Source organism: Saccopteryx leptura, chromosome 11 (assembly GCF_036850995.1).
Source record: "Saccopteryx leptura isolate mSacLep1 chromosome 11, mSacLep1_pri_phased_curated, whole genome shotgun sequence".
Lineage (NCBI taxonomy): Eukaryota > Metazoa > Chordata > Mammalia > Chiroptera > Emballonuridae > Saccopteryx > Saccopteryx leptura.
In genome coordinates, this window is record NC_089513.1 from 34,074,922 (window position 1) to 34,363,279 (window position 288,358).

Consider the following 288,358-nt stretch of genomic DNA (forward strand, 5'->3'; position numbering starts at 1 on the left):
ATTATTTCAGTGTTATACTGGTCAATTAAGCTGCAGTAAACAAAACCAAACAAATTGCATTCTTTCCCCTTTTTCTGACATAGTATTAATTCATCTTTAAAGTCATTCAAAGAAACTTTCAGCCCAAATTGCTACTGCTCAGTGATGATGCAACAAATATTTCCCTGTACAGAGCAGAGTTATAATGACCAGTGAAATAAAATTTCCTACAATGAGGAAATTCTCATTCCCCTGGGATACCATGGGACATGAAGAGAGGGAGGAACAACCTACTAGCAATGCTCCTGCTAAGCTTCAAGGGAGGGAAGCCCATTAAGTCCTGAGCGAGGAGTGACTGCCCCGCTCTGTTGTCCTCCATGTTTCACACATGTGATGTCAGCTATGATTTGTATTTCATGAAAAGGCTAATTATTTGCAAATTTAGGCGACAAAATGAGATGTGGGGGAAAAATATATGGGTGACAATTCCACCCAGCTACCTTAGGTAGAAGCAGAAAACAGGTGTCAGAATCCTCTACTTTCGATTTTCCCCTTTCCTGTCCAGGGACGCGGAAGCAGAGAATGGGGAGCGCTGCAAGGATCCACCAATGAGCCAGCAGTGCCCACGTGACCGCTATAAGCAAATGTCATGATCCCTCCCACTCAGCCTGTCCTGTACACGGCAAACACAGTAATCACCACTCAGTGACTCACCGTGCTGCTACTGATTTTCTCTGTCCTTAAAGAATAAGTAAGTAAATCAGTGCTAACCCTGGAACATGAGCCAGTACTTTTATGAAGGCCTGTTTTCTGCAAGGGTCAGCACTCAGGGTTCCCTTTTGTATTGCATCTCTCTACCCAACTGAGTTTTTTGATAACCCGGGAACACGAGCTATAAACATAACTAGATTTTAATCAGATTCCTTTGGGCGTCTTGTCTTACAGGGTTTGGGAAACATTTAAACAAAGCAATGAAACACACATTATCTTTATATATGTTAAGTTTTTAGGTCTAACTGGTAGGGTTGGGAGGAAAGCCCGTAATGAGAAAAACTACTCTGAAGAAGAGGCAGACACAAGCTCAGCTCCCATTATTCAGGAATACACTTGCATACTATCTGTTTTGCTTGCTCTTTTCCTTCTCATTAACTATCCATCTACCAGAGAATATGCCAAATTACACAGGGAATTAAAAATACAAGATTACTTTTCATTAGGTGTCAAAGGCCCCGTTAGCACAAAGTTACCATATACTATTGTGCTAGGCATCAAGGGGAGGTCAGAATCCAGTAAAGACTCTGCTTAAATGTGCTAAGAACTAATCAGTGTATATTGCTCTTATTAAAATTTTTATTTTTAATTATAAAATAGTTTAAGTGGTAGAAAAATCTTAATTTCTATAAATTAATGAAGAATCATTTATTTGTTCATTCAACCAATCAAATATGTATATTTGATTGAATCCAGGACTGTGCTAAGAACTAGGAATCTAGGACTTAGATACTCCCTGCCCTGTAGAGTTCAATAGCTTAGAACCTCAGACTGACAGCCCTACTGAGTTCCCAAAAGTAGGCATATATTTGTGTCTTGCACCAAATCTATGCAGGTCTGTGAACTAGGTGTGTGTGTGTGGGGGGGAGGGGACAGGCAGAGTCACTCTTTAGTTGTTCATTGATTGCTTTCTCATATGTGCCTTGACCAGGAGGGGGTGATGGAAAGGTGGCTCCAGCCGAGCCAGTGACCCCTTGCTCAAGTCAGCAAGCTTGGGCTCAGGCCAGTGACCATGGGTAATGTCTATGATCCCACACTCAGGCCAGGGACCCTGTGCTCAAGCCGGCAACCTCGGGGTTTGGAACCTGGGTCCTAAGCATCCCAGGGCAAGACTCTATCCACTGCACCACCACCTGGTCAGGCTGTGAACTAGGTTTTATAGATGAAGACACTGAGGCTCAGAGTTGTGAAGTAATTTGCCCAAGGTCATTAAGCCACTAAATGGAAAGGGTAAGCCGCAACTGCATCTCTGTGGCTCCAAAGCACAGGCTCTCTCCACTCTACCACACTGCCTCTAGTGGGGACGTCAGGAGGGCAAACAGATGGTCACAGCACAACCCAGAGAGCTATGGACAAAACAAAGAAAGCTCAGTGTAATGTGATATTTCTTACTCCCTCTACGATGGTACAGGCAGGTAATCGGAAGGAAAGTCAATATTGTGACTGCTTGTTTCTGTTTCTGCCTGACAATCTAGATAAAAGGCTTTAATCTGAGTATTTCTGAGAACACAAAGCCTTGGAGCTCTGAAGAATTGATTCAATACGCACTTCTAATTGAATGATTTAACAGACAATTCTTAGTAAGATTCATGAAGAATTTACATGTATGTACACCTAATGCCACACGCCCCCTTCAGCCGATGATGTTTTTTCTAAGAGTGAACGGACTGATTTCTTGCCAGCCCAGCACTCTGTCTATAAGGCAGCTACGCTCTCTTCTTTCCCTCAGATCTAGTACTTCAAAGTCCAGTATTTTCAACCTGTTACACCGCTTTCTTGCGTTATTAATTTTTCTAATATTTCCTCATTTCCCTGTATCTCCAATATCTCTCTTACCTAGCTAAGGGAAATTTAATCCATACACATGCTACAAGTCTCTTCCATTGGTGGAACTCAATTCAACGACCGGTTCTCTGCTCTGCTGATGGTTTTAAGTATTACAAAAACAATATGCTGAAAGGTAGTTTATTATTTCATGCATTTAATACTTAAATAAGAACAATAAAAGAAGTATACAAAACTAGATTATAAGAGTTTAAGAATATTAATAAAAAAGTATTAAATAATACCTGACAAAAACCAATAAAACTGTTACTTAAGATATTTCCATATTGCTTCTTGATTGGCATCTTCACTTGCAATTATTTTTCATCTGTGGATGGAATGAACATTACTACGGGTGCTTGGAATACACTGTTACACAGATAAATGTTAAGAAAGAGTAAGGAATATAAATTTGTGATTTCCACATTGGGCGGCTGCCCTGGTGCCCATTTTAGAGAGAACCTGATTCACAGAACCTGATTCACTGAACTCAACTAAAAATTAGGTATCAGTTCTGCCCAACTGGTGTGAACTAGCTGAATCCCACCACTGGTCTCTTCCCTTTAAAAATAGAAAAGGAAGCAAAACAGAAATAAATCAAACAACCTTCTTAACTTTGCATTACCTTTTTCCTACTGAGTCTGTCTTCCCACTTTTCTCAATTTTCTGGAAAATTTTTTGTATCTCTTGTGTTCAATTTCTTGATCTTTATTTTTATAGATTAATTTTAGAGAAACAGAGAGAGAAAGGGGGAATGAAAGAGAGAGAGAAGCATTCATTTGTTGTTAAACTTAGTTGTGCATTCATTGGTTGCTTCCCGTAAGCACCCTGACCAGGGACTGAACCACAATCTTGGTTTCTATGGACGATGCTCTAAATAAGTTAACTGGCCAAGGCCCAGTTTCTTGCTTTTAATTCAGTCCCCATCCCCTGTGTTGTGGCCTCTGGATTTTCAGAAAAAGAAAGTGATGGTTTAGTGTAGAACTTTACTAGCTTACTCTTTCAGTCATTTAATATATACATTAGGGAGTGTTGGTATAGCCTGTCCCACTTGTTGGGTCTCCTAGCATTCCTTCTTCAGGCCATTGGCTTCTTTTCTCTACACACTATGTTTGAACATTCTCATGGATTCTAATAGCATGAACAATCATTTATAAGCTGATGATTTAGAAGCTAATATTTGGTCCTGGTTGGTTGGCTCAGTGGTAGAGCATTGGCCCAGCATGTGGATGTCCCAAGCTCCATTCCTGGTCAGGGCACACAGGAGAAGTGACCATTTGCTTCTCTGCCCCTCCCTCTTTTCTCTCTCTGTCTCTCTTTCACTTACTCTTCCCCTCCTGTAGCCATGGCTCACTTGGAGCAAGTTGGCCCTGGGTGCTGAGGATGGCTCCATGGCCTCCGCCTCAGGTGCTAAAATACCTCAGTTGCTGAGCAATGGAGCAACAGCCCCAGATGGGCAGAGCATCACTCCACAGGGAGCTTGCCGGGGGGATCCTGGTCGGGCACATGCGGGAGTCTGTCTCTCTGCCTCCCCACTTCTCACTTCAGAAAAATAAAAATAAATTAGTTAATTTAAAAAAGAAGCTAATATTTATCTTTGGTTACATCTTTTCCAAAGCTTCAGAATCATGTGTTTAGTTGCTGACTACGATTACAATTTTGATGTCTCACAGGCATGCCCATATCCACATGCAGCAAACTGAATTATACACAATTCCTCTGAATGGTTTTCTTTCTCTGTTGGAGAACCTAGATATCAGAGTTGTTATGTACTCTACGCAGAAAACTAAGGACTACCCTGGTCTCATCCTCCCTGTAACTTATCAGTTCCCTCCCCTATACACACATTGAGGTTACCAAATCCTGTTTATTCTAGCTCTCAAACATGTCCCCTATCTATTCCCTAATATCTCTGCTATCACTTCTTTTCTAAAATATTGCAGAAGTGTCCTCAGGGGTGCATCTGTCTCCTGTCTTCCCTCCCTATTCTCCTTGTTCTCTGTAGCAACATCAGAGTAGTTTATCCAAAATATAAAGCCAACCATGCCTCAGGCCTGCTGAAAGTCCATGGGCTTACCATCACCTATGAGGTAAAAGCCCACACTCCTTCATGCCTCCACAACCTGGTTCCTGTGTCCCTCCCCACATCCTCCATCCCGGCACTATTTCCTATTTACACTTTCCACTCCAGCAACAATAAGTTGCTTAAAATTTCCTGTCTCTGCCATGCTCACATATCCCTTTCTACTTGGAATATTTCTATTTCCTTTTCCTGGATAAACCCTACTAAATATGCAAGACTCAGGTCCAGTATTGCTTCTTCTAAAAGACATTTATCAATCCCAAATCTGAACCTAGGTGATGATTCTCTGTGCTTTTATAGTTACTTATATCACAATATCTGTCATTATTTAAAATTTTATGTTTAGATGTCATCTTCCCATCTGAACTAAAAGACCTTCAGTATAGTGAACATTCTTATTTAAATATTTATCTTTCCAACATACCCCAAGGCCTTGCCTACTAAGTTTTTGCTGAAATGTCCATTACTGCCTTATTCCTGAGGAATTTGTTATTTTCTGTGTTTGGTGTTAAAAACTAGTCTAATTGTACAGTCTATAGCTGAACCAGATGGAAGATTCACAACATTCCCCAAACAGCATATGTTCCTCTGATTACTTTTGGAGTAATCAAACCAATTATAAGGTATTGGCTGTAAGTCTTCTGTTTGGAACCTCTGTTATCTTTCCTACTTAGGATTATTTTGAGATACCTCCAAAGATCTCTAAGGCATAATTCTTTAAGGAAAAACAAACACCCATAGAACTTGATTCATTATTAATGCTTTGAGGAAAAACAAAGAACTTTATAGCAAGTAATAGGGTAAAACATTATTGAAACAACTCTTGAATATTTGCTACTATACTTTTCCTTTATAATTAAAGTAGCCAGGCCTGACCAGGAGATGGCGCAGTGGATAGAGCATTGGACTGGGATGTGGAGGACCTAGGTTTGAAACCCCGAGGTCACCAGCTTGAGCGTGGGCTCATCTGGTTTGAGCAAGACTCACTAGCTTGAACCCAAGGTCACTGGCTTGAGCAAGGGGTCACTCGGTCTGCTGGAGCCCCCCAGTGAAGGCATATGTGAGAAAGCAATCAATGAACAACTAAGGTGTCGCAACGAAGAATTGATGCTTCTCATCTCTTTCCCTTCCTGTTTGTCTGTCCCTATCTGTTCCTCTCTCTGTCTCTATCACACACACAAAAAAATTAAGTAGCCAATTTAAGAATCTCTAGAGACCCAGATGGTAGCCAGTCCTCTGCTGAATGTTTTCCACTCAATGCCTCCAACAGACATAATATATCTGCCTGAATTAAAGTATTAGTATTATTTTATATGACAGTAATTAGCAATTATCTTTAGACTATCAAACAATAATTCACATCTGTATACTTACTAGATTTTTTGAAATGGTTTGTAGCTACATTACCCCAATCTTTGAGAGAGCCCTTAAAAAGATATCACTGTACCTAAGTTTCCATTGGAGCTAAATTTCTAAAGGAAACATAGTTAGTTATATAGAGAGAAAAGGGAAAAGCAGAGAGCATTTTAGCCCATTGGCTTTTTGGGACTCTGAGAAAGATTCTTCTCATATTGGCCCTGCCCTGGTGAGGAGCTACATGCAGGGTGATCAGGCACAGGGAACACGGGCTGCACTGCCATGACTGTGCAGATCTGCAGTGTCAACAAGGCCACCTCAGGGTTTGGTCAACAGAACACTTGCTAACTAATTCCTTTCAAGAGCCTAGTGGTGTCCTAATACTGCCCTGGCTGGACAGCCCAGTTGGTTAGAGTGTCATCCTCAAGTGCAGAGGGTGCCAGTCTGATCCCTGGTCAGGGCACATGCAGGAACAGATTGATGTTCCTGTCTACCTTTCTCCCTCCATTCATCTCTCACTAAAATCATTACATTTAAAAAAAAAATTTAAAAAGAGCCTAGCATTATCCTAATACCAAAATTAGATAAGTAAGAAAAATCACAGTCCAATATCTCTCATGAGCATACATGCAAAATTCTCTTTATCAAAATGTTAGCAAGTTTAATCCAATAAAGTAAAAAAATAACAAAACTATTCATTATGGTCAAGTACATTTTCCTAAGTACACAAGGCAGGTTCAACATTCAAAAATCAATTAATGTAAACTACCACATCAGCAAGCTAAAGGGAAAAAGTATATAATCATACCAATATGCTTTTTTTTTATCAAAAAAGCATATCAGAGTGACGACAGAGAAATGGCGCCGTGAAGAGTACTCCCGATAACTCTCCCCAAAATTTCAACAAGTTATACAACTAGAGACAGAAAAAACGATCCCAGGAGCATCTGTAAGTCCCACACACTGAGCAAGAAGGTATGATTGGGCGAAAAGTTGGCTAAATATATAATCAACCCTGAAAGAAGTAAGATGGAGAACGAAACACTCTGCCTTCCTCACTAACCTGAGCAAGGGCTGCTTTCACTTGGAACTGAGAGAGAGTGGGGGCTGGGGGCATGGAGGGAGCCGGGATGGGGCACAGACGTTCAAGCCGAGGAAAGAGTGTGCCCGCAGTTACTCAGCCCACGCGAGCCAACGCCGGTGCCGGACCCGGAAAAGGCGGGCAAGCGGCAGCCACCATTACCCCCGATAACCTGGTTGGCGAGTGTGGACAGTGTGCAAGAGGTTCCTCCTAGTGCCCCAGGCATGGGCACCCGTGTTCCCAGACAGAGGGGTAGGGTCAGAGGCTTCTGTGTGGGCTGCGACCAGAGTCTCGGTGTGGCCCCTGCTCCCCCAGCAACAGTGCGCAGGGAGTGCGTGAAAGCGAACTTCCCTATGCCAGAACTTCTTTGGGTGGGAGGGGCGCCTCACCCAGCCATTCAGGCTAACATCCTGGGGAAGAAAAAATACAGAAGCACTAGGGGGAGGGGCACACAGGCAGCTTGCAGTCTGTCTCTGGAGCAGATCTGTGGATCCAATCACTGAAATTAGCTTAACCCGCAGTCTGCTCACTGCCCAACTGGCTTACGTGGCTCTAAATGACAAGGTCTCTCTCAGATGAGCGATCTAAGACAAGAGATGTGATATTTCTTAGTGTCTCTTGCTCTGCACGTAGGGGCAGGGGCAACTTCCTGTCAGTAAATACAGGGTGAAAAACACATTTCTACAGAACAAACCTCAGAGAACACTGCAGAAGTTAGACAGGCTGGGCTATAGGCTTTTTAACAAGGAAGAAGCCTGCAGAAAGCAATCCCATGGAATGCTAAGGCAAATTTAACTAGATATACCTGGGGAACTGAACAGAAGTCAACACGCGCCCCCCCACCTGTTGGTGGCTCTGATTGGCAGAGCTTTCATACTCAGGGCTGTGCATTAAAAAGAGGGACTTGGTAGCTTTTGAAACCTTCTGTTCTGCAGGCAGCGACTAGGACATCTTCTTCCCAGCCAATACAGGTTACAAAGTGCAAAAACCCTGGGGACAGTGGTCCCACAGAGTGCTGAGACATACTGGAAACGCCTGGAGGCTCATATAAAGTCACCTTGAGAGTGGTTGGCTCCCAGCCCCACCTGATTTTGCTGGCGGCTCTGACACAGCCTTACCCAGAGCCCCGCATTGGGTGGGGATAGAGTGGGGATCTGCCAGCTCTTTGAGCCTCTTACTCTCCAGGCAGAGGCAGTGGCAATCTCATAGCTGGATCATCAGGCTGTTAATTCAGGAAGGAGAGACTAGGAGAGAGGCTCTGGGAAAACAGACTCTCCCCTTGTCGGAGCCTGCAAATGCTAACAAGCCCTGACTACCAATGAGACTGAGGCCTAGTATATGAAATCACCATAGAGACACATCAACTGCAAATCTCTACCTAAGCATGCCACAGGGGCAGAGCCTGGGAATCAGAGCCACCGACCAGGAAGAGGGAGAGGAAAGAAAAAGGAAAAAGAGAACCTCTCAAAATCAAGAAAAATCCACAGTCTTTAACAGTCTTTATAACTTTTTCCACTTTTTTTGGTATCTTTCATCTTCTTATCTTTTTTTTTCTTCTTCCACCTTGGTCCTTTTATTCTCTGCTCCTCTTATTCTTTTCCCTTCATCTTGAACTACATTACTAATAAGTGTTATATTTCCCATTTTTTTTCTTTTCTTTTTCTTTCTCTCTATGAGGGTTAGACTCCAAAACCCTTAACTCTCTTATTTTTTTCCTTTTTTTGTTTTTCCCTATTTCTTTTTTCTCCCTCTCTCTTAGTTTCCCCTTTTCATCTTTATTTTTCTTCTCATTCGATTCTCACTCACAAACAAATTATTTTATTTTGGATTCAAATTATTTCTTTGTGGCATTTTGCGTGCTTTTTACTTCGCTTTTTAACTCATCAGCATTCCCCCCAACCACGGCTCTCCATTCTATGTAATTTTTGTTCCACTTAATACAATACTATTTTTTTCTTTTTCTTGTTTCCCTCTTATCCCTTTCACTATATCTCTCAGTTGACCATCATTTACAAGCAAATTATTTTATTCCTGATCCAATTTTTTTTCCTTTTTTGCATTTTGTGGATCCCTACATCCTTTTTGCCCCTTTATCACTTCTCCCCAACTCAGGCCTTCTGTTATAGGTAGTTTTTGTTCCATTTAGCACAATATAATTCTCAGTTTTTCCACAGTATTTTCTCAAAGAGGTAAAGAAAAAAGGAAAAAAAGTATTTTTTCAAAGAGGGAAAGAAAAAAGGAAAAAAAGAAATAATAATAATTTTTAAATTATTTTTTTATTGTCTTTTTTTTTTACTTTTTACTCTTTATTAATTCTCATTAGTGGTATTAACTAAACCACCCTCAGATGCCATTAAGGAAAAGAAAATCAAATATCATGGATACAAAAGACAGAGATATAGCATAGATAGATGAGGAAATATCTATAGAAAAAAATTTAACGATTTTGCAAACCTTGGAGTTAAATGACAGAGAATTTAAAATAGAAATCCTAAAACTACTCAGAGATATACAAAAAAACACAGAAAGGCAATTTAGGGAGCTGAAAACACAACTCAGCGAACACAAAGAATATATTACCAAGGAAATTGAAACTATATAAACAAATCAAACAGAGATGAAAAACCCAATTCATGAACTGAAAAACAAGGTAACAAGCTTAGCTAATAGAACAGGCCAGATAGAAGAGAGGATTAGTGACATAGAAGACAGGCAACTTGAGACACAACAGAAAGAAGAAGAGAGAGACTCAAGAATTTAAAAAAAAATGAGAAAGCCCTATAGGAATTGTCTGATTCCATCAAAAAGAGTAACATAAGAATAATAGGTATATCAGAAGGAGAAGAGAGAGAAAATGGAATGGAGAACATATTCAAACAAATAATAGACGAGAACTTCCCAAGCCTGTAGAAAGAACTAAAGCCTTGAATTCAAGAAGCAAACAGAACACCAAGTTATCTTAATCCCAATAAACCTACTCCAGGAACACCGTAATGAAATTGGCACAAACCAATGACAAAGAAAAAGTTCTCAAGGCAGTCAGGGAAAAGAAGAATACAACATATAAAGGAAAGCCTATTAGATAATCATCGAATTTCTCAGCCAAAACTCTACAAGCTAGAAGAGAGTGGACCCCAATATTTAAAGTTCTGAAAGAAAGGAACTTCCAGCCAAAAATACTATACCCATCAAAGCTATCCTTCAAATACAAAGGAGAAATAAAAACATTCACAGATACAGAAAAGATGAGGAATTTATCATCAGAAAACCCCCACTTCAGGAAATACTAAAGGGTGTTTTCCAACCAGATACAAAAAACAAAACAAAACCACAAGAAAAAGCTCCACCAAGAACACAATAAAACCAAATTTAAATTGTGACAACAAAAACAAAAAAAGGGGAGAGGACGGAGATTAACAGTAGCAAAGGACGATGGACTGCAGAAGCACTCATAATATAGTGTACTACAATGAACATGGTAGGTACCCTTTCATTACTTAATGGTAACCCCCCTGAAACAACCACCACAGAAGCACATGGCTTTAAAAAAGGTACTAACAGAGGAAAGAAGTATGGATTACAACCAAACAAAAACAAACGATAGAAAAACAAAAGAGAAGAACCAAACAAGATATGAAACTAACAGAAAGCAATATATAAAATGGCAATAGGGAACCCTCAAGTGTCAATAATTACTCTAAATGTAAACGGATTAAACTCACCAATAAAAAGAGTAGCAGAATGGATTAAAAAAGAAAATCCAACTGTATGCTGCCTACAAGAAACACATCTAAGCAACAAGGATAAAAACAACTTCAAAGTGAAGGGCTGAAAAACAATACTCCAAGCAAATAACATCCAAAAATAAGCAAGTGTAGCAATACTCATATCCAACAATGCTGACTACAAGACAACAAAAGTAATCAGAGACAAAAATGGTCATTTCATAATGATTAAGGGGACACTGAATCAAGAAGATATAACACTTCTTAATATATATGCACCAAACCAAGGAGCACCAAAATATATAAGACAGCTACTGACTGACCTAAAAACAAAAACTGACAAAAATACAACCATACTTGGAGACCTCACTACGTCGCTGATGGCTCTAAATCGTTCATCCAAACAGAAAATCAATAAAGATATATTGGCCTTAAATGAAACACTAGAGCAACTGGATAGGATAAATAGACATCTACAGGACATTTCATCCCAAAGTGACAGAGTACACATTTTTCTCTAGTGTACATGGAAAATTCTCAAGAATTGACCATATGTTGGCCACAAAAATAACATCAGCAAATCAGAAAAATTGAAATTGTACAAAGCATATTTTCTGATCATAAAGCCTTGAAACTAGAATTCAACTGCAAAAAAGAGGTAAAATAAAACCCCACAAAAATGTGGAAACTAAACAACATACTTTTAAAAAATGAGTGGGTCAAAGAAGAAATAAGTGCAGAGATCAAAAGATATATACAAATAAATGAGCCTGACCTGTGGTGGCACAGTGGATAAAGCGTTGACCTGGAAATGCTGAGGTCGCCGGTTCGAAACCCTGGGCTTGCCTGGTCAAGGCACATATGGGAGTTGATGCTTCTAGCTCCTCCCCCCCTTCTCTCTCTCTTTCTCTCCTCTCTCTCCCTCTCCTCTTTAAAATGAGTAAATAAATAAATAAAAATTAAAAAAAAAAAAGCTGCTACAAATAAATGAAAATGACAATATGACATATCAGAATCTCTGGGATGCAGCAAAAGCAGTGATAAGAAGGAAGTTCATATCACTTTAGGCCTATATGAACAAACAAGAGAGAGCCCAAGTAAATCACTTAACTTCACACCTTAAGGAACTAGAAAAAGAAGAACAAAGACAACCCAAAACCAGCCAAAGAAAGAAAATAATAAAAATCAGAGCAGAAACAAATGAAATAAAGGACAGAAAAACTATAGAAAAAATTAATAAAACAAGGAGCTAGTTCTTTGAAAAGATCAACAAAATTGACAAACCCTTGGCAAGACTCACCAAGGAAAAAAGAGAAAGGACTCATTTAAACAAAATCCAAAATGAAAGAGGAGAAATCACCACAGATATCAAAGATATATAAAGAATTATTGTAGAATACTCTGAAAAACTATATACCACCAAATTCAACAATCTAGAAGAAATGGATAAATTCCTAGAATAATACAACCTTCCTAGACTGAGTCATGAAGAAGCAGAAAGCCTAAACAGACCAATTAGTAAAGAGGAAATAATAAAAAAAAAAAACTATTAAAAACGTCCCCAAAAATAAAAGTCCAGGACGAGACGGCTATACTAGTGAATTCTATCAAACATTCAAAGAAGACTTGGTTCCTATTCTACTCAAAGTCTTCCAAAAAATTGAAGAAAAAGCAATACTTCCAAATAAATTTTATGAGGTCAACATAACCCTCATACCTGGCAAGGACAACACAAGAAAAGAAAACTACAGAAAACTACAGACCAATATCTCTAATGAATACAGATGCTAAAATACTAAACAAAATACTGGCAAATCCAATACAACAACATATTAAAAAAATAATACATCATGATCAAGTGGGATTCATCCCAGAATCTCAAGGATGGTTCAATATACATAAAATGGTTAACGTAATACACCATATCTACAAAACAAAGAACAAAAACCACATGATCCTATCAATAGATGCAGAAAAGGCATTCGATAAAACACAATTTTATGTTTAAAACACTCAACAAAATGGGTATAGAAGAAAAATATCTCAACATGATAAAGGCCATTTATGATAAACCATCAGCTAATATTATATTAAATGGCATAAAACTGAGGAATTTCCCCCTTAAATCAGGAACAAGACAGGGTTGTCCACTCTCTCAACTCTTACTTAACATGGTGCTAGAAGTTTTAGCCTGAGCAATCAGACAAGATAAAGAAATAAAAGGCATCAATATTGGAAAAGAAGAAGTAAAGTTTCACTTTTTGCAGATGATATGACCCTATACATTGAAAACCCCAAAGACTCCACAAAAAGATTACTAGAAACAATAAACCAATACTGTAAGGTTACAGGATACAAAATTAATATACAAAAGTCCATAGCCTTTCTATATGCCAACAATGAAACATTAGAAAATGAACTCAAAAAAATAATGCACTTCATGGTTGCAATAAAAAAAATAAAATATCTAGGAATAAACATAACAAAGAATGAAAAGGACTATATAACAAAAACTACAAAGCACTGTTAAGGGAAATCAAAAAAGAAACAATGAAATGGAAAAATATTCCCTGTTCTTGGATAGGAAGAATAAATATAATCAAAATGACCATATTACCCAAAGCAATATATAAATTTAATGCAAATTCCATCAAAATTCCAATGACATTTTTTAAAGAAATGGAACAAAAAAATCATCAGATTTATATGGAACTAAAAAAACCCCGAATAGCCAAAGCAATCCTAAGGAAAAAGAACGAAGCTGGGGGCATTACAATACCTGACTTCAAATTATATTATAGAGCCACCACAATCAAAACAGCATGGTATTGGCAGGAAAATAGATACTCAGACCAATGGAACAGAATAGAAATTTCAGAAATAAAACCACAAATATATGGTCAAATAATTTTCAATAAAGGGGCCAACAACACACGATGGAGAAAAGGAAGCCTCTTCAACAAATGGTGCTGGTAAAACTGGAAAGCCACATGCAAAAGAATGAAACTCGACTACAGTTTATCCCCTTGTACTAAAATTAACTCAAAATGGATCAGAGACCTAAATATAAGACTTGAAACAATAAAGTACATAGAAGAAAACATAGGTACTAAACTCACGGAACCTTGGTTTTAAAGAGCATTTTATGAATTTGACTCCAAAGGCAAGAGAAATGAAGGCAAAGATAAATGAATGGGACTACATCAGACTAAAAAGTTTTTGCTCAGCAAGAGAAACTGACAACAAAATAAACAGACAGCCAACTAAATGGGAAATTATATTTTCAAACAACAGCTCAGATAAGGGCCTAATATTCAAAATATACCAAGAACTCATAAAACTCAACAACAAACAAACAAACAATCCAATAAGAAAGTGGGAAGAGGACATGAACAGACACTTCTCCCAGGAAGAAATACAAATGGCCAACAGATATGTGAAAAGATGCTCATCTTCATTAGTTATTAGAGAAATGCCAATCAAAACTACAATGAGATACCACCTCACACCTGTTAGATTGGCTATTATCAAAAAGACAGGTAATAGCAAGTGTTTGGAGAGGCTGTGGAGAAAAAGGAACCCTCATCCACTGTTGGTGGGAATGTAAAGTAGTACAACCATTATGAAAGAAAGTATGGCTGGTCCTTAAAAAACTAAAAATAAAACTACTATATGACCCAGCAATACCTCTATTGGGTATATACCTCCAAAGCTCAGAAACATTGGTACATAAAGACATATGCAGCCCCATGTTCATTGCAGCATTGTTCACAGTGGCCAAGAAATGGAAACAACCAAAAAGCCCTTCAATAGATGAATGGATAAAGAAGATGTGGTACGTATATACCATGGAATACTACTCAGCCATAAGAAATGATGATATCGGATCATTTACAGCAGAATGGATGGATCTTGATAACATTATATGGAGTAAAATAAGTAAATCAGAAAAAAACTAAGAACTGCATGATTCCATACATAGGTGGGACATAAAAATGAGACTAAGAGACATGGACAAGAGTGTGGTGGTTATGGGGCGGGAGGAGAGAGGGATAGGGGGGAGGGGAGGGGCACAAAGAAAACCAAATAGAAGGTGACAGAGGACAGTTTGACTTTGGGTGATGGGTATGCAACATAATTGAATGACAAGATATCCTGGAGATGTTTTCTTTGAACATATGTACCCTGATTTATTAATGTCACACCATTAAAAATTAATAAAAATTTATTTTAAAAAAGCATATCAAAAAGTATTTTTCAACATTCAGCATTCATTTATGACAAAAACTCTCAGCAGCTTGGAAAAGAAGGAAAATTCCTCAAACCAAAAAAAACTATAGTTATCATTGTACTTAGGATACAAGGTTACTATGCATAGCAAAATAACTTTCTCATATACCATCAATAAACAGTTGAAATTTAAAATTAAAAACACAATACCATTCACAGCAGAACAAGAAAATGCAATACTTACATATAAATCTAACAAAACATGAGCAGAATTTGTGGATCAAATGAAAAAATTCTGATTTCAAAATATAAAAACAATATAAATGCATGGAGATATACTCTATGTTCATAGACTTAAAAGATTAAATATTGTTGGCAATTTCTCTGAACTTAATTTATAAGTTCAGTGCAAACCTAATTCCAAAGGAGCCAACACAACACTGAAGAAGAAAAAGAAAGTCAGAGGACTGACAACACTATCTGACTCAAGACTTTCTATACAATTACAGTAATCAAAGCAGTATGGGAGTCATGAAAGGATAGACACATTGATTAATGGAACATAATGAAGAGCCCATAGTATATCCACACTAATATAGTCAATTCAACTTTGACAAAGGAGCAAAGAAATGTCTATAGAGAAAGAACAGTCTTTTCAACAAATGATGCTACAAATGGACATTTGTATGCAAAACAGAAGCTAGACACAGATCTTATACCTTTCACAAAAATGAACTCAAATTCAATTAAATACCTAAATGTAAAATGTAAAACCATAAAACTTCTAAAAGAAACATAGACAAATATCTATATGACCTATGTTTTGCAGATGTTTTTTCATGTACAACACCAAAACATGATTCATGAAAGAAAAGAAATTGGATTTATTAAAATTATTTTTTCTACTCTGCTATAAATACTATTAGGGAATTGAAATCCAAGCCATAATTTTGGAGAAAATATTTGAAAAACAAATTATAAATTAAATGTAGCCAAAATATACAACAATTCTTTAAATCTCAACACTAAAGAAAATTTTAAAATGAACAAAATATCTGAACAGAGGATTCACATACAAATGCCAGATAACCACATTAAAATATGCTGAACATCAAATGTGAATTAAAGCAAGATATCAGTACATGTATATTAGAGTGGCTAAACTTCAAAAACTTGATAACACCAAATGCTGATGAGGATGTGTAAAAACAGGAATTTCTTATTCATTACTAAAGGGAATACAAAATGATATAGCTATTTTGGAAGGGTGTGTGACTATTCCTAACAAAGTTCAACAAGTCAACTATATATTTAAACAGGTATGCTCTTAGGTTACCCAGTTGATTTTAAAGTTTAGGTTCACACAGAAAAACTTGCATGCAAACATTTTTAGAAGCTTTTCTCATAATTACCCAAACCAGAAGCAACCAAAATATTCTTTAATAGATAAACTTTAATTTAAATGGGTACACTGGGATAAATCCATACAGTAGTATATTATTTGTGATAAATGTTTTCAGGCCAAGAAAAGACACTGATGGACCTTAAATACATTTGTTTAAGTGAAAAAACATATTTTAAAAAGACTACATGATATATATTTCCAATTATATGCCATTCTAGAAAAGGAATAACTATAGATACAATAAAAACATTAGTGGTACTTGGGCATTTGGGGGAAAGATAAAGAGATGAATGAGTAAATTACAAGAAATATTTAGGGCAGTATAATTATTCTATATGAAAAAATAATGGTAGATACATGACATTATGCATTTGTCAAAACCCATAAGGAGTGACATTAATGTAAGCCAGCGGTTCTCAACCTGTGGGTTGCGACCCTGGCGGGGGTAGAATGACCAAAAGACAGGGGTCGCCTAAAGCCATCGGAAATATATATTTTATTTAAAAATGTATTGTATAATAAATATGTATTTTCCATGGCTTTAGGCGACCCCTGTGTTTTGGTCATTCGACCCCCGCCAGGGTCACGACCCACAGGTTGAGAACCGCTGAATTAAAAAGTCATCATTTGTGAGATCAGGGGATTGCAGAATGGAACGTAGACTGTGTCAAAAGAATCTAATGGTATTACAGATGTATGAAACAACCTACTGATAGGGATTGTAACAGGAGAAGGTTCTGACCTAAATAACTATAGAAATGAATGGAGTTTGTTAAACTACAGGCAATAGAAACTCCACATAGCATTATATTCTAGTCGATAAATTTCCTATTCTGCTATGGGATGGCACTTCTGATACTGCTATACATGTGTATTGCAAGTGAACAATTATATGAACGGATGGCAGATGTGGGAGTCAGCTTTCTCACTATGGAGTGGGAATTTAGAAATAAGCAAGGGGAGGAGACTAGAAAGATACATGAAGTAATGGATTGTAGTTGACATCAGTATGAACTAATGTTTAGCTTAATATAGATAGATGCTTACATAGAGAAATATTTATGCATAAGTTGCATATATATACATGAGTTAGAATGCCCACATAAACTCTCTTGCTCTATCAGCTGAGAAGACCTAGAAGCAATAACAACCCAGTAGCAATGAGCACACCTAGAGCCCAGATCTTGGTTTCCAATACTACTCTTTAATAGAAATGAATGAGGTTCCTTGGTGAAATGGCTGATTCTAAGACTGAGGCAGGAAATGTATAAGATGAGAATTTATAGTGGCAGAACATAAGGAAGTTCTCAAAGTAAAAAAAAATAAAAATAAAGGATCAAAATTTTACATTAATGCAGATAATCCAAAGAAATATAGGGATCAACTGAAGGGGCTCCTACTCACCAAAGCTAGAATAATTAGAGTAGCCCAGTAGAGTAACTTTGGATTATAACTTAAAAAGTAAATCCATGAGTCCATACTGATATAAAGAAATAATTGAATACAAAAATGGGAGAGAAAAGACAGATCTCCAATAAAATAACATACAGATATTCTACCCTCAAGGAGGATATAGTGAGTTAAATGGTGGCTAGCCAAAAGATATGTCCATCTGGAATCTGTTGGTGTGACCTTGTTTTGTAAGATATAATTATGTTAAGAATCTTAAAATGTGAGTATCCTGGATTATGCAGGTTGGCCCTAAATCTAATGACAAATGTCCTTACAGGAAGAGAAGAGAGAGGAGAAGGCCCTGTGAAGACTGTGGCAGAGAATGGTACCATGCTTCCACAAGTTCAGAAAGGCCTAGATCTTGAAGATGCAAAAAGCATTCTCCCCTAGAGCTTTCAGAGGGAGCAGGGCCCTGCCAATACCTTGATTTCAGACTTCTGGCTTCTAAAATTGCAAAGAATACATTTCTTATTTTAATTCACCAACTGTGTGGCTCTTTGTCAAGCTGCCCTAGGAAACTAACATGGAGACTCCCTCAGTATGGAATGCACACAGTAACCTGTTTCAAAGAATAGAAAGAGGGAAATTTTGAATAATTTTTCAGTAGAGAAACCCAACAAACCCTACTGCAGCCGCGAGATCAAGGCCAACATCAACAGTGCTAAATAATGTTGATGGTATTCACTTTTGATATGATGTGATGAAAATGACAATTTACCTCTGTTGTTCATTCCAAAAACCCACATCACAATTTAATCATTAGGAAGACATCAGACAAATTCCAACAGAAATGACAGAGGACATTTTGAAAAGACTTTAAATAAATGCCTTACCAGTACTCCTCAAAACTCTGTCATCAAAAACTAGGAAGTTTGGGAAACTAACAGCCAAGAGGAGCCTAAGAAGACATGATGACTACATGTAACATACATCATAGATGATATCCTGAAACAGAAAAGATATTAGAAAAAGCTAAAGAAATGTAAATAGCCCTGGCCAGTTGGCTCAATAGATAGAGCATTGCCCTGGTATATGGACATCCCAGGTTCAATTCCCAGTCAGGGCACACAAGAGAAGCAACCATCTGATTCTCTTCTCTTCCCTCTCTCCCTTCTTTTTTTCTTCCCCTCTCATAGCAGTGGTTCAATTGGTTTGAGCATTGGCCCAGGCACTGAGGAGAGCTTGGTTGGTCCAACTATGTTAGCCTCCAGCACTAAAAATAGCTCAGTTGATTTGAGTTGAGCATCAGCCCTAGATGGGGGTTGCCGGGGGTGAATCCCGGTCAGGCACATACCAGAATCTGTCTCACTATTTCCATCTCCTCTCACTTAAAAAAAAAAAGAAATGAATAAACTAGGGACTTTCATTAATGCATACAATATTGTTTTAAAATTATACCATAAAATATGATGTTAATAATAAGGTAAACTAAGTACAGAGTATACGAGAACTCTCTAATATATCTTCAAACTTTCTGTAAAACTAAAACTGTTCTAAAAATAAAGTTAATTATTAAAAAAGAGGGCCTTACTTTAAAAAGTAACTTTAAATAATTAGATCATAGGTTACCAGATTTGACTATATTTAATTTCTGAATCCCCTTCAAATACATTTTCTTTGTACTCGAGTGTAATGTACATAAATTAGAAAAAAAAATTAATAATCACAGAATTAAAAATAACATAGCTACTAATGACAGAGTTGTGATTCAAACCCCAGATCTGAGGCTCTAGAGTCTAAATTCTTTATACTTTACCTATAAAAAGCACTGTGGGAAATTAACCAAAAATAAAGCACATTCTCTTCTTTCAAGCAAGCTACTTTATGCTTATAGCGAATCCACATGAATATATGAAAAAGTAAATTTCCCATAGCCAGGCAGTAATTATCAAGAGGATGACATAGAGCCATAATGTGGACACAGAACAAGAAAGATATATAATGAAGCCAATGTGTCAAATTTATGTCTGTAACAGTTCAAAGAACCATACTTAGGAATAAAATGAGAACAAAGTTAACTCAATTATTCACATCAAAAGAATCTTTATTGCTGTGTCTTTTAGGAGCTTTGTTGAGGGTCATCTGGTCACTGTGGATCAAAAGCTTAAAGGCCTCACCTGTAATCTAATTTGTTATGGCTTGTTACTACTCTATAACCTTAGAGGATAAGAAAAATGTAATTAGTTCACTTTACAACAGTCAGTTTTTCACACTGTAGTGGTTAATTACCCAATATCTGAAATGTTCTCTTCTTTTTAAATTCTGACTATCAGTTCTTATTTCCAAAATGTGAATTGAAAAAGTAAATAAAACTTAAAATTGTTAAATTGTGTATCAGCATTTATGAAAGTAAGTGTTACCCAATTAGCCAAAATCTTGTTTAGCAATTAGCTGTGCAAATTTAAATAATAGCTGAAGGATATTTTTAATACAACTGTATTAACCCTATGAATGAAGTGTAATAAAGTTAATGCTATATTAAATTTGTAGTCTAGGATTCCACATATATGTAAACAAAGATGATATAAGATATTTAGAATAACATACTTGTTCAATGATGGAAATGTCAAGAAGTACTTCTGTTTTCTACAAGAAGACAAAAATAATTACATAACTGTAGTTGATTCAGCATAAGGACTGATTTGAAGTTAGAAAATAAATTAAAGCAGAGACTTCACTTTAAACCAGAAGATACATTTGCTTTTCAAATATAATGCTCTTGAGTGAAAAGGCTAATAGAAAATTATTATTAAGTACATGAAAACTCATAGAGTGGATTTTAATTCATCAAAAATGTACTTTTATCCTCCTACTCAAATTATCTATGGGTTGAACAGTCAAATAAATTAAAAAGGTAAAATGGAAGAGATAGAAATGCTGGAGCTAAAACTAAATTTGAAAAGCAAGTAAAGGGAAACATTTTCCTGTGTGAAAAACTGTGAAATGAACTCATTTCATATGTTTGCAAAGTCCCAGCCCATATACTTTTCCCACAAATGGATAAATCAGCCTCCTCAGTATAAGCTTACCTATCAGAGATCTTCATATGATGGCTTTCACTGCCCACTTTCCTTCAGGAATTGAGTCAAAAAGAGAGCATTGGAGTTACACTATATATCAGGTTATAGTAAAAGCACATACTCTAAATCTTTAGACTACATATATTAGAATCTTTTGAGTTGCCTGTTGCATATATAGATTCTTGAATCCCATTCCTGATATACCAGTTTCAATGGCAGAGAACCAGAATTTATCTTTTCAACAAGAATCCAGGTTGATTCTTGGCATATTAATACTTAAGAACCTTTGCTTCAAGCTAATATAGTTAATTATGGTATAAAAATATAACTACTAAGGAACTAAAAATGTGAACAAATATTAAATAAAGCATTAATGACCTAATGACTGATTCTGTTTGTTTATAAAATTAAGAATATCTTTAAAAATATTACCATATGAATTAAGTGAGAGTTGATCAACTCTCAAATAGATTTCAACACTGTCTAAAGATATTTTGTGTTTGAAAATTGTCCTTTATGCCTGTTTCTTTTCTTTTTTATTTAAGAGAAAGCTGAACAGTGTTGGAGCTGACTTTGAGATCAGAATAGTATAAAAGTACCATATATATGTTATATAACTGATTTATACACTTTCATTTTTATCCCAAGCTATTCTTCAGACTTTGTATTTGATAATGATAATTATGCAGAGGAAAATAATATTAGGAAAGGGAAAGAGAGAAAGTTAAGTGGGAAAGGCTATTGTAAACTGTTGGTCAGCAAGTATTTAATCTTATAAAGGCATGGTAACAAACTGATCTTAATGTATTTCCGACGTTGTGCCTAAACATTGGCAGTTTCATCAGTAATATGTCAACTGTTACTGTTCTGAAACTAGTAAGATTAATTTTGACTGCTTTTCAAACATTTCAGAAACAATTTAAACAAATGTCTTTCAATTGTATATTATCTATGTTCTCAAGTTAACAATATTAATCACTTATGTTTCTATATTAGTCAATAGATAACAATAAAAACTTTACCTCTTTTAAATTTGCTGATTCTCTAAAAAGAGACAGATAATGAACAGATCTCCATATGCCTCTGAGGTCATAGACCTCCAATGTCAAAACCTGACAGGAGCAAGCCAAACCAAAAAGGCACCATAAAGACAAGAGCACTGGGACAAAAACAAAACAAAACAAAACAAAAACAAACAAACAAAAAAACATCAAGTGAAAATCATGCCCATTCCTATACTCTTAAAAATAAGACCTTAGACAGGGGTCGGGACACTTTTTGGCTGAAAGAGCCATGAACGCCACATATTTTAAAATATAATTCCGTGAAAGCCATACAAGGACCCCTATACTTTACGCATTATCCAATAAAAATTTGGTGTTGTCCCAGAGGACAGCTGTGATTGGCTCCAGCCACCTGCAACCATGATCATGAGCTGTAGGAAATGAATGGATTGTAATACATGAGAATGTTTTATATTTTTAACATTACTTTTTTTTATTAAAGATTTGTCTGCGAGCCAGATGCAGCCATCAAAGAGCCACATCTGGCTCACAAGCCATAGGTTCCCGACCCCTGCCTTAGGACCTGGTCTGAAAAAGATTTATGCAGGAACAAAAGACTGAAACTCAAGTCCTTACAAGTGACCACCCCTTGCCCTGCCCTTCAAATTCTTCAAACCCCACTTCCCTGCTTTAGAATCAATAACCTATAGGCACCAGTCAGGAGTATGATTTTCACAATTACTGAAGGGTATTCCAGTCTGGCTCGCCCAGAGCAAACATTGTCAGTCACTGTGACTCAATCAGACTTCAAAATGTGCCATTATTTCAAACAAGTATTTTTTTTTAAATTCATTTTCCTTTAGTTCCTAAATCACTTTTTGACATTGCCCTTTCAAAAGCTTGATTTTGTATTGGCTTTGACTCCGTGAGTTGCCTTTTAAATGAAAAGATGTCTTACATCTTTCTGCCCGTTTTACACTTGTCTGCCCTGGTTGCCATTTAGTCCCTGAACTGCCTTGCTTTGTGCAGAGGAAGCTCATCCTTCACTTTTTCTCACATTCATGTCTCCTTCAACAAAAATGACCTTCTGACAGCCCTGAAGACAGTATTAGGTTGTGTTTCTCTCTTTGTACCCAAAGAAACACAAGAAGGAGCCACTTATATTTTTCTTGATTTCACAAAAAAATATTTCATAGAATATATATATAGTTTTGCACACTCACTGTAACAATTAAAAAAAGAGAGATGGGGGAAGGTACTTCTACCCTTTTATTTCAACTACACCATGTAACCAATGATAATATTTCGGTGTGTATCTCTCCATTCTTACCTCAAAGCTTTTGCAAACCTATGCAAACACTGATTTATATATTTGACCTTCACACTTCTCATTTGGTTTTGTAGATATGACTTGTTTTCTTTTTAACATTTCTTTACACTGGTACGGAACTTGTTCAGATATAGTTTTTCCTACTTTTCCTTCATGATTTTACTGGTTTTCATTTAAATCATTCTCTGGAAGGTGACCTAGCTTCAGCTAATAGCAAACTTTCCAGCCCATTTTTGTCTGTGTCCCTGTTGAACTGCAGTTGCCACCCTCTGTGGATGTTCAAGTGTAATTTGGCCTCACCCTCACCTTTTCTCTGATCTGAGAGTTAAAGGTTGTTGGATCCAACTCAGTAAGTAGGTATTAATGGTTGCTACTCTGTGGCACCTGTCCCTTGCACAGGACTCTTGGAACATTAGCTTAAGAAGGATTGCGCTATAGAAAAAAAGAGATTCTAGAATTTGTGGAACAAACAAGGTATATTGGTAACTTATTTATGTGGATCCAAAAATATTTTAGTGCTATTTCAGTAAAAGATTTTTCTATTACCTGACATGGTTTAAGTGGTCATTCTTAGAACTAGATGATCATGGCTTCTTCAGGGCAGGCTGATTCTACCTACGAATGATGTGTTCTTCAAGAGCAACTTTACTGGTCAATTAGCTAGGTGAACAATATATGTAAAACAGACTGGGCAGCCACTGGGTGGCAGTAGAAATTTGAGAAATACACTGCATGAATGTGCTTTCTTATTGTTTTTACCCTCTTACTGTTTAGCACACTAAAAGACATTTTTAATAAAATGTCTTTTGATAGATAACACTCATTTAATTAAGGTCTTTAATATAAACTAGTATATTCAACTATAAGAAAATATATATATAAAACATTAAATTTTATCAGCCAATATTCTATGAATGTAATAAATTTTTAATATTACTCAGGATGACTTTGTAGATAGACATAAGCTCTTTTCTTTATAATTAAAAGTTGCCATTACATTTAATAGTTTTAAAAATATGCTAACAGATGTCTTATATATTAAAAGAAGAAATTGTGAAGAACAGAAAATACAAAGAATAAAATCAAAATTACTCAAAGTTCCCAAACCCAAATTAACCATTGATGGTCACTTGCTATTATACAGATATTGTCTATATTGTCTTTTTCTTCAAGCATAGTTTTTTTTTCAATGATAATGTCTTTTACACATAACACTTTCAACTGCTGAGTGTTTGTTTTTCATTTAATACACCGTGAATTATTTTCTCATGACATTAAATACTTTTTATAATATTAAACTCAGTAATTGAATATTTTATCATATGGTTAGACCAATTTATCATCAATTCTTTATTGTTAAGGATTTACCAATTATTTACCACTGTTTTGTAATATTTACTTTTCTTTTTAATATAGACTTTTTAATCACAGAAGTACTTTTAAGTGATTTGGTCATCCTCATTCTATTTTACTTATTTATTGTTGTTTTATTTTTCAATTATATTTAGTACTCAGTTTTGTATTAGTCTGAGGTTACAGCACAGCAGATAGATTCTTAACACAATTACTAGTTTTAAAGGCTAGGTAGCTGAAGGTTTTCAACCTTCCAATATGAAGAGGTAAATTAATATTTTATATGCTGAAAGACCTAGTGCAATGTGTTTTTAGCTTTCTAAGCAGAATTTCCTGATCAGAAGGACTTGGGCTGGCCTAAATCAGAACTTCAAGGCTATGGCCCAGACTTTTGCATTTTAATAAGCTACTTGTGCTCTTTAAATGCATTCTGCAGCTTAAGAACCATTGGCACTGAGTAAAACTGGATAGTCAGAAGTCTTCAACAATATTAATAGGAAATATACAAACTTGGAGAACATTTACATTTCATTTGACTCTATTTCTTCCATTATTAAACAGAAATGATGGTATATTCTAAGGTTAGGGTGATGTCAAGGGAATGTGGTGTTCATCAAGAGTCTATTTTCAACTTGAGAGTAGTTTGGAAACACTGTGGGGAAAAATATGCCTCTTTAAATACCAGAGATCATTTATTGTGAGTGTAATATGCAACCAGCATTGTGCTAAGTAGTTTGTTTGTTTGTTTATTTATTTATTCATTTATATTTTTCTGAAGTAAGAAGTGGGGAGGCACAGAGACAGACTCCTGCATGGTCCTGACCGTGTTCCACCCGGCATGCCCACCAGGCAGCGATGCTCTGCCCATCTGGGGTGTTGCTCTGTTGCAACTGGAGCCATTCTAGTGCCTGAGGCAGAGGCTATAGAGCCATCCTCAGCACCCGGGCCAACTTTGCTCCAATGGAGCCTTGGCTGCGGGAGGGGAAGAGAGAGACAGAGAGGAAGGAGAGGGGGAAGGGTGGAGAAGCAGGTGGGCGCTTATTTGTGTGCTCTGGCCGGGACCTGAACCTGGGACTTCCACATGCCAAGCCGATGCTCTGCCACTAAGCCAACCGGCCTGGGCCTTATGTTAAGTAGTTCAGATGTATTGTTATCCCTCCCAACAATCTTGCCAGATTACCTTAATTACTCAATTTAGTGGAGGTAAATAAATCAACCCCGGTTATACTAGTTGTCAACATCAAAATCTGAATTCAAATGAGTCTTTCTGGTGACATGACCTGTGTTCATTCAACTATAGCACTCTGCCAGGCTACATGGATGAAGGTGCATGTGTAGGTAGGCAGACGAATTTCTTCCTGATTTGTCTTTTCCTCATGCTATTTACAAATGGCAAGGGTCTACTTCAGAGCCGATGCTGTTATATATCACAGAGTTTGCATTGTAGATGGTGCAATTATCAACTGCAGGTCAGAAAGTGGTACATACATTATTCAGAGGTTTAAAAAAAAAGTAATAAAAAGCTCCACAAGACAAAAACATGTCCCTGCTGAATTTCTTTAAAATTTACAGAAATGTTAAAGCTACTCTCAACTAGGAGGGGGCTACAACAGAGAATGTAACTCTGGAGCAATTCTTTCATGCTGACACGTGCCTAGAACTGCATGGTTTAAAAAAGACATGGCCTTTGGAGACAAAGGTCCTTTCCAGCTGACTTACTACTTTTGACTCCTACTTTATATGTTTGATCCTTACTTTCTGTATCTGAAAATAGAAATCATACCACTTTCTTAGCTTTCAGAGGTATCCTTTGACCTAGCAAGGCACTAGACGAGCTGATATATGAGACACTTTTAATATCTTGCTTAGTGAATAAATAATCCAACTTCTTATTAGAAGTCTATTAAAATGGACAAAGGAAAAATTATTGATTTTAATCATTTACTGAGAAAGTTATACTTTTTTTTTTCTTTCCAGATTTGGGCCTTTGGAAACAAAAGGCCTAGAAAGTTCATTATTCTGCCTTGTGTAAAAGTCCCCCACTCTTGAACATTCTGATAATTAAAGATAATTTTATGTGACTGAAACCTAGGGCCTTATATTTGCTTTTGCCTAGACTTGGAGAGCCTCCCTATCAGATGTCCACTTGGCAAGCTCCTGCACTGTCACACCTCAATTTGCTATTCAAATGTGACCTTTTATGTTAGTCAGCTTGAGTAAACACAACAAAACACCATAGACTGGATGACTTAAACAAAGGGAAACTGTTTTCTCACAGTGCATGGGGCTGGGAAGTCCAAGATCAAGGTGCTGGCTGATTTGGTTTCTGGTGAGACCCCTTTTGCTGGCTTGCAGATGTGACCTTCTTGTTGTACCCTTACATGAAAGAGACAGAGAGAGAGAGAGAAAGAGAGAACCCTGTCATTACATTCAATGTTGTGGCTTCACCATATTAATTCTGAGGGTCACAGTTCCATTATACTATATCAGTGAAACTTTCCTTGGGAATCCTATATGTTTTGACGCCCTCCATACCATGATACTCTCTGTTAAGCCCAATCCGGAGGGACCCGAAACATTAAAGACACGAACAAGGTCCGTCGATTACACACCAAAGCTTTATTGTCTAGCTTGGCCAAGCGGCAGCAACTCCAACAGAAATCTGAGGGAGAGAGCGCCGGCCCTTTGTTCTACTTAGTTTTTATAGTTTTGTAAGTGGGAAGTACAGAAGCAAAAATTGTAATTAGGAGCCCCTTACCACTACTGGTTATAGTCATATGTCCTTTAACATGATAGGACCATGTTCAATTTGCAAGCCATACATTATTTTGGAGAAAACAAAATTTACAAGTCATTACTATAAGAAAAGGTTTATTTTGGCTTTTCTCTCCCTGTACCTGGCTAGCCATTCACCCCTTTCCCCACAGGTGTGGTGGAATGTCTGAGAATCCATGTTTTCCTCCCCTTTGCATTTATAATACAATGCCAAGGGCCATCCTGGTCATGCCAATCACACAGTACAGGGACTATTTCTCACAATTTCTCTGCACACCTTAACCCAAATTAATAAAATGTTCTTCAAGGCTCCCAAAATATGAATATTGATTCTGTAGCTTTTGGTACTTTACAATACCTGTGGGTGAGGTGGCGCAGCGGCTCCTCACTCTCTATGCCCTTAATATGCTTTTTTTCTTTTCCTTCATAGAACTTTCAATTTTCAAACATACTGTCTATATGTGTTATATATTTATCTATTTGCTACCCGTCTCCTGACAGATGAATAAAAACTCAGGGATTTTTGGCTGTTCATGTACCCTAGTACCCATGGCAAAGCCTAGCATAGAGGAAGTCAACAATATAAACACTGTTGTGCACATAAGTGGGCAATCCTGTTATGCAGGATGGAAGCTGCTAAAGAAACCAAAATAGATGAGATATTATACCTGCTCTTCAGTGAGTTTCAGTCCCATTACATATATGAGGCTCACTATAAATGAATGATAGCTCTCTATAACTATATACAGTACTATATAATTCAGGAAATGACTGAAAAGGAACATAGAAATCTGTACTCTGCACAATATAGGAAGAGATTTTTTTTTTTTTCTGAAGCTGGAAATGGGGAGAGACAGTCAGACAGACTCCCGCATGCGCCCGACCGGGATCCACCCAGCACGCCCACCAGGGGGCGACGCTCTGCCCACCAGGGGGCGACGCTCTGTTGCGACCAGAGCCACTCTAGCACCTGGGGTAGAGGCCAAGGAGCCATCCCCAGTGCCCTGGTCATCTTTGCTCCAATGGAGCCTCTGCTGCGGGAGGGGAAGAGAGAGACAGAGAGGAAGGAGAGGAGGAGGGGTGGAGAAGCAGATGGGCGCTTCTCCTGTGTGCCCTGGCCGGGAATCGAACCCAGGACTTTTGCACGCCAGGCCGACGCTCTACCACTGAGCCAACCGGCCAGGGCCAGAAGACATTTTTTTTTCCCCATGCAGGACTTAACCTCCTCCGATTTGTGTAAATCTATGTGTTGAATTATGGGACAAGAAATCATATTTCCCAGTATTATATTTTCAATTAAAAATTTAAATTTATTATGTTAACATGGACTCAAGTGTCCCACTCAATATAACACCCTTAGCCCCCAACAATGTGCCCCCCATTATACTCCTTTTGCCACCCTTTCCCTGATGCCCTCCTCCCCTTCCCTCTGGGATTTGCTGTCCTGTTATCTGTATCTCTGTATTATGTATATATAATTTCACTAATTCCTTCACCTTTTCTGATCTTGTCCCCTCATCCACCTTCCCTCTGACAGCTGTCCCTCTGCTCCCTGTGACCCTACCTCTGTCTTTACTCCATTCCTCAGTTCACCATGTTCATTAAATTCTACATATAAGTGAGATCATATGATACTTATCTTTCTTTGCCTGGCTACTTCACTTAGCATAATAATTTCCAGGTCCATCCATGCCATCACTAAAGGTAAGGTTACCTTCTTTTTCATTGCTGCATAATATTCCATTGTGTATATGTACCACAAGTTTTTTTTTTTGTATAACAGGAACCAATTTCTTTTTTTTTTTTAATTAATTTTATTTTTTTAATGGGGTGACATCAATAAATCAGGATACATATATTCAAAGATAACAAGTCCAGGTTATCTTGTCATTCAATTATGTTGCATACCCATCACGCAAAGTCAGATTGTCCTCTGTCACCTTCTATCTAGTTTTCTTTGTGCCCCTCCCCTCCCCCTTTCCCTCTCCCTTTCCCCCCTCCCCCCCGTAACCACCACACTCTTATCAATGTCTCTTAGTTTCAATTTTATGTCCCACCTACGTATGGAATAATGCAGTTCCTGGTTTTTTCTGATTTACTTATTTCGCTTCGTATCATGTTATCAAGATCCCACCATTTTGCTGTAAATGATCCGATGTCATCATTTCTTATGGCTGAGTAGTATTCCATAGTGTATATGTGCCACATCTTCTTTATTCAGTCATCTATTGACAGGCTTTTTGGTTGTTTCCATGTCCTGGCCACTGTGAATAATGCTGCAATAAACATGGGGCTGCATGTGTCTTTACGTATCAATATTTCTGAGGTTTTGGGGTATATACCCAGTAGAGGGATTGCTGGGTCATAAGGTAGTTCTATTTTCAGTTTTTTGAGGAACCACCATACTTTCTTCCATAATGGTACCACAAGTTTTTAATCTACTCGTCCACTGATGGACACTTGGGCTGTTTCCAGATCTTGGCTATTGTAAACAATGCTGCAATAAACATGGGGGGGGGTAAATTTCTTATTTTGAATCAGTGTTTTGGGATTTTCAGTGTATATTCCTAAAAGTGAAATAGCTGGGTCAAAAGGCAGTTACATTTTTAATTTTTTGAGGAAATACTGTACCATTTTCCACAGTGGCTGAACACATTTGCATCCCCACCAGCAGTGCAGGAGGGTTCCCTTCTCTCCACAGCGTAACCAGCACTTGTGTGTTGATTTGTTAATGAGAGCCATTCTAATAGGTGTGGGGTGGTATCTCATTGTGGTTTTAATTTGCATTTCCTAATGCTTAGTGACATTGAACATTTTTTCATATGCCTATTGGCCTCTGTATGTCCTCTTTGGAGAAGTGTCTATTCAGGTCTGTTGCCAATTTTTAATAGGATTGCTTACATTCCTGGGGTTGGGTTTTAGAAGTTCTTTATAAATTTCGGCTATTAACCCCTTATCAGACGTATCGACAAATATGTTCTCCCATTGTCTGGGTTGTCTTTTTATTTTGTTAATGGTATTTTCTGCTGTTCAAAAGCTTTTTAGTTTGATGTAGTCCCACTTGTTTATTTTGTCCTTTATTTCACTTGCCTGTGGAGCTATATTGGCAAAAATATTGTTACAAGAAATATCACAGAGTTTACTGCCTATGTTTTCTTCCAAGATTTTTATAATTTTATGAGTACAAGTCTTTTACCTCCTTGGTTAAATTTACTCCTAGATACTTTATTTTATTTTGTTGCAATAGTGAAGGGGATTGTTTCCTTAATTTCTCTTTAAGACAGTTTATTGTTGGTGTATAAAAATGCCTCTGGCTTGACCAGGTGGTAGTGCAGGGGATGGAGCATCGGACTGGGACACAGAGGACCCAGATTCAAGACTCTGAGGTCACCAGTTTGAACACAGGTTCATCTGGTTTGAGCAAGACTCACCAGCTTGAGTACAAGGTCACTGGCTCGAGCAAGGGGTCACTCGGTCTGCGATAGCTCCCCAGTCAAGGCACATATAAGAAAGCAATCAATGAACGACTAAGGTGGTGCAACAAAAAATTGATACAGTGGTACCTTGAGATATGAATTTAATTTGTTCTGTAACCGAACTCATAAGTCAGTCAACTCATATATCAAACAGCTGATACTGGACCTGCGCCAATGCTCCAACTAGCTGCAGCTTCCTGAATCACGACTCAAATCTCAGAATTTTGCTCGGATCTTGAACAAAAATATAGACTGAGTTGCAGCTCGTATCTTAAAAAAAAAATTGTATGTTGGTCTATTCATATCTTAAGGTACCACTGCACTTCTCATCTCTCTCCCTTCCTGTCTGTCTATCCCTATCTGTCCCTCTTTCTGACTCTCTCTATGTCACACACACACACAAAATGAAAAACAAACAAAAAATATCCCTGATTTCTGAATATTAATTTTATATCCTGCCACCTTACCAAATTCATTTATCAGGTCTAGTAATTTTTTGACTAAGACTTTAGGATTTTCTATGTACAGTATCATATCATCAGCAAATAATGATAGTTTTACTTCTTTTCCAATTTGGATGCCTTTTATTTTTTCTTCTTGTCTGATTGCCATGGCTAGGACTTCCAGAACTATGTTGAATAAGAGTGGTGAGAGAGGGCCCCTCTGCCTTGTTCCTGATCTTAAGGGGATTGCTTTTAATTTTTGCCCATTGAGTGTGATGTTGACTGTTGGTTTGTCATAGATGGCCTTTATTATGTTGAGGTATGTTCCCTGTGCTACCACTTTGCTGAGTGTTTTGATTAAAAATGGGTGCTGGATTTTATCAAATGCTTTTTCTGCATTTATTGGTATAATCATGGGAATTTTTATTCTTCCTTTTGTTTGTGATGAATCACATTGATTGATTTGCGAATGTTGTACCAGTCTTGCCTTCCTGGAATAAATCCCACTTGATCATGATGTATGACTTTTTTAATGTATTGCTGAATCTGATTTGCTAATATTTTGTTGAGAATTTTAGCATCTATGTTCATCAGGGATATTGGTCTATAGTTTTCTTTCTTTGTAGTGTCTATACCTGGTTTTGGAATGAGGATAATGCTTGCCTCATAAAATAAGCTCGAAAGTCTGCCCTCTTCTTGAATTTTTTGAACTAGCTTGGGAAGGACAGGTGTTAATTTTTCTTTGAATGTTTGATAAAATTCACCTGTAAAGCCATCTGGTCAAGGATTTTTGCTTGTTGAGAGTTTTTTGATAATCCTTTAAATTTCATTTGTTGTAATTGGTCTGTTTAGATTTTCTGATTCTTTCAGATTGAGTTTTGAAAGATAGAGTGTTTCTAGGAATTTACCCATTTCACCTAGGTCATCCAACTTTTTGGCATATATATCTTTATAGTATTTTCTTACAATCCTTCGTATTTCTGTGGTGTCGGTTGTTACTTCTCCACTTTCATTTCTAATTTTATTTATTTGGGTCTTCTCTCATTTTTTTTTGATGAGTCTGATTAAAGATTCCTTAATCTTATTTACCTTTTCAAAGAACCAGCTCTTGGTTTCATTGATCTTTTGTATTGTTTTTAGCCTCTATGTCATTTATTTCCAGGTTTTATTTGTTGTTCTTTTTCTAGTTATTTTAGATGCAGGGTTAGGTTGTTTATTTGAGATTTTTCTTGCTTCTTAAGGTATGCCTATAAGGCTATGAAATTCCCTCTTAGGACTGCTTTTGCTGTGTCCTATAGATTTTTGGTTGTTGTATGTTCATTTTCATTTGTTTCAAGGAAATTTTTTATTTTCTCCTTGATCTCATTGTTCGCTCATTTGTTATTTAAAACATGCTATTAGCCTCCAAGTGTTTGAATGTTTTCAGTTTTTTATTGTAGCTGATTTCTAGTTTTATATCATTGTGATTAGAGAAGATGTTTGATATGATTTCAATCTTCTTAAATTTTTTGATACTTGTTTTGTGTCCTAACATTTGGTGTATCTTAGAAAATGTACCAGGAGCACTTGAAAAAAAATGTATGTTCTGCTGCTTTGGGATAAAAGGTTCTGAAGACATCAATTAAATCTAATTGATCTACTGTGTCATTTCAGGCCACTGGTTTTTGTTAATTTTTGCCTGGAGGATCTATCCATTGATGTTAGTGGAGTATTAAAATCCCCCACTATTATAGTATTGCTGTTGATCTTGCCTTTTATGTCCATCAAAATCTGTTTTATATATTTAGGTGCGTAAATATTTACAATGGTTATATCCTCCTGTTGGATTGTTCCCTTTATCATTATGTAGTGACCTTCTTTATCCTTTACCATAGTCTTTGTTTTAAAGGATATTTTGTCAGATGTAAGTATTGCTACCCCAGCTATTTTTAAATTTCCATTTACATGAAATACTTTTTCTATCCTTTCACTTTCAGGGTATGTTTATCTTTTGTTCTGAGGTGGGTCTTTTGTAGAAAGCATATATATGGGTCTTGTTTTCTTACCTATGCAGCTACCCTATGCTTTTTGATTGGAGCATTTAATCCATTTACATTTAAGGTTACTATAGATATATTTATTTATTGCCATTTTATTCTTTAAACTTATAATCCTCTTTCTCTCTATTTCTTTTTTCCTTCACTCTTTTTATAGCAGGCCCCTTGGTTTGGTTGTGATGAATTCATTGAGGTTTTTTTTTTTTTTTTGGTCTGGAAAATTTTTTATTTCTCCTTAAATTTTAAATGACAACCTTGCTGGAAAAAAGTAGTCTTGGTTGTAGGTTCCTGTTTTGCATCACTTTGAATATTTCTTGCCAATCTCTTCTGGCCTGAAGAGTTTCAGTTGAGAAGTCAGATGTCATCTTTATGGGGGCTCCTCTGTAGGTAACTAACTGCTTTTCTTTTGCAGTTTTTAGTATTCTTCCTTTGTCTCTTAACTTTGGCATTTTAATTATGATATGTCTTGGTGTAAGCCTCCTGGGTTCATCTTTAATGGGACTCTCTGTACTTCTTGAACTTATGTGATGTTTTCCCCTCATCAATTTAGGGAAATTTTCAACTGTGATTTCTTCAAACAGGTTCTCTATCACCTGTTTGTTCTCTTCTCCTTCAGGAACCCCTATGTTGTAGATGTTGTTTCATATTGTTACAGAGGTCTCTTCGAGTTTCCTCAGTCTTTTTGTGCCTCTTTTCTTTCACTGCTTGGCTTCTGTGCTTATGTACTGTATTTTTTGCTCCATAAGATGCACTTTTTTCCCAAAAAAATTGGAGGGAAAAATGCTTATGTGTCTTATGAAGTGAAAAATATGGTATTTTATTAAATATTTTAACACATCATTTGGTTCAGAATATTTTTTTCTTATTTTACTCCTTAAAATGCTAGATGTGTCTTATGGAGCAAAAAATATGATATATCTTGTCTTTTAAATTGCGGTTTTGACTCTCTGCTTCAGCCAATATGCTGTTGATTCCTTCTAATGTAGTCTTCATTTCTGGTATTATATTTGTTGTTTCTTTTTTTTTTTTTTTTTTTCATTTTTTCTGAAGCTGGAAATGGGGAGGCAGTCAGACAGACTCCCGCATGCGCCCGACCGGGATCCACCTGGCATGCCCACCAGGGGGTGATGTTCTGCCCCTCTGGGGCATCGCTCTGTTGCATCCAGAGCCATTCTAGTGCCTGAGGCAGAGGCCAAAGAGCCATCCCCAGCTCCCGGGCCATCTTTGCTCCAATGGAGCCTTGGCTGTGGGAGGGGAAGAGAGAGACAGAGAGGAAGGAGAGGGGGAGGGGTGGAGAAGCAGGTGGGCGCTTCTCCTGTGTGCCCTGACCGGGAATCGAACCCGGGACTCCTGCATGCCAGGCCGACGCTCTACCGCTGAGCCAGCCAGCCAGGGCCATATTTGTTGTTTCTGACTGATTCTTTTTTATGATTTCAATGTCATTTATGATGCTTGCTATCTAAGTTCTTACTGCGATCATCTCTTGTTGCTCTAAGATCCTTGAGCATCCTAAAAATTATTATTTTAAATTCTGAATCTGGTAGTTTTGTTACTTCCATTTTATTTTATTCCTTTTCTGGGGATTTCTGTTGTTGATTCATTTGGGTCATATTTCTTTGACCATTTTGGCTGTGTATTAGGTGGTGCTTTCTGACTTTGAAATTTGTTGAATTGTCTTTATGAAGAAGATGGGCTCAGTGGTACTGATCTCTAGGCTACCTGAGTTCCTTGCTCTAGGAATGTTTCCTGAGGGCAGTATTTCCCCTCCTGTTGTATTTAAGTATTGAATACAGTTGGTCCTTTCATGGGTGTGGTTTATCCCTTCAGGATGGCTGGCTCTAATGGTCAACCTTGATCATGTGTATTAGGCACTGTGCAGTGTCTGTCCTATTGGCCATATTTATTCTCCACAGTGTCTGGTGCCTGCTGTACTCCTCCTTTGGGCATGCTGCTTGTGTAGCTAGCTGCATCTATCATTGGTGCTGTCTGCCACCCACTAATGTTTGTATTGGTTCTGGGTCTTCTTGGGTTGGCATCAGCCATTGTTTGTAACTTGCCGTGGGCTCCCAGTCTGGTGCTACTGCTTTGTTTGTGTCTGCATTTTCTGTGCCTGGGTAGTGTGGGAGTGGCCAACCTGTGTATAATGATCAGCTTTCTCCTGCTTAGAGATGACTGTAACTGTGTCAAAATCCATAAGATTTGCCTCCATTATTCAGCTTCTTCACCTCTTCTTGCAGCATCATGAGCTTCCCACAGAGTCTTCTGTAGAAAGACTGCAGTGTGGGCTCAGAATGGCCTCACCACACCAACCCCTCTACAGGTTGCAAGCTTGATGGGTTAGTGTAAAGCCAGGAGCCGGGGCCAGGGCCACTATCACAGCAGCCTTCTGGCCTATGCAGGTTCGCATTGGATTCAGACATTCGGTAAAGAAATAGCGGAGCCAAAAACTGATGGGCCATAGTCTTTAATTCTAGCTTGCACCCGGCGGGCAAGTAAAAATACACACTGGGCTCCAAAACCCAGTCACATTCAGTGCTCACAAAGCCACTGACTTATCCGAGTTTCCTAGAATCAAAGGTTTCTAGGCTCACCAGACTTATTCACCTCTGTTCCCCATCTCCTTCCTTATCCCAGATACAAACTCTACACAAACTGGCATCTCACTCAGCACTCTGCCATCTTGGCTGCTTTTCCTGGCCTACTCCACGTGGCCTCCTTCTGTTCTCTGCTCTGTTCTCTCCTCTAATGATAGTCTCAGGAACCAAGAGCATAAGCTCCTGTTCTACCCCTATTTTATAGTGTAGCTTCACAACCTTTAATCCAATATACAAAATAGGGAAGTCTCTAATACAAAGTCACTTCTCTGAGGCATGATTGGATTGTACCGCCCCACATCAAAAAGGGTAGGAAAGGCTTAATCCCAAAACCAAGCCCCAGGCTACAAGGATTCTGCCTGCCTTTAGCCCACTCCAACACACATTAATATCACCTGGGTGACGGCCTCCTCATGTTATCTTTAACAAAGTGAGCATAATATATTTTATCTGCCCAACAGTTAGGGTAGCTGAGCTTGGGAATACAATGCTAGTGGGATCCCCTACTTCATGGGTCTCTTGGTCAGGAGCTCAGTACAAGGAAAGTAGCCCCTATACCAGAGCCTAACTTCTCAGACACTGCTTGTTGGTCAAATAAGTTTGTAAATATGATATATAGGTTTGCTCGCTTATAGTTTACATTGGGTGTGGGGGACAGGCTGTAAGCAGGCAGGGTTGTTATACCCTAAGGCTTAGTTTTAAGACTAAGCCTTTCCCACCCTAAGTGACTATGTATCAGACACTTCCCTGTTTGTATATTGGATTAAAGGTTTTGATTTCTACACTATAAAATGGGGCAGACTGGGAGCTTGCTCTCTCTCAGTTTCTGAGATTAGCATTAGAGAGGAGAGCAGAGAAAGGCCACGTGGAGGAGAGGAGAAGCAGCCAAGATGGTGGAGTACTGAAGGAGAAGCCAGTTTGTGCAGAGAGGAGGAGATGGGGAACAAAGGTAAATAAGGCTGATGAGCTAAAAAACCTTTGATTCTAGGAAACTCGGATAAGTCAGTAGCTTTGTGAGCACAGAATAAGTGGGTTTTGGAGCCCAGTGTGTGTTTTTACTTGCCCGCCGGGTGCAAGCTAGGATTAAATTGATGGCCCAACAGTTTTGGCTCCACTGTTTCATTACCAACTGTCCAAATCCAATGTGAACCTGCATGGGCCAGGCGGCTCTGATGGTGGCCTTGGCCACTGGCTTTACACCAGTGCAGAAAAGTTGGGGACACTGCCCTTGATTGGCCCTCAGAAACCTTCTTGGAGATACAAACAATCCAGAGTTTGAGGCTGCCTTTGCTGGGCCCAGGTACACATGGAAATACCAAGTTTCACACCTAGGCTGGCTTTTTCCTATACTGGACCTGGGGGAAGGTCTGGAAAAGGCCAAGGTTCCCTGAGCTCCATCTCCTGCAGCCTCTGTCTACTGGCTGCTTGTTGGGCTTGGCTACTGAAATAATAACTCTAGTAGAGTCTAAAGCCTGTGGCAATTCAGGGATTAGGAAGGGTGGTGGTGTGGCTCTGCCTCTGGGCCCCAGGTATCAGTCTGTCCAGACTTTTTTCACAGCCCTCAGAAGGGTTTGGCCCTCAGGTGTTTGGTAGGTGTGGCCTTTTAGACCCAGAGATGTGGTCTGACCTCAGTCTGGACAGTTTCTACTGAGTCTCCCATGAGCTGGAAGCACCAGGCATAGACTTGAGAATGTGCAGGGCAAAGCTACTCCCTCAACACCAGAAAACTGAGTCACTGAGTGTTGGGCAGATAAAATGTATTATACTCACTTTGTTAAAGATGACACAAGGAGGCCGTCGCCCAGGTAATATTAATGTGTGTTGGGGGCAGGCAGGATTGTTGGAGCCTGGGGCTTGGTTTTGGGATTAAGCCTTTCCCACCCTTTTTGATGTGGGGCGGTACAATCCAATCATGCCTCAGAAGTGTCTTTGTATTAGAGACCTCCCTATTATGTATATTGGATTAAGGGTTTGGATTTCTACACTATAAAATGGGGGCAAAACAAGAGCTTGCCCTCTTGGTTCCTGAGGTTAGCATGAGAGAGCAGAGAGAATAGAGCCAGCAGCGGGAGGAGGCCACGTGGAGGAGGCCAGGAAAAGCAGGCAAGATGGCGGAGTGCTGAGTGAGATGCCAGTTTGTACAGAGTTTGTATCTGGGATAAGGAAGGAGATGGGGAACTGAGGAGAATAAGGCTGGTGAGCTAGAAACCTTTGATTCTAGGAAACTCGGATAAATCAGTAGCTTTGTGAGCACTGAATGTGACTGGGTTTTGGAGCCCAGTGTGTATTTTTACTTGCCCGCCGGGTGCAAGCTAGATTAAAGACTATGGCCCACCAGTTTTTGGCTCCATGGTTTCTTTACCGACTGTCCGAATCCGATGCGAACCTGCATGGGCCAGGGGGCTGCTGTGTTAGTGGCCCAGTCCGTGGCTACTGGCTTTACACTGAGGCACCCCCTGCTTCGTGGCTGACTTCTCAGAATGGCCCAGTCTCCACAGGGTGGGGCAGGAGAGATTCCTGAGAGTGGGGCAGTTGTTTCCCCCAGGCTGATGCTGCACTGGAGGGGACTGTTCCACCCCAGAATGATGGTGACTACAGTGTTGGAAAATGACTCAGCACAGAGATTCCAGTGGCAATCTCCATGTTATCTTTCCCTGGGCCACCATCTTTACACTCTCCTCATGCAACTCTAGTCCTCTCAGCCCTCCTCAGCTGGAGCTCTGGGTAAGTGGCTACAAATGAGATTTTCTGCCCCGACCCTTTAATAGGGTGCCTGCATCTCCAAGAGATCCATCTCTTTCTCGCATATAGAAACCTTGGCTCTTTTCACTGCCAAATGCTGTGTGGGCTCCTCTTCTTGGCTCTGGGTCTCTAGGTTGGGGCATCAGCCTAGGGCTTAGGACCCCCTCCTCTCAGAATAGTCCTTTATGCAGTGAGAGTCTGTTGGGCAGATAAAATATATTATGCTCACTTTGTTAAAGATGGTGCTGCCCATGTGAAAGCCCATCACCCAGGTGATGATATTAGTTGCCCTTCTTGCTTGGGATGGGCGTGATTATATTAATATGTGTTGGGGGAGGACTTTTGCACCAAAAGCTTTTAAAAGGAAGAGAGATCACATTGTTCCGGGGGAAGAGTGATTATGTTCTAGGAGGAGCCCATGCTGTAGGAGAGCAGAGAAAGGCCATGTGGAGGAGAGGTGAAGCAGCCAAGATGGCAGGGTGCTGAAGGAGAAGTTGTAAAGCCAGCAATCAGGGCCAGGGCCACTAACACAGCAGCCCGGCCCATGCAGGTTCGCATTTGATTTGGACAGTCGGTAAAGAAACCATGGAGCCAAAAACTGGTGGGCCATAGCCTTTAATCCTACCTTGCACCCGGCGGGCAAGTAAAAACATACACTGGGCTCCAAAACCCAGTCACACTCAGTGCTCACAAAGCCACTGACTTATCCGAGTTTCCTAGAATCAAAGGTTTCTAGCTCACCAGCCTTCTTCTCCTCAGTTCCCCATCTCCTGCCTTATCCCAGATACAAACTCTGTACAAACTGGCATCTCACTCAGCACTCCACCATCTTGGCTGCTTTTCCTGGCCTCCTCCACGTAGCTGCCTTCCGCTGCTGGCTCTACTTTCTCTGCTCTCTCATGCTAATCTCAGGAACCAAGAGCCCAAACTCTCGTTCCGTCCCCATTTTATAGTGTAGAAATCCAAACCCTTAATCCAATATACATAACAAGGAAGTCTCTAATACAAAGTCACTTCTCTGAGGCATGATTGGATTGTACCACCCCACATCAAGACGGGTGGGAGAGGCTTAATCCCAAAACCAAGCCCCAGGCTACAATGATCCTGTCTGCCTCCAACACACATTAATATCACCTGGGCGATGGCATCTTTAACAAAGTGAGCATAATACATTTTATCCGCCCAACAATCCACCCCTATGCTCACTTTACTACCCACAATTTACACTACCGGCATCCCTGTGCAAGGAAATTAGAACATTACACAAATTACAACAGCAAAAATCATACAGTTTCAACAATTACAAAGGTACATTTCACCAGTCTCTGAGCACTTAGCCCAAAGCGCAAAATGTCCTCGGTCTTCTTTCTAGCCACGGGAAAAGCTTCCCGGGGCAGGGGAGTGCTTCCAGCAAAGCCACCCCCCACCCCCATCAGGGTATTTTACATTGTCCAAAATCCGTAATCCGAAAGTCCATCCAACAAAGGAGCCAATGCCCACTCCGGTCGTAGTCCAGGAAATCAGTCCACGCACGTGGGTCATCAGCCACCCCCCTCATTCCTGCCGTCCTGGCAGGTCTTACACTGTCCCAAAGAGGGGCACGTGGCAATGGCAGTCAGCATTTCCATCTCTGCTCCGGAAAGCATGTCCAGCCATATTTCCCAAAATCGCAGACCTACCAGGGCCGAAGTAGGTGCTCCTTCCAGCTGCGCTTTCACCTTCTGGAGACTGCGGATTGCAACTCCAGTCCGATTCTCCTCATCCTCCAAAGAGGAACTGAAAACACCAGCTCCGGCTGCCGGGCTCGAGCCTCCGTCTGCCGCCGCCTTCTGCTCCACAGACCTTGCAGCTCCGGACCCGGCCTCAGCTTCAGCTTCAGCCTCAGCCTCAGCCTCAGCCTCAGCCTCAGCCTCAGCCTCAGCCTCAGCCCCGGCCTCCTGCCGCTGCTGGCTCTCCGCAACATCCAGGGCAAGCTGCAACTCATGAACCTCTGAATCCTCCTGCGTTTGCTCCATTTCCAGGCGAATCTCGAACACCTGGTCGGCCTCCTCCAGCATTTTCTCCAGCTCCAGGGTCAGCATCGGTTTCTCCTGCATTTGCTCCATCTCCTTCCACTGCTCAGTTTGCAGGTCCCAGGAAGCCTCCTCAACAGAGCTCTCGGTTTCCTCACGCATGGCTGTAAAAGTCAGCCAGCCTACAATCCCCAAAAGGACAGCCATGGGGAACCCTAAAACTAGCCAGTCCTCTACTCCACCACTCAAAGGCTCCTTGCCGATCTGTATCGAATCCTGCCACAGACTACGCCAAATGTAAAGCCAGCAATCAGGGCCAGGGCCACTAACACAGCAGCCCGGCCCATGCAGGTTCGCATTTGATTCGGACAGTCGGTAAAGAAACCATGGAGCCAAAAACTGGTGGGCCATAGCCTTTAATCCTACCTTGCACCCGGCGGGCAAGTAAAAACATACACTGGGCTCCAAAACCCAGTCACACTCAGTGCTCACAAAGCCACTGACTTATCCGAGTTTCCTAGAATCAAAGGTTTCTAGCTCACCAGCCTTCTTCTCCTCAGTTCCCCATCTCCTGCCTTATCCCAGATACAAACTCTGTACAAACTGGCATCTCACTCAGCACTCCACCATCTTGGCTGCTTTTCCTGGCCTCCTCCACGTGGCTGCCTTCCGCTGCTGGCTCTACTTTCTCTGCTCTCTCATGCTAATCTCAGGAACCAAGAGCCCAAACTCTCGTTCCGTCCCCATTTTATAGTGTAGAAATCCAAACCCTTAATCCAATATACATAACAAGGAAGTCTCTAATACAAAGTCACTTCTCTGAGGCATGATTGGATTGTACCACCCCACATCAAGACGGGTGGGAGAGGCTTAATCCCAAAACCAAGCCCCAGGCTACAATGATCCTGTCTGCCTCCAACACACATTAATATCACCTGGGCGATGGCATCTTTAACAAAGTGAGCATAATACATTTTATCCGCCCAACAGAAGTGTTGGGCACATAAAATGTATTATGCTCACTGTAAGTCCAGGAGCCGCCATCGTGGCCATTCACATGCAGGTTCGCATTGGATTCGGACAGTCGGCAAAGAAACAACGGAGCCAAAAACTGATGGGCCATAACCTTTAATCCTACCTTGCACCCGGCGGGCAAGTAAAAATACACACTGGGCTCCAAAACCCAGTCACACTCTGTGCTCACAAAGCCACTGACTTATCCGAGTTTCCTAGAATCAAAGGTTTCTAGCTCACCAACCTTATTCTCCTCAGTTCCCCATCTCCTTCCTTATCCCAGATACAAACTCTACACAGACTGGCATCTCAGTACTCCGCCATCTTGGCTGCTTCTCCTGGCCTACTCCACGTGGCCTCCTTCTGCTCTCTGCTCTGCTCTCTCATGCTAACCTCAGGAACCAAAAGCCCAAGCTCCCACTTCGTCCCCATTTTATAGTGTAGAAATCCAAACCCTTAATCCAATATACATAATAGGGAAGTCTCTTAATACAAAGTCACTTCTCTGAGGCATAATAGGATTGTACCACCTTACACCAAAAAGGGTAGGAAAGGCTTAATCCTAAAACCAAGCCCCAGGCTACAAGGATTCTGCCTGCCTTTAGCCCACCCCAACACACATTAATATCACCTGGGCAACGGCCTCTTTAACAAAGTGAGCATAATACATTTTATCTGCCCAACACTCACTTTGTTAAAGTGGCGCTGCCCACGTGGAGGCCTGTTGCCCAGGTGATATTGTCTCTGTGGGCAGGCAGAATCCTTGTAGCCTGGGGCTTGGTTTTGGGATTAAGCCTTTCTCACCCGTTTTGATGTGGGGTGGTACAATCCAATCATGCCTCAGAGAAGTGACTTTGTATTAGAGACTTCCCTATTTTGTATATTGGATTAAGGGTTTGGATTTCTACACTATAAAATGGGGAAGGAGCGGGAGCTTGTGCTCTTGGTTCCTGAGATTATCATTAGAGGAGAGAGCAGAGCAGAGAGCAGAAGGAGGCCATGTGGAGGAGGCCAGGAGAAGCAGCCAAGATGGCGGAGTGCTGAGTGAGAAGAGAGTTAGTGCAGAGTTTGTACAGGGAGAAGGAAGGAGATGGGGAACAGAGGTGAATAAGTCTGGTGAGCTAGAAACCTTTGATTCTAGGAAACTCGGATAAGTCAGTAGCTTTGTGAGCACTGAATGTGAGTGGGTTTTAGAGCCCAGTGTATGTTTTTACTTGCCCGCCGGGTGCAAGCTAGGATTAAAGACTATGGCCCACCAGTTTGTGGCTCCGTTGTTTCTTTACCGACTGTCCGAATCCAGTGCGAACCTGCATTGGCCAGGCTGCTGTGATAGTGGGCCTGGCCCTGGCTGCTGGCTTTACAAGAAGCCTGTTTGTGCAGAGTTTGTATAGAGAGAAGGAGATGGGAAACAGAGGTGAATAAGACTGGTGATCTAGAAACCTTTGATTCTAGGAAACTCAGATAAGTCAGTGGCTTTGGGAGCCCTGAATGGAAAGGGAAGTGTTTTCCCACTGTGTGTATTGCTTGCCCGCCGGGTGCAAGCTAAGATTAAAGCTAATGGCCCACCAGTTATTGGCTCCATTGTTTCATTACTGTCTGTCCAAATCTAATACGAAATTGCATGGGCCAGGCAGCTGTGATGGTGGCCACGGCTACTGGCCTTACACGTATATATGTATATAATTACATATATATATGATTGCTAGTATAGCATATGTAACCTATTTCCTAGATTTTCTTCAGCACCCCACCCAGGAATGCAGGAGAACTACTGGAGCCAGATGCTCCCATACCCCTGAGGAGGTGACTGACGCCAAGAAGCAATAAAAACCATGATTAGATCAGAATGCCATGGGGAAGAAATTACAATCCTGAAAATGGTAATCTGCTTGATGACTCTTACAATGCTGGGAACCAGCTATCCTACTTTATGACTAACTGCATGCCCCCCCATTGTACTAACCTCACTTGAAAAAGTATATAATTATCCTTCACAATTATAAGGAGATTATAAGGCAGGCTTTGGGCTAGAATATGCCACCTCTCTTCTCAAGTTGCTGGCAGTCTTGATTAAGGATGCCTCTTACCCTCTCAGGCCCACTCTCTGCTCATTGGCTATTGCGGCAATGGGTTACCCGAACTTTGGACCGGTTGTAGTCTGGTAACAATCTGTTGCCATCTTGGAATCCTCACATATTTCCCATTATTAAAGTTATTCTTCATTCTTGGAGCCAACTGCAAACTGTAAGAACAGGTCAAATCTATGTGCTGAAGTACATCTTAAATATCCGTCCTCATGGGTATTTTATACAGAGAAATATTCCCTGTGACAATATTTTAATAAATGACCATGTATGAGAATAGCCAAATGCAGAGCCCAGTTTTTTTTCATTCTGATAAATTAGTTTGATATTTAACCTTTAAAAAAATGATTTACTAAGTCTCGACGAAAGACCTAAGTCAAGTCATCTCAACTTTTGTTAAGCTTGCAAAGATACTTTTTTAGTATCCCTTTATTAATCTGAATGTAAAACTATCGGGAAAATAATCTCTAATTTATCTAGAAGATAACATCCATTTACCTGCTAAGGTCTAGTGACAGAAGAATGTTAATGCACATTGCCATCTGTGACTTCAATAGTGGAAACAAAGTGAAATGAGCAGATGCTGACTTACCTTCGCTGGTGAGTCACGCAGGGCACGAACCACAGTCCTGAAGCAGACCAGACCATCTGTGCTGTTTTCTCCAGCTGAGCCAAATTTGGTGTCAAACCATTCTTTCTCCATCTGAAGTAGGTTTTTTTTAAAAAAAATTTTCTCTTTTTGGTGAGATGATGCAGAAATGTATTTTGCTTCTTGCACTATATAGCCTAAATATATTTATTCTGAACCTAAAGTAGGCAAGAAATTAAATTATGACTTCAAAGGAGATTTTTCTTTCCAAAACTTCCATCCCCTCAATTATTCCCCCATCCATACGCAAGTTACTCTGGAAAATGAGGTGTTTTCTAGAAAGGCAACTTTGCATTGCCTATTTTGAGAACAATCTCTCCATCTTATGACAGTGTTTCATGGTACAATGCTGATGTACACTCAGTAACTGGCAGCATTTTTTTTTCTTGAATAATCAAGTTATTAGTAAAGCCTTGTGTCTCCTATAGTACCTGACATTGAAGTGGTGATCAAAATACTGTTTGCTCATTAAATGTTTGATGAATCTTGGCACCAAAAATGCCCCACTTGTTAGAATTTCTTTACAAGTATTGAGGGTCAAGGAGCAAGCCCTACAGAGTCAGTGAGATGACATGCTCTCCTTAAGTAGAAAGCGAAGTTAAAATGTCTCCTTTTAGAAACAGCAAAATGTAATTCCTCATAGCATCTATCTATCAATAAATTTATGATTATTTTGACATATCTTCAAATAATTTATTAAAATACTTAAAATATGAACTTGCCATTTGGCTTCAAGAAAAATATTAACAAGTAAGAAGAGAGGATAAAAGATGACTTTGTCCCACGGGGAAGATGGTGAATCAGACATTTAAATAGAAATGTGAACAACCTGAAGCCATTGCCTTACAGCTGTGGCATAGCAACAGACAGAGGGCAGAGGCCGTGGTGCTACAGAATAGGCTGCTGTGTATGGTGACAGTGGTCATTCGTGTTCCCAGTTCCCTGGCAGGAAAGAAGGAAGGTGTAAGTTTCACTTAACCAGTCAAGGTTTTCTTGGACAAATAGTGATACAGGTGAAGTTTATCTCTAGCGCTACCTATCCTGGTGCCATCTGTTGGCTGCACCTTATATGCTTTTTCATTATCCCCAACGACCACAGTGTTTCCCTCTTGTGATCATCAGCAAAGTGGGAAATTTTTATTTCTCAGACAAACTGGGCAGGCACAGTGAGTTCTGACTTCCATTCAAACCTGAAGCTTGCAAATGCAGAACTCACTCTTTGCTTTCTTATCTGAACCCTATTGAATAACATGAATAGTCAGTAGTAATGTCTTCGCCTTTGGCGGAGAAAAAAGAATAGCCCACACTGCAATTTATATTAGGACACTGCATTTTTTTGTTATAGTCTCTGTTATGTGATTTGACTTTTTAATATAGAAACGTGTATTACATTGATTTAGAAAAGTATTAAGAAGTCAATGAACACCAAGGACATGGGACACCACAAACATCGCTACAGTATGTTCACTTATAAATTTATCAACATTACCAACATCTAAACAAATGCATAGAGTCATGTAAGAGGATCTTGGGGACAGATCTCTAAAATATGTAAAGCATCGTACACCTTGCAGAGATTATTATCAGGAAGGACTGTATCTTTATTGATGAGCACTGTCCAAGGGAAATGATTGGGATGCCGGCAGAGAAGAGCATGCCCTCTCTTCAATGGGACTGCCCTAAAACTATGCCAGGTGGGCAATGAATGCTCCTCTGGAAGTTTCATTCTCATCCAGTGGCAACCCTAGAGGATTTCACCCACTTGATAGCTGTCTGCCCTGCCGCACCTTGTACATGTCTTTGTTACATTCTTGTTGCATTAAAATTATTTTATCATCTTTCCCACTAGGCAATAACTTTTTTCAATGTTTGGGCCCTCTGATTTTTCTCAGAATCTCCACTAACTAGTAGTCAGTGTAACAGCCATTGTGTCTTGCAGCAAATAAGAGGAGGGCTTTGGTTTCTGAAAAACCTTTCATATTCCAGATCTTAGCTGTATTCTCTTTTGCTTAAACCCTCCAAGGCTGTTTCCTCATTTATAACATGGATATAATGGCAGTGCCTACATAATAGGACTTTTCTAAGGACAAATGCAGTACTACCTATGAATGCTTTGCAGCATTCAGTCCATAGTATTTCAAACATATTATCTATTTTTCTATTAAAGACAATCTGCCTGTTGGGAACAAACAACTCTGGAAAATTGCCATATTTGGTGTGGTATATCGTTTTATCTCTAAACATTTATATGAAGAAAATTTATAAAATCTACTTTATATTCAGGCCATGAAGCCTAAAGACTTGGTAATGATTTATTTCTGAAAGAATCAAAATGAGAAAACTGAGATTGTGGAGTGTGGTGTCTTTATTCCTGGATTTTGCCAAGCAAAGCTTTTTGGACAAAAAAAAAAAAAAAATCTACAAAAGAACCTTTCCAAGTTCCACAAAGTTTTACTCTAACTATAGTTTAAAAAAGTGTTTTTGAATGTTTCTTTTTAAGATGCCAACTCATTTTCTATAGCTTCCCCTCTCCCATCCTTGGAAGTATAAAGATTATTTTAACAAAAAACAAGTAGTACTACGAAAAACCCAAATCTATATGGAACTCTAAGTTAAAAGAAGAAAAGGTATAAAATATCTCAGTGGCTTCTACTTAGAAGTCATTATGCAGAACTGTCCCCACTCATACACCAAGCCTTTTGATTCCTCATTTTGAGATTTAAACTGATTGCCAAACATATTTTATATTACAGTAAGAAATCACATGTGTGTTTTTTTTAAATTTCAATATAAATAGACGTGCATATATGTTGCAGCTTTTGTGTAGAAAAAGAACGTTCAGGATAAGCTCATGAGGTCATATAGTCATTGAGGCCGACTGTACATCCCTCTATCTGGAAGATGTTCCAGCACCCCAGAATCGAACCCTGACAGCTAACTGAACCAAGGAAAACAGAGGGACAGTTCTGCACTCCTCTGAAATCCCTCTCTGTGCCCTCATCATTGAGGAGTAAGAATTTGGGACACAATGTTTTCCTAAAATAAAACAGTAAGTTCAAACTAGAAATCTAAAAACCAAACGTAAAACCTATCTTCCTTCTACAAGTTTATAATAAAATATGAAAGATTTTCGGTTGCGCTCACAGAAAATAAGATAGGTCTTATGTAACCTCAATTGTCCGGGACCTTTTTGGGAGCACTTGGTGCTCCCACCCTTTGCTACTGATGGGAAGTATCCACTGAACAAGGTACTTGGAAAAAGCAAAAAGGGGAAAACTCCTGAATATTCTTATATTTGGCTTAAAGCTCAAGTTTGAACTACCTTTACATGCTTTTCTTTAAAGGAGATTGTAGATGAAAATTTCAGCTGAAGAAAAGTACCTCAGAAACAAACTTTTCCGTAAATGCAATGGATACTCTAAGTATAAATCTTAGCTACTAACGGAAGCAGGTTCAGGAGCTCCTTAGTTCACAGAACTAATACGCAGCCAATCTTCATTGGTTTGTTGTAAAAATGCCATCTCTTCTGATCTGTTTGGCATCTGTTTGGATTGGCTGATGCTTTACAGGATTGCTATATATTTTCAATACCAGGTTTACTTATAATTAGGTATCACAATTGGATATTATTTAATATAGCTGAAAAAGAAAACTAAAACTTTCAAATAAGAGGAAAAAAGAATATCAGCCCTTACTTTGCAAATCACATGACTTTCCTCCATTTAGTGAGATTGTATGGTAATTAATTATACTGACAACTTGAATGCAAGTTTCTGTAAGAAAGAGAAACAGATTCATTGCTTAATTTAGACCTCCAGATTAGCTGTGACATTGAATTATTCCAGCTTCTTATTTCTGTGTTCACTATGGACAATTGTGTGACCTGAACTTGAAATATTAAATCTAGGTAATCTATAACTAAAGTCTTCAAATAATTATGTGGAGTGAGAAACCCTTCCTAGGATTTCTACTCAATTGTTTTCGGTGAAAGAAGACCCAAAATGTTGTATCAACCATTCTCCCAGCTAGGTTTTTTCAAAATAGTACACTTACCCTTGAAGACAAGGAAGTATCTATGTGAACAATGATGAATCACTGGGTAAATCATTTGTCGTCATATAAGCACTATGATGGACACAAATAAATACTTTAGATTCTAAGAGCAAGTGTTACTCAAATTAGGCCACATTAATATATTAATAATAATGGAATATTTATATAAAAATCACATAATTGTACCCATTTTATAAAAATAAATGAATTATAAAACACAGAAGGCATTCAGATCAGTTTCAATAAATTTTAAAAAATGCTTCACTGTTAAAATTTCTCTAATATATTTTGGAATGGATGATGCCAATAGAGTAATACAAACAAAGAAATCCCACAGTGCTAAGTAAAATCAATAAAGTGTTTTCTAAATATTTTAATAGAAATTATAGGACGAAAGAGGAATGTCATCTTTGTAGTGAAAATAATTTGGTCAAACTTAGAAGTATCTATTTTCCATTGACTTACATGAATGAGTTGGACTTTCATTATTATAACCATTTAATTTAGATTTAGGAGGAGGAAGTAAGTGGCGCATTTTAAGTCTTCTATATTCCATAAGTAAACATCCTCTTTCGCCCTCTGGTGGCTAAAGACAACATTTTCCGTGTGGATGAAAATAGTTGAACTCAAGATTTAACAGCCAGTTATGTTTAATGCTTCTGATTCCTCTGACTGTAAAGATAGGCATATTTTTAACCAATGTAAATATAACTGAGGCAGTTTTGTCCTAATAGTTCCCAGCACCTTATTCAAATAACTCTAGCTATAATATTTAATCTAAGGTAAAAAATATTAATGAGCAGTTTAAAAAGATTTTTTGAAAGTTAAATATGCTAATAACAATTTGTTTGAACTAAATGTCTTTTAGTATAAAAAGTTAACAAGATTATTATGTAAACAAGAAGAGCCAAATATATTTTTAAATGATAAGCATATTAGATAGTTAATTTCTAAGAGGTTTCAGTTTAGATTTTACTGTTTTAACAATAGTTATAACCATATGTCGCCAATTCACCACACCAAGGAGTAGGGTAGATAACAATATATGGTTTGCCTTCTTTATACATTTTTTCAGTAAAATTTCCAATGTATTCATTAGTGCATTTTATGTATATAAACTCCGACATTTCACAAAAGAATTAAAAAGGACAAAATTTTAATGTTTAATTTCTTTATTTTCTCCAGAATAGTTCAATACTGAAACCCAAATTGTTATTTTGAGAAAGGGAAAAACAGAGAAACATGAAAAGACAAACGTTTTGTTTAACATGGTATTGTAAGCAGTCACTTTTGTAGGCAACACTTCTTTTTTCTTTGTAGAAAAGAAGAAATAAAAAACAAACAGCACCATTAAAGAATGCATGATCCCTGAATTCTAAACAAAACACTGTCTAAAAATTGTTTAAATGCTTGTTGCACTCAGTCAAATTTAGTCAGGTATCAAAGCAAGCGTAACAGTTTTAAATCGTAGCAGTCACACTGAATCAACTGCTCCCCCTTCTGAGGATTTTACACACCTTTTCTGAGTTTTTCCTGTGGGAGTAATATATTCTTTGGTAGAGGACTGAAGGAGGGTTTTACTTTTCTGTATGCTGATATCAAGCGTCTATGTCTGTCGAGGGCCTTTGCCCCCCAATCTGTGTTTGTCATGCATGTTATGTTTGGGTCGATTTCACATTTTCCTGTTTCACTGTAAGAGTAATACTGCCTTTAAAGAAAGGCATTAAATGGCTAATGTCAAACAGATGTAAACATTCAGAATACTGACCAAAAAAAATTATATATATATATATATATACACAAACACACATTTAAAAAAAGAAACTGTACTGAAAATATGAATCAGATTAGGTTTTCATGAAGCAGGGGGGAGAATACAGCAGTACAAGAAAATTATGGCAACCAAGTAAAGCACTTTTCTTTGAAACATTCATGAACAGTACAAATACAACAAAGTTTTCCTACCGTCTAAATTATTCTGCAACTATCAAATATAGTACAAAGCGAAATAGTATGTGCTATAAAAAAGCAGCTCCTTTAAATTATCTTAAAAATGCTTTTTTTTTGTTCGCTTTACAGTGACAAAGCATGAGGACTGAAGACAACAAGATCTTTATATTCAGTGACATTTTGGCTACATAGGCCCCTGACAGTCTGATGAGTCCCTCTGCTAGGACTCTTCACATTGTTCTCTGGAAACACAAATGGACAGTGACTCTGGGCTCTGCATATTCAGCGGGCACGTTCCCACTAGGCAGCTGGCATGGCGCTTGGCCTTGACACCAGAGAGACGATGCCACCCTAACCTTGGCTCCAGCTTCTGTACCCTGGGACTATACCAGACCAAGGAGGTACCAAGGCCACAGCAACTTCCTCTTCTGAAATTATGCGTGTGTTTGTAAAGGAACTGGGCTGTGGCACTATGGATTTTCACTCTTGACTGCCGTATGGAACACCGCACGCATCAGCTTGGTTGTGTATGTTTATTTTGAACGAGTAAGACTACCCAACGTCTAGAAGTCAACTAAACTTTCTATAGCTCATCCTAGAAACACGTATCACCACAAAGACTTTATAGCAACCAGGCTCAACCTCATAGGTTTTTCAAGTTTTCTTTTTCAAGCTAGACCTTAGCAGAGATATAACTGTGGTGCTCAGTTCACCGACATTCCTGTTATTCTCACTTGGGGGAAGGACATTATTTTCATTTTGAAAATTAATTTGCATCAGAATGTTCTTATTAACATGCCCATTAACTATCTAAATGTCTTTATACACCTCAGGCATATGCATATCATATAGGAGGGGGATTAGGGAATAGCTGTTCTTTCTTCTTTCCCCTGCTTCAAAAGTGCTACTTACAGAAATACATCTTTAGTGATAAAAAAAAAAAGAAAGCTACATGTCACATGTGCAAGTTCTATTCCTGATCAGTACAGCATAGTGTCCAATCATCAGGGTAATGCACACACTAAGATTTGCACATTATACCACAGTAACCATGTAGTAAATTACATATTCCATTTGCACATAGGCAGACACCTGAAGGAATTGGGAAACTAAGAACCACTTACCTAATCCAAATGTACTGGCTTTTGTATATATAGTAAATGGACACTTGTAAAATATCTGACCCATTTTTACTTTTGAATTTTTTTCTTTTCATTATTTTTTTAGCCCAAAGATACTAATTTTTCAGTAATAGAAACTGTATGTAAACATTAGGAATTTGAATCGGGACAAAAAAAGAGGGACATAGAAAAATTATGCTCTTGGGACCTGGAGGATAGAATCCATGCATGATCGATAATTGCTCTCCCGACCTATTACATGAAAATCAAAAGATACAGAAGGACACTTTTCTTTATTCCCACTAAGCAACTTGCAGGCAGTATTCCACATGATGGAACTGATCATGGGCACAGTATCAGATCAGCCTCAATTGTACGTCATATCCAGAGTGCAAAGGTTTTGTAGACTGGAGTTTCTTTCAACACTGTGTCAGTTACTGATATGATAGTTCTGAATCTGCTGGTGTAGACAGTATCTGACACTGGTAGAGCAGCAACTGAATTTGGAAGGAGTTGGCATGCAAGTGTTTATATTTAGGGATGCCCCTCTGTGAGACTAGAGCATGACCTTCTGAGGATGACATCAGAGCCAAGCAGACCACTGAGACAGCAGGGGCGAGGATGCCGCCCAAACACAACCGGAAGCAGAGTGAAGCAAGGATCCGCTGAACTTACGCTGGCTGCATTCCTCGCTGCATTCCTTGGGAGGGCTGGTTAAGTGCATTGCTATTTTTTCTGTTGTGAGTTAATTTTATTAATTTTAATGTGAAAAACAGAAGTGACAGTACTGAAGCACCGAATTGCAGCCACAAAGGCAGGCCCTTCTTGCTTTTCTTGCTTTTTAAGATAAAGCATCTTTCACTATCAGCAACTTGTTAATAAAAATGACGTCTCTGTCACCTAAAAAAATTTGGCAACATCACAATAATAAATATGGAAGAAAAGAAACATATACTATGGTTGATTACTATAGAAAAATCACAAGTATTTTTTCCCCCCAGAAATGTAATTTCTGTTCATTCCAGTTAATTTTTAAGACATATTTTAAGGGAATGTCAAAAGTTTACATTGACTAGGATGATCCCATGGGAAAATATCTGTCATTCTCACCAGGGACAGATGATATTTTCCCCCATTTTTTTTTTAATTCTACAGCCTTAATCAATCAATGGGTTAGTGGTACTCCACACTTTGTGCTCTGTAATCTGAAGTTAAATGGGCGTGGTTTTTGTTGTCTTTCATCTTCCCACAGTGTGTATGTGCTTTTGAACTTGTTATAGGGAACAGAGCCTCCTGAACTAAAGCTGTTCTCTGGCATGAGGTTGGCCAAAGTGTACGGAATGTAGCTCAAATGCTCAACACTCAGACTTTCCTGGATAAACACTGACGATATTTGGAAGATGCAGTATCCCTTTTGCAAAAGCAGTTCTCCTCCCTTAAATATGAAGAATGTACTGAATTCACCTGAGGGGAAAGAAAACAAAACACGCAACACCTAGAACAATTTTTAAAATAAGGACTATTTCAGAGTCAAATGAAGAAAAATTTGTTCAGGAAAATGTCAAGACTTCAGTCTTCTGTAGTCCCTTTTCTCACCAATGACACTTTAAAAAGGAGGTGTCCATCTTCTGCAAAACTGGAGGCCAGATGCACTGATGTCATCAGCGAAGGGCTACAATTATCCCCCCCCCCCCAATTTTAATATCTAGTAATTGTTTCAGAGTGAAGAGAATGGACCAATATTTACATTATCAACCCACTTACATGTGTTCACATACATAGCATTTTACTTCTTTTAATTTTAGGGCATTCTTTTTAATGCTTGCCTTTAAAGGCCACACATGAAGCTCTGCAATCCTCTGGGCCTCTGGCTCTCTGCTGGCCCACTGATCCTCCAGTATCAGGTATCAAAGGGCTCAAACCAGGTTACTGGGCAGGAGGCCCACACTGCCATTTCCGGCCTTAGACACATTTCACTACAATGTGTGTACAACGGCCAAGGCTGATGCAGATATTCTGCCAGTCTCTGAAAAGAGTAAAAAGGGAGAAAAGAGAATAAGGATGTGGAGATCATTAATGGCACACCTCTTTTAATGCATCTTTAGTGATAGGAGTAAATACAGGAATCAAACATTTAAATCAGATTCCCCTTTCCAAATATGATTTAATCACTGGGGTAAAGGTAGCTCCAGCAGTGTCAACTGTGCAAACCCTTGCTGTAATAGTTAATCTACAGAAGCACACATTAACCCACCTTAAATCCCTTTTACCATTCTCTTTCTACATCTGCATTTCTGGTTAGTATTAAGTAATTAAAAATGTTCTTTTTCTATCTACACTTGAATTTAAAAAAGAAAGAAAGAGAGAGAAAAGAGAAAGAAAGAAGGAAGGAAGGAAGGAAGGAAGGAAGGAAGGAAAGAAAGAAAGAAAGAAAGAAAGAAAGAAAGAAAGAAAGAAAGAAAGAAGAAACCAACCAATCCGATGGGGGTAGTGACTTGTATACACATGGAGAGAAATTTTCCAAAGCTGGGAATGGCAACTAAATATGTAAAAGACATGCCGCTGAGCCACTGGGACGGGAGGCAATCTCTCCTTCCCGAGAAATGCAAGAAAATAATAATCCCATAGAGGAAAGGTAATCTGTTCCAAAGTAAAATAAATTAGCACACTATAAAGCACTGAGTTATTCAATTTGCTGCCGCTGACGCCGTTTGGCTTTTCCGTTGTTGAAAAGGGATACTGCATCTTTTTCGTTCAGCTCTTATCGCACAACCAGGCAAGCTACACAGAGTTTGGAAGGACCTATGCAGTCGTCATGGCAGAAGGCCCCGCAGCCTTTGCACACAATCATGGCTTTCAGCCGGCAAGAGCATTTCAGTTCCAATTCATCCGCGTTGCTGCTGTCGGCAAAGTTCTGAACGGGCATCTGAGCATTCTGACCCGGCAGGCCCGTGGCAGGGCTGGAGCCACTTCCCAAAATCCCAATGGACTTTTCAATGGCAGAGGCCGCCCTTTTGAAGCTCGTGCTCCCAAAGTGTATTGTTGGATAATTTCCACAGAGCTGCTGCTGTTGCTGCACCTGCACTTTCTGAGCAGCTAATTGGGTGAAAGGCTTTTGTGGCTCAGAAAGCAAATAGGAAGAGAAATCTGCATTTTTTAGCGCAAATGCTTTTAACTGTTCTTTCATTTCATTCTGGTCATAGGAAACTTGTTTCATGCCCAGTTCACAGCTGCTGCCTAAACCTTCCTCAAAAGAAAGAGGTTCCGATTTTATATTGCTACATATGCCCGTGGACTGTGGCCAACTAAGTCTCTTAGTGGTTTCCATGGTAACCGGAGGTTGCTTTTGATCGGCTGGGACTTCTGCATTAGGAAGAGGTGGAGGTAGTGGAGGTGGTGGTGGGGGAGGCGGGGGCAGAGCCAAGGGTGGAGGCGGCGGCGGAGGCGGCGGCGGGGGTGGGGGATGCACTAGTGCTTTGTTGGGCATTGTGTGTGCAGCCCCGCCCACATCGTCGCCTTCTTTAATGGGCATACTGGGAGATAACATGTTGGCTAACCTTAGCTGGTGAGGTGCTGAAGAAAGGCCCACCTCTCCCAGTCCCTTTTGTTCAAGATGCCTGTTGAAGGCAAATGCATTACAGCCCACCGGGGCCTTGGCAGAGGCCTGTAACAGAGCCGCAGTCGGAATGGGGCCCCTGGCAGCCATAGGCATTTGGTAAAACTGCTGTCTGTGTGAGGTACCCGCGTCGAGATGGAAGCCGCCATTCTTATCCACATGAAACAGGTTCTGTTGGAAGCTACAGGAGGGGAGCAGCCGCTTCTGCTGTTTGACCTCGGGGCTGTGAACGATTCTGTTCTGCATGGCATGCTTGCTCAGCCACTCTTGCTTAAAGGGCTGGCTGTGTCCCAGCTGATTCAGGCTGGAGTTGATGACACAAGGCACGCCTTTAGCATCTGGCTCCACCAACAATCTCCCTGGTTCACATTTAACTTGAGTGTGTTCCCCCACAGTCCTGGCCACTCTCTTCTTGGGGTGATTTTCTCGCTTTCGCATTTGGAGTGGCGCGAGAGTCCCTGCCAAGTAGCCCTTCCCATCTGGGTTTGGAGAGCTTGACGGCATCTCCACGACGTTCCTTTCGGGTGCTGTTTTACCCACTGAGGTAGTTTGAAGAGGCAGAGGAAGCCTGTTAATTTCCAGCTTGGCTCCCAGACGGGGCTGCGGCAACACTTTTTCCAAGGGCAGGTTGCCCTGGAGTAACTGTGTCACCAGTGGATTGTTCGCCTCCACAGACGACAGACGACAGCTTGAGCTCCCTGCATTGGGAGCTCTTTTCAGGGTGTCGGTAGCCAAGGAAATCACCTCTTCCATAGGACCAGAGCTGGGACCCTTCACAGCCGGTGTCTGTTGCACACTCGGGACTGCCTCTGTGGCCGGAGGTGGCAGCTCAGGGCCAGGGAAGTCCTCAGTGTCCATTCTAAAGCCCTTGTCCACTTCGTGAGGTTCGGATTTCACAGGGAGAGTGACACTTGTTACAAGATTCCTCGGGTGAAGTTCTGACATGTGCGAGAAGCCGGCATGTTCAGTTTTGATAGCCTTTGGGCAGCTCTGCTCTTGATATTCTTTCTGTTTACTTGAACCCGAGTGACTAACCAGAGGCTGTCCTGAGCTCCTCACGCCTTCATCACTCCAGCAAATCCGGTTGCCTGGGTTATACTGATTGCTACAGGTTCCATCTGCCTCACTTTTGAAAGTGGTTGGGCCACGTGCCTGCTCAGCAAAGCTATTACTTGGAACAGTGACCTCATTTAATTTATCTGGAACAACCAGGGGTACTTCTCGGAGATTTGTGCAGGGGGCCTGCATCACTTTACAGTCCTGTTTCGCTGCAGAAGCAGCAATGAAACTAGAGCAGTGATCTACGCTTTCATTCGCAACTGGCTCGGGCCTGCTAATAACAGACACCTGAGGACACGCCATGGGCTGTGTGGCTACTTCTTGCCTCACTGACCTGCTCTGGACATCCAGGCTGGCTTCTGCACTTCCGATGGAGACAGTCAGAGACAACGTGGATGTCAGCGTGGTGCTGTGGTCCACGATGACTTTACACGGAATCGATCTGTTTATGGCTGCTGGTGCAAAGCCCCCCGAAGGTTGCTGAGGTTTCCCAGAATTGTCTGCCCTGTTTCGAGGCCCTGAATTTTTGTCCAAGCTTTCCGCACTTAACTTGGGAGGACTGTCGTAAGAATTTATTGTCAGCATGCTGCCAGTAAACATTGCGACGGGTGGGCGGGCAACCAGGGTGTCTGTGACGGCTACTGAATCCCTGCCGCTAAGGGCTGCTCTCACAGTGGTCCCCATGGATACAGTGGCCTGTTCTTCACTCCCAGGCATGGCTATCTTCTCAGGAGGAAATCTGTTCATTCCCGCTGGGGGAATCAAGACAGAACTAGTGGAGAGATGGTTTGGCAAGTTACTTCCTATGGAGGGAGTTGGCACAGAGGTGTACTGACTGGAGACTAAACTACCGGCACTGCTGCCTGACAGGAGCAACTGCTTGTCATCCATGGAACTCGATATGCTGGCGCCCTCTGCAGCGGCGGGAATGGGAGCGCTTTCAACACATTTTGGTATAATGGCTATGCATGGGGCGTCTGATCCCTGGATGGTTTTTAACATGCTTATATTACAAGCAGAAATTGTGGTATTCGTACTATCAACAGACATTAGAACAGAGGATTTATCAACAGAACTCACAAAGGGATGTTCTTTAATTGCTCCTGACATAGCAGTGCTGCAGACAGACACAGGAACAGAATTTTTATTAAAGAGCACGGGCACACTGCTATTTTCAGAAGAGGTAGATGAAACAATTTTCTCAGATAAATGGGACACAGGTATATTTTCGTCAGAGCTATGCACAGATAAGTCAGTGGCAGTTTCTGGAAGTTTCGTCGGGTTAAGAGACGGCTGTAATACAGTGGTGGTCTCCCGGAGGTGTGCAGACTTGTTGGTAGGAGATCTGCAGTTTGGATTGACAATGATGACACCGGTTGAACCTTCGATTTTTGTTTCAGGGGTAGGAGGGACTTCTAAGCTTGGAGGGCCTTCCTTTGAGGCAAGCGGAGGCAACCGGGACTCTTTAGCATTCTGGAAGAGGTGGGCTCGAGCTTGATGCTTTGCGAAGAGCTTCGCCTTTGTCTGCTCTTTGATGTGGGCCAGGGTTCTGGCCTTTCCCCCCTCTCCTGGGCTCCCTATGGCTCCAGAGACGATGCTGGCCGCGGCAGCCACAGCCGCAGCTGCTGCCGCCTCTCTCTGGGCCCTTGCTTGCTGGGCTCGCGCCTTGATGTCTGCGAGGGTCCTGGCTCCCGTGTTCCTCCCGCCACTGACGGATGTGCTAGGGGATGTTCGAGACTCTGCTTTGGAGACTGGTTGGCTCTTGATAATGAAAGGTGGCCCAATTTTGGAAAGCTGGATCTACAAGAAGGGAAAATGGAAAGATAAAGTACTTGGTCCATGATCACAGAGCAGACACATGGCACATAACAATGCAAAGAGTAGCTGTGACTATGGGTGACCTACACCAAAATCCCCGAATGGGTGAATGGGCTGTTAGGGTACAAAGGAACACGAAAAGCAGCATGAATGCAAAAAGTAAAAAATTTAATTTCTGATTTTACTCTATGAAAACATCAACGGGTGACTTCATTTGGCATGGAAATGAAATACCATCTTCATGCCTCACACAAACGGAAACCAAGTCCATGCCTCTCAAAATGAGGTTAGCTAAAAAAGACTTTGCTTTTAAATGACCTTCCTTGCTGGCACGAAGACCTGAGACCTTCACTCTACTTGAGTTTAACTGTTTTCATTTGACACACACTAAAAAGCCCTAGCCAAGAGGTCAGGGGACCAGAATTCTAACCCTGACTTTACTCAAACTTTATGATGTGAGGCAAATCACTGTGTTCTTTGGTGTCTCCAATAACCTCCCTGAGCCAGAGACGGTCTCTGGGTATTCTTACACCGTCTAGCAGGCTGCTTTATACATATGTGATAAGCACACAAAAAGAGTTCGTAAACTCAGATGTAAAATGAGACTAGTTATTTCTGGTCCATTTCCTTCACAGGACTGTTATAAAGATGGAATCTGGTTTTTCTGGGTCTGAAATGAAGTATGAGTTGGGCAATTTCTTTTGATTCTGGTAATCCGCAATTTGCTGAATTTCATAAATGTCCCAAAACACAAGGTTCACCTACTCAGGATAATTAAGAGACTTGCAGTCATCACCGAATTCATGAGACACAAGACAGTAACAGCCAACATATCACAGCCAGGCCTGTGGTTCTCTAGTCATAGAGAACATTCTTAGAGTCATGGATTTGTAGAGCTGAAGGGGATCTTGTTAAAGTCTCATTTTACAATTGAAAAAACTGGAGATAAGGTAGACTGCCATGGGGCCATGGAACAGTAAGTGACAGGGAGACTTTGGGCTCCCCATTCAGAGTTGTTGACATGTAGTGTGTTTCTTCTTATTCTTTTTTTTTTTCTTTTTGAGGTGGGGAGATAGTGAGACAGACTCTTGCATGCTCCATGACCAGGATCCACCTGGCAACCCCTGCCTGGGGCCAACACTCATATCAACAAGCTATTTTTAGTGCCTGAGACCAACTGAGCCATCCATTATCAGCACCTGGTGCCTATGCTCAAACCAATTGAGCCACTGGCTGCAGGAGGAGACAAGGTAGAGGAGGAGGAGAGGGAAGGAGAAAAAAGCAGATGGTTGCTTCTCATGTGTGCCCTGACCAGGAATCAAACCTAGGACATCCATAAGCCGGGCCAGTGCTCTATTCACTGAACCAACCAGCCAGGACCTGTGCTTCCTCTTTTTACCCCTCTAGAAAAAGCTTTTCTTAGAAGTGTATGTCTCTCTTCTTAACATACATATATTTGCATTATAAACACTTGGATATATGAGAGGATCACATCAGTTTGGAGTTATACTGTGGGACTCTGGTAGATGGAATTATCTTCCTGGGCTATCTCATTTCTCATTTTCAAGCTTGTGATGTCTCTTCTAATTTAAACATTTCAAAGAAAAGATGAATTCAGAGAGGGGATTCAATTTTTCCTTTTAAATATTTCCCTTACTTTAAAAATTTTAAACTGTTAAAGAAATTAAGCCTGGATATAATTAAGCAAGAACTCAAAGCCAAATCAACATAAAATATATCTATAGTATCTACCTATTTGTATATCTTTACATAAAGTGTATTATCTCTTTGAAAATAAGCTTTTGACAAAAAATTAGACTGGTATTAAAATACTTCTTATGGAAAGCATGCTTATATTTTCCTTCCATTTTTTCAGAAATTAAAATGCATAGCCGTATTTTATGTTCATCTTTTCCATTGCTAAAATCTCATTTACTGGGAACTGCTTTATTAAACAGAGCAATTACAACCACACTCTTAAAAGTCAACCTTATAGAGATCATGAGTCATGTATAAAAAGGTATCAGAGCAAAGCAAAATAAAAAGAAAGATTAAGAAAAACAAAGCTTGAATATGTTTATAATTCTAGACCTACCCAATGATGGAATAATCAATTTTATTGGTGAACAATATAAATGGACTCAGATAAAGCACCAAATAAGTTTAAATTATAGTGAGTAGAAATTTTTTTATTAAATAGAGTTTCTTTTGAATTAAACTTAATTTTCATTTTATTAGGCAGAGCCAATTTATATAAAAGGTTTGTTTTCTGAGAGTTAAAATCTACTGGGATCAAAAGTAAATATTTAAATAGAACTGTTTGTCTCAGGCTTTATTTTTTTGTGCAAAGTTAAAGATCTCTTTGACTATCTTGGAAGTAAAAAAATAGAATTTGTATGCCTGTATCCCACAGCATTTCCTTTCAGAGTTCACAAAGCAATTTTATTAACTCATTTTAAAAAATAATGAGGTTCTTCCAATGAGCCAAGTTCTTCTCTGCTAAGCAATGGTGGTATTCAATGTTTGCTGGAAACTGAATGAAGGTATAATTATGTACCTTCATCTCTTTAGTGCATACCTCTAACTCTGACTACTTTCTCTATTCCTTCTGAACTTTTATAGGTCACTGAATTATCTTCACAGTTTCCCATGTTTATTTAGGTCTCTTGTCCTACACCTTGAAATCCTCCAGAAGATTCTGTATCTCAGTGGCCTGTAGGCAATTCTAGGCCCTGATCCTCCTCCTCCCTTCTCTTTCCTTTAATGCTAAGGTCTAAATACATACATGCTTCTAATATGATCATATAAGCTCAATGTACAGTCTTAGAAAGGATCATTTAACATTAGATTAGTGCTGTGAATATTAGATTATCAACTGCCACATAAAACCTGGAAGAAAGAAAAACCTCATTTATTTTTTGAAAAATTAAGTATCTAAATAGAAAAAGCAGATCTATGGAATTGCCTTTTCTTCTTCTTCTTCTTCTGTTTTTTACACACCATACCTTGAGAGGTGGGACCCTGGGCTCCTCTCTTGGAGGCTGCTCTTTCTCAGGTGGGCTGCTAGACGACACATTCCGGGTGGACGGATCATCTTCTATCCTTGCCCTCTTCTCCTTACAGATTCCAAAGCTGTGCTGCTCTGCAGTTTTCCTCTTCGATATTTCGGATTCTCTTTCATTTCTTATCCCATCAGGTGACTTGGAGGGTTCTGACAACTTGGAAGTGTGCGGGGTCTCCAACCGATTCTGTGTGCTCCCTTGCTTATGTGTTTTATTTCTCGAGCCTTCTGGAAATGCAGCCTTATCCACTGGTAAGACATACTGCTTGTCCTGTAATTTAGCTGAGGGAAGCTCACTTCCTTTAGTCTCTGTCTCTTCAGAAAAGACAGATACTTCCAATGGTGAAGGCACCCCCTTCTTTTCTGTTCTTTGCAGGACATTATGGTTTTTAACTTTAATGATTTCTGCAGAAGAAAGTTCTGGAATTGAAGTAGGATAGGACTTCTCTGTTTCCACGTGTAATTTACAAGGTTGCTGACTCAGGGTCTTACTCTGTAGTTCTTCTGATGAAAACTCTTCAGGAACAATGAAAGAAGAACCCATTTTGATGGGGTCAGCAGTATTTGATAGTGTCTTCTGCTGAGAGAGAGTGCTCTCCCCCAAGGTCTTGGCAGGGGCAGAACCTTCATTTCTCTGTGGGGAGAGTGGGTCTTCAGATACGGAAGGTGACTTTCTTTGCTGATGCGCCATTCTTTCATTCATGGAAGAATTAGAAATTGGAGATGCTTCGGAAGGAAGTGGCAAACTGGATATAAAAGTGGTCTCAGATGTGAGAAGCATGGAAGACACTGAAGAAGTTTCTGACGTCAAAGGTAAGTCAGACATGGGTGACGCTTCTGATGTTAAAGGTAAATTCGATACTGGGGATGCTTCAGAGGTTAAAGGTAAATTGGACATTAATGATGCTTCTGATATTTCAGGTGAAGTGGATACTGGAGATATTTCTGACATCAAAGATGCATGAAGGTTTTCTTCAGTGGGATTTCTCTGATTATATTTGTCTGCGTTCTCTGTGCTGGACACCTCAGAACAAAATGTTGTCTCAAGGGAGGCCGGAGTACATGATTCTTCTGAAGGGGACTGGGTTTCCCCTCCTGGGGAAGGCATGCTGGTACAGGCTCCCTCTGGGCTCTCAGAAGAGAAGGAAGTTTCGGAGATGCAAGCATTTTCAGAAAGCTGTTCATCAGGATCACTCTGTAACTCCATATCCACAGCAATTCCTTCATTTGGAAACTGGCCTTCTACAGAAGATGACCCTGTATTCGTTTTTGGAGTATTGGTCTCTATCGCAGTTTCTGGCTCCTTATGTTCTGTGTCACTGACATGAGTCACAGATGAAGTGGAAGGAACGAGAGAGTCACAGACTTCTAGTTGATCGATAACAACTGACATTTCTTCCTGGGGAGATTCTGATTTCTCTTCCACTTTAACTTCAATGTGAGGCAAAGTTTCTAAAACATCGTTCATCATAACACAAGATTCCAAGTTCTCTTCAGGAAGTGCTATTTGGGGCTCTTCATGAGCATTGGCTGAAATTTCAGACTCCTCAGAAAATTCAGGTATTGTCTTATGATTTTCATCCTGGCATTCACAGATGCTAGTCTCTACCTCTTCTGCAATTTCTTCCTGAATCACAGATTCTTCGGGGATCAAGATATCCTCTGATTCCGATTCTGCCATCACATCTTTACCCACCTCTACCATAGGGCAGAGCGTAGCACAGAAATCAGGCTCTGGAGAAGCTGGACTTTTCATGCTCTTTGGCTGTTGTTCTTCCAAGGGAGTCTGTGAAGAAAGACTTGGAAGACTAGCGGTCCCACATGAAGAACTACTTTCAGCCCCATCATTGTTTGGTCCAGAAGTGAGCTTTGTGGATTCCTCTCTTGACATGCCCAACCTGGAGAGAAATAAGAAACATTAAATTGTTGTTCAATCACCAAACTAAAAAGGTACAATTTTGATCTCTCACCAATATGGTGTTCAATATAAGTAAATGCATCAATAATAGTATAAGCATTAACTTTATAATCACTAAGTGACATGCTTAATTTTTATAAATTAATTTAAAATGACTTAGTTTTTCTATTTTATAATCGTAACTAAAATAAACTCTATTTCTGGTTAAGAAAGGTATAGATTTTTATTCTGTAAGCAAACAGAGGTGAACCTTAGCAACTGTTAATAAAATAAATAAGAAAATCACATACTATAAAAGATTAGAAAATATGAGCAGAAAAGCAAACAAATGTGTAAGATCTAAAATTTTTTTTAAGTCATAAAGTAAAAAGCTACTGTTAGAAAATAACAGTATTCAAAGGATACATACAATCCAACCAAATTATTAGGATCAACAGAAGATGGGTATGTTGTAAAATTTTGAAATTGAAATGACTTCTAAAGATTAAGTTCTCTTAAACTAATTAAAGAGATGTTCTTCAATCACTTTCTTTTAGCATCTAAGTGTCTAACCCAAGATAATATGGAAATTTCACTAAAGAATAAGAGATATATTTTGGGTCATCAGAGTTGATTCTACTTGATTACATTTTTGGGAGTCAAGATTTAAATTCTTTCATGTAAATCTCTTACTGTAAAAATATTCATAAAAAGTTAAGAAGATTAAGGATCCAGCCTAATGTTCAGATTGCCAGGCAAAGTTAATCAGAATTACAATCAAAGATATTTTAAATCACTACTTCCTGTCAAACTACTTTATAATATCAGCATCAGATGGTAGAGGAATATGATGTTCTAAATGTAGTTAATTAGAGTGCTAACGGCAATTACAAAGTAAGCTGAAGAGAGAACACTTCCAGAAGAAACATAGCTAAAATATAGCTATAATAATATCAATGCAGAAAATACCTCAGTGAAATCTTCCACGTTTTACTTAAATCCTCAAAATGAAATGGAAATAAAATTGAACACACTTTTTGGGTGTTTGATCATTGCCTTCTTTACTAAAATTCAGAAGGTTCTGAGATGAAGAGAGAAGATACTGCTTTCATAATTTGTCTCTTTCCTTCAACTTTCCCTAAATGCATTCCAACTAAGCTGTAATTTGTAACTATACTAAACTGAGAAGAACAGAATAACTACATTACAGATAAATTTAAAGCAGAATAATCAGATAGAAATAAGGTCTTCTGGGACTAGGTCAAGGAAGAGAAGCCACTAATAGATAGTAGATTAAGTGTAGAACATATAGAGTCTATCCATCGGCAGTCAAATTTCTGCTAGTTGATTAGTAAGATTATTAAATATATGTGTATGATAAATATGACATATAGAAAATAGCACTATATGAAATATGCCTATGTCAACATTTTATTATTTCCATGGCAGAATAGATTTGAGATGAAATGAAGTATAGAAAGAGCATGCTTACAGCACAACACATAACCACATAAAGAAAAACCCTGCCTTCCAGAAATCTAAACTGCATATCACCAGACCAACTCTTATAATTCTGACTTAGCATAAATGTGGGTGACTTTTAAGTAACTGAAATATATAGACAACAGTACTATATCACAAGTAGAGTAAGCCAGTAAGAACCATAATAAAGACCTCAAACAAAGAGCAAAAGCAAACTCAGACAGATCTTAACTAGAGGTGAATTGGAATGACAACATTTTGGGAAAACTTAGAGCAGTGAAAAGGCACTTGGTGTCAGTCAACTGAAAATGATCTGATGCTAGGAAAAAAATCCCTGACATATCAGGAAAATGTGGGAAATCTAAAAGTAACAAAATTAGAAGGGCGGTCAATGAAATATCCAAAATACATCTGTCATCCAATATGAAATCAAGACAGAAAAAAACAATCGAGAAGTCCAGTGATTTAAGGGGACAGAAACTCTGTGGAAAAACTACAGCAACAAGGGGTTAAATAAAATAGCTGTTGGTATTCAGAGCTGAGAGGTAGTAAGTGGGAATCATATTCACTCACAGTGCTGTAGCTGACATCCTCTAGGGCAGGGACCTTTAACCTGGAATCTATGGAAGTCTGTGAAACCCCAAAATTTCATGTAAAAAAAAGTGTGTGTGTAATATTTTCTGAAAAGAATTTGCAGGATTAAGATACTGAGTAACTTACTTAGCCTTGCTGTGAAAACGTGGGAAAATTCAGTTTTACTGTCCCTCAGTTTAGGGCACTGTTTTTTAAATGTAGTCATAATAATGATATATCCACCTTATAGAACTATTGGGAGAAAGAAGTGAAATAATATTCGTAAAGCTCTTAGAAATATATCAGAGCCAGAGTACATGTGGTAATTATTTGTTGAATGAACAAAAGCTACCTGTCACACATGGTCTCTAGAATGTAGGCTGAGGGCAGAGCTTAGGTAGCCCTACAGATGACTGTCCCTGTGGCATCTAGGATACTGTCTGGCACAGAGGAGATGCTGGGTAAATACTGTTGGATTAATAAAAGAATGGGCCCAACACTCAATAATAGTTCCGGACCAGTGCATTGGAGGTAATTACCTCAGTTATGCTTCTGCTGTTAGTGAAAAGAGTGCCCCAACATCCCCTTTGTCAGACAAAAGATGAGGGAGGCCTCCTGAGTAGTGTTCAATGTCATCCTCCAGGGATTTTAGTTCTGCTGGGCATCAGCATGACCTGGGGAGCACCTAAAATACAGATTCCTGGGTTCCACTCCTGGAGAGTTCCAATCAATCAGTCTGGGGGGTTTCTGGAAATTTGTAGCTATTTTAAAATCGACAGTGAGAATCTGACACAGCCAGGCTTTAGTAATACTACTAGTGTCTATATATGAAGGTGTAGAACTAGCCAACAAGTTTTAATTTTTGGAAAAAAAGAAATGAAGGCAATTGTCTTCTTTCAGTTTTGCTTAATTAGACATGGTTACATATCCAAGGCCTTAGGGCAGCAATTGAAAACAAGCCTTCCTTGACTGACCAGGCAGTGATGCAGTGGATAGAGCATTGATTTGGATGCTAAGGACCCAGGTTTGAAACCCTGAGGTCACAGGCTTTAGTGTGAGATCATAGACATGACCCAGGGTTGCTGGTTTGAGACCAAAGGTAGCTGGCTTGAAGCCCAAAGTTGTGTTGGCTTGAGCCTAAGGTCACAGATTGAACAAGGGGGTCTCTGGCTTAGCTGGGATTCCCCAGTTAAGGCACATATGAGAAAGCAATCAATGAGCAACTAAGACACAGAGACTATGAGTTGATGCTTCTCATTTCTCCCCCTTCTTGTCTGTCTGTCCCTTTCTCTCTCTCTTCACTAAAAAAAAAAAAAAAAAAAAAAAAAAAAAGGAGGAAGGAAGGAAGGAAGAAAGGGTGAGGGGGGGGGAGGAAGGAAGGAAGGAAGGAAGGAAGGAAGGAAGGAAGGAAGGAAGGAAGAGAAGGAAGAGAAAGAAAACAAGCCTTCCTACACAAGAGTACCACTTAGGACAATTTACCAAAGGCTAGCCGACTCTGGGTAAGGAGGCTATTAGTCTTATAATTCCTTTTCATGAAGAGCACTCATGTGAGATTCATTCTGATGTTTTTCTCCATTTACAAGGTAGAACTCTTTGAAATTAGACCGAATGGTATAGGTTTTGTTACTTGCATCACCTCAGTACCTTTTACACAAAACAACTTTCAAGCATTAATTGTGTACATGGAGTTAAAGCTCAAATTCCTTTACTAAGGAGAATCTAATGGTACTGTCAATTGTCAGCTTCTTAGTCCCTCTTCCTCTCTTCGGGATCTGATTGACCTTGACACTCTAATGCTGCGCAGGTGAGAATATTTCCCTGCTGACTATGAAGCAATGGAGAAATACTTTTAATCTAGTTCAGCCACTGCCACACTTCTGTGTGGCTGGCAATATTTTAAAAAGAAACACACAATTAAATATAAGTTCAAAACTGGTTATACCCAAAGAGGAAGATGGGCAAAGGGTAATAACACCTCAAGCTCTTCCCTCCCAAAAAGACTAAACAAATATATATGCATGCTCAACATTTTAGAAAAATGTGAGAATTAAATGTGTCTAAAACTACTTACGTCTAAAGTATTCATTAATAAAAAATACTTGGATAAAAATCAGGAGATTTCTTTCACTGAAATCCAGTTAAGAAAGCCAAAATTGACTTCTATAGGATTTCACGCTGTTTTCAGTCCAAAATGAATTTTCATGGACAAGTTATACACCCTTGAAAATGCATTTTTAAAAATTTAAGTGCTGATACGCCACTATAATTTTACCTGCAATTTCTTACACTGAGGGACTATTGCCTTTTATCACAGCTTTATTAAGTTTTACAGCATATGAGTGTGCTATGTGAAGCAGAGAATTACATTTTCATTTCCTTCTGAGAGAAATGAGAAAAAAACACTCTAGCACTTACTTTTCTCCATAAAACCTTTCAAAGAATTTTTCTTTCCAAGGTTCTGTTTTCTTTTCCTTCTCAATTTCTTGCCTTATCCGCAATTGCATTTCTGGAGTAAACTCTCCTGGAAAGAAAATGCTCATATATTGAGTCAAATGGTCATATCCTTTGCCAATTAATCAAGAAAACATGTCATTAATTTGAGTAAACTTTTATGGATGTTGAAAACTAAAAGCTGAGCACTGATAATATTTCTACAGCTTCTCTTTTTATGACATCACTTAAATAGTCATTTAGTCATGGATGAAAGCTCCAACATTTAGCAAATGCGTTGCCTGCTCAGAGCTGTGAGTGAAAGAGTATGTACTACTGTATTCAGTGTCCTGAATGAAGTTGGTCTGGTGAGAGGACAGGCACACAGCTGATGACAATATAATGTCAAAAGCCCTATGTGGGATAAATGTAGTGAAAGTATAGGAGGGAAAGCACTTAATTCTGCCTATATCAATTACAGAAGGCCACGTATAGGAAATGATTCTTGAGTTAGCTTCTGAGGGATGATTAAGCTTTAATAAAGTAATTAATTCAGAAGGCACAGAGATATGAATATGTGTATTTATGTTCTTTTTAGTAGCCAACTGTGAATATAACATAGGATGAAATAAAATAGAAAAGATAGGCTGAGGCTAATTACCCAATGCATGCTCTAAAGCAGGGGTCCCCAAACTTTTTACACAGGGGGCCAGTTCACTGTCCCTCAGACTGTTGGAGGGCCGTACTATAAAAAAAAACTATGAATAAATCCCTATGCACACTGCACATATCTTATTTTAAAGTAAAAAAACAAAACGGGAACAAATACAATATTTAAAATAAAGAACAAGTAAATTTAAATCAACAAACTGACCAGTATTTCAATGGGAACTATGCTCCTCTCACTGACCACCAATGAAAGAGGTGCCCCTTCCGGAAGTGCAGCAGGGGCCGGATAAATGGCCTCAGGGGGCCGCATGTGGCCCGCGGGCCGTAGTTTGGGGACCCCTGCTCTAAAGAGAGTTCTGAATTTTTCCTTTAAGACACAGAGGGAGGTCCTGATGGTGGTTAGTGAGGGATATATATGGCCAAATAAGCAGTTCGAGATAGGGTCGAGAAACTGAAGGACTCCACCTAAAAGCCTACTGTCCTAAGTAAGAGACAGAAATTACAGCCAGACCAGTAGCGGTGGGGCTGAGAAGAGGATGCAGGCTCACACAATTCACACTTCATGGCCAGAAGGAGCTGGGGAGAAGGAGACACCACCAAAACACAATCAAGTTTCAAAGTGAGGAGCAGTGAGGACAGAGTGGTGATCTTAACCTCGAGAAGGCAGGAGGAGGAATAGACAGCAAAGGAAAGAGAGTGAGTTTAACATGGGCATTTTGGTTTTAAGTGCCTAATATCAGCTAGGGAGATCATGTGTGCATCTGGAATAGGACACAGAGGGACAGGACAGAGGAGTGAGAGGCAGAGTTGATGTATTCAGCATATGGGCCATAGCCAATACCAAGCTATTGAGGCTGCTTAGAGAATATGAATAAGTTAGAAAAGAAAACACCAGGGAAGAGAATGGTAGAGACATTAACCTTTACCTTCCAATGAAAGGGTAGGAAATCCTGAAGGAAGCTGAGAAATGGCTGTCAGAAACGTAGCTTTAGAAAGAAATTGTAAATATATTATGCATATCTACAGTAGATGGTTTCCAATCGAATAGGATAACAAGCAAATGAGAAATTGGAGCAGGAACATGAAATGGAGGGGCTACGGAGGGACTCGAACTCTGCCGTTAGAGCGCCATCAGCGTTTCCTCGAAGGGGTTACTTCAGTTGCGTATAGTGGGGTCACACCCAATCTGAGAGGGAGAAAGGGTATACTGTAGTAGCATTGGGTATGTTTTCGTCTTTTAAGAAGCTTGGTGACTAAAAGAAAGATAAGGTGAAGTGGTGGCTTCAAGGGAAGAAAGGATTAAAAGAAGATTCTTTATACCTCAGGTCATTGATAGAATATATAATGCGTCATACAAGTACTGAAAATTAACACTCTCCCCAAAATCTTGCTATATCAAAAATTTTATTCCACTCCAGAGAACATCATGCTTTCTTCAAAAATATCAGATATCAAAAATGTCAAGTATAACAAAAGAATTGGAGAAGTCATTTGGAATAAAATGTGAATTTTTACTCAATTAAAGTACACTTAATGGGGGGGGGGTGGTAAAAAGACTTGGAAAGCAGAGAAAGGCGCAAAGCTCAGTACAGCATGTGTGCTCAAATATATCAAATAGTAATAGGAAGTAGAAGTTACCTTCCGCCAGTCGCTGTTTCCATCCCTGTGCTGCATATGCAAAGAATTCGTTATTTAGAGCTGAAGTACTGAGGCGTAAAATTCCATCGCTTCCCATCTAGAAAATAAGCCAACAAAAACAAGATTACGTTACGAATAATTCAAAGCAAAAGTATGCAGGAAAGAAGCAAAAAAATGAGGGAGTGTGTGTGTGTGTGTGTGTGTGTGTGTGTGTGTGTGTATGTGAGAGAGAGAGAGAGAGAGAGAGAGAGAGAGAGAGAGAGAGAGAGAGAAAGTGCAGGTAGAAGGAAGAGAGGAAAAGAAACCAACCAGAGACGGCTCTCCTAGTATGAAAAGTGCACTGTTCACAGTGACTGTCCAACAACAAAATACACCAATTTAAAGAAAATTCTTATTAGGCATTTCCATTATTGGTGGTGAGTATAACAAATGTGTGTGGTTTAGTCAAAATAAGTTTTATATGTTATTTTTCTAATATGCCTTAAGTTGTACCTAATGGAACATCAATACATGTTTACATCTTTTGATTAGGTTTTTTAAATGAAATCTTCTAAAATGTGTGAAAACTAAAAAATTCGGTCTGATTGCTTGGATCCTTTTACTGTCAGAGGTTTGGACAACAAAACGTTCTGAAATATATTAAAACAAGTACACCCTCACTATCATACATATCCCTCTACCCCGCCTCCTTTGGATACACACAAAACCAGATATATAACAAGGACTAAAACATGTGCAACTATATGCTCCTAACCTTTTCCCTCAAATATGCTGATTTCTTAAACTCACGTATACCAGAGACCCAAGTAATCATCATCAGACTGGATGCTTTCAACTCTGCACTCCTTTTACTGCATTTTCTATGTGCATGTACTGTGCTTGCTAAGATAGGGGATAGAAAGAGTTAGTTGCGTCCTTGGCTGGCTTCTTATGTAGTTGAGGAGGGAAGATAAAACATATAGAAAGTTAGATAATGCCAGCATTAGATAGGTGGAAATTAAGAAGAAAACACATAAAAAGTTAGATAATGCCAGCGTTAGATAGGTGGAAATTAAGAAGTACAAAAAATAAAGGCAGGGAAAGATATATACCTGACACAAATGGTCAGGGAGAACTGAGGCCAGGGCTGACACTGGTGCAGGGTCTTGGGAGAAGGACAGATTTAGACAGAATGGTTTCAGGGATAAGGCACAGAGTATACTGCCAGAGAGTGTGAGCTGTTTGGTAGAGGCACAGCATCATGGAAAATCAGTAACTGGACTGCTTATGAAGGTGTAAGGATGTTTTATTTTAGCCTGCTAGGCAAAGGCCCGGCAAACTATAGCTCCAATATATATTTTTAAAATGTCCTCTTAATCCTATATGCATGCTTCACATATTCTTTTTTTTTTTTTTTGTATTTTTCCGAAGCTAGAAATGGAGAGAGACAGTCAGACAGATTCCTGCATGCGCCTGACGGGGATCCACCCGGCACACCCACCAGGGGCGACGCTCTGCCCACCAGGGGGCGATGCTCTGCCCCTCCGGGGCATCGCTCTGCCGAGACCAGAGCCACTCTAGCGCCTGGGGCAGAGGCCAAGGAGCCATCCCCAGTGCCCAGGCCATCTTTGCTCCAATGGAGCCTCGGCTGCGGGAGGGGAAGAGAGAGAGAGGAAGGAGAGGGAGAGGGGTGGAGAAGCAGATGGGCGCTTCTCCTGTGTGCCCTGACCGGGAATCGAACCCGGGACTTCTGCACTCCAGGCCGACGCTCTACCACTGAGCCAACCGGCCAGGGCCTGCTTTACATATTCTAAGCTTGAATTAGTCACCGTTATCTGAAAATGTACTCATAGATTTCTTATCTCCATGTTTCAGTTTGTTTGTAGTCTTTATACACATCAGACACACTATCCCTATTTTAAAATTTAACTCAAATAATGCCTTCATGAATGTGTCACCTAAACCACTACTTAGGAGCAGAGGAGAACACCAGATCTAAAAATAAAAGTTGTACTAACTATTCTAAACTGTATAATGGTCAGCCAAATCCAGAAAAGGGAGACCGTGGGAACATATGTGAGATATACCAAATGCTGCCATCATGACATCTACAGAAAGCCACAGATTTGAGATCCTGTATTTCTTCATCTAAAAAATATTCTTCTTAGTTTCATTCTAAGTTTCTTCATCTAAGAAACACTAAAATATTCAATGCACTTGAAAAATTTCAGCACAATTTCATTTGTTCATTGATTGTTTACATACTCAATTATTCCACCTGTATTCAACAGATACTTATTAAGTCACTCATATGAACCTATGTACCTGACACCTGTATGGGTGTTCGCAGTACAGTGGCAATAAAGAAAAAGCTTCTACCCTTGTATTCTGAATATATTCTACATACAGCACATGCTTCTGATCTATGTACATCTCTTCCACCTACTAGAGTCCAACACAGCTGTAATGTACAATTACCCTGCCAGTGTCCCACCTTATGGCCTTACCACCACCCCAAGATATGAGTACAAAAATGTCCCAGCCTTCCCACCTTCTGATTGGATGATTCTAGGATATGGTTCTCTGGAATGTGGTATAGGCACTAAGCCAATAGATGCCACCTGGGTCTTGGATTCAGGCATGGAATGAATGAACGTTTGTACCATCACATCTGGGGAACCACTGGCAGACTATGCACGCCTTGTCTCCACAGCTCTAGACTATGTGGGAGTAGAAGTTCATGTTTCCAGGGGGCATCATTTCTGCTAGGGCAGGGTTTCTAGCTTTGGCACTAGAGAACATATCCTATGCATTGTCCCAGCCTTCCCACCTTCTGATTGGATGATTCTAGGATATGGTTCTCTGGATGTTTAACAGCACCCCTGTCCTTTATACACTCAATACCTACAGAAACCCCTCTCCTAGATGTAACAAGGGCTCTTATCAAGAATGTCTAGCAAACAATAGGATGAGAAGAGAGACCAATTGAATGATATGCCTCTAGGAAGTCTAAAATTTTCTGTGAATATTGACTCTGAATATTTGTTTTTGTGGTTTGGGAGCCTTGAATAAAAGCAAATCCACTTAGGAAGACTAAAAGGGAAGAGGTATTCATGCACAGATTTTCAATAGATGGGTATAAAAGGCAAGTTCCCTGAAGAGGTAAAGGAAATTTGTTTGCTATGCAGTGCATTTATATAACGCATGGTGGAAAAGGTTAAGACTTTTCTGCATATAAGGATATGTATGGTGCCTTCTAATCCTCTATCATTCATGCAATGCCATATTGCAAGTACTCAATAGATGTTTATTGTCCTTGCTTTGTGTGGTGAAAGGTTTGAAATTTAACTACAGCAGCTGATAAGTAGGATTTGTTTTGTGCATTCTGCCAGACCAAGGGCATGATTATTAATGGAAATTTCAGCATAATTTTAAGACACAAAGAAATACCAGTTCTGGATTAGCTCTAACAGAGTCTCGAGATTTTAGCACATGAAAATGCAAGGCAGTGTAAAATAAACACATTCAAGAATAAGTAAGCTAGCCCTGGAGGAAAATGTTTGTCTTTTAAAACAAAACAAAACAAAATAATATTAACAGCCAGATTTGTAGCCTACATGAGACAGCACAATTAAACACTAGGGCTAAATTAGACTTAGGAAACACATGCCAATAAAACTTTTCAAATACACTATTAATTTTATGGCTTTAAGAAATACTGTCCAAAAGACATAAGATTTTAATGTAATGAGCTGGAACAATAAACATTTCTGAAAGGTTTATTTATTTATTTATTTATTTATTTATTTATCACCGAGCTATAAATTCTTGTTTTTCTGATTACCCACAATAGAAATGTTCATTCTAAAAATTCCCCTCTCTCTCTTATAGTAAAATGTCTAACTAAGCTATTATTAAGTTATGTTTTCTCTTAGATCAGAAAACCTCTGATCATACTGATGACTAAAGAGAAAAATAAATATTAGTAAAGGGAAACTTATTTAGAAATCCCTTTACAAAAATGTAAACTATTGGTCAGTGTATCATTTGCCTTTAGTATTGAGTATACGTAGAGGCCCTGAATAGGAACTTAAAACAGAGACAGAGATCAGTGCCCTTAGGCCAGGGGTCTCAAACTCAACTCAGCATGTGGGCTGCAGAGCAAGATCACAGCCATTCGGCGGGCCGCACTAGGTCTACAAAAGGCAACTGTTACGCAACACTTTTCTCACTGCAGTTGAAAACAAAACAAAATCAGTACAACAAGCACAATCGTACATGCAGTTTACTCAGTGTCACAAAACGACCAGAAACTGTAGTTCGCATCACAACTGCTGTTAACTAAGCTAATATCTAGCTAGGATGCTAGAGAAATGAAAAATACAAGTAGGCCCCTAGGCTTACTTAATTTTATCCAAAATATTTTGAACTTTGTGGATTAGTCTGCGGGCCGCACAAAATTGTTCGGCGGGCCGCATGCGGCCCGCGGGCCGTGAGTTTGAGACCCCTGCCTTAGGCAATGGCCACAGTGGCTTTACTGACAAAAGTACTGAACTCAGTACTGTGCTGAACGCAGCACAAGAGGGATAGAATTACCAATTCTGATTAATCAATAGGTGGGGACATTTGAGCTACTCCCTTGCCCTTTAATCTGCTCTAAAGAAGTTCCCCTTCCTGACTTCTTCATTCTCTTCTGCTCATTCTCTTCTCTGCTTCCGGACTTCCTCATTCTTGTTTCTGCTTCTGTTTTGTGTGTATCAATAAATACCCATAGGACTGAGGGTCAGGGCTCTCTCAGGAAAACTTGTATAGGGAATTGTGAGATGTTCTTCTCTTCACCCCTCAGTGCACTCCATGTGGTCTCCAAATAGTCACTGTTTCCACAAGTATATTAATATATATTTTATGGGCTGAATATCAGTGGAATTCAAAGGGTTAAAATGTTGTTGTTACTTGCATACCACTAATGTTTGAAGTTTAATAAATGTTAATTTTGTACAAGAATATAACTACATTTAATAAAATCCTATAACCCTCTACTATATTCTTTTTTAAATTCATTTTATTTATTTATTCATTTTTTAGAGAGGAGAGAATGAGTGAGAGAGAGAGAGAGAGAGAGAGGGAGAGAGAGAGAGAGAGGGGAGAAGCAGGAAGCATCAACTCACATATGTGCCTTGACCAGACAAGTGCAGGGTTTCGAACCGGTGACCTCAATGTTCCAGGTTGATGCTTTATCCACTGCGCCACCACAGGTCATGCCCTCTACCATATTCTTAACCATGTTTTTCCTATCTTGGGTTTCTTGAGAGAGATTCAGAATGCATGGCATGTGGGTTGCTTAGAGAGGAACAGTGAGAAGCATGCTGGAGAGTTAGAATGTGACTCAGTAACAACGGGACACCTAGAAGGCTCGGCAATCTGGACTTCATTCTACAGATGATGAGGACCTAGCCATTCAAAACGAATCAAAATATGATGAAAGGATCATGCTGAGTGTGTGAGGGTAAGCAGACTGCGGCTTTAGACATAATGGTCAGGATGGGCTGCTAATGCTCACTGTTGATACGGGACATTGGAGCAGACACCTGAAAGGGGGGAAGTAGTGAGGTGTGCAGCCATCTGGGGAAGAGTGGGCTGAGTGAAGGAAGGCATAGGAAGGCAGAGGCCCTCAGCCGGGGCATGCAAGGAGGCCCTAAGAGCTGGAAAGACCTTGGAGAGTGGAAAGAACAGGAGTGGAGGGGACAGGACCATTTCAGGCCTTGTAGCCCAATGGAAAGACTGGCTACCCTCACCCTTTTGAGTTAGGAGGGAAGCCTCCAGAGAACTTAGGCCTGACAACTGAAAAGATCTGACATTTCATAGGATTGCTTTGCCATCTGTATTTAAAGAAGACTCTAGAGTAGTGCTGTCTGAAAGCGATATCAATGTGAGCCAAACATGTGATCTTAATTTTTCTAGTAATCACATTGAAACAGTAAAATGAAATGGGAAATTAATTCTAATTTACTTATAACTCAACCTATACAAAATGTTGTTTCAACATATAATCAATATAAAATATTGTTAACGAGGTATTTTTTTCATTCTTTTTGTATACTAATTATTCAATATCCCCTGTGTATTTTTATATCACATCTCAATTCAGATCAGCTTAACAGTCATGCAGTTCTTCAGTGTGCCCAATAGCTAGGACAGTGTTTTAGAAGATAAAGATTTACCAGATACATAAGTGTGTGGTTACTGCAAAACTCCAGGGAAACGATGATAATAGTCTGGACTAGGGTGACAGCAGTACAGGTGCTAAGAAACGTTTGGGTTCTGATTAGACTCTGAAAGTTGAGCCAACAGGATTTGATGGTGGATTGGATTTGCACTATGAGAGAAAGAGAGCAAACAAGGATGCTATCAAAGACTTTGGCCTTTGCAATTAAGGCAAAGGGGAGGCAAATGGGGATGGAAAGAGACTTTGTTTTGGGCAAGGAGTACACGATGCAGCGTGCAGATGATGTTTTGTTGAATTGTACATTGAAACCTGTGTAGTGTAAAACAATGTCACCCAAATAAATTAAATAAAAAATTATGAAATTGCTAGTTATTAAAATAGAGAGGACTAAGGGAGGAGGAGGTTTGGTTTTGAACCAATTAAGGTTGAAATGTTGATTATAATTCCAAGTAGATGTCTTAGATATCTTTCTGCATATACTGAGGATGCCCTGGACATAGGCAAGATTACAGACATGGATTCCTGTCAAGAAGCATCAAGAAAAAGCCAAGGGACAAACGATAAAAAACTTTGTTCAGGCAGTGACAGTAAAGATACATATTATTCAAGAGAGGTATAGGAACCAGAATTGATGGGGCTGAGTGAGCATGTGTGTGCACAGTGAAAACAATAAAGGCATGAAAGATGATTCCCAGGAATAAGGCTGGTGTAATCGGCTAGATGCTGGCAGCAGACATCAGGACAAGAAAAGACACAAGAAACAACAGTGCTTTGGACAAAGAAATGATGATTTTTTTCTTTGGATACTAAGAGTATCTTGAAGGCATCCAAGTGAAGAAAGTCTAATCAGTAACCCAGACTGGGCAAGAAGTTTCACAGTGACAACAGAAATGAACACAGAAAATGAGGAATTATTAGCATAGAAGGTATCCTTGAAAACATGGATATGGATGATAGCACACAGGAAGAATTGCCAAAGGAGAGAATGCCTTAAAGCAGATTCCCAAGGAACCCCAACTTAGAAGAGACAGGAAGAAAAAACTAATACTGTTAGGAATACTAAGCAAAAGCAATCAGAGATAGGAACAAAAATGAAGCAAACAGCATCATAGATGCAAGAAAAGAAAGTGTTTTCAGAAGATAATCTGTATTGAGTATGTGCTTATATCTACCCATCAGTGTGGAATTATTTAGGCCAACACTTTGTGCTAACTATGTTAGCTGTTGTGTCCAATGAAAAAAACCAAGAGGGGTATTTAGAGCAAAGTCAACCTAGGAGTCGTATGCAATAGCAAGAAAGTGATGAGCAGATGAACTATATAAACTGGTATCACTGACCCTTGCATACTCTAATCTCAGAGTGTGACTCAAGTTTTTCTATAATGGAAAAAGTAATTTTGAAAGCATAAAGTTAGGCATAAAAAGAAAAGGTGGCTGAGAGAGACAACATTAGTAAAGGAAATAGAACCAACACTATACTAAAGAGAGTTTGGCCAATACTTTTTTAATGTTGTTCTAAAATTTCAATAAGATAGTATTTCTCAAACTGTGCTTTGCGAAATAAGAATTTTAATATGTAATTTTAATTTTAATGGGCAACCTATCTAAAAGGAAAATGATTGTAGAATTCAATAAATATAGCCTATACTTACTAAACATGAATAGTTTTCTTTAAATATTTTCTGGTATGCTAGAATTTATTTTAAGCTCCTAAGAATATACTTATCATTCAGTATTCCCCATATGTTTTAAACTCATAATCCTCTCATGGAAAAAGCATAATTATCTAATGGAACAAGTGTTCTCCAGAATATAGTCCGAAATGATGCATTAAGTGTCATAAAAATATTATTGTCAGGACAGTCAAAGGAGAAAAATCTAGCACAATAATTTTCACACGCTAGATACTCTATTCCTGCTGAATAAATGAATAAAAATTCCTAAGATCTGGACATGGAATAATTTTCAGTACATTGCAAGAACTAAATATTCAAAATATATAAAATAGTGAAAACATGTAAAGGATGATGTCATAAGCTTTTGCCTTCATATTTAAACAGCCTTGGTTTCAAAGCACACTCCTTGAAACAATTACTTGACATTCCTTTTTTAACTGTATGAAAATAAAAGTGTGCATAACAACTCTTATTAAAAATTAGAGATTCTCATTATAAAGTTGTAATCAAGACTACTATCTGGAATTATATGAATGTTAAAGGCGGGAGGGGGAGGAAGATAAATTATTTCTATTCTCCCTCCATTTAATTGAAAAAATATGCATGAAATTAAGCTAATGTGAACAAAAGGCAAATCTCAGAGAGAAAATATTACCAAAACAAGTCAACATTTCAATATAAAAGTGGAAGGCTTTTTGTATCATCATTGTTATTAAAGGACTTTAAAGCTGCATTTATAACAAAAGCTTCTCTTCTAAGCTGAGCTGACTCCTTTTTTCCCCTACTACTTGTTGCTTTGGGGAATCATACTATTGCAAAATCACCAGGAATGAAATTCAGTATGAAAGGATGTGGGAGGTGACACTCTACCATATGCAGGATGATGCCAGGCATAAGTCTTCACTGGAATGAAGTTCCCGGGGCAGAGGAGTGAGCAGGAGAAGCACATAGCAACATTTGAGTATTAAAATGAGATTTGCACGTAAATTGCAAAGGGCTTTGAAAACAAAAGATTACAAGATAACTTAATAACTAATAAAAATTGCATCCAATAAATATAGCTTATATTTACAAAATATGGTTACATAGTTTTCTTTACTATAAATATTCCTTGATATACTAGAATTTATTTTAAACCTATTATGGGAGCCCACTATAGTCTCCTCATTAAAAAATACATATAAACATATATATGTGTATAACCAAATATCCTTATCTATATCTAGATTATCTATACATATATATATGTGTGTATGTGTGTGCATGCATGCATATATATCCATGTGTGTATGTGTAATTGTCTTCTTTTAGAAAAACAATTTGCAAGTCATCTAATCACTTGGCTAAGATAATGGTTTCCTTTAGAATGAAATCTTTTGCACATCCTAGGAGAAAGGTTCTTCCTTCCACCACATGACCTGCACAAGCCTATAAGTCTTCAGAGGAGATATTCAATTGAGGTTGAAAGGCCATCCCCTAGAACAGTGGTTCTCAAAGTGTGCACCAGGGCGCACTGGTGCACCCTAGAAGATTTCTAGGTGCACCCTATGGTATTCCAGAGAAAATGTGCCTGTTGGGGACCAAAAAACCAACAGGGTTTTTGGAGTATAGATTTTTGTGGGATAGAGGTGTGGGGAATTGACTGTAACTGACAGTCTGCCCAACCCCCCACCTCATTTGCCTGATTAGGTTGCAAAAGGCTGTTAAGCCGTAGTGCTGGATTATTTACACTACCCTTCATTTTCCCCAGAAAGACTGGAGGCAAGTTTCTTCTATCCTTTGTTTGGTGTAAAGTTAGGATGATATGTATAGTGGGGGTTTTCTGCACTTGGTAAAATTCTTGGGTTGCCTTGGAAACATGATCAAAGATCTCATTGATTTGCTAATGGCTCACTTTGCCCAATAAATAAAGCAAGATGAGGGTTTTTCTTTGTTTGTTTTTTGTATTTTTCTGAAGTTGGAAACAGGGAGGCAGTCAGACAGACTCCCACATGCACTTGACCAGAATCCACCCGGCATGCCCACCAGGGGGCGATGCTCCACCCATCTGGGGTGTTGCTCTGTTGCATACAGAGCCATTCTAGTGCCTGAAGCAGAGGCCATAGAGCCATCTTCTGCGCCCGGGCCATCTTTGCTCCAATGGAGCCTTGGCTGCAGGAGGGGAAGAGAGAGACAGAGATGAAGGAGAGGGGGAGGGGTGGAGAAGCAGATGGGTGCTTCTCCTCTGTGCCCTGGCGGGAATTGAACCCAGTACTACTGCACGCCAGGCCGACGCTCTACCACTGAGCCAACCGGCCAGGGCCAAGATGAGGGTTTTGGGCACGCTTTGTTCTTGCCAGCAGCAATTACAGGGCCCTTCCGACCCCGTATTTTCTTAATTCTGCACCGTTCCCACTCGGGACCTGGAATTACTAGTGCGCTGGTTCGTGGCATGTGCCCAGATATAAAAATAAATATAGTTACTCTATTATACCATTTCATTATGGAAATACCACTTTTTTTATTAACACATCATTATTATATTTATTATTAAGACATCATTATATTATTTTTAGATTAATACACCCAAATAAAATGAATAGATTTCTCAAAAAGAAGCATGATAATGAAGAATCCGATTCTGGAAGTGAGCAAAAGTTAAGTGTAAATAAAATGGGACTTGAAGGCAGAATTTAATTTATAGTATTTTCCATCACTTAACACTGAACAATATGATTGGATTAGAAGCCCATTCATGGAAGCTTTAAGTGATTTGGTTTAACATTATTAACATAAGAAGAACTGGCAGCTATATCCACTGATCATGGATTGATGCTTAAACATAAGGAATTGTCTCTTGAAGCCTTTTGGATTTCTATAAAAGAAGAATATGTGGCAATATCTAAAAAAGCTTTGAACATTTTACTATAATTTTCAACATCCTATTTATGTGAATTAGGATTTTCCACCCTCAACACAATTAAGAGTAAAAAGAGAGGAATTCTTCAATGTATTGACAAGGAAATGAGAGCTTGCCTTTCAAATATATGCCTAGACATTGAAGTAATTGCTAGGACACATCAGGTTCATGTTTCTCATTAACACAAGAATGAAAAATCTTAACACATTCTCGCTGGGACCTGCCGAATTTACTAAATCTTACTAAGAATGTATCTATATATATATAAAGATAACTTTTTTGTCGTTTTAAAATTTTTAACCCCCTCTTTTTTACAAATTCTAAAAAGCATAGCTCAAAAAAATGTAACATAAAAATGGTTTTAATGTCAGAATAAGTTTAATTTTGTCATATTTATTTCATTTAATTACCATAAAAGCATGCTTGGACTTTATATTTTTTCTTTAATATTTGACTTAATTATTATAAGATATTTCTCAGAAATTTGTATATAGTGCGCCTACAATTATTCGTAGGATTTTAAATGCGCCCCGACTTCAAAAAGTTTGAGAACCACTGCCCTAGAGCAAGACCTGTTGGCAAGCAATTTCTCTGACCCCAACTAACTGGAAAAAGGAATTTGCTAGTAATATGAGGAAAATATTTTTCTCTTAATGCTTAAAAGAATTTTAGCCTTATCAATAGGGAAAACCATATATGAAGAATGTACATAATAATGTAAACATTTTCAAAAACATAATCTTGATACTGATTCTTAAAAGGTTTCAATTACTGAGTTTTAATTACTACACTTATATGGGATAACCCTTAATTTCTATACAATATTAAACACAAAAATGATTCCCTAATGACATTCTACAACCTTTCCTAAGAATCATCCTGTTGTCAAATTTCAGGAAGAGAAATATCTACTTAAAGTGTTACAACATCTCTAATATTTTAGCAGCCCTGCTCAGAACAGATGTAGCCAGTGGTGAAATAGGTAAGAATAACAAAATAACAATATCTAAAGGCAAAAATCAAATCATTGACAGATTAAGATTTAATCAACTTCTCAAAATTAAAGAAGTATGTTTTGATAATTATGGTTCATCTTCTTCATTAAACTTTGTGGAGAACTGCTAGCCATATATTGGGACAATCTGCTCAGCCTTGATGAGAAAATATATTTTTAAAATTTAAATGTATACAAATAAAATTTGAACATGTTGACAATATGTGTATGACTTAAAACACAACCGCTCTTATAATCTGCATTTTCATCAATGTTTCCTCTGTGAGAGGAAAATAAAAAGCAAACTCCCAATGTACTCAACCATAAAACAGAATATTTATGCTTTATTTAGCGAAAATCAAGCTGATGTTCTTGTATAGATAAAATAAGGTTATGTTATAATGTGGGAATCAGTGAATCACTGTTTCCACTTGAAATACACTGAACAGCTGTGTTTAAGTGACTATTAGTCACTCATTTCTTTAACAGACATTTCATAAGCATCCACTACATGCCAAGAACTGTGAAGTGGACAGACAGCTTCTGCTGCCACAAGAGCTTAGTTGCTAGCACACAGAAGGGTAATGCCCATTATAATAGTATGGTAAGTGTCCAGAGAAGGAAAAGAAGCTGTCAAGAACCTCCGGGCCAAGGTACCTAGTATCCCTTAAATTCCCCCTTTGCAGCCTGTTAATATCTATGTCTTTTCCCCTCTGCCCGATTTCACAATGGCTCCAATCTTTTTAATTGCTCAACAGTAGCAATAACAACTATAATTAATTTAGTAATTATTTGAAGCAGGATTTGATCCACCACCACCCCCAGAATAAACCTTTCCCATTATACAGGGTTTCCTGATTAGCATGCAGGCATTTATTCTGCCACTCAAAGCCTTTATGTGCTAGGACTAAAACAACAGCAGCAGCAAAACAAAAGCAAAAGACATACGGTCCCTGTCCTCTCAAGTTATAATAACAAATTGTGTTAAGGACTCCAAAGGAGAAGTAACATGTACAATGTGAGAATGTTCTAGGTGTGTGTGTGTGTGTGTGCAGGAAGGATTCGCTGAGATATCCACTTCGGGGCAGAAAGGTAAATGTGTGATGGGGACAAGTGAGCCGTGGCGGAGTGAAGAAGGAAACCCACCAAGACTGAAAAGGGATGCAAAGAAGCCTACTAGAAAGGGAACCACAGAGAGTGCGGGAGCTGACGGAGTATGTGGCACTGAGGTTTATTGCTGTTTGTGTCATTTTATTTTATTTTTTTAATGAATCTTCTTACCTGAGAAGGCTCCACCTCTCCATGCTTCAGTTGCATCATTTGTAAACCAAGAATAACAAACTACTTACTTCATAGAGTTTTTGTGAGAATTAATAAATATAAAATGCTTTGAATAATGCTGGTTTAGAGAAAGATCTCAAGAAGTTCAGCTATAATGATAATAATTATATTTGGTGGCTAATGTGACAGAGACACCCTAGGGCACCCCCAGTGAGTCACACCTTCATATAATCCCTCTTCCCTTGAATGAGGTAAGAATCTGTCACTGGCTTCTAGCCAATAGAAAATGGGAAAGGTGAGGGGCGCTCTCTCTCTTGACTATGTTATGAAAGACTCCATCTTAACCAAAGGAGGTGGCAACACTCTCCTGCTGGCCTTGCAGAAGAACAACCATATGAGAATTTGTCTATGGAGATAAGGGGTCTCTAAGAGCTGAGGGCACCAACCGTACAGCTGTAAGGAAGGAAATCTGCCAGCAATCTGAGTGAGCTTGGGAGAGGATTCCCACAGCCGTGAGACTGCAGCCTGATTTCAACCTGATGCGATCTGAACAGAGAAATGAGCTAAGCTGTGCCCAGCCTCTTAACCCTGAAACTAGGAGATAATAAATACGTGCTACTTTAAGCTGAGTGTTACACAGCACAGAGAACTAATACAAAAGATGTGAAAAAGCTCACTTGATTGCTTCTTCATTATCAGTTGAGGGAGAAAATCATCAGTTAAGTGTGCGTGTTTGTGTGTGTGTGTGTGTGTGTGTGTGTGTGTGTGTGTGCGCGCGCGCCTAAGGCAGTGGTTCTCAACCTTTCTAATGCCATGACCCCGCAATACAGTTCCTCATGTTGCGGTGACTTCAAACCAAAAAATAACTTTGGTGGCTACTTCAGAACTGTAATTTTGCTACAGTTATGATTTAGAATGTAAATACCTGATATGCATTATGTATTTTCTGATGGCTTTAGGTGACCCCGCTGGGGTCGCGACCCACAGGTTGAGAACCGCTGGCCTAAGGACTAGGAGGAGAGAATATAGGACTCCAAGCAGTATTATCAAAGAAGATGGATTATGAAGAGTGAACAGACTAATTACCAAGAGGCCTGGGATTTGCACACCATGACAAAGTAGGTACTTACTAAATATTGTTGAATGAACTAATTTTGTTGCAGTTTAGCTGTGTCAATATTTGATGTATCTACAAAACCCTTTCCAGTCTTTTGATGATGGTGCCCAAAATATACTTTTGTTAGTGTGCATAACCAACTAATTTTGTAAGATACAGATAGCAGCAGCTACTTTTGTTGATGTCTTTGATGTAAAGTAACAAAGAGGAGAAAGACTGTGTCCAGACTGCTAAAGGATTTAGCTTTCATCTAGTGGTTAGCAACACCAGAGTTATGGTACTATCACACACCATTCCAAAGCGTGAACATTGTTTATTTTCGAATTAAACCAATCCATTTTGTGCAAACCATAAAATAGAAGGGCTACTCTGGAAAGATTTAAATTTTATGTATATCCTGATTCGTCTCATATCCATTAAGAAATTTTTTAAAAATTTTCTATTTGCACGACATTTGCTGGTATTCTCCTTTGCTAAGTAAACCAGCATGTTACAATGGAGAGAGGGCCGGATTCAAAGTTAAAAAGCTAGACTGCTGACCCTCTCTCAGCATTTAATAGCTGCCTGAAGGTGCTCCCCTTTCCTAACAGCTTTAGATCTCTGTCCCATTACTTAAATGGGAAGGACAAATGCACTTGCAAAGCTATTACACAAGTTAGAAATAATAAATATAAAGAATCTCACATACTATCCAGCGAGAAGGGAAATTTTAAAAGTTTAATATATAACAACACTAACCATCATTTATTGCTTCGTTTATGATCTTCTTTGGAGAATCTCAGAATTTTCAAGTTATGTCCTCTTAATTTGACGCAATCTGAACACAGATGTCGTGCTATCTAAGGTGCAACATTTGGAAGGAACTATTTGCTTTGAAACAAGGTATCAGAGCTGGAGACTCTACAGTATGGGGTGGGCTTTGCTGCGTTAGTGTGGGCTGGTCACCTGAGCTCATCCTTCCCAGAAATCAGCCCTACTACTTAGCTGACTGGCCCAGAGATCAGTGCCTGAGACAAAGCTGTCTTGGAGCAACATTCTATGACTTCAAATAAGCAATTAATCACCTCCTCACTGTTTCAGGGAAAGAGATAAGGTCTGAAATACCAGAAGAGATACCTTGAAAGGAACAAGGATACCCCAGAACCATGCAGCAGAAGAAGAGAGAGGTCAGTATGTGTTAAGCTCCCTCCTCCTCCCCTGTAATTACTTAAAGTCCCCCCCCACCCCCCTCAGCTGATCTCTATTTCTTGCAACCTGAGCAAGGCCAAACGGATACAACTAAAAAGTATTACACTGAGTAAACTTTAAACATTTTCCACTTTGAAGCTAGAGTACCGTTTATTGGAGAAAGAAATTCCACTCCCCTCCCCCAAAAAAGCCAAAGACCATGAAAAAAAAAAATGAACTGCAATACAAATAATAAGCTAGCAGTTCACATTACAGCAGCACACTATAAGGGTAGAGTTTCAGAAAGATAAGACTCTAAATCACCCTTTAAATGTTCATAACAAAATGCCAAACATGCCACCTAAATCACACTGACACTGAGCAGCTAAAGAAAATCCCAAGATATACAACTCTCTGTTCATTAGTAATAGAGAATGCCTATCCATCACCAGATATTTGAAATACTTATGTCACAGATTAGTGACATGCCAAACCTCCGGTGCTTTACTTTCTCACTTTCCCAAATACATTCTCTGATAGTAGCCCAGGAGATGTTCCCAGGGAAATAAAAGGTTTTATGATACCGTAAGGTTGAGAAACTGTTTACACCACATCCAACAACTCTGCACTATAGAGCTCAGCAGCCTACACCATGCAAAGGGGCGCAACGTGACTGCAACTCCTGAAAGCTCTGAGCAGTGCTCTCCACCGATATTCTGTGGAAATGCTGTTCTGCAGCTGATGTTCCCTATAGGGAAAGCTGCCTTACAGTATCTGTACTAAGTCAGAGCCCTACAGAAATGCCGAGCTGGAGTCCACTTTATTACGCTGTCCCTAAATTGGCATGTCTTTATAAATTCCAATTTAATGAACACTCAACTTGCTGTCAGAAGTTAGAACACAAAGTGGCCTTCGGGAATCACGCCCCTGACATTTTAACAAAACTGCCATTGAAACATTATTTAAATACTATTTGTTACTTCCCACACACAAACTAAGGATTCCTTTATTAAAAAAAAAATGAGGTCTATGCAACTCTTTGTGTTTGACTTTCGCCTTTGATCTCCAGAATCTTTTATTTTATTATTTAGACAATTAATTTTAATGGGGTGATATTGATCAATTAGAGTACATAGTCCAGAATCTTTTAAATAAGTTGTGTGCTCAAATGCAGGGCCTTCAATGGGAGTCGGGAGGGGGGGTTCTGATATTATGGCCACATTCTCTCTCTTTTCTCTTTATTAGTTGCCACGTGTCTCTTTACCTAGATTTCAAAATTTTAATTTTTCAATCACGTGCATCCCAATACTTTTTAAATGTAAAGAGAACACAAATAAAATCAGTTTTAATAGCATTGGCATTTCTGCAAATATTTGATAAATATGAAAAAATATATTATCTTTGCTAAAGCTAAAAATAGAGACATTGCTAATGATAAAAACATTACTCATGGGAAGATGATGTTTGAGGAATTAATCATTGTATTTTTAATAATTACGCGTCCACACTGGACCCATCCCCTACAACACAATCACCTCCTCCGGTTACTGCGGCTTGAGAAACAACAGAAGGCTAAACTGAATGTGATGACATGTCTACATGACACTTTAAAAAACTAATGTGACAAGCGGAGAGATACTGGGGCAGAATGTGCAGACCTACTGGTGTTTAATATGCTAATGTCCACGGCAGACCTGTCTGTGCCAAACGGGTTTTAGACTGTTAGAAATGAAGTTGCTGGGTTTTAAAGGGCACCTGCTGGTTCAGAAGCAGCCAGAAGGACAAAAACCCAGAGAAAATGGAGCGGAAGAAGTCTCAGTCAGGTCATGCGGATCCAGAACTTCAATTAAAAAAACTTATTGCCTAAGGTAGTTAACTCATGTAAGGAGTCAAATCAGTGGTCTCCAACATGGTACTCTACCCCAGAGTACAGACACCATGAAGTGCTTCATGGGGAAGCAGAAATACAATAAAGCAGTGATTTTCAACCGTTTTCATCTCATGGCATGCATAAGCTAATTAGTAAAGTTCTACAGCACACCAAGACATATATTCTTTGCTGATCTGACAAAAAAAGGTATAATTTTGATTCATTCACATCAGATGGCTATTCTTGTGTTGACTGTCATCGTTTTTATTTTTTATAATATTTGATGATCGATGGGAAAAGCGGTCAGTGTCCTCAACTAAATAGTCAGGTACTGCAAGTTTTAAAAATTCTTTCAGCACACTGGTTGGAAGTCACTGAACTAAATTAGTAAAACACCAAGACATCACTTGACCTTCATGTCCATGTCCTGCCTGAGTCACTTACTGTTGGGCGGAGTGCGGAGGAAGAGAGGGATCAACTTCCCTCCACCTTTGTTCATGTTTACTATATTTCAAAGCATTACATTCAACTTATTCCCAGTTCAGTAATTATACCTAGTATAAATTTTTATTAAACCAATCATCAAAAAATGGACTAGGGGCTCATAATGGCCCCTACCAAGAAATGGATTCAATACTAATAAGCAAATTTAAGCAAACAAAAATAGAGTAAAGCTGACATAGGTCCTTCTAGTATAAATTCATCATGAGCTACATAGAAAGAAGGGCCAGGATAGAGGATGGGGGAACTGGGGTGTGGTGGGGTGGGCAGTACAGAGACAACACACCAGGGGTCTAGAAAACACCACCGAGTCAGGAAATGAGCTGTGGTGTAAAGCTGAGTTGGAGGAAACTTGGACAGAATAAAAAGGATGCTTGCTTCCCAAGGGAAATATGGGAGCAATAAGAAATATCCTTGGCCTGCTTTAGAGTTAGAACAAACCATATGTCCCTGGGCAAGTTACTGTAACCATATGAAACTCATTTAAAAGGTTTGTAAAATGAAGTGATTAAAATAAAAGATCTCTAATGTTTCTTCCAGATCCAATAGTCTATGACATAGGTAGGAACAAAGGGGGAAAAATGACGCTGATCCTGAAGATCAAGCCCTAAAGGACACCACTTAATGAAAATAGGGTGAAAAAGAGTTAGGATGAAAGCAGGCGCTGACAAAATCAATGCGCGGTGAGATTCTATGAGCTCGGCCACCTGCGCCGAAGGCAATCTGCATCCTTGAAGGCGGCTGTACTAAATAAACCACATGAGCTGACCCTGCAGAGACACAAAGAACTAGAGTGCATGTCTGAGGGTACAGTTACCAATGATGAAACGGAAGAGCCAAAGGCGGGGAGGACTTCTGGGGAAAAACTTTCTAAAAATAAGAAATGGCATTTGAAGTATGTGTGTGGGGGGAGGTATTTTTCACAATGATGGGGCATTTCTGGTCTTTAGTGGGCGAAAAAGATGCAGAAACTCTCAATGTGCACACCGTCACACACAATGGAGAACTGTCCTGCACACCAAATGCCTTACAAATGACTCAATGGACACACAAGCAAGCAAAGCACCTGCTAAGATGATCCAAGACAAAAAGATAACCCCATCTATTCGTGTGGGTTTTAATATATACTGAAGTTTCTTTCTAGGAAGGTACCTAATGTGTATTTTGAGAAAGTACTACAATTTGCTGTGTTTAGAACTTTCATAAAAGTTGTTTGTGAAAAACTGCATTACTGAAGTTAATTTACAATTTCTATCCACAGTGCCGGTCTCCAACTGCTACTATGGCAACCACAGTCTTTCCATATATGTGTGCACTGTTCTACTCTCTGTCATGCCTTCACAGATGCTCAGGTCTGACCACTTACATACTGGAACACTGAAGAGTCTACTAATGACTTATGTTTCTCTTGGATATATCATCATTACGATATATTATTTTACATATTTGGAAAATATGTGTGTAGAAATGTTATCTTTTCTGTGACTTTAAAGATAATAAAAAGTTTTTAAAAATAGGTATTTCAAAATATGGTCACTCCTTTGTCTTCCTGGTGTTGAGTTGTATAAATTCTTCATAAAGTTTGGATATTAACCCCTTGTCTGATGTATAGGTGACAGAATGACTTTCATCAATAACTCAAGAAACAACAAGAGCTGGTGAGGGTGTGGATAAAAGGGAACCCTCCTGCACTGCAGGTGGGAATGTGGACAGGTGCTGCCACTATGGGAAACAGCATGGAGTTTCCTCAAAAAATTATAAATGAAACTGCCTTTTGACCCAGTGATCTTCTCAGAATATACCTTAAGATTCCTTAAACAGATCCTGCTCAGGCAGTGGCACAGTAGATAGAACGTTGACCTGAGATGCTGAGGACCCAGGTTTGAAACTCTGAGGTCACCGGCTTGAGCATGGAACCATAGATATGACACCATGGTAGCTGGCCTGAGCCCAAAGGTTGCTGGCTTGAGCCCAAAGGTTGCTGGCTTGAAGCCCAAGGTCGCCGGCTTGAGCCCAAGGTCACTGGCCTAAGCAAGGGGTCACTGGCTCAGCTAGAGCTCCCCAGTCAAGGCACATATGAGAAAGCAATCAATGAACAACAAAAGTGTTGCAACTACAAGTTGATGCTTCTCATCTCTCTTCCTTCCTGTCTGTGCATGTCTATCCCTTTCTCAGTCTCTTGCTTAAAAAAAAAAAATTTTCAGAAACCATAATTTGAAAGCATCCATCAGAAGATGAGTGGATTAAAAAGCTATGGCACATTTATATATAGAATGGGTACTGCACAACCATAAAAAGAAGAAAATCTTACCCTTTTGTGACAGCATGGATAGACCTGGAGATTATTGTGCTAAGTGAAATAAGCCAGTCAGAGAAAGACAAATACCACATAATATCACTTACATGTGGAATCTAATGAACAAAATAAACTGATGAACAAAATAGAAATAAAGACATGAACACATGAAACATACTGACTGCTGTCAGGGGGAGGGAGGTGGCGGTACTGAATGAAAGAAGGTAAAAGGATTAGTCAAAAAACACATATCCGGAGGGGAGGGGCACAAAGAAAACCAGATAGAAGGTGACAGAAGACAATTTAACTTTGGGGGAGAGGTATATAGCACAATCAAATGTCAAAATAATCTAGAGATGTTTTCTCTCAACATATGTACCCTGATTTATCAATGTCACTGCATTAAATTTAATAAATAAATTTAAAAAAAACACAAAAAAAACACATATCCATAACCCATAGACACAGTCAACAGTGTGGTGATAGCCAGAGGGAAAAGCAAGGGGGTGCTAAGTGGAGGTGGGCAGGGGAGGGAAATGGGGACAAAAAGGGACATTGCTAGGGTGGAGGGCGCATGATGCAGTGGGCACATAGTAGTTTGTTGAGTTGTGCACTTGAAACTTGTATGGTTTTGCAGGTCAATGCCATCCCAATAAATTCAATAAATAAATAAATAAAAATAGGATCCTTGCTTTAGAGAATTTTTATTCTATCTATATCAGTAGTTTTAAACATTTTGAATTCACACTGCCTTTTCTATATTTGATAAAAACTGTGGATGAAAACTCTGTGTGGCAGACTAAACTGTCTCCCAGGATCCATCTGTCCTTCATTCTTGCACATTAACAAACACATCCCCTAGGTTTGAACAGCATGAGAGATGATATTTCCCAGACTCTCTTGCAGTTAGACGTGACCATGGGAGTAAGATCTCAACAAAGGAATGTGAGCCAATGTGACATGTGTACTTTGTACAATGTACATGTTACTTTGTAATCTTGCCCTACATAATCCTTGAGTCAGAAAGTGGATGTCCCAGCTTCAACCTTTGGGAATAAGCAACTTGAAAGGCTAGAACTGCCCAATCCCCAAGGACTATCTACTTGTGCACTGTTACGTGAAAAAAAAACAACCCTGCTATTACATTGAAGCTACCTTTCCTGAAACTCTGTCACAACATAGCCTCTATTTTGAAGAATACACCCTGAAAATAAACAGACAAATGTAAGATCACATGCATGCAAGCATGTGCATGCACACATGTACATGCAAAAAAACTGCACAAAATTTCAAGAATTTCACAGACTCCCTACAGCCTTCCTTGGGGCTCTGATATAAAAATACCGTGGTGTTCAGGGTAGCTAAGAAGTCTATTAGGCAAAGTATGTAGCTTAAAGACATTAGAGAAGCTTTTTTTTTTTTGGGGGGACAGTCACAAGGATGCTCATTTTCTCAGCTATCTACAGGTGAAACGAGAGCATTCCAAAACAGAAAAATGTCATTGAATGATTAGCCCCTTTTCCATAACCCACATTCTTCCATATCTCTTATTTCTATGCTTAGGCCTGCAAGCAAGTAATTTTAAGAAACATCAAGCTTATTTTGGTGAGGCAATGTGAATACCAGCAGTGACAAACATCCAGCCTTCAAAATTACAATGTACTCTTTCTCAAATGAGGGAAATCACTAACACACCCATCATCCACATTCTCTCTCTATCATTAATAAAGGGTGAATATCTAATGCGCATATCTTACAATAAATATATAAAGTGGAAAACAAAGAGCTAAAATCATACTTCATGACTAACCACTATGAACATACTTTAAAAAGAATGTAATAATTCTAGCAAACTAGTAGCAACTGTAGGATCAACGATAGTTCTCAAATTTTTGCCAAACCATTATCTAATTTCCCTTTAATTCTATTCTTAGCAAGCAAATAATAATACCTAAAGAATAACCGCTTGTCCATAAACTAGAAATTGCAGGAGTATGTGAAACTAGCTAGTCAATTTCATATACTATGAAAATATAACAAAATAAGGATTGCAGATTTCTTGACTACATTACTGTTTTCTCCAGCAACTGTAGTGATGAACAGAATTTTAATCTTTTTGACAGAAGTTTTGTATTGCTGAAAGATATTCAAGTGACTGGACTAAAAATCTGCGAATGTGGGACCCCTGAGAGGAATTCTTAGGAAAGCAATACTGTAAAAATGCCGCACTGCCTCTGCAGGGATACCCAGCGACAGCCCCACAAACACAGAGTGATCTAATCACACCATATGCTCTCATCCACAGGACACATCTGACCTAAGTGCAAACAATCAAGTCAACGACCGCATTTTATTCCAGTGATAAAGGCAATGAATGGCTTTTAAAATTCCAAGCTGTTTAAAAATCAGTTACCAATGATACAATTCATTATCATAATAACTGAAAAATGTTTCCATCTAATTAAATAATAACCATATCCTGACAAGTTAACAATTAGTTCATTTGGAAATACAGATAGTCCATAAACAGGACTAAATCTCATAAACAGGGATAAATTGCAATTATATAAATATTGTATAAAATTAGGGAAGGGGAGCCAAACTAAATTTTGGAAGAATATCATGTATATTTTGAAAGCCAGTTAGAAGCATATGGCACAAAATCAAATCAAAAATTAAATGGGCAGAATATTCATCAAATTTGCATATAAAGGCAAAATAAAGAACAACTGTGAAAGCCAGGGACATTACAAATAAAAAAAAAAGATATATTTCACCAAAAGGAATAGAGAAATCATGGCAATAAAATAAATTTGAACATCTGTTTACAAAATAAGATGTAATTCAGTTAATTTAGAAATCAACCCAAGAAAAACCATGATATTCATTCTGAAATGACAAAACTATACTGTTGGACTAAAACACAGAAAACTAATCAGAAAATCTAAATGAAATAATAAGCTGAAAAAATAGAGTAAGGCTATTTTAAAATGTTAGTGAAAATAATGCAATAATATACATAAACAATAGTGCTTTATATATAAATTTATTTTATCACCAATTAAAAATATTTTATAAAATAAAGCTTGGTAAAATTTTTTCTTTTCCAAAAACATTCAAACAAACAATATTTCCCAAATATTCAATAAAGATATGAATCAAAAGTTAAAATACTCAGATAAATTGAAAAATTCATATCTTCATATGGTTAAAAAAGGCAGTAATTTAATGCACAAAGCTTGCATGTTTGAAAGAAATAAGAAAGTAAAATTTTAAAACATATTCACCAACAGATTTGTATCTAATTAGAAAATTCAAAATTAGATAATCAAATCAAAGGCAAAAATCAAGGGAAATTTATATTGGTTGGAATCAATAGTATAGAGGTCCCTTGTCTATTGTGGGGGTTAGGTTCCGGAACCCCCAAGATAGGCAAAAATCCATGAAGTAGCGACCTTATATTGATTTTATTACTTATATATATTTTAAGGCTTTATTTCAATTTAATATTCTTTTAATGTTTTAATTAATATTTTATATTTGCTTATATTGTTTTCAATTTTTTAGGCTAGAAAATGCTTATTTTACCACAAAAATAATTAAAATAATATATAAATATATATACTGCAAAATCCCATGATATAGTGAAAAATCTGTGATACAAAATTAGATATATACAATTTTAAAATCTGCAATACAGTGAGACCACAAAAGTGAACTGTGATATGTTGAGGAACAACTGTATACATCTTTGTTAATCAGATTAAAAGAGAACAGTCTACTTTTTGTGTCTGAACATATATTTAAAAGCTCAGAGACATTCTTTTCTCTATGATCAAGTGAAAAAGAAAATTGAAAAAAAATAAGTTATGAACAATTCTGTGTAGACAATACATTTCTTTTTCCTTCCTTCCTTCCTTCCTTCCTTCCTTCCTTCCTTCCTTCCTTCCTTCCTTCCTTCCTTCCTTCCTTCCTTCCTTCCTCCCTCCCTCCCTCCCTCCCTCCCTCCCTCCCTTCTTCCCTCTCTCCCTCCTTCCTTCTCTCCCTCCCTCCCTCCCTTCCTTCCCTTTTTTCTTAGGGGAGAGGAGGGGAGACAATGACGCAGACTCCTGCATGCACCCCAACCAGTATCTGGCAAACACAGCTGGGGTAGATGCCCCAGTACTGAGCTATTTTTAGCACCTGAGGCTGTCACGCTCTGATGGAGCTACCCTCAGTGCCCAGAGCCAGGCTTAAAACAATTGAGCCACTGGCTGTGGGGAGGTGAAGAGGGAGAGGAGGGGAAGAGGGAGAGGAGGGGAAGAGGGATGGGGGAGAAGTAGATGGTTGCTTTTCCTACATACCCTGACCAAGAATCAAGAATCAAAAATTGAGAATCGTGAATTGTACCCGGAATGCCATACACCAGGACAGTGCTCTATCCACTGAGCTCCCAGCCAGGGCCTAGACAATACATTTCAAATGTGGGTGCAATTTTTGAAAACTGGACCTAATATTGAATACAGTTTCCTAGCTGACTCTTAATGAGTTTCTGATGAAACAAGGTACAAGTAGAGGTAAAAATAACACTTTGTCCACAATCAGCTTTAAGTCAGACACACCAACCTCAGTACATGTGAGCCAGGGTAGTGACAGGAATAGAGGTGAATGGGAAGTAGTGGTGAGGAAAAGAAAGAGCTCGAATTGCAGGTGTGATAGAACAGACTGGGCACTGGCCATTGCAGAGCCAAAGTACGGGAAGAAGAGTAGTGTTTTTCGGTTTTGTTTTGTTTTTTAATAATGTTTACAAGTTTTCATTGAAGTATAACATACAGAAAGCGAGCAGATTACAAGTATATAGCTTGATTCATTTTCCCAAACTGAACCCTCTCATGTTGTCAGCATCCAGATGAAGAAACAGAACAGTAACAGCACTCTGAGGTGCCAGCTCCTGGTACTGCTCTCCAAGGATAATGTAACACCATAGATTAGTTTTGCTTGTCTTTTACCTTGATAGAGATAAAATTACATAGTACATATATTTTTATATTGGGCACTTATGCTCAACTTGTTTATAAATTTCACCCATTCTGTGGCATACAAAAGTACTTTGTTCACTCTCATTGTAGTACATTTGAACACTGGAACACTATACAGAAATTTATCCATTCTGCTGTTCATGGGCATTTCAGTAGTTTCCAAATTTTGAGTCTCATGGCTATATGGGCAGTATGGCTGTACACATTTTTGCTCATCTCTTTTGGTAAACATATATATATATGTTTGGTAAACATTTATATATATATAAAATTTTATTGGGTATAAATGTAGACTTTAATATTGTCAAACTATTTTCCAAAGTGGTTGTACACTCCCACCAAAGCAAGAGTTCCATGTGCTTCATTTCCTTACTGACATTTGTTATGTCTGCCTGTAATACTAGCCATCTTCCTGGATATGTATTTGTGTTTCATTTGTGTTTATTTTATGAGCAACTTTTCACATGCTTATTGGCCATTTTCATAACATATTTTAAAGAGCCTGCTCAAATTCTTTTTCCTAAGTTGACAAAAATTATTTGTATTAATAAAAAAATTTAGCATAATTGTTTGATTGCAATCCATAGAAATCCATGTCATCACTAAATAGAAATGAAATTTTTTTTTTTACCAGCACTAGATAGAAAATGAAATTTTTGAAGGATACTGTATACATTAGTGTGAATACTACTTTGGAAAAAATTCAGATAAAAAAATGCGTGAGATCCTCTGTACCAGTGTGTTCAAGCTTGCAGCCTCAGAAGACCTGTCCCTTGGCGGCCATTAATATCTAGAGAATATGTTCTTTGTTTTTATATAATTAACTTTTATTTATTTATTTTTAACAGTTATCCTTTTTTACTATATGTATTGGGGTGACACTGGTTAACAAAATCATATAGGTTTTAGGTGCACAGTTCCATAACACATCATCTGTACACTGTATTGTGTGTTCACCACCCTAAGTCTCTGTCCATTACCATTTATTTCCCACCTCCCCTCAGCAATCACCACACTGTTCGTTGTCTATGTCCATGAGTTTTTTTTTCTTTTTTGCTCAATCCCTTCACCCCTCCAACTAGTCCCTCAACCCACTCTCTGACAGCCTGCTCTCTATGAGTTTGTCTCTATTTTGCTTGTTAATTCATTTTATTTATTAGGTTCTACATTTGCATGAAATTGTATGGTACCTATCTTTCTCTGACTGGCTTATTTTACTTAGCATAATGCTCTTCAGGTCCATCCGAGCTGTCACAAAGGGTAATATTTCCTTCATTTTTATGGCTTAGTAGTATTCTATTGTGTACCTATAGAATATTTGCAATTGTTAGGATGAAAGGAATGAAATCTCACAGATATCTTGTGTGTAGAGGACAGGTGTGTTGGAAACATCCTACATTGTATAGGACAGCCTCCCTAAGCCCATTCTGCACCCCAACAGAGGATGATTCATGAGTGTGGAGGTTGAAAATCCCTGCTGTACACAGAAAATTACAAAACATTAAAAAAATGTATAAAAACTTAAGTAAAAGGGGGGATGGGGCATATAATGCTTAGAGGTTATAAGACTTACTGTCATATAGAGTCAGAGGGTATGGGGAAATTCTTTGGGGTGATGAATCTATTCATTATCTTAACTGTAAGACCGGTTTCCTGGGTATATATGTATGTGAAAATACATCAGCTTGCAGACTTCCAATGAGTGCAGTATATTTTATGTCCACTACACTTCAATGGAACTGTTAATGTTTTTAATTCTCAAAAAATTTAATAAAGATTGACTGAATTTAAGAGGAGTTCTACATCTACTAAGTAAATTGAATCTGTAATTAAAAGTTTTCCACATGGAGATTTCCAGATCTAGATAATATTACAAGTAAATTTTTCCAGTTTAAAAAGTAGTAATCTTATAAAAAATTTCCCATCAAATAGAATATTTACTAAATGATTTTAAAAGGCCAGCATTACTTTTACTAACTTGACAAAGACATTACCAAAAAGGAATATGACAGGCCAAACTCTCCCCCTTATTCATAAATGTAAAATCCTAAGCAAAATATTAACAAATTATATTTAGATGTATATGTTTGTGTTCTGTTTGTTCTAGGAATATAAACCTTGTTTAAAGTTTGAAAAGCAAGTGGTCATTTACCACACTAATATAATACAGGAGAAAACAATCATCTTAACAGACACAGAAAATAATACCATTTGTGATTAAAACTCAGAAAACTAGAAAAAGTACGAACTTCATTAATATTATAAAAAGCTCCTATTTAAAAATCTATATTAGGTTACCTCTATAAAATGAAACAAGAAAAATATTTTTTTCCTGAGATTAAAACAAGATACCAATGAAAGCTATTCAACACTGTACTGAAGATATTATCCAATGCAATAATGAAGCAAGGATATCAGCATTTAAAAAAATAAACAAAACTGTAATTGTTATAGTCAATAAAATTGTATATGAAGAGAATCCAAAAGAAACTATACACTTTAGAATTAATAGGTAAGTTAGCATATTTATTGAGAAAAATAAATATACAAAAATGTATTTCTATATCATTAACAAAAAATAAAAACAATTTAGAATAGCAGCAAAAATCAGCAGATATGCAGGAACATATCTAATAAAATATAAAAGACCTTTCTATCTTTTAAAACATATAAGACATTTTCTAATGAAACTATCAAACATTACTGAGAGAAATTAAAGACATAAAGAGAAAACAAGCTATATTAATGAATTAGAAGATTCAGGGTGACGTCCAAGTAATGGTGACGTGAGAGATACTCCTGATATCTCCCCTTGAAATTTCAACAAACTAAACAACTATAATGCAGTGAAGGGACCCCAGTCACAGGCACACCTGAAAGATCCATACACCAAATAGACTAAAGGTGGGACAGGTTGAAAAGGGGGGCGGAAGATTAAATGCATTCGAAGTGGATCTGGGAGGAGACGAAGCTGGAGGTACTGTTATTTTTTTTTTCTCTGCCAGACTAACAGGAGGAGGGAAGCCCAAGCTATCTGTGTTTTGTCTGAGGGGTATGGAGAGGAAAACCCAGAATGACTGGGTCTCCTTCTGCTGGGAGGAGCAGTGAGATAGAGGGGCAGAGGGGGAGATAAACCAAAGCAGCCATAGTATGGAGTACGGCCAGTATTACTGTGGTCTACCTGCAGCCCACACTCAGCAGAGACAGAAAAAGCTCAAGTGTGGCCCCCAGCCTCCCAGATCGCATATCCCTCATCTTGTGGTAAGGAGAGGGGCAAAGACAAACCCCACAGCTAGCTCTCCAGAGCCACTCTCTCCCCTGAAGAACAGCAGTGCTTTGCATCTGTTTCCCAGGTCTGTTGTGGGGAGGAGCACATGGAGACATGAGATCACCATTGCTACAGCCAGAAGGCTGGAAATCTGAAGCCTTAAAGCAGAAGCCATAAAGTCCTCACAACATACCCACCCACCCATGCGCTATGGCCCTGCTGACATCATTGTGACAGTTACATCTCAGCAGAGGACAACCCAGGAACTTCACAGAGCTAAAAGTTGTAATACAGTGATACCTACTAGAAGAAGCTGCTCAAAAATGAAATTTATTTTTCCTTCTTTTTCCATTGTTTCCTTTTTTCCTTCTTATTCTTTTTTCTCTTTCTCTTTTGAATTTCATTTTCTTTAATTTTTTTTTATTCTCTATTTTTATTTTTTGTGAGCTTTTTGTTTGTTTTTGAGGGTTTATTTGTGTTCAATCTTTGTTTACTGTGGTTTTCCCTTTTTACTTGTCCCAATTTTTTAAATTTTCATATTTTTATTGTACTGTTTTAATTTTTTTAGTTGTTTGTTTTTGTTAGGGTTCTTAACAATACCACTCTCAAATGTCATCAAGGAAGAAGAATTTAAATACCATGGCTATACAAGCCAGAGACATAGTTCAGAAAGAAAAGGAAAAATCTCCAGAAAAAAAATCTCAATCACATGGAAAACTTGGAGCTAAATAATAGAGAATTCAAAATTGAAGTTCTAAAAATACTCAACGAGATGGGAGAAAATACCAACAGGTAACAACATAATGAGCTCAGAAAGAAGGTTGAAACTTGAAAAACAGAAATGAAGAACAATACATGAATTGAAGACTGAGGTAGAAAGTTTAGCTAATAGAACAAGCCAGATAGAGGAAAGAATCAGTGACTTCGAAGATAGGCAACTAGAGATGCTACAGAGAGAAGAGGAGAGAGACTCAGGAATTAAAAAAAAAACTGAGAGAGCTCTACAAGAATTGTCTGACTTAAACAATGGAATTGCCACATACAACAAAATGCACATATCTCACTAACAATATTAAACTTAATTAAAGAAATAGGGTACACACTGAATGTCTTCATTTGTATAAAGTTATAAAACAGATCACACTAGTTGATGGTAACAAAACTAAGGATGTGGGTTCCTCTGAGTATTTACTGAAGTGAGGAAGAAAGACTTCCAAGGTTTTGTGTGTGTGTGTGTGTGTGTGTGCGTGCGCGCTATATCCCTTCACCTTTATCACCCAGTCCCCAAGAATCCTCCTCTCTTACAGCTGTCAGTCTGTTTTCTGTGTCTATGAGTCTGTTTCTATTTTGTGTGTTTGTTTCTTTTGTTCATTAGGTTCCACAGACAACATATGGTGATCACCAAGGGCGAGAGGGGTGGGGAGGTAAAAGAGGGTAAAGGGGAGATAAGTGGTCATAGATGGGAACTTGACTTTGGGTGGTGAACTCACAATACAATATATAGATGATATACTATAGATTGAAACTATAGAGGTATCAGATGGGCTTTTATCTGTATGCATGTTATACTTTTTAAAATTTACATAAAAATAAAGAAATAATTATGTTTTCTTTCCATTGCTCCCTCACGTTAAGAAATAGCTGACCTATAGAACAACAAGAAAAATAAATGTGACAACCCAGGAAGACCCAGGATTGACAAAATCAGAAATGGCCAAGGTAAACTTGGGGGCTTGCTCAAAATAATGGAGGCTTAACATTTTCAGCAATTACCGTATCTGTTATTTTGGCATATTTTAAAAAAATCTAGAGTAAAAACTTAATTTTGCTGCTAATTAAGCTTCATTTTACACAAAGTAAAAGCTTATAGGGATTAACTGACCACATTTTAAAATTTAGATAAAGTTGTCAAACACATTTGATGTAAAAAAATATTTTCAGTCAAATTTTTAAAAATGAGGTGTATCTTTAAGATTTGAAGTGGAGCTATACCATATAAAGTTGGTGGGATGGTACCACAGTGTTTTTACTTCCTAAATGAAACATATTTAGTTTATATTAAAAACACAAGAAATGTTAGCTTCATTATAGCTATAAAGTTACTTTGTCTTTTGTAATATGAAATATATGTATATGTACTTTAAGATACCCCCAAAAGCAAAAATAGCCATTATTTCTTAAATCAAATGTATACTAAATATTGAATTATATTAGCAAATATATCTAAGCTATTAAACATATCAAATAATATCTGAATATCAATGAGTTTATCCAATTCTGTTTAACAGATATTTTTTTCTAGCTCTTCTTTTCCATTTAATGCAATCTCTGAATAGATAAAACATTTGATGAATAATTTAAAGAAAAACACAGAGTACAAAAAGTAACATTCTGGAAACAATCCCAAGAGGATATTAAAGAAAACAGGAAAACTGAATCATTTTATCAACCATACATTAATAAATTCTTGCTTTCTCTTAACATTTAATGATATTTCTATGTACAAAACAACAGATGCAAATTACCAATATTTTAGCATTAAAAAATCAATTAATAAAAACAAATCTCTAAAGGCTTGATGAAAAAAATTACTCTAGGCAGGAAAAAAGATTAAACATATTTCTAAGTACCATTATAACCTCTGAACTCCCTATGCATCAATTTCATTCCACTGATTACCATGGAAATGAAACACTTAGAACTAGGCTCACAATATTTATGAATAGCAAATATAATTTGAAAATCTATTGCAAATTGATTACCCCATTCCCCAAAAGAAATACAAACCCCTCAAAATTATGATACATAATAATAAAGTTACCATTATAAGTACTCTCCTATTTTAAGTAAAAATAATTTAAACATTATATTTAACACAGGTATTTATAAGCATTTAACAGACACATCAGGGAAAGGAAAAAGAGAACTCCATCAAGACTATGATCATGGCCAAGACTTTGCCCTTTGAGAAGCAACATCAGAGACTTTACATAGCCGAGAAAACAAATTTCGCTGAAATAATCCAGGGAAGTCTCTAATCAAATTAATAATAAATCAACAACAAAAATTCCCTGGAGAAGGGGGCTGTAGAATCAGTATACAGATGATAAAAGATATAACCTAAAATGCCTAGAGAAAAAGAAGAAAAGGGGGAGGAAGGGATGGAGGAAAGAAGGAAAAGAAAAAGTTGAAAGGAAAGCAAGGGAAAGGGAGAGGAAAGGAAAAGGATAGGGACACACACACACACACAGACAAAAAAAAAAAAAAGAAGAAAAGTGACCCACAGACTGGAAGGAAACTGCTTATAAGAAGACTGATGTTGGATTTATACAAAAAAGCTTCAAAATGGCCATCACAACTATCTTTAAATAACTGAAGCAAACCATGCTTAAATATATTGAGGAATACATGATGACAGTATTTCATCAAATAGAGAATATCAATAGAAATATAACAATAAAAAAGAACCTACTAAAAATTTTGAATTGAAAAGTAAAATATTAAAATGAAAATGTCATGAGATGAGGTTAACAATAAATTGGACCTAGAAGGAGGAAGAACCAGCAAATGTGAAGATAGAGCAACAGAGATTATACATTCTAAAGAATAGAAAGAAAAAAGAATGACAAAAATAAAACAGAGCCTCAGAGAAATGTGGGACACAATAAAGTGCACCAACAAATGGGTAACAAGAGTAACAGACAAAATTTCTCAAATTTAACAAAAAAGTTAATCTGCAAATCAAAGAATCTCAACATGCTTTAAGTAGGATAAACATGAAGAGATAAACAACTAGATACATCATAGTAAAAATGCTGAAAGCCAAAGAGAAAATTTTAAAAGAAGGAGAAAAATGATTTGTCAATTTATAAGGGAACCACAATGACAGCAACACTTGATAGCTCATCAATTCAAATAATGAAATAAAGAAAAACACATTAATAATTACATTAAAAATAATGAAATAGTGAATAAATTTAACAAAATAAATAAAAGCATACACTCTAAAAACTAAAAAACATAGTTGAGAGAAATTAAAGATGTAAATAAATGGAAAGACATCAAGATTGATATATCCAAGGCCTTAATGTTGTTAAGATAACAAGACTTTCCAAAGTAATCTATAGATTTAAGACAATTCTCATCAAAATTCCAGTTGGCTTCTTTACTGAAAATGACAGGCTGGTCCTAAAATACGTATGGAACCAGGGCCCCAGAACAGACAAAGGATCTTGAAAAAGAAAAACAAAATTAACTGCAGGACTCACACTTAAAAAAATCTAAGAAAAAAAATTTAAAATATATATTTTTTAAATTATTAAACTACTTAGAAAGGTATTTGTATAAACCGATACAGGAATATATTGCCAAACCTGAACAAAGCCCCAAATCATAAAGGGAAACTCAAATTGTCTATAGAGCTATTAATAACTAAAAAAAAAAAAAAAAAAAGACTATAGATGTTTGGGGAGAAACTGGGAAAAAACTCCAAACTGCTAGATCACTATAACCCTTATTATCTATTATGCTGACCCGGCACCCTGTCTCCAGCTGATTTGCTCTCATGCTCCTACTGTGGTCACTCTTGATCTCATTATGAACTCCTGCTGGCCAACCATCCCTTTACTTTCACCTCACCTTGCATCATTGCCTACCTTTTCCAGTTTAGATTTTCTGCTCCATGATGTTCTTAAGATTTTTGCCCTCCTGTGCATCTCGAGATACTCATGACAAAAACTCAATCCATGGTGGATTTTACCATTCTACAGTCAGTGCTTGGGAATATTCACTCTTTTAAGCAAACAGCTTTGACAATTATGCCATCAGCTGTGAGCAACTTGTCATTCTCCAGATAGCCTACTGTGCTTCTTTAAGTAAACTCACTTTCTCACTCTTCAGTAACTATTTCAAACTCCATTCTCAAGTTTTTTACATTCCTCCCTATGCTCACCCTACCCATCACTACCTATCCATAATTTTGATTTCTCATTCTCTAGGGGAAAAATAACCATAGTGATCAGATGGGAAGCCCCTAGACTTTCTACTAGTAACTTCATGCCCATCTTCTTCACCCACTTCCTTCCTCCCCACTTTTCTTTCTAAGGAAAACCTCTCACTGGTACTTGGATCATGACCTCCACCCCTGTGTTTTCAGGGATCATCATAACTTCCATTCTTATCTGGATTATTTAATTGCTACCTCTCTAAAGGACTCCTATCCCTTTGATTACTAAACCTATTAAATCCTCTCCCAGGAGAAAATAAATATGCATTAAACAAACAAAACCCTCACCTTTCTCTTTAAATTATGCTGTTTCAATTACCCGGATGTCCTTTCCACTTCATAGCCAGATTTCTTAAAGACAAATCTATACTCCCTACTTCCTTTTATCTTTAACTCAATCCACATGCCAATCTAATCTTTCTTCCCTACTAAACAAACGGTTCTAAATATTATACTAACTAAAAAGGAGGAAATAAAATGACCATTCTTGGTAAGTGAAATGATTATCTGGGAAACGTTAAATAAAATAGAAAACAATTAAAAATGATGAAAAGTTAAATAAGATTGCTAAGAAAAATCTTTCATATACATGTACACAAAACAAAACACTATATTAATGAGAGAAAGACCCCATTTACAATACCATTTTTAAAATGAACAATGGCCTCATGTACTCAACAAGAAATTCTAAGATGCTCCATTTCTGTTTCTCTGTACATGCAGGGGAAGATAAAGTGTTCTATCCAAATTCTCTACTTCCATTCACTTCTGAAGCCATTCCAAACTGGTGTTTCCTCCTATCATGCCTCAAAAATAGTTCTTGTTAAGATTAGTAGTGAACTGCATATGTGATATCGGATGGTTAACTCTTCATGCTCATCTGATTCAATACTTCAACATTATATAAATTTCAGCCTACTCTTTAAATATTCACCCCTTTGACTTTGTGATACACACTTTTTGTTTTCTTTTACCTCATTTCACTGGCTATGTCTTTGCAGTCTCTTTTTCAAACTTAATCTCTTTTATTTGGCCATTAAGATTTGGAAATCTCAAGTCTTAATCTTGGCTCTCTTTTCCTTCTTTTCAATAATACATATCATTTATATCAATGGTTCTAATTAAAAGCTATTTGATGATGGTTCCCAATTTTTTTTTATTAATTCCAACTTAGAATTCTTGTTTAATCTTCAGATCTATCTAGCCAACTTCTTATTCAAAATCTTCATATTTATTTCTCAAATGCACCTCAGATACAACATGTCCCAAGCTGAAAAGGTGTTCTTCTTCCAGTTTTCCCTCCCTCAGTAAATGATAGCACCCTCCATCTATTGGGCAAACAAGATACTAAAGCTGGGAGTCTGAGGAAGAAAAGAAGAAAATCAAAAACGAAAACCAGAGCATCCCAGAGAGAGAATTCTGGAGTTCTGCAGTGAAGCGTTGATCAGTGCATACAAGTGACGGAACAGAGGCTGGGAAGAACTACCTGAAGTGAACACAGATCATAGAGGCCTGTGTACACAGGATCTCTTCCCACCCATCAGTCTGTAAAAACACATCTCAGTGATGCAGAGAAATATCCCACAGACTGAGTATTGTTCTAGCTCTGCCAAAGATAATTTAAGATTGCAAAGTATCAAACTGTTTCCAAATAACTGAACTACATCAAGCTCACTCATATGCCCACTCATAAGCCTTCTCTCTCTCTCCTTCAACATCTATTCCTAGGGAGCTTTGTGGACAGGTACAACTTCCAATATTGTTTCTTCTGCAGGACTATACCTTCAATGAAGGCAGATGCATGACAGTCTCGTGGAACATGTCCCCAGTGTCTAGAACATTACACAGACCACCATAAAACTTCAATTAATAAAACTGAAAAAATATTATATATATGTATATATATTTTAGTGAGAGGAGGGGAGGCAGAGACAGACTCCTGCATGCTCTCCAACCAGGATCCACTCAGCAAGCCCAATAGAGAATGATGCTCTGCCTATGTGGGCCCCTTGCTCCACTGCAACCGGAGCCATTTTTTAGCACCTGAGGCAAAGGCCATGGAGCCATCCTCAGCGCCCAGGGCCAACTTGCTCCAATCAAGCCATGGCTGCATGAGAGGAGGAGAAGAGAGAGATAGAGAGAGGGAAAGAGAAGCAAGAGGGGGAGGTGTGGAGAAGCATATGGACACTTCTCTTGTGTGCCCTGAAAATATATTTTAAAGAACTGAATTCTTTTGAATCGCCTTCAGTTTATTAGTAGATATTGTCAAAATCATTTTTATCCTGTTTCACAAACACAGAGAGGGTCTTGTTCTCTGCATTGTCACAATGGGTCTTTTATTTGAACTGTCAAGTCTTTCCTATGTCTCATTGATTTGTCTTTTTATTCTGAGACAGGTCAATAGGTGTTGGATCTGTGTTAGGTATCGAGATGGCTTCTGTCAGAAACTCTTGGACCTTGTGTAAATCTTTCAAAGATCAGAGAGATGTGTATGTTTGCCTCATTGATGTTTCCGCCCAAGTACTATAGGTTTGGCACTTGTGAGGAGTAGGAATGGATTCTTTAATAAAAAAATGTCTTAACCATATACACTGCTCACAAAAATTAGGAGATATTTCAAAATGAATATGAACCGATAAAATATTCCCTAATTTTTGTGAGCAGTATATTTAAGGATACATCAGTGAGGTCAGACATCCCTTTAGCTAGCAAAACAGCTAGTCTTTGAACACAGAACACAAGGCAACCCACTAGCAAACAAAGATTGGAACGTGCGCTGCAGTGGGATCCTTGTGGTTAGAGACTAACTCCTAAAGCAGATTTATAGAGAGCAAGATCAGTATGGAGACTTGCTCACAGTGAAGACTGAACCTTGTCCTCTGGCCCTGATGGCTCAGAGCTGGGTCTGTGTAGGGCCAATCTGCTGACCCTTTTGGTCAGATCCCACAAAGAGCATCCGTACCTTTCCAGGCACTCACTTTCATTTTAGTAATCTCTTAGCTCAATCTAGTCTTGCCTTTATTACTTCCTGCAGAAACTCCTCACCATATTTGGCATCTGAATAACATTCTTCTCCTAGGTTCCAGGGCTAATAAAGAAATACAATAATGAAAAAGAAAAGCCAATTCATTCTAATGAGAAGTTAGAAGCCAGAAAGGGAATTAAAAATGCATACTTATTCTGCCACCTTAATCCATAAATTCAAACATTACTATAGTGTTCACTTCATCTTATAATTGATTTTTTATACCTTGACAATGATCTTTAAGAAATGGTACAAATGGAATCAAAGAACTTTTTAGGCACCTATTTTTGAATAGTATTTAATAACTACTAGGGGTTCTAAAGGTGATTTGATAAGTCAGTTTTCTTCCTTTTCATCCTTTAGTCTAATTTAGAGATGACTCACTGTATGACACCTGTTCATAAAGGTTCATAGTGACCTTAGCATTAGAAATGTCCTTTATTAAAAAAAAAAATAGAAATGTCCTTTATTAAGATGACAGGAACTGGCCCTGGCTGGTTGGCTCAGCGGTGGAGCGTTGGCCTGGTGTGCGGGGGACCCGGGTTTGATTCTTGGCCAGGGCACGCGGGAGAGGCGCCCATTTGCTTCTCCACCCCTGCCCCCCCCCTCCTTCCTCTCTGTCTCTCTCTTCCCCTCCCGCAGCCGGGGCTCCATTGGAGCGGGGATGGCCTGGGCGCTGAGGATGGCTCCTTGGCCTCTGCCCCAGGCACTGAAGTGGCTCTGGTCGCAGCAGAGCGACACCCTGGAGGGGCAGAGCGTCGCCCCCTGGTGGGCAGAGCATCGCCCCTGGTGGGCGTGCCGGGTGGATCCCGGTCGGGCGCATGCGGGAGTCTGTCTGACTGTCTCTCCCCGTTTCCAGCTTTGGAAAAAAAAAAAAAAAAAAAAAAAAAAAAAAAAAGATGACAGGAACTAATGTGTAATCTGCCACATGCATGACTCCCTTTCTCAACTTTTAGTTATTTCTATGATAAAACAAGGTTTAAGTTCCTTATCTTCCATTCTGACATAAACTGATAGCTGTTACCCCAACATATATTATTAAATGATTTATTTAACAATCAAAGTAATTATGTAAATATTAAGTGACAAGGTTAAATATTGAATAATTTTATATGGGAGTGGTGGGAGTTGAGCTAACATGGCTTCTCAAACACACCCTCTCAGGTGTCCATTATAAAAGAGGAAGAAGTGGTTCCACGCATGAATGGGATGTTTTCCGGCTTAAAGAAACACATGCGTCTCAGTTAACTGCCTGCTTCATAGGACTGAAATCAGCAATATTTGTCGGATTACCTATTACATGCAATTACCTGATCATCCGCAATTCAATCCAGCTGATACATTATTTGACATATATTGAGGTAGATACTGACAAACAGGATTTGATGTTAACTATCCAGATAGCTAAGAAATATATACTATTTAAATGAAATCACTTCCCTTCATGAGCATAAAGCTCAAATGGCAAGAATAAAAATCTCCAGGCATGGTCTAAAAGGGTATCTTTGGTCCTGTATGATTTACTATCACCAGTAAGTGACTTAGGCTAGAAGGAATATTGAATATCCTAAGTACTTTAAGATATGCTTTCAGAAGCAGGAAAAAAACCAAAGTGTCAGTTCCATTAAAATAATTACAGCTCAAGTACACACTTACTTTTACCTAAAGGCTTAAGATACTAGTATTTGTACATATCTTTAATGCTTTTTGAATTTTTGTAATCTGTTAGGTAAACTGATATTTCATTATATATGCTATTTGTAGAATAAAATAACTATATAATTGTTAAATCAATATATATGGTACATAGAGCAATCCCTAAGAAGAGCCTGAGTTATTGCAAATGTATGAGCTATTTCCATCGAGGAAAAAGATGGAAAGCCATTTCCCATTTGCATTTATAAAGGCTGTGTGACTTCTTTAAATATATACACTGATGCCAACAGAGCCATCAGATATCAATAAATCACATTCTCATGTGCTGTAAAATGTCTGACACACACATTCATTTTCCTAGTCCAAAATTCTCTGCAAAAGGGACTGTGTAAATGTTCCATTTTAGTTTAATGACATTCTTCACAGTTAAAATTATGTGCATTATTGCCAGTGAGTGCAAAAACCTGAAGAGCACAGAGCTAGACAGGATTTTAAAGAGCCTACACAGTACATATCCTTTAGTGGCTAATCATTTAACAGACCACAGCCACACAGCTATGAATACAGGATGAAACTGGGAGGTCAGTAAGGATGGATTGAAATGCTGCAATTAACTTTTGGAAAAAAATAATAGACATAATTTATTTAGAAGCAGTTGGGGAATGGTCTTACAAGTATTTGGAGAGACAATCTGATCGCCCCGATACCACCAAATGAGGGCAGAACTGAACATCACTTAGAAATGACACAGATGACAGAAATGACAGCAATCTATTCATCAGTGATGTTCAATTAAAAAATGTAATAAAAACCTAAATATGACTCCACTTTTTTTAATTGAAATTTATTCCACTAGCTGCCATATATTTTAAAAAGGTCATAAAATGGTTCTACGTAGACACAGTTTATAAAGTACAAATCCTTAGAGAAAGAAGGATCTGCTATGCATAATCAAAGAGGTTCTAAAAATTCTCCCAGCTTATCTTACAGAGAGCTGTGCACAAAGACATGCATGGCCAGAAACCCAAGCACTGAATTCATTCAACGAATATCCTACATGGGACTGAATGAGGAACTAGCTGCAATTCTACCAGTTCAGACTCCTTGGTTTCTTTGTTTTTGATCTCTGAACTTAAATACTATAGCCAACAAGAAGACTTTTAACCCACGTATTTACCTAAACCTGATATTTTGAGACTCTATTACACCAGTCAACACATGTATTTCTTCCTTTATCCCCCATTTTCCTCTTCCTGAGACCTCTACTTATTCCAGTTCCTCTGACCTTGCTTTTTTCCCTATCCAACCTGAACCCCATAATCAACACTTCTATAAGAATTTCACTAAGTCTACTAATATCTCTCAGCTCCTCCAATTTGAGCCTCTGTAAACGCCAACCCTCATAAAGCCCAACTTCTGGCACATCTATTACCTAGCTAAATGCACAAATATTTAGCATTACTGGGGTGTAAAACACAGTAGATCAACTGTGTCCACCCTCACTGAACCTCAAATAGGGCCTCAATGCTGTTCAGCAACAACTTCTTGCCCAGGATGAATCCATAGGACAATCCATCAAGCTGTATTCAAAGCCATTTTACCCTCCTGAAACCCCTAGACCTCTAGTCTCTGATCAAATACACCACCGCACAGCTGAAAAACCCTGACTTCCCACTTAGTTATTTCTTCACTCATTCTCTTCACTCTGATCTGATAAATCAGCATGTTTTAAAACTTAAACCAGCTTCTTCTCCAATCCCCTTTCCTTCTCATCTATTCTAAAACTGCTCAATAAATCAAATCCTCTCTTTCATGCTTAATTTCTCCCAGGAACTGCCTCAAATTTTAGGGCAAAAACATGTTTAAGTCTACCCTAGCTTTAAACACTTTTTTATTTGTTGATTTTATAGAGAAAGAGAGGAAAGAAGGGAGAGAGAGAAAAGGAGAGAGGGAAAAGAAGGGATGAAAAGGGAGAGGAGGATGGAGGTGGGGAGAAAAGAGGAAAGGGAAAGGGATGAGGGGAAGGGGGGAAGAGGCAGAGGGGGAGGGAGGGAGAGAGAGAAACATTGAATTGTTGTTTCATTTATTCATGCATTCATTGCTTGATTCTTCATATGTGCCCTGACTGGGGATCAAACTTACCACCTTGGTGTATCGGGATGCCACTCCCACTAACGGAGCAACCCAGCAAGAACCACCTAGTTTTATACAGTACCATTCTTTTGCTATTCTCAGATGTCCAATAAACACTTACTGCCTAAAGATATGTATTCAGTTCCCCTTTCTCCCCCAAACCCAATTCCCAAGTCTTAATGATTTTATTTCTGAAATGTCTGTGTTGGACTGAACTGTGTCACTTCAAAAACATATGAACACCATAGCACTGTTTGAAAAGAAGAAATGCACTCCCATGTTTATGGCAGCATTGTTCACAATAGCGAAGATCTGGAAACAGCCCAAGTGTCCGTCAGTGGACGAGTAGATTAAAAAGCTTTGGTACATACATACTATGGAATACTACTCAGCCATAAGAAATGATGACATTGGATCATTTACAACAACATGGATGGACCTTGATAACATTATTCTGAGCAAAATAAGTAAATCAGAAAAAACTAAGAACTATATGATTCCATACATGGGTGGGACATAAAAATGAGACTCAGAGACATGGACAAGAGAGTGGGGGTTACAGGGTGGTGGGTAGGAGAGGGAGGGGGTTGGGAGAGGGGAGGGGCACAGAGAAAACCAGTTAGAAGGTGACGGAAGACAATGGGACTTTGGGTGATGGGAATGCAGCATAATCAAACGTCAAAATAACCTAGAGATGTTTTTTCTGAACATATGTACCTTGATTTATCAATGTCACCCCACTAAAATTAATAATAAAAAAAAGAATTTGTCTCAGGGCTAATTCAGGCAGTTAGAAGAACAATATAAGGATGCTAATTCTGCTTCTCAGGCCACATCCTGCAAAAGGGGCCCCAAGAAAATTGGTGATTTGGCTCCTTTGATTTTGCCAATTGGATTTAAAAAAATAGGTCAGGAATGCCCTGAAATGGAACTAACAATACATGAGCATAAATTTAAAGGACTTTTAGATACTGGAGCTGATGTATCTGTTATTGCTAAGCTACATTGGCCTCCTTCCTGGCCCACTCATCCAGCAGCCACAGAATTACAAGGTATAGGGCAGAGTAAATCCCCTCAAGAAAGTTCTAGTTTTCTACATTGGGAAGATTAAGAAGGTCATTCTGGATTTTTTTAAGTCTTATGTGCTCCCTGGATGGCCAGTTAATTTGTGGGGTAGAGATGTTTTGAAAAATATGGGAGCGTTGCTTGTCAGTCCTAATGGTTTAGTCAGTACTCAGATGCTTGATTGGGGATTTTTGCCCACTAAGGGACTAGGGAAAGAACAGCGAGGAATTCTCACCCCCATAGAAATGGCACCCAATACCAGAAGGTGTGGATTAGGATATCAAAATTTAGCATAGGGGCCTCCTGCTACCCCAATAATACATTGTGCAGACCCAATTACTTGAAATCAGATAATCCTGTATGGGTAGACCAATGGCCCCTTTCTCAGGAGAAACTTAGGGCAGCTGCTCAATTGGTACAAGAGCAGCTACAGCTTGGGCACATTGAACCATCTAATAGTCCATGGAATACACTTCCATATTTTGATCTTGTTGCCTCCTGGATTATCAAGGGGCATAGGTGACCCTTACAGCTTATAGGTTTTGAGCCTCAAAATTATTGTTGTTCCTTTTTTTCAAAGGATCAACAACAATGGCTCTGGGAAACTTCCACTAAATGGCAAATCGCTTTTGCTAATCAATGGACAACTTTATACTGAAACAGTCAACTTAAAATCAGCTCAAAGACTAGAATTATATGCCATTATCATGGCTTTTCAGCACTTGCCATATTCCCCCTTTAATCTATATACAGACAGACAGCAAATATTTACTTATGGTGTTTCCACTATAAAGACTGCTGTCTTAGGGACAACTGCTGATGAACTATTTCAGCAGTTCCTCCTTCTAAGACTTGTATGTCAACATAGAGCTCCATGTTTTATAGGACATACTCGAGCTCACTCCATGCTCTCTGGAGCTTTAGCATAAGAGAATGCCCTTGTTGATCAAGCTACCCAAAAGAAAATTATTTGGAGCAACCATGACAGATCGAGCAATTCAGTCTCATACTATTCATCACCAGATCGCTGCAGCCCTGTGTAAACAGTTTCAACTTTCTCGGGAAGCAGCATGGCAGATTGGTAAATCCTGTCCAAGGTGTCCTATACTACAATTTGTCCCCTAATTTGGAGTTAACCCTCAAGGACTCCTACCAGGACAACTTTGGCAAATGGATGTTACTCATATACCTTCATTTGGCAAATAGTCCTATGTCCACGTTACAGTGGATACTTATTCTGGATTTATAGTAACCTCTGCCAGAACAGGAGAGGCTGCTAAGCATGTTATAGCTCATTGTCTGTATGCATTTTTCTATTATTGGATTTCCTAAACTGGTTAAACTGACAATGCTCCTGCATATATAGCAAAAGCATTTACTGTATTTTGTCAAACCTTTCAAATTATGTGTATTTCTTACAATCTTTAAAGTCAAGGTATTATTAAAGTGTACCCAGCAAATATTTTAAGATCAGTTTAAAAAAATTTAAAAGGGGGAGTCATATCCTGAAACTCCTATGCGTCTACCATATCATGCTTTTTACTTAAAAATTTTTAAATTTCTTTTGAATGCTGATGAACAGGAGACGCCAAATCTTTTTCTCCTGCAAACTTCTACCTTCTTTTATTTGATCCAGCTAATAACACTGTTTTGTCTTTTTCCAAATAGCTCCAGATATATGAAAAAGGTTTATATAGGTGGATGGGGATCCTCAAACCCCTCAGCGAGATCTTCTGAGCATGGCTTTTAAGGTACCAAGAGGCAGAAAAAGCCCAATAGAGATCAGGTGAACTACCAGCTTTTAGGATACGCCCTTAAAGGCTCCAACACCCCAAAGGGGTTTCATAGGATGCCATCTGGGTCCTGTTTCAATAGTGGAAAGGAAGGTCATTGAGCTAAAGCCTGCCAGGCTTACATGCCTTATGCTGTGAGGAAAAAGGGACGCTGGAAGGTAGGCTTTCCCTCGCTCCTCTAAGGGAGGGTTCAGTCTCTTCCAGCCCTGCTCCAGCCACCTATGACCTAACCTTGCCCAGAATGCTGGGGTTTGCCACTGAAGGCTGAAGGTGCCCAGGGCCATCGGCCCCATCTACAACACTGTGGACAAGCCTAGGGTATTTCTTCCAAGAAGCAGGTAAACTGATCTCATTTGCACAAGGGCCACTTAACTATGTCTTGCCTGAATAGTCAGGTTTTTTATTCTTCCCTCGAAGATCTCTGTTGTGGGTGTTGAAAATCCTATTTTCTGCTGCTTTGTTTAATATATAGTGTTTCCTTTATTCCTCCTACCTCAATGCCCCACTCATATTTCAGGCTGGGACCTACTCCTAATTTAGAGCTCTCTTTCCCCCTTTTGCCAACTTCTATTATGAATTTACCTTTGCCACCCAGCTTAGTGTATCCCAAGGTTCTCTTTAGCAAGCCACAGTTGCAGAGCCCCAGGGAAAAGCAACCTGGTCTCATCTCTCCAGGCAGAGAAGAACAGAAACTCCATCTCCACAAATGCTGCAGATGGCTTTTCCAGTCTACCTGAATCATTACCAGCTAGAAGCAGCGGTCATTGGGACTTGGATGTGAGCTGCAAAGTATAGAATTGTGACAACAATTCCAGTGCCATGTGGACTTTTCCTGGATGTGGACTTTTCCTGGACTCCTGCTCCTTGTGATAGCTCCTAACAGACTGAACTGGGGTTGGGTTGCATTTGCAGGGATTTGGAATGGTGTTAGTGACAACTTGGACTTGGTGAACATGTTAAGGACACTACAGTTTTATGGATTCTTGCTGTATTGGCCAAGAGTTTGCTTAAAGGCTTTAATCACTGTAAAAAAAAATAGAAAACTTGATAAAGAAGATGTGGCACATATACACTATGGTATACTACTCAGCCATAAGAAATGATGACATCGGATCATTTGCAACAAAATGGTAGGATCTTGATAACATATGCAGTGAAATAAGTAAATCAGAAAAAAACAAGAACTGCATGATTCCATACATTGGTGGGACATAAAAATGAGACTAAGAGACATGGACAAGAGTGTGGTGGTTACAGGGGGGAGAGGAGGGAAAGGGGAGGGGGAGGGGCACAAAGAAAACTAGATAGAAGGTGACGGACAACATTCTGACTTTGGGTGATGGGTATGCAACATAATTGAATGACAAGATAACCTGGACATTTCTTTGAATATATGTACCTGATTTATTGATGTCACCCCATTAAAATTAATAAAAATTTATTTATAAAAACAAAAAAACAAACAAAAAAACCATATGTTCAAACCATCAGCCCCAATGTGTTTGGAGATAATGTGTTTGAAGAGGAAATTAAAGGTAAGTGAGGTCACATAGGTGAGGTGCTAATGCAATATAACTGGTGGCTTTATGAAAAGAGGAAGGGATACCAGGGATGTGGATGCACAAAGAGAAACCCAGTAAGAACCCAGTGAGAAAAAAGAAAGAACTTCAGGAGAATCCAAACATGCCAGCACTGTGGACTTGCAGCATCTAGAATGGTAAGAAAATAAATGTCTGTTTTGGGGCCACCCAGTCCATATTTTGTTATGACACTTCTAATGAACTGATACACTGTCCCATTAACTAGGTCTTTCTTTTTCATTCTATAATGAAATCTTGGTTAAAGTTCTTATGTTTATCCAACACACTAAACTAACCATATAAATAATTTCTCAGCCTATATTTATTCATTCAGAAACCATTTACGGAGCACTCAGTACATGCCATGTACAGTGAGCAGAAGAAACAAAGCCACCGCCCTGGGGCTTTTATTCTCATGGAGAAAGATGAATGAATTCATGGTAAGTACAGGGATGGAAGTAAACAGAAAAATCATATAGAAAACAACTAAAGAAGGTATATTCGATAGCAGGGGAGGCAGGAAAAGACTTTGGGAGAAGAAGCCACTGAGAATAATTTGGTGGATGAGAATGAGAGGGCCTTGTCAAAAGATAGCAGAAAAGCATTTTGCGCAGAGCTGACAGCAAACACGGAGGTTAAGAGAGAACGAGATTTGAGGGACAGGAAGGAAGATAGTGTGGCTAAGCCACGGCAAGGTGTGAAGTGGGGGGATCTCCCTCCTCTGCATCAGGCTTCATTCTTCCATGGAACCTCGTTTCTAAAATAATAAATCTGAGCATGTCATGCTTCTAATGTAAATTTTCAATATATTTAAAATATATTCAATATATTATTGCTTGCTGACCTATGAAGTCTTTTATAAAGGCTTGCTCCAACTTGCCTTTCTAGCCTCAACTCACCCTATATCCCAGCCATCTCAACCATGTGTTGAAGGACATCATACACTCCTCTGCGTGTGTCCTGGGGGCGAGGCTCACCATGTGGGGGAAAAGAGCATGGCCTAGAGTCAGCCAAATCTGTGTTCAAATCCTGTATCTCATATTTTAACTTGGGAGAAGTTGGGTAAGCCCTCGCTTCTCCCTGATTCTCAGTTTCCATATATAGAAAGCAAGACTGATCAAACAAACCCTTTGGAGAGTTAGTGTAAGGATTAGTGATAATCTATGTAGAAGGCCTAGTATTGTGCGTAACCACTGTTATTATTGACGCCCATTGTTTCCTATGCTAGAATATCCTGCTATTCTTAACCTGGTGAACTTCCTCCACCTCCCCACACCCAGTTCATATAACCCTTTTTCTTCGAAGCCTTCTCTAACTCCCACAGACAATTTAATGATTTCCTGTATGTGCATATGGTGCATACACCACCACATGACATATTCTGTAACTATACGTTTCTACATCTCTCTCTTCTAGAACTATTACTTCCTTGAGGATTTGAACTGTGACTTCCCCAAAAGGTTGTTACGTGGGAGACGTAGGAGGAACAGAGGGCTCATTCAAGTTAGGATTATTTGAGGAGAGTAAATTAACGTGACTTTAAAGCTGTGGTCAGTGTGCAGAAAACCACAGAGGATAGTACAGTAAACCAAAACTAAAAATGGGGGGGTTAGTATCTCAAAGGTAAGGGAGAAAGGGCTTATCCAAACTTACAGAGTGCTGTATAGACAGGACAGTCTGATATGAGCTGGTCAGTGGATACAGCTTGTGTGCAGGGCAAGTGAGGGGCTCAATCCCATATTCCTCTTCCTCCTCCACCCAGCCTTCTGTGGGGCTCCCCAAAAGCTGAACTCTGTGAGAACCAAGAGAGCCTTCTCTTTTTCCTCCTGAACAATTCAGGTCTTAAACTTATAACACTGTAGGTCTCTGTGCTACTGGAGAGATGGAGGGGGCCCATGACAGCCCAGAGTATAGTCACAGTACCTAGCAGGATGAGGTAGGTGCCCATGTGGGGAAAGCCTAGGAATGGCTGTAGAAGCAGAGCATGATGAGGATGACATGTGCCTGAGGAGTGTACTGATATGAATGTCAGAAGTCAAGAAGGAAGGGGAGGCTGCCCAGTCCAGATGGGCTTGCAGGCAGCCTTTCATGAAGTAAGTGCCTGAGTGCAGTAAAGAGACCATCCATAGGGGGTGGTGACCAGGGTGGTAGACTGGCTATCTGCAAGGGGATTAATCAAATATTTAGATATATTAAGGGTGTCTCACTGTCTGTATAAGACAGCCACTGAAAAAAAGAAAACTAGAGTGAAATATGGGTATTAGATTAATATTATAGGTTTTACTGTGAATTCATGGCTTATAAATGTAGAAATAGAAATACATATATAAATAAATATAGACATAAATGATGTTATGTTTATATATTGTGACTAGGCTTATACTCTTTTTTTCTATTAGGTATTCCTCAAGATACAGAAGTAAGAAGGTGCTTGCACATGCATACATGTACACACATGTGTTCTATGTATTCATATTCTATTTATATTTCCTAGCTCTGACTTAGAAATATATTAGTATATTTCATCATTTTGTTCTAGATCTGGGAGCAGCAACACACTAATAGCAAAGGCTGCACGTTTTGTGACATCTTGATTTCTAAATACCATCCTCCACTAAAGGGAACCGTGGCTCCTTGGACAAAGAGGACATTCCAGGGCCAGGGCAAAGAAAATGTAAGATAAGACTAGAACAATCTGACGCACTTCAAAGTAATGAAGTGCTCAAAAATAATGTCAGGAGACATAGGAACCATTGGAACAGGTTCCCAGTGACCAAATGTGGGACTATCAAGCATACCTACTGAGAAAATAGGAAACTGTGCAACCACATAGATATAAATAAATGAATAAATTGAGAGTCTAAGGAAGAACAGTATATTTAAACAGTTTGAAAGAACTTCCTCATAAAATATAATTACAAACAGGGAAGAAGTAACTTGATACGGGGGAAGCTCAGCAGATACATTTTAATAAAATGATCAAGTGAACATCATAAGTATTGAGACAAATCAAAATTGTGTGCCATTTATCATATTCCTCCAAAAAATACTTAATCTGAATCTAATCACAAGGAAACATCACACATACTCAAAAAGTGTCAAAAAAAAAGTTTAGTGACAACTGAAGAACTCTTCCAGAATGAAGAAGATAAAAAGACATGACAACTAAATGCAATGACAGATTCTGCACTGGATCCTGTTGCTAAAAGTGACATTATTGGGACAACAGGCTCAACTTAAATAGAGTCTAAGAATCCCATGGTAATACCGATTACTGTTCATTTTCTGGTCTTAATTGCTTGGATTGTGTATATGAAAGAAAATGTCCTTGTTTGTAGAAAATAAAATCATGGAGTCATAATATACTAGGAAGGAGGACAGGATGGATCATCAAGCTGGAAATCTATTCCCTATGTATCTTTAAATTTTCCAAAGTTTATGATTATTTCAAAATTAAAAATAAATACAGGCCTTGACTGGTTGGCTCAGTGGTAGAGTATCGGCCCAGCATATGGACATCCCAGGTTTGATTCCTGGTCAGGGCACACAGAAGTTGCCATCTGTTTCTCCACCCCTCACCCTCTCCCTCCTTTCTGTCTATCTCTTGCCCTCCCGCAGCCATGGCTTGGTTTGAGTAAGTTGGCCCTAGGCGCTAAGGATGGCTCCATGGCCTCACCTCAGGTGCTAAAACAGCTGTTGCTGAGCAATGGAGCAACAGCCCCAAATGGGCAGAGCATTGTCTGGAAGGGGGCTAGCCAGGTGGATCCTGGTCGGGGCACATGCAAGAGTCTGTCTCTCTGCCTCCTCACTTTTCACTTAAGAAAAATAAAAAATTTAAAAAAATAACAGAAGGCACAGGTCCTCTGATGAAGTAGTCCATATATGAGTTAGCCTCCTAGAGCTAAGCAGAGTGAAGAAGGTTGAAGGATGGATCTAGAGGGACAAAGGGAAGACATTCATCTTACTCCTCTATGACCTCCTAATGTCCATTTGCTACTGTTCCTGTATGTAATGTCCACATTTACGATTTCTCATGGATTAGCATTTTCTGTCTATTCCCTGGCTTTGTCCCATACTCTTTGTTATCCACACTCTCTCACAAATACTTGAATTCCTGTGAAACTAATATGATATCTCTCAGTTGCCTCAAATCCCACAGCTGACACTAGAATCTATATAGATTTTATCACTTACTCCATTTTATCCAGTCCCAAAACCTGAATATATCATCATTTCTGAACATTTCATATGGTAGTAGAAGCATCTCAACCCAATATGTGTAAACTAAACTTGATACCTACTCCATTCCTATAGTAAGCACTGTTACTTGACTACCAAGCTTCTCCTCATCCCATCCTCATTACATATCCTTCTAATAGAAACTCCTAACAATTAGGTTTCTGAAGTATCTCTGACCTTCACCACAGTGCACCATTTTACTTTTAAAATTCAAGAGAAGGCCTGGTTGCTTTAAACCAATTTGCATATTTCATTTCCTCGGCTAGCATCTGGCTTCAGAGGTAGTCATGTGATCTAAGTAGTACCTTTAGTGTGACTCTTAGGTCATTCCTTTGAAATACTGAAATAGAAATATTTTCTTCATGAATATGAACTAAGAGGTAAGTACCATTTTTTTTTTATTCAGATAGCCATCATCCCACAAAAGATTCAGGTTTAGAACAATAACAACAACAAGGGAGGAGATGTAAAGTTAATTCATTAAATAGTAATTAAATGGGTCCTTAACAATAACTGAAACCAGGACGAACAACTGGAAGCCCACTCTAACTAACATCACTCTTCCAGTCCCTGAGCTAATAAATCTCCTTTAGAGTTAAGTCAGTTTGAGTTCCATTTTCTGTTATTTGCAGCATAATGTGTGGAAAGTAAAATTAAACATAAAACTAGAGGTAATAATCTTATAAAACAACCAGGAGCAAATAAAAATTGTAACCTAAAATAAAAATAACCTCTTAAAAAGAAAGAAAAGTACAAGTATAGAAAAACAAAATACCAGACAGGTTAGTTTAATGATCGTTGGCACTAGCAGGATAAATGGAAAACCTAGCTTATCAAATTTTAAAGACATACAATACAATGAACCCTGGCTTCATATGGGCCAGAGTCGGAGGTCCTACAGGACTGCTTCTGGGGAGAAATCAGGCAGAAACCTGGGCCAGTCAAAGGAAGGAAACACGGCAACTGAGAATTTCAAAATCTGTAAAAATATGTGAAGACAAGCTTCCACACAAGTAAAATTCTCAGGTATTTCACATAATTTTAGTACCTTCCATAGACTCAAATAAATCTATGCAATCAGATGCCCACTTCCATGCCTTTCTAATGATTCTGTCCCCAAAAATAGTGGTATCCATTCCCATTTGGATATTTATAAGCTAAACATCGCAATTTTGGTAGCAAGAGAGAGGGCTGAGCTCACCTCAAGACAGAGACCACTCTAAATTTGTTGGTATCAAATATTGATGGGACCACAGAGCATTTTTGTCCTTCTAAGTCACCCTAGATAAAATCTCTAGTTCCCTTCTAGACTTTTTACAACTCCATCTCAAAGGGAATCTGTCATTTATTCCTACTCATCTGGGTTGAAAGTATGCCTGGAATTCAGTCATTTCATTTCCAAGGCCAAAGCTCAAGGTCAGACCCTTATCACAGATCTCAACTACTACAATTGTCTCTTAACCAGTTCCCCTGTGTCTTCCCTTTCTGCCTGTCCAACACATCATTCACAGGGCTCTTAAGAGAAAACAGTTTATTTACTTGTCCTTTGGATGTTCTTTCCTCCCTTTTGTCCAGTCACTTAATTATTTGTATAAATTATTCTATGCATGCCACTTCTCATTTGAAAAGTCTCTGATGGTACCCATTCCATTCAGAAAAAGTTCAAAGAGCTTAGACTGCAACCAGGTCACCAAGATTGTCAACCACATTACCCTCAACATAGTATCCCACCTCTTTGCCCTGGTCTAGTCTTACTGGACTGCTGAATCATCTGGTACACACAAGCAGCAAGTCCTGGTAAATGACATGCTCTCCCTCTGTAAAATTCACTGTCCTTTGCTTCTGCTTATAAAACACCTATTAGTCCTTGAACGTTCAAGTATTCTTTCCACCATGAAATCATCTCCAATACTGCTTTCAGACTAAAGTTCATTATCCTCTGTACCCTCCAAGGACATTCTCTGGTCTTCCATGTTGACATCTATATTGCTTTGCCCAGTCATATACTAAATTTGGTGTCATTCTATCGAGTTATTAGACTCCTTTCCTAGTGAGGAGCAAAGTGTATGTTGAACAGTATCTTAGCATGCGGTTGTTTTCCCTTCTGTCTGCTACTTCTCTAGAAGGTTCATTCTTGTATCCTCTATATTTAGCAAAGTGTATGGAGCACAGAATACACAGTCAATAAATATTTCTTGAATAAACAATTTCCTGATGAACTAACTTTTATTTGTGACAGCTATTGTTTTATTTTCTCACAGTGACTAGAAAAAACTGAGTAACAGAAACTGTAACAGGCTGAATAAAATACTGGGCTTAGACTAGCCTCCTGGGTTACTGAAGTATTGGGCTAATCTTGGGACAATTTGTCATTTCTCATTCCAAAGAGATTTATTGGATATCTTGTATATGCAAAACCCTATTCCAGGAGCTGGAGATAGAACTGCAAAAACGGTAAACCACACAGATATTGAAGTGGAGGAAATAGTATGTAATTAAAAAATCAGTCAACACACACACACACACACACACACACACACACACACACACACACACACACGTTTTTCTTATTTCCTGAACTCAATTCTCAGTAACACAAGCTTGAAATCAAGAGTCATCAGTGGCTTCTCTCTGTATCTAACTCCAACTGTCATTTGACAAAATGTAAAACTGCTACCTCTGGATGATGATGATGCAGATAATAACAACATTATCCTCCTCCTCTTTTATTTCAATGCTATTTTCCAAATTCAAGCCCTCATTTTGCCTTTTTGGAACAACTAAAATTGCTGTCTAACCATTCCTTTCACTTTCATGCTTCCCATCTCTAACATTCTTTTTTAGCACTGCCAGAATAATTTTCTTAAAAGGCAACAATATTATATATTACAGCTCTACTCAAAAGCACTCGATGGATTTGTACTGCAAACACAGGGAGAACACTGTTCAGAACTCTTTAGCCTCATACACAAGCATCTTTCAAAATCAGCTTCAAATTTGTCTTTCCAGACTCATTTGTGCCATTCTACCTAAATTCCAGACGTCCCCAAAATTAGCTTTTAATTTTGTATCTTTGAAACTTTCACTTGGTATATTTCCATCATTTTTTTCAAAATCTGCCTATATTTCAAGGCCCATTCTTAAATTTGTCTCTGATTTCTTTCTTTCTGCATATGAAAACTCAATACATTGTGCTTTTCCCCTTAAACTTATCTCCTTCTAGATCACATTTTGATTATTACAAATATAGCCTATGTGTCCAACTAGAGTGCATGTAATCATTGATTTCATAAAAATTTAAAAGTCATTTGTTATCTTTCCATTATTCCAAAGCATTTAAAACATCAAATTCATAGTAAATATTAAATGATTTTTGTAGAATGAAGGCTAAATCCTAAACAAAAATGTACACAAAATGAAAATATTTTTCCAAATATTAACAGTAATCTCTACCAAAGAGATATATAAGAATGATAAAAAACTATACAGCTCAACACATCTTAAGTATGTATGGAAGAGGGTCAGTAGAAATTGAAACAAATAAAAAGCTAAAAAAAAATCATTCATGTTATGTGGAAATACTGAATCAATCTCGATCATTTCAATTTATGGATGTACCTATCATTTTGAGATACAAATTCATAAACATATACACACTATATCCATCAACTGGAAACTATAAACAGTGTCAAATTTTACTGAAATGAGAATCACAAGGAACTGTTTCCTATTTACCATTTATTAAGTTTTGTGAAATTTAATAAAAATTTATGTAATGATGTCTTTTCTCTTTTCTAAGGAAACAGCCTTAGAAGACAATTGATGCCTGCTATCATGGGCCTATATTTCTATTTCTTTATTTTAGAAGCATTTCAAAGTACAAAAATACATGTAAATCATTTTCAGTTATACTGAAAAAAAGATAAAAGGTGATTATTTATAGGCTATCATATTCATGATGATACACTCTCAGAAGGCAACTGCAAACAAATTTTCAATGCTTTTTGGAAAGAGTTGAGAATAAAAACATTTACATAATTTCTTAGAAACCCTGGCCTTTTATTACTGCACTTCAATATTCCCTCCGGGCAAGGGAACAGTTTCTTCAAAGATTTATTTGATAATGGAATGTTGGATTTCTTTGTTTTTCATTCCCAATGTGGGGAGGCCTATTGTTTTCATACTATGGCAATGTGCTACATTTTAAATTTTGAATTGGCTCACTACTGAGAGAAAAAAGATGATTGTGTTTTGGCAGATTAAACAAATACACCAATGCTAACAATAAGTATATAAATTACATAAATATACTATTATAAAATGGTCCATCCACTTATCAATCATCTTCGATAACACTTCATAATAATATAACTAGTGACTAATATCAAATGTCTAGACATCTACTTACCTGTCTATCCACTTCTGGGAGCAAAAGCAGGAGGTATTGTTGAAAATGCTGAGGTAAGGAAGCAAACGTATGTTTATTTATTAATGCCCTCAAGTTAGTGTTGACAAGAATAGATCCTGGGGTTTCTATATCAATGTCCTCAGCTTTGGTCCATTTCAAGTGTCCTGTGATAAAAAGCAAGAGGCATAAATTTACTCTAGATGAAAAATCACACACATGTACACACAAATATATGTATATTCTGAACACACACACACATACACACACACACACATATACTCATGAATATATAAAATTCTATCCCTTTAAAAATATATTTCAGAAGGAACTCTCAAAGTTTCTTTGTGTTTTTGTCTTGCCTTAGTGGTCTTTAATTTTCATAATGCATACTTCACTCAATATAAGCTATATTTTTTATTTTCTACTCAAAGACAGCAGTGCTAGAGAAAGAAGTATTTTAGCTATGTTCTTGTACTTAACCAGAATTTTCAAAAACTTTGGGAGCATAAATGGTAACAATTACAATATTTATGGATTCTATGATACACAGAATAAATAACAACAGTGCTATTAATTTTAACAGAGATAATGGTAGCACTGGTAGCTGAGTGCTCCCCATGTATCTGCGAGAGCACCAAGTACTAGATTATCTCAGAAAATTCTTATGCAGGATATTTTGAGGGTAATAACATAAAAAGCAATCCTTTATCAAAATATTAGCTGCAAAGTCTGAAATGCCAGTGTGTTTTGAAGGATATTCTACAACTCAAGGCACACTGACTTCCAAAAGAAGGCTGTATGCAGAGTTCACAACTCAAAGTAATGACAAAATGCCTGACCAGGTGGTGGCACAGTGGATAGAGCACCGACTCAGGTTCAAAACACTGAGGTTGCCGGCTTGAACACAGGTTCATACAGTTTGAGTATGGGGTCACCAGTTTGAGCATGGGGCCACTGACATGACCCCATGGTCGCTGGCTTGAGCCCAAGGTCACTGGCTTGAGCAAGGGGTCACTGGCTTGAGCAAGGGGTCACTGGCTCAGCAGGAGCCCCTCAGTCAAGGCACATATAAGAAAGCAATCAATAAACAACTAAAGTGCCGCAATGACGAGTTGATGCTTCTAATCTCTCTCCTTTCCTTTCTGTCCCTATCTGTCTCTCTTTCTTTCCTATCTGTCTGTCTCTCCCTCTCTCTCTTTCTCTCTTGCTCTCTCACACACACACACACACACACACACACACACACACACACACACACACACACACACATATATATATATATGACACAAGAAAATAATCTACCACGAGGGATAGTCAGCTGATGCATCAAACAGAAGAATTACTACTCTTAGTTACTTGAATTAAGAGAATCATTTGAATGTGATTTCAATAGAATATGTTTTAAATCAGGGGTCAGTAAACTACGGCTTCTGAGCTATATACAGTTAAATTGTTTAGATATTGTCTAGGTCTGCCTTTGCACTACATTTCAGAATTGAATAGTTATGACAGGAATCACATGGCCTGCAAAGCCTACAGTTTTGCCTCTCTGTCCTCTGACAGAAAAATTGTTGGCTCTTGTTTTAAATAATTATAGACAAAAGAAGGAATAAAAACCATTATGAAAAACAGGACACTATGATAAAAAAAAATGTAGGCAAGATTGAAACATACCATATAGAACTTCTGACAAAATTAGTTTTTAATAAATTTTTTTAAATATCCCATGAACAAAGCAGAAGAAATAATTACTAAATATAGAGTTGATGAAAATATCTAGAATACAGGATATAAAACGAGTGATAAAACAGGACAGAGGATGAAAGACAGGGAATAGAATAAGCACTCTGAATGCATAGCTGTAGGAGTTTCAAACTGAGAAAACACAACAGATAGAACAGAGGCAACATTTAAAGAGCTGATGGCTGAAATTTTTAGGATTGGAAAAATGACGAATCCTCAATAAAGCAATACTCTAAATCTGAAGGACAAATGCCTTAGACCACACGACATCAAAAATAAAGAGAATATCTTAGAACAATTTCGAACAAAAATAGATTGCCTCTAAAGGGATGACAATAAGATACAGAAACCTTATCTTCAATAGATAACAGACGATAGTAAAATATCTTTAGTGGGCCAAGAAAAAAATAAGCGTCCCTCTAGAATTTCATTAAAAACAAAGTTTCCCAAAATGGCAATGGTACAAGAACATTTTTAGTATCCAAAATGGAAACTCCCTTAGAGAATCGTGCTGAAATAACAGTAAATGTTCTTAACAAATAAAGAAATTAAATCTAAGAAGGAATGAGTGGGTAGCTAAAGCAATGGTAAACTAAAAGACTAACAGACTTGAGTAACTCCAAATAAACTTACAGTGAAAAATAATGCTAATATCTAATGAGAGTTAAAACAAAGTGGAAATAAAATAGTAGACAATAATTCATGCAACATGGGAAGGTGTGATTGGCACTGTTTGGGGAAAAGAGAGACACAGACTATTATTTTACATTGTTAAAAACTCTATCAGGTAGCCATTTGAAAAAAAAAAGGCTCATATTTTCCAAATAAATGCATGGAAAGAAAACTCAATCAATCAAGTGGAAGGCATATAAAAGGAGAAGAATTTTTTTTAATTAAGTCCAATACAATTATATAAATATAAATGAAATACTGTATTTAATTTTATATTATATAATTTAATTATATGATGCTTATAAGACATATACTTAAAATGAACATTGTATGGAATAAATAAAAACGAAGAGATAAACTAAGAAATACTAGGCAGATATTCAAAACAACAACAACAACAAAAAAAACAATACTATAACATTAACATCAGACAAAATAAAGGTAAAAAAATCTTATTGGGCATGAAAAAGGTCATTGCTTAAGTGTAAAAGAAATAATTCACTTGGAAAATATAATGACCTTATTAGTCTTCCGTTTAAACAGTATAGTACTCAAAATCTAACAAGAGAATTAAAAAGAGATATTGGTATTGTACAATGACAGCTGGAAGTATTAACATATTTAATTTCATTCTTAAGACAAAAAAGTTGTCTTAAGAATATAGAGGACTTCAGCAATTCAATAATCAATCTTGAACCAATGAATTTAACATAGGGCACTGCACTGAGACTTTAAGAGAAAGCAATGTTTTTGTCAGCACTCAAGGGACAGTAAGAAAACAAAAATAAAACAAAAATAACTGGTGATTCTCAACAAATACTGAATAATAATATAAAACCTCCTTCTTCTTTCCACATAGCAATGGTCCAGTCCTCTCACACCCATTATATATATATATATATATTTGTGCATTCAAAAAGCACATTTCTAAGTGTTTCATAAGTTAAAGGAAATAATTTGCAATAAAAATTACAAAATATTCTAATGTCAAAATTTGTAAAATGCAGATCAATTAGTGCATTCAAAAAGCACATTTCTAAGTGTTTCATAAGTTAAAGGAAATAATTTGCAATAAAAATTACAAAATATTCTAAATAATGTCAAAATTTGTAAAATGCAGATCAATTAGTTTTAAAGGTAAACTATATATATTTGATAATAAAAAATATTTAAAATTCATAGGTTAAATGTACAAATCAAGAAGTTAATGAATGAACAAGAGAATAAAAACTTGAGATGAAATAAAAGATTGTAATATGAAGGGTAGGCATTCATGAAATAGAAAAAAAGAACAAAATAGTTTTATTAGATTAATAAAACAGGCATACCTCTTGTGAGAGATGGCATAAATGAACATTAATAGAAACAAAAAATAGGCATATAATTTGAGATATAATATAGATTTACAAGGCAGGTATAATAATTTTAAAATATGTTTAAGTAATTCTATGACTTTAGACAATATCTTCAAAGACAGATAAACTATTATAAGTTTATAACTTTTCAAATTTAACTTACAAATAGAGAACCTGAATAAATTTGGAAAATTATTTTTAAAATGGATAAATATGCAACCTCCCCCCCCACATACACACAAAGCACTTATTATAAATAGCTCTAAAGATAAAAGTTTACCAATACACTGACACTTTTCCATTATTTCATTTAATACATATTCCAATTAAAGGTAATGAAAGAAAGATCTTTAATTCATTTTATGAAGTTAATATAACTTCTATTCCAAAATAAGTACACTACAATAAGAAAATTTCTTGGTCAATCTCACTAATAAACACAAAGAGTATAAAAATTATATCTTTCTTTTAAAAATCTAAAGCAGATCTGGCAAACCCCTAATATTTGCTGAGTCAAGGTGATTTATATGTAGATGTCTGTTTTATTGGCATCTGTATTTTTCTATATGTTTGGAGTATTTCACAATGAAAAGAAGAGCACAGGGAGAGATGAATTGGGAAGAAGCTTCTCTTCTCATCAAAGGCAAGGGTCAAACCTAGAGACAAAAATGTTGAAAACTATAGAGAGGAATTTGCTTAATTCTTTTCTTATGGCCTAAAATATTCTCCATATGAAGGAATTGAGGTCATTTATCAGCAGTAATTCTGATTGGGAAGTGGTATTGGGGAAACGAGAAAATTAAAAACCTTTTGAAATACGTTATGAGCAATGTGAGAAGTAGGGCTTATGTTGCTGGTTACTATTTAGTGTGGTTCAAAACCATTAAGACTATCATAGAAAAAAAAAGATCAGAGAGGTACATAGTCTTTTATGGCAATGCCAAAAGATCTACTTCAAAGATGTCCATTTAAGCAAAAATATGTTCCAAATTTTAGAACAAAAACGGAGCAGATGAAATAATTGCTAAATTTGCTGCCACACAGAATGTTTAATTCCTTTTTAATTATCCTCATGCACTTACTCATAATTGGCTTAAGAACAATCCAATTATATCTGATTGTCTTATCTTGTTAAAGCTGGTACCTCATCTCCTTTCAGTATTGAGAGAAAGAAAAAGATGTAGTCATTTCAGTGTCTAATTCCTCGACACTAGAGAGTATAAAGTAGTTGAGGTTGATAAAAAAAGGAAAGTGAAGCCCATTGCCACAGTGAGAGTCTATGCCTGATCTCATGATACAAAATCACAAGTGTGTCCAATCAGGTGCAGGGCAATTCCCTATTATTCCCTATTATTTTGATCAAAGGGAGTTGGAAAAGGACCAATGTGAGGAAAGACTGCAGACTTTGGAGCTCCTGTTGATCAGTTGGGTAGTCTGCTGGCTGAAACACTCACTACCCAGAAGGGAACCCACACAAGATTTAAGCATAGAACACACAAACACAGAGACAGAGACATACCAGTCACACAGAGGGAAGGAATACATATCAGGGCAGACCAGAGCCTTTTGTGACAAAAGGAAAATACAGAAAGAGTTCAAAACGAAGAGTTCTTCATTGTCTCAAAGGAATTAGAAAGGAATGGTTCTGAAAGAGCTCAGAGAGGAAAAACAGGCTTTCAAAGAGTGAAGTGTAAGGGGAAAAAATTTATCTGAAGTCAAAATCAGATCAGCTACAACAGGAATCCACATAGCCTTCCCAAATGAAAAACTGTGTAAAAACGTCTATTAGGGAACATGGAGTCTATTAAAATATAGTACCAGGGTTAATGAACTATGGGGATTCTGATTATAAAATAGAATATAAATGTTAACAACCTTGGTGTTTAAAAAATAATAAAACAAAAAAATAGAAGTAGGAGGGGCTACGTGTAAAATATCCCATCTTTGCAATATACTGCCCAAAGTTAAATGAGCACTTAACCAAATAATCACTCCTACTTCAGCTTTTCATTTTTTTTAATATATTTGAAGAGAACATTTAGTTATAAATATATCTTGTGGCAATGTTTAGCAATTTTCTTTTTTGATTTTACTTCTGTTCCTTTTTATTACTCAGCCTAGGCTTAATTAAATTTAATATTACTAATTAAAATGGTATAATACAGTTTTTTTAATGAAGATCTGTACCTGTACTTACACATTAAGAGATGTCACATAATGTTTATAAATACTGGGAGAAATTATTTTGGGTGATAGATTAAGGCTTATTTTTCATCTTTTATTTTTATGTAACTGCACTGAATTATTTTAAAAGTATGTAACATTTTATGAAACCAGTAATGTTATAATTCTCCACTGCAAAAAGATTAAACCAAATTCAATATAATATATTGGAATGAATCCCAGAAGTTGGGCTCAGCAAGGACATTTATTACAAACTCTTCAGGGGCAGCCATTAGAATCTCAGATTTGTGATTAGGCACTTTGGAAAACTCTGTGTGATTAGGTAAAAAGAATTATAATTAAAAACTGGTTTAGGTAAATTACCTATAATTTAAAAAATGTACATTTTAGGGGAAAATGTGAGAAATTAATATAAAACAAATGGTAAGAGAAAATATCATTAAACAATTTTTTTAAATGTTTACACTCCTATCCTCTAAGTACCCTGAAGACCATGAGAAGTTAATGTACCAGGGTTTTCTGAGAAAACTCCACAGGGAAGGTTTTAAATGAGTTTCATCCTTTGCTAGAATAAGGAGACAGGATATTAAAACAACTGATTAGGCAAGGTAAACATGTACCTCCAACCTCATTTTCAGCTGTCACCTACTTTTTTCATGTTGCTGGATGTAGTTTCAACTGCCTGATTATTTGGTAGTCTAATATTTATTGTTATAATAATTTTCAAGACATATACAGAAAAGCTCTTGTAGATACTGTTAGCATATGTTTTTATGCATAACAGAATGTTTTCTACCATACATGATTAAGAAATAGGAGAGTGCTAACAAAGTTTTCTTTCTTTTTTACTATAGCATCATCAAAGAAATAATATATAGCTCCGTTATTTTTTTCTACTGCATTCAGTTGCCCCATGCACCACGTCTATTCAATTCAATCAGACCTATTCAGAGAAATAGTCTCATAATTTTCATAAATAATCCTGGTTAAGAACAAAAAAATAAAACAAAACACCTATGTCAAAAGTAGTAGGTCCCTAGGCTGAGTGATACAGTATGTACATTTCTCATAAGGATTTCAAGATCACCATCAGAACTAGAATGACTGAGGGATGCTGAAGCTCGATGTGTGTGTGTGTGTGTGTGTGTGTGTGTGTGTGTGTGTGTGTGTGTAACTGTGTGAGCTTCACCCTCTCCAGAGAAGCTGGCATAGGAAGGGATCTGAGGAAGTCTGTGGTACATCCTTTACTGCACGGTCCTCAGGGGAACACTGGGGTTCCCTGTGTGCTGGGCTACATACATGACATTCTCAAATTAAGTAATTGCCAGAGACCAAAAGGAAGCATGTAAGAGATAATCAAAAGTATTTCACAATAAAGATGAAACTTTAGATTTACACCCCAAAGTTTGATTTTGACTAAATTTAGTTTCAGAATTATCCGTTCAAGTTAGAAAAGAATTAGAACATTCGTTTTAATTCATAATGTTTTGACAGGTTAGGACTTATATACAGTTACCTCTACCTAAAGATGGCAAAGAAGGTTAAAGCCACATTTCTGAAACTGTATGAACTAGACATCTAACTTTGGTGGTAAAAACAAGTAAGAGAGAACCAGCTCTCCCTTTCTGGCTGGCTCAGGGGTGCTGGGCGTTCGTCTTCTTTGTACTGGCTCTGGAACTATACATTGGTTCACAGAGAATGACCTTGCTCAAAGAGCACAAAATCATTTTTATTCAAGGTTATCTAAATTATTGTTTATTATGCCGAAACCTATAGGATGCCTCACGCATCCAGACAAACCTACTAACCCATTCAGTTACTTGTAAATAATTCATTCAAAACTTATTCAGCACCTACTAAATAAGAGGGATATATGGGTCTGGTGAGAACTTCAAAGATGAACAGGAATGTCACTATTCCCAAGGAATGAACAACTTAATGGCAAAGAAGGGAAAGCAAAATGTATATAAATATGCCTTATGGAGTACTAAATATCATCCTGACTCTAAAATGTGTCACAGCATATAGAATATTTTACTCTAAGGTCATAGAACATCAAAATCACTACTTTCTAAAAGAGACATGAGTTACTGTCTGGAGATAGTTACATTTAAGGCTTTTTCTTTTATTTTATATTTTTTTCCACTTTTAATTCTATATGTTGGAGGCTCAATAAGTTCTACTGACTTCATTTGCACAAAATAAGCCATTCTACCAAGCTGTTTGCTAGGTTAGTCAGTCACAGTTCCTTCCCAGTAATTACCTTCAGTTTACTAATGATACATTTTTACCTTAATTGACTTAATTTTAGTCCCTCCTTCTTTCATCCAGCTGTCTGACTTTATAGGATGAGCTAGGAAATCTTCACGGTTGCTCACTCTCCACCTATGTGTAACTAGTGTACCTGTATTTTAACACCTATGGTGTCACAGAGTACCATGGTGATCCTCAGTGGTGTCTACCGGTCTACAGTGTAGGCTAGATGATTTGACAGTCAGACCATATACGACATTAATGGTTTAGATCAGTGGTAGTCAACCTGGTTCCTACCGCCCACTAGTGGGCGTTCCAGCTTTCATGGTGGACGGTAGCAGAGCAATCAAAGTATAAATAAAAAGATAGATTTAACTATAGTAAGTTGTTTTATAAAGATTTATTCTGCCAAACTTAGCAAAAATCCGACAAAGTACTTGATAAGTAATTATTATTATATGCTTTAACTTGCTGTAACTCTGCTTTATAAATTTTATAAAGTAAAGTTACTTCCCTACTTTATAAATCACCATTACTGTGGAACCGGTGGGCGGTTAGAAAATTTTACTGCTAACAAGGATACAAAAGTGGGTGGTAGGTATAAAAAGGTTGACTCCCCCTGGTTTAGATTCTGGAGCAAGCTGTGCTTTGGCTTGTATCTTAGCTGTGTCATGTATGAACAAACCTCCTTAAACCTCTGGGCCTCAGTTTCTTCAGCTGAAAAAAAATGGAAATAATTCCACTGTACATAATTGAAGTAAAGACTAAATGAGGTAACTTTCGTCAAAATTCCTAGACCATGGCATTAAATACGTTTAGTGAATACAATTTCACTCCATTGCTTCACTAAGGTAGCTGCACTATTTCTAATAGTCTAAAGAAAGCAGGTTAAAAAGAACCCAATGATCACTTTTATCACCTTTGTAATTTGCTAACAAATCAGGTTAAATACTCTGACAATGCAGTTTTGACCATGGGAGACGTTACTGGTGGGCAGGACTTCCAGGCAACAAGTAAATGATAAGGGATCCTGGCCTGAGCACCCACGAGGCTCTCGAGGACCCCGTAAAACACTGCTGCTGTCTTCGGGCCTAATGTTAGCTAAGGAATTAAATACAGACACCCCGTGCCTTGAATTTTCTTAAACTCATGATATGACACCAGTTTTACTGAGGTTATTACTAGACTATTTTAAACTGAAGGTCACTGACTTTTATATTACTTAGGGTATCATAACATGACATTTTTTAGGACATTCTTTACATATCATTCTCCAATTACAGCTTTCTATTTCAGAAGCTACTCATAGTAAAGGACTTCTTTTATTACACCCAAAAGGCTAGTAAAACACACACACACACACACACAAACACCAAAATATGTGTAAGTGTGGCTACACACAAACACACCTATACGTTTTGGGCGATACAAGAACTATAAAATTATTTAGCCTTGGAAATAATGCAAAAGAGGTAATTATGCTACATTTAAAGAATTAAAATGGCCCTGGCCAGTCGCTCAATGATAGAGCATCAGCCAGCATGTGGCTGTCCCAGATTCAATTCCCAGTCAGATCACACAAGAGAAGAGACCATCTGCTTCTCTACCCCTCCCCCTCTCCTTTCTCTCTCTCTCTCTCTCTCTCTTCCCCTCCAGCAGCCATGGCTTGGTTGAAGCAAGTTGGATCCAGCTACTGAGGATGGCTTCTTGGCCTCACCTCAGGCGCTAAAATAGCTCAGCTGCTAAGCAATGGAGCAACAGCCTCAGATGGGCAGAGTATCACCCCATAGGGGGCTTGCCCAGTAGATCCCAGTCAGGGTACATGTAGGAGTCTCTCTCTCTGCCTCCCCCTTTCTCATATAAGAAAACTTAATAAAAAATAATTTAAACAAAAATAAATCCTGTTTTCCAGAAGATAGCTTATTTAAATATATATATATTTAAATAATATCAATAGATATAAATATATATATCCTATTTAAAACAGATATATTAAGGGAATATTAAGAATAAATATATATAGGATATAACATATATCCTATATTAAAATATAAATATATATATCTTATTTAAAGACTTTATTTTTTTTTCAGAGTCAGAGAGAGGGATAGATAGGGACAGACAGACAGAAACGAAGAGAGATGAGAAGCATCAATCATTAGTTTTTCGTTGCGACACCTTAGTTGTTCATTGATTGCTTTCTCATATGTGCCTTGACCGTGGGCCTTCAGCAGACCGAGTAACCCCTTGCTCGAGCCAGCGACCTTAGATCCAAGCTGGTGAGCTTTGCTCAAACCAGATGAGCCTGTGCTCAAGCTGGCAACCTCGGGGTCTCAAACCTGGGTCCTCCGCATCCCAGTCCGATGCTCTATCCACTGCACCACCGCCTGGTCAGGCTTATTTAAAGACTTTTTATTAAAAGTATGTTTCTAGGATTTAACAAAATTCCTGGTATATGATAGACAATCAATAAGCCTTTACAAAAAAGTAAAAATAAATATGTCAAAACCTTGCTTGAATTTTACAGACAAACTCTGCAAATAAGAACAACCTTAAGTTGCCAAAAATATAAGTGGCAGAACCAGTAAAGCTCAGGTCAATGAATTTGTAGTTTCTCCATTTAACAAAATGTTACAATGATCCAAATCATTATCATCACCCTTACTCAGAGGTAAAATAACTAAAGAGAGAAATGAAGCCATTAGGTCCAGACTTCTAATAAGGCAGGTTCAGTAGAGAATTACAATGTTCAGCCCAGGATACATTTATTTATGTCTTTTTAATTCTTATCTTCCTTTTTCCTTGAATGCTACTGCTGAGTTCCTTAATGAAACGTTATCAGGAAGTAAATCTTCAGAAGGAACTCTGGTGCTGACTTGTAAGATCCATGGACTATGTCTCCCACACTTCTTAGCAATTTTACACTATGTTTCAGACAAGCACTACTGAAAATTTCAAACAGCACAGATGAAAAGCAAGGCAGAGCAGTTTTACTGCAGCAGACCCCAATGACAATGTACTCTTCAGCTCAATTAACTCTTTATAAAAGTTTCATATATTCCCTCAATAGAGTGTATTCTTATAAAGTGAAATCTAGTTACAAGAACAAAATATTGTACATTAGATAGAATTGTGCTTTGGCAGATAATTACTTGAATCCATATCATTTTAAATATATTAATTTAGCCCTTGTTTCATCCAATAATGCCATTCACAAATTTAGAAATATTTAAGCAATATTTAATAATCTTAATACTTAAGGTCATTCAGTTGTAACTACATTTCTTTTATTTAACACTTTTTTGGTTTTGATAAATGGGAAAGATAAAAATTCTTTTAATCATTAAAAAAAATGCTCTGAGATTTCCCATAACTTCACTCAAAAAGATATAAATCTATAAAATGTGAAATGTCATTGTCTATTGAACACTTACCTAAACCAGACTTTTTTAATCGTTTTAAGTGCTGACTTGTTTGTTTTCCAGTGGGAGATTTTTGCCCATGTTTCATTTCTTTATCTGAACTGTCTGCTTCACCATTTTTAGATTCGGATCCTAAAAAAGGAAATAGTTATTATGTCATTATCTTCCTCGTGCTGTCCTTGAAAAAGAAAAATCTGAAATTGTTTTTAAAAAACTGTAGATAAGATCTCTTTTTCTAAGAGTTACTTCACTACCGTTAGCCACAATCTGATTCCTTCACAAAGAGAAAGCCCAATAAATCAATCAAACAGAACAGAAAGCAAGAACAGATGGCCTAATAGTGGAGTCAAAAAAACATGTTCACTGATCTGATAGCTTTTAAAAGAAACACTTAGATCTTCTGTAAAAATACACAAATAAGCTTCAACAAGACTATATCATTTAGAGATGACGAAAGACAGAAAGAGGACATGGGAAGAGAGGCTGAAGAGAGGGAGAGATCATTCCTTTATAAATAACTTAAATGTTGAAGCAGGAACAGAAAATGTAAGCATCAGTCTATAATAAATAGAATGGTACACAGCTGATAAAGTGACAGAACGTAAATTAGAAAAGGTCAGGGCTGCACTGAGGTGAGTCGTATGCTGCTGGAGCTCAGAAACGAATAAAAGATTCCCAGTTCTGCAGCAGAGGACTAGAAAACAAATTCACACCCTCGAAGAACTGCTTTTGATGACATTATACACATCAGCATGGGGTCCACCATTAAAGTTCAACATTCAAACAAATGCCAAAACAACAACAAAAAATCCACCCAGAAGTGCCACAGATTTTCTTATACTTATTGACATTAGCAAATGAAGTCCTTTGATGAGTGAGCTGGTACCCTTATTTTGTTAAAGAGGGAAATACTCTATTTTTTTATTTGAATAGCTGAAAGAGTCAAAGGTATAGAAAAATTAAACAGAACTTCAACCTGAAATATTATTCAGGTGAAGAGAAAATCCCCGAGACTTCTCTTTCTGTGAGGACGCTCTCTCCAGGAAGAAACTGGCCAAGCGGACCACATTGCAGCTCTTTACCTGAAGGCGAATCCGACTGCTCGTCAGACACCTTTAATGGTGTCAAAACAACGCGTGGAACAGTCTTGTTTACCATCATCGAGACTCCATTTCTTCTTTTCTGCTGCTGCCTCAAAGCCTATAAAACATGATAATAAAATATAACATAAAAATATAGTCAAAATGATTTCTCATAATTGAATTAAATGATCCATTTGCCCATTAGATAGAACCTTTTAAGAGACTTAAATTCCATAGTTACTAATTTGTCAGGCTTCTTCATTGTCACTTACATGTCATTTTTTCCCTCAAAAGCATAAAATCAGGCTTTGGCAAAGGGTCTAAACCTGAGACCATTTTTGGTTTAATTCTGCAAACAAAGCAGCACTCAAAAGGTTTGTTCTACCTTAGCAGTGTGGCTTGAAAGCCCATGGACTTTGAAACCATGACTCCCAAGTAAAAGAAATGTAAAATAAATGTTTCAAGACCAGGATAAAAATATATGTGTCTGCACTTCTCTCGCAGGTGCGTCCTCTCCGGTGCACTGCTCAGTCAATCAAGTTAACACTGAGTGTCATCAGTATGTACAGCAGGTAAGGACTACAGTATTGATGCACTCACTCAGCCGTGGGGAGTGCTGCACAAAATCACTGAACATGGCAGGAATCATTTATTTCTGTGAAGGGAATCAGTCCTAATCTTGGAAACCTTGCAGCACTTGGCTTCTGTCTGCTTGACTTTGGGCATTAACCTTCAGAACACGAACATGACGGCATTCTGGCAAATCCAGGGGGGGAAAAAATAAACTGATACAAGAATAAATCATTCTAAATGGGATCATTTTGTGTTTCACAAATGAATCAACCACGGTGATTATCATGTAATAAAAGACGTTTAAAAGTTTTGAAATACACCTTATCAAGATGATCGCTTTAGGCCAAAAATTGCCTATAATAAAAAAGGGTCTTAAGCATACAAAATTGAAGAGATATTAAATTCACACTTACAGGAATGCTAAAACTCCTCAAAAGGTTAAAAGGCTGACCACAGACAGTCTCAAACCTTTTTATTCTTGGTTTCTGTGTAATTTCTACCAATTTTATAACATCTCAGTTACTTGATTAATGGTCTTTGACAACAGCTGTCACAATCTGCTGAAATACTGCATTGACTGTATGTCTCCTTGCTGTCAGAAATGATGCCATTTTATTTGCAAAGGGTATTAGCTGAATGTCCAATATGTTGATCATAAGATTTAGTACTCAAATAATTACAAAAGTGAAACATTAAATACCATTTAAATGAGAGAAGGCATATTCAGATTATATTTAAAACCAGGTGGGAAAGTGAACGGTGTGGGAAATCTATTACAAATTATTATGTTGCTAATGATAACACAAGATACCTTCTCTTATGGAGCTTCTATATAGTACCAAGCACTGAGGAGGGACAAGAGATACCAAAATGAATAAGATTCCATCCTCCTCACCTTTCGCTTGCTCTCAATAATATATTTAATCAGAATATTGTTCTATAAGATATTTACGACATTTGTTCTCTTTTCATGAAGGTGTATACGTAACTGCATAAATCTCTCTAGTCTTATGAGAGAACACAAAGCACTTTATAGACATTAACCTATCAATCAAATAATAAAACAGAATGTAGGCAACACAGTGTCTTATATTACAATTAAGTCCATCTTTGCCCACTCTGTAAGAACTCACAGACAATAAAGTCTACACAAACAGTGATAAGTTTTTAGGAGGGTCTACCATATAGATCTAAACTATTTCCCTTGGTAACTCAAATAGGTATTCTAAAAATATGCATTTTATGTCAGGGTAAAGAGGTATGTTTTGGAAAAGTCTGGTTAAAAAGAAAAAGAGATGAAATAACAAGAGGCCTAGAAGCTTGAATCATAAAGTCAAAGAAGGCCTGCCTTTTTAGAGCATTTTGTGGTAACAATTAAAGTAATAAAAACTTCATCCTCAATTTTTAGAGCTGAGAAGACTGTATTATAGAAAAATTAGTATTTGAACAAAAAGAAACTATGACAGAAGCAATAGTGTAATAATAATAACCCAAAGCTATTTTGAATTTGAAGAGTCGTGGTGGGGCCAGGGTAGGTATAAAAGAATGCTTATCAAAACTGAATCCATTTCAATGATTTTTTTTCCTAAATACATATTTTCTACTCAAAAATGTATACAATATTTCTTAGTATAATATTTTTTTTAAAATACTGAAATGTAACACTTTGTGCCTGTTGTTGACCAAAAAATGCCCACCACATTAGAAAAATGATTGTTTTAAGTGTATGGAAAATATACATACTCTTTGGTTTTACCTCTAAAATAAAAGCATAATATTTGACCCCAAATAACTTTTCTAGGGGAAAATGAACAACATTGGGAAGCGTGTCACAGCAGCAAAGCTGCAGGCGACTAGGTAAACTCTGAGGAGCATCTGAGTTCAGCTAACGGGGCATCTTGATCACATTTACTAGATACACAGTCATTAGGCTAAGCGATTGTAGGCTTCTTGAACATTCCAATTCACTTTCTAGAAAGCAGGATTTATTTGACTCTGGACACTGAACACCCTCCGTGCAGATCAGGATGTGCAAGGATGGAGAAAAAACAATGTTCACTAAAATGAGATGGTTAGGATTAGTGTGGACTGGCTCCAAACAACAGAATTGGCATTTGTCTTGTCCACAAGGAAGGTCATACAGTGAATCCTGCCTTATATTATTATATATATTAATATATTTCTTACTTTCCTGATCTCTCATTGTAGGGCTCAGATCCTGTAAGTAAAGAAGCTAGCTATTCATGGTTTAGGTTTTACTCTTTTGGTTGTGTAAGTATATTTCTGCCACAACATGCACATAGATCCCTCACACATGTGCTACTTTTGTACTTCTCACCATCATTTGAAAAATGTGCAATGCTGTTTGGTCCATACCAACTATGGTAGAGAAAAGGGGAGGCTGAAGTGAGTAGGAACACACACACGCCATTGGAAGGGGTAGTGCCAGTTCAAGAGAGCCAACAGAACAGGGCTTTTAGGATTTTTTAGGTGAGCTTTCCTGTTTTTGAACAATATGCCAGACAAAGACGATTCTGAGCCAAACTCAGACTGAGGGCACCAATCTTTGACACCCACTAAATACCATTCCCAATGCTCCTCACCTCACCAAATAAATGAGTCTGACCCTGCCCAAGAAAGGCAGTAAAATCCCCTCTTCTAACACGCTGACCTACAGAGGGATTGGCTTGCTGCAGAGCTGTGGTAATGACCATGGGGTGCGATGGTTAAGGGCGAGGTTGTAGAGTCAGAGAAAGACCTCACTCACAGAGTAACGCAGAGTAAATTACTTGGGTAAATGTTCCTGTGAGACAGAGACAGACAGGGTTGCTAAGACATTTTAAATAGGAAATCCACAGAGCTGTTTGTATATAGGCTGTTGGGGGACAGTCAGTGGCCATCTGGCCTTCCCTCAGTAAGGCCTTTGAAGCTGTGTCTAACACCTCTCTTCACAACAGGGCACACCTGTATCCCATTTTCCTCAACTTTGAGCTTTAGCTAAAATTCCAAGAGAATAAAAGTTTCTATTTTATATTATGTTACAAATATAAGAGAAGAGAAATACTATTGAACTTGTCATTATCTAAGTTTAGATATCCCACAACCTGGAAAATGTAAATCCACATCCTAGATTAAGAAAAGAGAATTACAAAAACCACTTTAGTTGGTCCTGGAAGAATTCACTCTGCACAAGAGTACCATGAAAGAGGAAGTTTTTGTTGTTGTCATGGCGATAACTTGGGACAATGGGCGCTTTTTCTATTCCACACCAAAGGTATTGATTAGCCCTAATGGCCCTGTTGATCAACCAGAATATGGTTTTATTTTAATGTTGCTATTACTTTAATTATTCATTTTAGGGGGATGATATCAATAGTTAGAGGAACCTCTAACTATTCAAGCCTTGGCTATACATGAAAACGCTAATGGTATAACTTATTTAACAACTTTAAATCCTGGCATTTCAAATCCAGATAAAAGTAGTATCAAAACCTAAATAGGCCCTGGCTGGTTGGCTCAGTGGTAGAGCATCAGCCTGGCATGCAGGAGTCCTGGGTTCAATTCCCGGCCAGGGCACACAGGAGAAGCGCCCATCTGCTTCTCCACCCCTCCCCCTCTCCTTCCTCTCTGTCTCTCTCTTCCCCTCCTGCAGCCAAGGCTCCATTGGAGCAAAAGGCCCGGGCGCTGAGGATGGCTCTGTGGCCTCTGGCTCAGGCGCTAGAATGGCTCTGGTTGCAACAGAGTGACGCCCCAGAGGGGCAGAGCATCGCCCCCTGGTGGGCGTGCCTGGTGGATCCTGGTCGGGTGCATGCGGGAATCTGTTTGCCTCCCTGTTTCCAATTTCAGAAAAATACAAAAAAAACAAAAACAAAAAACAAACAAACAAAAAAACCTAAATTTACAAGTAAATGGCGAGTGTAGATGCAGTCTACTATGAGAAAATGTACCTCCTAGCTGCCCACACAAATAATGTCTTCATGTCTGAACTACAGAGGATCTTGGCCATACAAGTTTAATACTTTCAGATACCATTCACTATAAAAGACATTTACAGGCAAAAATTGAAAATAAACTTACTTTTTAAAGAAAACAAACATAGCAGAGCTAACCCATCTAGGAAAAGTAAAGATGACATACATCAATTACAATTTTAGGTCAAAGCAAAAAGAAAAAAAATCAAAAGATGATGACTCAGCATGCTTTTCTCTGGAGATGTATTGCAATAGTCTCTTATAAAAAGAAACTAAAAATCCTTTAGATAAACATTTAAATTATAAACAGAAAGCTCATCAGATAACTCTACAAACATGACATGGTTCTCATTTCCACTCTAATGAAAAATAAAACCTAAAATCAGAGGCTCTTGTATTAACTTGGAATTTGCATGAACAAGTAAGTAATGCCTGCTTTATTTTAGTTGAAAAACAACTCCAACAATGTAACTTAAGAATGCAATGAATTGTAATAAGCCTTTCACTAAAAAGGAATCTCAAAATATCACATGCTGTGAATGCTAAAATAATTACAAATACACACATATGAAACAGCTGGCTGTGTCAGGCACCAACAATTTGCATTGTTGCTAGTACACTAAATGTCAACACCCACGTTCAGAAACTGTTATAATGCAACATAACCTTTGGAATTTCACAGTATTGGCCGAACATATAAAGCTAAAGCAAAATACCAAGAAAGTATCTGCTTTGTGATATGAAGAGGGAAAATGATGTGCAACTTTATGAATAAATTCCACCATCCTAAATAAATAATGCAGGAAGACAAATCAATGGGAACAACACAGAAAGGTTCTGTTCTCCATCATGTTACCTCCTTTAACAGACCTCATCCTTCTTAAAGCTATTATTTGAGTGTTTAAAAACTCCAAAATTTAATCTTTCTTAATTATCCTTCTTTAAAATTCAAAATCTAATTCCTTTTATACATTTTAGGATCATTACAACTAAAATAACAAGGCAGAAAGAAGGCAGAGGACAAGGTAAAAATCAGCAATCTGCTGCTCTCCAGAAGCTTCTGAATATGCTTATTCAGAAAAAACCCCACTGAAATAACAATATATTATTCATGAAGTTACTACCAATATATAATACTAACGTTTTGATGATTATAAAGTAGATGGGTCCCAAGTATTTAGGAATAAAAAAATAATCTGTCAATAGCGAATGGGCATTACAGCCTCCATAACTATCAACCTATAAACACAGTCCACAGTCCTGCAGAGGAAAAGAACCCACTGTCTTCAGTGACACGCTTCAGGTGGGAGCTGGGGTGTGGGGCTAGGCTCAGGACTGGGAAATATATCTGGATTATTTTGTATGGAGGTTTGCTTTAAATGATTATTTCTAACTGTATCTGTGAGTATAAAGTTACTAGATTTGGGTGTTTTCCCCACTACTTCTAAGATTCTACAATGGCCAATGTATGGTTAAACTACCAAATCCCTACTGACTCAGAAAATACTTCTAGTAAAATGATGAGAGTTAATATATTTGAGTGCCTACCATTAAAATGTGCTGATACTGAACATAAGCAATCTGTGTTTGGAAATAATATTCTTAATGACTGTGCTGTTTTGCTTCCCTTATACTATACAAATATTCATGAATATAAATTTGCTTGAATAATGTAAAAAAAACTCGTCTATCCTATTATGTACCATATGCCAAAAGTCAGTATGACTTAAGAGGGCAGTATCTGAAACCATGATTCCGGGCTGAAATGTCATCTCCAAGATTTACTCACTGGATGGGTTTAGGTAAGTTATCTAACTTCTCTGGACTTTAGTTTCCTCATTTGAAAAATGAGGGTATTAGTAAATACTTTAAAGGATTTGCATAAGGATTAAATGGCACAGTACATATAAAATAGAACATAATTTCTCAGATTTAGAAAAGTAAATGTCAGCTAATGTAAATATTATTAGGGTCATTCAGTTGGCCCTACATTCATTAAATTATGATTTGTGCATGTAAATATGCACATAAAACATATTTACAAGTATAGAACACATACATATGCATATATATGTATATAAAATATATACACTTACAAAGACTTCTACAAGACCATTCAACTATCTACAACAAAAGCTGCAGATTTGCTGAGCTGCTACAATTTAAAATGCCTCATGTTCAGTCAATTTTTGAAATGCTGTCTTAAGAAATTCAGCAATTACAGGGAATCTGAACAAAATTCTGCAAGAACAGCTTTTCTTCTAAATGCTATTCCAATATGAATTTGATTATTGATCAAACATTAGCACAGCTGCTATACAGTGTGCCATATTGTCCTGGTAACTCATTTGTTATTTTATTATACAACAAGACACTTTAAGAAATTAATAAATAGCTCTTTCTGGACATTAAGAAGATTTCAGAACAGATTTCTTCAAACAACCCTTAGATCCTAAGCAAGCAGGTGCCATCTCCCAAAAACACATGCTCTTCAATAAAACAAAACAAAAAACCACTAACTTGCAGTTGTGTAATGTTTTAATAAGTGTAAAAAATGTTTAAATGATATGAAACCAAAATGAAGTAAAAAATAATAAGTCATGACAATGCAGAGATGCAAATTTTTGTCTTTATGTTCAGACAAAAAAAAAAGATTTATGCTATGCACACTTTCTAAATCTCTACTTTTCAGAAATATGAGTTTCTTTTATGATTGCATCTATGTGTGTTAGATGCTACCTGCTACCAGTATCCAGTTTTGTATTTTTTGTTCTATCCTGGTATTTTATTACCTGCATCCCAATTGCTGCTTGAATAAGCCTTTCCGAGACTTTCCTACCATCACCCACCCTTCATTTCAGCAATTAAAAAAGGACCACAACACTGAATTCAATTTTGTTCTTTGGCATCTAAAACATTTCACAAGGGCAATGATATAGATAGCACAGGTATGTATTTTGACCGATGTAAGATGAAACACTGTTACTACTATAAATATAATACCAATGAATGGAAATTTCAAAAATTAACATAGAATAAAAGTAACATAATTTTGAACAAATGTTAAGTTTCTTTCTTAAGTTTCTTTGAAATACAGGAAAAGTAGTAGAGACAGTATAAATCCAGGAGATTGGATGTAAATATTAAGAAGCTTTACAGATTGATGGGACTTTGAAAGAAATGTTGAACTTTATTTAAATACATGGTGTCTTTTCTTGTTATAATTATTCTTTATCACTTGAATGACACTAGACTTAGTAAGGGTCAGCAAGAGGTGAGGTAGATGAGATTGTTACACAAGGATGGAAATAAAAATGTAAGAGTAAAGCAGTTACACAGGGAAAACCAGGAATTCAGGGTTAAATATGTAAGCCTTCCATTTATTCACATTGTTAGTATGATCATCACACAATATTCCCATCTAACCATAGTGTCTCTTACTTTTCTTCTGTGCTCAACTGGGCGTGTGCTACTGTGACAGCTGTGGCGAACATTTACTGAGGGACTATTATGGGCTCACTCTAGCACCTGCTGTCTGTGTATCACCTTCCTCAATTCTCAGATCATTCCCACATTTTCTAGAACTAGAATTTAAGATTCAGAGAATAAAAGTGGCTTGGTCAAAGTCAAAACAATACAGCACAGTGAATGGTAAAAATTGAAACAAGGGTGTATCAGAGCTCAGAGTTGAATCTTATAACCATCAACTCTTACCACTATCTCTAGACAAGGATACAGAGGTCAAGACTGCTTATGTGATATGAGGATGATACTACAAAGGTACCCTCCATTCAGCACCAAACAACACTCATCAAAGATGGATATTCTAGATGTAAGTAAGCCATAATTACTATTTTCCTTATGTGTAACCAAATGCATCCCAGTAATGAGAAAACAATTATGTTCATTTCTTTACGTCAAATATCAGATAAACATTAGACAATAGGGACACTATTTTCAAAACATGCAATGCATTTATGAACCCAATATATTTAATATAAAACATACACACACAAAAATCTTAGTACACGTTTTTATGTTTCCAACCAAATTTTCCTTTCTATTTTATATCAAAGTTCTCAAACAAGCCTCTCCTAGTTCTTAGCATAGATTAAAATTAGTGTACTGAATATTATCAAAGTGGTTAAATTCGGGGCATTTATATTGCCTTCTGGTTGCTATACTCTGATTTGTTTTATTTTCTCTGCATGAAACCCATTACCTTAGGCAGGAAGAACCAAAGGACAGAGGAAAAACACCAGCTGCCTTACCTGTTTGAGAGCCTTTTTGGTGTGTTGCTGAAAGGAAGACACTAACTTGCTTTGCACTGCTGTGTTAGTAATGCTTGAATCTCGAGTGGAAGATGCTTCGTCAGTTACTGGCTTCGTGCAAACTAAGAACAGAGAGAGATAATGATATTACTAATTTGAATCCCTTTTTTTATATCCACTGTAATTAACTTGGAGCTTTTCTTCAATTGGAAACAGAGACTTAAAATAAAACAATACAGCACAGTAAAAAGAAGAGTATCAAAATTTCAAAGAAGGGATCATTTAATAACTGTGTGGCCACAGTGGCATTTAGCCTAAGTCTCCATTTCCTTACCCACTAATTAATGATAACTTCTATGTCATAGGGGTATTGTGCAGACATAAAAAAAAAGAGCACACACACAAAAAAAGAGCACAACATCAGCTTCAAGAGTTGGAGTCAGTAGAGATTCTACAAATATGAATATGGATATTGGGCAATGCATAGTACTATGAAGAAACAATCTAAATTAATAAAATTGTTATACATCACCCTTGAGGTATTATCATTCTATTCCTCTTTCTACAGAATCTGTGGCCTACTGGGGCATCTTTATCCTCTCCTGGGGGCCAAGTCACATACTATGAAGAAGAAAAACCAAAATACAAGCTGCTGGGTGTCAATTAAGACAATTATTTTTGAGAAAATTGAGCCCTTTTGCAGATTACAATATGATTGGCCATTTGTACCAGAGGCAAGATTTCCTGTTGCCCACTCTACAGATGTCATTTGTTTACAAAAGACTTTTTTAAGAAGAACCAATGTTGTATTGACATGGATAACCAAAGGGCCCACAGTCACCTCCTGCTCTGTGAAACCGGTGGTAGAACCAGACACTTCTTTCAGCCCTGCTCAAACACTCCACCTGAGAGTGAGGAGAAGCCTCACCTCCGGGAAGTCCCAAGTCTAGACGGCAGGGCGATGGAGGTGCGGACACTTGTTATAACAGCGACACCTTGGACAGAACCCAGGTGTCGAGTGACTCACGCCCCTTCCCCCCCCCCCCCCCACTGCAGAGCGAGCAGCCCAGAGAAAGAGCGAGGAGGTTCTCTGAGCCACACGGAAAGACCGGAGATGGGTTACGTGGGAGGGAGTGCGCTGCAGAGTGGGCCACCTTTCCTGTCCTGTTTCGGTTCAGCTTTAACACCGAAGTGGCTTTGGCAAGAGCACAGAGCAGACTCTTTCTGTGCACACAAGGGGAGAAGGAGGTATTTGGAAAATAAAAGTGAAGAAGTAGTATGGTTATCAGCAGAATGGAGGCATATGTCAAAGGCAAGGAGGCAAGAAGAAATCAGATGGAAGAAAATAACTTCAGAACACATTGCATAAGCTCAAAATGTGACTTTTGAAGGGCAACAGGGTCAACATTAATCCAAGAAAATTTTCCTAAGAACAGTAACTCAGGAAGATTCTGATCTGAGTGTTAAAAAAAAGAAAGAAAGAAAAAAAGAAAAAAAAAAAAGGTGGAGTAAAAGTTATTCTTGTCAAACATAGAAGCATATGGAGGCACCCAGTGTTGAGAAGACTCAAGCTGCTTTTGATAGACTCAAGCACATATTGCCCTGAAGTGAAAATGTGGTTCGTGAAATATAATGTTTGGAAAAAAAGTGTTAATCAAGTTTTCTTTTAATACAGAAAATAATTAGGAAGCCAAAATGAACAAGTTCTGGAGGATAAAATGATTGTTAGTTATTAATGCCAGACACTTAACATATGTGATCTTTATTTCATCCAGCTTCCTTGCAAGATGGAAAGGTATTATCTCCATATCAGAAAGACAAAACCAGCTTTCGGAAAGGCTCTGTAACATGCCTGCCGTCACATAGCCAATGAAACTGCAGAGCTGGGACCCAAGGCCAGGCCTGTATTTTCCACCTAAAATATTTGGCCTCAAAGCCAAAAACTGATGCAGAAAATTCCATGTCTTAAAGAAGTCCAATTTGCATAAAGTTGGCAGTACTGTAACAGGAAGTTAATAAGGGCACAGGGAACAACTCATTTAGCCTCTGACATGAAAAAATTGAGAAGTGTTTGTGAGAGTGATCAGTCCAGGAAATGCTATGGTTGAGGGAACAAAAGGAATTGCCCATGGCTATAGTGAGAGAAGTCCCTGTATTAAAAATTACCTTTTTCTACTTGGTACTATATGATATTTTTTCTTAAAACAGTCTAAATATTCTAGTTAAGAAACATTGTAGGTCCTGGTCTGGTTGCTCAGCAGATAAAGCATCATCCTGGTGCACCAAGGTCGCAGGTACAATCCCTAGTCAGGGCACATATGAGAAGCAATCAATGAGTGCACAACTAAATGGAACAACTAAGTGGACCAAGTTCATGCTTTTCTCTCTCTTCTTTCTCTCTCAAAACAATGAAAGTTTTCTTAAAAATGTTTTATGATACTCTTAGCATAAGCCATGGCTCCCAGGCTTCCCTCCTTGAAATGCTCACTAGAGTGATTTGTAATCCTTTCACAAAATTTCCTTATCAAGAAATATTAAAACTAATCATCAGTTTATAAAGATTAATTTATTTTATACTGATTACATAGATGGCTTTTCAATGTTCTGAAATCTATGAAGTATGACAAACTAGAGGGTGAAGGTGAGGGGAAGTCGGCCAGTGAAATATATGACCCCAATTGATCAGATCTAAACAAATGTGATATAAGCCTAACCAGAAATAGAGTGTATTAGGAAACGTTTTACTACTTACACATTCTCAGAGTAGTATTTGCATCTAGAAAAATGGTAACTTACTAGTTAATTTAAAAAGATAACCAAACTTAGTATGTGGAGATTTTAGGGGCTTTGTGGAAAATATGAGAATCCTTCTGCCAACAGGATGTCTAAACAAATTTACTGGTTTTCTTAGGGAATGGTATTATTCATTAGTGTTTAAAAGGTCAACTTTAGTGCAGCAGGATCAAAAACCAACAAATGCTTAATTAGTATGTAGGTAATTAAAGCCTCATGTCCTTTAATATTTTCTGACTGCTACAATAAGTGGTATACAATCAGAGGTCCTTCCTGAAGACAATGGATACATAACTTGGTACTTGTGCTATTTCTCTTAAGAAACTCTTGGTATCATGATACCGATTTCAGTATCACTCACTGTATATGCTGTATAGTTTGGTTTTAATTCACTATTAAATTCACAGTATTAACAATGATTCACATATACAGTGTATCCATAAAGTCATGGTGCACTTTTGACTAGTCACTGGAAAGCAACAAAAGATGATAGAAATTTGCCCCAAATAAAAGGAAAACCCTCCCAGTTTCTGTAGAATGATGTAGCAGCATGTGCGCATGCGCAGATGATGATGTAACACTGTGTATACAGCAGAGCAGCCCACGGCCATGTCAATCGAGATGTGGATGGTACAGAGGAAACTTCAGTGTGTTCTGTGGCTTGTTAAATTCGAATCCGTGACCAAAGTGCAACGAGAATATCAGCACGTTTATAATGAAGTGCCACCGCATAGGAATAACATTACTCTGTGGGATAACCAGTTGAAGGAAACCAGCAGTTTGACGGAGAAACCCCATTCTGGTAGGCCATCAGTCAGTGAAGAGTCTGTAAAGGCTATACAGGATAGCTACCTAAGGAGCCCTAAAAATCTGTGCATAAAAAAAAAATCTGTGCGTACGTGTGCTCGACAATTACACCTAAGCAAGACTACAGTTCATAGGTGTTAAAGAAACGACTCTGTTTTACGGGGTACAAATTGTGGCAACAAATGGAGCCCACATCGAACTGCACTGAGTAGGTCTGAAGCTGGGAGAGTTTTCCTTTTATTTGGTGCAGATTTCACATTTCTATCATCTTTTGTTGCTTTCCTGTGATTGGTCAAAAGTGCACAACTTTACGGACACACTGTATTTACACACAGTTTCCAAAAGAAAGATTTTGTTCAATTTAAAATCCAGAACTTCAGCTAGAGGGCAGGACACTAAAACTGAAACAGTAACAAGAGATACTATAAAGTTTTTTCTCAAGATGATTCATTTTCCTTTAAATCAACTCTTTTTTGCTTTATCTTACTGTCCATCTAAGACCCTAGAGATGCATTATGAGTCATTTTTCTCCCCAATCCCTCTTTCTGGTAGTCCTATTTTTCTGGGTCAAACCATTTTTCTAATTAGTTACTTCTGATAATATGATTACAAAATCTGAAAAAACATGGGTGATGCACAATGTAATGAATTCCTAGACTTCAAATGGTGTGTCTACCTGTGCATGCATGTGTATGCATGTATCTTGACACTATAGGCTTTTAACACAGACATATGTGTCTCATAATTTATTCTTTTGCCATGTATATGATGAGTGTGGCTAAATCTAAAAATATGAAATAGCTGGACTGTGCAGGTTTCCACTTTGACATATTCTTATAGCTTTCTTAATAACACATTTGATAAATAAATAATAGAGGGTTTATTTTAAACAGTTGCCTGAATATTTATCTAAGGGACTGAGTCTGGCCTCTGAAATACAAGCCAAGGAAAATTAATGTTAAAGAAAGGACCAGGGGAAATCCCCTTTATGCGAATTTACAGCAGGAGCCAGGAAACTGAAGAATTAGGACAGATGTTTTACCCAATAAATATCAAACACTGACATGCAGCTTAGAAAGTGATATCTTCTTGGCCTTAAGCACAGAATGGGAATCTTTTCTTTTTCTAACTGTGCATGGGCACCATCACAAAATGAATATCAGGATTTTATACCTTGAAACCCCACAAGCATGCCTGTTCTTTCAAAAGTAGACAAACTGAAGATGAGGAAAACAATGTTAAAGGTAGAGAAGTAATACTTCTGCCTACATATTGCTTGCCTGCCCAAATTAGACAAGTCAAAAACATAGTTAAAAACTATTTGCTACTTTTAAATTCAAACAGCTCATGGGATTCTCCATATTCGCTGCTCATCTACCTCTACTCTCACTCACACACAGATTCCAAAAGCCCACTTGCAAAATATTTCATTTATAAATACAAATGGAGGATTACAGGTAACCATGAGACAGGTTCGAAGGCTAGAGAAACCGGTAACTGTGTTTAGCAAGACTGGATTTCAGTGTCTTTTTTTTCGAGTCTCCAAGTTGTCCCTCTCCCTCCTCTTTTTCATTCAGCACACAACTTGAAAATGTAATTGAACTGGAAAACATGGGCAAGAGCTCATCTTTTTAAAGGTGAGTGCTAGAGAGAAGGTAATGGTGATAAGACCCTCGATCTGATTACTAATCCACTGACAGGTGAGCAAAAGGGCTCTGACCTTTCACCAGAGACACAAAGAAGGGAGGGACCAGAATGCAATCCTGACTTTGCTTCTATTTCTAGTCTCACATCTTGGTCACTTCCCCAACTCCTACTCTCTCTGATCCAGCCAGCAGAGGCCCTGTGTTATTTCTTGAATACATATACTTGTATTTGTTGCAGTTGCTCTGACTGCCCCTCTATCCAAATAACCTTTCTCTTTCTGCCTAGCAAACTCATCTTTTTAAATTAAACTTATTGGTGTAACACTAGCTAATAACATTATATACATTTAAGGTGTACAATTTTACACTACAACATCTATATACTCAACTTGCACTCACTGCCTGAAGGCTAGTTTCCTTTTGTCCCCTTGTATTTGACCTCCTTTGCCTTCTTCGTTCTCTTCCCATACCCTCTCCTCTAGTAACCATCATTCTGTTGTCTGTATCAATAAGGGTTTTTTTTTGTTGTTGTTCATTTGTTGCTTCTTGTTTTGTATCTCACATATGAGTGAAATCATATGCTATCTGACTTATTTCACTTGGCACAATACCCTCAAGAGCCATCCATGTTGTTGCAAATGACAATGTTTCATCTTTTTATGGCTGAGTAGTATTCCACTGTACATATTTACCACTGCAGCATTATTTACAATAGCCAAAACATGGGAATAATCCAGGTGTCCTTTGACAGATTGACTGGAAAACTCATCTTGACAGAGCAAACTCAAACAGCCTCTCCAAAACCTTTGCTGACTATTGTAGTCTATGAGGTAGGCTTATTCCCACCAACCACGTTCCCTTGGAGCTTAGTGTAGGAATTCCAACAGTTCTAGCATGCTGAGGTGTCTGCCTCACTATGACAGGCTCAGCAACTCAGGGACTTACGTATATATTTATACAAAGATAGGCACAGAGCAGTTGATCTATAAATGTTTATGAAGCTAAAATGTCAAATTTGACTTTCAGTAAATTTCTTTAAAGTGTCTATTTTTAAAGTTAACTTTTACTTACTGTTTTTAATAAGAATTAATGGAAAAGAGACCAGCAAAGCACAGCTTTTTATTATGGAAAATAATACATAAAAGGTGACTTCATTTAACTTTGAAAACTGAAGCTTTATTTTTTTAAATTATCCTAAAGTCAGTTAGGGAAAATATAAAAATTGAACCACAAAACGTCCTAGGCAAGTCAGTGGGAAGTCTTATGACCTGCCACTCAATGTATATATACTTCCCTCTGCTGTCCTTACTCATTACCTTATTCTGAAGACAGTCATAATTTAGAGGTTTTGCATAGTAAACTAAAAATAAATTTAAAGTCAAAATTAGATATCACAATGCTTACTTGAAATGGCAGGAGCTGTATAGGGACAGAACCACAAAACAAACCAGGATCTCACATAATATAGTCACTGCAACAAAGGTACTCATTGCAGTATGTTCCATTAAACGACATGACAAATAACAGGCTGCCTGAGGTGAGAGGTGTTCAAAGGTCTGACCAAGGCAGGAAGAGGGGCATCCTTTGATCAGTTTAATTTCTAGCTGTTCCCCCTCCAACGAGTCCCTTTCAATTTTCTGAAAACCCAAACTAGATGCTCTCAAATCAAAACGGTTATCTGGAGAAATAGTCCTGACATACATGATAGGCTTAATATTGTTTTTATAAAGAAAACATTTACATTAAAGACCACACAGTAGATTAGGCAGTGTGTGCCACAATGTTAGAATTCAATCACGTTTTAACAGAGGGTTGGGTCTTAGAAGGAGCTTATTTATTTTTTAATAATGATTCATTCCATTGTAAAACTTTTATTGAGCACCTTCATGCCAAGCCCTGTATAAAACGCAGGAGAAAAACAGTGAATAAGACAGACCCAAGACCTAATTTGGAGACCGTAATTTATAAAAAATATATTTTTCAAAGAATAACAATATAGAACTATTAATTTTACATAAGAAAAACCAAATCTATAAAATCTTAGTCATGATAACTATAATTTGTTTTGAAATATCAATACGTGGGCAATTCAAAGGGATCCCTAGACAACAAATAATAAAGAAGACTTATGTTTGAATTGTGCCATATATATATGTTATACTTACATTTGAAATTGTGTACATCAGATATTCTGGAAATATACAGCAACAAAATACATGCCAAAAAACTGTTAAAAATGATGACAAAGACCAGGAAAATCCCATCTAACCCCAACTAAATCTTCCCTGATCTCCACTTCTTTCAAGGGAAACTCAATTCCTTAATCCTTTTTTGTTCCAGACTAAGAAAAAGTACCCATTCTCAAAGCAGTCATACTCCAAGGTAGACATGTGTCTGAATTTAAACAATTTCCCTGTCGCATTAAAAGAAACCAAACCATTCAAAGAGTATTAGATACCAAGACAGGCCAGAAATTAAATAGAGCAATGATAGCAATAGAATAATGGAAACAATCATTTCCCTTTAAGAAACTTTCAAGGGAGAAAGCATCTGAACATCCTAAGTGTTGATACTTGATAATATTTAGTACAATATAATCCATGAACAAAATATACCTAATATAACTAAAATTTTACTGTATTCTATAGTTAGATTCATTTGCCGAAGCTAATGAATACAAACCCTCAATTTGTCACCAGAGCAATTTATTTCTACTAATATCTCTGAATATCTATAAAATACCCCTGTAAACTCACACAAGAAAAGAGAAACTAAAACCTAAAATAAAAATATTTAATGTGAAAAGCATATCCTACAGGTACCAGCTGCTAGCCACCTCACCCCTTCTACCACAGAAGCAGTACATATTCCTCTCCTGGAATGATGGACAATAAGTTGCCTATGTGAGGAAAAACATTAGAAGCTACATCTTTTATACTGCACCATGATGTTCTATAGTGTATCAGGTTCCTAAAACTTCTGCATAGAAATACAGCAATCCCCCTAGAAAATGAGAAATTAAAAAAAGTGGGAAGGAAGAATATCAGTAAAGGTTGGTATAGGTCAAGGGTAAATGCTTCACTCATGGACATTGGTACTAATTACTTTATGCTTCAACATGGAAAAGGTAACTCTAGTGTACAATAAAGAAAAGTTAGGTAAGGGTACTCAAGTAGCTAACTGTTAGGGAAATGATTATATATTGTCACTTTAGAAAAAAATAGAGAGAATGAATTATCTGGTATTAGTTTTAAAAGTACTGTATTTTATTTTTTTTAAATGCATGGGTGCTTGGTCCCTATATACAAATCACAAACTACCTAAATCAAACAGAAATCTGGCTAGTTAAAATGAGTCATTACAGAACTACTTTTAATTTTGATTTTACTTGAGAGGGGGATTTGTTTTTATTATGAGGTCATAGTCTCTTTCCAATCGTTATCTCTATATTATGAAATAATTCTCTCAGAGTATAGGAAATGAGGGGAAAGTACACTTAAATGGCCTGATCTATCTACACTTAAAAATAAAACTTCATTTCTTCCATGACTTGTCTAAACCCATTTCTACAAGAACAAAGTTCACAGTTCCAGGGAAAATATGTCAGAAAAAGAGGTCCCTGAGGGCTACAAGAAGAAAAGAGGAGTATCCATACGTAATGCTTGAACAGGCTGGACTAAGCCATTTGGAGAAGTTAAAATAAGGAGGGGGGGGGGTGGTCCAGATGATGCCCAGCTGTTCTCCATCATCAGGGAGACAAAAGAGAAAAGTCATTTAATTAAAAGTACAAATGATTTCAGCATAAGGGGGGGAAAATCTTTACTATGAAGGTCACCCCAATAAAGTTAATTAAAAAAATAAAATATATCCCTTAGGAAAAATAAATAATAAAGGTGATCAGAAAGACAAATATAAAGGAACTATGTGATTCTGATCCTTCTGGATATTTACTAAATGAGAATAATGTCTCGTTGAATCAACTGGTTGAAGTAAAATGCTGCCCTGAGAGAGGACACAGGCCCACGTGAACTCCTGCAGTCCCTCATTCTTCTTGTGAACTCTAAAGCCTGTGGGCGGAGATGAAAGAAGGGAGGATGGACGGAGTGGGCGGAGGAAGTTCTGCATTCCACCAATGGTCATTTCTGACTGTGAACAGTATTCTCTTTCCTCTGGACGTTCTTTCATGTGTTACTAAAACAACATAATTTTCACAGACTTTAGTTTCTCTCGGCCACCAATGTAGAACAGGTGTTTCCATAAGAGCGAACAAAGCTGTTAATGAAAATGCAGATGTTGGACAGAAGACAAATCAGCCTAACCTAAGAAAGACAAGGGTACCTACCTGGAGGACTTCCCCTCCCTCATCTACAGCACTGGTTGGAATGGCGGTTGGGTAGAAATTGGTCATGAACTCAAGGCTACACTAACACAGCATCCTACGTAACATCACACTGGAGCAGTCGCTGACAAGCTTCTGAAACACCTCCCGCAAAACAAGGCCCATAGCACCACGAGGAATGAGGTGCTGAACAGGTTGGTAACATCTTTTAAAGTTACTCAAAACAGCCCCTTCACAACAACCCTACAGCCCCTCAGTTGGCTCTCCCAGGCCCTTGGAGAGTACTGGCACTGGTAAACTGTTGGAGCTCCTCCCTGGGGGCACTCAGCCTTCATTAGCACACATCTCACTTCCTCCAGGAAGCTCCTCATCTGTATGTAATTGATGTCTCAACAGAGATCCTAGCCACACACTTCAGGTCATCTTAAAGCACTTTTCACTTTTGAAAAAAAGACCCCTCAAAAGTGTGGCCTCGAAGGCAAGAAAAACAAAGAGTGAGCTGAATAATGTTTCATTAAGCTAACACGACTCTGCCAAGAATCATACCATCAGAAACCTGCTTATAAAACTGGCCATGAAGAGTAATGAAAAAGGACCGTGTAAAAATTCTTCAACTGTTGGAATCATTATTTACCCTGGGATCTGAGGACTAAAACATAGGATATAAGTTCTCTATAATTTTTTCCCCTAAATAGAGACTTACAATACTAATTCCCCTGCTAGATTACTGCTTCCTCCCTGAAAGCCATTAGGGTTAATAACATCCAGAACCTTTTTGATCTATGTGGATGAAAACTGTGCATTCTCCAATTTCCTCATTCTAAAAAATTAAATGGAATGGTTGCTTTTAAACATGAACTATCTTAGGACCACAGAAAGAGAAGCTCATTTTCTTGTTAATAATAATTTATAAGTAGAAGTAAAAAAAGGTGAAATACCATCTACCGATGGTATCATTTTATATAAAATATGTAGGGGTTCTGCAGGCAGCAACATGCTATAAGTCAACTTCATATGTGTGAGCAAACTTATGATATACCAATGTATTATGTTCAGAAAACAACTCAGACACAAACATACCCATAAATCTCTGACTAAAACAGCCCATAAAATTCAAAGTATTTTCTTTGGGTGACACAGATCTATACTTACATTGGCATAAATGGTCATGGGTTGTCAACAAAGATATATCAAGTGATTCACCTAAATCACTCTTAGATCTCTAGAGCTAAGCTTGTAAAATTTGAAGAGTTTACTTACCCAAGTCTATAAGTCTAATCGTTATTAACTTGAGAAATTGCTTAGGAGTCAAAGAAACATAACACATAACTATAGTTTTGTGTCTTGTAAATTCTATAATCAATAATATAGCACTTTTTCCACATTGTAAAAATTTTAAACAAAACCATAAAACAAAATATCTTGGCAAAGCAACTTCCATTTTAAAAAAATCTGTTTCTCCAGCCAGTTGACTGCAAAAAAAAAAGAAAAAAAAGAATGAAAGTATTACTATTTTTATCTTAACTGTACCTAAGGACTCTCATGTTACTGACTGGAATTCAGCTGCTACGATTTCTTGTTATCAGCTTTCATAAAGTGCTTTCTTTCCAAATACTTCTCTGCTTACCCCCTTTAATGGTGCAGCAAATGTCAATTAATCTTTGATAATTTGAAATAACTCTATGATAGCAGTGGTTTATTCTTCGAATTGCCACAAGAGTATCTTAGAAATTGATAGTTATTAGTATTTACTTCAATACCTTCCAATAGCTCATTCCAACGGAGGAATGAAACAGGAGGAGGGGAATAAGATAAACAAACAAACAAACAAAAATGGATGTTGGCACGCTCCTCTTCCCCTCCTCCTCTCTTCCTGACCTTTCTCCCATGTCCACACATCCCTCACATGCCCCACCTTCTCTCTCTGGTAACATTTTCAAAGTATATTTGCACAGCTGGAAGAAGTGTGGATACTATATCCATTCTAACTTCTGGTTCAAATCTGTATTAGAAATGGAGTAAGCAGGGAAATCACCTACACCAGTTCAGAGTCATGGATTTATTACCAGTTTGTAAGAAATCACGAGGTAACCCTCTTCTTCATTTGGATAAGCCAGAAGCTCCTCTTTGTCCAATTTTTGTATTTATAATCTAAACAGATTTGTACAAATGTCGCAAACGCAAACTGCATTAATGACTCCCAGCCAGTAGTGTGCCCTGTGGTTTCAGCAGACTTCTGGTGTCACATCTACATGGGCTTGCCACTTGGATGGGACATTTAACCTAAGTTTGTCTCCTCACTGGTTAAAATCAAGTAAAACAACAGAGCCTAGGATTGACTGTCTCACAGGAATGTTGTAAGGATTAAATAATACTTATGTAATGCCCTTACAAAGGCTGGGCAATATAAGCACTCAATATATATATTTTTCAATATCTAGGTTTGAAAATGAATCCTAAGGCTAGGTTAATGAACTAGATATATATAAGTATATCATATTCACAGGGATAGAAAATATACTTGTCCTACAAGAAGCAATTGTGGTTTGCAATAAGATGCAAAAGCGGACAAATCAAGGAACACACAAGGAAATAAGCTATTTACCATTCTTTCAATGATTCTCCAGAGCAACTTCCCACTTCCCTAACGCGCGCAATTTCAAAAGAGGGGCCAGAAAAATCCAGTTTCGGTGACATTAGCTGGAGATGTGTGGGATATGTTATTTTGTGAAGTACCTAGTCACATTTCCAATTAAGGGAGTTTGCTTATCTCTGCTCTGGTTTAATTATTGTCTGAGTGTTCTCTCCCTCTCCCCCACCTTTTCCCAGCCACGAAAACCCTCCCCCTTTTCTCTGAAATTCAGGATTAGCCATTAGCAAAATCTCCTATGATCTTCATCTTTTCTCTAAACACTCCCATTGCATGTTGATCTACAAAACCTGGCTCTCCTGTGGACCCTCTTCCCCTTCTACTCTCTCGGGTATTAGCCCTTCTCTTTTCCAAACACCTTGTGCCAGTGGGCTGGGAATGAAATGGGTGACATCTAGTCCCCCTCCCTGCTCCTCGGATGCCTCTAGCATTGCATCTCATGTTCTCACACTATAGTACCAATTATTCCTCCTCACTGTACTTATCTACCAACTAACTCCTGAATTACTCTTCTTCACTTCATAAAGATTTTAGCTCCTCGATGTGATACCCTTTCAATGATGGTTCTATCACAACCGTCTCTTTCAATATCCACACAGATGATGCTGTAATATTTTATGGCAGAACCACCCTTTATAACATCTTCATGCCAATAAGAAAAGGCAACGTTTCCTCCCAGGAGACCTTGTTCCATCCCATGACACTAAGGTGGGTAAAATAGAGGGCTGCTGGCTTTCAGCCACTGGTGGGCCCATCGGCCAGACCACTCTTAAACCAGCAGGCCACACTGCTAACAACTCAGACAGCCTTAAACCTAGCCTCTCCCTTTCTTCTCATTTTAGACACATATTCCAAAATACTACCCTAAACTCAGCTGGATGCATTCCACTCTTACATCACCTATCCTTCTAACTTATTTTCTCTAGAACACCAAATCAAACAGTCCTTCCACCCCAAGGAGCCCTGCTCCTTCACACCACCCCTCACACAGTGTGTCTTTACCCACCTCTATAACCAGCTTCAATTCCATGGAGACTGACCTTAACAAGTCTAGTTCACGCACCTTCAACTCTCCTACCCCTAACTCTCTTCATCACTGACATCTGGCAAAATCCCAACTCTACTCAAATTCAACTCTGTACCTTCTCTGTGCTTGTACAGTGGTCATGAACAGGAACTGGAGGAAAATGTACAACCATGCTGGCTGGTCTCATATTATATTCAGAGTTAGCAACCTTATGAGTTTCCTTAATGATGTCAGACTCTAGACAAACATTTTATATCTTCTTAAGTCTACAAATTTATCTCCCCTATCCTCAACCTGAGCTGATGAACATGTTTCCTATTTCACTGAGAAAAATGAAGAATAAGAAGCCACCTTCCATAGGCCCTCTCCCACATGGGCTCCTCTCCCTTCATTTCTAGCAAATCACGTTGACTTTCCCTGCTGCTTTCTTAGAGTGTCCCTCCATACCGGTAAATAAGGTTAATCTTTCATCTGTTTAAAAGATCCCATTCCCTCTCATCTAATCAAGCATCTGGCAATAGGATACCCTGTTGTTCATTATCAAATCCTCCTCCCCAACTGGTTTTTCCATTGGTATACAATTATTTTCATATTCATCTCATATTTTAAACAAAACTTTCTCTTGGTACCACTCTCCCTGCTAGCCATTTTTCCCATTTCAGATCTTCACTTGATCTCAAACATCCCTGACAGAATTATCTACACCTGGAGTCACTAATTTCTGTTCTCCCATTCTCTTTAATTCATTCTCTTCATGCTTGTGGTCTCACTAGTCAACAAAAATTGTTCTTTTCAAGTTCATCAATATGCTCACAAAGCTAAATCCAATAGTTATTTTCTAAGTTATTATAAGTTGATAGTGCAAAAACATTCGAGTCAGTTCCTCTCCAGAAGCACTTCACTTGGTTTCCAGAACAGACAGCATATTCTCCTGCCCATTTGCCCTGAGTCTCATTCACTGGTTCCTAAAATACCCCCAACTTCTTAAAATTCAAGGACCCTGAGTTTGGTCTTTGGGCTTCTTCTCTTTCCTATTTCCCTTCAGGTTCTTGGTGCTCTCAGCCAGAGTCTTGCCTTCAAATAGCATCTATAAACGACTACTGTCAAATGTATATCTCCAGCAAGGTTTTCTCTGTGAATTTTTGTGTGTGTGTGTGTGTGTGTGTTTGTGACAGAGACAGAGACAGAGACAGGGAGTGGGGTGGGGGGACAGACAGAGAGGAAGGGAGAGAGATGAGAAGCATCAATTCTTCGTTGCGGTACCTTAGTTGTTCGTTGATTGCTTTCTCATATGTGCCTCGACTGGGGGGCTAGAGCAGACCAAGTGACCCCTTGCTCAAGTCAGCAACCCTGGGCTCAAGCCAGTGATCATGGGGTCATGTCTGTGATCCCATGCCCAAACCAGAGACCCCATGCTGAAACCAGCTACCCCTGGCTCTAGCTGATGAGCCCACGCTCAAGCAGGATTGAGCTAACACTCAAGCTGGTGACCCTGAGGTTTCAAACCTGGGCCCTCTGCACCATAGTCCAATTATCTATCCACTGTGCCACTGCCTTGTCAGGCTTCTCTGTGAATTTAAAATAGATAGGTTCAACTATGAAATATACCAACCATATTGTTGAAAATAAATCCAATACTTAGTATTTCTAAACTAAGCTCCTGCTCAATGTAACAGCCTCCTGCCCCAAACTGGTTCTCTCGCAAATTTTCCATCCACATTAAAGATGATGCTATTCTTCTATTTGCTCACACTCCTATTCGGAAGTCATCTCTAACTCGTCTTTATTTTATAACCACAATCATTTCAGCAGCTGCTCTTGATCTGCCTTCATATATATCCAGAATCCAATCCCTTATCACATCCTATCTTATTTAAACCACTGTCACCTCCTCTTTAGATGATGGCAACAGCTTTTCTAATCAGTCTCCTTGTTCATATATATATATATATATATATATATATATATATATATATATATATATATAGGTATATATATATCTCCACCTATAGATATATAGAGATATATACAGATAAAGATAGATCAATGTCTACATTGTTTATATATATATTGTACTTCATGATCCTAAGTGAGATCACTGTCTCTTTTGCTCAAAACCCTACAATAGTTTAACATCTCACTCAAACTAGAAGCCAACACCAACGCACTATATAATCTGGCCTTATAACTTCTCTTTGTATCTTTCCATAGTCTCTCCTTGTTCTCTCTGGTCCCCAACCTCACTAGCCTCTTGATGTTTCTGGAACATTCCAGGTTTTCTTCTGCCTCAAGACCTTTGTAACTACTGCTTCTTCTACCTAAAACTCTTTCCCATTAAGTTCACTGCCCTTGGATCTTTTCTCAAATGTATCACTCTCTCCTAATCTCATTTTCTTATTAAGCTTATTTTGTCCCATATCATTTGTCAGCACTAAATAGGCTATACATCTTATATTTTATTTATTTTCTTATTTTTTAGTGAGAGGAGGGGAGGCAGAGACAGGCTCCTGCACGCATTCTGACCAGGACCTACCTGGCAAGCCCTCCAGGGGGCGGTGCTCTGCCCATCTGGGACCCTTGCTCCATTACAACCAGAAACATTTTTTTTTTTTTTTAGTGCCTGAGGTGTAGGCCATGGTGCCATCCTCAGTGCCCAGGGCCAATTTGCTCCATCAAGCCATGGTTGCAGGAGGGGAGAAAAGATGATTGATAGATAGATAGATAGATAGATGCAAGAGGGGGAGAGGTGGAGAAGCAGATGGGTGCTTCTCCTGTGTGCCCTGACCGTGAATCAAACCTGGGAAATCAATATGCCATGCCAATGCTCTACCACTGAGCCAACTGGCTAGGGCCATTATATATATATATATATTTTATTATTGTCTGTCTCTTTACCAACATAAGATCCAGAGCAATCTCTTTTTATTCTTGATTTTCACCGCTGTAACTGCAATGTGGAGAACAGTACTTGGCACACAGTGAAAAGCTCAATACATATGTTGACAGAAACAGCACACAAGTGCTCAGGCAAGCAGGCAGGACAACTAAAGGAATGGCCTAAGGAGACTAATTTTTATTCTGCTGAAGAAACAGTCCTTGCCCCATTCATCAGTCCTTTCAGAAAGCCAGAAATTGCCATGCATCTCTGCTTTGTTCTCTCTCTAACCACAAGGACCTGCCAAAGCTCACAGTAGAATTACAACAATGGTGGAGAGTTAAGTTTTCAAAAGGTATAGGAGGATTAGGGACATCAAATTCAATGAAAGTTGATTAAAAAAAGAAAAGGTCTACAAGGGCTACTTCAGCTGTTTTACAAACACACCTATCTGTGTTTCCTACATTAATTCACAGTCTCCGCTGCTGATCAGATAGGTGCTGAAGCAGAATCGGTCTCAAGGGGACTTTCAGAAAGCACAGCAGCTTAAAGGGCAAGAGTGTTCAGTCTGAATACAGAAAACCTCCTATGGCCATTAATAAAATGAATGGGTTTAGGCTATTAGTGAAATATGATGTTTCTGCAAGGATTCTTTCAGGTTTGTTTGTTTAAAGATAATTTACTGATTTCTCTGAGGCCACTGACAGAGACTTAAATGACACAATCTTCCTCCCAAATCATGGTCTGGGTCCACTCGTGGGACCTGTGGGTAGAGTGAGGGATAAGAAGCACAGCAGCTTTTGTGAAACAAAACTTTCCCCAAACTGAAATACAGAAATTACATACACCAACAGAATCATAATGCAAATGTCTGGAGAAAGATAAAAATGAATTGACATGGGTAGAATTCAACGGTGGAAAATACCCCCTTGGAATTCTGGAATGGTTGCTTACTTTTCAGAAGTGTTTCACGAGAATTTATTTGGCCCTCGTTTCACTGTGAGGAACATTAACACTAAGCTTAATTTACTATGGACGAACCTAGAAACGATGCTATTATAACACCATTGTGATCAGAGGAAACATCAGCACGATCAGACATGAAACACTAGCATTCTCAAACCTCACATAAGAACAAAACCACTAGATAACCCCTGGGAACTCTCTCACCTTGCAAGGGAAATTTACTGATAACACTCAAGACTATCCAGGGAAGCCATACAGTTATAAACAAAATAAAACAAAATGCAAAAACTGTATACTTTTCTTAAGTACTAACCTTTTGAATCAAGATTGTGTGATGATAAATCTAAGCAGGTGATAAAAAAAAATTAGAAGAAAATTTTATTTACAACAGTAGGGAATTCAATTAGTAAATTATTGAAATTCTAGATTACTTGTAGAGAATAGGGTTTATAGCTTGAAATCCACCTCACTTACCTCCATTTCCTTCCCCACGAGCATTGGCCTCCGCCATTTCTGTGCCATCCAATTCAGACTCACAGCCTAAATCCAGTGTTCCATCAGCTGGGCATGATGACTCCTCTTTCTATATTTTTTTAAATGATTTGTGGAGATGTATCAGCAACAAAAACACTTTCAGAATCCTAAAGTCTTATCACATTTACTTGTAATTTGAAATTTTAATACTTTACTTTTTAATAAAAAATCACGCATTAAAAAAAAAACAACTGGGAAAAGCACATTGCCACAGCTGGTTTTTTGGATAACCTTTTAAAAGCTATACAAAAACTAAGTTTTCTTTTGCCATATGTTACATGTTTTTCTTTTTTTTTTCAATTCTACATTCCTCCTATGTTAGGAAATGGCTTAACAATTGAGAATTTTAATCAGTAAATTAAACACCCGGGTAGCTACAAAAAGCCACTAAAATAATACAAATCCTTTCAGTTAATCTGTTATTTTCTGAAACACACACAGTGACAAGAGCTTGATGCTTAGTAACTGAGAAAAAAAACTTTGCTTCTTTGCTAGGTATAACTTTTAGCATGAAAAGCAAAATCTTCTCAAAGAAATTTAATCAATTTTAAATATATTTCATCATTTATTAAAGCAGTGGCTCCTTTTTAATTTACAAGATATAAATATACTGATTTTACTTGTTCCAAGGCACATAAACATTCATAGACCATTCACTTTTGTCCTCTGCAATTTTGAATCCTAGATGACATTTCCCATTATAGTTGAAAAGGGAAATTGCACTAAAATAATAAGTAAGGTTCAGTTATATGAAGCTTTTAGTTTTATTTCTCTATCCTTCTCATATAACAAATAATGCATTGTTAGTAAAACTTCCCTGAGAGATCACTGTTTTAAAAATCAAACTGATTTATATCAACATGTTTTCAAGGAAGACGGTGAAAGTTCTTATTTTTATGAAATACAGAAAAGCATCAGGTGTGAAGCCATGTATCAACCGATGGTCTGAAGTCCGATATTTTGCGGCAACTGTGATCATCTTAAGCTCTTGGCTGATGACCCATGGCACTCGTCCATGTAAATTTTTTAAGAATCAAGAATTTTAAGGAAGCCACAACTATTTTCCATTACCATATGTTAGAGTGAAACCACAGATATGCTTTCTTTCCTTAAAGAAAAATGTCATTGTTTATTCTTAATATGAAATCATTTTTAAGACATCTGCAAACATTTAAGAGGCACAGGGGTCATTCTACCCTTTCCACAAAACGAGTTTTGTTTACCTGCATATGTTGGGGGGGAAAATGCATGATACATGGTAATAACAGACATAATATGCAGAACGATCCAACTTACTTTGAGAGCATAGAGGCCTGACTTCCCAGGGATTTTGAAGAATGTCCCATCCCCTATTCGAGTGTTAGTGTGAAGCATTGCATTCAGACAAGCTAATGGAGAAGTTCCACTAGAAAATAAAAGTATACAAAAAATGAAGCAGTCTGAGATGCAGTTTCTGTGGCAAAACTGTTCTGTCTCTTAAAAAAAAAAAAAACCCTCTTGCATGCCTTTTAAAAATATCCTCTCAACCCTGAAAACATCTACATTACAATAACAGGCCAGTCCAGTTTCGCCAAAGTTAATCAGATGCATCTGTCTTATAGGCTTCAGGCAAAAAGTCTCCTGAATTGAAATTATGCTTTTATTCATAAAGCAACCAACACTATATTTCAAAGGAACCAAAGCCCAAACGTTTATGTGGTGTTATTTTGCAAATAATACCAGGAAAACCACAGTATTTAAATATTACAGACAACTTGATGGTTGCACTTGAATGATCAAATAAACCAAGTTCAAGGACAGCTCCATCCTATAGGTTGAAAAGCAACAAAAGAATAATAAGAAACCAGGGAAGAACTGATTTGAAATTACAAGCATTTAAATTACTCATGGGATTGCATTTCTCACAAGGCCAAATAAAAATTTATATCTGTGTTTATATCTCCGATACAGCTTCAACAATAACATCCCTTTCTCAGTTAGACTTGTCAAATAAAGAAATGTGTGTTTGGGAATTCTGCCCAGCTAATAATTATGTTCTGTAGGAAAGATGCAAGTGACTGAATTATGAAATCAACAGTGTTTTAAAAAGAAATCTAACAGCATTAAACTAGTGATTAAAAATATCAAAGCCCATATGTACAAACATTATTGAAATTATACACATAGAAAGATGTTTATGTAATATATGACACATATGTATTTCCTGGGTTAGACTTTATAAGCTTTCTTTCGTGTTTTGTTTGCAAACTGATAGCTTTGCAAACTAGAATTTAGAACCAGAATTATTACTTTCATTAATTTATGTTTCCATATACATTTTACTTCCTAATATGCCAACAGATTACTATTTGGTTGAGCCAATATTGATTAGAAGTCCTATTGTACTCTATTCACTCATTAGTGGTTCTGGGTATTTAATTCAAAATATTGTGGGACATGAGGACCTTTAAAATAATAAGGTTTTGAATTTCTGTGATAGAAACATAATTTTGTGTTACTAAAAGTTTTCTAAAAACCATTATCAAATCTCTTACTTACTATGAAAACTCACTGAGAAAATAAACAAGCCAAATTTGCTGAGCTGCCACAACATACTTAATAGAAAGTCAGCATATATACACATCACGGTCATAAAGGTTTATAGCATTATAACAATGGGAGCACTCTTTATTATTTTAGAAAGCAAGTCTCTGCACCAACAGGTCAATAAGATTCCATTGGGTTTGACAGGAAACAAGAGCCTTAATGTAAATTTGGTCATAGAACAATGCAGTTATAACACTACAGTACACATGGTTATAATGCTGTATGTTTATATAACATCTTTCCTCATGAAACTTCTACAAGCTACAGCCTCATTTCATTATTTTTCCTTACACAAGATTTTTTGCTCATATTTAAAGTAGGCCAGGCATATTTTATAAAGTATAACATATTCATTTCCCCAGAAATATCTGTCCATGAATAAATTCCAGATAAATGATGCTATACATGTTATACTGAATACTTCAAAAAATATATTTTTCAACATTATTCTCTTCAGGCAAAAGCACAGACAATTTGAAGCTGGAAATCATTATGCCAGATTTGTGGAGTTTTAATTTAGTGGAACTGTCAGAAACACAGATTTTCTGTAGGGACTTGGCAAGACGATGTTAACACTACAAGTAAAATAGAATCCAATACATAAAAATGATAGAATGTAGACTTTAAAAAATATAACGTAATAAAATTGTCCACCTAACAGCAACCCTCACACACATTCTTCCTGATCTTTACCCCTGAGGTCCTAGCACACACAATTCCAAGAATAGTAAAGAATAATATAGCATTAAAGAGAGCTAAAAAATGCTAAATAGATACAACTTAACACTGTTAACATTTAAATTTTTTCTAAAGTACAGTAAAGGAAAGATAAGTGAAGATAAATTGACTTTTAAATAGCAGTTTAAGGCTATGCTTATTTCAAACATAAGTGATAAACACCCAGTTTCAGATAATAAATAAACTCTGCCGAGCATGTATATATTATTTAATTATACTGTTTATTAACTCAATTAACTCAAGATTCACCATAGAAATATTTAAAAACACATAATTCACAATCATACGCAATACATCCCCCAAAGTCTCAATGACTACTGTGATTTTTCCCAAATCTTTCTCAAAACAGACATATGAAATTTATTTTAGTTCAAAGCTATAAAACATTTGCCTTTTAGGAGAATTAGAAAATACTTTGCAATCAAATGCAAATTTTACAACTTAAATCACTAGCTGATTAATTTAGTTACTTAGTCTTAAGCGTGTCACTTGTAACTAAAAAACTAATAATATAAACTGTTTTATTTTAAAAAACAATAATACATTAGCATCAAAAGAGTTAAGTGCTTATGACAGGGTAACTGTTTTCCATGGCAGAATATACACAAAAGGTTATATTTTTTAAAAACTTTCAGATCATTCACTTATTCTGAACAATTTCATAAAGTTTAGAAGATTTGGTTTGCTTTTCCTGAAGAAATGAATGTCTTAAATAGCAGGAATAAATAAAAGTATTATTTATTTGTTTTATTATTTTTATATTCAGAAAAAATAGAACTAGCAAGTATGCCTTGGCCTACTTTAAGGAAAAAGATATTTATTTATTAGACATATATATTCATATATATCATAATGATTTACTGTGGGTACAAAAGATGATAAGGCAAATATATGTATATGTTAAAAGTCTATAATCTTTGATAGTATGAACACTTTCTATGTAACATTTCCTATTTTTAATTAATTTTTTAATTTACAGTTAATGTAAGGGTTAATCACCTTAGAATTTAAAAGTTAAAAATTCTATAATAGACTACATATGTGTATATGTATATATGAAATAAAACATCAATAATTAACAAAAAATTCTCTGAAATTTCAAATGTTACTTACTTTCTAAAAAGATGAATTGGTAGAATCATCCCGATTTATGAAAAGAAAACAAACAAAGAAAAAAGAACAAGTTAGTTTTCCAACTTAACATGCAATTCTGCATCTTACCATTTTAATAATAGAATAACTTACGAGAAACACATCAAACTCTGATCTGGCTGCCCACATAGAAAGGGAAGCAGTGAGGGAAGGGGGCGAAAGGTGGCTTCCACTTTCGTCCCTAATACTTCTACTATATTTTCATTTTGTCCACAATGCACATGTATTTCCATTTTAAGAATCTAATTAGAAATAAATAAGGAGGACAACATTTGTCCTTAATTCTTTTCTTTCTGCTATTCCCTATTATTGGGCCCTTTCCTATACACCTGCCAGGGTAGATGTACAGCTTATTCTATTTGTTTGTTTTTCTCCATAGACTGTTGTGTTATGGAACCCTTCTGGTTTGTTTTTATTTCCCACAACCCCTGAAGCAGAACAGGGGTGGAATTTGGAGGCAGGGGAACAGGCATAATTTAAACTGTCTAGACATCAAAGAATCCTCAGAGATGCTTTGCAGAGACCAGTGCTGTGTGCAATAAAGAAAAACCATTGCTTAATCACACCAAATTGATGACGAGCACATAAAATTTTACTAAGTGCACACTTAGTAAAGAGAATGAATGATCTATCTATTTTAATAATTTTAAAAACCAGAAAGAATACCTGGGGAATGCAACTGGAAGAATATTTATAGACATGACAAAGAAAATTATCATAATTGTGGTCTTTCTTTTCTTTATATATAAAATAATAATGCTTTTCAAGACAGTATTTAAGTAATACAAATCTTAAACTACTTTATGTTTTTAAGTATCTCAATAAAATTTTTAGATGAAAGCTATTTCCTGAAAACATTCTTAAATGTCACTTTTCAAATATGGGAACATTAAAAAATTAATCTTGAAATACAGAAGTTTAAAAATTCAAAAAGTTGAAGAAACTTATAACAAACATTATTAGACTGTTATGCTAAGTGCTACTAATATAAATTAAAAGATACAATTATATGTTCACTCTCCTTTCAAAAAAATTAGTAATAGCTCCTTTCAAGTATTTTCAGTGTTGATAGCTTAGAGAGAATATCTTAATTATATTTTAGAGAAAATTATGTGGGCCCTGGGGTGCAGGTAATGTTTTATTTAGTTCTTTATACAGATGCATTCACTATGTAAAATTAAATTACTTATGATTTGTGCATTTAACTCAAGGCTACACTTCACAAAAATAATTTTACTGTTATAAAAGGATTGATGCACTCTTGGATTTATCTATTCATTTACATATTTAATGGGCATGTCATTACTAATGGAAAAATTAAACTATTTCTACCAATGAATGTGATGACTCTTAAATAAAATAGGCACAGTGTGCAACAGTTGATAACCTAGTCATCAATAACCTAGTCATCCTGATGATTAAAAACTACCATAGAAGGCCATACTACCTTCTTTCTCTTGACAGACACTACTGCTAGTCTGTAACTCCCTAAAATGACTGAAGATAGAAACATAAAGGCTACATTCGTTTATATACATTACATGACTAATCCTAGCGCATAAAATGTTAGCCCCAAAATTACCTCCAGCTACCCTTAAATTTAATTTTGAACACAAGAACAGTGTTACCAACTTCACAGTCTCTCTAAAAAGATCACCAATAAAGTGATCTTTTCAATAAGCACTGACATGAAAAATAACAAACATTAGAGTTTAAAAAAATATAAAAATAGAAACAACCAATTAACTCAAGAGATGGGTCGTATGTAAAAGGAAAATATTTGCCCACTTTTATGTTAAGAAAACTGACATGATTTTCAATATTCTATATGTCTCTAAGGTAAAGTTATAAATGTAGAACCAGTACTCTTTATGAATTGATATTTTGAAGAAATAATTACTTAGTGACATATGTTGTACAATTTGTTTTACATTTAACAAAACAATTTCAGACTCCAATTGTAAATAATATGTCTCTGAACAATATAAAAAGATATTCTTCCTGAATATAAAGACATTTTAACATAGGTCTATTATCCATTTTATAGATACTACCAAGCTATCCTAGATCTATTATAGTTATTCATACAGCCATATTACTAAATTGACCTTTTGTTTTAGGAGACAAGAATTCCTAAATATTAATACAAGGACAAAAGTTTGGCTGGTATTCAGTTAGAATAGGTCTTTAAAAATATAGCATTTCACATACGAATAAAATTGAAAATAACTTATTCAGTAGAGGGAAAAGAATAAAAATAAATGTTACTTTAAAAAGTTTTTGATTTTACAGAGAGAAAGGGAGAAAGAGAGAGAGGGAGAGGGAGTGAGAGAGAAGGAGAGAAGAAAGAGGGAGAGAGAGGGAGGAAAGAAGGGAGAAGAGGAGAGGGAGGAAGGGAGTAGAGACAGAGAGAGAGAGAGAGAAACATTGATCCATTGTTCCACCCATCTATGTATCATTCATTGGTTGACTCTTGTATGTGAACCCACAACCTTGGCATATCAGGATGACACTCTAACCAACTGAGCTAACCATCCAGGGCTAAATATATATTATTATAAGTTAACATTTATCAGTATCTTAAAATGAATGAGCTTTTACAACTATTGTCAATATTCCTTACAGCCACCATAAAATGTAAGCATAATTCCCAGTTTTGCAGATGTAACAGAGGCTGAGAGGTTAAGAATCTTACTGCAGGCCTTGGCCAGTTGGCTCAATGGTAGAGCATTGACCCAGCATGTGGAAATCCAGGGTTTGATTCCCATTCAGGGCATACAGGAGAAGTGACCATCTGCTTCTCCACCCTCCCCTTCCCCTTCTCCTTCTCTCTCTCTCTCTCTCTCTCTCTCTCTCTCCCTCTCTTTCTTCCCCTCCTGTAGCCGTGGCTTGATTGGTTTGAACAAAGTTGACCCCAGGTGCTGAGGATGGCTCCCTGGCCTCACCTCAGGTGCTAAAATAGCTCAGTTGCCAAGCAATAGAGCAATGGCCCCAGATGGGCAGAACATTGCCCCCTAGGGATTTGCCAAGTGAACTCAGTTTGGGGTACATGTGGAAGTCTGTCTCTTTGCCTTTCCAACTCTCACATAATAATAATAATAATAATAATAATAATAATAATAATAATAATGTCTTACTGCAGTCAAAAAACACCTAAGTGATACTCTGATTCGAAAGCCAATGGTCTTCCCACTATTCCATGTTTTCTCTCCACAGAATTGCCTTTTCTACCTAAGGAACCTTGGCTACTAAAATATATACATATATTTAGCACTTGAAGAAAACACATAAAGAAAAGCCAGATGCTGGCAAAAGGTAAGGTGGTTGGTTCCAACTTCACTCATGACTACCCCAGGACAAATGTCAAGTATTACAAAGAAAGAACTAGGCTACAAAAGATGTCATTGTTGGTTATCTTCTTCAGGTAATGCTACCTGTGTAAACTAAGGAAGAGAGAACTCTGAGAGAATAACATACTGAATTCATATCTATAATTGAGATGCCTCTTTGTAGAACAGAATCATTAAAAAATAACACAATCCATTAAAGGAATAATCATTTATGAAGCACATTATACATGTCAAGCTAGTGTTAAAATAAATTTGCACTCTGACAGTGCTTTTCACATAATTGAAATGCAGGCTAAGCTGAAATGAATTCTCTGAATACACATGAAATGACAAGGGGTTCAGGAGAAGGAGCCTTGAGGCATGTGGCACACAAGAGGAGATCATTTGGAATTTAAATGTTATCCTTAGCTCATTTCAAGGAGAGGGCTGAGAGGACATCATGCACACATTTCCAATGTCACCAACCTATGGCGATCGTGGGCTCTTCAGAACCTTATAGAATATGTTCTCACCACTGCGATCTCATAGAAAACATTTTCAATGAGAACAAAATACATATCTTTCAAAATAAAATACTGAACTTCATATATTAAAGAAGATATTTAGTTATATTTGGTATGATATAAACATAGTTTCATATAAACATGTAAAATTTTAGGTTCTACTTGTAGCTTACTTGTACTCTCTCATCTTGTTAGCAACGGTTAATACTGCAGCATTTCCAACTGTGTTCTGTGGGTTAGTAATCTCAAGCAATGCTCCAAAATAATGATCAAGTAAGTTTCGGAAAAGCAGCATGCTGCATTCTTCCCTTGCATACTCAGCAATACATTAACAACACATACTAAAGTCTCTGAAAATTCCTACTTAACTCAAGAAACATGCTTAACTCAGTGTTTCCTAAGCTCTTTTTAATAAAAAACCTCCCCACCATAATATTTGACAACATTCCCTATTATAGTATGCCAAGAAATAGACTTGGGGAAATGCTATACTATATTTAAGATTAAGATCATTAGAAAAAGTGCCTAGCACTTATACTCTCAGGAATGTTTAATTTTATCAACCAAATGCTTAAAAAGTGTAAATATACAAAATATGCCTCTCTGTGAAAAAATAATGCAGTGTAGTGATTATTTTTCCTTGTGTAAATATATAAAACTGAAAAACATATCCAGGAACCTTGAATAGCATTGTAAAAACTTATAAACAGTATCTACATATAATTGAAAATACCATATACTTGAATATTAGATTACCAACAGAAAAATCATGTTAGTCATCTCTCCCAATGGAATCTCGCCTCCTGATTCTCTAGTTCTCACCAGTGATGGGTACTATCTCCTCATCATCACATAAGACCAAAGTATTTCTCACACTATTCAATTATTCTGCCTCAACAAAGTTCATCTTTCAATTTACATTTTTACTGCCTCAAGTCCTAATGTAAAATATTTGACATCACAAGAGGACAGTTCTATAGCCCCTAACCAAAACTCTTCCTTCAAAATCCCCTACTCTAAATCAACTTACCCACTGGTGCCAGGGCAACAAACTAAAACAAAAGTAAAGCAAAAACAAAAAGAAAGAAAATGAAATACTGCTCACACTCTTCAGGCTATGCCATACGTTGGATATTAATTACTTTGTTTATTTAATCGGTGGCTTTGCTGCCTACAAAGGAAGCCCAACTCCTTGGTGGACATTCGGGTCCTGTATAGTAAGTACTCCACTTACCACCAAGCTCATCTGCATCTTCTCCAACTTTCTGATAACTCTTCCACTCTCAGACTACTCTCATATAATCTGATCCAACTAAGCAAATCTAGCGCCTCCAAGGTTTCCCATTTCTCTGCTTTGGCCCAAATGAGGCCTTCTGCAAGCAACTGCATCCCACGCCTGGCTCCACTTACCACTCAGAATAAAAAAATTAACTACCACCTGTATGGTGACACCTTTTGTAATATTCCTGTATTCTCATCTCAACTCGATGCAGATTTTCATCAAAATTGCTTACACCTCCAACTTTCCTGCCCTTGCTACTTCCAACAAGTTTGTTAACTTCCCAAGGGATAGATGTGTATTGATTTATGTTTGTATTATCTGACAAGAAATCTCAATGTACTCAAAAGATGTTTTTTGAGATGATTTTAGATACTGCTATACAAACTGTTACAATCATGGATTTGTGCACACAAAGCACCTGAAATGAATACCATCTCTATTGCATTTAAACTCATGACTACAGTCATGTATGTCAACAGGGTACGTGACCATCTCCTATTTATACACCCTGTATGCCTTTCTTTTAGGGACTTTCCTCTCCTTAGTAACATGCCTCCAGTTTAGCCATCAATGAAATGGTCCTGATTTTCCCAGAAGGAAGGCTAGCAAGATTAAGCTATCTGGTCAAACAGTGGGAGTTTGAATATCTTTGGGGGAACTTATACAGAAATCAAGGGAAAGAGTAGTACAAACATAACCTGGAAAGGTAGCAAAAAAAAAAAAAAAAATGAATGAGCTGCTGCCCACCCCTGCCTCCACAAAGACATGGAATGCTAAGAATAAAACTGACCAAAGGAAAGCATAGCAACAACTCATGGAGCGAAAAGAGAAGGGAAAAGATATTCCTTGAATTCTGCATAATCTAGTCATATTGAAGATCAACCTATTAAACATCCAAGTTAATTAAACCAGTAAGTCCCCTGTTTATTTTATTTTTGACACAACTAAGTAATTTATACAAGTTGACCTCATTTTTATCATCTGTAAAATGAGTTTAAACAGGTACGCTTGAAAGTTCTACTAACCCCATTCTGGTTCAAGTATGAGGGCAACTAATAATGTTTTGACTATTAGCTTACTGCTCCCTGCAGCCACACTGCCTGCCTTCGTATTCTATCATGTTCAGCACCCATGATCTCTTTGCTTCCTACTCATTGGTCAAGTTTCCCTTGCCTTCCAAAAACCTCCCCAGTACATAAGGATCATCTCTGAACCTCTGCAGCATTACAGTGTGTCCTTTGATTGGAGCATTTAGTCCCGTAATCTCTAAAACTAGATTGCTTGATGGCAACCAGAGCCTCAGGACTCTAACTTCATTAGGATTCTTTGCGTTCCCCTCAGAGGGCCATGCAAGACATGGACCCACAGAAAACATTCAGAGGCTGTTGATAAGCTAACATTTCACAATTTACAGAGTAGGACAAAATTTTAAGCCTGCCAATACCAAATATTGGTTGAGGATATCCAGAAACAGAACTATGAAATAGCCCAGCAAGAATATAAATTGACACAACCATTTTGGAAAGACATCTGATACTATCTAGAGGAAAAAAGTGTGCATGTTCTACAGTTCAGCAACCCTACTTTTGGTATAGAGTCTAGAAGAACTAACATTCACAGAGACAATATTTGCTTTAGGAAAAAAAAATGTCAGTAAACTTAATGTTCACCAATAGTTACAGCTATAAAAATATACTTTTACCTATGTATTCATAATAAAACTATAAAATTCTGAAGTATAATAGCATACAGAAAATCTATGACACCAATCATCTCTGAGAAAAGAAGGAAGTCAGAGAGCTTCAGCTTTTTCTGTTACACTCTATTTAAAAGAAATTCAAAGCAAGTATGACAACATGTCCACAGTTATTAATTCCAGCTGGTGTTGTTGGTCTCTGCTATTTTACTATATTTTGAAAATTTTCCAAACCTAAAATAAAATTGTTGATGACTTTCTTCTTTTATCAACAATTTGGCTTCTCTTTAATCTATCAGAGTCTTCCTTTGTTTCAAGTTATATTAATGTTTAAACATTTTTATGCAAGCAAATAAGTAACCATATGGAAATTACATAGAAAATGTAACAGTACAATATTATACAGAGTTAGAAGTCCCTCTCACCTCCCCTCAATGGTACCCACTGCTTCAAAAGTAATGAATATTAAAGATTTATCATGCTTTTTTCCAGAGCTTTTTCTATTTGCATTCATATATATGCATATATTCAGCTCTATGGCTCAGTATTTTAAATTTATTTTCAACACAAATGAGAGCATTTAGTGCATACTGGTAGAGGGATGCTTTTTTACTTAATAACATGACTGGGAGTGGTGCCCATAGAATATTCTTTCTTCTTAATTTTCTATAGACTATGCTCTTAATATCCTACAGGGTAAATATGTGATACCATAATTTTTAAGTATTCTCTTATTATTTAACATTTAGTTTGTATCTAAGTTTACCTATTAAAAGAGTGCTGCAATAAAGAATCACATAGTCTCTTTATATATGTATATATTCTATAGATTGAATATTTGTGTTCCTCCCAAAATTCTTACATTGAAAACTAATCCCCATTGTGATGGCACTGAAAGGTAGAGGTTCTTTGGGAGGTGACTAGATCATGAGGATAGAGGCCCTTCCTGTATGGGGCTGGTGGCCTTATAAAAGAGAGCTCTGCACACTTCCCATGGAAGTACTCAATGTGAGCCTGGACATGTATGAACCAGAAAATGGGCCCTCACCTGACTCCAAATCTGTAGGTGCCTTACCTTCCATTTCTTAGCCTCCGGAACTGTGTGAAACAAAGTTCTGTTGTTTATAAGCCACTGAGTCGACGGTATTCTGTTTCAGCACCAGAACAAACTAAAACAACATATACTACTCTTCCTATAGAATATAGATTCCAAAAAGTAGAATTTTTAGATTACGAGGATGCTTCTAAAATTTTGATAGTTATTTCCAAATAACTTTCCTTGAGAGTAACTATTTTCCGCATTCTAGTAAATGGTGGACAGTATCAATCTTTAAATTTTGGCTAATCTAATCTCATTGAATCAAAATGGAAGTGGCTAGGTCATTCCAGGTAGAGGGAGCAGCATGAAGAAGGCAGAGTTAAAATGTGATGCACAGAAACAGGGTTATTTGGTATTTCCAGAGCAATGAGTGAGATGGAGAGTCAAGTTGGGCTCCTATTCCCTAGGGAAGTTATGCACCAGGCCACGTGCAGGACTTTGACACTACAGTTCAAATACCCCGGCAGGGAGCTCTGTCTTCATGCAGGAGACAGTGTCGAGGTCTAGAAGATTTTAAGGAGGGACATGCCCTTGTCCGTGGATAGCATGAGGACAGATCTAGATTGAGACATGCCTAGACAAAGACAAATCAATTAGTGTTTGGTAGTGTTGCACTTTAGGGAAGATGACAAGAACCTCACCAGAGCAACAATGGCACAGCAGAGATGTAGAGAAAGTGCCAAGAAATACCTGAGAAGAAATATGGGTAAAAGGAAATTGAAAGAACAGAAACTGACTAGATGTAGGAGACAAGAGAGAAGAAGAAATTTAGGATTGCTTCAGGACTGGGGGTAATAATAATTAACTAAGATGTGCAATTTGAGAAGAGGTAGGTTTGAAAAAAATATGGTGAATTTAGTTTTGGACTCACTAACTTAAAGTTATGCACCCAAAATTCAGATACACACTTGAATCACAGAGTTAATGTTGGGGTCACAGGTAAACATTGAGGAACCATCAGCACATCCGCAGTATTTAGAAAGGTGAAAACTGATAGGCACTGACGTAGCTTAAAATAATAAAAGAAGAGAAAAATGACTGATTTGAGCTTATTATATTTTAAATGTCATAAAACTACAAGGGAAAATGTTTCTGAGATTAAAAAAAAAAGGGAAAAAAGAGTCCTGTGAAGGATTTCATTATAATAATGAGGTGTGACTCTAACTTCAGGATATGATTATTTTAGAAGTCAGAATAAATCTCTATACTCACAGGTAGTAATAACCTATAAGTAGAAAATTACTTAAACCTTGCCAGCAGGTACCCTTCTTTAAATATAATTTTTCTTTTAAAAAAGCAATATAAGAACATTACGAAATATCTGTCAATTGAAGAAAAAATGAAAAAAAATCATTCAAAATCCCAACTCCTTATAACATCACTGAGAATTTTATAAAATTTTTTTCTATTTTTCTGCTATGTTTCCATTTTTAAATGATCATTTATCTAAATGTTGGGTCATAATATTTCATTTTATATTATACTCTTTCTATACTAAAGCCATCATAAATATGTCAAATGGTTAAAAATAGTCTATTGGCCCTGGCCGGTTGGCTCAGTGGTAGAGTGTCGGCCGAGTGTATGGAAGTCCCGAGTTTGATTCCCGGCCAGGGCATACAGGAGAAGCACCCATCTGCTTCTCCACCCTTCCCCCTCTGCTTTCTATCTCTCTCTTCCCCTCCCACAGCCAAAGCTCCATTGGAACAAAAGTTAGCCCAGGCACTGAGGATGGCTCCATGGCCTCTGCCTCAGGTACTATTATAGCTCCAGTTGTAACGAATCAAAAGCCCAGATGGGCAGAGCATCGCCCCCTGGTGGGCATGCTGGGTTGATCCCGGTCAGGCACATGTGGGAGTCTGTCTCTCTGCCTCCTTGCTTCTCAGTTCAGAAAAAATACAAAATAAATAGATAAATAAATAAAAATAGTCTTATCAATTTTTTTCAAGTGAGTGGTTTTCAATTTGGCTGTATATTAGAACTTTTAGGGGAATATTTTTAATGGAAGCTTTGAGGCAACTCCAAACTTATTAAATAAAAATGTCTGGGTGGGGCATTGGCAGCGGCATTTTCTCATATCTTTCCAAATGACTCTATTATGTAGCCAAGTTTGAGAACCCCTGGTATGACCAATGAACACTTAAATTAGGTTCTTTATAACTGAAATAGCATTGATATGAATATCAAAGTGTATATAATATGCATATAATACTTTTTTACATTCAAGAATACTTTAAGATAGGCTTGCAGAAGTAGCATTATTAATTCAGGAAATTTAAGTTATGTAATGACCTTATGAAAATAATGCCAAGTGGCCTTACAATTAGCTGTGTTGGTTTAAATTCTTACCAGTAGTATACAAGCGAGAAGCATTATTTGGATTCGGGGTGAAGTGCATGGACTAACTAATTTATTAAGAAAACTAAACAATTTTCAATGGTTTACTTTACCTTGTACTTCTATGATTATTTGTTTATTCCTTTGCTTTATGGGTTGGAGCTCCTCTGTTCACATCCTTTGACTACAATGCTCTAAGTTGATTTTTTAAAATTGTTTGAGTAATCTCTTTATGTAATACCTCTAGAACAGGGGTCCCCAAACTTTTTACACAGGGGGCCAGTTCACTGTCCCTCAGACCGTTGGAGGGCCGGACTATAAAAAAAAAAAACTATTAACAAATCCCTATGCACACTGCACAAACCTTATTTTAAAGTAAAAAAACAAAACGGGAACAAATACAATATTTAAAATAAAAAACAAGTAAATTTGGCCCTGGCCGGTTGGCTCAGTGGTAGAGCATCGGCCTGGCGTGCGGGGGACCGGGGTTTGATTCCCGGCCAGGGCACATAGGAGAAGCGCCCATTTGCTTCTCCACCCCCCACTCCTTCCTCTCTGTCTCCCTCTTCCCCTCCCGCAGCCAAGGCTCCATTGGAGCAAAGATGGCCCGGGCGCTGGGGATGGCTCCTTGGCCTCTGCCCCAGGCACTAGATTGGCTCTGGTCTTGGCAGAGCGACGCCCTGGAGTGGCAGAGCGTCACCCCCTGGTGGGCGTGCTGGGTGGATCCTGGTCGGGCGCATGCGGGAGTCTGTCTGACTGTCTCTCCCCGTTTCTAGCGTCAGAAAAATACAAAAAAAAAAAAAAAAAGTAAATTTAAATCAAGAAACTGACCAGTATTTCAATGGGAACTATGGGCCTGCTTTTGGCTAATGAGATGGTCAATGTGCTCCTTTCATTGACCACCAATGAAAGAGGTGCCCTTTCGGGAAGTGCAGTGGGGGCCGGATAAATGGCCTCAGGGGGCCGCATGTGGCCCACAGGCCGTAGTTTGGGGACCTCTGCTCTAGAATATCAGCTAAAAACATTTTTTCCAATGCCACTTAATGTTTTGTGTTTAATATGCAGATATATAAAATGCCATGCAGTCAATTATGCCTGTCTTTCCCTCATAGTTTATTTTACATCTAACTCTGAAACGTCATTACCCTGTCAAAGGAGGATTGAAGTGGTAGATTTGAATTCTAATTATTTCTCCAATGGTATGACTTTTCATATTTAAATTTGCAATGATATTTATATCTTCTTTAATATAAACATAACTAACACATCACATGTTTGATAAACATTTAGCATTTTTATGAACCTTTTTGGTTCACCAAGAAAGGGAGAGCTCCCTTGTCCATTACTTCATTTCCCATTCATCCTCCTACCCCTTCTCTGCAAAGACTCTGATACTGCTCATTGGAAATTCCTTGGTCAGCAGAATGTCAAAAGAATTCAGCTCAGAGTTTTGCTGGCTATGGGAGAAATTTTACCTTTAAATGTTTGATAAAGGAAATGTCTAAAATTAACTTCACCAACTAAAACTGTTAAGATTGGCATTCATACCACAGGACAAATGTCAACTGAATTTAGCTTTCTCCTCGCCTCCCTCTTTCTCCTCTTTCTTTGTCCGCTTACACTCTTTCAAGGCAGCGTGTTCAGTGGTAGTTGTCTGCTTTGATTAGAAGGCTGACAGATATTTAATGAAAATAACTTTTCACCGTAAAGCAGAAGTTTTGTGTAATTCAAAGACCAGTTACCTGGGACGAGATCCAATACATCTACAAAATTCAGATAGAAATGTAAAAGTAAAAACAAACTTCACAAAAGGTCTAATTTCTAGGTAAGATCTCTTATAGAAACAATGTGCTTTGAGAAAGGAAAAGGATACTAAGACCAGAGAATTTAAGCATCCTTCACTTCCTCAAACTTATTAGCGACACTTAAATATACACCCAACAATCTGGCAGTAGACCTAAAGAAAATTTAATACGCTCAGTTCTTGTTTTCATATCACCCTCTGGGAAACAGAATTCAGGAGAGGCATAAGTTGGGAGCAGGAACTGCAGAAATGCTTGTGTTTGCTACAAGCCATATTAACACCCTTCCATACAGAATAAAACAGTAAAAATAAAGGTAAGAATGGCTAGGATCAATGCAAATGTAAAAAGAAAATAATAAATCATATGGTTTCAAGATAATGGTTTTGGAAAACCATAAAATTATACACACATACATATTAATAAATTCCAAAAGTAATGCCACTAATATGTTATATATGTATACCTTTGTTTTACAAAAATAACATCTTCCTTAGGAAAAAATGCGCATTTTGATGACCCATGGGGAGAAATGTATCTTTAGACAAAACAAGATTTCTACACATTATTTTACAGTAAAACCGATGTTCCAACCAGGCACACAGAAACCCTCCAGACAACTCCAATTACAAAATGGATGAACAGTATGTAAATGTAATCGGGGTGAAAAAAAAAAGAATTTGGGAGCCAAGGTAATAATTCAAGAAAATTTTTTTTAAAAACTAGAGCCCTATTTAATCAGCTAACTAAATGGTAAATGATTAAGCAGCTGTTAAATTTATAGAAAACTATGTCTATGTAACAATAAGAGATATGTTTTTCTGCCTTCATTTTATAATGTATAAAAAAACAAAACTTGCAATATAATGGCTTCTGGACATTTGGCAACCATCTTATTTAAGTAAGCACAATTCCAATCTACTCATTTGACCTGAATTAAAATCTTGAGGTTTTATATAGCCACTTAAGGCTTTCAGGAAATAGTTCCTCGATGCACCTGCCACCTAATTCCACAAAATCGATATTTCACTTAAGCTAAGTCAGGAAATCTGAGGTGATGAATTCAATTATGACTGTTGCTTCATGAGCTGCTAGTAGATAAAAAATAGCAGTGAAGTTGAAAATCATTACCATTAAATAGCTTAACTTCTTTGGGAAGGGTGTTTTCTAAGGTACTGTTACCATAATTAATAACAGTACATCATGTTAGGATAGCAGTAACAACTTTAATATGTGACATAGTACCTTTCTATTGCAACATGTCAGTTTATAACCAATGAAACAACATTCTCTCTGGCTATACCTGAAATAATACTATTGTGATTATGAGAGACAGCTGCCCAGCAATATAAAAAAGGAAAACTGATAATATTGATTCAAACATACAAAGATAAAAGAAAACAAGAATTTAATCCAGATATGTTAATATTTTAGCAGAACACATAAAAGTTGCCCCATTTTTAGTCACAAGCACCGTGTTATACATGAAAGACACCAGTAAGCGGAGGTTCCACATAGACAAATTTTTAAAAAAAGCTTTCATAAACAGTAAACCCTTAATACTGGTCTTCAAATGCTCTCCTCTAATAATTACTAACTATCCGATTGACTTCCATACACTGATCCTTATTGTTCCTGGGTTCAAATGTGGGGGTCTCATTACTTCATTTTCAAAACAGCGAATGAACAAAGAGATAAAATCTGAACTTCTAAACCTATTTAATCCTTTACATGATAAATCTCTGATGATCCCAAATTGTTCCTTTCATCACTTGACTTCTTAAACTGAGTTTTAAGAAAACTGGAAATTTTCAAAAGAAACATATGCCAGTACAGTATATTCCTATACTTCTCATTTCCTCTTTGATTTGCTCATGCCTTCTAATAGGCATTCCTTTTTTCTTCTTTTTTTCCCTTTTGGGACAGCCACTTCAAGTCTAACATTTTCCTGTGGCTTAACATTTGACTATGATGGAAAGACTGGGCTCTGGAATCAGCCAGACCCAGGCTCAAATAACAGATCTTCAACTTATAACTGTGTGATATTAACAAGATACCTAACTTCTCTCGACATCGATTTCCTCATCTGCAGAATGAAGAAATAGCACCTACTTTCAATGTTACTGTGTGGATTAAATTAGTTAAAAAATAGAAACTGCTTGGCTCAATGCCTGACACTGATCAGTTACTGCATAAATGTTAGTTTCCTGCCCTTTTGCCGAAATGACATTCAACAGACAATTCTAATGATATTTACAGACACATACATCTATGTTTCTTCATTTCAGTTCTTTACCTATATTCTACTCCTAGATTTCATAAACTGCCTTCATGTTCAATACTCATCAAGCTTTTTATTACCCTAAAGGAAAATAACTAAAATAATATTACATAAATAACAGCCCAAAGAGACATCAAAGTTCTAAAAAAACATGTTCAAAATTAAAGAAATTCTAGCACATTTTCTGTAAAAACTTAAAAATTCCTGAACATTTAAGGAGAAGGAGAGGCAGTGAAATTCCTTAATAGTGCAACCCAATTTGATTCTTAGTAAAACAGGGTTAGAATAACGAAGTACTTTCTGTGAAGATAAAGCAAAACATTCTCTAGGAAAAATCACTCATCACCAACAAGAATATTAATGTAGCCAGGCTACTTTGCTTAGAAGAGCCCCAAGCAAAAGGGTGAACAAGCAGACTACAACTTTACCAAGAAAGATTATGAAGGAAAATAAAATATTTCTATCTAACATGATAGTAGGATTTTCAAGTGTATTTACAGTTGTAGTAAAAGATATGGCCACAGTTTACACAAACTATAATTCAGACAGAGAAATTAACAAGCACACCAAGGCCTCCCAAATTTTCCTTTTCCAACACATCACACTTTCTCAGTTTTGATTCTAGTCTGCCCTGACACACTGACGAAACAGAAATAGCAGATGTGTGCAACATCGATCGTGGAATCACCCTTATAACCTTCTGCACAGTCATTCAAATCACACTGCCTGGCCTTCAGGTGTCCAGTTGTCTTCTCAAACCCACTAAACATGAACAGGGGAATGAGTGACAACTATGGGGTTCCATACAGGGAGACCCTCAATGTCCATTTTCACCCAACATCACTAGCTGGTACCTACCCGGAAGGAATGAATGGAACCACTCCAATGCAATCCCAGCCACTCCTGCTAGTTCAAGCATTCGGTTCAGCATCACCTCATGACCAACACGAAAGCAGCTGAGGCTCTAATATAATCATCATGGAAAGTTGTCCCAAATCCTTCATTCGAGGAAGATCCTTCATACACACCAACGCTGTCTCCAAGCCATGCCGGGGTCTGAAACCAGACTGGAAAATATTATATATGTGTATATATAGTAAAACTCCCACAAACCACTCTTCTTCTATGTCATATTTATTACAGCTGCTTAATTCATCCTATATATATATGTATATATCCTTCTCAAGGTGAAAATATGAACATTCAAGGAAAGATCCTTCCCATAGTAGGAGGTAAACTGAAAGCATATGAAGACCTGGTGCTGCCTGGTAAGGTAGTTGAGGCGGTCCCAATTGGAACATACTTTGTCCTGAAGGGAAGAGAGAAAACACAAATTGGTTTCCAAGGCTAATCTTCTACACTCAGTATACAGGATCAAACTATTCCAATATTATTTTTAAAAGAAAAAGAAAAACCTTGGCTTTATGGGAAGGCAACGCCAGATTAATGCTTGAAGCCCTGCTGGATTAGCAAATGTGCCTTTTCCTTCCGAAATCAGACTGTGCGACACCACTTTCATATTCCTAACAACCGTTGCCTCGACTGCAATATCAGACTCTCTTCTGATTACAGAGCTCTAGACTGACAGCACTTGCTAATCATGACAACAGGGCCAGGACCCTTTGAATGAATAACTTCAAATGGTAGGAATAATAAAAAAATGACCAATGAAGCCCCATGAACTATAATATGTTAAGGAGCAAGAACAAATGTATTTAACGTACATCAAATTTCCTCTCACTTCTTAATGAATAAGCTTTTTAGAAACAAAGTGATAGACATTATATAGAGTTTTCAAAGTTTACTCAGAAAATTCAGTTATTTTCTTGAGAACTTTATTACAATATTAAAGATTATACATTTCCTTCTTGCTTGCACCTTTCTCCTAAACTAATATAATACTGAAAACAAAAACTTTCAATCTCAGCACAAAATTTCACTAAATTTCTATATTTCTAGAATATATCTAAAACAAAATTAAATGGGTTACATCACTACAGCATTATTTTCTATGCACTTATCCCCAATTTTTATTTGCATTAAGGAAATGGCTATCTATAAGACTGCCTGTCATATATAATTCCACCTAAAATTAACATAATTTTGTCTTCTATTCTCAATTTCACTTGCTCTAATGACCAGATTCACCTGATTCTTTGTCAGTTATAGTCAGTCTATACCAAAATGAAAAAGATTGGTGATGTCCATCTGATACACAGCCTCCTCTTCCCACTCAGTATTTACATCGGTTCCCAAGTCAATTGTTCCACTGATGTCAAATACCCAAAAGCCTTATTAGGCAGGTTTGGACCTGAGATTTATACTAAGTATAATACTCGCTATGTTTTTCTGGACATTCTCCACTAACTTAATTGCATTTTATAAAAAGTGATGCATCTATCATAAGGAAAATGCAAAGAATGAATGAATCTCCTAGGCAATGGTCTCAGAAAATATTATACTTGAAGGAATAGATCACTTGGTTTCTTATCTCAAACTTACAGTCCACTTGGTGCTTAGCAATATACAGTGCATTTCCTTCTTAAGTTTTAAGTCCTTATGTTAGCATATTGGCCCTTTATTGCATAACTGGAGGGACTGATGAAGTAGAGTAATATTAGAGTCTCCTCAAACCACCCCTTATACAGATGTCAGCTAAAGATGTCTAACTTAGAATTTCAAGCAAATTAACATTTACTGAGATGTCTGTTATAATCTAGAAACTACACAGCATATACAAACATGAATACGATATGTCACTAGCTATTCTGGAATTCAGAGTTTAGTTAACAGAAAGACAGATAAACAAAAAGAAGTATGATAAAAATATATTAAAATCCTTCCTTGGACTATGAAAGACAAAACTAGATTTATACCTGGGAATTGTGGAGCACATTTCCCCAGGGAGATGATGACGATCTGAATCTTAAGCATAAAGAGGTATTAAGGGTGGCAGCATGGTAATAACCAACAGACACTAAGACATTAGCATATATGTAATTTAAAAGAATCTTGGAAATCAGGTTACAACTCAAAAGTAAAGTGTATTCTATCCTACATTTAGCTTAATAGAAAAAATATTTCAATTTAATAGAAATTCTCTGAACACTCAATAAATATTATACAGCTCAAATATATGAGAACATTAATGACAGAAGAACATAAATAATGACATAAATTTTTCAAGTAATTAATTGTTATCTACATATTTCAGCATAGCCCTTCTCAGAGATAGCAAACTGGTTTTGCTCACTACAGTCTATTCTCCAAAATTTCATTCTGTGTATGTGAAGCTTTACAATCAAATTTCAAACAAAATTTGGATGACAGTACAAATATACAGGACTCTAAGACACATCTTTTACCCCCAAAACATTTTGGTTAGAAAATCAGTGGGTTGTATTGCCAGAATACTACAAGTTAACACATATTATTAGTCTGGAGGATGAGAAAAAGAGGAAATACTACCATCCGTATTGTATATTCAAAAGGCTAAAATGGCCCAAGTATGAGAGCTAGCTAGAGTTAAATTACCTTCTGAGTTAAATTACAATCTCCCCAAAGCATCTCATTTAATGAAAAATAATTTATTTACTGGTATATTCTAAATCAGGAAGATACCTGATACTGGAGTTCCTACATTAGTCATTGGCAGATATCATGTATAAACATCTTGGGATTTGATTCATCAAGTAAAAATGTTTTAAATCTAATCATTGAATCAGAGGCAAGAACAAAAACTAACTAGAATCCCTTTTCTGACTTCTGAGGAAATTTTAGATAAAAATTAAGTATTAAACAATAATACATACTTCTTATTGAGATGTGAACCTTTTGGCATCACTGTACCAAAATACTACTATGAAGTATCTTAGAATATAAATTTGAATCGACAACCTATTCAATCTTAATTTCCCTGAATTCTAAGTAATGCAGCAGAGAGTAAAATCTCAAATCTTAAAATTTACATCACATTTTTCAAATTATTTTATTTTCATAATAAAGAGTTAAAATTGTCCTCAATTTTACTGAAAAGACAAAAAAATAAAAGACGAGTGACTTATCTAAGATGACACATTACATTTCAGAGTAGAGTTAGAATTCAAATTCCCATTCACTCAATCAGAAAATATCATAAACTTATTATATAAATGGCACTATGGAGAAGAGAAGGATCAATGAGTCATAAACTCTACGATTAGAGAAACTCCAGTCCTATTATAACAAGAGAAAAATTGAGAGAGTTTATTAGAGACGACAATAAAGGAACACATATATTGTGTTATAATGGACTAGCGAGGATAAATGATCCATTAAAGCCAGAGTTAAAGAATTCTTCACTGAGAAGGAGTTATCTGACTTTAAAGTGGGCTTTGGAGGTAGGAAGTGAAAGACAAGAAATGGTGAAGGTCATTACAGGCTGAGCAGAATGAGAAAGACTACAGAAATATATGGAATATTTGCATAAAATCAAGTATACATTCACAGACATTTCTTTTCTTTTTTTTTTTTTTCTGAAGCTGGAAACAGGGAGAGACAGTCAGACAGACTCCCACATGCGCCCGACCGGGATCCACCCAGCACACCCACCAGGGGGCGATGCTTTGCCCACCAGAGGGCGATGCTCTGCCCCTCCGGGTGTCGCTCTGTCAGGACCAGAGCCACTCTAGCGTCTGGGGCAGAGGCCAAGGAGCCATCCCCAGCGCCCGGGCTATCCTTGCTCCAATGGAGCCTCTGCTGCAGGAGGAGAAGAGAAAGACAGAGAGGAAGGAGAGGGGGAGGGGTGGAGAAGCAGATGGGCGCTTCTCCTGTGTGCCCTGGCCGGGAATCAAACCCAGGACTTCTGCACACCAGGCCAACGCTCTACCACTGAGCCAACTGGCCAGGGCCGACAGACATTTCTTTTTACAAAAGTGACAATACATATTTAATCCAAATCAAGCCCAAACATGAGATTTAATTTGAATATATATACAGCAGAGAGACTGGCAGTTGTTCTCCATAACTACCTTTCTCTAAGTTAAGATTCCCACCTGTTAGCTGGGACATGACTCCCACAACAAACTATATTCCCCAGCTTTCCATTCAGTTAAGTGTAACTATCTGACCAATGGAACATAGGAAGACTGATGCACTGAACTTTCAGAACGTATCTATAAAGGGAGTACATATGCCCCTACTTCATGGACTTAGTGCCTAGCCATATTAGGTGATGGGAATAAGGCCAAAACCCTAAAAATAACAGAGCAACAGACAGAAGGACCCTGGCTGCCTAGATGTCCTGATATTGCAAAGTAATCTCATCATTCCTTGGACTCTTTACCTTGAGTTCATACAATGAGCAATGAACCTTTATTTGATTTAACCATTTATTTTCAGACTCCATGATACCCATGCAAACATGTACATTTGCTTATGTAAATAGGCTATGCTATAAAGCAAATACAAATTAAAAGTAATTTCTTGGTTCTCAATTCTTAAAGCCTGAGAAAATAATCTGAAAATATTTACACTAATTGCAAAGCATTTAATATAACCAGCAATATACAATTGTAATAGACTTTCAAATTTATTTTTAAATTTTAATCTATGTAACCACTCTATGTAGTGGAATGATCAAACATCAATATTATGACATTGTAAGTGAAGAGTAAAACAGTATACCATGAATTCACTACAAAAAAAAAGTATTAGATAGCTCCTTATTGTATTGGTTTTAACCTTAATTAAGTCATAAAATTATCACTACATATGGTCCATCCTGTACTGATATATTAAAGATCCATTTATAAAGAAAAGCCAAATGAGTTATTAATACCAAAAAAGAAAAAATCAATAAATGAAAATTAGATTTTTGCTCTACATTCACATTAGTTGACCATGTTTTTATTTACCCACTGAACATCTCAGACCACTCAATTGTACTGTGATTACATTAAATATTTAATTGTTATCCATTTTATGTTCTATAAATAATAGAGGAAAATTTAATAAGTAAACATAACTATATTATCTCAGTGTGAGTGAAGAAACAGAATGGGCTGAAAGAGTCCAAAGGGAAAATTCTGAAAAGGGAACAATGGGTACTGGATGACCTGTTTGCACGCAACTGTCTGTAGGCAAATCTATTCCTTTCTTTCCCGTATTACCTCATTTTATAAACACTCCAAAGAATAAATGGAATAATCATATTAATTAACATTATCTAAGTGTCTTACTGAGCTCCCTGGCTCTCTACAGCCCACAGAGGCAAGAATGTAAGGCAGCCTCAACTGCTTCCCCTATTATCATTGCCCTCCTTCGGCAAGGTCTTGATGACAACAGAAGTCAATGCCGTCAGAATCAAGAATATTAGGTCACCATTTGAAATATACATTATAGTACAATCTCTCTTCTACCTCTAACACCTGCCTACAGCGGTACAAGTATGTACTAATGAAGACAAATAAAATAAGGTAATAGAGGGTGACTAGCTCAATAAAAACCCATCGTGTCAGGAAAATCAATTGAGAGACATGTCCCTTCTAATAATACCTTAGAATAGAAGGTTTACCTTTTTTTTTTTTTGTACAGTATGGCCTTTCCTTACTACTGGGTTTTTGCACATTCATCTCAAATTCTGAAATGATCTGTCTCTTCTAAGTTTAAAAACAAGTCAAACATTTACTAACTCTATTATGGTGGACAACTCATCTTCTCTAAGTCTTAGTTTATTAATATGTAAAATAAAAGTTTAAGACTATATGATCTGTAAAGTCCTTACCAGAAACAATATGCTATAGTTGAATTGAACGTCATTCACATCTTAGACTGTACCACAGTGTAGTAAAGCCTGAATGCCTTTTTAAAGAAGCTTACTTTCAAATAAATTTTCAAAAGCATAGCTTAAAATTGGGATAGTAATGACTCCAGCAAATGGCCCCTTGTATAAACTATTCCTGAAAGGTGTGATTCCACAGTTATGAGGAATTATTCATCCCGCACTACTCTCTTATTACAAGAAACACTTCTAATAAAGGTTAGGAATTGCTTCAGTGACCAGATGGTTAAAAACTAGTTCAGAGAAAGACTGCATTTAAAATTTGAAAATGATCTGCTACTACTCAAAATTCTATAGACACTATTTCACAATTCCCCATCACTCTCAGTGAGAAAAGATAAGAGTATATCTAACATACATTCTAATTTATAAAACTTTGAAAATTGAAAGTTGTAAGTGGCTGACTCAAAAGAATGGGGTTTAAAATAAGTAAATTCTAATTTTTTTTAAAAAAATTAACACTTCCAATATTAAGGATGGATAAAAGAAGTGATCACAAAAATCTGCTCTAAGTAATTCTAAATAGTACTATTTGTGTTCCTGATTCCGCACTTTCCTCATTAGGGTGGAAATATAGCAGGATTCCAACATGATCTTTGCTAATCTGAAAACTGAAAAATGTAACATTTGAGCTATTGTTGAAACCACCCCACAAGCAACAACTTGTTCCAACAAATCTTCATGAATGCCATTTTTTTTATATATGTAGCTACTGGCAGGTCACCTTCAATAAACATAAATTAAGCAACAAAATAAATAATAATCCTTGTACACATTGTTGTGTTTCATACAGACATGCTACAGAAGAACGAAGTCATGAATTCTGCTAGCCACCATGGCCTAAAGGAGAACGTGCTCTACCTGGCAATTTTACACCTGTTTTCTGTAAAAATTTGAAAAAGAGAGTGTTTTTATATCTCTTGGTGGGAATACAATGAATAGATGTGATGAGGAAGGATGGAGAAGTGGTTAAGATACCAAGTAAAGTATAGCTGATTATGCTCTCCTTAAGAACATCTCCTTAAAGATGCAGTAATGCTACTTCTGTAATTAGACTCACTTATGCATTTGGGCTTCCTTTTCTTTCCCTATGCATCTCTTAAAAGGAGAACAATGTTACTAACTTAGCCTCCCCTACCTCCACCTCAGCACGATTTAGTCAGTTCCATTTATTTTTCACAAGTGTGGTAACTGCCACCCTCTAAAATTGCCTTTTGGACTAGCTACATTTTGTTAGCAACTTTGCGCTGACTTGTCACAGTTAGTGAGTTCCCCTGAAACAAGTTTCACTGTAAGTCCAATATCAACAGCCAAACTTTAAATTAAGAGCCCCTATGAAGTCCTTGGTTCTTCCATTATCCAAGGAATGTTTTCCACTCGTCCTGCATTACCTTCTAAAACAACAGTGAGAAGAGACATTACAAATATGTCTTACTGCAGTCCATAAGCCCAGATCTTAGCTCACAGTTATACTCCTCATAGTGACAAGCATATAAAGTTCATCTGAGGCTTTGAGTCCTCCTAGTCTAAATGGGTTATAAAAAATTTTCTCCTTTAATCCTATTTACAATCAGGCTATAAACTGAAAGAGTCTCAACATACTTAAATCTGCAAGCTAGTCTTTAATATCTGTAATACATAAGGTACTCAACAATTAGGCCAGAGAAGCTGTCGAAAAGGATGGAAGAATTTACTTAATAGAATTATATAACTAATTCTTTTCTTAATTAAAATTTTATTAGGATCATAAAATAAGTATTTTAAAAGGTCAAGTGTAATTGGTTCTGAAACAGACATCAAACCCTAGACTTGTAACTTGCCAGGTGGATAAATCGCCTTGGTTTCCATATCGGTAAAATGGGAAATATAATAGTATCCACCCACTTCAAAGATTCATAGAAGGTAATTCATGTAAAGGCCTTAACACTGGGCCTAATTTAAGTTAATGATCAAAAATGTTAGGTACTCTTTTAATCATCAGCCTGTGCTCATTAAGTTGCTTGGCATACTGCCAGATAAATTAATGGAGACAAAGATGTCTTATATTTGTGATGGAAAGACACCACTTCTTGGCATGTTGGAAAATAAGGTATTTTATTAAAAATTCAAGAGAGGATTTAGAAATTTATAAATTTAAAATTTTTTAAGTAAAAATAAAAATTAAAAAATCACTATTCACTGGGCTGAAAACAGGCTTCACAGAGAGCAGTTAAAAGACCCAATGAAATGATGCAGGGAAGAATGGTCTGTGGCCATGCTGTGAAATCATCAAAAGCAGGGATCACATTTTATTAGTCCAGCAACGCTTCCAGGCTCAAGAACGAAGCATGTGCTTAATAAATGTTAATGCAATGAATACATGCCCTTAAAGCTCCCACAGAACCCTCAGTATCTTACACAGTGAGCATAGTAGGTACAATATTTAATTGATTGACTTCATTTTATAATATCTGTATCTCCACAACTTTATTTTCATTTCTCTGACATCCTTTAATTTGACTACTAAGTACCTGGCAAAGCTCTGTACCTGCACACCTGAGTACTGTGAACCTGGCCAGAGGATGATTACCAACGGACAGAAGAGAGAGCAGATAAAAGCCTCACACAGCACCCAGAACAGACCTGAACTTTAAAAAAATGTTAATAGCCATTACCTAAATTTCACAAAGACTCCCAGTCAATAATATCAATTTGATTTTGTATAGGCATTTCAGGGAATGTAGGTTAAATAGTCCTTAATTGTCCTGAAAAAACTAAAACTTATTCTTAGGAATTATGCACTGTAGCTTTTAGAAAATCTGGTATAACAAAATGTAATTTTTATTCTGCTAAAAACAAATCAACTATAAAAAGAAGTCCCCATGTCAGCATATCAACTGTTTTGCATTTGAATTATGTTGTCAAGTTCAAAACAACGAAGCAAAACTAAAATTATTTAAGCATGTGGCAATTAAGAGTGCAAGCAATGAAATGAAGAGATAAAGAGAAAAGCACCACTTAGGGAAAAAATGAAATATTATCACCCCAGTGAAATGCCTATTCCTCCCCAAAGATTTTCACCTGCACAGGCTCCTTAAAAAGGCTCACATACAATGTAATTTTATATCCATTTCTGCTTCTATTTCTGCACTGAAATATTTATAGAGAGTGCAGTATTTCGGTAGTAAATTATACCTAGATCTTGATAAAGCTAAAATCGCCTAAATTACCTTTTTGTTCAATTATTTGGAAGAATGGAGAAAGAAAGCTTGACAAAATAAAAAGGCGTATGAAAAAATGGCCATTTCATAGCTATAATTGCATACCTTAGTGAATATTGATGCCTCGAGGGTTATATGCAGTCACCACAGCTATTTTTACCAAAGGCTTCAAATAAAATCCAAATCAATTTCTGTTATGTGAATATACACATTATTTTTTAACACAAAACAACCCAAGTATTCTATTGTTTTATGTTAGAAATAACATATGAAAACACATACTAGGAGTATGTAAAAATGGAAGCACAATACAATATTAAGCATATTGTTATGAGATACCTTCCAAGATGAATCCCATACTAACAATTCTAAAAACATTCTTTTTTTTTTTTTTACAGGGATAGAGAGAGAGTCAGAGAGAGGGATAGACAGGGACAGACAGACAAGAACGGAGATGAGAAGCATCAATCATCAGTTTTTCGTTACGACACCTTAGTTGTTCATTGATTGCTTTCTCATCTGTGCCTTGGTCGCGGACCTTCAGCAGACAGAGTAACCCCTTGCTCAAGCCAGCAACCTTGGGTCTAGGCTGGTGAGCTTTTTGCTCAAGCCAGATGAGCCTGCACTCAAGCTGGCAACCTCAGGGTCTCGAACCTGGGTCCTTGGCATCCCAGTCCGACGCTCTATCCACTGTGCCACCACCTGGTCAGGCTCTAAAAACATTCTTATGGTAGGCCATGAATTCTGGAAATGTAAAGTTCCAAATTCTGAGTCACTGTTGTAAACTGAATTTTTGCACACACACACACACACACACACCCAACTCATATGTTGAAGCCCTACCTACTAGTGCAGCTATATTGGGGATGGGGCCTCTAAGGAAATTATTTCAGTTGTATGAGGTCAAATGCATGGGGCTATGATATGATAGGAGCAGTCTGCTTATAAGAAGAGCTATCAAAGAGTTCACTCTCTCTGCACGCACACACCCAAGAAAGGCCACATGAGGACATAGCAAGGAGCTGGTCATCTATAAGCCAGGAAGAGAAGCCTCACCCAAAACCTACCCTGCTGAACTTTGATAAAGGATTTCTAACCTCTGAAAATGTGAGAAAATAAATTTCCTTTGTTTAAGATATTCCTTCTATGGTGTTTTATTATGGCAGCCTGAACAGGCTAAGCCAATCACATAAGACTTCAATCTGAAAACCAGAAAAAGTCCTTTTCCAAATTGATTATATTATTAGTGTGAGGCATTCTATCTGAAAAGTGCTTCTTCTCCAAACAGTAATCCAATCTTATATATAGCCTCTTATGAACCAATGTGATTACAGAGTGTATGTGAGTGTGTGTGACTACACATACCCTCAACACATACACACATAAGACAGTTCATGAATGCCTCATGGGGCTCTACTTCTACTTTCCAAATCATGAGAAGATGATGGGAGAAATCCCATCATGAAAGCAAGTAGTCAACTGTGGCTGCAATTCCGGGTTCTTGAACATAAAGGCTTTTAAGTAACCCAAGTCCAGACTGATTAGGATGTGCTAAGGAGTTCAAAACTGACCTCATAGGGTAATGTTTCATATAATTATTTTTTTAACTCAGGACGTGCTTCCACAGTCATATATAATCTTATCATCCCCCTGAAGAATTATTCCAATCACATTGTCAATATAAAAAAATAAGTTTAAGTAAAAAGTTTGACTTCTGACAAATTACATAATTATTTTAACCAAGTAGTGATATCCATGTACAAATTATGAATTCTTGCATACAAGTTTTATACCCATTAACTTAAAACTAATTAATTCTATACAAAAAAAGCACATATAACATAAATCAACAACATAATAATACGTGACATATTTTGGAAGGAACCAAATGTATAAAAAAATTACCAGATTGGAAATTCAAAAATTTCATCTAATTGTAAGGTATAATTTATGCTTTTATTATTCATATCAAAAGTCCTGCACTATCAGACTATCCCATACTCATCTCACTAGGAAAAAAGTATCATACCAATTTTATCTAATTATCACCAGACGTACAACTGACAATATCTTTCAACTCATAGTTTACTAGTTGCAATTTTGGGACTTATCAGTTAATAAGAAATCCTACTATTGATATAAGTGGTAGTTTATGAGAAAAAAGAAAGAAGTTATAAGGGGGGAGAATGTTTTTAAAGAGACCAGCTAGGAAGATAGTGTGTTAATCTATATAGTTAAGAAATTTTAAATGACCACTTTCGTGCATGGTGACAAATAGCAAGGAGTCTAGTATCTACCTTCAAAATTTGAAAACATTTATTTATAAAGATATATGTACCCTATGTTCACTGCAGCATTCATGGTGGCCAAGATATGGGAACAACCAATGTCCTTGAAAGAGGACTGGATAAGAAGATGTGGTGCATATATACAATGGAATACTACTCAGACATAAGAAAAGGTAAAATACTGTCACCTGAAACATCATGAGTGGATCTTGAAACTATCATGCTAAGAAAAATAAATCAGATTTAAAAAAATCAAGAAACATAATTTCACTGATATGTTGAATATAAAATCAAAAACAACAAATAAACAAGACAAACAAATACAAACTCACAGACACAGACAATAATAATATAGTGGTTACAAGAGAGAAGGGAGAGTGAAGGGAGGTAATGAAAGATAAAGGGGTTAAATATATGGTGACAGAAGGTGACTTGATTCTAGATTGTGAACATACAATGCAATGTGCAGACGATTTATTATAAAGTTGTACACTTTAAACCTATATAATCTTATTAACCAATATCACCCCTTTAAAAGAGAAGTTATAGCCCTGGCCGGTTGGCTCAGTGATAGAGCATTGGCCTGGCGTGCAGAAGTCCTGGGTTTGATCTCCCACACAGGAGAAGCACCCATCTGCTTCTCCACCCCTCCCCCTCTCCTTCCTCTCTGTCTCTCTCTTCCCCTCCCGCAGCGAGGCTCCATTGGAGCAAAGATGGCCTGGGCGCTGGGGATGGCTCCTTGGCCTCTGCCCCAGGCGCTAGAGTGGCTCTGGTCGTGGCAGAGCGACGCCCCGGAGGGGCAGAGCATCGCCCCCTGGTGGGCAGAGCGTCACCCCTGGTGGGCGTGCCAGGTGGATCCCGGTCGGGCGCATGTGGGAGTCTGTCTGACTGTCTCTCCCCGTTTCCAGCTTCAGAAAAATACAAATAAATAAATAAATAAAATAAAAGAGAAGTTATAAGTGGGGAAAAAAATGAATGGCAAAGAGTAAGGAAACCAAAAAAGAAAAGAACATATATTTAGGAAATAGAACTAACACTGGCCAAGATCCACATGGCCATGGGGGTAAGAAAGAAAAGAGAAATGGCTCTAATTGAGATTTTTCTTTTCTTTTCTTTTCTTTTTTTTGTATTTTTCTGAAGTGAGAAGCAGGGAGGCAGAGAGACAGACTCCTACACGTGCCAGACCAGGATCGACCCGGCAAGCCCACTAAGGGGCAATGCTCTGCCCACCTGGGCCATTGCTCCATTGCAACCAGAATCATTCTAGTGTCTGAGGCAGAGGCCATGGAGCCATCCTCAGTGCCTGGGCCAACTTTGCTCCAGTGGAGCCTTGGCTGCCAGAACAGATGACAGAAATAGAAAGAAAGGAGAGAGGGAAGGGTGGAGAAGAAGATGGGTGCTTCTCCTGTGTGCCCTGGCCAAGTATCAAACCCAGGACTTCCACACACTGGGCCAATGCTCTACCACTGAGCCAACTGGCCAGGGCCTGATTTAGATTTCTAATCTGAGTAATGATGATGATAAGTAAAATTTTTGTCAACTAAGAGATAGATAGTTTATGCTAAAGGCTTGTTTATACACATTCATGTACATACCTATTCCACAAATAAATATATCCAGATGGCCCTATGTTTCCGTTTAATAACACCATTGTCTCATTATTCCTCTCTAAGTAGCTGACTGTGCACACCATTTATACAATGAGGGGATTAAATGTTAGCAAATGGCAGGAATGACACTATGAGTTAACACTGTAATTTTAAAATGCCCCACCAAAAACTAGACCACCATTTCAGTAAGAAAGGATAGATGTCAACATGGAGTCTGGAGATAAGAATTGATTCTGCAGCAGAAATTATTTGTGTTTCTTTCTTATCTCTAGACAAAACATTTCAGCCACAAGAAAGAATCATCTCCTATAGCACTAATTAGAAACGTAAATCTCGCTGAAAGAAGTGCCAAGAAATTTTATTGTTTGTCACTGTACATGGCAATAGAATTTTCTATTCCCCTAGAAAAATGCAACATCTTTAATAAACCACTGTCCAGTGGAGATCCTAATTTCAGCATATCATAACACAGATTACAAAACAGAAATCATGCAAAGCCTTAAGACAAGTAGCTAAAAATAAATTTATTGTCAGAATTATCAGTGGGAACAAAAAGTTTTCCTTGACACCAGAATAATTACCAAATCTTAGATTGTCAATTGCTTGTTCCACATGGCAAAATCAAAAATATGTTCATATTCTGAGTAAACACTAAACACAACACTAAACACAACAGAGATTGTTATAAACCTTTCCAAATGTCCCTACTGTGATATGTAATTATAGGCTGCTGCTCTGTAAATGGTTGATAAAGTCTAACATAGATTTTTTAAAGGCAACTATAATATTGTAGAAATATACCTCATAAATATTGATAGCCCTGCCCCAAATCCAAATGTGGTTTTCTATTGCTTTGTGTGAGCTCTTTCTGCCTTTGTTTTATGACTGCCTCACCTCCATTAAAAAACTATTTACTTATTATCAAATAATATAAGAGCCATATCACAGTTCATGCTACATTAATGGTGGGTATCTTGTAATGAGAATGCTCAACACATAGGAAATTATGTCTCACTGATGAACGGCTGTTCCGCTCTCTCTAGTTAGAGCTACAAGTCTCATTCCTTGACCTTCCGACCCAGATGTGTCACTATACCAAGCTCACATTTCTTTTGAAGTATAAATTTAACAATTGTATGAGCAGAGAAAACCATATTTTCAGGCATCAAAAATCCCTGTCTTCTTTGTAAAGAAATAATCACTTCTGAATAAGCAAACAAAACACAGAAAAGCAGAATTAAGACAACTCCAAAAGTCAGCCAAGCCATGGTAACTGGAATTACTCCTCTTTTTCTAAAAATATTTTTAATCACTGCAGACAAGACTGTATTCTACATCAGCACGCTAACTCTCTGAGGAAGCAGGAGTATTTAGCCAAAGGTCCAAGCAGGCATATTAACCATCCACAAAGCATCAGACTGGAATAGGCACGTTTTTTATCCCTTCTATACAAGCAACACTACTGTTTGACTGATTATAAGATTCTGATCATCTGAAAAGCATTCATACTGCTATGTTTTATCAATTGTTGACAACTCATAAACACAAAGTAACAGAAGCCTGAAAATAATTTTCAGAATCAGTAAGAGCAAATATATACTATATATGGACCAAAGTAAAACTGTATTGATAAAATCTTCTATGCTATTAGAACAAAGGAAGTTAAAACATCAAAATATATTTTCATCAAAAAACCAATTCCAGGAAATCAGACCATGATATTATTAATATTTTTTCAATAAAACCATTTATCCTTCTGACAATTTATTATATTTGTATACCTGTTTAAAACCACATGGAAAGTACTTATTTTAGTATGGCTTTTCAAATAGAATTTAATCATACATTACTCATCTCATCAATAACATGAACAAGATACACATAATACGATACAGAAAAGATACCCTCTGTTTATCTACATGAAAAGAACGCAATTTAAAGTATCACTTGAAAAGAAAAAAGCCTAAGATGTCAAGAATTTCATCTCAAATCAATTATCAGTATCACATATACTGAACACAAATACTCACATCAGCTTTTCCAAAAGTATCATACTAGTGTATTTTTATTATATGTTACAAGTTTAAACCAGCAACACTTAATAGTGTTTGAAAACCAGCAACAGTATATAATGTTCTTTGTTCATAGAGGACCTTCTGGAGCCTAATAGCATGCATGTATTTAATAGGATTCCCACAAAACTGTTAGATTCCTTTTGATTTAAACAAACTATTGAAGAGGATGAAAAACACAAGAAGCATCTAACTCTAAATGTAAGCCAAAGTCAGCTCTAGGCTCCAGCAAATTAGCATCTTGAGAAAGATTATTTACCCAACAAATAATTATTGAGTATCTCTTGAATGCCAGGAGTGTTAGGTACCTGCCCTGAAAGCTCTCACAGACTGGTGGGAAGATGCATAAGAACAAAATTACAGTACAGTGAGGTAAACGCTACAGGAGCTCTAACTGGCACAGAGAATAAAAAAACTCCCAGGTTAACCAAGACACATGGCGTTACTTTAAAGCCAGATCTGGAATGAGGATAAATTACAAACCCTATCTCCTCTTTTCTAGGATGCAAGGCAGTGTGGAGGACTATTTGGGAGAGGACTGTCAACATGACCTCTCATCCCTAGAGCAGTCTACCAGAGGGCTATGGTCACATTAGTAACTTTTCCAATCACTCCCCTCCATTTAACCAGGCGTATCACAATGCTGCATTTCTTCAAAAATACATCATTAATAAATAGAAATTAAACAACTATGTTTGACCTTGTGATGATGGAATTCTTAAATGTAACTCTACTTAAGAAAAATAGATACAGTTACACTTAATTTACTCAGCTCCCATGAATATCTGGAAAACATTTAAGAACATGGAAGGAAGGTAGCAAAATAGTACATCAATGTACTATTAAGTAGGCACCATAAATGTTAGAATCTGCTCTCTAAACATAGATAATGTGTAGAAAAGCCCCAAAACTCACTCAAAATCTATATACTTTTATTTTAGAGTTGGTTCTAATAAGCAAACTAGAACTAGTAAATAAGAAAAAAGTGGACACAGATACACTAGCCATAAGTAACAGATCCCTGTTGACATGAGGGAAGAGATTTAAACAAATTTAAAAATAAATGGGAACATTAAATGCATAATCTGAGGCCCTTCGATATAACCCTTTACTATACCATTCTGGAAAGACCAACATTTTGTAAAATACGAAATAATGCTGTTATAATAAAAATGCAATTAAAATGCTTTTCAGAGCCATGGTACAAGAATTTTATACCTCAAGGTACATAACAACTGATAGCAGCATAGTGACTCCTGTGGAGAAGAAGAATGTGATGAACAAATTTCAAATGTCTGCGCATAGGATATGCGTTTTATGTCTCTGTTGGCAGCTGCCCCTGGCACAGAGCCCACGTGAGACAGGAGCTGAAATCTTGCAATTTTACCCCCTCTTTTCTTTTGGTCGTAGCACAAACATTTCCAGTGCTTTGTAAATGGCATAAATATTTTCAAGGCTTTGACAGGCAGCAAGGAGAAAATTCATTTCCAGGTGCCCCATTTCGTTCTCGAACGCCTCACGCTGACATCTGGCTGAGAAGACCAGGAGCAGCTCTAACAGAGCTGTGAGGCTCTGTCAGCAGCTTCCCTGCCCAGAGCTGCCTCCGCTTTGTGGGAGAACAATTACTGCACACACAATATAGTTTATATAATCTCAGGCTCTTTCTTCAGAACAGGCAGAAAAAGACTCTAAGGGATGAAAATTTGATCCTAGGTGTCCTAGTATGCAACACTAAATTGTAATGTTCACAGATTGCACTTCCAAAAGATGCATTTTAAACAGGTGGAAGCTGATACTACCCACACTTTACAGGCATAAGAGTTGTGGGTAATATTAATAACTAATTTTTAGGAAAAGTTGACCCACCATGAAAGCTGGAACGCCCACTAGTGGGCGGGAGGGACCAGGTTGACCAGCACTGCAAAAGTGGCGGGTTTTATAAAGGTTCACCATCACGGCCCTAGGAGGATATTCATTTCTCTCAACAGTTCTATCTCAGTATCAGTCAAAACATTCAATGGGTAACTCAGCAGGTTTAATTTTTTTCTTTCTTTTTCTTTTTTTATACAGTGAGGGGAGAGGAGGCAGAGAGACAGACTCCCACATGTACCTTGACCGGGATCCACCCAGCAAGCCCACTAGGGGCAATGCTCTGCCCATCTGGGGCACTGCTCTGCTGCTCAGCAACCAAGCTCTTCTTAGCACCTGAGATGAAGGCTATGGAGCCATCCTTAGCACCCAGGGCCAACAGGCTCCAATCGAGCCATGGCAACAGGAGGGGAAAAGAGAGAGAGAAAGAGAAGCAAGAAGGGAAGGGGTGGAGAAGTAGATGGGCATCTCTCCTGTGTGCCCAGACTGGAATCAAACCTGGGACATCTACACACTGGGCTGATGCTCTACCACTGAGCCAACTGGCCAGGGCCCAATTTTCACCAAGTTATAATCACTATATGCTCAGTGGCTTGCAGATGACAAACTTCATACAAAAAAGAACCTCACTCTATGTAACAGAATTATATATACATATATGAAAACTCTATGGTTATTTTATCCTCTAACAAACTTTATTTCCCTGTGAGTTATATCATCTATCTGGTCCTCAACTCCTGGCTAGAGCCAAAACTATAAAATTAATGAATAAATCAAAATAAGGGATCATCACAGATAAACAAAATGTATGTATATCCATAAAATGGAATATCTGGCAACAAAAAGGAATGAAGCACTATTGGTTTATGCCACAACATGGACAGACTTTAAAAAAATATGCTAAGTGAAAGAAATGCATAATGAAACGATACATATAATATCATTTCATATATGTGAAATGTGCAGAATAGGCAAACCCACAGACAAAATGTAGATTAGTGGTTATCAGGGACTAGGGGTGAAAGGAATGGTAAATGGCTGCTAATGGATACAGGGATTTCATTTCAGGGTGAAGAATGTGTTCTTAAATTAGAAAGTTGTAATAATTGCCCAAATTTGTGAATATACCAAAACCCACTAAATTGTATATTTTAAATGGTGAGTTTTATGCTGTATGCATCATATCTCAATAATATTTTTTAAAAGGCTCAATAACTAATTAATGATGCTCCAAGTATAGGAGTTCTAAATATAAGAGGACTAAATTTTCAGCCACATTCACTGGCACTCTGAATGTTATGAGTGAGCTCATCACTATATCCTGGGACCTCTCTTTGAAGCCTGTAAAAGTATTTCTCTTTCACAATTCATTTTCAGAAACACAATCTTGCTTATAACAAAGAGGAGTGATTCCAGTAAGTGGATAATTCACACAGTGCTGTGCTTTGTTAATAAATATGCTTAATATTAATCTGTCCAATGTTATTTATTAAGCCAACAGGAAGTTCCAAGGAAGTATTTGGTCATCCAAATATTTGGCAGTCACAAAAATATTTGCAGGCAGTTACTTAATTCACAATCAACTATAATATCAAAATGTAGATATAATATTGCTTTGCAACTAGTAGCCATTATTAATCAATTAAAATGGGATATGTTATAAATATGAATACGGACCTTGTTTCTTTTAACCCTTCTTTCTGAATGACTTCCAATATCTGCTTTGCTGTCATTGGTGAGTTGGGGTGTTTTTCTAGTGCCTAAAAAATAAAAATAAACATAAGATTCATAGATTATTTCATAGAAGCATACAAAATGAAAACATGAGTGAATCATGCAGTGTTTCCATTAAGGGGAAGGAAGGGGCTGTTTTATCAAAATAAGGTCCCATCACAAAACTCAAGTGTCTAAAGAAAGAATGTAATTATTTTCTGGACGTTTATGGTAATTTCTGCAACACGTAGAGGCCATTCTTTTTTAAAAAATCACAAAGGCGTACATACCAAATAACAAAATAATAATAATAATATGAAACTTAAAAAAATTAAGTATTTAAATATATATAACTTTATTAAAAATTGCTAGCATTTTATGGTTAAAGACATGCTTTCAGGCTGTCAAAATAGTTCCTAAATTTCCAGGACCTTGGAAACATGGAGCCTGAATATCAACAACAGAGAGCAAAGTGCTGCTCAAAAACAACCTTACTGGATTCACATTTTGATCAAGTTCTTTTACATTAAAAAGAAATTGAGGGGAAAAAAATTAAACTCCTTCATGACCAAAATAGAAAGAAGCATACAGAAACCCAAGTCACTCATTACAGTGTGTTTTCCAGTTCAGCTCAGTTTCCTTTCTTTTGCCTTTTCTAATTAATTTCAGGTAAACCCCTGCCTCTTCCCATTCAGCCCATCTCAGTTTTAGAAACTGAGTCCTATTTTTTTTCTCTTCCTCTCTATCCTACTTATCTTTGAGTAGAAGGGAGTTCTTTAAACAATGTGTGAGTAATCCCTGGGACACAGGTATTTCCACAGGCATTAGACATCCGCCCTGAAAATCAAGTTCTTTTATTTAGCCAGGGATTTAACTACATGTATTTAAAGCAGTATACAGCAGTGACCACACTGCTTACCAACACGGGCTACAGGGGCCAGCTCTAGGTACAAGAAACAAGCCTGCACATGTCTTCATGATGACCTCTTCCAAGGGTAGACCATACCTACTTAAAGACCCTGTACAGAAACTTCTGCACAAGTTCTGGCCCCATGCAACTTTCTAGAGTTCCAATTTGTGATGATTTACTAGAAGGATCATAATTATTAAAAATTAACAGGGGCGCTCTAAAAAATTAAAAATGGCAACCATTCCACATCTATTCATAGCAGCTCTGTTATCTCTCCTACGAGCTATGGCCAAATTTCTACAAAGTCACTAGCAAGGGTTCTGTCCATTAGGTCCTTCAATGATTTGTATCCAGGTAGCCCCAGCTCAACATTAGGGCCACTCTCCTGGCCTTCCCTTTCTGCTTCCCAGTACATTTCCCCATTTTTCCCAGTCTAGATCAGTCCCTGAGTCATAGCTGATAAGTTCTTTAAAGAATATAGAAATATAAGCTGTATTAGAAGGAAGGTACGGCAAGTATGTCATTGGAAAAGAAGAAAAACCGTCCTCACAAAGGAGGTCACCGAGAGCTGAACTGAAAACTGGGAAAGGGGGGAAAGAAACACAGGCATTGCTGTTTAGGGAAGAGGACTCAAGTATAAAAATATTGGTAAAAAAAAAAAAGGCAAGAAGGAAACTGTATAATAGAGCTGAGGGGGGAAAGATTAGTTCACAACAAAGGGAAGGAAAGAAACAGACATGAAAACAAAAAAACTGACAGAACTTTTAAAATAAGAACTACAGGTAGAGAAGTACGTACTTATGAATCACTGAAGGGAGATGCTATGGTCACATGGACTCGTTACAGGGTGAGCATCACCCCAAATGATAGGCAATGCTGGGGACACTAATGTTCTCTCATAAAAGAGATGGGCAGAAGGTCAATAGACAGAGACACACACAAGTCAGCAAGCAAGGAAGAGGGGTACTGGGGTGAGAGGCACAGGATGGTGGAAAGAAGGGTTTGGAGGAGAAAGGAGGGAAAGGAGGAAAATTGAGCTGAACTGGGAATGTCCAAAAGGCAAACTGGTTAAATCTAGAAAGGGCCGAGGAGGAAACTCCAGTGTCCCAGGCAACGTTTTAACAGAAATTTGGGTGCACTTGAAAGTGGGGTTACTCACTGTGGAGGACTCCCTGTTTCTCTTCCTGAGTACAGGCCCCTCAGCACACCTGGGCAGCTCCTCCCAGCAATTGAGAGAATTTGGATAGCCCTGTCCCCTTCTCTATGACATCACATCCTACTCTACAAAGGAAGTAAAAGTGCCAAGAATTACATCGTGAAGTGGATGAGAGGCAGGAAGGAAATGATGAAGCCACACAAAACACCAGAAGCCACCCTCAGATCCTGCAAGACAGAGAAAGGAGACAGGGGAGGAGAGGTTCCTGGGTATGAGCAAATGCCACTGAACTAGCTGTGTGAACATTCATAGAACAAGATAGAGAGAAATTACCTTCACAGAACAAAACAGTGATACCATCAAAATAATAGGACACATGGTAGAGACATGAATCAGACTCACAGGCAGCCATACTCAAACACTCCGGTGGGAAGAAGCCACAGTCAGAGTGAAACGGCACCCTATGCTACCAGGCCCCGATATTAGATTGCTCCAACAATCCCGATCTCTTGGCTGTTACGTGTCCTGCATAATGATACTTTCTGGATTACCTTTTATGACATTTATAAATACTAGTATTTAAATATGGCATCATGGTCAATTAATACTTTAAAAATTTTTTTTTTCTTAATTTTATTTAGACAATTAATTTTAATGGGGTGACATTGAAATTAAAGTACATAGATTCAGAGAAACCATCTCGAGATCATTTTGACATTTGATTATGTTGTATACCCATCACCCAAAGTTAAATCGTCCTCCATCACCTTTTATTTGGTTTTCTTTATACCCTCCCCTCCCCTACCCCCTCCCTTTCCTGTCTCCCCCTGGTAATCACCGCACTCTTGTCCATGTCCATGAGTCTCAATTTTGTGTCCCACCTATGTATGGAATCATATAGCTCTTAGTTTTTTTCTGATTTACTTATTTCACTCAGTATAATGTTTCCACCCATGTTGTTATAAATGATCCCAAGTCATCCTTTCTTATGACTGAGTAGTATTCCATAGTATGTATGTACCACATCTTCTTTATCCAATTATCTATTGAAGGGCTTTTTAGTTGTTTCCATGTCTTAGCCACTGTGAACAATGCTGCGATGAACATGGGGCTGCATGTGTCTTTACATACCAATGTTTTTTAGTTTGGGGGGTATATACCCAGTAGAGGGATTGCTGGGTCATATGGTAGTTCTGCTCTTAATTTTTTGAGGAATCACCATACTTTCTTCCATAACTGCTATACTACTTTATATTCCCACCAATAGTGAATCTGGGTTCCTTTTTCTCCACAGCCTCTCCAACAGTTGTTATTACCTGTCTTGCTGATAATAGCTAATCTAACAGGTGTGAGGTGGTATCTCATTGTAGTTTTGATTGGCATTTCTCTAATAGCTAATGAAGATGAGCATCCTTTCATATATCTGTTGGACATTTGTATTTCTTCATGGGAGAAGTGTCTGTTCATGTCCTTTTCTTATTTTTTATTGGATTGTTTGCTTGTTTGTTGTTGAGTTTTGTGAGTTCTTTGTATATTTTGGATATTGGGCCCTTATCTGAGTTGTTTGAAAATATCATCTCCCATTTAGTTGGCTGTCTATTTTGTTGTCAGTTTCTCTTGCTGTGCAAAAGCTTCTTAGTCGGATATAGTCCCATTCGTTTATCTTTGCCTTCACTTCCCTTGCCTTTGGAGTCAAATTCATAAAATGCTCTTTATGGCCAAGGTCCATGAGTTTAGTACCTATGTTTTCTTCTATGTAATCTATTGTTTCATGTCTTATATTTAGGTCTTTGATCCATTTTGAATTAATTTTGATACAAGGGGACAAACTGTAGTCGAGTTTCATTCTTTTGCACGTGGCTCTCCAGTTTTTCCAGCACCATTTATTGAAGAGGCTTTCTTTTCTCCATTGTGTGTTGTTGGCTCCTTTATCAAAGATGATTTGACCATATATATGTGGTTTTATTTCTGGGCTCTCTATTCTGTTCCATTGGTCTGAGTGTCTCTTTTTCTGCCAATACCATGCTGTTTTGATTATCATGGCTCTATAATATAATCTGAAGTCAGGTATTGTAATGCCCCAGTTTTGTTCTTTTTCCTTAGGATTACTTGGGCTATTCAAGGTTTTTTATAGTTCCATATAAACCTGATGATTTTTTTGTTCCATTTCTTAAAAAAATGGCATTGGAATTTTGATGGCAATTGCATTAAACTTGTATATTGCTTTTGGTAATATGGTCATTTTGACTATATGTATTCTTCCTATCCAGAACAAGGAATATTTTTCCATTTCATTGTATATTTTTTTATTTCCCTTAACAATGCTTTGTAGTTTTCATTACATAGGTCCTTTACATTCCTTGTTATATTTATTCCTAGGTATTTTTGTTGTTCTTGTTGTAACCATAAAAAGGATTATTTTTTTTAGTTCATTTTCTGATGTTTCATTGTTGGCAAATAGGAAAGCAATAGACTTCTTTATATTAATTTTGTATCTTCTGACCTTACTCTATTGGTTTATTGTTTTTAATAGTTTTTTGAGGAGTCTTTGGGGTTTACGATGTACAAGATCATATCATTTGCAAAAAGTGAAACTTTTACTTCTTCTTTCCCAATATGAATGCCTTTTATTTCTTTCTCTTGTCTGATTACTCTGGCTAGAACTTCCAAAACTACATTGAATAAGAGTGAAGACAGTGAGCAACCTTTTCTTGTTCCTGATTTTAGAATAAAAGTCTTATTTAATATGATGCTAGCTGATGGTTTATCATAAATGGCCTTTATTATGTTGAAATACTTTCCTTCTATGCCCATTTTGTTGAGTGCTTTGAACATAAAATGATGTTGTATTTTATCGAATACCTTTTCTGCATCCATTGATAAGATCATATGGTTTTTGTTCTTTGTTTTGTTGATATGGTGTATTACATTGTTTTACGTATATTGAACCATCCTTGTGATTCTGGGATGAATCCTACTTGATTATGATGAATTATTTTTTAATGTGTTTTTGAATTCGATTTGCTAGTATTTTGTTTAGGATTTTAGCATCTGTATTCATTAGAGATATTGTTCTGCAGTTTTCTTTTTTTGTGTGGTCATTGACAGGTTTTGGTATGAGGATTATGTTGGCCTCATAAAATGTGTTTGGAAGTATTGCTTCTTCTTCAATTTTTTGGAAGACTGAGTAGAATAGGAACCAAGTCTTCTTTGAATGTTTGATAAAATTCACCAGTATAGCCATCTGGCCCTGGACTTTTATTTTTTGGGAGGTTTTTGATAGTTGTTTCTATTTCCTCCCTGCTTATGTGTCTGTTTAGGCTATCTACTTCTTTGTAACTCAGACTAGGAAGATGGTATTGTTCTAAGAATTTATCCATTTCTTCTAGACTGTTAATTTGGTGGCATATAGTTTTTCATAGTATTCTTCAATAATTCTTTGTATATCTATGATATCTGCGGTGATTTCTCCACTTTCATTTAGGATTTTGTTTATGAGTCTTTTCTCTTTTTTCCTTAGTGAGTCTTGCCAAGGGTTTGTCAATTTTATTGATCTTCTCAAAGAACCAGCACCTTGCTTTGATTTTTTTTCTAGGTTTTCTGTTCTCTATTTTGTTTATTTCTGCTCTGATTTTTATTATTTCCTTTTTTCTGCTGGTTTTGGATTGCCTTTATTCCCCTTTTTCTAGTTCCTTAACATGTGATGTTAAGTCATTTACTTGGGCTCTCTCTTATTTTTTTATATAAGCCTGTAGTGATATGAACTTCCCTCTTATTACTGCTTTTGCTGCATCCCAGAGATTCTGATATGTCATATTGTCATTTTTGTTTGTCTGTATGTATCTTCTTTTTTACTTTTTAAAATTAATTTTAATGTGATGATATTGATAAATCAGGGTACATATGTTCAGAGAAAACATCTCCAGGTTATTTTGACATTTGATTATGTTGCATACCCCTCACTCAAAGTCAAATTGTCTTCCGTCACCTTCTATCTGGTTTTCTTTGTGCTCCTTCCCCTCCCCACTCCTTTTCCTTCCTCCTCCCCCTAACCATCACAGTCTTGTCCATGTCTCTGAGTCTTCTTTTTATGTCCCATCTATGTATGGAATCATATAGTTCTTAGTTTTTTCTCATTTACTTATTTCACTCAGTATAATGTTATCAAGGTCCATCCATGTTGTTGTAAATGATCCGATGTCATCATTTCTTATGGCTGAGTAGTATTCTATAGTATATATGTACCAAAGCTTATTAATCCACTCATTCACTGACGGACACTTGGGCTGTTTCCGGATCTTCACTATTGTGAACAATGCTGCCATAAGCATGGTGTTGCATTTCTCCTTTTGGAACAGTACTACGGTGTTCTTAGGGTATTTTCCTAAAAGTGGGATAGCTGGGTCAAAGGCAGTTTGATTTTTAATTTTTTGAGGAATCTCCAAAAACAGTATGAAGATTCCTCAAAAAATTAAAAATCGAACTGTATCTTTTGATCTCTGCTTTTACTTCTTCTTTGACCCACTCATTTTTTAGAAGTATGTTGTTTAATTTCCACATTTTTCTGGATTTACTTCTTTTTTGCAGTTGAATTCTAGTTTCAAAGCTTTATTGTCAGAGAATATGCTTGGTATAATTTCAATCCTTCTGAATTTGTTGATGTTAGTTTTGTAGCCCAATATATGGTCAGTTCTTGAGAATGTTCCATGTACACTGGAGAAAAATGTATACTCTGTCATTTTGGGATAAAATGTCCTGTAGATGTCTATCATATCCAATTGTTATAGTGTTTCATTTAAAGTCCATATTTCTTTATTTATTTTCTGTTTGGATAGACAATCTAGAGCTGTCAGCAGTGTACTGAGGTCTCCAAGTATGATTGTATTTTTTTCGATTTTTATTTTTAGATCAGTTAGTAGATGTCTTATATACTTTGGTGCTCCTTGGTTTGCTGCATATATATTAAGAAGTGTTATGTCTTCTTGATTCAATGTCCCCTTTATCATTATGAAATGACCATCTTTGTCTCTGATTACCTTTGCTGTCTTGTAGTCAGCATTGTTAGATATAAGCATGGCTACACCTGCTTTTCTTTGGATGTTATTTGCTTGGAGAATCATTTTCAAACCTTTCACTTTGAACTTGTTTTTATTCTTGTAGCTTAGATGTGTTTTTTGAAGGCAGCATACAGTTGGATTTTCTTTTTTATCCACTCTGCTACTGTGTCCTTTTATTGGTGAGTTCAATCCATTTACATTTAATGTAATTATTGATACTTGAGGGTTTCCTATTGACATTTATATATTGCTTTCTGATAGCTCTGTGTCTTGTTTGGTTCTTCTCTTTTGTTTTTCTGTCATTTGTTTTTGTTTGGTTGTATTCCATACTTCTTTCCTGTTTCTTCTTTTTTTTAAGCCACGTGTTTCTGTAGTGGTTTTTTCAGGGGTGGTTACCATTAGGTAATAAAAAGAATATATATCATATTCATCGTAGTACATTATCTCATGAGTGCTTCTGCACTCCATCCTCCTTTGCTACTGTTAATCTTTGCCCTCTCCCGTTTTTTTGTTGTTGTCACAGATTAATCTTGTTTTTTATTGTGATCTTGTTGGAGCTTTTACTTGTAATTTTGTTTTGTTCTTTGTATCTGGTGAGATAACCCCCTTTAGTATTTCCTGAAGTGGGGGATTTCTGGTGATAAATTGCCTCATCTTTTCTATATGTGAATGTTTTTATTTTCCCTTCATATTTTTAGGATAGCTTTGAAGGATATAGTATTCTTAGCTGAAAATTCCTCTCTTTCAGTACTTTAGATATTGGGATCCACTCTCTTCTAGCTTGTAGAGTTTCTGCTGAGAAATCTGATGATAGCCTAATGGGCTTTCCTTTAAATGTTGTATTCTTCTTTTCCCTGGCTGCCTTGAGGATTTTTTCTTTGTCATTGGTTTGTGATAATTTTATTACTATATGTCTTGGAGTAGGTCTGTTTGGGTTAAGGTAACTCGTTCTGTTTGCTTCTTGGATTCAAGACTCTAATTCTTTCCACGGGTTTGGGAAGTTCTCAATTATTTGTTTGAGTATGTTCTCCATTCCATTTTTTTCTCTCTTCTCCTTCTGATATACCCATTATTCTTATGTTGCTCTTTCTGATGGAGTCAGACAATTCCTGTAGGGCTTTCTCATTTTTTTAAATTCATGAGTCTGTCCCCGCCCTCTCTGTAATATCTCTAGTTGCCTATCTTCTATGTCACTAATTCTGTCCTATATCTGGCCTGTTCTATTTGCTAAGGTTTTTACCTCATTTTTCATGTATTGAGTTTTTCATCTCTGTTTGGTTCCTTTTTATAGTTTCAATTTCCTTGGTGAAGTATTCTTTTTGTTCACTGAATTGTGTTTTGAGCTCTCTAAATTGCCTTTCTTTGCTTTCTTGTATTTCCCTGAGTGTTTTTAGAACTTCAATTTTTAATTCTGTCATTAAACTTCAAGATTTCCAAGCAATTGAATTTTTTTTCTAGAGATTTTTCATCATCTATCTGAGCTACATCTCTGTCTTTTGTATCCGTGATACTTGATTTCTTTTTCCTTAATGGCATTTGAGAGTGGTATTGTTAATAACACTAATAAGAGATAATAAAATAAAAATTGAAAAGATACAGTGAAAAAATAAAAATTCTATTATGATAAGTAGAACAAAAAGTACAGAAAACAAGGAGCAAGAATTGAGGGAAAATGACAAAGAGATAAAAAATGAAGTAAAAAACATGCAAAATGTCACAAAGAAAAATATAAATCCAAAATAAAATAATTTGTTGATGACAATCAAATGAGAGAAAAAGAAAAAGGAGAAAAAAAAGAAAAAAATGTTAAGGTTTTTGAAATGTAACCCTCATAAAAAAAAACAAGAATGAAAAATGTAACAACTATGGATAATGAAGTTCAAAAGTAAAAGAAAGAATAAAAAGAAAAGAAGATAAAATTACCAAAGTGGGGAAAAAAAGAAGTTATAAAAAAATGTAATTTTTTTTTTTTTGCAGGTGGCGCTGTACTACAGGTTTTGCCCCTGTGGGGCTCTTGAGCAGAGATTTGCTGTTATGTCACTACAGCAATGATTAGGCTGGGCCTCAGCCTCATTGGTAGATGGGCTTTGTTAGGGCTTGGTGGCTCCAAAAATAGGAAACTCAGTTTTCCAGGTTCCTCTCCCCATGTCTCTCCGTCCTGAGCTAGCAGCCTGGGGACTTAGCTGTGAGGTTGCCCCAGCCACTGCTTGCACAGCAAGAGGCTCTAAGAGCAGCCAGGTCCTTCAAAGCACAGTTCTGGGTGAAGAGCCTTCAGCGAAAGGAGGCAGGGTTGGAGCTGATTGCAGATCTGGCACCTTTCTAAGGGCCTGAGGAGAGGTCTAGCATGTCTCAGCCTGCCCAGGCTGGGAGCCCAGTACAGATCAGATGCCTTTTTCAGGGCCCAGTGGCATATCTAGCATGCCTCAGTGCTCCATGGTTCTAATCTCCACAGGCTTCTCCATTGTGCTGTTTGATAGCCTGCAGCAAGCCACATGCATGCGCGGCCCACATGATTTCTGCAATGCGCAAGGAGGTCTGTCCCCGCTCACTTAGGTGCACAACTACTGTGATCTCAGACAGTGCTGGGAATGCGGGAATGCGCTTTGAGACCTGTGTGGGCTCGCGGAGGTGCCCCGCCTGGACCAGTCCAGGCCTAGGGATCCCGGCCCTTGTGCACTTCCCATGCTGTTGGTCAGGGAGCCCGGACTACACAAAAACGCTGGCTACAGCCCACGCAGGTGTCCACCACTGATAATCTCTGGCTAAGCCCTCCAGCCCGCGAACATGTGCGCAGATGCCAGAGGCACCAGGTGGAGCCACTCACACACTGCCCATGATCATGGACCCAGGCACGCACAATGCCACTCCACTGCTGGCCTCCACGGGCAACCTGCACTGGCAACCTCCGTCAGAGCCTGCCACCACCCCGTTAGCCCCGCCTCCACAATGTCAGGCCGAGCTGGTGTGTTCTCTTCTCTGCTTGATCATCCACCCTATCCCTGCTTCTTCCCTCTGTCCCAGACCCTCCGTTTCTCTCAGTACCAGATGAAAGCGGCCCTTCCTCAGGTCAGTAAGGAAAGCAGAATACTCCATTCTCTGTCTTATTTCCTTCAGAGTGGATTATATATTCAGCCACCTTTTTACCCAATCATACCTTTGTCTGGTGTGTATATTTCAGGTGCTCCTGAGATTTTTTTCTCTACCTTTAGTTGTTGAATTTGTTGAAATTTCAAAGGGAGATATCGGGAGCATCCCTCATGGCACCATTTCTCTGATGTTACTTCAATTAATACTTATTTTGAATTTAACACATTCCTCCAATTGTTTTCCACCTTGTACCTACTTCTTTAGAAAATCGGGTCAAGGATGCAGTAGAGCAGGGAAGGGAGTAGGATTTTGAAGACTATTACAGTAAGGTTTTTCCAGGAATAGGTCCAATAAATAGATCGTCCAAACAGCTTCAAACTGGCTTGGTCAATAATAATTAATTGTGACAAAACAGGCAATTTAGTTTTAAAGTGTGCCATAAATAATTACTTAAAATAATCTTGCTTTCTAATAGTAAATGTAGAAAAATGCAAACTCATACCTATTTTACTGAAAACAATATGCACCCCAAAGCCTACAACCAAGAATATTAGCCACTGCTAATATTTGTTTTCTTTCTAGTTTTTCTATTGATATATATTTAACATAATTATAATTATATAAAATTCATGTGTATACTAGTAGCTGTCCTACTTTTATGTAATTTGAATTCTTCACAATGGGCATCATAGAATATTTCACTAAGAGTAGGCATTATTTTATTTGCATCATTATCATTTTAAAATTTCAATTAATAAATTTAAATATCCAGAGAATATACTGAATGTAACATTTTTAGTGTATTGTTGAGTTAAAGAATGTGAGTTCTGGTATTTCTCTTGGCACATTGCCAATTGTTTGCAGAACTATTTAACAATTTATACTCTCACCAAGCAGAACTGAATCTACCTCCTCACCACAACTTTATCAGTAGTAAGCACTATCTTATATACTTATGAGGATAAAATTTGTTTCAAATAAATATCAGGTGGAATAGGGGATATGATGCTTGGGACATTTTTGTTTTTCTTATTAATGTGGAAAAAGCTCTTTATAAGGTAAAAATAATAGTCTTTGTTTGTATATTGGTAATGTTTATTCCCTTTGTTGCTTGTTTGTTGAGTATTTTAGAATTACATTCAAAGTTTTCTATTTTCATATTAACAATTCTATCCGACTTTTCCATTGTGACATCTACTCTTATGTTAGAAATTCATTTTATCCATAGAGTGTGCAAACATCTACAAATACTTCTTTCAAGTCTTTTCTTATTTTTATTTTTAATTTCATCTGGAATTTATCTTTTTTTCTTTATTGGGGTGACACTGGTTAACACAACTATTGTATTTCCCCATTTATAAGATGCTCCCATGTAGAAGACACACCTCAATTTTGGGGCCCGAAATTTGAAAAAAAATATTACATAAAGTTACTGAACTCGTTTTATTCATTATAAAATTCATACAACTCTTTATCACTGTCATAACTCCCATCCATTAACTTGTCCACATCTGTGTCTGATGACGAATCACTGTCTTCATATATTGCCTTATCCTCGGTTCCCTCTGTGGCATTTGAAATGCCACAGCCACTGTATAAGATGCACCCAGTTTTTAGACCCCAAATTTTTCAAAAAAGGGTGCGGCTTATATATGGGGAACTATGGTATACAGTTTTCAGGTGCACAATTCTTTATACCAAAGTGATGCACTAGTGTAAGCAGCTCACCTTCTATTAATAAGCCAAGGTTCCCCAACATAATTTGTTTCAAAAACCTGTCATGATTAGTGAGGCACCCTCTGCCACCTATTAATATTAAGGCAATGGAAGTCCTTTTGGATGTGAAACCAACATATATCAATGTGGGTACCCATATGTGAAATGCACAAAAGCAGAACTGTTCTTGTTGAGGTGGAGATGAGAGAGCGCAGAGGCCTGCACATCCTCTAATGGCTGAAGGAACTTCTGGGCATTTTCAGGGTCTCTGAAATAAACTGCAAACCACTGTGCTTGGGGCCCGTCCAGGAGTCCTGCTATGTTCCCCTGATCTGATCAACTGTACCAGCACCACACTGTTTTAAATTGCTGTCATGTTATAATACATTTTACTATCTGGATAAGACACTGCTCTCATTATTCCTTCTTAAATTTTTAATTGTTCACTTCTTTATATTTCCAGATGAAATTTAGATTGGAATTAAATGAGACAGCTAATTAAATTTTTAAGGAATTTATACACATTGTTCCATGTATTTAAGTTTTATAAACAGTAATAAGCTTTTTAAAAATATTTTCAGTTGCAAATATAAATACTTTTTCATATAATATTCTCACATTTTATTGCTAATATCATACATACAAAAGCAATTGAATTGTGATCATTATTATCTATATGAACAGCAAATTGAATTCTTAATAGCTCCTATAGTACCGAAGTACAAAATCATATTTTCTAAAAATACTGTGTTTCTGTCTCTTTTCCAATAGCTGTTTTCTCTTTCCTACTTATTTACATTGGATAAAAACTGATCTTTTCTAGTCCCTGTCAAAAACACTTTTGCTGAAAATTGAGCTGCTTTGTAATTTATTTCCTCAAACAGAGGCCCCTAAAACCACCGAATTTCCTTAAGAATATCCGTAGCTAGAATTAGTGAAACTAGCGATCATGCCAAGAGAAGACTGTAATTGGAAACCACTGGCCAGATCGTACTGTCTCTACACAAATCAATGTCTGAAACAGTGTTGAATCTCTCCATAAAACGCCCTGTCTTTCTTTGTAAAATAAACTGTTCTCCTGTGTTAAAGCTCTATTTGTGATTCCACTTCACTCTAAGAATTGTGTCTTGCACCTCTCCTGCTTCTGCCTCATGCACTGAAGGCCTTTCAATTCTCAACCACCTCTTCCTCCTGTATGTTTCACATGAAGCGCTGCTCTCTATAAAAGGGGATTTCTAATGCTAGGGACACAAATATATACAACTGGCTTCCTAGCAATGGACCCTCTTGCATATTTTCAGATGATGTGAACAGATGTGTAGAATTGGTAAACACACCAGTGGGTTGATTTCACCTTCTTTACTTATGTGGTTAACTATAAGAGAGCCTATCTCAAACACACCTCAATTCATGCAACCTAAGGCAAGACAGACTCAGCCCAGAAACCTCCCCCCCCCCCGACTTCTGCTTGCTCCATTAGAAAGAGGGGAAAAAAAGACCTACATAGAAGCATAGTAACATAGTTAAGAGAGGGGAGAGGCAGTTTGCCAAATAATCAAGGGCACAGGCCAAGCTAAGTATCTATTTTTTTCATTTTAGATTTAAACATTTTAACCTAATAAATACAATGTTTCAAATATTTTAAGGCTTACTCAAGATTGCACTGGTCTCTCTCAACAGAAAAGTCATTTCAAGTATCCCTAAGATAAATACATTAGACCAGTGTCCATCTAATGGTTAAAAGTTATTTTTTGGCCGTAAATAAAATATTCTGAGCTTACTTATCTGATTGCAAACTAAAAAGATTTCCACAATTTAAAATCATATTAATGATGTATTATGTTTAGATGTGTGTAATCCCAAATGAGTATCAAACATCAGGCTTTGTCCCTTTTCCTAATTGTATTGTGCCTTCCCTTAATCCATACTGGCAGTTCATTAAAATATTTATGTTAGCTGTTTAAGGCCTCATGTCTTAGGTAAATGACTCGGGGGTTATAAAATAAGCCCATAACTCAATTAGGTTATTCTTTACTCCTAACATGCATGATTACTAGGCAAGAGTTTAAAGATGATACTTGTAATTTTTCTATTCTACTTGCACTAATTTTATGAGAAAATGATATGTATATGCTCTACAATTACAGAGTGTTTTCACACAACATAAATTATTTCATTTGCTTTCATACAATGATGTTATTTTATTTTACCTTTATAACAGCTTGGTGAGATACACAGAAAAGGCAGAATCAACTTTCTTTGAGATGCACAAAGTTGAAATAATTGGCCTAAGGTCATGAAACCAGTAAGTCGAAGTACAAGACTTATACACATGATTATGTTGATGATGATAATGTTTAAATAAAATAACAGCAGCTAATACTTATTAGACAGCTCCTCTGTGCTAAGTCCCTAGGGGATGTGCGTCTAGTACAATAGATTCTGCGGTTCATATACTTATGTTCCTAGTTCCACTACTCCTGAGGGCCCTCAGGACCTATGCATTCTGATGAAAAGTAAATTGGGTTCACCAGTAGTATTCACATAAAAAGTGACAGTAGATCACCTAAAGCTCAATTAGGTTATTCTTTACTCCTAACATGCATGATTACTAGGCAAGAGTTTAAAGATAATACTTGTAATTTTTTTTCTATTCTACTTGCACTAATTTTATGAGAAAATGATATGCCACAGTAATATTTGAATAAATGTGACTTATAAGATACATAAATTTTTATATAATGGCCTTGAAAATCAGCCCAACTTAAGCCAGAAGAAAGCAGCCTCCAGGAAGAAAAAGTGCCTACGAGGTACCTACGAGGTCTGGCAGCTAGTGAGTGATGGGTCTAGCCCATCTGACTCCAAAGTTTGCACTTTCTACTAATTAAACTGTTTCCTTTCGTGAGCACAGAGAATTTAGCAACTGCATAGGCTTAAAGTAAAAATATTATATACAGTATCTATCTCATAATCTCCACTTCGGTAATCTCACACTTAAAAACAATCAGATATTTTCTTGAACTTGCACATAAAATTTAAACCATACTTTTCTGTGGTAGAAGCTGTCAAAACTGTCATTAATTGTTATAACCTATTTACTGATGTTCTTCCTGCTACTCTGCAAGCCTCATGAGATCAAGGACCTTGGTCCTCATAAATATCTACAACCCCAGATTATGACACTAGTATGTAAACAGGCTTAAGTAAGATCAAGTTAATTTTGGGAGATGTTTTGAGTTGCTATATATTAGGAATTTTAATAGTGTAATAAAGACAGTTATGAGCTTTGGAGTCAGGTAGACTAGGAAACCCTTACTCATTAGCTGTCTGATCTTAGATACTTAACCTTCCTGAATCTTAGCTTCTTTGTTTCCTCATTTATAAAATGTTGTGAGGATCAAATGACATAATGAATGTAAAGCGTGTATCATTCTGATATAACAAATGACTATACAGCAATATGTGTTAATAATTAGCTAGTACTATTATCTGGGTGGAAAAAACAGTTCACTTTGAACATAGCCCAGAAAAATGAATCTTTTCAATACAAAGAAGAGAGCTATAAAAATAAAAATAGATGAGTGGACTACTAGTAGACGTGGTCTCTCTTTGAGATGTCCAGCATAAATTGAACCCAGAGTTCTACAGACCAGGTTAGCCCCATACTGCCATCCCTCATCCTCTGATCGCTGCCAGACTTACTCCACTGCAGATTCATAGGTAACCCTGCACCACTCTGCGCCGAGTTTCACCATCCAATCTTTCTCTATTTAACAAGCGGGATTACACAATATGGCACTCTTTGAGACACTGCTCTGTCACCGAGGAGAAACAGCACACTATAGGAACAAATTATCCTCCCACATTTGTATTATAAATCAAGTAAAAACATCCAAATATCAACTATAACTATTTATTTCCTACAATGTATACTTAAAGACAAAATTTCAAGCAACTGTGATATCAAGTGTCACCGAATATCCATCAGGAGGAAATTCTGTCTTACAGGAAAATTGTTTAGTCACCCAGCTTCATAAAACCTGAGCAAGTTGAGAGTAGACATATGTCTTTAAAAGGCCTGGAACAGTTCAGAGTGTGATCATTTACTTGAATCTGCAAATAATATTGAGAACTGAATTCTAATTTCCTGTGGGATTTTGTCAACTTTTCTCTACCTTCGTAAATTCCTAATCTTTTGAAACAGTTGACATTTAAACAGAAAAAAAAATAAAAATGTGACAGACACCCAGAATTTCCACAATGTTAAAAAAAAGTTTTTAAAAAAGTAAAACATATCTTTAATGAAAAAGAGATCCTTCTATCACAGAAATTTGCAGGCAGTCTACTCTATTCAGAACCAACTAATTGTCAAAAAGCTTTTTCTGCATATCAAGTAAAAAATTATGATTTCCTATCATATTCATTGTATAGTTCTACTTTTTGTCACTGTGACAATTATTTAATGTTAAATTCCAAGCATTTTTGGCCCTGGCTGGTTGGCTCAGTGGTAGAGCGTCGACCTGGCGTGCAGGAGTCCAGGGTTTGAGTCCCGGCCACGGCACACAGGAGAAGCGCCCATCTGCTTCTCCACCCCTCCCCCTCTCCTTCCTCTCTGTCTCTCTCTTCCCCTTCTGCAGCCAAGGCTCCATTGGTGCTAGAATAGCCCTGGTTGCAACAGAGCAACGCCCCAGATGAGCAGAGCATCGCCCCCTGGGGCATGCTGGGTGGATCCCAGTCGGGCACATGCGGGAGTCTGTCTGACTGTCCCCGGTTTCCATCTTCAAAAAGATACCAAAAAAAAAAAAAAAAAATTCCAAGCATTTTCCTAATATACAGCTTAAAGTAAGGTAACTGTGTTATATGAATTTACAAAACGGGGTCCGATAATTTATTTACATGATATATTATCATCTATTTTAAGACACTAATAAGGGCCTGGTCTCCCTTTATTTCCAGGTTAATGACACTTCAGTTTCTTCCATCGATTCTCACGTAAAATAGCTTGTAGACACTACTTCCGAATCATCCATCTTTGAATATTCTTGAATTTGCCAATGTCACTTGTAAAACACACATCTTTTAGAATTATACTAATTTAATTAAATAGCATTGATAAGTATTCTGCATGTAGTCTGATCAAAACATAATATAGTTTCACTTCCGTTTTGCTAATTCCTATAACGACATTAATGCAACCTATGATAACACTTCCTCTTTTTTGGCAGACCTCATCACACTGCACTCAACTGAAACTTCCAGATCTTTAACATTTGCTTCTGAAATCACATGCGTAATTCTGTGGCATATTTTCAAAATTTGACAGACATAAATCTATCTTTGTTTCATGTACTAGTGTTTATTTTAATATATTTTTGCAGCCTCTGAAATCTTATTATTCCAAACTGTGTGACTATCCATGGCAATTGCTATACTTTGCGGAGTTCACAAATTTGAAAATACTTATCTCAAGCTTCATTTTTTTAGGTTCAGGTTATTTGTTCAAGCTTATAAAGTTCTTTTGGAATCACTACTCTTCTGTCCAGCTGTTCAGTTTCCTTTTTTATATTCTGATATCCACATATTTGGCAAGCATGATTTTTATGTATTTCTGAAGTTACGACAGAGCTGAACAAAGCAGTGGAAAACAGAGCAATACACCATCGTGGCTGCCGCTGGGCTCTCCTTTCAGACTGATACTGACTGACAAATCAATATACTTTGTCTATAGATGTACAATCTGCTACAAATTCATTTAATTATACTATCACCCAGTTCATACTTGTCCATCACTTTTAAAAGAGTTTCATAATAGACTATGTCAAATGACTGGCTGAGATTTAGTTCCAACAGGAGCAACCTCCTGGTGTGCAAGTCTAATAATCCTATCAAAATAAATTAATTTAGTTTGACATAAATTAACTTAGTGAATCCATATGCCTTCCAGGGATCACTACCTCCATTTCTAACTGCTCACAGTCATCAGTTTAATAATACATTCTAGAATTTTACTGAGAGTTCAAGTAAAGCTCAGTAGTCTGTGATTTCAAAAATGTTCTTTTACCTCTTTGATAATAATAACAATAGCAAACACACAGCAGGTACTCTGCATCAACATTATTCTAAAGTGCATATGATCTCGCTTAATCCTCAAAACAATCACCTTATCTTATGGGGACTATTATCACCCTCATTTTGTAGGTGACAGATGAGATAACTAAGGCGCAGGGAAGTTAATTTAACTCTCCCAAAGTCACAGCTACAAAGTAGTAGCATCCAGATTTGAACCCACAGGGTTCATTTCTTGGGACAAATACCCTCCTGCAGGCGGTGATTGTCCCTATGACTATTAGCAGTGCCTCGATCACGTCCGTACGTTCTTTCAGCGTCTTGTCACTGATCTCATAGTTCCTCATTTCTTACCTCATCTAAAACACATTGAATATAACTTCTATGATACTCTCTCATCACACTTTGCTTTAAAAAAAAAAAAGCCTGCACTAATTTAAAAGTACAATGAAATATTTTAAAAATAAAAAATCATGCCTGATAAGACAGCTGCTGTGACTCTGGCTACTAATTTCATGGCAGCTAAAACGTAGAGGCCAACATGAGTCTCTTAACACCCATTAGCTAAATAAAAAACATTAGTTTGTCAGAGCAGATAAAGGTTTTCTTATTTCTAAACTAAGACAATTATCTTGTATGGATATTCATTCAGAAGCACTGGTGTTAGACAAGATCTTCAATGAGAGTTTCAGGAAAGCAAGCATGGGACAGATATAAATACTGTTGTAGAGCCTCTCATAAAAATCTAAACATAACAAAATATAACTGAGAATAGGTAAAATAATCCAAGAAGATAGTCTTCCCACAGTTAAATATAATTAGATTAAGATTATATACTCTGACAAGTTGGAGTTTATATTTTACTATTATAGATAGAATAATCTGAAAAAAAACCAGACTTGCAGATAGTAGAATCAGTACAATATTATGAAAATTAAGGAGCTTAATGCACATTTCTGTCCACATATGGGAGACTAAACAAACACATGTCATGAAAAATCTATGGTCAAAGGCAACAATCTCCTCAGGATAACATTCGGAAGCAGCAGGTAGTTGAGACCCCAACTTCACATATTACAGGAATCCTTACAAGGTGCTCCTATTAGTAACAGCAGGCAATACTTACAGAATTCTAGAAAGCATTTTGTAATAGAAACAGGAGAGTCACTTTTACAAGATTTTGACTTATGTTAATGTATATAATTCTTACAATCACCTATCAAGGTAGGTATTATTTCTTTGTAAGTGAGAGAACTGAGACACAGATATGTTAATTCACTTATATCAGGCTATTTCTATGTGATAAGAAGAGCTGGGATTAAAACCCATGTCCTTGAATTTCAAGTGTTTCACCATTACAATATACTACCTTGTAGCAAATAGCCCAACCTTACTTGGAGGGTAATTTAGTAGTACTATTAAAATATAAAAGGTAGGCAGTCCAGTTTGTTGAACTTAACCCGTCTTTAGGTATTTTTCTTAAAGAAATTCAAAGACCATCCTGCAGGCTTATTGAAACATTATTAAAAGGAAAAAAAAAAGACATAGCCCAAGAAAGAGAAAGACAGTTAAATCAATGAAGGCAGATAGACACAATAAAAAGAATACACAGCCATAACAAAGAAAATAGGCAGTGACACAGAAGAGTATCTATGAGAAACTGATTAAGAAAGATGAGCAAGTTGAAGAACAGTATGCATAGAGGAAGCATATATTCAAGTGCATGTGGTATACATATACACACAACCATACCCACAACACCACCCAGCACCCCCCATGCAATTCACATCATATAAAAATATTCAAACAGTAAACAACTGTCACCCTGGAGAGTGTTAGAAGAGCAAAAGTAGAACAGGAAATTTTATAAGTTTTGTTTTTAGATGCAAGGTACTTTCATAATCTTTAAACTGTATGTTAATTATATAATCTGTATTATATATTTTATGTGATATATGTTTATAATATATAATATTTAATAACTAATTTAAAAATCAGTTGAGTACAAAATAAGTACTCAAACAACAAAAGAAACATCTATAGACCTTACACTCTAATGCACGGTGAAGAAAATAAAATATAGGCATATTGAATTTTTTTTCCAAAGTGAACATTACTCATCCTTCAATCTGAGTCAAGAAAATTCTTCGGTGTTATTCTCACAGACTAGTCTGACATGACACAGCATCCAGATGTAGCTGCCAAAAGGAATTAGCTGTAAAATATATCTTGCGATAATTGTAGAAAATGACTTTTTATACGGAATTATTTGATTCTGACCACTTAAATGTTGAAGAATGACAAAGACAATGATACTTGCTTTGTCACAGTTAATAGCAGCCCTTTCCTCCTGACTGTAGTTAAACAACAGCATTATCTCCTCAATAATTCATTGATTTAGCAAATATTTACCAAGCATACACACACACTACAATGAAATACAATAAAACATGTTATCACCATCTCTGGAGACATGTATCCTCTGGTTTACTACAGTTGTGGAAGGGAGGGTGGCAAACATATAATTTACTTAGAAATAGATTTAAAATAAAAGGAAAGAGACAATGCCATATTCCTTAATATTCATTCAAAATGCCAATTTAGTTTATATAAAATCACCTTTGCCTACCCTGTTCCCAGGAGCGACACTATATTTCAGATTCTATGCAGTAGAGATAACCATCATGATATGTTGGTTTTTGTTTTATTTTGCTCGCTCTTTTATTTCTGGTACCTGCCACACTATAAGCACTTAAAAAGTGCCTAATGGAAAGAAAACAAGACGAGTAAGTGACAAGGAAAAATTGATGTCCTAAATTTAATGGGTTTTGTGAACTCCTTATTCTCCATTTCTTAGAAATACCCTTTCCTACTTTGACTTGAATGGGAAATGTCATATTTCCGTAGATCCTAAAGAGTGACTTACTAATAATGGGGTGGTGGGGTGGCAGAGGGCAGGAACAGTTACGCAAGGGGGGACAATCACTGATCTTCCCCATGATACATTAGCCTAAAGCTCAAGAAAACAAATCTCAGTTGCTTTCTCATAATAATCCCATGTGCTGGGCCCCTGGGAGTTGCTGGATGCCCTGTTCCCAGCCATTTGAAAGAAGCCAGGTTCAGAAAATAGGGCTTCTGTAGAGAGAAGTAGAGAGAAGAGCATCCTGGACACATAGATTCCTTCTTTTCAGGTGTTACTGAGGACTTTTAGTCACCTATATTGGTTGGTGCTTATACAGGTTTTCCAAAAAATTCTTCTCAATAAATTGGTTAGAGTTAAATTTTAGTATCTGTTTAGAGCTAAATGTTCGTGACTAATGTGTTTCTTTCTTTTCTTTTTCCAAGTGAGAGGAGGGAGATAGACAGACTCCCTCATGTGCCCTGACCAGGATCCACCCAGCAACCCCCATCTGGGGCCTATGCTCTGCCCATGTGGGGCCATGCTCGCAACCGAGCTTCTTTTAGTGCCTGAGGGAGAGACTCCATAGAGACACCCTCAGTTCCCAGGGTCAGCATGGTCTAACCAATAGAGCCATGGCTGAAGGAGGAGAAGAGAGAGAGAAGGGGGGAGGGTTGGAGTAGCAGATGGTTGCGTCTCCTGTGTGCCCTGACTGGGAAGAGCTGGGCCAATGCTGTACAACTGAGCCAACTGGCCAGAGCTGACTTAGGTACTTCTTTTTTTTTTTTTTTTAGATTTTTTTAAAATTCATTTTTAGATAGAGAGGAGAGAGAGACATGGAGAAAGAGAAAGAGGGAAGAGTAGGAAGTATCATCTCCTATATGTGCCTTGACCAGGCAAGACCAGGGTTTCGAACTGGCGACCTCAACATTCCAGGTCTACACTTTATCCACTGTGCCACCACAGGTCAGGCCGGTATTTCTTATGCTAAGTATTAAGCCCTTAGTTGATTCTTTTCACAGAATTTTTAAGAATTATAAAATATCTAATATTTCTAAGTCTGATGTTACATTTTGATTCCATTAGAAAATGAATAGAAGAGTAGTTATTAGTAAAACTTTTTCATCATTGCCAAACTAAAAATCTTAATCAAATAAAACTCAAGAATGCAAGTTTGTCAAATATATACTTTGACCCATCCAGAGATAATAGTTTAAAAAATATAAACAATTGTATAAAACTAGGAACTCACCAGGTAAAGGTATAGATAATTTAAAAGAGTTTTTTACCTAGAACTCAAGTTTGATGAGTAAAGAATTTCTGAATACCAGGCTTCAGAAAGAGGGCTATTTTAAAAATATACACGAATCAGGTATATTAATATTCTCACAATATGACTAGAAGGCCTTTTATATGCCAAAAGGTTTTATAAGGTATGTGCTTCCCTGTTTTTCATTGGAGTTGTGCATAAAAATCTACCATAACTGTTTATACTAAAAACCAACTCAAAGATCTCCCACAAGTTTACTACACTCAAATAATTAAGATACCATTAAAGTATTTACACCAAGATTTATGCTAAATATATTCTTGAGGCAATTACTTTAATATGCTACTTGACATACTTACTACCCACCTTAGTATTAGCCAAGTTTTCCAACCCTTTCCCTTCTACCCCCCCCCCCCGCCTTTTTGGTCCTATTTGTTAAAGTATGTGCTAGAGGAATTTAGGCTATATTTATCAGGGCACAAAGCAAACAGAACTGGTTTCAATCAACCAATATTTGTTGATATGAAGTATGGGCTGAGTCTCTTTAAGGAGGTAATGGAACATTAAAACATACCTTTACCAACAAAAGAGTCTTTATGAAATCAGATAGTCTCCATTGCTTCCTAGCCTTCCCCAGTCCTGATTTTACCAGTACAGTTTCACATGGAACCAGGCTGGGAGTTGATTATACTATAATGCTATGATTAGATGTCAGAATGAAGAAAAATGATTAGTTCTGATGTGACCAAAATATGTATCCCTTTGAAAGAAATACAAATAACTTACCTATTAACCGACTCTAAATTAGCACTTGCATAAAGTCTTACTTAGATTTTTCCCAGTGGTTACCATTCAGCATTATCAAATTATGCCTGAAGATAAATTAGGCCAGATGTTGTTCTCTTAGATTCAATCAACTACAGGCAGTAGGCACGAGGCCCACGAGGAATCAAACCCTCCCCGGGAAAGCTATATGTAGGAAATGCTTTGAGAGTTCTGTTAACTACCTTGGCATTTAGGTTTAAAGAGGTAAATAACTACACCAGCCATCAGATACACAGAACATAAGGGGAACAAAGTGTGAAATATTCTGTAGGTATACTCATGCAAAGGGAATATAAATGTAAAACATATCACCTCCATATTATTGGGAATTAAATGGAGATCTGTTTTGTGACCCTTGCAATTCACTGGTGACCTTATCTATAATAATAATACATACCTATACCCTATATAAAGGGCAAAAAATCTTGAAGATAAGGAATTCACTGAAAATCAATGTCTCCTGCAGATAAATTATATCATAATGAAAAACATAACCTAACATGTACAAGGATGTTCATTAACAACTCGATCCCATTTGAGCACAAGATTGGCAGAAAATTCTAGGAAATCTAGTTTTGAGTTTTTGCTTTAGATCATGGAACAGATATGGCTGCACACTGGTAAACTGCAGGGCTGGAAAACACTGTCCATCTGGTTTAAGATGCATATGGTCAACACATTCCTTGTGGTATGAAAGTCTGCAGGCTTTCAAGACAAGTTTTCTTCATTTTTTCCCCCTTTCCCTACATGAAGGAGTAGGGCTCAACGGGGAGTCTGTCAGCTGTCAGGAGTTTTGTATGCTTTATGGAGAGAAGAGTGAAAACTGGAGGGAGAGATAGCCTGAGGGTGACTTTGCTCTCAATAGAAGGGAAATGTAGACCATAATCTCAGGGACAGACTGGAAAACATAATCCTTTACTGGGGTTGCTCCTCTCCACCAGCTCTCCTCTAGGTGCGAGGGAGGGAAAGAGGGAGGGAGGGATGGAGAGAGGGAGAGAGTGAAGGAGGGAAGGAGGGAGAAAGAGAGAGACAGTGAGAGATAGGGAAGGAGGTATTATTACAGTGTCTGCTTTCCTCTTCTCAGTGGTGTGGGATAACTGGCCATACCTTTTCAATGAAACACAATTTGTCTGGACTTGGAAACTTGAACTCATTTAAATTGTCCAGGTGCCCTTTTTCTATCTAACTATCTCGGAATTCAATTCCCTGTTAACAATAATCGTTCTACTCTTTCTAGTCAGAAAACGTTCCTCCCTAAGAGACAGACAGAAGAAAAGGCAATTATTTTAGAAAGCAGATATATAAACAGAATTATCTTGAGATAAAATATAAAAGAATTGTCCTTGTAATGAAAGTTTTCTATTGTTTACTAGTTTAGAAATACTGGAGAAGATAATTCTACAAAGCAATTTAATGTAATGAAGAAGAAAAAAAGGACTTAGCTTTGTTTGCTTTACTTACCTCTGAAACATGTAACTATGCATTTAGTGTCTCATAAACAAAGGTAACAGATAGCCTAGAATAAAACAAGTTTCGCTATAGGACTTGACCTGTGAAATCTCAGTGGATTAAAACAAACACTCATTTCTCACTCACATCTATATGACCAGCCAAGAACCAGGCTGACTAAAATTCTACCTTGTCACTGCTTCTGTGATCAACACAGCAAGGAAAGAAGTAAGGTGAATCACACACTGACTAGAGGAAATAAGACAACTCACATTGTAATGCCTAACTTCAAGGGTCAAAGAAGTCTAATGCTACCACATAACTCTAAGGAGATAAAAATGAGTGAACTGTGCTTCGACCCATTGACAATAACAAAATATCCAGTCAACCATGCATCATAGACAAAAAAATTTAGCAATTTAGTAGAAGACAATCTTTTTTTCCTCTATAACTCTAACCAACACAGTTAAAAATAGATGCACAAACAGAAAGAAAAATATAACAATACAGTAAGTTTTCTTAAAGTCCTACTCTGTTTCTTCATCATTTATCTTTGTACATGACACCATTAATGTGCTTAAAGTTGCCTCTTTCCTAAAGCTGCCTACTACCATCACCTACCAAGAGTAAGAGATAAAATTTCATGAAAAGATGGAGTGGGAAGACTGGACTAATTAAGAAAGGGCCTCAGTCTCTACTGCAGCTTTTAACAAATGCAAAACTGTTTAACCTTGACGAATCTTGCATTTTCTACCATGAAGCTGAACTCAGTAGTAAACTCTGAAAAAATAAATAAGTAAAAAAGCAGAGTCGTTAGAAGATTAAAAGAAAATGCAATATCTGTATTTGCTCATTGATTTTTTCCCCTACTGATAGTCTATCTAATCCTATTTAGTTACCAGAACTTGATTTGTAAAGATAACATTAGCTAAAAAATGAAAAGACAGATATCTAAAAATTGGAGAAAGGATGAAAAGAGAGAAGATTTTTTTTACATTTAATAGTGTCTTTATTTCTTTTTCTCATTTCCTTATTAAAAACTTTGGTGGATTAAATGTATTTTTTAATTCATACACAATAGCATCACTGCCTAGAGCAGACCATGAATAACATCAGTCCTAAGTACCATTCACTTTCTTCCAAAGTGAAAGATATGGTTAAATTTGCACAAAGCTGGGGGAGAAAATAAAAAGAGGAATAAAGAAGAAATTTTCAAAAGCACTATCATAGTTTCTTTTAGCAAAGAAATTCTATTAGATGAAAGAATAAGAAGTGATAAAAAATGTTCACAGAATTCTACTTGAAATAAGGAGTCACTGTCTTATTCTGATCTAATCTCAATATTCAGAGAAATGAGTGTGATTTATGCTATGACTAAGAGAAGTTTGCTCTCTTATAAACTAACATTTTCTAAAAATCATGATCAACACCGTGATGAAAACTTGGCATTTAGAAAGTGAATAAATATATTTACTTGCATCCAGAAAGTAACTGGGAGTTTCATTCAGAATTATATAAATGTATTGTGAATTCAGATCCTAAATTGCATTTAACTACAACATGTTATAAATATTATATATGAATTAGTTATATATAGCTCTAAAGAAACTGGTCAGTGAGTGAAAATAGAACAGAAGCCATCCATAACTTTTAGCCTCTAAATAAGGAATGTAAGTTTCAAAGGAAACAGACCAAAGAAATCTTTAGAATTTTTGTGATTGCTGCCATGGCTTGAACATTTTTTAAATGTACAATGAATATCATAAAAATAACCAGAAAGCCTGACCAGGCGGTGGCACAGTGGATAGAGTGCCAGACTGGGACATGGGGAGACCCAGGTTCGAAACCCTGAGGTTGCTGACTTGAGCATGGGCTTACCAGCTTGAGCGTAGGGTCGCTGACTTGAGCCCAAAGGTCGCTGGCTTGAAGCCCAAAGTTCCTGGCTTGAGCCCAAGGTCGCTGGCTTGAGCAAGGAGTCACTCGCTCTGCTGTAACCCCCTCGCACCCCCCCAATCAAGGCACATATGAGAAAGCAATCAATGAACAACTGAGGAGCCAAAACAAAGAATTAATGCTTCTCATCTGTCTTCCTTCTTGTCTGTCTGTCCCTATCAATCCCTCTCTGACTCTCTCTGTCTCTGTCAAAATAATAATAATAATAACAATAACCAGAAAGAATGTATGAGACAGTATCTTCATTAATACACCTAGAGCTCTAAAGGGCAGACATGGTTTCAACTGCTACACTACTTACTAGCTGAGCAAGTTAATTTACACTCTCTAGATTAAAGGTAATGGCATTCATCAATTGTTTTTCCAAAATATTTTCCATCTGCTTTTTATTGCTGTCTTTTTATGATTTTCCTTTGTTCCCTATAATCCTTGTGTGGTGATCAATCATGTTACCTGATGTTGGCCATTGCTACTGATGAGGAAGGCAGGACAAAGGGAAAACTTTCCTGGGATTGGCTTTAAGTAATAATAATGATGATGACATTGATGATAAAGAGGCAAAGGAGGATAGGGAGGGGAGAATAGGTAAATCAGTAGATAAGTAGGAGGTAGGTAGGTAGGTAGGTAGATAGATAGACAGATTGAGATTCTTTTTATGTTGGTGTGCTAAGTTTGGAGGACACATGTCTGGGGCGCTAGTGACTATATTAACTTACCCAAGACTTGGACATAAAAAAATAAGTACAAAAGATACAGAGAAAGCAAACATCTTGATGGTATTACCTAAACCTCTATATCTACTCATACCTGAAGTCCACCCTTTAATTTTTCAGTTATGTGAGCTTCCTGCTTAAACCGGTTTTAGTTCATTTTATTTCAGTTGCAACTGAGAGAAACTGAAGTACATAAATGAATATTCTAAATCTCAATTTTGTAATTGAAAATATGTGTGTAATATTACAACATGTATCCTAGGTTTGCTCTTAGGATTAAACAATATAATGCACATAACAAGTAAGTGCAAAGTCAGCCATATAAGTACTCAATAAATATTAGCTCTTAGCTATTAATGTTAAGTGTTACTTTAGTAATTGTAATTTTATGATAATTGATATAATAAGACTACATCGTCATTAAATCAGAATCCTACATTCTCAAAAGGAGGCCATGACACCAAATATATAAATGTTTTAATTACATTTATAAAGAAGATTATTTACTTTGAAAACATTTCCAATCTGTGTTGTAATCTGTGTACTAGATGATTCTTCTCTTGGTTTGGAAGTAATAGCAAGCCATGATAGATCATCATTGCACCTTATTAAAATCCAACATCAAAGTTTACTTTTAGGTTTTAACTGCACTTCTCAACTTTAAACATACAGAGAAGAATCTCTTGGGCTCGAAGTAGTTTATTTTTTTTACATTAATTTCCTAAAAGTCAAGGTCCATATCTTATTTCATTCATATGTCAGCTAACATAATGACAAAAATTAAATCCTTTCGGTGCCATTAAGCATGATGATTACTAAATTATTATTCCAAAGAAATAAAAGGTACTGGTAGCTGAAAGTAGAAACACTTAGAAAATCTATCAGTTGTCCAATTGATTCTTGGAAAATTTAATCCCTTCTCTAGATTGTACAGTACCAGCTGAGCAATGACACAGAAGTAAATTAAGACATAATTTTTATAATTCTACTGATCTGCTAAAAAAAAGCTTTTAAAGACGTTTTTCTAACAGCTCCCCTGAAAAAGACTCCTTTGACTCATTCAGTTTATTCAACTGCATTCAGCACTAACTTAACATGAGGTAGTACATTAGGCTCTCAGGAAATAATTATAAGCAACTAAACAACTAATTACATTGTCACAAATAAAAAGTGCTTTGGGAACATATAAAAGTTTCTCAAAGAAAGAGGAAAACTGAAGGAATTGTGGGAATTTACTAGATAAAAACAGGGAAATGATGGGAAGGAGGTCTTTACAAAAAGAAGGAACAACATGTATAAAGTCAAGGCAAAATATGGGACAGTGTAATTCAAAGCTTATTTAACAGTACTCTTATATGACTGGTATTTAGAATGCCAATGGCAAGGCAGTCAAGCAATGAAGTTGGGGAAGTATACAAAAGACAAACCTAAAGTATTCTGAAACCAGTAGGACTACACTCTTAGAATGATAAGCTATTAAGAAGTTTTTGAAAAGGAGATATTGTGTATATTCCCAATTAATGACTCCAAATTCACTCTCTACCCAACTCTGTAACCCAGTAGTCTGACACCTATGAATTTCCTCATTGAAGATTCCCTGTCCTCTCTGGCTTCTCGGCCAATAGGAGGCACCAACTGGAGAAGAGTGAATGGAAATGGAAGGAGAGCAGGGTCAGAGTATGGATGTCCATGTCTCCTCTGAAGCACTGCTATGTTCTACTACTTATGGTCGCAGTTTCTGTCACACACTGTTTTCCTAAACTCACAGCCCACACCATTGCAGTAAGCCACTTCTGGCTCCTCTTGGCTCCTCTAGCCTAAAGGTAGTAACAGCTTCCTGGCTGATGATATCCTGATTTTCCTCCCTATCTTTTGTTCTTTTCTTTTACTGTGCCCTAACTTTCTTTAATCACCTCTTTGAGATAGTGCCATCTGTTTCCTACAGGAACTAAGACTCAAGGGGGTACCACAGACCAGTTTCACCTTTAGTTAGACCTCAAGGGGCACCATAAATCAGTTTTACCTTGAAAAAAAAAAGTTAAGGATGCAATAAGGAGAATTGTTACAAGTGGAAGCAAGTCTAGAGGCAGTGAAACCAGTTACAAAATTGCTGTAGTGATTTAACAAGAAGGATATTACCAGCCACTATCATTAACTGGCATCGTCTAACGTCAGACACTGTACTAAGTACATTACATACATTATCTTACTTAGATATTCCAACCACTCTTTAATGTTATTATTCCCTTTTAATAGACAATGAAACTAAAATTGAGAGATGTTAAATAATTTGCCCAAGGTCAAACACATAGTAAGTGACCGAACTGAGACTCAAACATAAACCTTCCTGACTTTTAGGCCCATCATTCATCTATATTTTTTCCCATATACTTCCAGTGTCAAGGTAAATTATAGTGTAAATGAGTAATACTGTAGTATCTAAATATAAGAATTTGAAGATTTGAAGAAAAGGAAATAAAACTGACAGAGTTTGGTGATTATGGAATAACAGAAAAATATAAAGAGGCATTAACAGAGATAGTAGTGGCTTTCACTGAAAAATTAAAAGGAGAAAAGAGACTTACTGGGAGAAGGAGATGGGGAAGATACGAAGTATTCGGTTTTAATCTTGTTGACTTTATTGTTGCTATGAAATGTGAATGGAATATTTCCATACAGAATTGAAGAGACCATATACACCTTCTAATCAGTGCTTAGTCACTGAGGTATAGAAACGGAAACTGGAGTCTGACAATTAGATGATTAGATGCACGTACTTGTAAATTATTTTCTTTTTCTTTTTTCTTTTTTTTTTCTTTTAGTAAGAGAGAGAGAAAGAGAAAGAGAAAGAGAAAGAGAGAGAGAGAGAGAGAGAGAGAGAGAGACAGTAACAGACAGGAAGAGAGAGAGATGAGAAGCATCAACTCATAGTTGTGGCACCTTGGTTGTTCATTGATTGCTTTCTCCTATGTGCCTTGACCAGGGGATCCCTTGTCCAAGCTGGTGACTTTGGGCTCAAGCCAGTGACCATGGGGTCATGTCTATGATCCCATGCTCAAGCCAGCGACCCTGTACTCAAGCTCAAGCTGGTGAGTCTGCACTCAAGCCAGATGAGCCCACATTTAAGCTGGCTACCTTGGGGTTTCAAACCTGGATCCTCAGCATCACAGGCCAACACTCTATCCACTGCACCACTGCCTGGTCAGGCTGCTTGTGAATTTGAATCTTGAATATGAAATGCAAAGACATACAGCTCATAAAACATGCATATGATACATTGTTGGCAAGGGCAGTATCCTATGTCAGCACCAAGTCACAATGGTGACCATTAGCAGTGGTAGTGGTGCCCAAAGAAATAGCCCAACGACAGTATTTTAGTAGCATGACTTCGTGTGGTTTTGCTCCTCAGCCTCTAGTGATACATGCCTATTTTTCCAGCCTGGTTTTTCAGACATCTCCTGATGATTATATGAATTACTTTGTGGCCTCCAAAAACTCCTTTTCTATTTAAGTTAGCAAGAATTGACTTCTACTGCTTGTAAGTCATAATTCTGGCTGATAAAAACAACACAGTCATTGCTGCATTGGGTTAAGTATTAGGAGGACTCTTTCTATATTGTTCTTAAATCATTGCAAACCCATAAGATAAATACATTAAATCTGATAGATGATAAAGAAATTTTAGAAGACTTCAAAGAATTCACGACCTGGAGGGAATACAAAGCATTAATTAAGTTCTATACCACAGCATGACTACACTTCTAAAGCAAAAAAAGGTAATAGGTCAACACTAAAAAGTATTTATACTCTAGGTACCAAGTAGGGTACACATAAATTCATCCACAAATATTTAAGATAGAGTATTAAAATTGTAGAACTTCAAGGATAAAGTTAACATGTAACAACTCTCAGATGCAAAAAGCGCATTACTTCTTAAAATTAAAAAAGCTCACCACAAAGTATCAGAACCATTGATGCAAGATCATAATGAAGATACATTTCCAAAGTACTAAGGGTAATAAATTGTCAACTAAGAGACTTTTATAACTAGCTAAATTATCCCTAATGTGAGGGCAATGTAGGATCTCTAAGTTTTTCCTACCAAGTTTCTCCACCACTTTTTTTTTTTAAAATAATAGATGTGTGAAGCTTTGCGAAGGGATCCTCCATACCATGTGCTTGGGGGATAATGCTTCCTAAAGGCTGCTCTTGACCACTTTGGTACACCTAACTTGGACTATTAAATTACTGAGGACAGGAAGAATTTAGGGTATGGATGTACGGATAAGAGTGAAAGAATGTGGCCATTTGCTCACTCTTTTCTAATTCTTATAACTTGAAGTGACTCTATAATTAATTCAAATACAACATTTTAACAAAAAGTATTTAAAGGGCAAGTAAAACAAAAACATTTTAGATATACAAAAACTTTATGAACCCAGAGACCTTCACTTAAAAGAAAAATATGTTAAAGGAGGCAATTTAGAAAAAAAAGTATGATACAAAAACATAAAGTTGAACACAGAAGTTGATAAAAAAAAAAGTTAGTAAATTTGATTAACTACTATTAAAAATAACTACTTTGTTGTGTTTTAAAGGAATATGAAATAAATCTAAGGCTGTAGATATTGTTCAATATGGGGAGGTTGGTGTAATGTATAAGGATAGAACATGCTAAATTCTGCATATCGTTAGGGAAAACAATCATATACCACTTTTAAAAGGTGCTGCCAATATTGAGAAGACCTGTTGGACTTTAATTTACAGGTAATTAATCACAAAAATTTTTAAGCAGAGGAATGATTCAGTCTGATCAGATTTGTTCTGAGAAGATAAATACAGTTCTAGTAAGCAAGAATTGGAAAAGAGATTAGGGATAAAATTCATTGGAAGGTCAAAACTATGTAAAATATAGTGAATGAAAGAGAAGAGCTAAATGTGAGCTATATAAAGAAGACAGAACTTACCACTCTTCACAGATACCATGTGTTTAGGTAACATAGATAAGTGTCTCCCAAAGGGGAATGCTGTCACATTCCTCTTTCCGTGCCCAATGTATAAATACATTTGTGGAAAATACGCAATAGCTGTTGCTAACTGGGTAAGTTTCATTTGAAATATCCATAGTACATAAAAATAAACAATAGGAATTGTTAATATATTTAGGGAAAAGATCGAGGCTGGAGTCCTCATTATGGGAGAACTGCCATTGGGTGGGTGAGACTGCCAAAGGTGGGGGGACAATAAAATTTTAAAAAAGGGTTGGCAAAATTCTGAGACAGACAGATCAGCACCAAAAGGGAAGCTGAGAGTAGAGGGGATCGTCAAGCAAGCAGGAATGGGTAAGAAAAGTAAAGGGAAAAGAACAAGAAGAATATCAAATAGTTTAATTCAAAATGTTTTAATTGAATTTTTAGAATTTAAGAGATAAGAAATTAAACTAAATGATTTAAGAAAGACGATTTCCGAATGCAACATTCTGAAGAACTATAACACATACTTTAAAGGAAAGAGATTTTTTTCATAAACATTCTTTTAAGTAAGATTATCTGCATGGCAGGGGGGAGGCAGGGGGGGAGAGACTGGAAGGTAATATGGAATTCTGACAGTCCAGATAGCAGCTTAGTACTGTAACCATGTCAGCAAGGTTTTGATATGTGTACAAATTATATATGCAGTCATTTATTATTGAAATAAAAGAAAAAACTAAGAACAATAAACAACAGCCTCATTATATCATGACTTCTCTACCAGGGGTCCCCAAACTTTTTACACAGAGGGCCAGTTCACTGTCCCTCAGACCGTTGGAGGGCCGCCACATACAGTGCTCCTCTCACTGACCACCAATGAAAGAGGTGGCCCTTCCAGAAGTGCGGTGGGGGGCCGGATAAATGGCCTCAGGGGGCTGCATGCGGCCCGCGGGCCGTAGTTTGGGGACGCCTGTCTATGACTGAGCTGGGGGGGGAAGCCCTCAAATTCTATCTCAATTACTAATTCCTTGAAATTATTATAACAAGTTCTAATTCATTATAGTTAACAAAATCTTGAATATGCCATCTGTCTTCTATGAATAAGAAGAGGTCAATTTTATTCCCTTCTTTATCTTAAGTCACATGTAATATATTCATAAGTCAACTAGTGCATAGCTAATGAAAAATGAAACACTTGCCAAAAATGCCAATTGTGGAATTATTTTAGAAACCATTATCTAGTTTTTCATGGGCTAATTTATGCTAAAAATATGCAAAATAAACCAAGGTATCACATAGTAAATTATACTTATATGTACACATACACACTTAGAAATAATGTTACAATTTCTAAGCTTGTCCACTAAGCATAAATTGCACTGCCTTGGAGAATTCCTCAGGTTCTAAAAGTTTCCACCAAAGCTAAGGTCTTAGATGTGATTTAAGTTATATATTTCAGCTATTAAAGTCAATGTTCTGACAAGCCCTTTGGCTCTAACCCTAGGGCATGAATTTCCTTAAAACTACAAAAGAATGTGGCAGAGGGCTATAGTCAATCAACCTGGTGAAGTGCCTATTCCCAATTTAGTGTTGTCAGTTGCTGACATTAAAACCAGCAACAGTTGATTGTTACCACTTCAAGTGGGAATATTGAGGGAAGAGGAAAGGTAGGTGTCTAAGTTCAGGCTGATAAAGCTGTTAATTGCTACCCTTTTATGTAGATTTGTATAATAATGAAAACAATGTGGCTAATCATATAATGTTTCTATTTGTTCCCCAAGGGCTCTTCAGGGAAAGTTTCAGTCGGGGCTAGATTTCCCCAGCTACCAACTGTGCAGGGACAAAAGCAGAACAATCAAGGCACTCAGGGCTGGCAAATAGCTGAAAGTGGTTCTATACAGATGCCCCTCCTCCCAGCCCTATTGGGAAGGGCCCAGAAGCTGCTCCTGACAATCTCTAGGGGAGAATTTAAAATGATAAATTTAACAACAACAATAACTTCATGCAGACTTTTGATGATTAAAAAAGAGAGAGAGAGAAAGAGTGAAAAATAAATAAGCAGGCAATCTGAAAGAAGTCTGATGCAGGCTTGGATCCACCATACAGCAAATCAGTTAAATTTACATCTGTTAAAATGCCAGTATTATGTTTTAAAAATCAGAAAGCATGGAATCTAAAAAGATCCTATGTCAGCCTGCTCCTTAAAGACAGGGTGACGATATTGGGCACATCATTAAAACACACTAGGGGACCAAGTTGCCGAGATTACCCTAGCTGCCTACTGATCTCAAGAGAGTATTTTAGGAAACAAAGCACTCTGTATATGTTTTCTACAAGTGTGTATTGCTTACTGATGTTTACTTTACAGTAACATCATTTGCCTCATTTGGTGAAGGATACAGGATAGAAAAGTTGTTATTTTAAATAAAATATTTCTAACATCAATTCTGTTACCAGACTCTATATTACCAAGTAATGAAAGTTTCAGATATACCCCAAGACCACCAATGTCTTCTCTCCATAAGGGATAGTCTTTGTGTTTTGTTTTAACTCTCTTTCTGCTACCACCAACTCAGCAGCACCATGCACCAATTACAATGACTAACTGACATAGAAATGTCTTTCAAATTCTTCTCCCCAAAATAATTTTCAACTTTACTGCAGTGCCTACCCCCTCAAGTTTTCTAATACTTCTAGACTTATCTGCTCAGTGGTCTCTGGACCATCCTCTTTCCTGACTCTACACCTTTACCCAAACAGTTTTCTCAGAATGTTCTCTTGTCACTTGTTTAATCTTACTCATATTACAAGGATGAACCAAGTTTCATCTAATCCATTAAACCTCTTACAATCATTCTACACCACATAGCTTCTCCCTTCTGTAAATCTGTAAACCAGCACCTGCTTGATCGTTCAAGTGACAACTACGGATGGTGTCTGCTCAGTCATCCTCCAGTTTTTCCTGTCTCCTCTACTGAACTCTATACTCCTTGAGGATATAGCTTTGTATCCTCCCAGCATTTGAACTGTATGTGTAGGAGCCCTCAAAATGTTTAGGGACCATATTTTACATTTCCAATGCATTTCAGTAAAGTGCTGAATACATTATCAAATATCAACTTTAATTACTTTACAAGTTAGCTTCTCTGTAGTGGAATTCCTTTACAGGTATAACTCTACAAGTCTAAAAGCTAGAGTATGCCAAGAAAAGAATCAATTTCTGACATATAAAGAATCATCTGCTACCAAAGAGTTTGTCAAAGAAGAGAAAAACTTAAGACTCAATTCTCAAAATTCCCTTTCATGTTAGCAGTAAATAAAAGCTTAACAACTTAAACACTAAGTTCACATTTCCCCTTATTTCAAACACATTTTTTTCAACTTGAAACTCATTTTGTAAAAAGTGGAGATTGCTAAATTCTCCCATCTTTTAAATTACAAAATGAAATTTTAGGTTCCATATCTGAAAGAAGAAATAATGAGATATAGACATAAAGAGATGATATTATGTGTCAATCACAGAAAACAGCTGCATCAAACCAACTAAATGTAAGCGATTGAAAATAAAATACCATTTGCCAAATACATTAGCCAGGCTTGTAAGCCAATAAACAGTGTCACAACTATGCTCTTGTGCACCTTTGGGGCTTACCCCAAATCACAAGCCAAAATGTCCTCAACTGTTAACAGCCTGGTCATAACCAAAAATCTAAGCACCACTAACAGTGAGAAATGCCAAAAGCAGTACGAATGCTCTCTCATCCATCCCCATGTTCATCATTCCTGAAAAATTATGCTTATTTCTAAAACACAAAGACAAAAGGCCAAGCAACCAGTAAATTAGCAATTATGAACTATTTCCTATTTTAACAGCTACCACTACCATTCAGCTTTATTTTCTAGAAATCCTAACAGTTTATTTAGAATATAATGCAATATGAATCTTCAATGTGCAAAAGAGTCACAAAGATTTCCTCTAATTAAAAACCCCTACTTAACTTTTCATATAAGACAATTTACAAGATAGCAATTTCTTTAAAACATCCAACAACCCTGTTATGGCATAATATGTGCCTGTTTTCTCCCAACAAACAATGAGGCAAATTTGCCATTTAAAATCTTTTTCCAAAGGTCACCTTGAACAACCAAAAAAGAAAAAAAAACACTCATATTCATTATCTGTGTGAATGTATCTAAACTATGAGCAAAAAAATCAGCTAAGTTACCAAGCACAAAGCTACTGAAGATTGTTAAAATTTATTTTCAGGTGCCAGTAAGACCAAACAAAGATTATAAGGAATGAAATAAATGGGAGGAAAGTCAGGGAACAAATTAATACGTTGAGCCATTATGTTAACAGCAGCATTCCCTATAGAACAAAGTGATGAAACTATCAAAAAGCACTTCTAAAAGCAACAACATTTTTGCATGTCAAAAAAAAAAAGAATTAACCTAGAATAAATATATAAATAACAGTATGTTCTGTGTTAAGTCAGTAACAAAGAAACCCCTTAGTGCAATAAAACAAAGTCCTGTCAAATCCCCATTTTTTACAAAGAAGCATGAAGATCCTTTCACAATGGTTTAAACTGTATTTATAGTAACAGAGTGAAGACTTGAGATAAAAGTCAAAAAGATTAAAGTCAAAGCCCCAGCTCGACATGAGTTATGGTTTTGATTTTTATTCTCATTGTGGTCTACAAATATTAAGACAGAAGATATTTCCATGTGATTATGGGACCCTCTGAGACTCTACAACCTTAGAAGAGCAGATAAAACAGATGAAAATGCATCTGGTTTGGGAGCAGACTCCATATTAAATGGCAATGCGCAAAGTAACAACCACAATTGCAGAAAGAAAGCCGAGGGGGAGGGGAGGAGGCTGAAGGCTGAAATTTCTGCGACTGATGCAGGGCAGAAAGGGGGGGGGGGAAGATGTGGTATTACTGTTTTAAAATGGCAGCCTGTTAATAATCACTGCATTCCTGAAAATACAAGGAAATTATACCACCATTCCTTCTCCTAAACTAAGCAAGCCCACCACACACAAACATGATTACATACTTCTTGAGAAAACTGGTAGAGCTTGATAGCTGCATCTCTCTCTAAAACAAAATCCCTGGAGTTGCCACTCAGAGTTTATAGATTTAGAGACTGTATACTTTTCTCACAAAGAAAAAAACAGAATCTGTTGTCAACTGGAAGTTCTTAGTTACTCCGGAAAGAATTGTTCTTCCATATATATTTTTCTTAAAAATAAATGCAAAGCTACATTTAAACATAGCTTTTGGTCACAGTTCAAAAAATCTATTTTGCATTTCCTCTCTCTTTATATCTTCTCCCTCAAGATAATCACTCTCTCTCTCACACACACACCCCAGTTGTATGTAATACACACTGCATGTATTGGAAGGTTATTCTTAATGTTAATTGGGATAGTCTCTCTTCAGTTCATATATTGCATGTACCACATACTGAGTTGTATATTTTCAGTCCATCCTTAGTATTTACTTTTAAAATCAGATACATGGTTTAACATTTGATGAAGAAAGGCTAAAAGTCTTTAACAAGAAGCACAGCAAGGGGCAGTGTAGGATATGTAATGATAGTAGTATTTGCACCACAGAAATGCTTTAAAAAAAAAAGCATTTTCATTGAGTGTAAATGAATACTATCAACTGTAAGAGTAAAAATGTTTTTCATGCAAGCTTGTTAAAGAGTCCAAGTCTATATACATTCATGTAATCATAAAGAAAGAATGAAAAAATGTCACTATTACCCAAATAGATCGTTTCTCTTATATTCACAAAGTTAAGAATAATCAAAAGTCACTTACAAATCACAAATTTCTGGAAAAGGTATTTCCAGTACAATTACTTGCTATTTTATTCAGTATTTTATTTCAACTGTAACATTTTGAATACATACACATTTGTACAACTACCAGGGGAAAAATAACGTGAACCAAATTGAAAAATTACCATAACTACTAGTTCAATATGTCTGGTTAAAATAGAGACATCTGGTCTATCATTAATTCTTTTGTGTTGATGACTCCTAGTGTGTCTTTTCCCATCAATGAACTTTGCAAGAGAAAAATACAACTTTTAACAAAAAAAATGTGACTCAGAAATCTATTTCAAGATTTTTCAATACAGATATATTATGGTTAGATCAAATAAAGCTCACTGCTTTCAAGAATAATTACATACACTGATTGAATACAAATGGTTAGCTTTAAATTCCATCAGAATAATGTTGTTAAAGAATCCTCTGCAGGCAGATATGGCTAATTCATGAACCCTGATTTTAAAATATTTATAAACTGACACATTGTTCACTTGTTTAAAATACATACAGTGAAGCTCTATAATAATATTTGATTGCCACTACAAGGAACCTGAATAATACATTTTCAGAAGCCTTGCCCACCCCCACACAATTCTGAATTAAAGGCTGGGCAAATAATAAGTAATATACTATGCTCTAGCAAAAATTCAGTGATAACATCAATCCGGCATCTACTTAACACTTACTGCTCACTTTTCACATATTCTTCACAAATAAGTTTCTTCTCCCAGACGCAGTTCATTAGAGAATGACTATCACCTGCCCATTCATCCACAGAGAGTGAATGATTTAAGTGATTAATACGATTCCAGATAAGGATAGAAGTCATAACATACTCTACCACAAATTAAGAAATGAAGTAAAGGGGCCTGGCCACTTCCAATACCAATAACTAGACTGCAATTAAAAAGGACTTTTGTCACTTCTTCGCAGGGCAACAAGACCAATTATCTAAAACCCTTTGCTAGAATCCAGAGACACACCAGAAAGGCCCTTCAACCAAACTCAGATAATTACTTTTGACAAATGTTCTTCGTGAGCATGATGTAGTTATTTAAAACCACACATACACACACACACACACACACACACACACACACACCCACCCACCACAGTTATAGTAAAATAACCTTTGCAAAACCAACCCAATAACATGTCCTGGGGTCCTCCCCCCTCTCACTTCATGCACTCTGCTTTCTTTTGGCCAATTTATAACAGATAGTAAGTTGGTGAATAAATATTTAATTTATGAAGCCAAAACTCTGAGCTTCAAATGTAATGCCTTGCATTCCCATGAGACACACTGTATAGAAATATCCTTTAAAAAATCCATTTACAGCTGTCCTTTAAAAGAAGAAAAAAAGAAAAACCCACACAACCACATGCATCAAACCAAAGACGCCGCCGCCCCTCTGCCAACCAGCATTTCTATAGAGACATTCTTTCGATGATTAAAACGTAAGCTCCGAAAGGTTCAAGAGAAGGAAAAGCAGCCAAGTAACACCCGCCCAGGAAGCCAGCAGTAAAATACACCTAGCTGTACATTCTTAATAACCTCCCGCTACAAATGACACCGACCCAACTTCGCCAAACGCACACACCCCGAAACACACACTCACAAATTGCACACACGTGCACAAAATGTACACACAAACATCGAGCAGAGCACAATACCTACAAACACAAACGAACTTAATCAACACAAAACATGCACGTATCCGTGTGCATACATAATACACACGACACGGCACACAGATACGCAACGACCTAGCCCACATGCACACGCCCCACAAGTCCGTATCGGACACACACCGTGCATGCACGTGTAAAATGTATGAACTCACAAACACCGAACATACACACAGACCGTGCACAGAGTTATTGATGAAAATTCCAAGGGGTGGAAGGGCCAGGAGGGAGTGGTAATTGCCACACAAAGGTCTCCGGAGTGGCAGAGAAGGAAGTCGAGTGGGGCCGAGTGCTCGGAAATTCGCCCGTGGAGAAGGCACAGCCGAGCCCGGACAGCAAAGTACCAGGAGAAGTGTCCCGGGCGGTCCCGGGCGCGGCGGGCGCGGGGCTCTCCCCGAGATAATCGCGGCGCCCGTCCGCGCGCACGCAGACACACGGGGGCCCCCGGGCGAGCCCACTCCCGCAGAATAACAAAGAGCGGGAGCCCGGCGAGCGGGCGGCGGGCAGGATGGAAGTGGCCGTCGCCGCCGCCGCGGGCCGGCGCGGAGCGAGCAGCGGGGCCGGCGGGACGCGCGGACGGCGGGCGGGGGGCGGTACGTACCAGGCGGGCAGCCTCGGCCCAGGTGCGGTCCTTCTTCTTCCTCTTGTCTTTCATGTTTGCATCTCATTGATGGTTCTGATGATGACGTGGGGGATTCCACGGGGTGCTCGGGGTTCGGGCGCGGAGACAATGACCCAGTGACCCGGTGACCCGCACTCGCTCCGCGGGGGGAGGCGCGCGGGCAGCGGCGGCGGGTGGGAGGGATGGAGTGAGGGGGTGGGGTGGGCCGGGTGGGGGCGCGCGGGCGGCGGCGGCGGCGCGCGGCGGGCGGGCGGGCGGGCCGGGTCCGGGCGGCGGCGGCGGCGGCGGCGCGGGGCCGTGGACGGGGGCGGGGGAGGTGCCGGCCGGGCTCGCTCGTGCGGGGCTCGCGCTGCGCCGCCGCCGCGGCCGCCGCGGTGACAGCTCCGGGGATGCTCCGTTCGGCCCGGCTCACAACAATACACTCTGACGTCACAGGGAATGGCGACGCGGCCGCACACTCGCCGCGCTCACACTCGCGGCGCTCACACTCGCCCTCTCGCGCGCACACCCGCGCACACTCGCCGCGCGCCCCCCACTCCAGCCACGCCCTGAAACCCTCGCGAGACCCCTCTCCGTCCAGCCCAGCTCCCCAAATCCGCGGGGCGCTGCCGGAGGGGCGCAGGCCGGGTGTCCCCAGCCCCGCTCGGGCCGAAACCCGCGGACGCGGTGACCTTTGGAACTTGGGAACGAGTCCGCTCCGCAACTCGATGCCTCCGTCCTGTGCGCTCACACTCGCACACCCACACGCTCTCTCGCGCACACACATTCCGTACTACTCCCCTCTGCTGGACTCCTTTAACCCTTTTCTGCTTGGCTGGGTGGATTCCCAGAGCCTTGTTGAAAGGGTACAGAACCAGCCTCTTCTCCTACGGAGCTAACATGGAACGTGCAACTTGACACAACGTTGAGCCGCCTACATCATCTTAAACAATGCAAGACTAAGGAGCTGTGGTGTTGGATCAATGCCGTGTCGTGCCGTGCCTTGGCACTAGTTATTTTTAAATTGCGTACACTCATCTTTCTGTAGCGTAAAACATACTACATATGTAAACAACTGCACAGCTAAAGCATGTGTGTTTTTTTAATTATTTATCATTGCCAGGTTTGGGATGCATGAAGAGTTGGATTATTAACCTTGTTAGCGAACTACCAGAAAAATAAATTAAAAAAGAACTGTGAAGACTTGAAAGTTTATTGTAACCTTTCCAGCTTCTTAGACCGCTGGTGAATTGTGTAAGTCAATAAAGTTATTGTTAAGCAAAGAAAGAAATAGCTCTGTGACCCACACAGTAATTATGTGTGTATTTATCTTGAGTATCTTAAAAACAAAATGGGCAATCATACTGGATTGTTTGAAAGGTTATTTACTGAATTAAAAATTAATGGTATGTAAATGGTACTTGGTGTTTTTTCATATACATGAGCTCATTTGATTCTCAAAACATCGCAGTTAAACATATTTTTTCACTCTACTGCACAAATGAGGAAATGAAACTTAAAACATGACATTGTAACCAAGGTGTCTTGCTAAAATCAGTGTTAACCAAATCCAAATCTTTCTACCCTGATCCTGTTCTTTCTATTATTCTAAAGAGTAATGCTAAAAAAGAAATGCTCCTAACTAGAAGTTAAGAATTCTTTACATCTAAGTCCTTCCATCTAATGAAAAGACGTATGTCTAAGAATGAGAACAATTATAGTAAGGTGATTCCTTTGAGAACACTGTGAAATGACTGAAGTAATAAAAATGTTTGATTACCAAAATTTAAGCAAGGCAGTTCATAATCATAAAGAGCTAATTATGTTAATTCTTTAAAAATATTTGCTTTATTAATTCACTAGAATAAGAAAAGGCTATGCATCTGTTAAAGGAAATATCAAATGATCATTTCCACCTTTCCTCCTTTCTTTTTTTAAATGGATTTGGAGAAGACACTGAAGTTATCCCTAGGGGAAAAATGTACCCATGCAATTTGCATAACTTTATCCAGGTGTATTGTATTTTTACTTTACATTTCAAATATATTCAATTTGAATCACATTCATATCTGCTTTTATTTTCAAAAATCCTTTTTATGGCTAAAGTAGTGGATACATTTTCAAAGTATTCTCATTCTAATGTGTTCCTCTATTCAGAAATAGCTATCTTAAGCAATCAGACCATAACATTATAATATGTTATTGTCTGTGAAATAGTGCTTAATAAGAGGTTTTGGAGCCAGCTTAAAAAAAAAAATACATACTTAGTTGCTTTGCAGTAACTAATTAACAATATAACATCTCACTGACACAGATGTAAATTCATTTTTTAAAATCTGGAACAAAAAGTAATTGTTATACCCCCATTCTTTGACAGTGAGTCAAATATAAATAATCAATATTATGAACTGAGTCTTAGAATCAACCTCTATCTTGGGGTATTTCAGTATAAATAGTCCCTAGCAGGTAAGTTTGGTGAAGGACTTGGTGAATATTATATGCCAAAATAACGTATATTCCACAGAGCACTAGAATAGTGATGGGCCATCCATTCCAGAGAAGCTGTTGCTGTTGTTATATCCTTTCCTTCTACATGCATGTATGTACACTAAGTCCTACTTTCCCTTATGACTCATTCAATCTCAATAACTGCTTGTGATGGGAGGAGGCAATATATGACTCAATTATAGATCTTTTATAGTTTGGTAAATTGCCTGAATATCTTTTTTTAGAGAGGTAGAAAGTGATGAATGTCACAAAAAATACACAAGGCAAATCATCGGAAGACTAATAAGAGAAATAGCCCTCTGTGCGAAAGATTAAAAGAAGGCTTTAAGAAGGAGATGTCTTTTGAAATGGGATTGGAAAGATGGTAAGATTTGATCATTCAAATTTGTAGAAGTGGAGAGAACCTTTCCCTATTTATTTTAAATTTTTCTTTATTAATTTTTAGAGAGAGGTGGGGAGAGAGATAGAGAGAAGGAAAGAGGGGGGAGTAGCAGGAAGCGTCAACTCGTAGTAGTTGCTCCTTGTATGTGCCTTGACCAGGCAAGCCCAGGGATTTGAACCGGCGACCTCAGTGTTCCAGGTCGACACTGTATCCACTGTGCCACCACAGGTCAGGCCGCTTTCCCTATTTAAATGCAGTGAAAGAACAATGTAAGACTAGGAAAATATTCAAATAGGTGACACCTACCAAGTGCTGCTAGCATTTGTTTAAAGTTTATATAAGGTCTCATGTATTTCAAGAACCCTTCCTTTCAATGACAGAGAGGAATCATTCAAAGAGCACAGGTTTCAGTTTAAACTGTCTGCCCTGCAGTTCTTTTTTTGAGATTCTCCATCCCAATTATACAACAATAGGAACAGCTCCAGAGCTCAATTGGCATGTAACAGCACCTTCTCTGAGTTTCCCTGCTTTCTTTCTTCCCCTCTTGCTTCTAGGTTTGGAATTCAATATTTCAAACTCCTGTTGTGCATGTCTCCTTTCATCAATCCCAGCAGATCTTTTCGTTTCCTGTCATGTTACTTTATTTAAGATTATAGGATGTTTAACAATTGGTAAACACCCAATACAGAGCAAACCCAAATAGTAATAAATGTCAATTTATATAAGACAAAAGTAAGGTGGCAATATTTTGGAAAAGGGTTAGCAGTCGTAGGAAACTACAGTACTAAGAGAAAAGAGACAAGAAATTGGGGACTTAAGTTGTTGTGTCATGACTCGTTAGTCAGAAAATATAACCAAAATGTTGACCGACCAAATATGGGAAAGTTTAAGCAGACATAAAGGCCTGGAATTGCTTTTATTGCCATCCCACACACCCACTGCTTCTGGAAGTCTAGAATGAATGGAAATCTCTTCCACCCCTCCCCCATACATGCCTACCAACAGGCACAACAGAGCAGAAGGTGGCGTGAGGAGAGAGTAATAAAGTTGAGGGGAGAGAATGAAGGCAAAGGTTGCAGGAAAGATGGAAGAGGTCTTTGATGGTCTTCATGACCATGCAACATGAGATTTATTTCTGAAATACTGTTATTATGCCTAAATGGAGGATCTCTGAAGTCTACAAATAAGAGTATTTAATAGTCATATTTTTCCTGATCAATTAGGAAAGCACATGAAGATAGCCACCTTGTCTTCTTTGTCCAATACCCAATTCACTGAATTTCCTGCGCTAAGCAAATTACTTGTCATAATCTAGGCCACAATAAATATTTATTAAATAAAGAATAAATGATTGGAAATATAGTAATGTGAGCCTCTTATTGTAAGTACAAAAGAAGTCCAATCAAGATATTTTTCTTCTAATAACAAAATATTTTGGTCATTTTGTTTTCCTTCTCCTATATTTTACTAGAGTTTAAAATTAATATGAAGTGAAGTGAAATAACACCAAATATCAGCATTATGTATAGTCAGATGTCACTGAGTGAAGCTCCTAATTGCTAATAAATTTTAACCTTCTCTCTTATTCTATTCCAGTATAGCCTGTGTAACTCACTTTTCAAGCCACTGAATATACTCACTTACAGTCAGTTTATACAATGAATATAAACATCAGCTGCACTCCAGGAACATACATAAGTGCTTTAATAATATTATCTGAGACTAACTGTATCAAAACTCTTGACAATTCTTCCACTAGGAAACGAGTGGATTAACTGTGATTACTTTGTTTTTAACTTGAATTCTCTAATAGTTTAATATTATAAGATTTCAATGTATTAATACTATAATTATAGAGATACGTTAAAAATGTCTTCTACATTTTTTTCAAAACTTTTTCTGTAGCTGGTTTTATTTGCATTGTCAAAGCATGTAGTTTTCTTGTTCTAGTTGATTAGAGCTCAGTGACCAACTTTTAAGACTGCTTGTTTTCTCTGATCACTTTGTATTATTTTTACATTTCAGTGCACTAATTAAAAAATACTTTCTTTTCATGTTATATCCAGACCCTTTAGCATCTTTAGATTCTAAAGCATTCTTAAATCTAAAGAGAAGTAGAATAAAGTGGCAAAAATATTTTCCTCTGTTTTACTTTCTTCAATTGCTCTTTTTTCCTGCTTTATCTATGTACTTCCTTTGTAAAATAACAAACTCTGCTTCTGAGTAGAGTCCTTCATTCAAGAATTTACCTTTTCCCTCTTTAAACCCTTAATTAGGCATAGAGAACACAGTCTGATTTATGACCTTGTGTTTAACAGGACTCACACTTAATCCATTACACAAAGAGGGATACACATATTCCCTAACAGCACTACTCATTAAGTTTATACAAAATGAAAAAACACTTAGGAAATGTAAATAAAGCTTTGCTTGATACTATCTTCTTATGCATATGTAATGTGATCAGAATATCAACATCGCAGTCCAACAGCTTTTTGCTTATTTTCAAAACTACAAATTAGATTTCTCTAGGTAAACTCTAATTCAATCCCACATTTAGTGGATAAGAGGGAAAATTACATGCTGCTAAATTCATCTTTGTGTGGAAAGAATGTTCTTAGTTCACTAAAGAGAGGACTAGGATTCTGATTACAACTACTGTCTCAGGCTCAGTAATTCAAAGGAATCTTGGCCATATTACTGGTATTCTGCTTGCCTCAGTTTCCATGTTTCCCGAAAGGGTAACTTTTGTGATTGAGAGCCCCCCCAAAAAAGAACTTTAGAGGAATCACAAATATGTTATTTATTCCAGTTATTTTTCACCTACCTGCTATTTTAAGTTATACAGTAAGGTGTATAGAGTATACACTGTCGGTATTAATCTAGCTGTGGAATGTCCTTCCCATTCCAAGCATAGCACCAAAAGCTTGAAGGGAGCTAGAAGGTCATTCTGTAACTTTTACAAGGATGGATTGACATGATAGGGAGATAGGGCTCCTATTGTAACTGAAGAATTTCTATTGCTTTCCCATTGAGTTTATTGCAGGGGACACGGCTGATCATCTTAGCCAACACACTTCCAGTAACCATGGGTGACATGATTGACTAGCTAAATAGCAGGAATAACTGGAAGATCTCTTAGAAGCCCATTGTAGCCAAAGAAATGCTTTCCAATTGTCTACTGGTTTATGTGATGAGAGAAAAGAAGTGGAAGTGTGTGCATGTGCAAGAATTGCCACCTCTACTGAGAGACCCACATAGGCAGTGAGGAAAGGCAGCAGCACTGTATTTCAGAAAGAAGAGCAATGTCCCTGCGGTATCTGAATTCTGTTCAGGATTTTCATAGCCCCAGTGAGGCCCGGAGGGGGTGGAGCTAAGCATATTTACCTTTTGTGTAAGAATAGAGAGAGCCAGGAAAAGAGATTCTTGCTCACCTACTCCCGGTGACTTTCTACCACTCTATTATCATCACATTTAGGCAAGGTATCCCCAAGGAAAAGAATCAAAGATAGTTATGACACTTAGATGTCAAAATAATGAATCATGCATTTTAACAATACCTGAGTTGAGTTGCTGGTAAAGATTTTGATCAATGCACATTTCTTAGTAGAAGTTTCTTTTCTCTGGAGACTTTCCCCTTTTTAGACCAAGAGGTGATTAACTCTGAGGTAGATCCAAAATGTCTAGATAACAATTCTTCTGCCTAACCCATAATCATTTATTTAACTTCCATTTTATAAAACTAATTCCTTCTTTCTTTCTATTTGTGGGCTTATTGCTGAGTGCTCTACCCAGGAAAAAAGTATTTTGCTTTGGCAAAATTAAAAAAATAGTTTTTAATTTTTATTAGTCTTAAAATATAATTAACACAAAATAAAATGCCACAAGGGTTCTGTTCAATGACTTTTGATTGTTGTACACATCTCAGTAACATTTACAAAATACAGAACATTTCCATAACCCCCAAAATGTTTATTTCTTCTATTTCCAGTCATTCCTCACTCCTCACAGAAATAGCTGCTTTCAGACTTTAAGCAAGGTAGATGAATTTGGCCTGTTAATGGACTGTTTATGTTTTCCTTGCCCATACCTTATCTATTTATTTTTGTAATGATGTCTGGTGTATCTAATGAGGTTCAATTTATGACTTTTTTTCATTTATGAATAGGGATTTTGAGAATTGTACAAGAAATCACTGCCTTTAACTAATTCAAGAAGGTATTCTTTTATTCCCAAGTTTTGATATTTTTATGCTTTTGAAAATACTATATTTTATTTTGGGGTTATTTGCTGAAGATAAATAGACATAATATTGGTTTTAGAATGTTGATCTTGCATATTATGACCTTGCTAAATTCACTTATTCACATCATAATTTCAAGTAGAGTTTCCATGTCTATAATTATGTTGTTTACAAATAATAAAAGTTATACTTATTTTCTAATGTAATGTATTTTTTTTCTTGCTTTATTGCACTGGCTAGAACCTTTAGAAAAATTCTGAATATAAGTGGTAAGAGTAAACATACTTAACATGTTCCCAAACTTTGAAGTAAAGAAATTCCTGTTTTACTTAGGTATTATGTTAATCGTATGATTTTTTGTAGATGCCTTTTACCCGACTGAGGAATTTTTTTTTTAAGAAGGCAGATATTTCCTCCCTTCCCCCTCTATGAGTGAGTTTTAAATTTTATCAAAAACTTTTCTGCATCTATTGTGATAATTTTTATATTTTTTCTATTATTTTCTTAGTATTATATGTTACATTAGTTGGTTTCCTAATGTTAAACTAAGCTTGCATTTCTATAAAAAAATCACTTATTTTTTTTTTTGAGAGAGGGGGTGGTGTGAGGAAGGAAAGAATGAGAAGCATCAACTCATAGTTGCAGCACTTTTAGTTATTCATTGACTGCTTTTTATACGTGCCTTGACCAGGGAGCTCTAGCTGAGCCAGTGACCCCTTGCTCAATCCAGCGACCTTGGATCAAGCCAGTGACCTTGGGATCATGTCAACGATTCCACACTTAAGCCAGCAACCCCATGCTCAAGCTGGTGAGTGTGTGCTCAAGCTAGAAACTCTGGAGTTTTGAACATGAAACCTCAGCATCCCAGGTCAATGGTCTGTCCACTATGCCACCACTGGTCAGGCTCACTTGATCTTTTATTATTATTATTATCATTATTTTAAATTTATTAATTTTAGCAAGAGAAGAAGGAAGAGAGAGAGAGAGACAGGAACATTGATTTATTCTTGTATTTACCCTGTCCAAGGACTGAACCAGCAACCTCTGTGTTTCGGGATGATCCTCTGACCAACCGAGCTATCTGGCCAGGGCCTAACTTGATTTTTTTTTGTTTTTTTTTTTTTTTGTTTCATATTTTTGTAAGTGAGAAGCGAGGGGAGAGGGGGCAGACAGACACACTCCTGCATGCGCCCGACTGGGATCCATTCACCCGGCATGCCTACCAGGGGGGTGATGCTTGGCCCCTCTGGGGCACTGCTCCACAGCAGTCAGAGCCATTTTAGTGCCTAAGGCTTCCACAGCATGGAGCCATCCTCAGCGCCCAGGCCAACTTTGCTCCAGTGGAGCCTTGGCTGCAAGATGGGAGTAGAGAGAGAGAGAGAGAGAAAGGAGAGAGGGAAGGGTGGAGAAGCAGATGGGTGCTTTTCCTGTGTGCCTTGGCCAGGAATTGAACCCAGAACTACCACACGCCAGCCGATGCTCTACTGTTGTGCCAACTGGCCAGAGCCCTCACTTGATCTTTTTAATTATACTTTTACATGTTGCTGTATTCATTTTTCTAGTATTTTGTTAATTATTTTTGTCATTATATACTTCAGGAATATTGACTAATTTTCTTTTAGTATTTTGAGATATTTTAATATTTTAGTATTGATAAATTCATAACATGACCTGGAAAGTTTCTTCCCCATTTGTATGCCAAAATAATAAAATAATCATTGTTTAATTAATATTATTTCCTTCTTAAGTGTTTAATACAATTTATTGTTGAAATGCCCTAGAACTGGAACTATAATTGTGTGTATGTGTGTGTATATGTAAATGTTTTTGACAGCACATTCCATTTCTGTAATGTATTTAAAGCTACTTATTAATTTACTCTACTGGTTCTCTGAATTCTATTTTATCAAAATTATATCAGTTTTATTGTGGTATAATTTACATACTATTGTACAAATTTACCCAATGCAACTATACAGTTTGATGGAGTGTTTTATATATATATTTATATATAGTTGTGCACTCATCACCTTAATCTAATTTTAGAAACCTTTGATCAGCCCCCAAAGTGTCTTCATACCCATTTGAAGTTAAAACCCACTACTACCTCCAGGGCATATAGTCTTTTATGTCTGTTTTTTTTTTAAAGGGAGAAGGGGGTAAGTGGGGGAGAGACAGAAAGAAAGAATGAGAAGCATCAACTTGTTCCACTTAGTTGTGCACCCCATTGATTGCCTCTCACATGTGCCGTGACTAGGCTCCAACCAGTGACTCTGTGATGCAACCTTGGTGATTTGGAAGACATTCTACCCACTACATCACTGGCACTATGTCCGGCTTCTTTTGCTTAGGAAAATCTATTTTATATGTGTCCATTTTGATGCATGTATCAGTAGTTTGTTCCTTTTTATTTCTATGTAGTTTCCTACCATATGAATATACATTTTCTTTATCCATTCATCGGTTAAAGGACATCTGGAATGTTTCTCATTTTTGACTATTATTAATAAACTGCTATGAATATTTGTATACAAATCTTTGTGTGGGCATATATTTTCATTTTTATAAATACCTATAAGTGAAATTACTGTATAAGAATGTACTTAAAATTTCAAATTAAGTATCTTATTTTAAATGTACATTTATATTTTTAAGAAAATGCCAAACTGGTTTCCAAAGTGGCAGTATATTTTTGGCAAAATGTGTATTCAAATATTTTACCATTATTTTATTGTATCACTTATCTCCTTACTGAATTTTCAGAGTTCTTAATGTACTCTTTATATGAGGCATTTATCATATGCATCAGTTACAGGTATTTTCTCCCTATGTTATCTTCTTATTTACTTAATAGTATCTTTTGAAAAGCAAAATATTTTGATTTTTTAGAAATCTAATTTATTACTCTTTTCTTTTATGAAGTATCCTTATAATGTCATATTTAAGAAATCTTTGCCTAACCAAATGTCACCAATATATTTCTTATGTTTTCTTCTAGCAGGTTTTTATTTTTTACTTCATAAATATTTATTTGTATGTGAACTATTTTGAGTTATGGTATGGATTTTGTGTTCAGTGTGAGGTAAAATTATTGGTTTACTATTCTTGGCATATGAATATCCAATATGCCAGCACCATTTGTTGAAAAAAATTATTCTTTCCCCATTGAAATGTCTTGGCACATTGGTTGAAAATCAACTGACCATAATCACACAGGTCTTTTTCTGGGTTGTCTATTAGGTTGCATTTATTTATGTATCTGCTTACACTGATCTCACACTGTTTTGATTACTGTAACATTATGGTAAATTTTGAAATCAGGGAAAGACTCCAACTTTGTTCTCTTTTTTTTTTTTTAAGTTGTTTCAGGTACTCAGTGTTCATCAAATTTTACCTAATAATCAGAATCAGCTTATCAATTTTTGTTGCAAAAGGAGGAGGCTGCTGGTACGTAATCCCTATCAAGTCTTCACACTTGCATTATTATTTTTTATTTTACTTATTTATTTTTTTGTGATAGAGACAGAGAGAGAGACAGAAAGAGGGACAGATAGGGCCAGACAGAAAGAGAGAGATGAGAAGCAGCAATTCTTCGTTGTGTCTCCTTAGTCTCCTTAGTTTTTCATTGATTACTTTCCCATATGTGCCTTGACTGGGGGTCTGCAGCAGAGCGAGTGATGCCCTGCTCAAGCGTGTAACTGTGGGCTCAAGTCAGTGACCTTGGGCTTCAAACCAGCAACCTTTGGGTTTGAGCAGCGATCATGGGGTCATGTCTATGATCCCACACTCAAGCCAGTGACCCTGTGCTCAAGCTGGTGAGTCTGTGTTCAAGCCTGTGACCTCAGGGTTTCGAATCTGGGTCCTCTGCATCCAAATCCGATGCTCTATCCACTGTGCCACCTTCTAGTCAGGCCACACTTGTATTATTTTTGTGAAGAAGTCTGTTCCTCTGTTCAAAAAAAAATTAATTCAAAATGGATCAAAGACCTAAATGTAAGATCTGAAACAATAAATTGAATAGAAGAAAATATAGGTACTAAACTTATGGACCTTGGCTGTAGAGAATGACTTATGAATATGACCCCAAAGGCAAGGGATGTAAAGGCAAAAATAAATGAATGGGGCTATATATATCAAACTCAAAAGCTTCTGCACTGCAAAAGAAACTGACAACAAAACAAATAGCCAACTAAATGAGAGATGATATTTGCAAACAGCAGCTCCAATACAGGGTTAATATCCAAAATACATAAAGAATTTACAAAGCTCAGCAACAAACAAGCAATCCAATTAAAAAATGGGGAGAAGACATGAACAAACAGTTCTCCCAAGAGGACATACAAATGGAAAACAGAGATTGAAAAAATGCTCATCCTCACTAGCTTTCTTCATTAGAGAAATGCAAATCAAAACTACAATGAGATACCACCTCATACCTTTTAGATTGGCTTTTGGCTATTATCAACAAGATAGGTAATAACAAGTGTTGGGGAAGCTGTGGAGAAAATGGAATGCTCATCCACTGCTGTTGAGAATGTGAATTAGTACAACCATTATGGAAAAAAGTATGGGGTATCGCAAAATTTAAGAATTGAACTACCATATGACCCAGCAATCCCTCTACTGGGTATGTACCCGCCCCCAAACTCAAAAACATTGGTGTGTAAAGACACATGCACCCCCACGTTCATTGCAGCATTGTTCACAATGGTCAAGACATGGAAACAACCAAAGATAGAGTACTGAATAAAGATGTGCTACAAATATACAATGGAATACTATCAGCCGTAAGAAATGATGACATAGTGACATTTGCAACAACATGGATGCACCTTGAGAACATTATACCGAGTGAAATAAGTAAATCAGAAAAAGTTAAGAACTGTATGATTTCACACATAGCTGAGAATCATGGACATAGATAAGAGTGCAGTGGTTAGCAACGGGAGGGGCATGTAGGGGAGGAGACTGGAGGAGGGAGGAGGTTGGGGAAGGATGTAAAGAGAGACAAATAGAAGGTGACAGAGGATAATTTGACTTTGGGTGATGGGTATACAACATAATTGACTGTTCGGAGGTGTGGAAATGTTTACCTGAAAACTATGTACTCTTATTGATAAGTGTCACCCTGTTAAATTTAATTTTCAAAATTTAAAAAAAAAGTATTTTTTCCTCTGACTACTTAATTTTTTTTTTAATTTATGAGTGGCTTTGGGTGATTTTATAATAAAGTTTCTTGATGTAATATGTTTCCGGTTTCTTGTTTGGGGGTTGTTGAGCTTCTTGCACCCAAATTTATACTTTTCACAAATTTGGAAATATTTCAGCCATCATATCTTCAAATGGCTTTTCTGTGTAGTATTTCACCTTCACCAGCATCCCTACTGATCGGATATTTCTAAAAAAGGAATGATGCCTTTATTGCCAGCATCGTACACCATGATTATCCCAGGGTTTAGTACATACTAGTTAACTGATAGCAACAATGATAGTATTTGTTCTACTTACTTATTTTGGTTAAGCAGTGTATCTACACTGACTAGAAATAATTAAGCAATTATCTACCACCAGTTTGGATTAATTAAATTCTCAGGCTTGCTTAATTAAGTCCAACCATCTTAGGCCCCCATATTCTCATGTACGCTCTTCATTTTTACTTTTTTTCTTCTCACTGCTTCTCTTTAATTTAAAAGGAGTGGAAAAAAGAAAACAAAGAGGTGAGAGAGAACAGAGTGGAAGGGAGGTGACAGGTGTCACCCTAATAAATTCAATAAAGGGGGGAAAAAAGGACTCTTCAACACCTTAATGATTGATATGGAATTTTCTGATCTTCACACCTGTAAGGCTGCACTTAGAGAAATTTTATTGACTTATTTTTATGTTTAATATTAGTCCATGTTAAGGATAATACATGTGGAAATGGGTTGTTCTTGGGATGATGCCAATTGTAACAGCAGCCAACATTTATTGAGTACTTACTGTGCCACAGGGGCTATTATAAGGATTTGTCCAGTTATTTGCAAGAGCAGTATAAGTTATATATGATTATTAAGCTCTTTTACAGGTAAGAGAGCTAGATTGCAGAGGAATTAAGTAAATTGTGAAAGTTGGTACAACTTGCAAGTGACAGAGCTGAAATAAAACTTTAGACAATCTAGTCAAATTTCATACTTTCACCTCTTCCAACTAAGCACACCTGAGCACAATAGTGTACATTTTTTCTAGTATAAAATAATTTCCATTTTATTAAAAGTGAAAATAAGCTACATTTATAATTTTATTATATCTAGAATTCTGCTGAAATATTTATGCTTCAGAGGAAGATACTGAGTTCACTAAATTATGGACATAATTCATCCACATATACAGTATTTGTAAAAGAAGCAAGTGCCTCCCTGTTTTCTTCATGTTTGTGTCTCTGTTTCTTTTAGGAAAACATACGCAACACGTCCTTAACTTCCTGAGTACTTCTGAGACCATTACTTTTTAAATAAACAATGTCTTTTAGAACAGTTTTAGATTTTTATTCCAGCATTTTATTTTATTTTTATTAAATGTATTGGGGTGACATTGGTTAATAAGATGATACAGGTTTCAAGTGCAGATTTCAGTGACACGTGATCTATATATTGCATTGTGTTCCCTCTGCTCAGTCAGATCATCTCCTGCCACCATATACTTGGCCCCATTACCTTTATCTCCTTCCCTCCACAGCTGGCTCCCCTCTGGTAACCAGCGCACTGTTGCCTGTGTCTGTGAGTTTCAGTTCTAGATCTCGTCTAAGAATGAAATGGTGGTTCTTAGCTTTTTCTAACTGATTTATTCCATTTAGCATAATATTCTCAAGATTTTTAGAAAAATTACCAAGATATACAGTTATTTTTCCTATACTTATGTCCAGTTTCCCAAATTATTAATATCTTACATTATTATGATACATTTGTCACTATTGATGTATTAATACTGATACATTGTTATTAACCAAAGCCCATCCTTTATTATGTTTTCATGGTTTTTACCTTAGGTCCTTTTGCTTTTCCAGAATTCCATCTCAAAGCAGAAGTTTTAGATATTTTGTTAGGTCAAATTCACTAATTTTTTCTTCTATGGCTTGTGATATATATATATATTTTTTTGGTGTGTTGTAACTAAAAATTCACTACTACATCCAAGGTCTCATATATTAGTATGTCTTTTTTTATGAACTATTGCATTTTACACTTTGATCTATGATCCATTTTGAGTTAATTTTTGTGAAATATGAAGGTCTATATCTAGATTCATTATTTTATATATGAATGAACAATTATTATAGCATTATTTCTTGAAAAGACTATTTTGTCTCCACTTGAAATATTTTAACTTTTGTCAAAGATCATTAGAGGCACAATTATTTAATAAGTATATGTAGTTAACTCAGTTGTTTAAAGATGGTGCTATTGAGGTCAATATTGAAGTTAAATCATATACAAGCAATTTGGATTCATACAAGCAAGACGTTTTAGGCATTTATGCCTCTGTGTGTTGGCAGTTCTCCAGTCTTATACTCTAACTCTATCTACTGATTTTCAGATGTACATACTTGCTTATTAAGAGAGAAAAAAATTCCAACCACTCCCTCAGTTAAAACTCAGTACCAAAAAGCATAGATTGTAAAAATGATGGGTCTTTATTGCCCTATTGGTATAAAACAAAACAAAAAGTACCCAAGAGATAGGTAAACATGTGCTAAATTAGGAGTCAAATAAATATTAAATAATTTGGAAGTCAGTTGCTCTTTTCTGGCATGCAGTAGAATTGCAGGCTACTTTGATTCTGCCACTCATTCTTCTAGCCCCTGAAGTTAGAGGAAAGGGTGTCATAAAGAAGAACTGAAGGGAGATATATATATATATATATATATATATATATATATATATATATATATATATATATATATATATATATTGCTGCTGGGAAGTATTGTTGTCCTAGCACTTTTCAGGTGGGAATCAGCTTCTTGCCCTAAACTTAGTGGCTATGACAGCTTACACTAATGTACACCACCACCACCAGTCCCCACCACCCTATCTCAATGGATGAAAGTGTTTCTTATCATCATCAGGTATTCTTTTTTCCTTCCTAATAAAAATCCCTGTGCCTTGGAATAATTTCAGCAATAAAAAATTTTAAATCACAAATGCCTAATAGCAAACAACAGAAACCTATTCACATTCATTTTGCAAGATAAGTCACTTTTATTTCAAAGCAATTAAAATAACACCAGCTCAAACTCTATCTTGCCCTATGGCTTTGAAATACATTGGATTATGAAAGAAATTAGGAGGATGTCTATCTCTGAATGCACTGCATTTCTTCCTTGAATACACAATTAACACCAATGTGATAGTAGGCACACCAGTAACTTGAGTTTGTAAGACCCAGTTTAGAGTCTAAATCAATGCTAACAAATTTCTTCTCTGCGGAATGTGCTTCTTTAGAATTTTGTTGGCTTGTCAGCTGTTTCATTAATATTTTACAACAGAAAGTAAATGTCTTGAGATTCCAAAAATATCACCAACTGCCCCTGCTTCACTCTATTGGTTATTATAATGCCATCAAAATGCTTTGATATATGTATAGAAGCCTCCTTACACGGAATGGTTTCTATTCTCAGTTTCTACATATGCAGACGGAGGAAACCTGTAAAATTCAACTTTAATGCTGTTGAAAATTTGGAAGCCTGTTTTGGAAAGCTGTGTACATACATTTCTGTGTTTGGGATGCTTCTCATGGAGAACAGCATTCAGCACCTTTTTTTCAGGCAACATCAACCCTCTTCAGTTTTTCATCTTTTTTTATCTGGCCTCCTGTTTACAAATTGAAGAAGAAAATATTATAATGGAATGAATATAAATAGCAGATGCAGAATATATTCTGCCAAGAATACATCATATCTTAGAACTGGTTTCTAGGGGGGGGATATTTCTTGACATTTCTTTTGTTTTATTTTTTTGTGTATGGTTTTTGTTTTTTTCTTTTTTTGTATTTTTTCCGAAGTGAGAAGCGGCGATGTCAGGGGGGAGGTCACGGGGGGTGGCAGACAGACTCCTGCATGTGCCTGACCAGGATCCACCCGGCATGCCCACTAGGAGTTGATCTCTGCCCATCTGGGGCATTGCTCTGCTGCAACTGGAGCCCTTCTAGCGCCTGAGGCAGAGGCCATGGAGCCATCCTCAGCACCTGGGCCAACTTTGCTCCCATGGAGCCTTGTCTGCAGGAGGGGAAGAGGAAGGAGAGGGGGAAGGATGGAGAAGCAGATGGGTGCTTCTTCTGTGTGCCCTGGCTGGAAATTGAACCCGAGACTTCCACACGCCAGACCGACGCTCTACCACCAAGCCAACTGGCCAGGGCCTTGACATTTCTTATTCACTGAAGAGTCCACTTCAGCTGGAGTTGAAACTGAGAAATAGATATACATATTGATATGGGAAATTAAGGCAAATATAAAAAAATCTTTTCAAATAAGTGTCTTCATATATGAGAAGCCCAATAAATACTTGTTGCATAGAAATGATATTTAAGAAATAATAAAAAATTATTTTTCAAACTAGATGTACACATAAAGAGCTTTACCTTTGAAACATTTTACCTTAAAAAATGTTTAATCAAAGCTGAAAGAATGAACACACATATATTGATATTGTCCACTTAGATTTAAAAACTATTGTTGCTTTTGCACTTGCTCTGTGTGTTTGTATCTTTATGTGTAAATAGATTTAGCTATAAATTTGCAAGTTTGTGATGAGGAGTTTTCTTTTTGTCTCCTGTTCATGTGAGTATAAAGTTCATGTATACAGTTAGTCTTAGGGAAGGTCTAGAGTGTTCCTATGCATCAAGTGTAGTGATCTTGCAACATATTTTATTTTAACTACACACCACAAAGAGTTGAAAAGTATTATCAAGCCCTGGCTGGGTAGTTCAGTTGTTTAGAGCATCTTCTCAATACACCAAGATTACAGGTTTGGCCCATGGTCAATGAACATACAAGAAACAACCAATGACGGCACAAATAAGTAGAACAACAAATTGATGTTTCTCTTTCACTCATTTCCTTTCTCTCTTAAAAAAAATTATCAAAATCCACTACACATGCTCCAACACTACTGTATACTATATTAGAACAGTAATGAATTTATATATTATCAAAAATACATAATAAAAATGTTCTAAATATTAAATAATACATATTGTTATTTTTTCATTTAAATTGTTAATTATCCTAAATATTTTTATTCACAAAATATCAATTAATCAATGTTAGTTTTCAGTGAGACCATTATAATGAAAAATATCTCATTATTTTTTAAAAACTAGTTTAATTCTCAATTAACTTATTAGCTAATTAAGTTAGAAATTGTTAGGCAATTGAGTTTGTAAAATTTGTAATTTTTTTTGTATTTTTTCAAAGTGAGAAGTGGGGAGGGGTGCAGCAGACAGATAGACTCCCGCATGAGCCCAAACGGGATCCACCCGGCATGCCCACTAGGGGTGATGCTCGGCCCTCTGGGGCGTTGCTCTGCTGCAACCAGAGCCATTCTAGTGCCTGAGGAGGAGGCCATGGAGCCATCCTCAGCACCTGGGCCAACTTTGCTCCAATGGAGCCTTGGCTGCGGGAGGGGGAAAGAGAGATAGAGAGGAAGGACAGGGGGTAGGGTAGAGAAGCAGATGTGTGCTTTTCCTATGTGCCCTGACCAGGAATCAAACCCAGGACTTCCACATGCAGGGCTGGTGCTCTACCACTGAGCCAACCGGCCAGGCCCTAAAATTTGTATTTTTTTAGTTTGTTCACTTTTATTGTTAAAAAATGGTGCTGGGCTGCCATGTGTGTGCTTGCCCTCAGAGCAGGGCAGTTGATTGCAAATTGTGGATTGCATTCCTGCTTGGGAGGGCTCATTATTTTGCTAATGTTTGCTGGAGGAAGGATCTTTGTGGGCCCAGACAGTTTGCAGAAGAAGAAGAAAGTGTGCAGATGTGGAACCGTAGCTGAGAGGCTTTGGGAGCTCCACCAAGACTGGTGGGGTCTTTGATTCTAGGAGGAAACGAAGAAGCTTCTCCTGGTTATGGAACCAGATAATGTGTCAGAGCTTTGGGAGCCCTGAATGAAAGGGAAGTGTTTTCCTTGTTTGTTTGCTTGTTGGCTGGTGCGAGACTTGAATAAAGGAATGGCTCACCATTTTTTGACTCCACTCTTTCTTTACCGTCTGCCCGAATCCAATGAGAACCTGCATGGCCACGACGTTGGCAGCCACTGGCCATACAGAAATAAAGTTGGCTTAGTTCTAAATTAGGTTTCTTTAAGTACTGTTGTTATTGGCTCTATAACTAAAAATGATATTCACAAAGGTACAAAAAAACTAGTAGAAAAATGATCTTTGGTTGTACTTATTAAATGATGATGCATATTTACAACTACATTCTCCAGTAATGAAAAAGCTTTTGTTGAAGTTCAGCTAACTAATATATTTCCATCTTCCCTGATGCTAATTGCTTGCTTTAAAAAACTGATTGAAAGATGTTGGATTTTAATTAGAGTATAAACTTGATTAAACATAAATTTCTGAAATTCTTCATGTGGAAGATTAATAAGTTAGAAAATTCTGTTTCCAAGTTTTGTTTTCTTAATTTGTCCAAACATACAACTGTTTTCTTTAGAGTTGAAATAGTATCATTTCAGCAAAAATATTCACTTAATGATTATAACATTCCAAACATCTATTTTCAAGATTCTCTTTTATTCTATGAAATTCTCTTGAAAAAGAAGCCGTTTTCTCAATTATTGTTAAAATGGTATTTCTTTCTTAGAACCATAACCAAATATATCTATATTTTATATTTTAATCTCTGTAGATACCATACTGTTGACAATCATGTATTATAATATAAAAGTCCTGAAAAATTAGAACAAATGTATTTTTGTTAAAAAAATGTTTAAAAATTTTAAGCTCAGTGATTTTAAAGTATTTCACAATTGAATAATCCTCACAGTCTTGCATGGTACAAAGGTTTTCATGGTCACTCCTGATTTCTTTACAAGGTGCACTAAAGATTTTACTGTTTAAGAGCTTACATTCTATCAGTCAGTCCATTACTTCCCAGTATATTGAATGACCTGAAACTGAATCAATGATTTAGAGAACCACTACCAAGCCCTTCGTGTCATACTACCTCTTTTCTTCTCTTCCTTCAAGATACCTAATATTCTCTTCATGACATACATACCAGGCACTCTATGTATTAAAACTAAGAAAGTATTAATTTTTTTATTTTCTTTCTTTTTCTCAGAGAAGGTTATAAATATGAACAACCAAACAGGCTTCTGTTGAACTTACATATAAAATAAAAAGAGTAGTTCTGAGGAAGGCAAATTTAGGGAAGATAAAGTACATTAGACATACTTTTTCCTATACTCCCACTATGGGATGGCAAATTTGGGGAAGATAGAGTATATTAGACATTCCTTTTCCTATACCCCCACTATGTACAGCTGAAAAGCTCTGGGTATTATATAGAGTTAGAAAAAAGTAGGTTTACAGTTGTTTGTATGGAAACTAATATAATAATTAATAATGCAAGAATAAAATCTGTGTTTTGTGTACTCACCACTCTAAACTTACCTTGACCCTACCCTGTATATAAACAAATATAAAAAGTCTCTGAAAAGTGGAGAGAAAGAGGCCCTGGCCAGTTGGCTCAGCGGTAGAGCTTCGGCCTGGCGTGCCGGGGACCTGGGTTCGATTCCCGGCCAGGGCACATAGGAGAAGCGCCCATTTGCTTCTCCACCCCCCCCTTCCTCTCTGTCTCTCTCTTCCCCTCCCACAGTCAAGGCTCCATTGGAGCAAAGATGGCCCGGGCGCTGGGGATGGCTCCTTGGCCTCTGCCCCAGGCGCTAGAGTGGCTCTAGTCATGGCAGAGCGCGGCCCCGGAAGGGCAGAGCATCGCCCCCTGGTGGGCAGAGCTTTGCCTCTGGTGGGCGTGCCGGGTGGATCCCGGTCGGGTGCATGTGGGAGTCTGTCTGACTGTCTCTCCCCGTTTCCAGCTTTAGAAATAAAAAGAAAAGAAAAAAAAATTAAAAAAAAAAAGTGGAGAGAAAGAGAAACATTGGCTAGAAACTTTGAGACTCAAGTTCCAAAAGTAATGTATTTCCTAGCTTTTCTTCTGCCTTGTGTATGAAACAGGGTACTGGAGATGTAGGCTATTCAGAAATAACAAGGCATACAGGAAAAATCAACCAAGCAATGACCTCTGTCTTTTGCCAAAGAAATAGGAAAAGGGCAATCTGGTAAGACTGAAGTTTTTGGACAATTATTCTGCCATTCCAGCCAAATACCACCTGCCCCACACAACAAAAACAAACCTGTGGCTGCATCCCCACCCATGCCAGCAAAGGATTATACGTAGGGAGTCAAGGACCCTCATCTCCTACCTCCCTGGGCACAAGCCATGTTTGTGTCAGAAAAGGCTGAGTCGGGATCTGAGATTTTCATTCATGTCAGGTGCTAAAAGAGGTTCTCTACTTCTGCAGTGTTAATGGAGACCAAGTAGAGTCCTGGATCTTTATCTCCAAAGTACCCTGCCAGGGCAGTGTCAGAAGGAGCCAATGGGAGAATCAGGACTGTCACCAGGGCTCAGGGAAATAGCCATGCCCTCATGGTGGAGGCTCCATGGAGAGCCTAAACTCTTACCCTGTCCAGCAATAAGTAGGAGCCCCTTCCCTCTACCAGGTGTTAAAGGAGGCTGAATGGAGATCCTAGATCTTCCGCTACCATTTGCCAGTGAGGGGGCTGAGTCCTTTTATCCCCATGAGATAAGTGTTAATGAGGAGATCTGTTAAAACAAAACTTAGATAAGATCCAGAGTCTCCTGACATTTTAGCCAAAATGTTCAGGTATCCACACACAAAAAATTACTCATACAGAGAATCAGGCCAGAACAAGCCAGCACCCCCCCCCCCCGCCTTTTTCCATAGATGTGTATCTTTTGCTTTCTTTCTTCTAAGCTCCAAAAGCCCTTCCTTTGCTTCTGTAACTCGTTTCCTGAGTCCACGCAGCCCAGCTGGCTCAGTTCTTCTGCTTCTGTGACTTTTCTTCTAAAAGGCTAAATAAACTTCTTGCGCTAGAAAATAAAAAGACTCAAGACATCTCAATTTGAATAAAGAGATGTAATCAATAGATGTCAACACTGAGATAACACATATGTGAGAAGTTATCTGGCAAAGATTTTAATGCTGTCATCATAAAAATACTTTCATAAGCAATTATAATTACACTTGGAACAAATGAAAAAGTAGAAAGTCTCACAAAAAAATAAAATATAAATAAGAACCAAATGGAAATGTTAGATCTAAAATATATAACTAAAATGAAAAAATGCAGTGGTTGCACTCAACAGCAGATTGGAGAGGACAGAGGAAACAAACAATGAACTTGAGGATAGTACAAGATAAACTGTACAGTCTAAACAACAGAGAGAAAATAGACAAAATGAGATAAACAGAGATTCAGGGTTTATGAGATTTTAACAAAATAGCTAACATTTAGTATTAGAATTCCAAAAGAAAAGAAGAAATATAGTGGAGTTAAAAATGTACTCAACAAAATAATATCTGAAAACTTCCAAACTTGGCAAAAGAAAAAACCCCTACAGATTCAAGAAGCCATGTGAGCCCCAAACCCAAAGAAATCCATGTTAAAATACATCATAGTAAAACTTCTGAAAACTAAAAGCAAGACAAAACAAAAGAACTCTTGAAAGCAGCCGGAGAATTCATGCATTACTTATAAGGGAACATCAGTTTGAGTGAACAGCAAATTTTTCTTCAAAAACCATGAAGGCCAGAGGGAGGTGACACACATATTTAAAGTGCTGAAGGAAAAAGATTGTTAACCTATAATCTTATATCTAGTGAATTTCCATAAGAAGACATTTTTAGATAAAGAAACATAAAAAGAATCTGTTGCCATAATTCTATCCTAAATGATCAGTCAAAAGAAGTTCTCTAAACAGAAAGAAAATAGAAAATAAGCAAGATAAAAGCTTTGAAAATCAGGAAGGAAGGAAAGTCATGATAAGCAAAAATATGAACAAATACAATAAACTTTCCTTCTCTTGAGTCTTCAAACTTATGCTTATAGTTTAAGCAAAAATTAAAACACTGTCTAAAGTGGTTCGTAATGTAGGTAGGTATATTATATAAATGGGGAAAAGTAAAGGTATATAAATTATATAAATGGAATAAAGTTTCTAACTTCCCTGGTAAAATTTCAACAGTAGTATACTATGACAAGTTATGTGAAGATAATTTAACACTTAGAGGAGTCACTAAAAACACTATAGAGTGACACTAAAACTATACATAAATCAAAATGGAACTCTAGAAAAATGTTCAAATATACCCAGGCAAACATGAAAAAGATAATTATTTTTTATGTAGACATACACAAAATTATTCTAAAATTTAATATTCAAAAGCAAAGGAACTAGTCTCACTAACATAGTAAATTTTTGAAAAGAATAAAGTATGAGAAATCAGTCTACTCTTTCATAAATGATATAACTATACTCTCAAGAGTGGGTGTTAATGGCAGAGGATAGGTATACAAATCAATGAAGCAGAACGGAGAACAAGGAAACAACCTAAACAAGCACAGATAACTCATTTTTTATTAAGTTTCCAAAGTAATTCAATAGAAGAAGGATATTCCTTTCAACAAATGGTGCTGGAGCAATTTCCGTAGGCAAAAAACAAACAAGCAAATGAAAAAGCAAAGCTCAACTTAAACCTCAAACTTTTCAGAAAACTGGCATAAAGCTGGCTGGGAAACTTAAGAAAAACACTAGGGGTGAGCATTTAATATACAGTAGATAGCTATAACTTTAAGACCAAAATAAAGGTGGGAACAAGAGTGGAATAAAACAAGATAAAAAGCATTGCTTACAACCTGATAAAAGATAAGTAGAACTTAACTAAAAAGGCATTAAGCCATGACAATGAAGGACATATTTTAATTCTAAAATCTATATTTTACCATTTTATCATATATATATATATATTTGTTATAAACATATTTTTTCCAAATAACACATTTACCTTTAAAAAGAAGATAGGGAAATAGATATAAATACTAATAATAAATTTTTAACATGCCACTCTTAATAGAAGAACAAAATATGAAAAAATACAGGAAACCTAGATAACATTATGAATTAATAAATGGTATGGATATATGTCAGACTTTACACTATGATAATAAAGAACAAACTGCTTAGAGATAAACATTTTGTAAAAATTAAACATATACAGGGTTACATAAAAGTATCAATTTTTATAAAGAAGTGTTATAAACAGCAACCTTCGATCACCATGCATTATACTGTCTGCCAGAAGCTAGGGGGAGGGGTACTGAAGAGGTATTAATCGAATGATACAAAGTTTCAGTCGTACAGAATAACTCCTAGAGATCTACTGTACCACATACAGCCTTATAGTTAATGATGCTGTATTGCATACTTAAAATTTTGCTATGTGGGTAGATCTGATGTTAAGCGCTGTTTTCACACACACACACACACACACACACACACACACACACACAACAATAAAAATAAATAGAGGCCCTGGCTGGTTTGCTCAGTGGTAGAGCGTTGGCCTGGCGTGCAGGAGTCCCGGGTTCGATTCCCGGCCAGGGCACACAGGAGAAGCGCCCATCTGCTTCTCCACCCCTCCCCCTCTCCTTCCTCTCTGTCTCTCTCTTCCCTTCCCACAGCTGAGGCTCCATTGGAGCAAAGTTGGCGCCGGGCGCTGAGGATAGCTCTGTGGCCTCTGCCTCAGGTGCTAGAATGGTTCTGATTGCGGCAGAGCAACGCTCCAGATGGGCAGAGCGTGGCCCCCCCTGGTGGGCATGCCGAGTGAATCCCGGTCGGGTGCATGCAGGAGTCTGTCTGACTGCCTCCCCGTTTCCAACTTAAGAAAAATACATACATACATACATACATACATACATACATACATACATACATACATAATTTAGAAAAATAGAGGGCAAAAGGAAACTTCTATTGGTGATGAGTGTATTTATGGCATAGATTGTGATGTTTCATGGTGTATATGTCTCCAAAATCATTAAGTTGTATACATTAAACATGTATTGCCTTTGGTATGTTAATCATCTCTCAATGGAAGCGGTTTAAGAAAAAGAAATTAATGAGGTAAAGCAGAAAAGTGATAACTGATAGCTCTGACATGAATAAATTTACTGGTTCTTTGAAAAACAACAAAATATTCAAACTTCTAGCTAATTTAATAAAGAAAATGGAGAAAACACAGACATACAAAGTAAGTAATGACGTGAAGGTAATAAAATTGAAACAGAAGACCTATTTATTTATTTTAAATATTTTAATGCTTATTTTATTAATTTTAGAGAGAAAGGAAGAGAGAGAGACAGAGAGATAGAAACATTGATCTGTTCTTACATGTGTCCTGACTAGGAATTGAGCTGGCAACCTCTGCACTTACGGACGATGCTCAAACAGGGCCAGAGACCTATTTAAAAATATATATATTGGGAGAAGCAACTTTGAAAACCAATAGCAAATAAATTTTAAATATTTAAATTAATAAAGGAAAATCACTTTTACTAAAATTGACCCCATTTAAAAACTTTATTTTTTTCGTGGCTTTTTTTTTTATATTTTTCTAAAGTGAGAAGTGAGGAGGCAGAGAGACAGACTCCCGCATATGCCTAAACAGGGTCCATCCAGAATGCCCACTAGGGGGCGATGCTTTGCCCATCTGGGGTGTTGCTCTGTTGCAATCAGAGCCATTCTAGCACCTGAGGTTGAGACCACGGAGCCATCCTGAGCACCAGGGCCAACTTTGCTCCAATGGAAGCTTGGCTGTGGGAGGGAAAGAGAGAGATAGAGAGAGGGGAAGGGATGAAGAAGCAGATGGGCACTTCTCCTGTGTGCCCTGGCGGGCAATCGAACCCGGGACTTCCACACACTGGGCCACCACTCTACTGCTGAGCCAAATGGCCAAGGCCAAAAAGCTTCATTTGAACACGTTAATTTTTGTAGAAGAAGTTTAAAAAGTTACTAAGATACCACTCTACAACAAAGGACCAGGCTGTTATTTTTCCAGTAGAAACCCAACAAAGCTCTAAAGAACAGAAAATTGCAATGCTACATAAAATGTTCTGAGTGGAGTAAGTAAAAAAAAAAAAGCCCAACTTTTACAATGCTAGTTTAAAATCAATAATTAATCCAAAGGTGACACAAAAAAGAAACTTATAAACTAAAAAATAAAGTATTCATGAAGATAAACCCACTATATAATGACAATTAAGTGGTATTTATTTCAGAAATTCATGATTGGTTATCTTTTTCTCTCTCACACAGACAAACACACATGCGCGCTGTACATGATAAAGAAAAGGGAAATATTCTTATTTTCTCTTTTATTATTTAACACTGCACTGGAGGTATTGCACAATGCATTAGATAAAATAAATCAATTAGAAAACTGTGAAGTAGATAATAAGTAAAAAATTTTCTATTAGCAGAGGATTTAATAGTATGCCTAGAAAACCTGAGAGAATCAATTATTATATTTTCAAACAAAAAAATGAGTAAGGTAGTAAGATATACAAATGATATACACAAATCAATAATTTTCATTTACAAAAATAACCAGTTAGAAAGTAAAATGTTAGTGGATCCTCATTTTCAATCATTAAAGAAAATTAAATACAGTACTTAGAAATAAATTTATAGAAAATGACCAAAACTAATATGAAGAAAATCTTGAAATATTTCTGAGACACAAATGTAGGTTTGTACAAAGGAAACACATCCCTATTCTTCAACTGAACAAATCAACATCATAAAGATGTCAATGTCCCTAAAAATAATTTGTAAATTTTATAAAATTCAATAAAATACCAATAAACTATTTTTATGCAGCTAAAAATCTCTAAAAATCTTGATATTAAATTTCATATAGAAAAATAATCACATAAGAATAATTAGCATAACGATGACAAAGAGAAGCTAAAAGGGATTAGCCTCACAAGATATTAAAATATGTGAGATAGACTGATCAGGCTGTGGCTCAGTAGATTGAGCATTGAACTGGGATGCGGAAGAACCAGGTTCAAAACCCCAAGGTTGCTGGCTTGAGCATGGGCTCACTAGCTTGAGCACAGGGTTGCTAGTTTGAACGTGGGATCATAGATATGACTCGATGGTTGCTGGCTTAGCCTAAAGTCGCTGGCTTGAGCAAGAAGTCACTTGTTCTGCTGTAGCCCCCCAGTCAAGATACACATGAGAAAGCAATCACTGAACAACTAAGGAGCTGCAATGAGGACTTGATACTTCTCATCTCATCTGTCTGTCTGTCAGTCCCTATCTGTCTGTCCCTCCCTCTGTCTCTGCCAAAAATAAATAAATAAATACATACATAAATCTATATAAATAAAAATGTAAATGTTCATTTGTTCAAATCTTCAATCTCTGAAAGTTCTTCACCGATTGCTTTGAAATTTTGACACAATGTTGCATTTGAATATGCACTTTTTAAAATATACCTACTATTATATAGATATAGATGTCACACCTGTGACAGGTAAAAACATGCTTTTTTTGAAAAATAACTCCATCTGTTGGACGTAAAAGCAACACACGCTATACTAAATATTTTACGATTCCATTTCAATGTTTCTAATTTGCAATCCATTTACGTGCAGCCAGACTTGAGGGTGCACGGTTGTGAGCATGGCGATCGTGTTCTGCAGCTTCAGATCTGCTTCGTTCTCAACAGAATGGACATGAGAGGCTGCGAGTGACTGAAAGACATCAACAAGAAACAGCAGATCAGCATCAAACACGACCCCATGCTCAGCAATCACATGAGTACAATCACCTTGCATTCCGGTACAACCCAGCTGATGATTATAGTTCACGCTGGCATATTCTCATCGGAACTATGAAGTGTGTCCTTATTGTAAAGATCTGAAATTTAATGGAGAAATAAAAGGAATGTGTTGCGATGCCGGAAAAATTAAACTGCCTCGACTCGGAGAACTGCCAGAGCCATCAAAAACATTGCTTGCCGGATATACCGCTGAATCAAAGCATTTCCTATCTAACATCAGGAAATAGAACTCATGAGTCCAAATGACGTCGTTCGGCGCAGAAATCGTAACAGCTCAATTCATGCCAACTTTCAAAGTGAAAGGACAAATTTATCATAAAGCCAGCTCCCTGCTTCCATTCCCAGATGGTCAACATAAATTCCTACAAATGTATTTCATCGGTGATGGCAATGATGAATTGAATGCACACTGTGGGATTTCTACCAGCATAAAAAGGTCCATCGTTTCCCAACTGCAAGAGCTTCTTCACACACACAAAAAAAACAATTTAGTGCTTTTGTTCAAAACAGCAATTGACATGATGCCATCTGATACACACAAGATTGTTATTCATGCTGACAAAACGGCTGCTGGAGAACATGTGTGAAGATTCAATGCTCCAACTATAGACGAAGTGGCAATTGTTATAGTCAGAGATCAGTTCCAACCTAGAGATATTCTTCATCGGAGAAAGAATCAATTGACAAAACTTGCAGAAACTCATCGATGCTACAATGCCCTGCAATATCCAATCACTTTTTGGGATGGTGCCGATGGATATCACTTCAACATTAAGATGATAAATCCAGTTAGTGGCGAAGAAACAAATATGAAATGCAGCGCAATGAACTATCATTCATACCAATTAATGATTCTAGAGAATAAAGACAATCACATTTTGAAATGCCGTCAATTGTCTCACCAATACAAAATCAAAACAGAACGTTTGATATTCATCCGTTTGAATCAGACCAAGCTTCACTCTGAAGAATACATTCATTTGTGAGATGCAGTTGTAAATGATGGTAATACAACTAACGTTGGAAGACTAATGATTTTGCCATCTTCATATACAGGCAGTACATGTCATATGCATGAGTGTGCTCAAGATGCAATTACGTATGTTCGTCACTACAGGCGTCCAAACCTATTCATTACATTCACATGCAATCCAGCTTGGGAGGATATACAATAGCTTTCACTTCCTGGCCAATCGCTGGTGGATAGGCATGACATCACAGCACATGTTTTCAGACAGAAGCTGAAATCGCTGGTGGATTTCATGGTAAAACATGAAGTGTTTGGGTCTGTGCGCTGTAAAAAATTAATGAGCAACATTGTAGAAGCAACAATCTTGACAGGACCTTTCAAAGGTGAAGATGTTCTCACTCTCGCATTTTTATGATTCCAATGGATATGCCATTTCAATTTAAGAGATTGCAGTTCCCAATTTGACTGACATTTGCAATCACCATCAACAAAGCTCAGGGCCAATCTTTAGATTTGTGCAATTTAGATCTACACATGGATTGCTTCTCACATGGACAATTATGTGTTGTGTGTTCTAGACCCGGCAAACTAGGCAATCTCTATATCTGCACAGACAATGGAACAACAAAAAATACTGTAAACCCACAAGTATTGTGAAATTAAACATATTAGAAACGTGCGCTTTCTTTTTCCTTTCTTTTCCATTTAACCAGACTGAGCCACAGCAACGCGTGGCTGGGTACAGCTAGTACATAAGTAAATAAATAAATGCGAGATAGCCTCTAAAATGAAAACAGTATAGTATTTGCCCATAAGTAGTTAAAACAGTAGAATAGTAGAAATTTCAGAAACTGACCAAGGTACTAATAGAAATGAAGTATATAAATAGAGATGGTATCACAAATCTCTGGGCAAAGAAAAGCTTTTTTATAAATAGTGTCAAAATAACTGATTAGCCATTTTGAAAAAGATGATGATAATCAATGTCACACACCATATGTAAGAAAAATAATTTCCAAATGGCTCAGGAACTGAAATATAAAAAATAATGCTAACAACCTGCCTGTATAAGTCTTTCTAAAAATGACTAAAAATATAGTTATAGCACTGAAAACTTGGTAAATTCTACTATCTGTAAAAATCAAAACATTTGCACAGCAACACATAATAAAGCAAATCTAAAATCAAATGTCAAACTGGAGAAAAATATGTAATTTATAGAACAGCTGAAGGGGGCTAGTAACTCTAATGCATAAAGAAACTATGGATGGCTTTAGAGTGACTGTCTTGAACTAGAAGTATTAGAGCAAGTATTCATTTTATTTCTGAAATGTCCTTGTTATAATTATGTCTTTCATATAGAATCATCTATATGGGAGTTTTCAAGAAAATATATACTTCCATTATTTGGATTACATTTGAATGTAGTTGTAAATTCATAATACTGAGCCTTGGACAAAATTGTCTTTTGGCAAATTGAACTGAGAATCATTTGGTTGCAAAAATCATATTTGTATCTTGATTTTATGCTAATTGTCCAGGTGATTCAGGTTTTAAAACAGATTTCTTTGCCTCAACCCCTAGTCAATTTCCTCTTCTGTCTTTGAAGTTCTACTACATATTCTAGATTAGTCTTCGGATAAATCCAGCCCAGTTTCTTCGACTAAATGGATGTTAATGAATACAATATTGAGTTTTTTCTTGGCTAAATTACTTCTAACGAGACATTTTAAAGTAATTTAATGAAGTGCACTAAGAAGTTAAGTGGCTTATTTCATTAAATGAGGTAGGTTGGGAGAGAATAAACACAATAACTACTGTAAGGTGTAATTTTATTGTTTACAAAGTATTTTGTTATCCTTCAAGTGAAAATGTAAAATGCTGTCATTAATTACTTCCTTCTATGTCTTACCTCCCTGAATATTAGATTGATACATTTATCTATTGCTATTTTGAGCCTGGATGATTTCACTAATTTCTTCAAACCATAGATGAATACTATATAAAGTTTCTATGTAATCTTAATAATGGATGTATCCAAATGGTATCCTAAAATTGAAAAAGCTGCATTTTTAACTTATATTACTTATGAAAAGAAAGGTACTTTTTCAAAATGTGAATTAGAAATAAGAGGAATTGCATGGCTATCTTTCCGACATCTAAGAAATGCTTTTCACACTAAAATTTGCATGTTGATTTAAAGTCTACATGGCACTTTTTCATACATTCTCTGCTTTGATTGATTCTTACAGCAAACTTGAGATAAAAAGTGGGTGAGTTTTCTCTCTGTTTTAAATATAAGAAGGCCAAAGGGCATAAATTCATATTGCTGGTATTACTGAGCTTTCTCAATAAAATAAAGTGCTTCCCTGTTAAATAAAGTCTGTTCACTACATGGTCTGGGGATAAACTGTTGTGCATGCAATAAACATCTGACACTAGCCTCTTTAATTTAGATAGTCCATCCCTTTAAGGATTCAACAAATGCTTTACAGGAGAATCTCCCTGATATTTCTTAAAGTTCTCTGCCTGGAGAGACCTCAACAATGCATTAGTTGTAGTGCATAAGTACTTTCATCAAATATTATGAACTCTCTTGAACACAGATGAGAAACAGTGATAAGCTCAATAACCAGACCAGAAACTTCTTGCCTTGCCACAAACACGTGGTATATTTTTATGTTGAGTTGGAAGCAGTTCAGTGCTGGCATGTGTTTAACAATTGGCTCTCCAGAAAATCAGAAGTCCTGATTTCAAGGGTTTGCCAACTCTGTTCTGTAAATAGTTCCACCACGGAGGATTTCACACTTTTAATATGGTTGTCATCGAATGCAGTGTTGGGGAGTGATGTAAATAATCAGCTCTCATGGGCCAATGTGATTCAGCCTCAGCAGATCCCTGGTAGGAAGTCTCCATTAGTCTCCAAGGGTCTGAAAAAGCATTTGGAGGAGATAACAGAGCAGATAGGTTTGGATTTACATTAGCTTTTATATCTTGCCTGGATCATTTGATATTTTCACCTACTCCATAACCTATTTAAGATAGGGGGAATGTAAAGGTACGGAAATAAATACTTCCTGTGCCCCATTTTACCAGAAAACTTTCAGAGGTGGAGCTCTGAAGTAATCAGTCAGTTGAAAATGTAGTCAACGGTGTGCTATACAAAATATGATAGAGCTCCAAGGTCCTCTGCACTTTCTGAGTTTGAATGAGTAAAAGAGATCTTCCTTATATTCCACAATAGAGTTTCCTTCTCAAAAATCAGAACTTAGTTATGCTCATAGAAAAATATTAGACATGTTCTCTGTTCTCTACGGGTCTACAAGCTAGCAGGAAGAAAGACTCAAACACAAGTAAAGATAAGTATGTCTTAAGAACAGGCATTTGAAGTATAGCTTTGATATAATAAACATCTAACTGCTTACCCACTTGACATACACTTTGAGGTCACGTGTTATTGTCCTTTCTATTTACACAGTCAATAAATAATTTGTGCTGGTTGGAATAGAGATTAATTTAGATTTTTTTCTTGAGTTGCTATGTGCAAAGTGTTTTACTTTAATGTCAGAGCAGTCTTGAACACTGATTCTACAGTATAACTCTTTGTGAACTGGAACCATCTTCCTTAAACTCACAGGGTCTCCTTCAAAACTGACTCTGCCAGGCCTAGTTGGTCATATGCGATGACAAACCATCGAAATTGATGTTGGTTTTCTGGTGAACATCTTCCTGGAAGGTGAGGTTAATAAATCTGCTCTAAGAGAATATGCCCTTGAACTCTGAGGGCTGTTTTGTGGTGAAATATTGGAAAATATCCTTCAGTGAGGAGAAATTATTGTTCTTTTCTGATATCACAGTCCTTTCTGAGTGGGTGTGCCTCCAGTACCCTGTACCACTATCACCAAAAAGTGGAAGGCTGAAAACAGAAAAAAATCAAAATTCTTTTAAACTATCTAGGTAAAATTCTTTGAATTTCCATTAAAAAAAATTAGCAATGTTTAATTATGTAAATCTCATACATGAACAGTCTTCAAAGTGAAGCCCCTGCAGCTAAAGCAGCAGCAGCTGGGGAAAAATTCTCAGTCCCATCCAGTATCTACTGTTCTACTGACCTAGAAATTCTAGAAGTGGGACTCAGAATCTAGGTTTTAATAAGGGTGTCCAGGTCACCTTGATGCAGACTCAAGTTTGAAAATCACTGCCTTACAAAAATGATCTTTAATGTGGATAAAATGTATTTTCCTATGGGCTCCTCCCCCCACCCCCCCCATTAGTTTATTGAATCAAATTTTAGACAAAGATAGAAACATTTTTCTTGATGTTCTTACCTTAATCGGAAGGATTTTTTTCTTGTTAAATAAATAAAAATCTTCAAGCATTATTTACTTTATAGCTGCTAACTTCTGTGAACAAAAAAAAAAAAAAAATAGGTTTATGCAAACTAATCTCACAGGATGACCTAATCATAAATTCCTAACTGGGCAGTTCATGGTGGGTAGTCATACCCTTTTGCCTTAAGCAAGCTCTCTTCATTGTTCTTGTGCATGTAGGTCAACACACAATGGCAGAAGAAATCCTCTCTCCTTAACTATCCTGTAACTTTTCTTCTGTCTTCCGGGAATCTTTCTTTTCTCTCCTTAATTACAAAGGTATAAAGAAGAAACTGCTAAACTGCCATTCCCTGGTACACTTAAGATATTGTTTCCCAGCAACTGTCCTCAATTGGGGCTCAAATAAAATCTTAAGAAAAATTCTTTGCAGGTCTGGATATTCTTACATCGACACTTCTGTAATAGAGTACTTCTAGGATAAACTCATCCTAGTGACAGAAAGTTACCTAAATCCTTTAAGACTTCCAAATCACTTCAACTACATTTAAACCTACATTAAACACAGCACTAGTAGATTTGAACTTCAGGGTCCTTAAAAAGGTGTTTATTTTGTAGTTAAGAAAAGTGGTGGGGAATCCTTCAAGAAATGTCTGCTTAACTCTCTGGCCTAACATTTTTATGAGAGAGGTCTCATACATAAAATTTAAGTCCTCAAATGAACAGTGCAATCCTTTCTTTTCCATTCTTTAAAATGTGGAATAACTTGATAACTCCCAGGTTCTTGCAAATTAGTTTAGAAGAAGAATGTTTTGCTGCTCATGTGATTACCTGAAAATCAGTCCCTCCTAGGCATTATTAGCTGCATCCATTTAAAAGAAGCCCATTTTCAAAAGTACTTATAAAGTCAACAACAATATCGATATTTACTAGGTCTTGTCTCCTTTCTCTTTTCCTGGGTAATTTTCTTCTTTATTTCTGCTTGGATTCTTTCCCAAACCATCTCTCTCCATTTTATCCCAATTTAATTTCTCTTTCTCTATTTTCTCTTGTTCTGACTTACTACTTTTTGCTCTTCTATTTTTATCCTGGTTCCTTTGTCATGCACTGGCTGGTTCCAATTATGGAAACCTTATATTTACTCTTTTAAGTTCCATATTGGAAAATAGCCCCCTTCACAAATAAGTCCACTTTTGTAAATGGACTAATCCTACTCAGAGAAACACTTACATTAAAATAACGAGATTGTTGGTTCTGGTTTCAGATAATGAGGAAAGTAAAAACTTTGCCCTACTGAGAGCTAGACCTGCTGGCCTCCCCTCACCCCCGCCCCTTGCTTGCTTAATGGTTTATAACTTTATGAGGTTACATTCTACAAACAGGAAAGCTTTAAAACTATTCTCTAATGGGCTTACACCCACCTCCCAGCATTTCCTTTATCATTCTTTACAAAGTAAAGATAATTTTTTCCATGTTTCTTTAAGACACATTATTTGGATTATTTTGAAGGGCATAACATCCAAAAAAAAATTGCTTTAAGTCGAAGTGTTTTAATACTGAATTAAAACATTCTAAATTTGCTGCTCTAATATTTGAATGCCCTACACAGAATCACAATATTTGTCTCGACATTTTCTTAAACAATGTACATTTCATATACCTGGAGATTCTTTCATGCTGTCCTTTAAGTTTGCAGAATCTGGCTTTACTCTTTCTTTAGCTGAAGGACTGGGGTGATGTATGTACTTCACACTTGGTAAAATCTGCAATATTACTCACTTGTGATATATAATGCTTTTAAATGTTCTTAACTGAGAGCTTTTCAGTTACTTTAAGCAAGCCAGTGTCCTAATATATCAGTAATGTTTGAAATAATACAAACACAAATTATTCATTCATTAAACCACTCATTCTTTCAGTTTTTTGTTTCTTCTAAAGTGCAAGTATGTATAGGGAGAATTATCCCATAGCTCAGGGGTTGGGAACCTTTTTGGCTGAGAGAGCCATGAATGCCACATATTTTAAAATGTAATTCCATGAGAGCCATACAACGACCTGTGTACGTTACACATTATCCAATAAAAATTTGGTGTTGTCCCGGAGGACAGCTGTGATTGGCTCCAGCTACCTGCAACCATGAACATGTGTGGTAGGAAATGAATGGATTATAATACATGAGAATGTTTTATCTTTTTAACGTTATTTCTTTTTTATTAAAGATTTGTCTGTGAGCCAGATGCAGCCATCAAAAGAGTCACATCTGGCTTGTGAGCCATAGGTTTCCAACCACTGCCATCGCTCATCTCTCATGTCAGTGGAGTTGAGAATTCTAAGACACTTACTTGGCATTTTTTAGATTTTGTAACCCTGGATTATGCTTAATTCTCATCATTGTTGTTGAATAAAGTCATTTTATTCTACATTGAATTAAGTACAGAGGCAGTGTGTTCGTTTTAGTTTTTAGTGTCACTTGTATGATCAGAAATTAAGAGTATCAACAAATACATGAGAATTTAATTATAGATCCTATGATTGATTCAGTTAAATATATTTTAGCTTCATAAATATTTATACTTACTTTGAAGGATAGAAGTACTGAAGTATATCTGTAAATCATGTATTTCTGGAATTATTTTTGAAAAAATTATATAAAGAGAAAAGTACACAGAAATACTAGAAATACCATAAACAATTACATGTACATACTAAAATTAATAAACACTAGCATACTGTGTTATTTGGTCTATAAATTTTAATAAAACAAAAATTATAAATATAGTTAAATTTTCTATTGTCAAAAAATTTCCATTGTCCACCATTTCTTTCTTTTCCACTCTTCATTTTTATGAATTTGATCTAAGTTCTATATGTTCTTATTTTGTATTTTCACATAAATATATGTGTATCACTGTGGAAAACACAACTCTAGGTGTTTTAAATTTTTTATATAAATGGCATATTATTCAGTCATTACGCTCTTGGCTTTTAAAAAATTTGTCCTTGCCAATGTAAAGCAATTATTTAATTTACTACCGTATGCTATTGCATTCTGCTAATCTTCTATATATATTTTTTACCCATTTCTATACAGTGATGTTTTGCTGTTATAAAAAAGTTTTCAGTAAACAATTTTGTATTTGTTTCTTTATGAGTGGAAGCTATTTCTCTGTTAGTGTAGATATCTGAAAATTGTTGGGTTTCACAGAAGGGATATTTTCATTGTTGTTAAATTTTTTTAGTGTCCAACAACAGTTATACCAATATACATTCCCACCAGCTATGAATGAATTTTCAGTTTTTTTACTTATTAGCCAGTATGTAATGATATCAGACATTTAACATTTGTTAACATAGGTGAGAAATTTCATTTTATTATTAGTTGCACATTTTTTAATACTCATACTTTCTCTTTTGTGAATTCTTTATTCATATCCTTTGTCTATGTCTTACTGCATCTTTTGTTTTTTTCTTATTTTCTGCAGAAATTCTTTATATATTCTAGATTTAAGCAATATCTTTGTTTACTATGTTGCAGAGATCTGTTAAAATGTTGCTTATTTTTAACTTTAATCATGTTGTTTTATATTTATAAAATATAAGGTCTACCGGAAAGTTCTGTTCGTTTTTGGAATAAAACAAAATACAAATTTTTCTTACCGTCAATAAACTTTATTAAATAATATAATTGCCATTATTATTAATGATTTCTTGCCAGCATGAGGGCAATTTGTATATTCCATTTTTGAAAAATGTTTTATCTTTTGATGCGAAAAATTGAACCAGTGCTTGTTTGATATCTTCTTCATTTTTGAATTTTTTTCCCTTCAAAAAATTTTGTAAGGGCAAAAACAAGTGATAGAGGGTGCTAAGTCTGGGGAATATGGTGGATGCGACAGACATGCTTCTGTAGCATTTCTTCCTTGTTGAAATTCGTAAAAATTACAGTGGCGTAAATGAACTTTATCAGTAGCTATGGGTACACTATCACTTCACACATAAGACTAACGTGAATCAACTTTGTTTTAGTTAATTTGCTACGTCAGTATGTATACATTAAGTGATAAAAATAGAGAGGCACACATGCGCCAAATAAACACGTGCTTATGTGTCGAAACTTGTGATAGCAACAGACAGAATTTCCAGTAGACCTTATATTTTTAATTATTTAAGAGGTATATTATAATGTCACCTTTTTTCTTCTTTTTATTTTTCAAGTGAGAGGAGAAGAGATAGACTTCCACATGTGCCTTGGCTGGGATTCACCTGGCAACCCCTGTCTGAGGCTGATGCCCACAACTGAGCTATTTTCAGCACCCGAGGCAGAGGTTCCAGAATCATCCTCAGTGCCCAGGGCTGATGTGCTTCAACCAATTGAGCCCTGGCTGCAGGAGAGAGAGGGAGAGAGAGAGAGAGAGAGAGAGAGAGAGAGAGAGAGAGAGAGAGAGGAGGTGGAGAAACAGATGCTTCTCCTGTGTGCCCTGACTGGGAATTGAACATGGGACATCCACACACCCGGCCAATGCTCTACCACCGAGCCAATCAGTCAGGGCCATAATGCCACTTTCAAGTGACCATGAAGGCCTGACCTGTGGTGGCGCAGTGGATAAAGCGTTGACCTGGAAGTGCTGAGGTCGCCAGTTTGAAACCCTGGGCTTGCCTGATCAAGGCACATATGGGAGTTGATGCTTCCAGCTCCTCCTCACCTTCTCTCTCTCTCCCTCTCTGTCTCCTCTCTAAAATGAATAAAAAAAAAATTAAAAAAAAAAGTGACCATGAAAGTGTAATATCAATAATTTTTGTCCAATTTCTCTTGATTTATAATTACAACTTAACATTCAAGTTGAGAAGCAATACTATTTTTAGAAAAGAATATATTTGAAAGAATGACCTCATTAGGAATACATTATAATTATCATGCTTTTCTGATGAATGACATCAATTAGCTTTAAATTCTTAGAAGATATGAAACTCTATGTTACTGATTAAAGACTAGTTTTACAAATTTTCTGTGTGTTAGCACTGAAAGTATCCTTAGAGAAAAGTACCCTTTTTCTCACTTTGTACACAATAGAATTAAAGTCCATAGAATGTTGTGGCCAAAGACCCAGTATTTATGGGAAATATACAGCCAGAATCAATATCTATTCATTCCTAGTTTGGGACAGTTTCCATTGAACCACATTCAAAGCATCTCCAAAAACAAATAGACGTATCTTACTTTTCAGAATTAATGTTATTCTTAACTAGCATGCTTCCTTTACTTCTAGGAATGAGGGACATTAGACAGTCATTACTCAGGTTTCAGATAATACCATCTTTCTTTCTAATGGGGGGAAGGTCAGAACATGATTAAATTCGGCTGTTTAAAGAGAAAGCTACATATATAAAGTCACTGCTCACATGGCTGTTCTTGTAGATTCCACTCAGCAGGTGGTAGGCAACAGAAGTGAATCTAATATTCAGAAGGTTTACCAATTTCATCTCCTAAAATACTGGTCTCACATTCAGAGAAATTCTCTAGTAAAGGCTGAACTAATCTCAGGTTTCCAAGTGCCAAAGTTAAATTGTGAATGTTGTTCATGACATGGAGGATGTTAACCACAGAGTAATTACACTATAATTATCCTGTCTGAGTCACATGCTTACAACAAATTTCTGTGAGTGGAAAAGCACTAACCATTGTAAATGCTTAATGACTCACTCTTTACTCAGTGTATCTACATTATACAAACATATTCATTTGTTACAGGAATCAATTTATCCATTCAGTTTTGTTGCTACTTTTCCACCTGAAAGAACCTATGGTTAAGAACAGGGATTAAACAAATACAGCTAAGAATACAGCTTTGAGTCAGTGTACAGCTATTTTGAAGGGCAGCTGAAATGTTCTCAAACATAGCCTGAGCTTTGTATTCCCTGAGCTGTCTGTAAGTCAGAGACCTTTCATGTCTTCATGGTAGTTCATCATTTATTTACTTCCTTTAATAATAATTTTGTAGTCCTGGCATCAAAGGCTATGCATTCTTTCCATTTTGTTCAACTTTTGATCAAAATAAAACTAGAGGGTACTAGAGAGAGAAAGAAAAAAATTATTTTCACACTGTAGTACTCTCCCATAGGAAGTTGAATCTACATGACAAGCAAGTATATATAATATATGCAACTCCTGTAGCATAAAGCACTCTGAGTCTTAGAGGTCAGTTTGTGTCCCACATGATATTCTCTGGTTGCCATGGAAATTACTTGTTTTCATTGGGTAACTGGGCGAATGGTCACATCTGTTCTTGCTGAGCTCCCCCTCCCTTTCCCCACCTAACACAGAACATAGGGAATAGATTCCCTTCTTAGTGCACAAAGATTTATGGGCATAACTGTCTCCACATCAAGGAGAGACCATAAATCTTAGGTCAGAAAGTCACACATACCCCTGAATACCCTCCTTTTTTTCTGTCCAAATGTCCTTCTATTCTTTTATAAGCACAACTAAATATGCATTTATTCAATGGGGAATAAAGCAGAACATTCCCCTTAGGCAATAAATATATATTTGGATATGTATTAAAGAAATGGTAACATGTACATTGGCACAATGATTCTCTGGATAAACTTAATTGCATCTGTTTTTAAGCAAGTGGATCTTAATTGAACTAGAAACCTTCTTGCACCTTGATACATTTCTACCAGCCTCACTAAAATAAATAACAGCTCACCTCAATCAATTCTTTTCCTTTTCCTGGAGAGAAAGAGAGAGAGAGAGAGAGAGAGAGAGAGAGAGAGAGAGAAGTGATAACAAAGATGTGTGGAGACATTTAGGCCAATATTCAATTCACTAATACCAAGAGTCATGAAGGCGATAATTTCTGGTAGGTCTACTATGTCCTTTTTTAACTTGAGAATCACAGGATGCCCTCTGAGAGAAGAGACAGGGATTAAACAAATACAGCTAAGAATACACTAGGTTTCTTGTATTTCCTCTAGCAGGCAGATACTTTTCTAGAGCTAAAGCTTCATATTCATCTAAAATGGTAGAACCTACTCTACTCTTTTGTTGTTGTTGTTTAAATTTTTTCTGAGAGGTTAAGTTTAAATTCTTAGGATCTGGGAGATATTATAAAGATGATGTTGTTTGGGATGATTTCAAATTTTCTTGAATAATTCCAGATAGATAAGGGATGTCTGAAATTCTTAGGTATAGGAAATTCTGTACTGGCCAGCTATATGCTAGTCAATTAGAGAATCAATTGGTTTTCCAGATATTTTCCTAAGATATTAAGACATAGAGTTTAAGAAGCAGAAGTTTCCATGGTGGTGGAAAATTCTTACTGAGTAAAGCCAAACACCTGTTCTCAAGCTGACCTAACAGTTAAGCCAAACCTCAAGAGAAAAAGGGAGCAAGATAAAAAAGTGAGCATTTGAGTCCAAAGGCAGAGATGAACTTAATCCATAGTGAGAGAATCCAACAGTAGAATCCAAGATAAATTCAAGCTTCAAGCTGTGCACCCATACAGGCAGAAAATTCAAAGGGTCTAGGCATGTGAGAGTTCAATTCCTCATCCTGCGGAATTATAGTGACCTGAGCAGGGTATCAGGTCACGTTAGCTGAAATACAGTTCCAGGAATAGGGGTTGGGTTAAACTTCATGGTTATCCAAAGTAACCAAAAGCGGGAGGAGCTGAAGGATGAGCTCAAGCCCTGACCTAGAGAGTACTAAGGCCCAATGATGAGAATTGAATTCTGTTCCTGAGCAATGTGTGAGCATGAGGATAGATATGTGAGACCAATTAAAAGGCCAAAAACCAGGGGTACACTGGGTTAGTGCAGAAAATAGAGGATGTTAGAAAGGAATTACTTTTAACAGGGTGAGCTTATGAGATAATAATTGCACAAAGGCAAGAATGGGGTTCTTCCAGTTCACATTTGTAGCCTCAGTGCCAAAACAGTGACTAGCATAGCAAACACTCAGTATTTGGTGAATGAATGAATACATGAATGAATGAACAATTCAATGGAAGAATAGCAAAGGGACAGGGCAGGAAGAAATGGTTAGTATGGGGAAGGCATTACTGAAGGCTCTGGGGGTGAACGTGGCAGTGGATATGTTCACATTTGGGGCATGGTATAGACAAAGAAATATTTAAAAAGCCTTGAGACTATACATCAAAGTTTTGTCTGGTTGATAATTTTTAAAGGAGAAGGTCCTAGCTCACCTCTATAGGGCTCTGCAGAAGGAACACAATGTTGAATTTTTGTTATCTCATAGGCCTTGGAGTAACTGGATCTGGCTTTACAAGCTATAGCTTGCATTTATTAACTGATCTGGGACAAGATACCTAAAATTCTTGATCCCTAGTTCCCTTATTTATAAAAACTAGAAAATGATAATTACCTGGCAACATATCTGTTAGTGTGGAGGGATTCAGCAAAAAAAGTGAAAAGAGAGAGAGAGAGAGTACAAAAACCTCACGGACAAGGACAATGCTGCGGTGATTGCTGGGGGTGTGGAGGGGCTGGTGGGAGGTGGAGAGGGGAGAGGGGAGACAAATGGTGATGGACAGAGACTTGGCTTTGTGTGGTGAACACACAATGCAATATACGGGTGATGTATTATAGAGTTGTGCATCTGAAACCTGTATAATATTGTTAACCAGTGTCACCCCAATAAATTCAATAAAAAGGAAAAAAATAAAGTGACTTATTTAACTACTTAGAAAAATAAACAAATCATTTTATATAGATGTTCAACTGATGCTTTCCTCTGTACCAATGTTCACTGTTCCTCCTGCCCTTCTCACTGGATCCCCAATCATTATCAGGCTATTTTATTTTCAATTCAGTCTATATTTTCTTTGTTAAGGGAAAGGTAAATTATTTAAATAAACAATAACAAAAAATAGCACATCTGAATTTTAAAAGAAATTCTGGCAAAATAATTGTGGATAAAATGTATAATTTCAAAGACGAGAGTCAATCAGAACAAATAATACAAGATAAGTAATATTTATTTATTTATTTGTTTGTTTGTTTTTGAGACAGAGACAGAGAGACACAGAGAGAGAACAGATAGAGACAGACAGGAAGGGAGAGAGATGAGAAGCATCAATATTTTATTGCGGAACGTTAGTTGTTCATCGATTTCTTTCTCAAATGTGCCTTGATCAGGGGGTGGGGGGGGCTAGAGCAGACCGAGTGACCCCGTGCTCAAGCCAGTGACCTTGGGCTTGAGCTGGTGAGCCTTGCTCAAACCAAATTAGCCCACACGCAAGCTGGCAACCTCGGGGTTTCCAACCTGGGTCCTCTGTGTCCCAGTCCGATGCTCTATCCACTGCACCACCACTTGGTCAGGCAAGACAAATAATATGAACAAACATCTGAGATCGAGAACTGCAAGTTTAAAGTTGTTCTTTCATAGTATACTTGAGTTCTTACTAGTCATAAAGTTATATTTATACAATAAACTTGAAAATGAGGTTTCAGGCCTTGGCCAATTTGTTCAGCAGAAGAGCATCAGCCTGGCGTGTGGAAGTCCCAGGTTAGATTACTGGTCAGGGCACAAAGGAGAAGCAACCATCTTCTTCTCCACCCTTTCCCCTCCTCCTTTCCTCTCACCCCAACCCTCTCTCTTCCCCTCCCACAGCCATGACTTGAATGTTTGAGCGAGTTGACCCCAGGTGCTGAGGATGAATCTGTGGCCTCACCTCAGGTACTAAAATGGCTCCATTGCCAAGCAACAGAGCAATGGCCCCAGATGGGCAGAGCATAGCCCCCTAGTGGGTTTGCTGGTTGCATCCTGGACAGGGCACATGCGGGAATCTGTCTCTCTGCCTCCCTGCCTCTTACTTAATATATATATTTACAAAAGAAACAAAGAAAGAAAATGAGGTTTCAAATTATTTTATTAACAATAATCCATCTTCACAATTGATGATATTTTTCCTCATTTTCAGACATATAAATGAGTTAAAATTATGAAAGAAATTAGATATTCTTTGCCTCTAAGTTTGATAGATTTTTTCTGAAGGAAATTTCAATGGTTTATTCAAACAATTCTTTTGGTAAAATTAAATGTTAAGTACCCAAATTATTATTTGATATAGCCATGTAGATGAATGCATTTTGGCACACAGATTTATAAACTTTTAAAACAGCATTATTAGCTCACTTGTTAAATATTGTAGTATGGTGGTCGTCTTTCATTTGCATAAACCAATAAATATGAACGTACTATTTAATAGTACATTATTTTTTATTAAGTGAGAAGCAGGGAGGAAGAGACAGACTCCCGCATGCGTCTGACTAGGATCCACCTGGAAAGCCCCTACCAGGAAATGCTCTGCCTGGCTGTGCCACAGCTCCGTTATTCAACAACCGAGCTATTTTAGCACCTGAGGCTGATACCATGGAGCCATCTTCAGCACTCAGGGCCAACTGTGCTCAAACTATTCAAGCCATGGCTGTAGGACAGGAAGAGAGAGAGAAAGAGAGGTATGGGGAAAGGGACAGAGAAGTGGATGGCTGCTTTTCTTGTGTGTCCTGACCAGAAATTAAACCCAGGACTTCCACATGCCAGGCTGATGCTCTACTGCTGAACCAACCATCCAGGGACTCAATGTAAATTTTTACATTTATCTTAATTGACTAAAAGTATCCCCTTAGTTCCTCAGCATATTCATCAACATATTATGATAATGCCATAGGAAAAGAAATTATGCTATTTAAAATACTGATAAAAACAAAGTTACCCTGAACCAAGTTTTATTAGATATGTCAAAAATTATCCTTTAAAAAAGTATATGTTCTTTTAAAATGCCAAGAAGATACAATTAATTCACTATAATATTCTGCCTAAATGAACTTATAATAACTATAATAAATATTTGAAAATAAAATTAGTGGAGACCTCTTTATGAAACTATCTCTCTGTGTTTATTATATTTTTGAGTAACAACAACCTAGTTTAAGTGAGAGGAAAATAAAACACAAATTGTAAACTAAGTAAAGGGCAAATGCTTTCACTTGAGATTTTAGATTCCCTTTCCTGTCAAGACTTGGACCTGAGGCTAAAATACCTTTCCACTCAGGGAGAAGCAGGAGTCATAAAGTGCTTTTGTCTTAGCTCTATTAGCTCCAGGCTTTTCTGTAGGATTGGAGTGGCAGTGTTCCCAGGTCCAGCCTGCCCAATGGCAATTACCACCATACACTTTGCAACATAAAAGGAATATAAGTGTTTAGTCATTTTGCCTGCTCTATTTTCATTCTATTCAAATTAAGTCAGTTGTGATTGAAAAGCTGTGTCTTGCAATTTCTTAAATTTAACTCATTATATGCCTTCACAAATAATAAAGCCTATTCTTCTTTTAACAAAAATTGTTCTCTAAGAAAGTACTTTCTCTCCAGCTGTGAAATTGATTGATGTTTTTTAAAATCCCCAAGGAACTTCTGCTGGCTGCTAAAATTGCAGTTTCAAAAAAGAAATAGAGATAGTATGTGTTTTTATGTAAAGAAATGTTGAAGATTTCTAGTTGAAGGAGCAGAATTACTATACATAAAGTACTAAAAATCAATACAATTAATCAACATTTTAACATTGTTTTTTATTAATGCTTAAATATTTTAAAATTTAAATTATTTAAAAATATTGGTTCAAAGTGCTATATTTTTTAGGAGATTGGTTAAAAGCCAGAAAAATCATTAAGAAACTATTTAAAGAAGATTAAATACATTGGAATATCTACATGCCTACATTGGAATATTTTGTTTTTATGGAAATAAAGGAAACAATCAATAAGGTTAATAACGAATAACAAAGAAAACTTTTAAGAGGTATTGTCACCTGAGCTGATGCAAGCCAGTTTGTCCATCTATAGTTATGACATTTTTTAACAATCCAAGGTAGCGGTAAGGGCCTTAGGGACTTTCCCCACAAACTTTCTACTAGGTTGTACGTTATAATAAATGCTATGTTTTCAGACAACTTCTGCCACAATTAAATATTTATTAGCAGGAAAGCATAAAAATTCCAACCATTCTTTTGGACTTGGTGAAGTCCCACTTCTGTATCCTTAAGGAATTGTGTTAAGTACTTTGCATGAAACTTTTATTGGAGGCAGATGCTACAATATTCTAACATTATGATCAGATAATCATCTAGTCAGATGGGGAACAGAATCCTCACTCCTAAATGAACTAAAAATAACAACTATAATAAATTTTTCAAGACAAAATTATAACAAAGACTTTTTTTTTAAATGAAATTATCTCTGTGCTTATGTTGGTGATAAGCAATCTAGTTAAAATGAAAGGTAAATAAAACACTATTACAAAGTAAGTAAAAAGCAGAGCACAACAGAGTGCTTGGAGACTAAATTTCCTTCTGAAGAATCTTTAAACCCTGCTCAGGCAATGGGGTAAATATTTGTATAATATTACTAGCAATCCAGTTTAAGATTACAACATTAGTACATTACAGGTGTTGGGCAGATAAAATATATTATGCTCACTTTGTTAAAGATGGTGCTGCCCATGTGGAGGCCATTGCCCAGGTGATATTAATGTGTGTCTCTGTGGGCTGTGGGCAGGCAGGATCCTTGCAGCCTGGGGCTTGGTTCTAGGACTAAGCCTTTCCCACCCTTTTTGATGTGGGGTGGTACAATCCAATTATACCTCAGATAAGTGACTTTGTATCAGAGACTTCCTTATTTTGTATATTGGATTAAAGGTTTTGATTTCTACACTATAAAATGAGGGCAGAACAGAAGCTTGCTCGCTCTCGCTCTTGGTTCCTGGGATTATTAGCATTAGAGGAGACAGCAGAGAGGAGAGCAGAGAAAGGCCACGTGGAGGAGGCCAGGAGAAGCAGCCAAGATGGCAGAGTGTTGAGTGAGAAGCCAGTTTGTGCAGAGTTTGTGTAGGGAGAAGGAAGGAGATGGGGAACAGAGGTGAATAAGTCTGGTGAGCTAGGAACCTTTGATTCTAGGAAGCTTGGATAAGTCAGTAGCTTTGTGAGCACTGAATGAGTGTGTTTTGGAGCCCAGTGTGTGTTTTTACTTGCCCGCCGGGTGCAAGCTAGGATTAAAGGTGATGGCCCACCAGTTTTTGGCTCTGTTGTTTCTTTACCAACTGTCCAAATCCAATGCGAACCTGCATGGGCCAGGCTGCTGTGATGGTGGCCCTGGATACTGGCTTTACACAGGCAACAAAAATTTTAAGAATATCCCTTTTCTGACCACAAACTTCCATATATACCATTTCTTAAATTCATGTTGATGCTTCTTTTTCCCCTGTCTTTAACCCATCCAGAATATCACTGTGGTACACTACCCTAGGGTCATCAAATCTCGGTATGAAACAAGGGACAATACAAAATATTGTTTGGGGGAAGCGTCCTTTAAATATCTATTATTTTTTTACAGGGACAGAGAGAGAGTCAGAGAGAGGGATAGATAGGGACAGACAGACAGGAACGAAGAGAGATGAGAAGCATCAATCATCAGTTTTTCATTGGGACTCCTTAGTTTTTCATCGATTGCTTTCTCATATGTGCCTTGACCGCGGGCCTTCAGCAGACCGAGTAACCCCTTGCTCAAGCCAGCGACCTTGGGTCCAAGCTGGTGAGCTTTTTTTGGCTCAAGCCAGATGAGCCCGCCCTCAAGCTGGCAACCTCGGGGTTTCGAACCTGGGTCCTTCCGCATCCCAGTCCAATGCTCTATTCACTGCGCCACCACCTGGTCAGGCGCATCCTTTAAATATCAACCAAAGCAATTAGCTTGTAACATTCTTGTTTTGTAATATAATTTTCTCATTAAGTTGGCATGTATTCCTCTTCCTTTATTTTCTGAAACATTTTGTATAGGAATGGTATTATTTCTTATGAAATATTTCATAGAAAAAAAAAAGAAATATTTCATAGAGTGTACCATTGAATCCATCTGGGAAAATGTCTTCTTGTGAAAGCTTTTTACCTATAAATTCAATTTTTTAAAGAGATATAGAGCCATTTAGGTTTTCTATTTTTCCATTAGACACTTGTTTTTAAGACTTTTATGGTGCATTTATAATGCTTTTCTTTTTTTAATTTAACCTTCTACTAATGCATGCCCCTGCATCAGCTGTCTCTGCTAAATGCCTCAGGTGTTCCCCACAGATTCTGCCTTCTGGCTGATTGGAATACACACTGTGCAGCTCCATGTGAGTTCCATGGAACATTCAGTTTACAGTTTCTTGGTCATTCTTTGAAAGGACTTGAAGATTTCTGGAGCCTTTCATATGCATGGTTCCCTCCTCTTCGTTATAATGCCTTGCAGATTTTCAGCTACATCTGCCTCCCCAACTCTGATCTCTCTCCTCCCTGTAAGACTGCCTGACAATGAATGCTCAAGGCTTGGGTCCTCCTGCCCTGTGCTGCCAATCAGAAATGTCTCCAGGCAAAATGTTCAGGGAGATAGCAGGACAAGGTAGTAGAGTATACCTTGTTAGTATATATTAGCAGGTTTTCTAATGGTAATTTACCTAAACCAGATTTCTTTCACTTATTATTTGTCTAATAAAATGCTTTCACTTCTCAAAAAGGTTCAATCTTTGCATGTTTTTATTCTTTAGATCTTTCTCTTGTAAACAGTATATATTGTACTCTGATTCTGTTCTTTTTAAATCCTGTATGAAAGTGTCATGATAGTGAGTTTAGAAAATTTACATTCAGATTATTTTAAATTTGTACCTAATTCTAATATTTTGGTTCATCTCATTCCATGTTGTCTATGTCCATTATTAAACTTGTTTTACTTATTGTTTTGAACTGTTACCTCTATTTTCATCTCTGACAAGATAATATACTTTCTTATTAGTCTATCACTCTTCCTCCTTCTTTTTAGTTTGATGTTAAAAATTTTAATTCTGGGGTAATATGAATATTTTTAAAGAAAAAAACTGTATTGACATATTTAATGTCTTCTGACTATTTCTATAGCATCCCAGAGATTTATAAAACGATGAAAATGTTATTTAAAATGCTATTTTAAAACATCCAAACTATTTTCAAAGTGAGTCTTTTTGAAGAAAAGGTAAGGTTTTTTAACTAATGTGAGTATTTTTTGTCATCATGTACAATGTTCAAATTAGTTTGGTTGGGTCTAAACATCTGTCGGTCAAATAAGTTTGTAAATATGATATACTGTTGAGCAGATAAAATA

The 288,358-nt window shown here is 37.2% G+C and overlaps 1 protein-coding gene across 1 annotated transcript; it reads right to left on the minus strand.

Annotated features, from left to right (window-relative positions):
• Positions 1-54,062: 54,062 nt before the first annotated feature.
• On the minus strand, positions 54,063-240,907 carry ASXL3 (ASXL transcriptional regulator 3). The gene is made up of 13 exons (XM_066353262.1): positions 240,771-240,907; positions 200,524-200,606; positions 181,593-181,595; positions 163,461-163,569; positions 162,105-162,213; positions 144,528-144,649; positions 135,713-135,830; positions 134,643-134,762; positions 123,002-123,165; positions 69,806-69,902; positions 67,484-67,589; positions 61,061-63,014; positions 54,063-58,037 (listed from the first exon to the last, which is right to left on the minus strand). Exons 1-13 carry the CDS (start codon positions 240,822-240,824, stop codon positions 54,324-54,326), a joined length of 6,753 nt encoding a protein of 2,250 aa, XP_066209359.1. The 5' UTR covers positions 240,825-240,907; the 3' UTR covers positions 54,063-54,323.
• Between the last annotated feature and the right edge of the window lie 47,451 nt (positions 240,908-288,358).

What these genes read in the sequence shown, in the direction of transcription:
- ASXL3 (XM_066353262.1), bottom strand. Translation starts at nt 240,824, where the DNA reads ATGAAAGACAAGAGGAAGAAGAAGGACCGCACCTGGGCCGAGGCTGCC. An exon ending in CAGGCCTCTATGCTCTCAAA is followed by an intron (nt 162,214 to 163,460) that starts GTAAGTTGGATC and finishes AAAAAAATATAG; the next exon opens with AAAGAGGAGTCATCATGCCC. An exon ending in GCAGTCGGATTCGCCTTCAG is followed by an intron (nt 134,763 to 135,712) that starts GTAAAGAGCTGC and finishes TTCCTTTTTTAG; the next exon opens with GATCCGAATCTAAAAATGGT.